This window comes from Paroedura picta, chromosome 7 (genome assembly GCF_049243985.1).
Source record: "Paroedura picta isolate Pp20150507F chromosome 7, Ppicta_v3.0, whole genome shotgun sequence".
NCBI lineage: Eukaryota > Metazoa > Chordata > Lepidosauria > Squamata > Gekkonidae > Paroedura > Paroedura picta.
In genome coordinates, this window is record NC_135375.1 from 82,122,520 (window position 1) to 82,410,877 (window position 288,358).

Here is a 288,358-nt window from a genome sequence, read left to right on the forward strand (position 1 = left end):
TTTGGGGTGGGCTCAGAGCCCGGGAGAGGGGGGGGTTCAGACCCTTGCGGGTCCTCGTGCTCCCAGTTGATCCCTTGATAAGGTTTCTCGGGGAGGGGAAAACGCTTCTTCTCATCTCGGGCGGGGTGGCGGTGAAAAATAGCCCTCTCTTCAACCTGGGTCGCTTTCTCTTCAAATGTGCGCTGAAGGAAACCAATTTCACTGGTCTTTTTATCCTTTTGTGGATTCCCCAATGTTGTGAATAACGAAAAATAAATAGCGTTACACAATGGTAACACTTCAGCTACATTAATGCTGAAAGTAAGAAATATATTATTTTAGGGTATCACCTTTTACTGTGTTATTGCAAGTACTGTATGGGTGTTTGTTTTTTTTACATCTGTATGCTTGTAAACTTTGTAGGTGCAACTTGGGGCATGATTAATGTTTGCCTTGACCAGGGACTGCTTTTGAGGATTCAGAGTCCTGTTTATTTATTTTATCTGGCCTACTGGTCCACATATGTGACTAACTAAGTAAATAGTTTAAAGGTTTTTAAAGATGTATATCTCCCTTAAGTGAGTCATAGATGTATGGAGTTTGCTGCCATACAATGCAAATATAATATAGTACTTCTTTCCTCCCTTTCCTTTCAGCAGTCCATGCAGTGTCCATTGTCTATGACTGTTAAGGTTCTGTTTATGTGAAGGAGCTAATATATGACAAAATTAATTGCATATATCCTGTACGCTGCACTTATATGTATGCCAGACCACTGATAAAGCCGGCAATGCCAAAAAGCCACATTAACAGGTCAGTGGTGTTGAGACATTAGTGTGTTTATAGGACTGGATTTTAACTGAGGTGATGCATAGAGCCTTTGGGTGTCTTTAATTTAAACTGCATTATTAATGAATACTAGAATTTTTATAACTACATTCTATTTTAGTAACTTGATGCTGCACCCCCACTAGGCCTATGCACATTTCTCTTTTTGTTAACCTTTCTTGGTTCCTGGACTCTTGTTTGGGTTACAACCTTTCCTACTGGCTACACTTTTGAAGAGCTGCCTTTTTTGTAACCCGCATTTCACTACCTGAGGCGGCTTGCAAACACCTTTCCCTTTCTCTGCCTGTGAGGTAGGTGGGACTGAGAAAGCTCTAAGAGAACTGTTCTGCTAGAACAGTCCGAAGAGAACTGTGCCTGGCCCAAAATCACCCACCTGGGTGCAGGAGGTGGAGGAGGAGGGAATCCAACCCAGCTCTCCGCTGGTACCCATTGAATCACGCTAGCACAAGCCCGGAAATTCTACAGGGACCGGCAGCAGGGTCTTGGAAACTCCCTCCCCTCCCTTCCAGACCTGGAGCAGCAAAAGGCAGAGGGAGCGCAAGGACGCCAGGTATCATTTTATTGGCATGGGGTGTTTTTGAACGCCAAGAGCCAGGCGGAGGCCCCTAGGGGTCGCCCTTCTCCTCTTGCGCTTGGGGCCCGGGTCCCGCGGCGCCTTCCCGGGCCGGGCTCTCCGCCTGGCGTCGAAGGAAGCGGACGACGTGGCGGTGGCCGGCCTCCTGGGCCAGGTGGAGGGGAAGCCGCTGGGCGGCGTCGGGCACATCCAGGCGGGCACCGCCTGCGCACAGCACCCGCAGCGTGTCGAGGAAGCCCTGGCGGGCGGCGTCGTGGCTGGGCAGCGCACCCGTGCTGGGGTCCGGCCGGTTGGGATCGGCTCCCTCCTGCAGCAAGAGCGCCGCCACTCTGGGGCTTCCCATCATCATCACCTGCAGGGGACGAGGAGGAGAGAGACCGTCAGCCAAACGCGCTCTGGAGGCGCTTCAGCCACTGCTTGACATTCTCCGGCTTTGCACAGGTAATCCCAGCCGTGAAAGCACATGGAAAACGCATTGTCCCGCGCCTCTGAAATCTTTACCCTGCACGCCCTTTAGCCGGGATGAAGAGAGCGGGCCTAAGCAGAATTTGTCCCGTTTCTGTCCCGTAGGTTGATTTCGCTGTGCAGATGGCAACGCAGTAGTGAAAATGGCAACCATACATTTTGGCGACTGGGCAGGAGTGAATTTGGAGCCGCTTCGGATCCTTCTGCAGCGCAACCCTAGGCAGACTCCGATGTCAACACACTATGGGGTGCTGGAATCGGTTCTGCCTAGGGTTGCAACTGTAAAAGGTTACAGTCCCCTGATTCAAAGTAAATCGCCGCTACAAATTCTCGCTACCCGTTCTGCCCCCCCCCCCCGAATTAGAATTCAAACCTCCCTAGTGGCCTATCATCGCTAGATTTAGAAGAAGAAAGCTTGAGGCTGAGAGAGCCCTGATATCACTGCTCGGTCAGAACAGTTTTATCGTGGCCAGCCCAAGGTCACCCAGCTGGCTGCAGGTAAGAAGTCCACACTCCTAACCACTACACCAAACTGGCTCTCATTTTACTAGTTATTTTTTGGGGCATAACCCCCCCCCCCATTAAAAAAAACTAAGCAAGCTTCAGCATTCCTGAAAATACTAGCATAATGTAACCTGCAGCTTTATGCCTACTTCCTCTTCTCTGGGGCTTCTCAGGCCATCTAAATACCGTGCAAAGAAAGGCTTCCTATACTTCGCTTGCCAGCTCTCGAAACAGGCAGTTAGTTCAACTGATAACTAGTCAGTTATTTTCTAGTATTTAGTAACAGTAATCTCTTACAAGGTTTTAAGAATCACAAATATGTAGACCAAAAACAAAATTGCAGGGTCATAAATTGGGGGTAGGGGTGTGTGTGGCGAGAAGATCCACAAGCAACTACACGATTAGGGTCAGTTTTTTAAAAGCCATATTCACATTCCTAAAAACACATTGGTCATATTTACTCGAAAGGACAGCACCGTCTGCACTGGGGATTATTCTCAGTTCATGTATGTCCCATTTGTGCAAAGAAGGTTTAAATCTGGTTTGCAAGATCTGAAACTAATTTCTGAGTGAACATGTTCCTGGATTTCAGACCACCAGTATGGGCATCAGCTTTTATTTCTTAACTGAAAGTTGTTTACAACTCTCTGGCCTCGCTTACAAAATTCTAAGAATTACAAAAATGCAGATGCAAGCCAAAATTGTGAGAGCCAAGTTGGGGGGGGGGGGAGGATCTGCAAACAACTGCAAGATTAGGGGCATCCAAAAATAATTAAGTTTCAGCATTACTAAGGATATCAGCATAATGTGACCCGCAATCTTTCACTTGAAAAGTCAGAAAACTTGCAGTTAGTGTAACTAATTTCTGATCAGAAATTCAGAAATCAAACCTGGGTATTAATTATCTGCTCAAATACTCATTATCTGCTCAAATTATCTGCATCAAGTTTCTGTTCCGAACGCTGCCTCTAACACTAACATCTCTAAGAATTAAAAAGATGAAAACCAAAACCAATATTGCAGGGACTTAAATTAAGGGGGAGGGGAAATCCACAAAAAACAAAACAAAACAAAACAAAACGCACGATTCTGAGCATTTAAAAAACGAAGCAAACTCCAACATTCCTAAAATCGCCAACAATGTGTCCTGCAACCTTAAGCTCCTCGAAAGGAAATCGCCGTCCTCAGCGGGGCTTGTTCAGGTCGCCCAACGAAGATCTTCCATTGCGCGGGCACGATCGGGGAAAGGGGCCATGAAAAGATTCGCAAACTGGAGTGTTCCAGGGCGGCCGGCAAACCGTATTTTTTAGGAACAAAAATACACCTATCTTGGAATAATAAAACCAGAGTCCAGTAGCACCTTTAAGACCAACAAAGATTTATTCCAGGCGTGAGCTTTCGAGTGCAAGCACTCTGACGAAGGTGCTACTGGACTCTGATTTGATTGTGCGACTTCAGACCAACATGGCGACCCATTTGAATCCCGCTGTCTTGGAAGGGAGCGCCCCTGAATTCTCCGGGGGTTGCCCGGCTGTAAATCCCGCCGCTAGAGTGGAACTGGCTTCCCACGAGGATTCAATGCCCGCGCGTTTCAGGGCCCGATCCGTGGTGTCACGAGTGAAAGCCGGGTTCGACATTTCAGAACCCTTTGGAGTCCTGCGGCTCGCGTTTGGGAGTGGAAAGGCGGAAGGGGCCAGTAAAGATCATCCCTCCATCGCTCATGGGGGGAGCAAGCGAACGAACGGCAACCAGGAAACCTGCTGTCCGGAGCCGACCTGCTTTTCTTCCAGAGCCAACGTGGTGGGTTTTGTTCCGGTCCAGGGGCCGCTCGCAGACCAACCAAGTGTCGCGCTGGGCCTAAGCGTTCCTGGGCTTCGTGAAACCTGACCGAAGCGTGCACGCACACGACGGCGGACACCCGGAGTGACACTTGGTGGCTCTTCCAGGCGCTTCCCTCTGCTGCTTCAGAACCGCGGCGACACCCTTCAGCGACCCCTCTCCAGAGGCAAGGAAGCCTGGAGCTGGTGGGTCTGGCGGCCGTGGGCGGCTGGCACCATCCCCCGGGGCCAGCGGCCCCTTCTCCCTTGAGCGCCTGGCCTCGCCCCCCACCCCACCGCTCCCCAATGAGAAAGAACCAAGTCCGCGCTTCGGCAACCTTCTGCGAAGATCCGGCCTGTTCCCGCGCCCAGCCCGGCCGCTTTACCTGAATGGGGGTCCTGCCGTAGGAATTCGCCCCGTTGGGGTCCGCTCCCTCCCGCAGCAGCCGCCGCACCCCCTCCTCATCCCCCGCCGCCGCGGCCCGGGCCAACGCGTCCGCCTGCATCGCCAAAGGAGCTGCCTGCAGGGCACCCAGGGGCGCCCCCCTCACCCCGTGGCCCCTCCCCGCTTCCGCGGCCAAGTCACGCCGCTCGCCCCGCCGGCCCCGGCCCCTCCGCCTCCGCTGCAGATCTGTGCTCCCATTGGCCGCGGGAGCCAACCGCAGGCCGGCCGGATGCCGCCGCCTCCTCCCGGCTGCTCAACAATCCGGCGGGAGGGGGGGGGGATCCAGCCTGGAAGGGTCCCGCCCGGTGCCGCCCCTCCGCAGCAGCGCACTTGGGCAAAGCCCAGGGCCCTCCGCCTGGCCCCTCCTCCCCGCCAGAAGCGTCGGGGGCCCTCCTTCGGGAAGGGGATGGCGTTCCGCCACAGGAACCCCCACGGCCCCCTCGTCATCGCCCCTCGTTGCAACCACAGCCCCGACGGGCGGGCGAGCCCTTCGCTTCCTCGCTCCAGGGCGAAAAGACCGGCAGAGCCCAGGCAAGCCTAGCCCCCCGCCCCTCCCCCCCGGGTCTCGGGTGCTAGTCGCTTGAGAAGGGCGACCTCCGAGGAATCCCAAGCTGGAGACGCGGGGAGGGAGAGGCGATGGGCAGGCCGCCTCGGAGGTCCGGGCTGCCAGACGAGCGTCGCACACACGCGCCAGACGGCAAACAAACACATGACTTTGAAATCCTTGGACTTGGGAGCGCAGAAGCTTCGCCCAGCCTCCCTGGGGCCTCGCCTGGCCCGGCTGAGGGGGCTCAGGAGGACTTCTCGAAAGAACCGACGCCCATCTGACATGGCATGTTCATGTAAAGGGCACAGGTTCCCTTCGGAGGGCTAATCTGCTGCCTCTCCAAGCCCAAGAAGAAATGACCCACAGAAGACAAAAAAACAAAACAAAACTCCGAAGGCAAGCAACTGTCCAGGAGGCTAGATGTGTCCCCGAGGGAGAGAGAACTTCCTTCCTTCCTTCCTCCCTTCCTTCCCCTGAGCGCCTTGGACTGACCACCAGTTTCCTCTTTCGGAGAATCTTGAGGGAGGCGCGGACTAGGGAGTGCCGTGGGGGACATCGGAGCTGGAAGGGGCCGCGCTCTGACTGCCGAAGGCTCTGCAGCCTCTGGGCTGGAGAAGAGCGTGGCAGGGCAGGAGCTGACCCCTTGCCAGCGTGCGCGGACTTTCTCTGCGCTGCAGCCTCTCTCGGGGTTCGCCAGCCCCTGCGCCTGACTAGGTGCTTGAAGGCGCAGCACTTGCTGAGAAAGGAAAGGCCGATGCCACTTTCGCATTCCCAGCCCCCTGCAGTCCATGAGAAGAAAACCATCTCCGGACACATCCCCCAGGATCTGCGCCTCCCCCTGGCCTGAGAAAGCCAGCCGAGGTCCTGGCAGATGCAGTCCACTCGGGTAGGGTTGCCAACAGGTCTGGAGATCATGTCCTGTTCCTTTCAGTGGAGCGAGGGGCTGCTGGAGCCTTTGGAGGCACGGCGGAACATAACGCGGCCTACCGAATAACGCCCCGTTACGCCTCCGTTAAAGGGTCAGCGCGTTTTCCCCTCCATTCCAGGCGGCACCTTTCAGCACGGGCAGTTCTAAGCGATGTGCCTTTGAGCTGTAGCCTTTGACGTGCGTTGCCTGCTTGGCTCTCCGGGGTGTGTGTTGGGGGGGGGGGGGGCGGCAGGGGAGCCGTGACTTTTCTCCACCAACAGTCTCCTGCGAATGACGTTCCCCAGCACCCTTCGCTTGCAGAGGGCTTCCCTCACCCCCTCGCCCAGCCGCTCTCCGGTTGACAGATGCGAGAAGACGGGACAATCCAGCCGAGAGAAAGACAACCCTCAACGGCCTGAGATAGCCGGAGGGTGCACATCCCGTGTGCCCCAGGAGATCGAGTTCGTAGCTACTGATCCAGCGCCATCTCCTCCACCCAGGGCCCTTCGAGCGCTCTGCCTCCAAGTGCAGCTCTGGCCCAGCAAGCAGTAGCGGAGGAGGGGGACTCCCATCGGCTTGGGGTTCCCAGGTCGGGTCCCCGAACATTTGCACGTGTGGGTCACCACACACAAACGGTTGGGCGCCCCGGTTCTAATCTCAATGATTGGGGGTGGGGGGGAGGTGGAGCCAGGACATGTCGCCGAGTGGGTCTGACAGCTGGACCCTCTGCAAATCCTTGTAGAAGTCCATCTCACTCAGCCTGCCGGGGATTTGCTGCCTTGCTGGGCTGCAGTACCTGAGGAAGAGGAGGGTCTGCCCGGGAAAGCTTGAACCCAGATTTCCACTTTGTTGGCCTCAACAAAAGGTGCCCCTGGACTCAGGCTTGGTTCTGTTGCTCCCAGTTCCAGTAGATTAATCAGTTGATCTGGCAGCAAAACTGTTTTTAAAGTAGTTCATGCCAGCACAAGTCTGCTTTCCTCCCTTTCTCTTTCGCATTAGAGAATCCCTCTCGCCGAGGGTACCTGCTGTCACACGTCTAAACATCACCTGAAGAGAAGAGAACATTTCCTCCAGAACCATCCCTCCCCGGGCTCAGATGGGTTAAAACATACACCATAAAGGTTCGTTTGTGAGGAATAGCACTACTTTTTTTTTAAGTACAGTATGTTTCTAGCAGACTTGAGCCCAATTCCCATGGGCAAGATACAACGCAAACCAAACCACACCTTTCGAAATCACCGGGCTTCAAGCTGCAAGGGGTGAAAATTGCGCTGTGCCCTGTTCTGAACCGGTGTGGGGCATCCAGCCTTTCGGAGGGCCTCTTCCCAGTCGCCTCGCCCTTGTTTGTTGGCACCCATTGTTGGCACTACATCAGTTTGTTGTAGTGGTTAGGAGTGCCGACTTCTAATCTGGCGAGCCGGGTTCGATTCTGCGCTCCCCCACATGCAGCCAGCTGGGTGACCTTGGCCTTGCCACAGCACTGATAAAACTGTTCTGACCGAGCAGTGATATCAGGGCTCTCTCAGCCTCACCTACCTCGAAGGGTATCCCTTGTGGGGAGAGGAAAGGGAAGGCGACTGTAAGCTGCTTTGAGCCTCCTTCAGGTAGAGAAAAGCGGCATATAAGAACCAGCTCTTCTTCTTCTTCTCTGTCCCTCGGTGGCTGTCACGGCAACGACTGACTAGCGTGTCTGATGGGGCCACTTCCAAAGCAATGGTGCCAGAGGATTGCTGGCAGCATGTTTCAAACGATGCTTTTGTTCACGGTGTTCCTTTCCAAATGCAATGTTCTTGAGACAGAGACAGGTCGCGCAGTTTTGTGCAGCCCCGGGTGCCCAAGAGGCATTCCTGGCGCCTCGTTTAAGGTGACCGATTAATGCGGATGTTTCGCTTCAGTTTTGTTTTTAGGCTTCTGGTTGGTTCTCGAACCCTAATCCTATTGCCTTGTTTATTAGAGAGCCAGTTTGGTGTAGTGGTTAGGAGTGCGGACTTGTAATCTGGCATGCCAGGTTCGATTCTGCGCTCCCCCACATGCAGCCAGCTGGGTGACCTTGGGCTCAACACAGCACTGATAAAACTATCCTGACTGAGCAATGATTACAGGGTTCTCTCAGCCTCACTCACCCCACAGGGTGTCTGTTGTGGGGAGAGGAATGGGAAGGCGACTGTAAGCCGCTTTGAGCCTCCTTCGGGTAGGAAAAAGTGGCATATAAGAACCAACTCTTCTTCTTCTTCTTATTGAAGCCCCCATCCCCATATTGAAGGCCCCATTTCATCGACAACTCAAATCAGAGTCCAGTGGCCCCTTTAAGTAAGGCCAACAAAGATTTATTCCAGGCGTGAGCTGTCGAGTGCAAGCACTCTTCCTCAAACTATGAACATCATGACAGTAGGAATATAAAACAAAAGTTAATTCTGTCAAATTAGTAAACTGTGTTACAACATCCAAATACAGCCGTATGATAATTCTTTGCTAAAACAGTCAATCAGTCCCCTCGAATTCAGTTGTAGTTCACAAAACAGAGGAGAAATAAAACTGTCTATGTTAGTGATTTACGGCTTTAACTTGACCATTTGTTGCTGGCCCCATTCCTTCCCAAGTGTGAAACTTTCCTGCAAGCCGTAAAAAAGAGGGGTATAAAACACACAACTCCTCTTTCTAATGACTCAGGCGGAGCCCGGCTCCGAATAGGCACCCCTTGGTACCAAGACAAGTGACTCATTACCTCTGCCCAGCACAGGGGGAAAGTCTCTTCCCAAATCATGCTGAAGAAATCGCATTTTCTCTTATATTATTACCCTCCCGCACCTCCGGGTGAAACTCCTGCGGCTTTCCTTTGGTTAAGTGCAGATCTTAAATTTTAAAGAGGCATAGCACCCCAAGGGGAGAGTCAGAGGTCTATGAATCTGCGTCCAAAATCTCGGAAACCCCCATTTTGCTTGCAGTGCTAGTTTTAAAAAATGTTCAGATTACACACACAAGCCCTTTTTCAGTTCGGATCCATGCCCAAAGGAAAAAAAAAATCAGCGAAGGTGGTCTCTAATCATGAATGCCCATCAGCTCAGCTCCACTTCAAGAAAGCAAACCAGCTCCCCCCCCCCCCCCAGGGTTGCTAGCAGCCTTCGGGGGAAATGCCCCGCCTTTAAAGACAAGCTTTCTGCAAGGCTTCTGATAAGATCTTGGACACTGGATTGGCTGGACATTTTAAAAAAAAACCCGTGGCTGTGGCAGCAGCTACCACGAGGAGGACCTTCCCCGCCTGCCTGAAAGCCAGCTGTGGCAGCGGATTTGTGGTTGGCTCTGCCCCCTGCGGCAGCCATTTTGTGGCTGCCTGTGTTGGGATGCCAGTCAGACTCAAAAAGTTTGGGAACTCCTGATCCAGCTCCCCAAACGGGCTTCTGCGATTTGGGTGGCGGGTCTGCTAGCTGGCAGTGCCATGGGAGTAACCTTTATCAAGCCATGTGTCCCTCATCACGGTAGCCAGTCCCCAAGAGTCTCCGCGGGAGAGCCCATTTCGCTTCACTTAGGTTTAGGTTTCCACAGCTATCCCGTCGGGGGAGGGCGGACTCACTGCAAGTAGAAAGGCTTGCAATGGAACCAATGCAAAAGGAACTCTACTCTGAATTCTTTTGGGCATGCAAAACCCGGCATGCCGAAAGCTTGCACGTTAATTAAACAAAAAGGATGTGCGGGGTGCCACCGCGTTCTTCTTCGTATTTCTGTCATGCAGGAAATTGTTTTGGAAGGGAAGCCTTCAGACAAAGGCCCAAGTCTGATGTCCAAAGTCAAGGTTTCACGTGAAGTGCTGAACAAGGCGTGCTCGGATGTTTCCACCAGGGCAGCTTTTGGTGGCCCGCAGACTGCCATTCTTGGCCTAAGGAAGGAGTTGTGGAAACCCTTACCAAATGTCAAACTGGCCGACACGTGCCTTGAGGCCAGAAAGTAGCCCCCTCAATTTGAAGAAGGAGATCTGGCGGGTTTTGTACCCTGCGTCTAGTTTCCAGGTGTCTTCCAATCGCCCACCTTCCCCTCCCCACAACAGACACCCTGTGAGATAGGAGGGGCTGAGAGAGCTCTGCGAGAGCTGTGACTGGCCACCCAGCTGGCTGCACGTGGAGGACAAATGGGGCGACCAAACCCGGTTCTCCAGCTTAGAGGCTGCCGCTCTTACCGCCGCGACAGCCAGCGGAAGAAATGGCTTGCCGGTTGCGGCGGGAGCGGGATCAGCACTCTGGCCAGGGCTTCGTGGGAGGGAGCTCTACGCGGGTCTTCACCCTCGTGCGCCGGTTCCCCCTCTCCCGCCGAGCCGGGCGGAGCCCCCAGAATTCAGCGAAGCCGCCTCTGCTGTTGGCAGGAGGGGCACAAGCGGTGAAGCTCCCGCAGGAATCGGGCCTCGACGGCCTCCAGGGAAACGACGGCGGCAACTCGCAGGCTGGGAGGCTGGCGGGCCCCAGGCAGATTTCTGGGCTCAGGCCAGCCAGATCTAGCGATGCTGACCCCGGAGGCAGGCCCACTGAACTCGAGGGGACTCGCTCCCAAGTACACGGCAGTGGGCTACATGTCTGCCTCTTGGCCGCCCTTTTCTGAATTTTCCCTCTTTCCAGTCTCTCTCCCCCCCCCCCCACCTTTGGTCCCTAAACACCCTGCCTCTGGCGCCTCCCTCCCCGCAGCAGCTTTTGGAGGGGGGGAGGAGACATGGGGGGGGAGACTCTCCAGCCACCCACCGGCAAACGCGGCCAAGCAGCCGGCTGGAAGCGCCGAGCCACCGACTCCGCACACCCAGCCCTGTGCTGGTCAACCCTGGCAAGCCCGATCTCCTCAGCTCTCGGCTAGCGTTTGGAGGGGAGACGTCGAAGGAACGCGAGGGTCAGGACAGGTCTCGCCTGGCGGCCAGGCAAGGCTATGCGACACACAATGCCAGGTTCAGGTGCGTGGCCGTGTGGGTCGGAAGCCACGGAACGAAGTTGGAGTCCAATGGCATCCTGAAGACCCACAAAGCCTTTGCGTGCATGCGCACTTCTTTCCCCACACAAGGAAATAGGCATCATCAGAGCGCAGACAGAAGGGGAGAGCAAATCAGTAAACAGCATCAACAGCGAATACTCAGCACAATGGAGATGTTTACAGCATCAATTGATTGTGACAAACATTATTACGCTGCTTATTCCTTGGATATTCATGATGCTGTTTACTAATTTACTGCTAATTTGGTCTTAAAGGTGCCACTGGACTCCAATTTTGTTCTACATACAATGCTATAGATAGACAGACAGACAGACAGGCAGGCAGGCAGGCAGGCCTGTGCAGCCACCTGGTGACCCCGGGCCAACAATCGTTCTTCAGCCAAAGCTGGAAGGAAGTTGGGGGCGTGTGCGCGGACGATATGCCTGCCTGTCCCAGCTTCTTGGAAGAAGATGGGGACCCAGAGATAGTTCAAAATATTCAACCAGCTTCTTCCTCAAGCGATGTAGGAACCCCATCGATTCCTAGAGAGCCCTGCTGAAGGTAGCCAAGGACTTCCAAGAGGACCAGAGAAGGTCTCCCCCCCCTCCTGTCGCCCTCCCGTCTCGAGGGGGAGCCCTTCTGCGTGGGACGGCCGGGGTCTTACCAAGTGCGTGCGCTGCCCGGGGATGGGGCGAGGAAGCGGCAGGCCCCCGGGTTACAAGAACCGTTTCCCTTTAGCTGCCAGGAAGGTTTGCAGCGCTTCACAGGCACCATGATCTAGTCCCTAAAGAGAGAGAGAAACACAACAACATCGTGGCTCTGAAGAATTCGGCCCGTGAACTGTTGAGAATTTGAACCCAATCTTTCTCGCTAGGCCTCTGGCCTTGCTACCAGCAGAATTTCCCGTGGGCTTGGGGTGGGGGGAGGGCAGAAGAGAGGGGCAGTTGGGATTGGATTGGGGAAACCAGAATAAAGAGACTCAACTGTCCCAGGCAGGCGGTAGCACAGAAGAAGAGTTAGTTTCGTATACCCTGATTTTGTTTACCAGAAGGAGTCATAGAATCATAGACTTGGAAGGGATCTCCAGAGTAATTTTGTTCAACCCCCTGCATAATGAAGGAAAGCATCTTACAATTGCCTTCCCTTCCTTTCCCTACAACAGGTAGGTGAGGTAGGTGAGGCTGAGAGAGCTCTGTGAGAATTGCTCTGCAAGAACAGCTTTAACAGGACTGTGACTAGGCCAAGGTCACCCAGCTGGCTGCATGTGGAGAAGGACTGGGAATCAATCCCAGGTCTCCAGATTAGAGGCCTCCATGCTGGCTCTCATCATCCCAATTGCCCCTAGACCTTCTCTGGGAGAAAAATGGTCCATAAGTAGAATTCCTGCCCCCAGGATCCACTGGGTGCAACTGACAAAGCTCTAGTGCCAAAAAGGGAATGCTGGAATCCCATGACTTTTGCCTTCTAGACGCCAGGAGACTCCTAATAGTTTTGGGGCCACAATCTCTCCCCTCCATAATTCCAGTGGAGACGACTGGGGGAGATCCAGCCTTCTCCTACAGTTGCACTGAAAGCAATGGGGCAGGCTAAGCCACCGGCCTGTGTGTTTCAGAGCAGCCAGGGAGGGCAAGAGCCCCGGCAGCCATATTTCCAGTCCAATCCCCAGGAAACATTTGTGTGTGAAGAGGAGTCTCCCCAACCCCTCCTTTCCCCCCAGGAGCAGAGTTGCCAAGAGGCAACTCTTGGGGTATTTTCCTAAAGGAAAATACCCCAAGAGCAGTTTAATGAGTGCCACTGGGCAGCTGCAGGTTTTAATGGCAAAAGAGCCACCTAAGAGGCCCTTCCTGGCCTTGGAGCCTCCTATCTGCAGGATGGCCTCTCCCCCATTGCCAGGGCAGCCTGGAGCCTCTGCACAGGGTCTTCTGCCCCCTGTGCCCCCCCCCCACAAACACACGCCTTCTGGGATGGATTGCCAGAGAAGGTCAGGAGGCTTCCCTTCCACCCATATTCCATGCACTGCACAGCAAAACTGACTTCTTCAGGAGGGCTTTTAAAACAAAGGCAACATGGCTTGATTGTCAGGGACTCAGTCCAGGAAGACGGCTCTATTAGTGGTGAAGAAACTGTGGGCTGTGCTAAAGCCTACCATGCACATGATCTGCCTCCAAAGGTACTAATTATTCTGTCATGCTACTGCCTTGAACGTGCCATAGAAATACTTTGGCTTCCTTTCAGCTTTGTTCCAGGTTGTGCCTTGGTCTGAATTTCTACCGCCTCTTCCTATCACATTGCTTGCGGGATGTGCTACCCTGTTGACCTACCTTATGTGGTCCGGCTTGGGTCTCAATGAGAAAGGAGGGCAATATTTATTTATTTTCTGCCACTCTTCTCCAAGGGCCCAGGGTAGTTTGCAACATTAAAACCATAAAACAGAATTAAAATGTTACATTAAAACCCAATATACATTTAACAGTCAAAAGCTCCTGCCTTCTCTCCAGTGCATGTGTGTGTGTCATACTGATGAATAAACATTCTGCTGTTACCTTTGTTATGTTATATTTGTTGATGATGCCACTTTGTCTATGACACAGCTATCAAAGTATATTGTACTGTATTATGCTATTCATGTTCTTTGCAAAGTGCCCTGAGCTGCAAGGGAGGGCGGTATATAAATCTTCTAAATAGATAAATAAATCTATTTTTATTTATTCATTTAATCATTTATATACCGCCCCTCACTGTGTGGCCTGGGAGAGGTATGTGGGGGGGGGGGGGGGAGGTTGCTGGTGGTATTCTGTCAGCCTCCACCTTAGGCCCAGCAGAACTGCTCTGTCTTGCAGGCCTTGAAGAACTGTTTTAATATTACTCCAGGATGAAAAAGGCCCTGTCTTCGGTTGAGTCCAATTTGACTTCTCTGAGGCTGAGGTTCTTGAGCAGATTTTGTATGCTGGATTTCAGCTTTCTCTTGGGGACGTAAGGGAGAAGGCATAACAACCACGACAACAACCGCAACCACACCCCATCCTGTTGGAGGAAAGAGGCCGTTTTCCCCAGGCTGTAACTCCTGGGCAAGACAACTCTTAAGGATTTTGGGTGGTTCACCCCACCCTTCACCCCCCAACCCCCGCCCTTCCAGTCAGGCAGCCGCCCGAATTCAAGGACTGCACTGCACGGTTCCCACCTAGGCCAGGGAGCCGAGGCCAACACTTCCCCTTGGCAGGTTTTCTCCCCTCTGCCCCCCTTCTTGGACCCCACCCCCCCGTGTGGCCCCCGGTCTCCCTGGCCGCCGAGGAGGACGGTTGGAGCGCCGGCTTGCGCAACTTCCCGTTTGGCTGGGCGGCTGTTTTCGCGAGGGGGTGGCTGGCCCCGGGCGGGCGCTCGGCCAGGCGAGGTGCTTGGCGGGGAAGGCCAGGCGGGCGCAGCGGCTCCCGGGTTCCTGTTTTCGAGCACGTGCGCCGAGCCTCTCCGCTCACAGGAGCTGCCACGTCACCCGCGCAAAAGCCCGCGCAGCCCCGGGACGGCGGAGGGCTCCGGCCGAGAAACAGACCCCGGGAGACCCTCTGGGCCCCCCAGTATCTCGCTGAAGCCACAACACAAAGATCCTTGCCTTGACCGCCCTCCCACGGCATGCCCGATGCCAATTTAAGTGTGTGGATTGGGGGGGGGAGGGGAGGGGGTCCAGTCCCTCCCGCCCCCAAGATCCTTTATTCGGCTGCAGGTATCCAGGGGCCCTTGCTCTCCCCCTTATTTTATTGACGAGGAAGAACCATTCTGAAGACCCCCCCCCCTCCCGGCCGACAGAGAGCGACCCCCATTCATTTCGACAGGGAGGATCGAGCACCCCCCACCCCAACCCCACCACACACGCACCCCCTCCTGCCTCTCCTTTGGGAAGCCTTTGGAAGTGGGCAGGCGGGCTATGCCTGCCGCGTGGCGCGCGATCCTCTGGATCGGGGCGGTTCGGCAGAATCATTGCCTGGTTCCGGTCCCATCCCAAACAGCGCCACGCATTGAAGCCCCAGGCAAAGGATTCGGGCCCAAAGCCCGTCTGCATGGAGTTAGGCCCGCCCCGGTGGTCCACCGACTGCAACTTCTTCTAGGACGCCGCACTCCTTCGCCTCGGCCTCACTTGGGCTCCCAGGGACACACGGCCGGTTTCCTCAACCTCGCCTACCGTCGATGCTTGTCTCTGCGAGGCCTCGCTAAGACTGGGGGAGAGTTCCGGCACGAAGCGAGATGCCAAAGGCAGGAGAAGAGCAGACCGAGCAGGCTGGCCTAACGCAAGGACGGCATTCTTCATATGATATTAATCCTTGCATCACATACGATCCAAACTCTAGATTCTCACACCGGCCTGCTTCCCGATATTGCAACCATTAGTCTGAGCTATTTCTAAAACTGTCAGTAGATGCCATGTTGTGTCTCAATCTCTGTTCTTTTCACAGAGGGATCCCTGAACAGCATAATAATAATAATAATAATAATAATAATAATAATAATAATAATAATAATAATACACCAGCTCAGTTTCAGAAGGTATCGTTGCTTGGGACAGGAAGACTTTTGTGAAGATACCTAGAACTTGGCTAGATCTCCAACTGCAGAACACCACCTACCAGTCAAATACCTGACCATGGCAATTAGCAACTACAACAACAATACTTATACAATTATTATTACTATCATTCCAGGAAAAGAATCCACTTTTGGTTTTAATTGGGAAACTGGTTTTCATATTAGTATATTCGTAAAGGAGGATTTTCCAGGAAACAAATGTTTATGTGTAATGCACAAGATGCATTTTTGTCTTTTTAAAAAAGGTGGAATTGAGATTCTTTTTGCCACGAGGTACTAAATGGGATAAATGGTTGTTAAAATGGTATTTCCCTATTGTGTAGGAAGTTAGCAAAAGATAGTCTGTGTGTGTGAGAATGTGTGTGTGTGTGTGTGAGTGAGAGAAATAATAAACTCCGAAAGGAAGGACCCTACACCCTACAGGAAAATGGTGGGGAAATAACCCATTTCACCAAATATTTGGCTGCCTGTAAATTTTTTGCTTTTGTTAATTTCAGTTTGTTAATTTCAGGCTTTTAAAATCTCAGTTTGCGTCAGGGACAGAAAGGAGAGGTTTCTGTGCAGAGATTAAATCACTTTCAGGCCTGATTTTATTTTTGGACGCAGGAGTCTGCCAGTGACAGAGTTAGAGGGTCACCCCAGAGAATGCCACCCGACATCAGGGTGGGTAGCCTGAGGCCATGCGACTGAAAAGCGCCGGGGCATATGCTCATCGAGGAGAAAGTGTTTTCTCCTCCTCTAGGAAACTGACTGTGCACAGAAATCGACCGAACTCTCCCTAAAATCGCAAACCAGGCACTAACGGTGTTTAAAAAAACAACACCAGGAAGCTGTCAAAATGGAGTAAAATTGACTGCATGGAGATATTATTGTTTGTCATTATCCTCACCAACCCACCCCTTCGCCCTTGCTATCCCTATCTCACGCGAATAACAGAAAGAAGAACTGGGGTGGAATAAGAGGAGAGCTTTGAAAACCACAGTCGATTTCTTTCAGGCTCTCTTTCCAGCATCCCGAAAACGAACCCCTTTACAGACCTGTGTTTCGTTCTGGCCAGCCAAGTTCCACCGTCGCGCAGCTTGGCCCTGTCCATTTTGTGCCCTCCGAGACAGAGGACACCGTTTCACACCCGCAGAAGCCCCCCGAGGCCGGACCCGCTCTGGAAGCGAAGCCTCGAGGACGCCACAGCAGAGGATCATGCCAAGACTAAAAAAAGCCTTTACTCCATGAAACCGACCGGGTGGCTCTTCTGTTTCGTTTTGCTGCCCTTGCCATGGATGAGCCAAGGCCTACCCCTCTCGCAGCAGGCAATGGACAAAGCAGGCCGGACCCCGGAGGCCGAGGCAGGCAGGCGTGCCAGGGCGGCAGGGCCAACCGCTTTGCCGGGCCAAGGGGTACCCAGGAGGCCAAGATGCAGCCCGGCCACGTCCCTTCGTGGCAGGGCTCAGGAGCCAGGGCTTTCTGGCAGAAGGGCTTCCCTCGAGGCGGGCAGCCCGGCGCCTTTCAGAAGAGGGTTTTGCGGCCGAGGAAGGCCCGAGTAAGGACCCGGTCAGGAGCCGTCTTTCCCTGCCCCCGGATCGCAACTGGGGAGGATTTCTTTATTTCACCCCCCCCCGCGCCAAGGGAAGGCCTATGGAGGAAAGCAAGGGGCGCCCTGGAAGGGGTCTGACGACGCCCGCGCTGGCCCTCGGGGGGCTGCGGGCCCTTACCTGCTGGGGGCGGCGGAGCCGGGCGGGGGCGGCTCGGGGGGGTCGCGGCGCTGCTTCTGCACCACCAGCAGCAGGGAGTGGCGGAGGGGCGCGCGCCCGCGGGGCTTCTTCAGCAGCTCCTCGATCAGCGCCAGCAGCACGGCCCGGAGGCGGCGCGGGGGTCTCCTGGCGGGGCCAAGGCCGCGGACGGTGCACCTGAGCCGGGCTCCCATCGCCAGGCCGGCCCACGAGTCTCCGGGGCCGCCGTATCCGGCGCACCAAGCAGGGCAGGGGGCGGGCCCAGCCCAGGAGCGCTCCGAGTCCCGCGGAGCCCCGCGCCGACAGGCCTCCGCCGCCCCCGGCCAGCCTGCGCCTCCTGCCATTGGGCCCCGCGCGCCGTCTCAGGAGTCCGCCCCCTCCCCCCTCCTCCCTCCTCTCCTCTCCCCGCCCCCTCCCCTCCCCCTCTCCCTCTCCCCCTCCGATCCCCTCCCCTCCGCTCTGTCAAACGCCAGTCCCGCGGGGTGGGCCCGGGCCCCGGGGAAGAGGCGCGGGCGGGAGGCGAGCTTCTCCGGTCGGGCGCCCAATGGCAACCGCGGGGCTGGCGAGCGAGGCGGCCAATCCGCCAGCGCTCCGCCTGGACGCGTCTTCTCGCGGCTGTCCTCGTCCGGGCGGCAAAGCGGCGCTGCGGGGGGAGGCGGGGGGAGGCGGGGGGGTTCCCCGGGGGAGAGGCGGGGTGGGGGTGGGGTGGGGTGGGGTGGGGTGGGTGGGGAGCTGCGCTTGCTGGCCGAGGCCGGGGGGGAGGGGAGGAGGGAGGGAGGCCGGCCGGGGGGGGGGCGGGCTCCGGGAAGCAGCCATGATCGCCGCCTGGTTTCCGCGTCACATGGCCGTTTGAACGAGCCCGCGCTGGGGCGAGCCGGAGCCGGCGCAGGCCGAACGACGCCCTCGGCGCACTGGCCCCGGTCGGCCGTCCTCGGGTCGGGCTGGCCTCCGGTTGCCCTCGGTGCGAGCGCTGCGGGGCCCTGCGGCCAGGGCCAGCTGGGCGCCCTGCGTCCCTCCCTCCCTCCGAGAAAGGAAACCGGGGTTGGGCTGGGGGAGTCCGGGAGGGGGATCGGGCTGCAGTCCGTGCTGGGGGTGGGGGGGGGGCGGAGGACGGACCGGCCTTTCCCGGAGCGAGGCCGCAGCGGCGCTGATCCGAGACGTGCCTCTTTTGTTTCAGGCTCCCGGAGCGAGCTCCTTCCTCCCAGCCTCGGCGGCCCGGCAGGCGGACGACCCGCCGTCCCCCCCCCCCCCCCCGGCTCCCCGCCCGAAGAATTGCCGCCGAGAGGCCACCCTGGCTCGCCTCGCCCACCACCGGCCATCGCCGCCCGCCGCCCCCGGGGAGGTAAGAAGCGGCTCGCAACAGGCGGAGGTGGGGGGCGGGGCGGGGCGGGGCGGGGCGGGGCGGGGCGGGGGACATTCGCTGCAGCCACCCGACGACGGCCGCCCCAAGCATTCCCACTGCCCGGCCTCTTCTTATCCAGAGAAAGAGAGGTGCGCAGGGGGGGGGGGAGGCATCTGACCCTTCCTGGGTCGGGGTCGGCGGCGCTCCGGAGCGCCATCCCCGAGCGGAGAGCGGCTGGGCGCGGTTGCCCGAGGAGCGCTGCGGCGGCCGAGGGGCTGCGGGGAGGCGTCTTCCGCGGTCCTCCCCGGCTTGGCGTGAAGGGCTCGGGCGTGTCCCGTGCGTGGCCGGCCCTCCAGTCAGGCAAACAGCGCCGGGGATTCCCGACGTGGGACTCCTCCTCCCAGTGGGCACCCCAGCCTCCTTTCCTTAGTTCGTACTTAAGCCCCAAGTGGGCGTCCAGGCCCCTCACCTTTCGGAGATGGCGGTGGCTTTAGGATTTGGAGAGCACTTTCTCAGGCAAAGAGAGCCAACCCGGTGAGTGTGCCCCAGCCCACCCCTCCTAGGGAAGCCCACCGGGTGGCCTTGCTGCCAGTCTCACCTTCACAGGGTTGTTGTGAGGATAAAAGGGGCAGGGAGAGGAGGCCGCTGTTCCCTTGGCCCACGAGGGAAGGAAACATATAAACAGTCCCTTACAGTCTTGTGCCATGTAAATGGCTGAGACGAGAGAGGGATGTGTGTCTCAGCCTGAGTGGAAGTTATAACTGGTAGGTTTCTGACCCCCCCCCCCGGATTATTTCGTTTCCAGAAATCTAACAACTCACTTTCTATTGAACTGCACGTTGGAAACACTCTTTGGGGGAGCAGAGTGGTTCTCCTCTCCTTGCGTGTCTTCTTCTCATTCACACCTTCATGGCATGTTCTTTGCCTGTTTGGTCCTGCCTCTCTTGATCTACGAAGTGCCAGGAACTTTCTGTGGGGTGTCGGAAGTGCTTTAGCAACAAGCCCTGCAATTGCTCTGCCCCCGGAAAGGACCAATCCTACAATAGAAATTCATGCTTTTGATTTTTTTTGCATATAAAGCTGCTAAGGAGGGAAGGCAGAGTCTGTCTCTCAGATAAAAATGAGAGAGGAGGTGGGGGTTTCACCTCTCACATGTGGAAGTGTCCACATTTTAAATATTTACCAGCAGTCAATCAAAGGGCTGCAGACACAGAATGGGTTCATAAGGAGGCCAGTAACGCCCTCCTGGACCCTTTTGAGTCAGGAGAATAGCCTTGGTGGTGGGAAGGTCTAAATGTTGCAAAGCAGCCAGAATTGCACAGGTGTGGATTGAGCCGGCTCACCACAAGCAAAGGATGCAAAGATCAGAAAAGCTGCAGCTGACCCATTTGCGACTACTGGCATGCAGATTTTGGCGTCATCTCGTGCACAATCCAGTTGTGAGAGAGGCAGGTGTGCATGGACGACACTCTGTCTTCCGTTGTCTCCTGTGATTCCTAGCAATGTGTTATCCGGGTTGATTAAAGTAGAGAAAGGAAGAAGGTGTCTGAGATCGAAGTGGCTCTTATCTTGCTGTACCTAACTCCACGGTTTTATTTTATTTCTTAAATACCCCATTTCCCCTCCAATGGGGCTATTTCCCCAAATAGCCTGCAACATTCTCTTCTCACAACAACCCTGAGACTGAGAATGTGTAACTGAGATTGGAACCTGGGTTTCTCAATACTAGCCCAACACTCAAACCACCGTATTACCCTAACCGGGCTTTCTCTGTCTCCCTCTGGGTCAGATGACCAAGGGCCTGGAGTCTTTCCCTTAGGGATTCTGTGCTTATGGGTTTCTTAGAACTTGGTCCACTGAAAGAGGCGGCAAAGACTAGCTATTGTTCTTTTAATGCTTAAGTATTCTGGGAGCAGATTTGGTGCTGCTGAAGATGGATTTGTTTTCCATTTCTTACAAGTGGAAAGAAACAGGTTAAGATTTATGCAGACATCCTGTCTTCTTATCTGGAATGATTTTTAAAAATGTGGGTGACACCAGGTTATTGGCAGTAGAAACAGGACTTACACAACCGGAAGGATCCCTTCACTGAAACACTCAGCCCAATCTCCCCTGCCCTGGTCAATGGTACTGATTAGGTTTAATTAGCTACCCTAAAATGTCACTGTGAGGGTAAAATGGGAAAACTCTGAACTCCCTCCTGATGAGCCCAGAATCATATGTTTGCTCATGTATCGTCTTTTTATTCTTCATTTGTGCCTCCTGGTCTGGTTGCCTTTCAACCATTCCAACAGTTGGAAACTGCCACAAGTATGTTGAAAAGCCAACACAACACACACAAAGGCGGGCTGAGTCTGGAAAAACTGGTTTCCTGCATAACACCATGCCATGGCCATTGGCCTTGAAAGACACCCTGAAAACCTCTGTGAGTTAAAATGCCAAGTCTAAGCCAAAGATCCTAAAGAACTGAGCAGTGACTCATAAAAGTTCATACCCTGCCACAAATTTTGTTAGTCTTTAAAGTGCTACTGGACTCTGTTGTTTTCTATGGCTACCTATCTTGATCTATCTCCATTGGAGGCACGTGCCTCTCTATTGTGGATAGGGGGTTTTGAGTGCAAAGGGTCCAGAGCTTTCATCCGAACAATAGCCTGCCACGGTATTTCTGTGGGACCCTAATCTACTGTGCTTTCTTGCAGCAAACAGGCAAGCCCAGAAAAAAAAAACGACCCATGCAGAGATGCAACGCAGAGACTCTTCTGAGGATGGGAATTGTTGCTGGATTTTCATATCAGGTACTAGTGAATTATTCAGTCAATCACAATCTATATGGAAAATCGTCTGTTCCTAATAGATTGGGAAGGAGGTGGAAGGGTCCTTTAGGATTTCAGCCTCCTCTGCTGTCAAGAACTTGGGGTTCAGTTAGTGGATTCTCGGCTCACCCTGTTTGGGAATTCCTGCACTAGATGCACTAAAACCTGGAACTGAGACCCCAACTCAACCCATGATGAATAGGGTGCCTGTTCTCTCCTTGGGGAGGGAGCAGGGAGGGACTCCCCTTGGATGTTGAGAAAATGGATCTGAACAGATCCTTTGCTTAGTTCACCGCTGAACTAAAATTGGACAGCCTGATGGAAGATGGAGAATTCAGTGCTGTTTATAGTCCATTCCATACCGACTCTTTGGGCTGGGTCACAAAAATAACCTTTCAAAGCACAGCTGAATCTCTCTTCATTAAATGTGTTGAAAAATATTTCTCTCCCTTGATGACGGAGGCCTGAAGGCAGGTCTTGCAACACTTTCAAAAGATGCTCTGATAACTCCAGTGGCAACAGCTTTGCTTGTATAATTGTTTCCAAGTTGTGTCTCTGCTCCTGTAGTGTTTCTTTGCTTTTCTCCCCTTATGGGATCCCACATGGGAATCACAGGGAGCCTCCCGCCAGGCACCATCCTCCTTGGTCACAGCAAAGTGGCCGCATCATGTGCCTTCCACCAATTCTTTGGGACTCTGAGAGTGGAAACTCCATAGAGCAGAGTGATGGTCATAATTTATTGGCATCAGAATGGGCCAATCAGACCTGGGGTCCATGGGGGTAGTCTGGTGGGTGGCCTAGGGCAGAAAGGAGAAGTTCCATAGATTCAGGTGGGCAGCTGCATTAGTCTGAAGCAGCAGAACAAAGTTTGGGGCCAATGGCACCTTTAAGACCAACTAAGTTTTATTCAAGCTATAAACATTCATGTGCATGCAGATACAGTGAAACAAAATACCATCAACTGCAGATATCGTGAAACAAAATACCATCAACTGCAGATATCGTGAAACAGAATACCTTTGACCATTACAGATGTGGGGGGTGTTAATTGCCAGAAAGCAATCAAAACTTAGTTGGTCTTAAAGGTGCCACTGAACTCAAACTTTATTAAGTTTCATAAAAAAATGGGGGGGGGGCTGATAAAAGAGATTCCCTGTGGGTGCTACATTTAAAGAAGTTATGAATTATAGGGAGATGAGGGACTCACCAATTTTTAATAAAACAGAGCTGTGGGGACCCCTGCGACCCTTTGCTTAACTAAAGGTGTCAAGTATTGCCTTCGAGCTGGAAAACTCTTGCTATGATTTAAAGCAAAGGGTTGTGTATTTTTTAAAACGGTTTTAAAAGAAATTCCTAGAGAGGCTTGTAGCTGTTGTACTGTCCTGGGTGATAAAGAATGAAGGTCCAAGGAATTTTGGAGCTCTCTGATCTCTCTCTCAGAAGCCAAGGTTGACAGCAAAATGCTTTAGTTATCGAGTACTTACAGCAAGGATCGAGTACTTTCAGCAAGGGGCTAGTTGGTGAAGTACTTTGTTTCTGTTAAAGAGTTATGATGCATTAGATTAGATTGCCTTGATGCAAGCCTAGACAAGATGAATTATGCTTTCCAATTATCTTAATATATTCTGTAAGGTTCCAGTACACTTTTTTAGCTGTATGGCAAGCTTTGTTTGCGTGGAACACCGAGATCTGTGGGGCCAGACTACATAATAGATGAACATGGATGGTCGTGCTGGATCTCCCTAAGGGCACGCTAGGCAGGCAGGTTGCCCACTGAGACCAATGGCTGTAGAACACATTGCATTCTTAATTACACTTGTTAGCTGTTCCTTGTTTTGAGATCTGCTACTTTTGGGAAAGTCCTTTGCTACTCTGCTGTTAACATGTTACATCAGTGACTAACAATAATAGATGTTAGCACCCCCTCCCCATCCATTTAGTTAGCTACTTGAAAAGAACAGGCTTGGATAAACAAATGACTCTTGATTTGTGCCAGGGTTCCTAATGTATGACAATATCAGGTAGTTATCTACTTAGGTGTTTGCCTATGCAACACACAATCGTATGCGAATACAGTACAGACAAAGGCTGAAATTCTACACGGACTGGGAGCAAGTCTTGAAAGTCCCCCAAGACCGTTTTCTATTTGCTGCTCTACGGGATGTGCCCTATGGCTGTTCCTCAGGGAAAACTCCAGGCATGTGGTCCTGCTGAGTTTCCTGGGACTTCTCTTTGAATGAATAGGCTTCTGCAGGATGCTGCTGATCTGCTGAATGGACTGTCATTCTGCCAGCCGCGTAACCTGCATCCGTACTCTTTTTATGTTTTGTCACCCTAGGGTGAATTCCGGGAAGATGATCCCCTCCTAACCCCAGTCTGGGTGCCACTCTCTTTTGTTATGGATCCTGGGATGACGTAGTCACTCAGGAGTGATTTCTCCACCAAGGATCTCATTATTGGAGCGCCTTGAGCGGCTGCAGAAAACAGCACTGGTACAGCAGGCTGCTCTAACACAAGCTAAAAGGAGCATGATATTTACCCTATAGGCACTAGCATTTATCCTATAAGTCATCCTTCCTGAGGCTCAAGACCAGGGGTAGTCAAACTGCGGCCCTCCAGATGTCCATGGACTACAATTCCCAGAAGCCCCTGCCAGCAAATGCTGGCAGGGGCTTCTGGGAATTGTAGTCCATGGACATCTGGAGGGCCGCAGTTTGACTACCCCTGCTCAAGACAGTGGAGGTAGGCTGCCAAGAGGTTCTGTGTGTCAAGGCCAGCTCCAGGATAGCTTCATCTCAAGGTGCAATGTTGGGTGCCTACTAACCAGATCCAAGGATTGCTACAGTTCTCCTGTTGTGGTGCTTGAGTCTTGCTATCAAGGATGTAGAGCATGGGTAGTCAACCTGTGGTCCTCCAGATGTTCATGGACTACAATTCCCATGAGCCCCTGCCAGCAAACGCTGGCAGGGGCTCATGGGAATTGTAGTCCATGGACATCTGGAGGACCACAGGATGACTACCCCTGATGTAGAGCACAAATGGACATTCTTGGTGCTGAGGCATGCATACCCTGATTTTCTCCCCAGCAGAACGCCAGAGCATCTTACTATGTGGTTTCCTTGTCCTCCATTTTAATCTCAGAACAGGGCTTTGAGGTAGGTAAGGCCGAGACTGTGTGACTGGCCTAAGATCGCCCTGAGAGCTGCTATGGCAGAGTGGGGGCTGCAGAGGTGCGTCTTCCAGCTCCTCCTCCGACCCTCTGTCTGCTACATGGCAGCTGAGGATTCTCACCCCTGTGCAATTGCAGCACACCATAAGGTGTGGCTTGCATAAGGCGGAGAAACCTTGGCCTCGCGTGACCCCTCGCTCATAGCACCAACAGGCTTGCAGGGCAGTTCTTGCTGCAGAAAACACGCTCCACATTGTGAAAAGGCCCCTGTGGCTTGAGATGAGTTGACCCGGTTTTCTTTGACCAGCCTTCAACACAATAGCTGCATAATGTGTCTGAGCTCCCCAATAAACACTTGGATTGCCTCTTCTGCATAAAATGTGTATCTAAATCCCCATCTATCTAAATGTGTGTATCTAAATCCTTTCAAAGGCAGGTAACAAAAAATCAGTGGAGAAAAGTAAAGGATGCACAAAATTTTCATTGGAAGAAGTGGGAGTTACCAGACTGTGCTTTTAATAGCACTGATTTCATTTGGATGTTGTTGTTAGGTGCAAAGTCATGTCTGACCCATTGCGACCCCATGGACAATGATACTCCAGGGCTCCCTGTCCTCTACCATTCCCTGGAGTCCATTTTAGTTTGCACTTACTGCTTCAGTGACTCCATCCCGCCACCTCATTCTCTGTCATCCCCTTCTTCTTTTGTCCTCAATCGCTCCCAGCATTAGGCTCTTCTCCAGGGAGTCCTTCCTTCTCATGAGGTAGCCAAAGTATTTGTGCTTCATCTTCAGGATTTGGCCTTTTAAAGAGCAGTCAGGGCTGATCTCCTCTAGGACTGACCAGTTTGTTCGTCTTGCAGTCCAAGGGACTCGCAAGAGTCTTCTCCAGTACCAGAGTTCAAAAGCCTCAATTCTTCGACGCTCAGCCTTGCTTATGGTCCAACTTTCACAGTCATTTGGATGTAGGTGCCCTTAATATCCCCCCCCCCCGCCTTAAACTGTAAGAAGTACATGGAATAGGGTCAGGCACAGGGTTGTTGAAAGGCAGTGTGCCTGCACACGAAAGCTCACATCTTGAATAAATCTTTGTTGGTCTCAAAGGCATTTCTGGACTCGATTTTTGTTAACAAGCATCCTGGCATTGATTCAGAAGCCCAATACAAATGCATCTGGAACTGCTCCGCTGTTGTACCACCACAGTCCCCCCTCCTCTCCTAGTAGGTGCCCCTCAACAGTGGGAGCAAATCTCGAAAGCACTTTAAGAGGCAAATTTGAATTTGGTCTTCACAGGTAATGTTGTCTGCCTAAACCCTGAACAAGATGCAAAGACATAAACAAAATACCCCCCCCCCCAACTTAGACACTGAAGTGTATATTTAATACCTTCCTAATTTCAGAATGCATTCTAACAGCATGAGATTTATTTCCAAATAATTACAGGCAAGGTGCTAGGGAGAAAAGGGAGAAGGATAGGTATGACATCTTTTATTCTTTCCAAAACAGCATGAGTTAGAAAGTATCAGTTTGAACAAGGAGATTTTACGGGGAAAATAGGTGAAATACTCTTTAATCCCACTACAGTGTGTTGCATAGGCCCTCGTACTTCATCCTTTCCTTATCTTGCTCAAGTATAAGCCAACAAGTATTTTTGTGCAAATGAAAAACCCAGGCAGCCTCAATAGTGCATTTAGCTGGGAGATCCACAGGCTAGCTCCTTCCCCTTTCTCCCCAGTTCTATAAAATAAAAAGGCTGTTTACATATTTGCTCTTAAGCATACCCCCAGACAAATAAATTACCCTTCCTCAAATAAAAAAAAGAAACAAAACAACAAAGAGCCAAGAACACAGCTCTTACAGTGCACCAGATGCAGAAGGGGAGATCCTCATGTTCGATTACTCTCCAAGTGAAATAGAATACCTATGCACAGACCCGCAGTGTGAAGGCCAGAGGGAAGGCTTCTTGCCTATCTAGTGCAATTTAAATATAGTTCTTTCCCTAGGGGGCGGCTCCCAGGTAACCGACCACATGGCTCTGGGCATTCTCCCTGGCCAGGTCAAGTGGGAGGCGGCCCCACCAGTCTGGCACATCCAGCCGAGCACCCCCTCGGCACAAGGCCTGCAGCGTATCAAGGAAGCCTTCCCGAGCCGCATCGTGCACGGGCAGAGAGCCAGTGCAGGGGTCCGGCCGGTTGGGGTCGGCTCCTCTCCGAAGCAGCAGCTCTGCCACGCTGGGGCTTCCCATCATCATCACCTGGAGGGGGAGAGAGAAAGAAGACCCACAGTTAGTGCTGCACACATGTCATCACCAGACCCAGCGGTCAGATGCTGCGATCCAAAAGGGACAGGGCTCTCTGGCGTGCTCCTCAGGACAGTTGAAGAATTCAAATTTAAGGATTATTTAGGGATTACGGTTTGTTTGTCCTACCGACAATTGGCCGTAACTGTAAATAAGGGTTTCCAGTTTTGCGTGTGCCTTTGTACACAAGACTCCCCCCCCCAAAAAACCCACCCCTCCCCCACCAACCACCACAACAACCCAAACTCCCACCCAATTGAAAACAAGCACAGTGACAGAAAATGCTGACCCACAATGCTTCCAGTCTGGATTTAGTGCGGTTCACTCTGCCACCCCAGGGCTGCCCAAAGGACATGGAGAGAAAGGAGAAGCTCAATATAGGGCAATGAATAGGTGACGCTTTTTCGGGCACAGAGGAAATGGCCAGCACATGGTGGGAAATAACATCTCCTGTAAGCCTCTCTTAAAGAGGGAGGGCAACTTTCCTCCAGATATTTGGCAACACCATAACCATGTGAGAACCACAGCAAAATTTGAGTCCATTAGCTCCTTTAAGGCCAACAAACACTTATTCAAGGCGTGAGCTTTCCTAGGCAGGCACTCTTCCTCAGACTATGGAATAGGGGCCATAAGAGTACAGATATATAGCAAAGGTAAGTTAGTGGCAAATTAGTAAGCTGTGTCATAACATCTAAGTTATGCAGTATGATAATTATTTGTTTAAAAAGTGACTCAGCCCTTTGGGTTCAGCTGTAGTTCACAAAAACATTGGAGAAATGAAACTGTCAAGATGAGTAATTAACGGCAGACACGTTCCCAGTTGTGAAAAGAAATAATTACAAGGGACTAGTTGCTTGCCCCGTCTGTCCCCGCCTAAGCGTGGAAGCATCCCCACCAGTGACAAGCTTTGTTGGTCTTAAGGCTGCCATTGGACTCAAATTTTGTCATGCCGCTTCAGGCCAACATGCTACCCGCTTGAATCTATCACATGAGAACCAGGCCTGGGTTTATTTAATTAATGCATTTCTCTTCCTCCCTCCTCCAAGGAACTCAGGGTGGTTCATCCCCCCTGCCGTTTGACTCAAATCCCTTTGGCGCTAAGTGACTTTCCAGGGACAGACCTATTTATTTGTTTAGCGGATGATGTGTGGGCGATGCTTTGCTATGTCCTACTCCATGTCATGAGTATTCCTTAGTATTCCTTGGAGGAATTACCACCCAAATCCTTGGAGAGCTCCACACCCCCCCCCCCACTTCAGATAACTTAGCCAGGGCCGGCCCTGCTTGGTTCCCCAGATCTGCCCGAATCAGCCTTGCCTGGGCTCCCCATCGGGGCAGAGCTGAGCAGTCTGGAGGGAGACAAGGAAAGGGGGAGGGAGCCCTGTTCTGTGCAGCATCCTGGCCTTGCAGCAGTTGGGAAGCCAGGCAGCCCTCCCTCTCCGCCTGCACTTTCAGCAGCGGCCCGGAAGACACGAGAGAGACCACGGGATGGGGCGGGGGTCGCTTCAGGGGGACACGCGCGACCCAAACCGTCAGGGGACGCCGCAGGGCACCACCGGCCAAGGACGCCGCCAGGGGACGGGCTGTGTGTGTGTGTGTGTGTGGGGGGGGGGGTCCGTCCCTCGCCCCTGGAGGCCGGAGTTGCGCCCTTCCGCGCGCTCCCTGGAAGGCAGGCCAGACCACTGCGGCAGGCCGAAGAGCCCAGCCTTCCTGCGGCGCCCCTGCCCGCCCCGGCCCAGGAGGCAGGCTGCAGAGCGCCCGCTGGTTGGCCCAGATGGCACATTTTTGTCCCGGGAACGTCCGAGCCGGGGAGAGCTCCAGCCGCGGCCGTCGCCCGTCCCACCCGATCCCCGCCCGGACCGCGGGAGGGAGGCGGGGCGGGGCGGGGCGGGGCGGAGCGGAACGCCAGGCATGAGGAGCCCCATAGCGGCGGTGCTCGCTGGGCCCTCCAGCCCTGCCCCCTGGCTGATCCCCAAGGCGCCGTGTGACGCCCTCCCGTCCTACGGCGGCAACCGAGAGGGCCCTGTCTGGCAACACTCCGGACACACATCCGTTTGCACCCAGTGCGACAGGCACGGTTAGGGCGCGCACACACACACACAAAACACGCTAGAGTCGATTTGGCACGGCCCTTTTAACAACAGTGTCTCGTATCTCAGAAGGGCGGCCTTGTTCGTTTTTAAGAAGCCACAGGGCGAACAATATTTGCTTCGGCGGACATTTTCCTGAATTCTGAAACGAAAGTTGTGGGTCTTTAAGAAGCTATTGGCCTCCTCTGCACTATGCTTCAATCATAATAGACTGTACAGTGTGTGTGTGTACATATGTGTATATGTACGCACCCACTTCTGTTTCAAGGCTTCTGAAGAAGCGTGGGGGCACGCCAAAGTTTATATCTATCTTGAATAACCCCCCGTGGTCTCACAGGGGCCCCTGGACCCAAGACCTTGTTCTGCGCCTTCAGACCCACACGGCTCTCCTCCCGAGCGTGCCCAGGAATGCTGGCCGGATACTAACGCCTCCTGCCTGTGTCCCACCGACGACCTACGCCGAGCATTGCTTGCAAGAGCCTCGGGGGCGCTCAGGGCCCGTCGGTGAGCAGCGTGGAAGGAGCTCTGACAAACGGATGGCGTGAAAGGGAGAGGAAAAGACGGGGCGCCCCGGCCGAAGTCCAGCCCTAACCTCCCCACCCCCCCCCCCACCCCCGGGGCGTGAACGCGACGGATTTCAGCTTCAAAAAACCCTCCGGAGTTTTGTCACGCCCTGAAGTGAGACTTTGTTTGGGAGCCCTTACGCGCAGGACGACTAGGAGGGACAGAAGAGGGCGCCTTGAACGGCGCAGCAGCCCCCTCGGCCTCTGGTCTTGGGAATGATTCCGGCCTCTTGGATGGGATTTGCTCCCCAGTGAGTGACGAAAGGCAAGGCGGCGGGCTTCGTTGCCGGATGGCTCCCCTCGATCACCGCGTTTCCCCCAACGAGACGCCGCCGAGCTTCGGCATCGGGCAGCTTTCGTCCTCCGACCTGTTGGGGGGAAACGGCTCGCCGCGCTTGGAGTCGCAGGCAGGAAAAACAATTAACGCGACCATTAATAATGCTGCGCACCCAAAGCGAGATATTCAGAATCTCTTGTCTGCACATTTTTGCCGCTTCGGGGCTACAGTCCCAGTTTACTCGATGGCTGAAATGCACTGCGAAGCCGTTTATTTCCCCCGACTTCCTGTTAAGACGATCACAGCCATCAACTGCGGTCATTCCGACTTCTATTTCAGCATGCCGAACCTTTTCGCTAGATAAGGCCCATCCAGTGGAAGGGAGTTCCACAGATCCCAGGAAAAGCAAATCTGCGGTTACCCCGCGGAGCAGTAGCTTTTGTGTTGTGGAGGCACAGTTAAGTATGAAGTATTTAGAAAGAGGTACTTGGTTTTCCCTGTCTTAGGGAGGGCAGACAGTCTGTCAGACTAGGAACTGTGGAATCCTGGTTCAAATCTCAGTATGTGCCGTGGAAGCTGCCTGGGCTCTCAATCTAACCTGGCCCACAGAAAAGAGCAAGAGTTCAGTAGCACTTTAAAGACTACCAAAATGGCGAGTGGAATCTGAAGAAGTGAACCGTAACTCACGAAATCTCATATCCTGCCACAAATAGTATCCATCTGTATGGGGCTGCTGGACCTGGGTCCTGCTTTTGCACACAAGGCACTTTCGATGTGATTTTGCACCTGGATTTTCCTGTGCAGGAAAATCTGTTTCTCAATGCACTGAAAATGTGTTGTCCAATGTATGTGGAATGAGTGTTGTTTCTTTCTGGTGCTAAGGACAGGCTAACAGGGCCATCTGCCTTGCTCTCTGCCCCAGGATTGTAGCCGGGATCATAACACTGGGGAGAGGAAAGGGAGATAGGCCGATTTTGGGGGAAAGGCAGGGTATAAATAAAGTTAAAAAAAAAAAACAGCACTTCTGCTACAGGGTAGGGGCGGGGATCTGTGGCTACTTGGTTATAAGCAACCGGTCCTGACTCCTGACTGATTCGGATTTACAGCCAAGGAACACCATGAAAGAAATATTTCAAAATATATTAAAAGGCTGTTCAGGAGCAAGAGGGTCAGATGTGGGGTGTGCTTCAAGTTCTAAACATGTTTACTAGCGAGTAAGTCCCATCGAACTCCCTGAGGTTTCCTTATGGATTCTTGAGAGTTCAAAAGACTCCTTCAAGCCGGTGGCTCAAGCAAAACAACCACCAAGCAAGGGCAGAAAGAGCTCCCTCTGTGGAAGAGTGTGGAAAATTTGCGGACTTCCTTGTAACTTTTCAGTTGCTCCTATTAGTACTTTTCAATGACTGCTGATTTCCCCCCTTAAAAATACCTGGTAGTCTGCTCATGGTGCTCAAGGCTTGTGCCATGGACACCTTGTTTAAGAAGCCTCAGCAAACAAACAACTCTTTTTAAATGGAGGGGGGGAGTCCAGTTCTCCCGAGGGGCCTAAGCCCCCTTATAAAGCTCCCCTCTCTTTTGGCTTTGATTTGGACCCTGATTTAGCCTCCTGTGGGTCATATCGACATCGGGCAGGCATTGCTAGCAGTCTGGCGATGGAAGCATGTTTTGAAGAAGAGTTTCTTATACCCCGCTTTTTCACTACTCAAAGGAATCTCTAAGGGGTTTACCATGGCCTTCCTTTCCTCTCCCCACAACAGACACTTTGTGAGGTACGTGGGGCTGAGAGAGTTCTGACAGAACGGTTCTCTGTGGGAACAGCACTATCAGGACTTTGACGAGCCCAAGGTCATTCAGCCGACTGCATGTGGAGGAGAGTTGACTGAAACCCGGCTCTCCAGATTGGAAGCCGCCGTTCTTAACCACCACCACACCAAGCTGGAGACTCCCGAAGAAGCCGGCCTCGACTGCCCGAACTCAGAAGGAAACAGACTCTGGAGTCCAATGTCCCCCTGGGCCTTCTCGTGTCGGAGGGGAAATCCACGTCTGTGCTTAGCGAGGGTGGACCCAGGGCGTGCGGCAGAGCGGGTCTGGCAGCTGGACCCCCTCTCTAAGGGCGCCCCTGGAGTCAGGCTTGGCTCTGGCACCCTGCGTGGGATCCCAGTGTAGCCGGAGTTCCTTACGGAAGGGAGGGGGCGGCCGGCGGCGCGCTTCGGGGCTCCCGAACGCCTACCCGCCCCCCCCCCTCGGTTTCCCGAGTCGGCTTGCAGACAAGGCACCGTCGTCCTTTTGGACAGGACTGATTTCAGAGGAGGCTCTTGCCGGATTCCACGGATGATTTCTTGTCGGGTCTCAGCGGCGATCCGGCTGCAAACGGAGGCGACGGGCGGGCGGAGAGATCCGTCGCAGTCGTTCATTCAACGCGTGGCCCCGACTGCCTGCGAGAGCTTTCGCCGGCCCACCCGGCTAGGACTCCTCCGGCTGCTGCAGCCCCAAAGCCCTCGCCTGAAGCGCGGAGGTCGGCGGCACGGGTCGGCCTGGCTAGTCGGAGGTGCCGTTCCAGATCTGCTTCGCCCCCCCCCCCCGTGGCCTCCAGCCCCGTTTCTGGTGGCCCCGCTGCGCTTCTCCTGCCCGCGCCCCGTCGCTCGCGAAAGGGGCTGCTCTCCCCCCCCCCATCCCCGCCCCGCGCAAGGTCCCGGCGCCTGCGGCCCATCTGGTTCCTTGGGGCTCGGCTTCCGCGAAAACCTGGCTCGGAGCGGGCGCCACCAGCCGGAGGCGGAGACCAGTCCGGCAAGCCCGGCCCGCCGCACAGGCTGCGACCGATGGCGAGGCGGAGGCGAACCCCGCGGAGATGCGGCTCTCGCCGTCCCCCTCCCTCCTCCTCCCTCGCCCTCCTCCTGCCCCACCTGGATCGGGGTCCTGCCGAAGGAGTTCCGGGCGTTGGGGTCGGCGCCCGCGTCCAGCAGCCTGCGCACCTCCTCGCGGTCCCCGAGGGCGGCAGCCGTGGCGAGCCGGTCTGGCTGCATGGGCGCTGCGGCGGCCGCATCCGGAGGAGAAGCGCGAAGCCGGCTCCGGACCCCTCTCGCCCTGGGCCCGCGCCCCGCCCGGCGGCCCTTCCCCTGCGAGTCGGCGGCCCGGCTGCGCGGCACCAGCCACCCTCCTGGGCGGCCCGCCTTGGCCTCCGCCTCCTCGGCTCGGGGCTCCGGGTCTTGCCCGGCTCCGAGGCGGGCCCTCCCCGCGCCAGCTGCCGGCCACGCCTCTCGCCAAGGGCACGGACGGGCCGCGCCAGCGCGCATGCGCCACGCTGGACGCCCGAGGGCGAGGGACTGGGGCCCCCGGGCGCCCCTCGCAGACCGCCGCTCCAGGGCCCGCGCGGGCTCCGGCAGGGGGCCGCCTCAGCACAGACGCCCCGCACGGACCCCCGGGGCACAGGGCCGGGCCAGCGCCCGCTCCTCCCGCCGCACCCGAGGCCGGCTCGCTGGGCAGCGGTTCTCTGCAGCCCCGGGGTCTTCTGGCCCTGGGCGACCCCGGACCCCCCCCTACACACACCCCCCCCCGCTGATGAGCTCTGGCCACCCTCCCCCCCCCCGGTCCCTTGGGCAGGAGCGGGCGCCAGGCCCGCGGAGCTGAGGCTGCCATTTCGGCCGCGCCGCTTATGTTTGTCCCTGCGTGAAGTCAGTCGACGACCTACGGACCACAGAAGGGCCGATGCTGAACTCCCCTTCCCGATTATGCGGGGGAACGAGAGGCACCGAGCGTCTGCAGGGGCACAGCCTACTATCCCCTCTCTTCCCGTCCGAATTCCAGGAGGCGTCCCTCTGGCAGCACAGGCACGGCTCTTGGGTCAACTTTCGGGCTGGTTCGGTCCTGCTCAGAGCTGGGGCTGGGGGGAGGGGGAGGTGTTTTGAATTGGGTGACATTATAGCTTCCATTTCCGCATGAATTTATTTTTAGAAACGGGGGAGGGAGGGAAATAAGCTGCTGCCCATGGGACAGTGGTGGTGCCCTTTTCTCCACCCACCCAGCTTTACTCACCATTGTGTTTCCCCCCCCCCATTGTTTCCCCTGTGTGAACCATAGCAGACATCTCCCCCTTAGTTTCTGTGACTCCAAGCATGGCAGGGCATTTAGTTAGGTGCAGCCTAACAAAGTCACTTTATTTGAGGAAGGTATTTACTAAGAGCTGGAGGCGGGGGGGGGGGGCTATGTACATAAAACTAATTGTTCTTGTTCATGGGTATGTTTTCATTGTTGCCAATGCATATGCACCTATGCATATTTGATGAAGTAGGTTCTAATAAAATGGCTTGTGTTCTATTCATTTCTTTGAAACCTTCCCCGGGGAAATGCAGCACCCCCAACTTAGTCTGAAAAACTGATTAAGGGTGTTGTCCCAGTGCTGTAGTACTGTTGAGAAAATAATCTTCCATATTGCCCAGATGAGAACTGGGGTGTTTCTCTGAGTGCACTCCACAGGGAGCAAGAGCTTTTGGATGAATGTACTTTTCTGTGTTACTTAACCAACAAAATCTGGCCCAACCTTACTTCTAAATGAAATTATTCCCAATATTTATTAATGAATTAGTTACATGAAATCTATTATTTTGCTGGTTCATTCTGATTTAATACTCCCAGAAAAGCAAGAATGACTTTGTGGATATGGGCCTGATGGGAACGGTGACCAACCAGAACTGTTAGCCTATTTGCACACCAGTAGGAATTCTCAATTTGTGTCTGCATAGGAACATTTGACAGATTCAAGGTTTTGGTTTTAACCCTGAAGGCCATCTGTGACCTGGGCCCCATGAGGGGCTTATATTTGTCCTCAACCAAGGCGAGGGTCTTTTCAGTCATGGCCCTAGTCTGGTGGAATGAGCTTCTGGAAAAGCTGCAGAACCCTTCAGGAGCTTTCACTGTTCCAAAGGGGCTGAAAAACAGAGCTCTTCTCCCAGGCATTTGGTTGGTACGAATGGATGACAGAATAACATCAAGCCAGCCCCTCGCACAAGAGCCCACAAGAGCCCTCCCCCTGGAATAAGGGTAGTATCTGCAAGTAAGCCCATCCCAGTGTTTTAACAGAATAAAATGCTTTTTATGGTTTTCTGTTTTAACTGTTTTAATCATTAATGTTTTGGCTGTGATGTTTGTAATGCTGTTGTCAACTGCCCTGAGCCAGCTTCTTGGAGGGGTGGTCATATAAATCCAAACATAAACGATAATTAAATGAGCCCACCCAATCCTGAATAAAGCGTGTGTGTTGCAAAAATGTACTTTGTGGGCAAGGATATGTCAAGTCTGTCCTAACTGGCATCACTGGGTTACTTTATCTGAAGCATCTCTTTCCAAAAGTGAGCTGGATTGGAAGACAGATGTTGAATTCAATTAACTGGATGAAGTAAGAGATGATGAGGCAAGGGAGAGGAGCAGGGCTTAACTCCCTCTGCCCATGGGCTCCACATTGCTTTGATAATCTTGGGAACCCCTCTTTGAAGATCCTGGGACAGGAGGAGAAAACTTTATAAGAGTCACTTTATGTTAAACCTGGCAGGGCCAACCCTTAGTTGATGGGTATAAGCCATTGGAACTTTCTTCTGACCAGGTGGAGGAAAAAAGATAAGGACAAGATAAGGTAAACTAATATGACTACCTCTTATTCCAGTAGCTGAGAATGCGAATCAAGATTTTTAAATGCTAAAGCAACTTGATCAGACATTTTTTTTGGGGGGGGGCACACCCTTGGTACAGAATCTCTAAGAAAACTTGAATGTTTGTTTAGAGGAGGAATGCTTGGGTGAAGGGCATTTCCCATAGCAAATCAGGCCTGTAGCTGGGGGGGGGGGGCTGACAGTTGTGATGCCCCCCAAACATGTCCTGCCCCAATTAGCTTGCCTCCTGCTGTAGGAGGAGCAGTGCATTGGCTGGCTTGAGAATGCCTCTTCCCTGCAGCCCCATTCAGTTCCGTGCAGTAAGCCTTGTAGGATGAGGTAGTGACAGGGCTCCCTGAGTGCCTGATCCACCTCCTGAGAGCTCTTGGTGTCCTGCAGAAGAAGGAGACCCTCTGCAGGCAGTGTCCCCTTGGGGAGGAAGGGGTGGGGGGGGTTGGAGGACTCCCAAAGGGCTGTGTGCTGGAGGGCAGTGGGGATGCATGAATCCTTGGGCCTTGCTAGCCTCAAGGTGCAGGGCAGGGGCACAGAGCCACATCCAGCAAGGTGGACTTTCTGTTTGGCAGCCGCAAGGTGGCTCCAGCCATCCTACCATCAGTGTTGAACTGGTCAACTGCACATGTCCCATGCACACCCACACTTTCCCTTGCCAGATCTTGGCTGCTGGGGAGGGAGTAAGGTGATCACTTTCCAGTCTGGGCCCTCCTTCCACCTGATGGGGATTCATGAGTCCTTTGAGCACACCTCAAAGTGTGTGTGTGTGTGATAGAGGGCTGATCTGGGAGATGGCTATGCCACTAGGTATCTCCATGAAAAGAACCATCCCCCAGCCCAAGAGCACCATGGCTTGTGGGCTATACTTGGCAGGGGGACCTGGGGACCAAGAGCACCATGGTTGTGTTCTGCTCGATGAAGCCCAGAGGGCTGACCCAGTCCATTTATTGAGGGGGGGGGGAGGTTTAACTCTACTATGCAAAACTGCACCCTTAATTAAAAAAAAATTACTCCCTCTACATTTCTATGGGCCCGTGGCATATTGCATGGTTTGCCTTTTCTATGGTGATATTTATGCAATGGCAAGAACCCTAAAAACAAGCTTCTTGGGAAAACATCTGAAAAGAATATTAACATAAAAACACAGAAGCTGAAAACTGATTAAAATAAACCCCTTGTAATTTACTTGCACTGATAATATTGAATAGACAATCCTTCTGGTTTGGCTTTCTAATGAATTACTGCTGATAGGTAACACCAATCCAGGCTGCCTTTTCTATTGACATTCAGACTTTGAGCTCTTGAGGCTGGGCAACTCATGAAGCACAGCGTGGAGGATCCACGTCTTTATGGCAGAGGACAAGGTCCTGGCTGGGCTCCATCTCCAGCACCTCCCCTTGAACGCCCGGAGAGCTGCTGGCAATCCGCACCAATGGCCCAACTCAGGATAAGGCAGCTTCAGTTGTTTTTAAACCCTGTCCTGCTGTTTGTATAAAAAAATGCTTCATAAAGACTTTGTACCTTTTCAAGGCAATAAAACAGACATGTGGGGGACTCTGCCACTTTCACTTTCCTGCATCATGTCATTTGCACCGGTCCTGTTTTCTTTGCTTCCAGCTCCTTGGCAAGCAGCCTGGTATCAATCAAGGGTAATAAAGAGAATCTTGGGTGATAAAGAGGCCGTAAATTATGTCAGTGTAATGAAACTGGAAAGGTGCTTTCCTCAAACAGCTGAGCACAGCTCCAGTGCCAAGGCACCAGCTCACTCTTTGAACTCCAGCATACTGAAGCATTTGCAAAAGTACGTTCAAAGGGTGTGTGTGTGTGTTGGGGGGGGGGTTTGGCATGTTCTGAGAACTAGAAGGCTCCACCAGCAGCAGGGCAAGCCTGGACTTGTGCTGAGATGGTTCCCTATATAAGACTCACAGCACAACATGCCTGGACTTGTTCGAGCCACTACACAGTGTGGGGAGGAATTCCCAGGAAGGACTTCTGTTGTGGCACACCAGCTGCTTGGGAAATGGAAGTTGTAGCAGCAGCAAAGGAAACACTGTTGCAAAAAGGAAAGTTGCTTAGGATATAGCTGTGGTCAAAGGAAACTGTGTTAAGCATTTTCCATCCAGGATAAAAATAATTTATTGTAGTGATTTAGAATTAAGATTTGTTTCCTGAACTTCGGTTAGCTGGAGCATACCGATTTAAAAACTATAACAGAGAGAACTGTTTTTTTGTACCCCTCTTTTTACTACCCGAAGGAACCTCTAAACAGCTTACAATTGCTTGCCTTTCCTCTCCCCACAGCAGACAGCCTGTGAGGTAGGAGAGGATGAGAAAGCTCCACGAGAACTGTGACTGGCCCAAGGCCACCCAGCTGGCTGCATGTGGAGAAGGAATAGGGTTCTCGTGGTTCTCCAGATTCTCCAGATGAGAGGCTGCCACTCTTGACCTCTAGGATGCACACTTTACTTGTCAGCCCCAAATAGCTTCTTGGACTATATCAAGGTATAGTCTTCTTAAAACTACTTCTAAAAGCTTCTTAAAACTACTCTCCTTGTGTTTCTGCAGTTCACTGCTCTGCATCGTTTCCTGACTGCAGGATAGTGATTCATGCAGAGATGTAACGGATCACTCCTCTAAGGGTGCCTAAAGTCCCCATGTACCTGCATGGAGAGTAACATGAATGGTTCAATCATACCTGACACAAGGATGAAGCAAAATCACCTGTCTTTTGTGGAGATTGGCTGGAGGTTACAACACCAAGCAATGGATCCTGTGGAGATGCCTTGGGAAAGCCTTTCTGCTGGTAGCTTGTAGAGTTCACAGCAACCTTTAGCTATTTAGCTGTAGCATATTTCTCACACCATGACAGTGGTTTTCTCATAAAGGACCCAAATGTCATTGTACACAATTTGGGTATTACTGGATGAGGGTTCGTATGTCTGGGGAGGGGGTTGAAACCTGTAGCACCAAGGACAGCTCCATTCCTGCTAGCCCTTTTTATTAGCAGCCGAATACCTCCAAAGCGGGATACCAAAACAACGTGTTGGCCAGGGCAGACTGACAGAGCCATTCGAGCGGGGAAAACAACACTCCAAGATTCTCTTATTCTGTTCCCAGCTCACCAATGAAAATCCCTGATTCCCAGAGGATCTTGGCACCCAGCATGGTTACTAATAGTGCATGGGCAATAAGGTAGATGAAGCCACATTATTGGGTATTCGTGTACTGGGTGTTTGGAAACAAAAGGAAAAGGGAAAATCAAATATATACACTGAAACACACCCAAGAGATCTCAGCATTTCAGAACCAAGATTTGTGAATGAGATGATAAGGAGAATAAAACCAGCTCTGGTTTGGTTATAAGTTTTCTAATTTTTTTAATCACTGTGGTTCGAGACCCTGCAGAGGAGATTATAGGGGAGCTAACTGTGGAAAGCAACAGTACTATGGCCACCTTTCTCTCATTAAGGATGTTCACCCTGTGGAATTTATGACACCGTTTCAGGATTTTCCTATGTAAAATGTCCCATCTTCTATTAAATTTAAGATTGTATCCGTTTCTATCTATCCGGGATGATTTCCAATGAATATCTTCCGTTTCCAGACTACATAACCTAGCTATAACGCCCTGCCTGTTTTTCCTTAAATAGATGTATTAGTAGGATAAGCTATCATGCTAGTGGATGTGATTCATCATGGAACATTTGCACTCGGTTGTGCTTGCCGCCGGATGACTTTATAAACCATGAAAAACGATCATGTCAAGGAGGATTCAAACAACTCGCTGACTAAGAAAAGTGACCACAGCCTAGGTTCTGGGTAACCATTGCTTATTCATCTGTATACCCCACAAAGAAGTGGTGAGGTCGCACCTCATGACTTCTGGGAATATTCTTAAATATATTCTGTGCAGCATCAACGCAGAGATATCCTGGGCTTTGGAGCGGGTTTTCTTCTCCAAAAGAGAATAGGGCAGTTCTACAATGGAATGGGTCATGGAGGTGCTTTTATGAAGGGAGTCAGCCCCTTAGCCTATACAATATAAGACAAAGCAATCCAATAGCATAAGATATCTAATAAGCAATGCAACAGGACTAGGATTTTAAAATAAGTAGCGCAAAAGAGTATCAGGAAAGCTTATGGTACTGTTTGGACCTGGTGTTTACTCTCCTGTCTTACCAGGGAAGAGCAGGTGGAAGACCTCATCCAATTGCTGCACAGATCCGGTTCAAGGTTTTGGTTTTATCCTTCAAAGCCATACGCAGGTTGGGACCCACATACCTGAGGGACCGCCTACCGCTCTATGCCCCCCGCAGGGCCTTATGCTGTGCAGGTGAGAACCTGTTGGCTTTTTCAGTCCTGGCCCCTACCTGGTGGAATGAGCTCCCGGGTGAGCTGCAGGCCCTGCGGGATTTGTCAACTTTCCACAGGGCCTGTAAAATGGAGCTCTTCCACCAGGTCTATGGTTGAGGCTGGGGTCAGTGAATCAGGGACATCGCTCCCTCCCTAGGAGTTGGAGTGTACGCTACTCCCCTATCATTTCCTCTTCACCTCTTTAATAATTGGGGCAGGGATGGGATTTTTAGCCGTCATGTTAGTAGACTGATGTTTTAATGGGAATTTTAATGGGGTTAGTTGTTGTGACCCGCCTCGAGCCTGTCGGGAGAGGAGGGAAATAAATCTAAAAAAAAAAAATAATCCTGAGTGGCAGGATGATAATCCACTTCATCCTAAAGCCTCCTTATAGGAGCGTGAACTTGAGGGGCAAGTTACCTGGCCCTGCCTTCATCCCAAGAGGCCACGCCCACCCAGGTGGTGAGGGCAGAGAAAATGGAGGCATGATTGCCTCCAATGAGGCCAGCTGGGTCTTGTTGCCCTGGAAGAGGGCTGGGGCTGAGAGGAAGTCTTCTGCCTAGGGAGTTTCCCAGGTGAGGTTGCTTGGGTGAGGGTGCTCTATGCCTAAACTGAGACAGGGCAGAGCTCTCAAAGGGGAACTCAGACAGTCAAGGAGGAGGTGGGTGGCTGTGAGACAACTATCAGGAGGACCAAAAAGAGGGCAAATGGGAATGATTGACTATCCTCTTTCAAACTAGTGCTGCCTGGGTATCTATTCCAGGAGAGTGGAGCTCTGAAGGGGGCCCTTGACTCATTGCCTCCTTATAGGTATGTATTGTCTGTTTATTGCATGTAGTCTCCTGCTCTTACTATGCTTTTTCTGACACTCTTTTGCACTACTTATTTTATAATCCTGGTTCTGTTGCATTGCTTATTAGATGTCTCATGCTATTGTGTAATAATGTGCCTTGAGGCTCAGTGAGAAAAGTCTATGCATAAATCGCTTTAGTACACTGCTATAAAACTGTGCAAGGTTCATGCCTGGGCTTTCTGGTAACAACGTTGCCTCTATCGTTTCACTTTTCATACAGAAGCCTGTTAGTTCAATAAATATTTTGCCTGCCGTTCCCTTCTCATACTCAGATCTGGTTTAGCAGGAGCTGGGTGGAACGGAAAGGAAAAGGAAACTGTAGACCTTGTTAGGAAGCTACATCCTGCAGTTGCCTGTAGCTCGTCCTGGCTTTTCTTGCCTCGCTCCAATGGTTGGTTGACGGGCTTAGGAGGAGATGAGAAGCAATTTAGTGGTATCCTCAGCCTCCTAGTAAACTTCGTAGAAATGCTGAGCCAGAAATAATTTGCATTACTATGTTCAGCCTTCCCTGCGCCCCTAGTGTTTGCAATCAGAACTGCATCGGAAAAAGAAACATTTTGTGAATGCAACATGACAGGGGCTTCACGGACCCTCCAGCTGACCCTCCCCTAATTTTGTCCCCCCTCAGTGGCCTTGTAATTGAAGCATTCTCTGGCATTCACAGAATCCCCAGTTCTGCCTCCATGATTAGGCTAGAGACACTGGAGTGAGGCAGAGCCCCAGCAGTCTCAAAGAAAGGTCAGCTACTCTAATATTGCCCTAGTCCTTTGTTAAACTTAGCATATGGATGAATACAGAGCCATTCAAAGATCACAATTATTTCCTCTTTTGTCCATCTGCAACACAAAGCTGCATTTTGTACCTCTTAAGCCTCAAGCTTTGTTTAGCCAAGAGAGCAAGGGAAATGCACTAGGAAGAATTAGGGCAAATTGACATGCAGCAAAATGTCATCTTTTATTTTGTATCCTCATACATGGGTCAAAACAAGTGGTGATGATCCATGTAAGGAGAAAAATGCTGTGGCACATTGAATATGTGGCAGAGAAGATAGCATTAACCACTGAAGTTCCCTTCCCCATCTTTACGGAGAGAACCAAAACCAGCTACATGCCTCCTAGGAACTTGCTAAACTGCTACAAAGACAAACAGGATGGATTGAACTTGAGACCTTGACAGCCTGAGTAGCTTAATGATGCTACCTGGCAGCCCAGGTTGGGGGTATTGCCCTCATCAAAAAATCCCAGGGGAAGGACTTGAGCCTCCCAGCTCCCATAGTTTATTGCCTCTGTATGTGAACTTCCAAGCAGAGCAGTATGAATATGCAATGGTGTCTGCTTGGTCATTCGAGGATGAATGTCAAGTAATTTCTGCTAGGGGACTGTCCCTAAAAGTCCATGAAAACCACAGATCATTCTTTGATCAACGATCATTCAGAAATGCAGTTTTTTTCCTGTGTGATGGACCAATACTACTGGCTATCCCATATCTCTTTTATGTATGTCTTGAATTTCAGTGATGGCTGATAACCTTAAATTGGGGAGGCAGGAAACTTCTACTTTGGGGCATGGGGTGAACAGGAAGTTATCTGGCCCCTAGCTGTCAACAGCCTTTCAAGGCCTGGGCAGATTTGGAGGCAAATCCAATGGAATTTCAGGGAGCTGACAGAACATGGAGTAAAGGAAGCTATCAGTGTTCAGTTTTTACCTCAGGGTAGACCATGGTCAGAAAAAGTACCACTCTCTGTGCTGAAGAGCCAAGGAGTTGTTGACCTGATTTTTAGATGGATGGATCTATGTCAATATTTTTTTCTGTTTCCCAAAATGATGGGCAATTTTGATCTATAAACATGAGAATGTTTGTATTGCTTTCTAGTTCTGCCACCAAAAAAAAAATTGGCTAGTGTTTTGTGGACATAGAGAAATCCAACACTAAGAGTGTGGGATGAGGTAAACTGTTTCTCTCATGAACTATGAGATACCAACCCAAATGGTTGCCAGTGTGTATAGTTCAATCATTAGGAAGTATTGCTGTCACTAATATTGTTCAACAAGCTAACCACCTTTTTTCCAAAGGGGAAAACAAAGAACATCTTTTTACATTCAATTTCATTGAATTACCTCATATATGCCAGCCTTGCTAATATGAGTCATAATTCCCATCAGAGTTTGGAGGGAGTTGTATGCAGGCCCCACCCTTAGCCATTAACAGAATCTAAGGCACACAGGCAGAAATGTTATCTCAGTCACAAATACTGACAAGTGATAGGAGGATAGTCTGTTACTAGATCTTCCTGAGCATAGCTGCCCAAGAAGAAGGTGAAGCGTGAATAAAAAGTGGCCATTGCCAGGGATTCAAACCTACCTGGAGAACTGCTCTACCTGGGAACTGACTCATCTTACCATTTTCAAAATACAGTGTTTTTAAATTGCAATGGCCATTTGTATATAAAGTTTGCTTCTTAGCATATAAAAATATCCAGTTTGCAAGAGAAAAGAAACCAAAAACATAAGGAAACTGGCAAAAATCTGCAAAATTCTACTGCTTCAAACCCTATTTACCCAATTTGCTCAGTTTTGTCCACCCATGGTTCCCTCTGATTTAAGGTGGGTGTTTTAAAAACATATTTAGCATGCCGAGGAGCTTCTGGGGGAAATCCCCATTTAGCGAAGATGACTGAGCATAACAGGAAGCTCAAAGAAGATAAAGAGCGCCTCAAAAGAAAATCCCCTCCCTGCAAGTCTTTGCAGTCCCCTGCTTGGATTTATATCAATAAGGACAAATGGCTATAGGTTCATTGTCCCACCCTACAGACTTATGGCAAATAGCATCATATTAATAACATCTGTTGCCTGTTAGCATTTTAACTACAGTTATCAACTGATTTTAACAGAAAGATGATCAGTTAACTATCATCAACTAAAATGCATTGATACTTCATCAAAACCTCACTACAGGCTCTCTTTTAAGATTAATAAACTAGAAGAAGAAGAGTTGGTTCTTATATGCCGCTTTCTCTGCCTGAAGGAGTCCCAAAGCGGCTTAGAGTCGTCTTCCCTTTCCTTGCGTTATCGTACAAGGCTTGGCTTCACTGGAACCCCCCCCCCTCCAGACAATGAATGGAAGATCCACTGCAGCTTTTTGGCTTCCTCTTGGGGCTATTTGGGGAGGAGGAGCATTTCCTGGTGTAATTTGGACGGCAATCAGACAGAGGAGGTGAGAAAATCATGCTCTGCTGGCAAAAATCCTTCCATTTACGGAAATGCTCGGTGGGATCTAAACTTCAGTGGTCCATTACTCATTCCCACACAGTCCCTCCCAAGAATGCTTTTAATTATCAGTCCCTCTGATTTGCCCTCCTTTATTAGCTGTTTTATTAGCTAAGGGCTCATTCATTAATATATGAAAAGTGACTACAGCTGAAGTCATTTTCACATGTGGTGGTCTAAACGGGTGGTTGCCACAACAGGAGTGGCAATGCATATGCTAATAACATTGCTCCACATGCGGCATGACTAGATCCTGACTGTAAATATAAACAGACAGGAAAGAAGCTCGGAGTCAATTTAAATCACATGTGTTCAAATGAGCTTGGAATGTCATAATGACTATTAGAGCAGCCCTCCAGAATTAATCTAGCCAAGGTTTATAGAAATCCAGTTAGACTGGAGGAATTCTTCAGAGGAATGAAATGGTCAAGGGGTGGGGGCCTCTCTGTTAAGTATCAACTTCTGAAGTAAGTGTAACTTCCCTTTATAGCCCAATCCTATGCACATTATGTTACAGTAAGTGCCACTGACCTCTAGTAAGGAAGGTTAGAATTTTACCCCCACCCCTAACACAGCTATAATTCTCAGAATCAAATACTATTGCATTCAGTAGAACTCCCTTCCACACATAGGGCTGTAACCTTGGTTTGGCTGAGGCTAAAGGCTGAAGATATGTGGTTGAATCTTTAAATGGCCATAAAGGGCAACTCAATCTCACATTGTGCCTTTTTGTAAGCTGTTGATATAATGGCAGATGTGTTTCATGCTTTTAAAGTGCAGCCGAGTGATTGAGAGGGTTGGTTCTACTTGTGTGTTGAAGCTGAGACCATTTCCAGGAAGCCTCACTTGACAGACAAGTATCCAGCCCCTGCGTTTCAGAAACAGTTTCTCAGTAAATATTATCAGATACTGAGAATTAATTATTCCCAGAATTACACTACTGTTGCTGTCTTCTTGGAAACTTCTCCTTTCTTCGATGATCGTTTCAGTGTTTAACCACCTGAGCCTGCAGTGGAGCAGTTGGATCTCAGCCCAGTAGGATCTGAGACCCACCAGATCTTCAAGAGAAGCTTTTGAGAGGCAAAGCTTGTGCTTGTCAAACACCGCAGAGTAGAAAAGGAGATCTGAGTCCTGTTACCCTAATCAGAAGGTGGGAGGAGGGTTGTGAAGGGTGCAGATGTACCATGGATATTTGTATTTGGAAGCCGCTTGATTGGAGCAGAGGGCAAATGCTTGTGGGCAGGATGTTAGCACCCGTTGTGAGACAGAATAGTGGCAGGAGAATTTTATTTATATCACTACAGATGCCTCTAAGCATCCCCCACACTCTAATCAAGCTGCTTACAATATACATTGTGCCTTTGCACCCTTTGCAGGTGGTTTTTACAACACCCCTCCCACCTTGTGACTAAGGCCTTTCCTGAACTAGTATTTGGAATAAACTTCCCGACTGGTCCAATTAGCGATGGGCGCGTTTATGTTGACAGGAAGGCATTTCCTCAAGTTGCTGGGTTTACTCTTGGGTGTCAGTTCTTGCCAGTCACCCCTCCCATCCTGTATAAGGTTGCAATACATTTAATGTCTTGGGTCCCTCCTCCCCCCATTCATAGTATGCAGTCGATTGCAGGCTGCCCTATCCTTCCCCCACTTCCATTCCTAAGGATGCAGCAAAAGCCTCAGTCCGGCTGCAGGCATCCCAATCCACTCTCTTCCACTTCCAGTGAGGCAGTGAAAGCCTCAAATCCCTGGGTAAAAAAGTATCAGGGAAAGCTTTTATAGATTGTGTTTTTCAGCCGCTTCAGTGACTTAGGTGGAAGTAGCCCAAAGAGACAGAGGCAAGGATGATCTCCAGTGACAGCTGGACCAAGGAGGGTCACTGTGGCTTGTGTTGCTCAGTCTCACAGCATCGTTTGACGTGGTAGACCATGAGCTTCTTGCTCACCACCTCGTTGATGTGGGGATATGGGGGATAGCCCTTTGGTGGGTGACCTTCTTCCTCCACAGCCAAGGGCATCTTCATGCATTCTCTGGCCTAGCTAGTGTGGAGCTTTGGTCTTGGGTGCTCTCAATATGCTGATGACACCCAGCTCTATCTCTGATGGACGACCAACCAGATGCCCTTCTGAGCTCCATGGCAAGGTATTTGGAAGTGGTGGTGGACTGGCTCAGAGCAAGTCACCTGAAGCTAAACCCTTCAAAGATGGAAGTCCTGTGGCTGGGTAGGAAAGGACCTGATCAGGAAGTGTGTTTACCAAAACTGGAAGGAGTGCCACTCTCAACTGCACAGACAGCCAGGAATTTCATTGTCATCTTTGATACCTTGTTATTAATGGAGGCTCAAGTTACGAAAGTAGCGCAACTGCCATTTCCCCATCTTCTCCAAGCTAAGCTGTTAGCACCCCATCTGGGCCCCAGAGCACCTAGCCACAGTGATAGTAGTGACAGTCATCTCCAGACTTGATTACTGTAGTTCACTCTACACGGGCCTTCTCTTGTTCCTGTGCTGGAAATTGCAACTGTTCCAGAATGTGGCCAAATGGGTTCTCACCTAAACACTCTAGAGGGCCCACGTTCAGCTGGTCTTCTGGCAGCTGCACTGGCTTTCAGTTGAATTCTGGATCTGGTTCCAGGTTCTGGTTTTAACCTTTAATGTCTTGCACAGGCCAGTCCCTGCGTTTATCTGAAGACCTCCTTTGAGAGCCCTTTGATTGACAAATGCTAACTAGTTAGTGGTTCTGCCCTAAAGAAATATGCTTGGCCTGAACCAGAGCCAGGGCCTTTTCAGCCTGGTTCCTACTTGGTGGAATGAGCTCCCTGGGGAGATCAGGGCCCTGCTGGAACTCCAGAGGTTCTGCGGGGCCTGTAAGCAGAGGCGTTCTGCCAAGTTTATGGTTGAGGTCAGCGGAATCTATAATAACATCTGATTAGTGCCTCCCTCATCTTGCCCTTCTCCATTCGCCCCCCCCCCATTATGGGGCTACTGGTTTAATTTTAACTATTTTAAACTAATTTAATTGTATTTAAATTTTTATATGATATCTACTGCGTTTCTATGTCATGGCTTTTATTGATTGTTATTGATTCCTGCAGTGTTCACAGCCCCAAGGTGTCCTATCATGAGGGAGCAGTATAGAAGTCACAAAATAAATAAATAAAATAAAGAGGTTATTAGTTCAATTCTAGTTTGGGCCAGTAATTTTTTTCCCATCACAGAATTAGCAAAACCACAGTTCCCTCTCCCCTTCATTCTGGTTAATTCTGTTCACATTTTTTGCTTTTGAAAAGCAAACATTTTAAAAATGGTTTTAAGGTCAGGGAAGATTATGTTTGCTTTTCAAAAGCAAAGAACGTGAACAAAAAGTGTACAGAACTTGGAAGGATGAAGGGCTGCGTGTGAGGTTTTGTCCAGTCTGTGATGGAAATAATGACTGGCCCAAGCTAAAATTGAACTAACAACCTCTGCGCTTCTAGGCGCCTTTCCTCCCACCTATATAGCAAGTGTAGTCAACCTGTGGTCCTTCAGATGTTAATGGACTACAATTCCCATGAGCCCCTGCCAGCGTTTGCTGGCAGGAGCTCATGGGAATTGTAGTCCATGAACATCTGGAAGACCACAGGTTTGACTACCCCTGCTATATAGGACTGTTTCCAACTTGAGAATCATATAGGTCCACTATAATTGGAAAGCATTTCTTGCAGAAAATTGAATGTGTAGAAGAACGGGACAAATCGGAAGGGAGTGCTTTCCCCAAGGCTTGTTATTCTTTTCGCTTTAGGAAGGCACCGCAAGAAGTGCTAACAGGAACCCAGATATTTCATGGATTTACAAATCCTCCTGGGCAGCCTTGAGATCTGAAGCCAGTATAATGAATATAAACTATTTTTTTAAAAAAGACTGTAAGAATTTTAAAAAGTTGCTGTGTCTACACATCAGACTGGGTTTGGAACAGGCGATCTGGAAGAGGACAGCTGTTGAGATTCTACTGGGTGGCTGCAAGAATTGTGATAAAGGGACATCCCCTTTGATACAGAGTGTTGGAAGTCATCCTGCTAGTGCATAGGGCTGGAACCTAGGGTCGAGCTGTATTCCTTCTTTTCCCCAGTGGCTTGGTATGCTGAATATTTAGGAATTGATGCAAGTGCTTCTTGGCAGTATAGGAAATATGAGAGTCTCATATTTTGTGTAAGAGCACTGCCTTGGCAGCAAATACTATTGACTTGCCAAAAATGTAAGGACCCACCAACGGAGCACCAGCGGTTAGCAGAAATATGGGACATATGGACAAGCTGAGTCATCTAGAGTTGCTTTCTTTGGGGAAAAGGAAGTCTGAAGCCTTTAAGATAATACGATTTCCTAAACATGATGATAATGAAACACACGTTGGCAGTCTGCTTAAGTTCCATCCATGTTGTCTGTTGTTTGCAATGAAAATGTGAACATGTTTGAAATAAATGCTGCCTTATACTGAGTTAGTGCACATGCCTAAGTTAGACCCTTGGTCCTTGATGGGCCCGATTTTCGGCCGAAAACAGTGTAAAAAATAAAGGGAAAATACATCAGCAAACGGGCTTGTCTGTTGTTTGTACTTAGTGAATAAACAGCTCTGGGGAGGGACTGAAGCCGGGGAAGCCTCTAAACAGGCTTGCTGGTGGGTTGAACTTCGCTCGCTCGGAGAAAAAAAAATGGCGATCGCTTCGCCGGAAGATCAGAGGAGAGAGCCAGGGGGAGGGACTTTGTAGAAACCACAACATTGGTAATGCACAGAACTTTCCCGCTAGTGTTGCAGATTGGTTGCAGGAGTGTAGCGCTTTCCGGAGGGTGAATCCACTTTTGGGGATTTCCCTGAAAGCGCTACAAGGAAGCACTTTTTGCGGATCGGTTTCAGGTGTGTGGCAGATTGTCAACGACGTTGTGCATAATGGCAAATCAGTAGCGTTTTCAATTGGCAACCATTGTGCGATTTTGAAGGTGTGCGAAAAGCCCCATAGTTTTACATAAGTTGTAATAATTTCACATATAAAGTTGATGAACACTTCAAACGACCATGTGATTTTAATTGCTAATTGATGACTCATATGTCTAGAAATATTGGAAATTTCATTAATGAAGATTTTTGTGGGAATCCTAACCCTAACCCTAACCCATGGCCCGTTTTATAAATTTACATCATACCACACAATATATGAGATAGCAACATCTGGACAGGATTAATGTGTAATATCTTCTGAATGTGTGCCTTTCTGAAAAAGTTTGCATTTCTGAGCACTGAGGACAGCCCTTGAGGCCAAAATGCATATGGCCGTATGTTGGTCATTTGACATGTTCATCAACTTTGTGAAATTATTATTCAAAGACTAGCTGGTTTTTATACCTCGCTTTTTAATATCTGAAGGAGTCTCAAAGCAGCTTATAACCACCTTCTCTTCCTCTCCCCTATGAGGCCGACGAGGCTGAGAGAGCTCTGAGAGAACTGTGACTGGCCCAAGGTCACCCAGCTGGCTTCATGTGGAGGAGTGGGGAATCAAAACCCAGGGCCATTTCGCACGGGGATCTTTGTTGCAAATTGTTTGCGGAATGAAAAATCGCCATTTAAAATAGTGGAATTCGTCGTTTTGCACACCTGGCTTTGTAGTGGAATCAGTTGCGTTTTTTAGCGTTTCCCACAGGCTTCCGGTCTCGGCAGAAATCGCTAGAAAGGAAGCGCTATTGCCAAGCTCGTCCCGCCCCTGGCCGTCAAGCAGCCAATGGGCAGCCGTTAGCATGCTCCCAAACAGCCGCTTTCCCTTTAAGGAAGGTTTTTTAAAAAAAAAAAACAGACCCATAGCAACGAATCTGTGTAGATTCGTTGCTACGGAGAGACCCATCCAGCTGCCTAATGTGAGCTTTCGTTTGATTGTATGATCGTTTGCACGCTGCCTCGAGTGATAAAAAAAAATCCCCCCCCCCTTCTCACGGGCTCGATTTTCGGCTGAATTTATGTGTAAAAAATAAAGGGACTTTATTTCAGCAAACGGGCTTTTAAGTGGTTTGTGCTTAGTGACTAAAGGTGAAGGACTGAAGCCAGGGAAGCCTCTAAACAGAAAGAGGCTCGCCGGTGCGTTTATCCCCACTCGCTCCGAGAAAAAAAAATGGCGATCGCTTCGCCGGAAGTTTGGAGGAGAGATCCAGGGGGAGGGACTTTGAAGAACCAGCTACAATGGTAACGCACAGGTCTTTAGCGCTAGTGTTGCAGATTGGTTGCAGGAGTGTATCGCTATCCGGAGGGTGAATCCACTTTTCTGGATTCCCCTGAAAGCGCCACAACGAAGCGCTTTTGGCGGGTCGGTTTCAGGATTGTTGCAGATTGTTGACGACGTCGTGCGTTATGGCAAATTAGTAGCGTTTTCAATCGGCAACCATTGTGCTATTTTTAAGCCGTGGGAAATGCCCCCCATTCTCCAAATTACAGGTCTCTGCTTTTAACTGCTACACCAGACTGGCTGTTATGTGATGCTTGTAGCCTGATTTTCAGGCCCTATATGTTTTTAACTTTAGTATTGTGTACAACATATAAGAAATATTTATTTTGATATATTTCATTTGATGCAGCTTGACCCTTGTTAGTTCATTTGCAAACTGCCATAAAGCACCATTACACACTTGACCTGCCATGAACTTCAGTTTGTGAACCTCAAACCAGGCAAAATTCATCTCGAGCTTTAGTTAGTGTGTTGGTTCATGCCCATCTCTAGATACCTCTTTGTTCAGCAAGCAGCACTACTGAATGCTTCCTAGTTCATAAAATGATCTTTCTCCCGGGGGAGCCATCTGATTCCAAAGCTGCAAAGCAGATTATTAGCTGGGATTCAAGGTCAATTTCTGGGAAACTGTGCACAGAGGCAAGGCAAGCAAACGGCATGCTGGTCAACTGTCAGCATCATCAAGAAAAGAAGACAAAGTTGACAGGAGGTTCTGGTGAACTTTGTTTATCCAGGGGAGAAGGAAACTGGTGGGAAAAAAACATTGCCATTTTTTTTAAAGTCTTGCCTTTTGATAGCCAAAGTTCATTATGAGGATCCATCGTTGCTTTAATTCTTGTCATGAGGGCTGTTTGTTGGCAAATGTTCCAGATATCTAGCTCAAAAGGCAGCTCCCCTCCCAACCCAGATTAGAGTCTTCTGTGTACTCAACATTTGATACATTAACACAAGGTTTTCTGAAAACATTGCAAAATGGTGTATGAAGGCCTGCTAGTTTAGGGTAGCCAGCTCTGGGTTGGGAAATACCTGGAGACTTCAGGGGTGGAATCAGGAATGGTGAGGATCTGGGGCAGGAAGGGAACCTCTATGTTGTATAATGCGATGGAGTCCATCCTCCAAAGTCGTCATGTTCTCCAGGGGAACTGATCTCTTTAGTCTGGAGGTGACCTGGAATTCTGGGGGATTTACCTGGTCCTATTGGGGAGTGGCATCCCTATCCTAGTTTATGGTACAAATCTGCTTGTGAAAAATGAATGCCTATAGGAAGGCACATGTAGAAAGGTGATCAAACCAGTGCATGGCAGGGGCTACCTAACGTCTTCTTGGAGAGGAATTCCATACCTATTTGAGTACAAACCACTTAAACATGTTTTTAAGGTTTCATCCTTCTATAAAGGGGAGACAGAATAACATTAAAGGTGTGCTTTCAATAAAATCAACATTGCAAAATCACTGTACACATTTTTAGAAACTTGTTTTTTCTATTTAAATACTTCGTAACTATAGTGATGAAATTGATACAGGCCAAATGATCTTTCTCTATCCTAGCTTTTAAAATATGGTCTGAAATTGCAGGCTATGACTTCTTGGTGCTACTTCTGTTACTCTGAGAAGCTGGTGTAGCTTATGGAACCAGCGGGACATTAATTCATCTCTCTGTTTTCCCTAAGTGGTCTAGGATCAGCCATACTCTGAGTTCTCCATCTACAACATGGAGATAATAAATACTGACTCTGTGTATTATGGATGGGCAATTGGTTCAGGATAGACAAAAGGAAAGCCTTCTTAATCCATGCAAGGAAATGTAGCGACGGCCACAAGTGCTGTTGGATTTAAAAGGGGATTAAACAAATTTATGCTATCTGTGACTAAAGAGAACCTCCATGTTCAGAGCATACTTCTCAATACCAAAGATAGGAGGCAGGTCAGAGAAGGCCTCGGCCTCTATGACCTGTAAGTTGGCCCTCTAGTAGTTGGCTGCTGTGTGAAACAGGATGCTGGGATAGATGGCTTCCTATTCTGATGTAGCAGGACTCTGATGTTCTTACCTCATTGTTATTTTAATGAGATAATCTGTGTGCTTTGTGCACTGTATAAAAACTAGGTGTGATTATTATTCCAGTTTCACCTAAAAGAAATACAAAGCCAAAGACTGCTCTGGGATGACCTTAAATGTTTACCTGCTCTGAGGTAATTTTTAAATAGGCATAAAACCAGGATAGGCACATTTTTCTCTGTTCATTGCTATCATCCCAGCACTCTTATGCACACATGCGCATGCACACATAATATTAGGCTGGTGCAGCTTATGGCATATTATTACTATGCAGCCCCAGGAATGATCTGGGGAGGGGGACTTTATTCCTGAAAACATAGAAAAGAAACACATTTTTATTTTTCTTGGGGAGATCTCTTGTTCCCCCCTTTACATTGTCTGCAGAGGGCCATCCAGTGGGACATTTCTTGAAAATGGCATGGTAGAAGTGTGACACCACTTCTGGCAAATACCCAAAAGTGACATCACAATGCCAGCATGATGAGATGATGCTGTAGGATTTGGGCAAAACTCTATGGTTTTACTCAACAGAGTTGGCAATCCTTAGGTCAGGCAACGAGACTGAGCCTTCGGTGACTAGGGATTCTGCAGCCCATGGGCCAAATCAGCCCTAGGAAGAACGGCTGCTCCAATGAATGCTTAGCGCTGAACGAGCTGCCATAGATGCCTAGTTAACTCCAGTTATGAACACCCACCCACCTATTTACCCCATTAAGCTCTCTGGTTGCATGTCACTCTACTTTGTATTTACTTTGTATTGACTGCAGAGCATAGTTTGGCTCCAGTGCATGGCTGATTGTCAAACAAGCCTGAGTTGGCAACAAAGATACTTACTGGAACACGAGAAGGGCTTCCTGAAAATCCATCACAACTTGGACACTGCTGGTACGCTACAGTGTACATGAGGGTTTCTTTCCCATGAAATGTGATCCATTCTGGGACTTTGACTGAGTAGTCATTTTGGCAAACAAAAGCGACCTGTTTTCTCAGCAGACTGCAAACATGTCCTGCATGTTCATTGCAGAGTATTTTTAGAAGTCATGCAAAAAGATCAGCAAACAATCACAGATTAAAAAAAAAACATGTGAATCAACTTGACGCGAGGTCCGCCTATAGTTTACATTGCTCTGTTTGTTCTGCGAAATCCATTGTATGAAACAAAGGTGAAGCCCCATCTAAGTTCAGGGAACCATCAAAACAATGTTGAAATGCAAACATCTGATTTTAGTCCTGTGTACTATAGCGATATTGTAACCAAATCTAATAGGCAGTGCACAGCAGACTGTTTGATTTTCAGAAGCATTTGCGCTTTTAAAATTATGATTCCTTTACAATGAAGACTGAGCACCTTTTATCCTAGGGAAAAGACACTCCCAGAAGCAAAGCTAACAGTACTTTAAAAATAACAGTAGAAAATAAAACTAACTCAGCCGTGCCAACAGGCATGGCCACAGCGATCCCAGCAACCCCATTGCTACCCACAAACCAGACCATCCTTAGCAGCTGTATTACCCGCCACCAGTCTCATGTCTTGGTTGCACTGATGACCTCTTACATCAACCACGCTAGGAAGACACCCTTCAGCCCCTGGATCTGCTGGCTACTGGGATGATGTCACCCTATTTCTCCCCACACCCATTGCAGAAAGAATGCACTTTTTCATTTCACTGCATCTTGTTTAGGACAAGTAATGTCCTTGTCTTCTGGGTGCTTGCAGTGTGGAAATGGAGTTGGGAGTACAGGAAAAGGTAAGCTGCGTTCATTATTGTTCATACAGTTAAGAGAAAGAGACTGCAGGCACGGTGGCAATTTTGACAGCTTCTTCTTTTTCCTTCTTACTCGGGTTCCTATTCTGTAGTACAGCTAATTGAGGGGTTCCTTGTGGCTGGAAGTTTGAGCTATCCACACTGCTCTACCCTGCCTGAAATCAAAGCAGCAGGAATAGGGAGGGCAGACCTCCTCTCTCAAGTCTCGGTTAGTGTAATAGGGTGGCCAGACTCCACTCTCCCTGAAGGGGGCAGGGAGAAAGAGACACCCTACCCACCCAGTAAGTCATGCAGGGATTGGCTGTTCACCCAGGTTGTGGTTCTGGGCTGTGTTGAGCACCTCCCCATGCAGCTCTTGGCTGAGCTGCATGGGTATTTACGGTTGCCATATTTCAGGCAGGGCCTGGAGAGCTTGCAAAATTACAACTACTCTCCAGATGCCATAGATCAGTGTCCCTGGGAAAAAGTGGCTACTTTGCAGGGTGGACTCTATGGTGTTATGCCCCACTGAGCTCCCTCTCTTCCCTAAACCCTGCTCTTCCCAGACTCTGCCTCCCAGATCTCCAGGAATTTTCCAGCCTGCCCTGGAGCTGGCCATTCTATCATGTCTTCTCCACACCTGCTCCCCTCCCCTCCCCCATTTACCAAGTCTCAGGCTGCACAGAGATTTGGCTGTGGCTGGAGTCCTGGTTGAGCAAACCCACAGCCACTGGGTCTCTGTGGAGGGGAGAGGCTTGAGGGCAACAGCAGGGGCAGCAGCCCTATGAGTCCCCTAGCAAGGCCCTCACTGCCCCTGAATATTGATAGGTCTCTTAGCATTAACCTTAGTTAAATAGTTTGTATGCCAGAGTTGTTAGCAAAAACCACTCTAGCCATATCCATAATATATGCTGTTTGTAGCACTGAGTGGAATGTAACCTTTCCTCTTAACAGCTGGTACTGAGTAGGTCCTTCTTGTTCTCCAGCAACTGAACGACAAAGTGGAGCGTCTCCAGGCATGCAGCCTTTCGCCTGGGTGCCACACTTCTCTAGCACTTGCAGAATTCTTCTGGCCTCTTGATGAAGGTTGCTGATCAGGCCTCTGTGTCCTCCAGGTGTCGAGTGAAGTACCTCTTGCCTTTCACAGGAGCAAACACAGGGTGTCCTGTAGCACTGACCTGCAAAATGAGGCATCTCTGGATCAATGGGTGAGGTGCCTTGGCCTTTCTTCTGCATCTAATTGCATTTCATGTTACAGGTTTACTCAGATGAATTTCACTTCTCTGAAGCATATTTTTAGAATGTGAAAATGGCCATGCTAGTAAATTATCTTAGAACGGAAGAAGGAACCAAGTTCACTTAGAAAGTGTGTATGCTGCCCCTCCAACTTTATTGAGGTGGCTTGCAAAGGAAGGGAGCCCCCCCCCCAAAAAAAAACCCCCACAGAAGCAACAAAAAGAATAAAATAAGCCAAGGCCTAAAACAACTATCATAAGCCTCTTGTGGCGCAGAGTGGTAAGACAGCCGTCTGAAAGCTTTGCCCATGAGGCTGGGAGTTCAATCCCAGCAGCCGGCTCAAGGTTGACTCAGCCTTCCATCCTTCCGAGGTCGGTAAAATGAGTAACCAGCTTGCTGGGGGGTAAACGGTAATGACTGGGGAAGGCCCTGGCAAACCACCCCGTATTGAGTCTGCCATGAAAACGCTGGAGGGCGTCACCCCAAGGGTCAGACATGACTCGGTGCTAGCACAGGAAAACAACTATCAACAGATTTCAGGCTAGAAGACACCACAAACAGTCAAACACCTGGGTAAAAAGAAATGCTTCATTATTATATTTTATTATATTATATTTTATTTTATTTATATACCACCCTTCCAGTGAAGCCAGGTCAGAGCGATGTAAAACATTTAAATATACAACAGTACAATTGAAACCATTCAGTTAAATTAAAATTAAATCAAAATCTTAAAATCTCATGTTAAAATCATATCAAAAAAGTGTCAAAAACAGTATCAGCATCAACAAGCAGGTGGAATATAGCATTGAGGTCTCCCTGAGCTAGACTTTAGTTTGGGGGAGGCTTTGCTGCGGGGGGGGGGGCAGTAGATGTTATTTGAGTTCACTGGCCCCAACCAAAAGCCTGGAAGAAGAGCTCTACCTTACAGGCCCTGTGAAAAGGTATAAGTTCCCTCAGGGCCCAGATCTGCTCTGGGAGCTCATCCCACCAGATGGGAGCCAGGACAGAAAATGTCCTGGCTCTGGTTGGGGCCAGAAGTATTTCTCTGGGGCCAGAGACCGCCAACTGATTGGAAGTTGAAGAGCGGAATGCTCTTTGTGGGGTATAGAGAGGCAGTCTCTCAGAGTTGCGTAGCCCATGAATCTTCTTATGGGTAAGTACCAATACCTTAAACTTGATTTGGAATTCAACCAGAGACCAGTGCAGCTGGCCAGAGCACAAACAAAATATGATATCTCCAAGATGTTTCTGTGAGGACTCTGGCCATTGCGTTCTGGACCAGTAGCAGTTTCTGCAGCAAGGATAGGGGCAGGCCTGATAAGGGCAGCCCTGCATAGAGTGAATTACGGAAGTCCAATCTAGAGGTGATAGTTGCATGGAAAACTGTGGCTAGATGTTCTATGGCCATGTAGGGTGCTAGTAGTTTGGCTTGGGTGTAAACTGCACGGAGCTTTTATTCCAACCCCAGATTGATTCAGTCCCTGCCCACTACACAGAATGTGATTTCTGTTTGGATTTGGGGTGATTTAAAATTTTCTTCTGCAGCAAGAAGGATTGATCTGGAGTGACCCTACCTTTATTGTGCGATATCTTCTTGTTGTTGTTAGGTGCGAAGTTGTGTCCGACCCATCACAACCCCATGGACAATGTTCCTCCAGGCCTTCCTGTCCTCTACCATTCCCCGGAGTCCATGTAAGTTTGCACCTACTGCTTCAGTGACTCCATCCAGCCACCTCATTCTCTGTCATCCCCTTCTTCTTTTGCCCTCGATCGCTCCCAGCATTAGGCTCTTCTCCAGGGAGTCCTTCCTTCTCATGAGGTGGCCAAAGTATTTGCGTTTCATCTTCAGGATCTGGCCTTCTAAGGAGCAGTCAGGGCTGATCTCCTCTAGGACTGACCGGTTTGTTTGCCTTGCAGTCCAAGGGACTCGCAAGAGTCTTTTCCAGCACCGGAGTTCAAAAGCCTGAATTCTTTGACGCTCGGACTTCCTTATGGTACAACTTTCGCAGCCATACATTGCAACTGGGAAGACCATAGCCTTGACTAAACGCACTTTTGTTGGCAGGGTGATGTCTCTGCTTTTTAGGATGCTTTCTAGATTTGCCATAGCTTTCCTCCCCAGGAGCAAGTGTCTTTTAATTTCTTTGCTGCAGTCCCCATCTGCAGTGATCTTGGAGCCCAAAAAAAAAATCTGTCACTATCTCCATTTCTTCCCCATCTATTTGCCAGGAATTGAGAGGGCCGGATGCCATGATCTTTGTTTTCTTGATGTTAAGTTTCAAGCCAACTTTTGCACTCTCCTCCTTCACCCGCATCAATAGGCTCTTTAGTTCCTCTTCACCTTCTGCTATTAGAGTGCTATTATATCTGCTATTATATCTGCATATCTGAGGTTGTTGATATTTCTCCCTGCAATCTTGATCCCAATTTGTGACTCCTCTAATCCCGCCTTTCTTATGATGTGCTCCGCATACAAGTTAAATAGGCAAGGCGACAGACAGTATACAGCCTTGCTAAACTCCTTTCTCAATTTTGAACCAATCAGTGATTCCATGTTCAGTTCTCACTGTTGCTTCTTGACCTGCATATAAGTTTCTCAAGAGACAAATAAGATGCTCTGGTATTCCCATCTCTTTAAGAACTTGCCACAATTTGTTGTGCTCCACACAATCAAAGGCTTTAGCATAGTCAATGAAGCGGAAGTAGATGTTCTTCTGGAACTCTCTAGCTTTCTCCATGATCCAGCGTATGTTGGCAATTTGATCTCTAGTTCCTCTGCCTCTTCGAAATCCTGCCTGTGCTTCTGGAAGTTCTTGGTCCACATATTGCCGGAGCCTAGCTTGTAAAATTTTGAGCATAACTTTGCTAGCATGAGAAATGAGTGCAATGGTGTGGTAGTTTGAACATTCTTTGGCATTGCCCTTCTTTGGGATTGGAATGTAAACTGACCTTTTCCAATCCCGTGGTCATTGTTGAGTTTGCGATATCTTAGAGTGCATTTAACCCTCAATATTTAAAGGCTGTTTTGAATCTGGGCTCTCCTCCGTAGTAGAGGACCCATGATTGGCCACAGGTGGTCATGTGACAAACTTGCCTTAAAGGAGAAGCCCCTAATTTCTCTCAACTTCTGTCGGTCCTGGATTTTTTCTCCCTTCTCTGCCTTTTTCAATCTTCTCCCACCCCCCCTCATCCCCTCTAATAAAAGAAAGGCTCCCTGCTTGGCTCCTCTCCTCCCACCCTTCAAGAAAAGAAACAAAGAGGCTTGGCTCCCCCCCCTTCTGAACTACCCTAACCACGTGCAAAACTCTTTCCTGTTTCAATGGGGGGAGGAGAGGAATATCAGAGTTCAAAGCAATCTGAATTTAACAGGATTGACAATGGAATAAATAAAGTAAGTGCAGACTCTGCCTTGGTGAAGGTGGAAGAATGCCAGCTGTGCTCCTTGTGCTTCCATAGATAGGTTGCTAGGGGGTGTCGGATCCTGCAGAGCATTCAGGATCTGTGCATAAGTGTAGGTAAAATATTTTTTGAAGGTAAAAACATTTCCTTATTAAGTTATCTCCATTCTACAGAAGTGTATGTAGGCTGTTGCGTGACAAAGGGAGAAGGAAGCAGGAAAAGGGAAAAGCCTCTAGGGGTTTTCAGGAAATCAAAAGAGAAAATAGTGGTGGAGGGAGAAAATGAGACGCCTCCCATCAGGCCTTGTGGATTCCCGCTTGTACATTTTATTTCAGAGGATGAGAAATTATGATGATTTAATAAGAGAGTAACAAAGCCGTGTTAAAAGCCCAGTTCCATTCATACCACTTTCTCTTTGCATATTAAGAGACAGTGAGATTGCTTGTAAGTCCCAGTGGTGCTGACACAATGCTGCACTGCAAACACCCAAAGTAACCAGAAATGGTTTTGTAACTGGGCAGTTTTTATTCTATATTGGATGTTGGCCATCATGCCAGCCCAAAAGTGGGTAGAGAAGGTTCTTTGTGTGTGTGTTCATCCTATGCGCTGTACCTTGAAGTAAGGGCACTGGGACTTACTCTCCTGAAAATCTGCAGAGGTTTGCTGTTTTCCTCCATTAAGGCTTCTAATTTTGTTTGTTTTGCTGTGGGCGTGTTTCAGGAATTTCTAACAATTAGCGACAAGGTTTCAGTGTTCAGCGAGATCAGAAAAAAGTTCCCCTGAGTCTACTGCAGATTACTGCATATACATAAAGAATCATTGTTTGGCCATCTCTCCTAGGAAAGAGCCACAGTGCTCACTCTGCGTTCTTGGTGGCTGGCATCAACCTCGGAAGGGTGCTGCCCTCTGCTGAGTCAGCCTTCTAAAAGCAATCGTATGAGGCCTGTGGCCCAATCACACCCAGCTGCAGGGGCCAATCCCTGTCTCTTTAGTCCTTTTCTCAGAGTTAAAAAAGGGACAAAAACAAGGACAGCTTCTTACTAAAATTTTGGTGGCTTTTCCCCCTCAGCGTGCAAGGAATTAGGTGAGAAAAGACCAGACTACTTTCATTTGCAGGTTACATTGAAGCAGAAGAGGCACAACAGCATGACTGTCAGCTCTCCCATTATAACTTCCCTAAATATTTTCATTTGGCAATTTCTTCTTACCCGAAAGAGGGTTTAATCAGTGATGCTCCCATCCACTCCTCACAGTTCAGCCATGCTTGTGCTCTGTGGGTTTCAAGAGGAGTGAGGGCACTGTCCCAATGAGGGGTAAAGCGGCTCTTGCTTCAGCTTGCTCGTAACAGGGGCACGAGTCCTGCATTGGCAGAAGGCTCACTGGCATTATAAGGGCCCTTCTTCGCTGTCAACAGTGATTGCACACTCACACATCTAACATGAGATGACACCAAATCTGGAGAAGTAGCCGACACCTCAGAAAATATAGAGTTCAACAATCTGAAGATGCTGGAAAAAAGCAGGCAAATGAGAACAAGATGCAATTCAGTAAGGAGAAATGCAGAGTTCTACATCTGGGTCACACAAATGAGAAGCAGGCATGCTGGATGGGAGATACACTTCTGGGTAGCAGAGTGTGCGAATGAGATCTTGGGGTACTCATGGACTGTAAGCTAAATATGAGCAGACAGTGTGATGCAGTGGTCAAGAAGGTAAATGCAGTCGGCCTGTATCAACAAGAGGCATCACATCAGAATTGCAAGATGTCATAGTCCTGCTGTATACAATATACCAGGAGTAGTCAAACTGGGGCCCTCCAGATGTCCATGGACTACAATTCCCATGAGCCACTGCCAGCATTTGCTGGCAGGGGCTCATGGGAATTGTAGTCCATGGACATCTGGAGGGCCCCAGTTTGACTACCCCTGCAATATACAATACAAAGAAAAAGCACTGTGAAACACCACATTCTTTCATATCTTTTACCAAAATGATCCATTGAAATCCTGCGGGAACATAGTGAAACAATATTTGATTAGAGTAGTAAAGATTGTAGTAAAGATTGTGATGACATGGCGGCCATGGGACATGGCAACTTGCTGGCGACATGGCAGCAACATAAACCTGCTCCGTCAAAATCTTTTCCAAGCTGCTATAGTCAAATAACTAATACTCATGTAAATTCAGAATCAAAAAGTGTGACATTCAAATGCAATGACCTATATAAGTCACCAAATAATAGATACTAATAATCATGAAATCCACAAGCTAAGTTTAAATGTTCACATTTCTGCAAAGAACATCGAACACCGTAAGACACATGGCCCAGTTGTCAGCATTCTAGTCAGTATTCTGGCCTGCATGTGCTAAAGAGAATTCCGACCACACTCTAAAGCCATCACTAGTTTAACTCATACGCTTCAGCCATGCGTCTCTCTTGACTGTCTGGAAATCAGTACTGCTGATGATCTTTAAAACTAACCTGTCAATTAATAGTTTCCTTGTTATTTACATATCATTTCTGCCTCAGTGGTGATGCCCGTGATCTATTTGCTCACTGCAAAACTTATGTCCTGCAGCAAACTCAAGAACATCTTGTAATGGGGATGGGGGTGGGGTGGCGGGAAGGCTTATGGTATAAAACAAACCTGGGTCCCTAAAATCATAAGAGGCTGCTTGAGTCCTCTCAGCTGCTAGGAAAGGCTTGTCACAGTGAGAAAGGCAGAACACAAAAAAGTAAAGAATTCAATTGTGGAGAAAGCCCAGCAGCCTAGTTTTAGAAGCTTTATCTCGTAGGATAGCCTGGCTGAGCCCTGCCTGCGTGCCCTTAATGCCTCTTTATTTGCAGTCCTTAAAGTTCATTGCAGTGATTGTCCTCCATCTCTGGTTGGGCAGGCTGTGCTCTGAGTTGTATTTCAAAACACCATCTTCTATTCTAACCGACCCCATACACTCACAGACAGCACCAGGGTATTATCCTCTCCCTCTGTCCATCAGTGGAACTGGAGCTTTGAAACAAATGCCCCTCTGTCTATGGTATCAGTGCTCCACCAGGAAGGTGTCTATAAAAAATGAACTCAAACATTTATGTTTCTCAGAAACCACAATAAGAAAACAAAGATTTACTATTATGAAGACCAATAAAGATCAATTTACAATCAGATATTTAAAATGTCTAAAGGGCTTGAAAAATAACAAGAATATCTGGCTTTACAGTAGACAGAATCCTACCTGCTTTTCTCCTTTATTGTACTTATTTTTCTCCCCCACTGTAGAGAGCTAGCTTGGTGTAGTGGGGACTTCTAATCTAGCAAGCCAGATTTGATTCCGTGCTCTGTCACATGCAACCGGCTGGGTGACCTTGGACTCACCACAACATTGATAAAGCTGTTCTGACCGAACAGTAATATCAGAGATCTCTCAGCCTCACCTTCCTCACAGGGTGTCTGTTGTTGAGAGAGGAAAGGAAAGGCAAATGTAAGCCACTTTGAGACTCCTTCGGGTAGAGAAAAGTGGCATTTCTTCTTCCTCTTCTTCCTCTTCCTCCTCCTCCCTGTCTCCATATAGCTTAGGGGTTCCCAGTATGGGTGGTACACCCTCCCAGGGGTGCTTGAAGTATCTGGAGGGGACAGTGAGGAATTTAGGGGCAGTTGGGGGGCAGCAGTCTGACTCTTCCTGCTGTGACTGCAATTTCCTAGCAAGAAATGTTCCAAGGTGGTTTGCCATGGTCTGCCTCTGGGTAGTAGCGATCCTGGACTTCCTTGGTGGTCTCCCATCCCAGTGAGAGGGTGGAAAAGCTTTCTCCTGCTTGCTCTTGGCCATGGGAGTCTCCACAGCATTTCTCCTTCCCTCCCTCCCTCTCCCATGGCAGACCCAAAGTAGCTTTTACAAATGACTCTTCCAAACATATATTTCTCCCCAGGCTAAAATATGACCACTGCACAACAAAAAGAAGTGTAGGTAATATAGTATATTTTGAATTTGCAGTAAACTGAACACCAGGAAAGATGGGGGGGGGGCACTAAGGATGTAGTCTGGGAGCCAAGGAGGTAGGAGCCTGAAAATGTTTGGGAACCATTGGTATAGCTTATAAGACCTGTGAGTTTCAGCTTCCTGGGCATAGCCCTTTTGACAGTAAAATGGGCATCCTTTCCCTCCTAGGTGAGCAGAAAAGCTGATCCATCCCAATATTTTCCTTACTGGGGCTCATAACAGCTGGAGAGGGGGAAGGTTTCTGCTGGGGAAGTACGTTGGGAAAGGGGTTAAACTTCCCTGTCCTGCTAGAAAAGCATCCTTGGTCCCAATCAGCTGCCTCCCTCAGTACTTTTTACTGTGAAACTGCATGTTGGGAGGCCTGAAGACTTCTGTATGGCAAAAGGTTTTCTTGTTGCTGATGTATCTTGCCACTATCTTCAAAAGATAATTGTGGTGGAAAGAGTAGTGATAAGCGTTGTAAAAAGCCAGGTATCATGTGGCTGTTTGTACACACATGTGTATCAATGGTCCTCTTGGTGACTGTACTTATTCTCTCAGTGCCTGGATTTTTTTCATTGAGTAGGAATAAAGTAGAATTCTCAGTAGAATTCATTTGAACTGACACTAGGTAATGTCCTCTGCTTGCTCTTTATCGTTGTGAAGGTGCGCACAGAGGAATTTGGTGTTCTGGTGAACAAACCATGTTGTGCATAATGAAGACCCATCCATTCTGACCCCATAGGATGGGGCCAGGACCTTTCCCCCAAGGCCAGAAGAGGTGAGAGAAGCAAGCTGGGTTCTGTTGGGGTTATCATAGGGATCCACAGGGAGGACAACATATTGGAGTCCTGGCCCAGATCAAGGCAGCAAGTCCAGACAAGAGGAGAGCAGACAGGTGAATAACGACCAGCATGCAGGCTCCCAGCCACCCCAACCACACTCACCCATGCCACCGAGAACCAGGAATGATGAGGACAATCAGGAAGGGAAAAGGGGCCAGTTCTGGCCAAGCAACAGCACGAGAGCAGAGCTAAGCAGTCTGGCCATGCCTATCCTGTGGGAAGAGCTTTCAAGATAGAAGACCACTGGACCAAGGAGGGGGTTGGGCTAGGAAACCTTACTACTGCCCTGGGGAGGGCCAAATAAAGGAAATGGTGGATTATAAAAGGAGGTGCCAAGCCAGGGAGGCGGTGGACAATGTGGTAGTGAGGGCTAGTTACACATTCATGGCAGTGTGGCGAAGTTATCTGACTAGACCCATTCTGAGGCTTCTGAGGACAAAATGGCAGGGGGCACCAGCCCAAGGGTGGCAGGCATGAATGAAAAATCCCTCACAAGAATGATGTGGCATCATGAAGCTCGTGGTTTGGGTTTAAATCTTTAGGTTTCTGACTGAATCATTGTCAAAATAATTTTTCCTCTGTTTGAAATGCTGATCCCTTGGGTATCGTCAAGAAAAGAATGGCAGTCAGGCACTTCATGAGCATACAAACCCTTTTGGCTTCTCACCCAGTAAAAAAAAAAGGTTTCCAGAATCATAACAGGCAATGAATGAGCTGTCACTCATAAAGATAAGCACTGAAACTAAGATAATTGTGCATGTTATATCATCAGATAACAATTTGCCCTCTAGTCATTTTCCTGGTTTGATTAAGGTGGTTATTAAGCCATAAGCCTGGCTTGACTGTGGCTGTTAGTTTACTAAGTGACAATGTTATCAGCTGAGCAGGAGACCAACAGCAACAAAAAAAACCCTCAGACTTTTTGTGTGTGCAACACATAGCAGAGAGAGAGAGAGAGAGAGAGAGAGAGAGAGAGAGAGAGAGAGAGAGAGAGAGAGAGAGAGAGTTTTGTGAACAAGTGAACTTTGCATTGCCACCTGTACATTGCTCAGTTTTTATCTTTTTAAGAACTCTCATAACTCTTTTCCAGGGTATCGTCTTCTAACTCCTTTTAAGTTAGTAGTGCTCTACCTTTTTAAAGCAGGACCCATTTTTACATTTTCTATACTTTGTTGTGAACCTCTTCTAAACTTAGTGTCATTGACAGGACCTGTGTGCAATGCAATGCCATACAGCTCCCCCCCCCTCACCTTTCCTGGCCAACTCAAAATGTAGATCAATGTAGATCATTGGTAGGGGTGGAATGTGCTGTCAAGTCTCAGGCAATGTATGGTGGCCCCATAGGGTTCCCCAGGCTAGAGGGGTCCAGAGGTGGTTTGCCATTGCCTGCCTCTATGTAATGACCCTTATATTCCTTGGAGGTCTCCCATCCAAGTGCTAGCCAGGGCTGGCCTTGCTTAGTTTCTGAGATCTGCATATTTTGTTTGTTTCATGCTTAGCATTTACAAATGTATGGGTGTGGGACCTGTAAGCAGCATCTTATGTTCCTCTCCCCCAATATTTCCTTTCCCCTTTCCTGAAAGGCTATATCTTCACCCTTCCTGCTTCTTTCTCTCCTTCTCACCCACCAGTCAACCCACCCAACTCATGTGTCCCAATCGTTGGCTATTTATATTACCTCTTTATTTCATTTATACCTACTTTTATCTCCAATATGGATTCAGAACAACTTGCATCATTCTCTTCCCCCTAATCCATTTTATTATCACAACAACCTTGTGAGGTAGGTTAGGCTGAGAGTTCTCCAGATCCTAATCTGAAACTCCACCCATTATCCCTCAATGGTTTTGAAGGCATACTTAAGGTGACCACCTCAACAGCCACTGCTAGTCTTAATTGTGCTTGTCTATCTGCTCATAATATAGCATAAAAGAGAAAGAAGGCTTCCCTGGGGGGTGGGATGCTTGCAAAGGCAGCCAGGTACAGCTGGGATTCAGATAGTATCTGATTGTTCTCCTTCCCTGGTTTAATTTCCTGGACAGCTCCCTTGTCTAATATTGCACACTATGCATTATTACCATAAATGGATTTTGTATATTCCTGGTCTCCAAATTCTTCCTGTTTAAGTTAAATAATGAAATTCAGTAGTACACAGGATTGGTTTGAGCTGGCAGTACGAGACTCTTCTTACAACTGCCACAGACTGAAGCATAGTTTTGACGAGACTCTGGGCATGTTAAGAGCCCACGCAGAGTTCGACGCAGCTAACATGCTATTTAAATCAGGTGAGTGAGTAGTGCCAGTGAGGGTGAACCCTAGGACAGGGGTAGTCAACCTGTGGTCCTCCAGATGTTCATGGACTACAATACCCACGATCCCCTGCCAGCCAACGCTGGCAGGGGCTCCTGGGAATTGTAGTCCCTGAGCATCTGGAGGACCACAGGTTGACTACCCCTGCCCTAGGGCATAAGCCCCCTTTTGATGCTGCACATGTAGGGCCGAGGACTGTCAGTTGTTACCTGTTGTTACATGACTGTGACTTGAGGGAACTCGGACCAGATCTTTTTTCCATGGAAAATCATCTGTTTGAAGAGGGCTGTTATGGAAAAAATAAAAACCTGGAGTCTACAAGGAGCATGTTGTCTGCTCTATGTAAATTCAGAATGTAAAAATAGTCCACAGGCAAAAAAAAAAGAAAAGAAAAAAGAAAAAGAATGAAAAAAAAGATTCCTTTGACTGGGGCAAATATTTGCTATGAACGCGTGTCCCGTTTTCCTGCCTTCTGCTCTCCAGTTAGGTGGCCAGCACACAGTGTTCTTGTCAGAAACAAAAGGCATCCTTGTCTAGCCTATTGCATATTTTCTCATTCAGAGAACAGGGACATGAAGGAGTTTCAGTGTCACTTGGATTAAGGTAATTATTTGACGAATGTGTTTATTCTGTTGGCTGTTTTGCATTACCATGGCAAGCCTTTGCCAGGTTTTGTTCATCCACGAATTCATGAGCCTTAGAATTCATGGAGGCCACTGTAAGAACAGATACAATTGCCTGATAGTGGTGATGGAAGGACAAAATGTTACTTGAACTAAAATAGCTTCTCTGCAGCAACTAGCTCTTCCGTGCCCTGCTCTTAGTCTCTAAAGCTGCTTGCCATGTGAATGCTCCCAATTTGCACAGATCACTTTCACGCTGCCGCCACCTGCCACTGGTTGCTTGCTTCCAACCATTCTTCCTGCTGACAACCCCACTTATGCTTCCCTCCCTGCCAATAGCAGGCAATTCCACTTCTCCTGGCTGGGCTTTGTGAAAGGGAATATTTCATGACACTCTGGTCCCATGGTAGCATTTCAGTTTCAGGCTCCACGTTCTACGTTATTTGGTACGGTTTTTAAAATGTAAGTTGATTTTCACAATACTGTTTGCTAATATTCTCATTGTTGACATTTATCTATCTGTCTGTCTGTCTGCTTGATATTTGTATACCACCCTCCCCAAAGGCTCAGGGCGGTTCATATAAAACAGAACAGAAACAATACAGATAACTTAGATTAACAATAATGAATGATGTGAAACAACAAGCAACATGGAACCGTAGAAAAATTAAACATTGAAGTAACTCAATCTGATAGCCCAGTGGGTTGGGCGGAACTGCAGTGGGTGCTGTAGGAGGGAGCTCAGGAGGAGGGCCCTTGGGAAGTGATGGTACAGGTTGACCTCAACCAAATGCCTGGTGGAGGAGCTCCCTTTTGCAGGCCCTGCAGAACTGTTCAAGTTCCATCAGGGCCCTGATCTCCTCTGGGAGCTCGTTCTACCAGGTGGGGGCCAAGATGGAGAAAGCTCTGGCCCTGGTTGAGGCCAAGTGATCTTCCCTTGGGCCAGGGATCACCAAGAAGTTGGAATTGCTAGACCGTAAGGCTCTTTGGGGGGTGTAAGCAGTGAGGTGATCCCTCAGGTACACTGGGCCCAGACCGCTTATTTAGATAGGAGAATGTAGGGGAACATTCCATGACAATATGGTGCCATTTCAGTTTCAGGTTACAATCTTTCTGTTACTTGGAGTAATCCAGGCTTTCTCAACCAGGGTTTTGTAAAATGCTGGGGTTTCTTGAGAGTCCTGGAAGGGTTTCCTGAATGGGTGGGAGTTTACACACACACACACAAATTGTTAACATTTACTGGTGATATATGACCATATATGGTGATATGACCACACCTCCCAAAATGGCCAATGATGGGCCTGGAGGGGCTGGGAAGGGGAGGGGGTCCAGGTGGTCCTGTACACAGCTATGCTTCCCAACAATATTGTGCACAATTGTGCCACTTCTAGGGTTTCTGAAAGCCTGAAGAATGTTTCAGGATTTCCCAACAGTAAAAAAGCTGAGAACTTGTGCCACTTCTAGGGTGTAATTTTTTTAAAATTGACCCCTCAGAACCTAATCTTTCAAAATGGACCTCCATAATCAGGTGTTAATGAGCAGTTTTTCATTAACATCATCCTTGTTAAATCTTCTCAGCTAGAAGAGTCTTGCATCATTTTGCGGCTAGAAACAGTGTGAATCAAACGACCAATGTTCAAGTAGCATGGCCAGAATGGGGAAAAAATCATTTAAATAATGTGATTTTATGCAGCATTATGTGGTCATCGTCTTCTTTAAAACATGAAAAAATATCCACAGAGAATTGTCCCCTTTTATGGTAAAAACACAGCTAGTGCATCTGGCACAGATGTTCAGAAATGTTCAGTTTTCGGCTTAATTAGCATAAGACGCTATTTGGAAGATCAAATTATGTCTCCTTTAATCTCTAGGAAAATAAATGGGCCAGAACGTCATGTACTTTTGCTTCCTGAACATTCCACCGAAAGAGGCATGGAGGGAAAACGGTGGAGCCAGATGACCCGCTGCTCTTTTTGTTGCCATCGGCCAAGCTGCTGCTCCTTCTGGGGTGGGTAAATGACATTGAGGCAGCACATGCAAGAAGGGATGACTTTGGGGAGCAAAACTGTCTCGACTGTGAAAACTGTATGGGGATTAGCAATTAAATGATTTGTCAAAGAGACACTATTTAGCTGCAAGGGTTACTTTATTAAGGAAAAGGAAGGCATAGGGAGAGAAAGTAACATTAGTCTTCCTTACATGGTCTGTCCATGAACAGGTTTGACTTCTGCTGGGGAAAACTGAAAGGTACCCATTTTCTCTCAACTAGAGGCTTGGGCAGGACTTTGCCAGCAAGAAAATGACAGGAGAGGTAGGAGTGGTTTAAGGACCCTTTGGCTGAAGGCGAGAGAATTAACATCTAGCCCATCCCAAAGATGTTTTTGCCCATTACTGAGCTGCTTGCTTAGATCATGGGTGGCTCTAAGCATGGACAACTGGCAGGGGCTCATGGGAATTGTAGTCCATTAACATCTGGAGAGGCACAGTTTGGCTACCCCTGTTTTAGATAGTGTCTGTAATAGCTGGGGAAGAAATCCCACCTATTTCCTGGCTGATTGCTAACAGTAGCCAGGATTGGTCCAAAAACCACACAAGGGCTTCTCTCAGTCAGCAATGAGTTGTATAAATGAACCTTTAACATCAATTTAATTGTGCTTTGGGTGATCTCAGTTGGATGTTTGTCATTCTTGTTGTGTATTGTTTGACAGGCTCCCTTCTGTCTTTAGAGAATACATTTTAATTCTGTGTTTCAAGGATTGTTTTGTATGCCACTTTGAGTTCGGTTTCAGGATTAAAGTGAAATTTAAACTATTTAACTTAAATTAGCTTGAAATGAACTGATTCCATTACCTGATTTGGAAGCAGATTTGAGGTATGAAGGATCTATTGCAAGGGAAGGCTTATTGGGAATAAGAAATACTGTGAGGAATGTGGCACCATATCAACCCTGTTTACAGAGGTTAAGATCGCTAAACTCCATCGGAATGGGACACACCTTTTCAGCAGCAGCTGTTTGTCTTATCAGACATTCTCAGCCACATGTCCTATGGTTTACTTTGCTATTTTTGTCAAAGAGGAAGAGAGTAAAATAATTCTTTAAATGGAAACTCAGATCAGATTTGAGTGCTTCGGGATGGTGTCTGCTGCTGCTGTTGAACCTTTCATAGATGATGCTTTAGAATCATGTAGGGAGACATTGATTCACGCAGAAATTAAATCAAGATGTAGACGGAAGTGACATCATACCCAACACTGTGGTTTTTCCAGGGTATTGTTTATTATGTGGATTTTACTGTCATGTTCACTTCTTAGCATCACTGTGTTCTTTTAAAAACTATCCCTTATTTGCTAGCATTAGTAGCAGTTCTTTGTTGATAAAAATAACAGGAATACACACTAACCTGGATGCCAATGTTAAGATTCACCCTCCATGTAAAGCCTTCAAAAGAAAACATTCATGACTTTGGAACTGATGTCATAACTATGCAGCTGGCTTCCACCTTGACTTCTCCCCATAAAATCCCCAGGTGATGCGGTAGAGATCCTGAGCTATGGCCTGACTGCTGTGGTTGAATGGCTGAAAGCAAATAAATTGAAATGAAGCCCAGACAAGATGGAGGTGGTGCTAGCTGGGAAGGCAGATGTCTTAAAGGACCTTGTGTTTCCCCCTTTTGATGGGGCTCAGCAAATACTTACTGACTCAGTTAAGAGCCTTGGGGTTATACTGGATATAGATATAGATATAACTGCTGGAGAAGCAAGTTAATGTGGCTGCAAAAATGCTTTCTCCCTACTTAGTCTAGCCTGCAAGATGGCCCCTTATCATGACTTGGCCAACCTGATGATCTGGATCCATGTCATGGTAACACTGATGCTAGACTGCTGCAATGCACTCTACATGCATCTCCCCTTGAAGTCAATTAAGAGACTCCAGTTAGTTCAAAACACTGAAACTAGATTATTATCCGGAGTGAGGCAGAACATACACACCATTCTGATTCTGCGCTCTCTCCATTGGATGCCCATAAATTATCCAGCTCGATTCAAGGTATAGACTATCACACACAAAGCCTTTCATGGCCTTGGTTTTTTATATCTGCAGGACTGCCTTTCACTCTATGTTCTGCCTTTCCAACTTCATTGATCCCAGCAAGGCCTTCTGCAGATACCATCCTGCAAATGGGCAAAACCGCCCAGACATGCATTCTCTGTGGGAAGCCTCGCCTTATGGAATGGCCTCCCTGATGAGATTAGGAAGATTCTCAGTCTCCTGGCTTCCCACAAGCTCTGCAAAACAGAATTATTCAAGAGAGTTTCTTGCCCAGGTTAACTAGAGCTGTACCATAATGAAATGGTCAGAAAATTGCATTGGTAAAAGGACAATGACTGTGACCTACATCACTGTATTGCAGAAACAGATCAACTTAAGTGCAAAGAGACAAGTCACTCAGCCTTAAACTTGTATTGAAATGGAACATGATGGCTTGTGGCTAACATTCAATGACTGCAGAGAAGAGAGGAGAGAAGAAACCATCTACTCTGAAAAATTAATCTCCTGCGGATGGTGGTGGCAATTTGTCAGATGATCTCACTGGTGATAGAATAGGTTCTGGAAATGAGTGTTCAGTAACCATCAGTGTCTGTCTCCATCGCTAGGAGACATAAACCCTGTCCACGTACTACAGTGAATATTTGTACCATCTGTCTATATGTACATAACACCTGTTTGTAAGAAATGTGTTCACTTTACAGATGTGGAGTTTGAACCAACTATTCAGCTGTACATGCACTGAAGGTGGCATGAGACTTAACGCATGTATAAAGAACAATCAAGTGAGCACTTTGCATGAATTGTATATGTATTCAGTGTGAGTTCTGAACAGGCCTGAAGAATATAAGGAAAAAATAGACCATGGTGTGGATGTTTAAAAATTGATAGGATAGATCAGTACTTACATTTCAATACGAGAGCCCTCTGAACCAAAATGGGGGGATTGGAGTTCTGAAGACTAGCATGGCCATCCCTGGATACATGTTCTACAGGAAGGATAGGGAGAACTTTGGTGTTGATATTTGACTTAGAAGAGGTAAAGAATTACAAGTCCTAGGAGGACCAAAGGCCTCCATGGAATCAGTGTGGGTGGAAATACCAGGCCCAAGAAGTAACTTAGTGCTTGGAGTGCTCTTGACTAGTGTGCTGAGGGTGATCTAAGAGTAGAGGAAGAAGTTAGAGATGCTTCCCCAGCACCTGACCTGCAGTGTCCTTTTCCTTTGTTGCTACTGGTTGTATTTACTTGTGGTCTTGCTGCTGCTTCCAGATTCAGATTTAGTTTATTAGTCGGCCATTGGCCATTTCCAGCAAATTGACTGTACAGTTCAAAAGTCAGTTAAAATTAAGACATCCAAACTGATAAAATCACAGGGAGTTGCTGCTGCTTCCATGTGTGACAAAACAAATGTCTGCCACTGTCTAGGGCAGGGGTAGTCAAACTGCAGCCCTCCAGATGTCCATGGACTACAATTCCCAGGAGCCCCTGCCAGCATTCGCTGGCAGGGGCTCCTGGGAATTGTAGTCCATGGACATCTGGAGGGCCGCAGTTTGACTACTCCTGGTCTAGGTGGAAAGTGGACTTGTGGAATGCTGCCCTTAACTGTACACTTAGACATCATGACACATCTGGACTTGTCCATTGATTTTCATGTCAAAACCAGAGTTCAGGACTGTTCTGCCTATTATTCCCCTCTTTTCCTGGCATATCACTGATGTTTTGCAGTTCCTACCACTGAGGCATCGCAGCCTCACCAGTGTTGGGTTTAAACTGGTGTGGTGTTTCCAAAGCAATATGGCTGTGTGTTTCTGTGTTATATCAGTGTGTCTTTGAGTTTTATTCAAATGGCATTAGGAATGTACCCTTGCTCTCTATGTGTAGGGGACGGCAAAAGCTTAAGTACCATTGAAATGACTGGGACGTACAAGTAATTCAACTTGGGTAGATCATGGCCTGATTACTTTTTAATAAGCTGACTTTATAAAGTTTCAAGAGCTAAATTCTGTGATGTATTTATTATTCACTTTGTCCCTCTGGGCAAAAACATTCAACTGTTTTATTGCTTAAAAATTTAAATACATTCCACTTGCATCATGCTGTGCTTCATTTACTTTCTGATAAGATTCTAAACATCCTTTTCATACCTCAGCTGTGCCAGTGAAAACATTGTTGTTAGGAAAAATGTGATAAATGTATGATTCAAGCAAACCTTCCTCTGTCTTCAACTACTATTCATAACATTCCCCCCCCCCATACTTGAAAATCTGTTATCTGGTGAAACAAGCAGGAGGAAATGAAACCAGTGGTATATGTTTGCTCTGCACAATATCTTTTGAAATGATTTCTGTTCTGAAAAAGTTGTAAGAATACCCTGTATGCCAGCCATCCTAGATTTAATCTTGGCCATAACTGGCAAGAGTAACGGCATCTTAAATCTTAAAGACTGTGCTTCTCCTCTGCTCTGTGCAGCTTAGGCAAGCTGAATCCAGTTGAAGTGCAAAACAGGATGCAGTGAAGTGGGCAAGGGGACAAGATGTTTCAGGACATAGCTAAAAACTTTGTTTTCCTGAGAAAAATTTAAAACTGTCCATGAATACATCCAGGTGATAGATGATGTCACCCTAATTAGACCACACCATCATGGATGGCCCTTTCTCGAATGCCAAGTGTGTATACTGTGCGGATGGGTCAAACAGAATTGTGGAAGGTCCAGAAGAATGGAACATGTAGTGGTGACTTCTAGTACAATGATAGAATCTCATGTCCTACCCCCTAGCTCTCACTCCAGCTTTTGAATTGGCTAAATGAAAGACTCTGAATTTATTCAAAGACTCCAAATCTGCATTTAGAATTGTCCACACACATGGACTCTGATGGAAGGAATAAGGCTTCATCACTGCTACCAGAGAGAAGATTGCCAATGGCCCCTAAGTCATCAGGCTGCTTGAAGCACTTATGGAACCCAAGCAAGTTGCTGTAATCTATTTCAGAGCACATAAAAAAGGTACACATAAGAAATAAAAAGAAAATATAAGAGCTGATCTAACATCCAGGGAAGCAGCAATTCAGACCTCCCTATTGCAGATAAAGCTTCTCTCAATATTTGAATGGCCTAAACCATACACTGAGGAAGAGATTGAAGCTGCAAAGTATACTGGGCTACACAGAATCAAGAGGGATGGTGGATTAATCCAGATGGAAGAGTTGTGGTTCCTTGCTTTTGTCTTTGGAAGATCATTCATGACTTCCACCAGAACACCCATGCAGGTGGCAAAAGTGGCTGATGTGGTAGCAAGAGTTATGATTGTCTCAGCTAGCAAGAGTCTATCTGGAAACTGAAAGGGAGGTGGCCAATGTGCACTTTGACATGCAAAACAAAGCAGGAAAGCTTCACCAGGAACAAGAAACTAGATAGCCCTACCTTTCCAGTATGTAAATATTTTAGCTAAATGGATGGTCAGAAGCCTTTACCTTCAGAACAGCTACAGCTGGGAATGTATCTGGACTTCTATAAACCATAAATTCTGAGAGGTTCTCACTTTGTTGCTCAGGTGGTCCAGAAGATTTCTAGTGCACTGGACACTGATTGGAAGCTACATACCCAAACCCAGAGGAAATTGAGAGAATGACTAGAACCTTGAAAAGGGCCCTGATCAAGTTATGTACTGAGATGCAATCATTATGGGTGCAAGCCTTACTACTTGCACTTACGTGTATTTGGGATCTCCCCAGGGAAAAGTTAGACTTGTCCTCATTTGAGTTGATTTATTGTAGACCCTTTCCTCTGGCATAACAAATGGGGTGAATCACTCTTTAAGTAGGAGACACAATGTTGAAATAACATGTTATTGCCTTGCAGTTTGGTTTGTCTTCTTTTCCCAAGTATGCAGTGGTAAGACAGCCCATCCCACCTGGTGTTTCTGTGCATCAGTAGCAACCTGGAGATTGGGTCTAAATAAAGACTTGGAAGCATGAAACCCTGAAGCCTGATTGTAATGGCCTGGTGCAAGTTCTGCTGATGAGTGAATAGTCAAGGTAGAAGGCAAGGATACCTGATTGCATCACACACGTGTGAAGGGAGCTTCTGTTCCTATTGGAGGCCCAGTCAATGGACCAGGATGAGAAGAAGCTGATGTTGGGATAGCCAAGATACTAGTAGCTGGGGGAGGCCAGAGGAGGAGCCCAGAAGAGAAATGGTAAGCAGAACATCTGGTTCAACTAAGAATGCTTTTCAAGAACCAATGAGTGAATGGACTCAATACTATTCTCTTTTTGATAGTGACATTTAAGATGCTGGCTCATATATTACAATCAACCCTGGGGTAGACATTCTTGGTGTACTGTCAGGAACTAAGAGGTGCGACAGCAGGGAAGTGTGCAATGCCCAAGTAGTTCCTAACTGAGGAAATAGGGAAAGAATATATAAAACATATAGACATCTGGAGTTATGATTTATATCTTATTCTAAATGGAGTTTAGGAGGGAGAGGGAAACTAATTTATTCCCAAACATCAATCTTCCATCCAGGATGGAAGTCAGATGCATCAGGGTATCTCTATCCCTTGTTACCAACTACAGATATCTCAGTAGGCTAGTAAAATATTAGAAGGAATCTTAGCTATTAAAGTCTTCAGATCCTCTGTGCTGCCCAGGGATCAGTGGACCTCCTTTTCCCTACCTTGTTTTCATTCTGCCATTGGTGGGGATCTTACTAATGAGGCCCTCAGAGAGCTATTCAGAGGTCTTGGAATTAGAGAAATTATACACGAACACCTTTTATGAATAGGGAAGTACTACCCTTAATTCCCTTGTGCTCTGACTATGGAAAAAGGAGGTGTATGAATGTAGATCCTTTATCTATCAATCAAGGGAAGTAGGTTGATAGACAATAGTAATGCCATCTTAACTGTTATAAGATTGTGCTTCAGCATTACAGTGTGTACTGATTCAGGCAAGCTAAATTCAGCCAGTGTGGTGTAGTGGTTAAACAATCTGTAGAGCATGGTTTGATTCCCTACTCCACCATGTGCAGACATCTGGGTGACCTTGGGCTAGTCATAGTTCTCTTAGGGTCATTCTCACAGAGTAGTTCTCTTAGAGCTCTCTCAGACTCACAGGGGACTGTCTTGGGGAGAGGAAGGGAAAGGTGTTTGTAAACTGCTTTGGGACTCCTTTAGGCAGTGAAAAGCGGGATATAAAAACAACTCTTCTGTGCAAAACAGGATGTGGTGAAGTAGATAAGGAGACAAGAGGTTCCAGAACATGGCTGATTAAGCAAAAGTGGTCCTTAGAAATAGAGAAGCTGTTTTGCAGAGCTCAAGACTTATATGCCTGGCCAATGGACTTATATAGATAGAAAAGAAGTATAACCTCTGTAATTTGTGAGCATCTGCGCATGGCTAAAAGTTGTTTATTTCATGGTATAAAAAGCCAGTGCTGGTGGGGCTTGGGCGGATTCCCAGGGCTTCTGCTGCCAGGGTCCCCTTTATTGCAATGAAGTCTTGTCTACTTCTGGAATTTCACTGGCTGTGTTCATCACTGGGTGTTGGCATACCTATTTTGGCTTACAGTCATAGTTGCATTAATCTCTGATAGACTCAGGAATAACTTTGCAGTGAATTTACTAATTAACAGGCATGGTTTCCTTGGACAGAGTCTAGATCAAAAGTAATTTCCTCCCCGATACATTGTGGCAATCTAAAAGAAGAATTTTAGATCCCATCACCAGTAGGGGTTTTTCTGGAAGAAGTCACCAGTGCTTTCTTGAGGCAGATTTAAAATATCTTCCTCATTTAGAAGGATTCGAAGTTGAAATAAGCCTATAAACCCCTGTTTATTTGTCTGTTTTACTTAATTTCTACAGGTTAATTATACAATTTAGATTGCTTTAAAGAAAGAAGGCTGCCATGAAGAAGCTCACTGGTTGTCCTGGATCTTTTCTTCTGCTTTTTGAATCATACCAGTCACCAATCACATAACCAAGTGTTAAATGATCTGTCAGCATAACACCAGCATAATATCCTCTTACCCTTAAATTGAGAAACAGCTCTTTCTTCTGGTATAGAGGAGTTCAGATTATCAGGTATGTGTTACAACTCCTAAGCTTTTAAAGCAATGACTTAAGCTCATAGACAGCAAGCCCAACCCAGGTGACTCTTCTTGCCCAGAGCTCCTGTCTGTTTCCTTTTGCCAAGGGAACTTCAGAGTTCACTAAAACATTCCAGGAAAGCAGATACATTGCTTTCAGCATAATTTTTTTTTGGGGGGGGTGTTTTTCTGACATATTGGGGGGGGGCAGTCCCCTGGTCTTTAGAGAAATACTCTCCTCAATCTGCACCTGGTCCCAATTCCTTGTTTTGTTTTTTTTTAATTGCAAGGGGGACTTTTTGCTTAGATACAAAACACAGTGTGTGAGTCTAGACTAGTCACCAGTTTTGTCTCAAAGAGTTCTAATATGGGATACTTTCAGTTAGTTGCCTTATACTCCTTTGTGGGAAGATTGACTACTAATGTGATCAAGTAGATATTTCATTTCAGTCAAAAAATGTCTAGCCCATTGCAGCACACGTTTTCTAAATGGGGCAAAAGTGAACCCATCTGTGTTTTCTGAAAGACTGTTATTGAAACAAAACAAGGGCATGTTTCTCAGTCATCTTGCCAAATGGTATCATAAAAGAACACAATCATCACTTTCTGGCTCATATTGAAAATATAGCTATACAACTATTTGTAACTGGGTCAGCACACCAAAGGATGGCTGCTCTTTGCCTCTTGCTTTGGCAAGTGAACCCGTGTTGTTTAAATGACAAAAATGCAGTCCAACTTGTATCTACTTTAATCTACCCACACACATTCCTCAACTGCAGTAGGTAAGATGGCTGGCCACTCCCAATAATCAGGGGGATAAACTAAAAACAATAATTTGCACCAGCCCTTATTCATCCACATATTTATTTAGAATCCTGTAGATTTAAAGCGTTATGTGTAAGTAGAGTGTAGTTTGATGGCAAGCAGGACTGGGTGTGTTCTGTTTCAGGAGACCACAGAGAAATTGGAAGAAATGTTCTAGCCTTGCAATTGTAAAGGAAGTATACAAACATGGATGCTGAAATATTAGTATAAGATTACGTATTCTAAACATTGCATAGTATAAATTTTATATTAATCAAATGGGAACCCACAAGGCCTTGCAGGAGGCATCTCATTACCCCCTTCCTGCTATTTCCTCTTCCCTTTCCTGAACCCTACCCTACCCTTTTCCTGATCTCCTTCAGGGTGTGCCAGCCTTGAGAGAGACCTGGGTGTAAACTGCACGGAGCTTTTATTCCAACCCCAGATCGATTCAGTCCCTGCCCTCTACACAGAATGCGATTTCCGTTTGGATTTTGGGCGATTTAAATTTTCCTTCTGCAGCAAGAAGGATTGATCCGGAGTGACCCTACCTTTATTGTGCCATATCTGAGACTGCTTTTAATCCTGAATATATTCAGAAAATCGCATTGTTTTGAATCTGGGCTCTCCTCTGTGGTAGGGGACCCGTGATTGGCTACAGGCGGTCATGTGACAAGCCTGCCTCAAAGGAGAAGCCCCTAATTTCTCGCAACTTCTGTTGGCCTTGGATTTTTTTGTGTGCCTTCTTCATTCCCTCCCCTTCAAGAAAAGAAAGAATTTTTTTCCTCCCTCCTCTGACTTCTTGGATCCTCTCCCCCCCTTCAAGAAAACAAAGAAAGAGTCTCCATTTGCTCCCCCCCTCTTCTGAGCCTCCCTAACCACGTGCATAAGACTTTCCTGTTTCAATGGGGAGGGGGGGGGGGAAGAGGAAGACCCGAGTTCAAAGCGATCTGAATTCAACAGGATTGACAATTGAATAAAAAAAGTAGGTGCAGACTCTGCCTTGGAGAGCTCCTGGAATCACAACAAATCTCCCAACTACACAGATCAGTTCCTGCCTAGCTCCTGGTTGGGAAATTCCTGGAGATTTGAGGTGGAGCCTTGAGAAGGTGAGGTTTGGGGTGGGAAATGACCCCATCATGATATAATTTCTCCAAGGCAACTGATCACCTGTAGAGCAATTGCAATACCAGGTGATCTCCAGCCCCCCCTGGAGGAAATGGCCGCTTTGGAGGCCGAAGTCAATGGCATAACCCCTCTGAGGTCTCTCCCCTTCTCAAACCCACTACCTCCAGGCTTCTCCCCCCAAATCTCTAGGAATTTCCTCACCTGGAGTTGGCAAGCCAACCTCCTTCCTACCCAACCGATCTTTATCTGCCATCATGTTTTAACCCTTCCCTCTCACCTCTCCCTGGTTTTACTTTGGTGAATCAGTACAATTTAGCTCACTAGCTAACTTTGCTCAGCCATACTAAGCAAAACCCTTTGGCACAAGATACTAGGCATTGTGTGTAAAGTCCCCTTGTAAGTTCTATACATGCACATTAAGCTATGGTCCTCCAAGGGCCAGTTTGAAATATTTTACCACCCAGGTAAGGTGATACATGCTTGCCTTGGCCCCAGGAGTCGACCTATCACCATCAACATTGTTCATGGGTAGGAGAAAGTCAAGCCCCTGGAGTGCATTCCTCATTGTGTTTTCCCAGACACTTGGGGACAGCCAGTGCTGGGCCTTCCCTTTTAAATGGCCTGTCTTAATGCTTTCTCTAGAGACCCCTTCTTATCAAAGGAGATTTTCAAGTTTTTTTTTTTAAAGAAGTGATATGCTACAAAGGTACCAGCATTATCACAGAAGTGCAGGCAGCACACCACACAGGTTGTTTTTGATCAGGAAAAATGGAGTTAGTGGGAAGGCTTCACAAAACCCTCATCTGAATTGAGACCCTGCCATGCCATTCCTGGTTGTTGAGAGAGTCAGTCCCTCACTGAAACTAGAAAAACATTCTCAAAGAGCTTGAAGATGTCTACTTGGCCTTGGACTGTTCTGGGATTGTGTTCATTGGGCCCAAAGAACAAATACAGACTTCTCTTATAGTGTAGCAGAATTAGGTAAGACGAGCTACCGTATTTGCCGGCGTATAAGACGACTGGGCGTATAAGATGACCCCCCAACATTTCCACTCAAAATATAGAGTTTGTGACATTACATTACAGTACTATGGGCCACTATGGGCAGCTATGTCTATCCCAACTGAAGTGCATCCGGCGTACAGGACGACCCCCCCACTTGGAGGCATATTTTTCAGAGGGAAAAAATAGTCTTATACACCAGCAAATACTGTAGTTTTTTATACCCTGGCTTTCACTGTCCAAATTAGTTCCAAAGTGGCTTACAAACACCTTTCCCCTCCTCTCCCCACAACAGGCACCCTATGAGGTAGGTAGGGCTGAGAAAGTTCTGAAAGAACTGTCACTGCCCCAAGGCTGGTTCTCCAGATTAGAGCTGCTGCTCTTAAGCACTACACCACTCTGGCTTTCAACAAAAGGACTGTTGTGTTAACATGCATGACGCAGCTTCTGTCCTCTGCTCTTATGACCCCCACCTTCCCATAAGGCTCTATCCTAATGCAGCAGTTTATAGCATGCCACAGAAAGGGTTATATACATAAAGTTTGAAGGTTATCACTAAGTTCCAGACTTCCATGTAAACAGATGATTTCATAGACATCTGTTGCTAAACCAATAGTTCAGCTGGCAAAGTATTCTCCCCTTCAACCTGGCTTTCTGAAAAGCAGGTGTCATGTGTCAATAGACAACTGACTTTTGAATGCAGACAGGCATTTAAATGTACTGCCACAAGGCAGCTTTCTGCTCTTACAGTGAGCAGCACTTCCATATTTGTGCAATGTGTAAGCAATCCGGCCACTGTTATGTTGAACGAATGTTTCCCAGTACAAGCAAGGACTCTGAAGGCAGCTAGCAATTTCCTGCTTGGGAGCTCTTGTCTTCTTCCTAAACGGTTGTTACTACCTTCTTAGTTTGTCTTCATGGCCAGGAAACAATAAGGAACACTTATGTACACCTAGGTCTAGATCTTGTAACCCTGTATTTCTAATCCAAAAGAAACAGTCATAAATGGTTGGGGTACTGCAAATTTTGCGGAGCAGCAGTACAGCAAGGATGGTGGGGAGGAAATAGATTTGAGTTGTCTGCAGGCATGAAAACACCTGCACTGTCAGGAAGGAATAAAATGTAGCAACCTGTGAGTTAGCACAGAGTGATGAACAACCGGTTGAAAGATTGGTTCTCTGTTCATGACTGGCAAACAGGAGGGGAGCTGAAATGGTATGGGAGGATTCCTAATAACTTTGCTGGGTCAGTTGAAATGCTACTTGGCTAAATGTTTGAAATATGTCTGATCAATGAAGACCAAATACTTAACGTTCTGGTAATCATCTTTAAGGCCATACGTGGTCTGAGCCCAGTGTGCTTGAGGGACCGCCTACACTCCTCAAAGAGCTCTACTGGCTGGTGGTCCCTGGCCTCAAGGAAGCTCCCTTGACCTCAACCAGGGCCAGAGCCTTCTCCCGCCTGGTGGAACAAGCTCCCAGAGGAGATCAGGGCCCTAACAAAACTAGAACAATTCCACAGGGCCTGCAAAAGGGAGCTCTTCCACCAGGCCTTTGGTCAAGGTTCACCGAAAATAACATCTTCTACTGAGCCTGAGCCTCCCTCTCATAAATGTCAAATGTTCTGAAATGACCAATTACGGGTTCATCAGTATACTGCGGATATGAATCTACTGTTCTCACAGTTTATTATTGTTCTATTGTTATTTATGGTTACCAACTTTTTCTGTAGTGTTCCCGTTCCTCTATGTTTCATGTGAACCACCCTGAGTCTCAGGGGAGGGTGGCAACCTGCCTTCTTGTTTAGCTATCCCAGCTCTCTCCTTGTCTTCTCCAATATCTTCATTTGAAGCTTTGTCTGTGGTGGCTGGCAGTGGTATCATTAAGACAATGCTCCATTGTACAGGGTTGTTCTAGAATCCTGTCTGCAGTGACTCTCTTTTTGTTCTATGGCTCATAAGGAAAATGAATCATGAGCTGAGGCTACATAGCTGACTTCCCTGTTGGGCTTCGCTTGGAGTCCTGAGATCCTATACTTTTAAGGTCTCAGATTAGAAAAGGGGTATTCATCTGCCTGTCATTTCATTTTGGCCTCCCCAGTTGTTTAATTACAATATTTATATCTAGCCTTCATGCCCAGTCATGGCCACCAAGATGGCTGCTGTGTGTATCTTTGATCCTTTTATTCAGTGCTGTATGCTAAAATTGTTCGTTTTGCTACTTGATGTTTTTAGATGAACATCTTCAGTATATTGGGGCTGTTGCTTAACTTTTCTACTGACCTTGACACTGAATTTTCTCCAAAACTGTATTTTTATTTCATTTATTCAAATGATGCAAATGTTCTGGAATAGCGCCCCAAATAAGAACCTGGAAGATGTATTATCTTTGGTTTTATACAAGGTAAAAAAGTAACTAAGAAAGCATTATTTGGTATGATTTCTCTTTACCAGAGTAGGCAAATTGAAATGGAACAGGGAGTGGCTGATGAAGAAAATGGCGAAATGGAAAGAGGGTTAGAGTATGAAGGAGCTGTGCCAAAGGGGAAGGGGGGGGTACACTGATACACCTCTGGCCAGGTCCTGTGCAAAGTCTGGCAATGAGACCTCAGAGTGCCAGGCTTCCCTGGCCCTATCCCCTGTGGTGGTTATTCCTCACAGTGGTTGGGAGACGTTTAGTTTTTAAGACTCCTTGCCCTGTCACAACACTGTCTTGAGGTCTTGGGACAGTTCCCATCTCTCTACCTGCCCTACATGGTAGGGCAGTATTATCAATAGTATTATCAATATGAAGTATTATCAATATGAATTTAATTCTCTCTTATCGTACTTTCACAAACAATCCGAAAACAGGAGAGTAGTAATTTTTACCTGACTTTCTTCAAGGTTATGCCATGATAAGTTATGCTTTTGCCTGAATACCTCCTCCCTTGGATAAAAGGACAGCTTTGCATTACAATTCATTGCTGCCAAGAGCAGAACCAGGAAAAATATCTGCGGGTGGGTGGGCACGTGTCTGAATTTATACAGGCATTAGAAATAGTGTTTTTCACATTATAAATGTTCATTATAAATGAAAATTCCTGTTGGAAGGTACTGGTTGCTCATCACCTGTTAGACCTGCACGGAGAAACCATTTTGCTGTTTCCTATCTCCTTTTATATGTTACTTCCTTTTGCAATGTATAGAAAAAGCAAGAGTGCAGTAGCACCTTGAAGACTAACAAAAATTTGGGACAGGGTACGAACTTTCATAAGTCAGTGATCACTTCTTCAGACTTGCAATTTATAGTAAACATTTTGTCCTGCTATGCCTTTTATTCCTCCCCACCCACCTACCCATACGGGTGTTCTGAACTTCTTTCTTCCTTTTTTGAAAATGAAGCCTTCCGGATATCTGGTAGAAGTCATAGCCCCTGAATAATGAATAAAGCGGATGCATCCACCCACATACAGCGTCTTGTGGTCAGAAGGACTCTCTTGGCACTGAATACTTGCTTCCTGAAATCCCCCCTTCATCTGTCTCAGCCTCCAGGGCTTTAGCAGCTAGGTAGGATGGTGGGGCAATATATTTATCTTATTATAAATATTGTTAATCAGCCATGCTTCTTGGGCAATTAAAAAGTAAACGTCACCTTTAAACTATGGATGTACTTTTTAGTCTGCTGCTTTTCGAACTTGCTACTTTTCAAAGAACGCTTTTTACCTTGGCTTATCTGCAAGTGAACCTCTAAGCCAGTGGTTTCCAAATTGTGAGTCATGTCCCCAGAGTGCATGTGTCACACATCACTTGCAGGTGGGTCCGAAGACTACAAAGGAGAAGAAGGAGGAGGAACAAGAGGAGCACAGATGAAAGAAGCTCAATGCCAGATTTGGTTTTACCTCTGCAGAAAGAGTAAAGATATAGACAATTCCTCTGTAATGCTATATATATTTAAATTTACTGCAAGTGAAAAAAAATATGAACATGTTCAGCATTAACTAACTCTGGATTTATACATTTTATGCAGGGACAGGGAAAGTATCCTGGAGTTACTTTACAACTGACTCCTGAAAAATATGCTCAGTATAGAAGATCCCACTACAGAAGATTTGAGTTTCACTGCCTTCAACCCTTGCCCTGAAATTCTTGTGGCTCACATCTGGGCAGAGGGTGGGGTGTTCATCCCCCATAGTCTTTCCTTTCCTCCAGGGCCTTGAACCAGTCCTTGAGATTTTGGCCTCAGGCAAATCCAAGTGTCTATGGAACCTACCAGCCATGGCTTAAGAAGGGTGAAGAGAAAATATTTTCCTCAGACAGAGGAATTGGGTTATTTCAGACAGAGGATTAGCTTGACCTGGGGATCCCCTGATTTTAGAGCTCCAGGCAACAGAGATCAGTTCCCCAGGAGAAAATGGCTGCTTTGGAGGGTAGACTCCATAGTATTATATTCTACTGAAGTCCCTCCCTGTCCCAAATCCTGTCCACTCCTGACTCCAAAGTCTCTACTCCCTGTCCCAAATCCTGTCCACTCCTGACTCCAAAGTCTCTACCCCCAACCCAGATCTGGGAACCTTATAACCACTTCATACAAAATTTCTTCTCTTTCTGGACTTTTGGATTCACTGTGAAAGTTCAGTGTTTGAAGAGAAGTTATATATAACTTCTCTTCAAACAGTGAACTTTCACACTCGGACTCACCCTCCGAGTGTCACTTCAGGGCTTCACAGCTCCTGATTGGCCCCTCCAAGTTTTTATCATGGACTCGGCCCACCCCTTTCTCCTCCCACCTTTCCTTTACTCTTTTATTTATACCGCTCCGCAGGCCACAACAAGGAAGGATAGCACCTGCTCATTTTTCTGTGGAAAGTTCAAAAGATTTTATTGTCAGGCCTTATAAGACTAGGAAAACAAAATGAATGCAGACAAGTTTTTTTTTTTAAAAAGCTGGCTGGAGCTGTCCTGCTAGGCTGCTGTTTCAGAAATCAATAGAGAGAAGTGCAGCTACACAGAGAGTCACTTACTCAGGATCTGTAGAATCACACCCTTTTGTTGAACTTGCTTGAAGCTTGGGCATTTAGATTTAAGGGAAGACTGTGTTCTGTGCAAACCTGGTGCTTTTATCTTCATAAATAGGTGTCCCAGGCCCCCATTAACATCCCCATGGAAAAGAATAGTCCTGAACACCAGGACCTGAAAAACCACATAGATCTGAATCCTGAACCATTTATGTCCTACCCCAAAATAATCAGTGACAATAAAAAGCCACCCGTAATATGCTCTATTTTGACAAATCACAAATGATTAGAATGAATACATGAACACAACCTCTGCATGCTACATCCTAAACACCTTTATGTACTTCACGGCAGTATTGCCAGTAGAGAAATCTTCCCCTGCATTTAATAATTAACACAAAAGATACTATAACTACAGCACAAACATGGGTATCAGTAGGCCAAGATAACCCATGACTTGTACTGTGGTTACAAATTAAGACTTCTGTAGTGTCAACCTAAGCAAGCCTTCAGTGAGTTTAGAAGGATGTTGGTTGGTTTGGGGTTACACTGTTCTGTGTGTTTTGTGCTGCTAACTTGGTGACTAGTCAATTTTGCTTATTGGACGCCTCCATACAGCAGCCCTCCCCACTGCGGAAGTGACAAGTCATTCCCTCCCCAGGAGTATGAAATGCTATGTAGAAAATAGTAGAACTCCATTTTATGCATGAATTTTCTCCTCACATGTACTTGCCTTTTCTGCCAATTCAGGACTGATGAGTTCCAAGTCTATTTTTCCTGCCTAACATCACAGTTCAATATACTTTTCATACAGCATGGTGTAATGCTTAGAGGAGAGGCAGTTTCTAACCTAGTAAACTGGGTTTAGTTTCCCACTCCTCCACATGCAGCCAGCTGGGCTACCTTCGGCTCGTGAAAGGCCTGATGGTGCTGCTCTCACGGATCAGTTCTGTCTGAACTGCCTCAGTCTCACCTACAACACAGGGTGCCTGTTGTGGGAAGAGGAAGGAAAGGCAATTGTAAACTGCTTTGAGACTCCTTCTTTTAGAGAAAAGCAGGGTATAAAAACCAACTCATCTTTTTGATTTTGGAGCTTTCAGCATTCTGCAGGGCCTGCAAAATGGAGCTCTTCTGCTGGGTTTATGGTTGAAGTAGATCAATGCCTCCCCCCCTGGGTATTTGTAGTACATCGTCGACCTCCTTCCTCAACCCCCCTGTAGTAAGGGATGGGTGAGGATTTTTTCCCGCCATGTTGGAATTTTTTTGTCTTCGAATGGGTTTTTAAATGGGGGTTTTATAAGACTTTGTAACCCACCACAAGCCGATTTGTAAGTGGTGGGGAATAATAATAATAATAACAACAACAACAACAACAACAATAATAATAATAACAATAATAGATGTCATTTGTGGCACCTGGTTGTTTCCCATGGTGTTAAAATCAGTCCTGTTTCTTCAACAGGAAATCTAAATGTTTTTCTCAGGTTCAGCTTTTAATTAAATAATAATGGGTGGTCAGATCCTTTGTTGAAAATAAAGAACAGGCCGTGCCACAGGGCAGGACTCCAGTAAGCAGTCAGTTGAAGAAAAATAAATATCACTATTAAATATGGTGAAAAAAATACCATGTGTGACAAACCGGATACAATCTTGCAGTTCAGAGGAAGAGTAAATATCTCTGGCTGGAAGGATGATGGGAGGTGATTTTCTCATTTCTCAAACCTTACCGAAGAAGTATTTATGCCTCTTTGGTTTTCGAGTTTGTCAGGAAGTTTTCAGGCAACAACAGCATGCCCTTCCGTTCGTAGTCCTTTAAAAGCTCTTTCCGAGGTGAGTCATCGGAACTCTGTGGTTTGTGTATCCTGAATGAAGAAAAGACCCTGTGTGATTGTTGGACACTGGAAGCAGCTTAGAGTTACAGAGTCCACTGTTTAAAAAAAACAAAATAAGGAAATTGATTATAGCTTGGTTATAAGGTAGGGAATTTCTTCAGATCGTCCCCCCTCTCTCATTCAAGTAACTTTTGTTACCTTTCAGAATTTATACTCTGCTTCCTAATTTTCATTTGTTCCCCAATGCCACTATGCTAAGAACAGTGAGACTATTCAAATCACGCTATTGATTTAGTACACCATGATCTTGTCTTTCACAAGTACTGGAGGTCTTTCATTGTACACGATGGGTGCAAGTATGCTGAACTAGATAGGGTGAAGGGAAAGATGTCTGTTTAATAAACGTGTTATTTACCAGGGGATGTTATTTACCTCCATGCATGGAAAGTTACACACATTAAGTCTCTGTTAAAGTGACAATTCCCCCTCCCCCAAGAGTCAGCATGGTGTAGTGGTTAAGAGTGGCAGTCTCTAATCTGGAGAACTGGGCTTGATTCTCCACTCCTCACATGCAACCAGCTGGGTGACCTTGGACTAGTCACAGTTCTTTCAGAGCTCTCTCAGCCCCACCTACCCCACAGGGTGTTTGTAGTGAGGAGAGGAAGGGAAAGTGACTGGGAGTCCTTTGGGTAGTGAAAGGCAGAGTATAAAAAACAACTCTTCTTCTATTGTTAATTGTACCACAGACACCTGCTATGGAGTAATAACATGTTTTCATGTTGCTGCAATTCTTGTTCAACTTTGATAGGAGGATATCAAGAGAGAAGGTCTTCCTGCTTTGTCCACAATAACTCACTTTCTTTCAAGCCTAATGGTTTAGGATCGTCTGTTCCTTGTGTGTGATAACTGCTCTTGGACCCTAGGGCTGCTTCACCACCTCTTTTAACCTCTTTTGCACTTCCCTTTTACTGTTACTATCTCACTGGCCTTTTATTGAGTTCACTTTTCTTTTATTAGTCCTCATAGCAGGAAGTGTTTTGTTTATTTGAATTAATTAAATATCCTTGTGAATTTCTCAGGAATCTTACTAATGTTGTAACAATAGAATATGAACCAAATGATAAATTGCAATAGTGTTATCTGCTATATTTGAGCTTACAACCATGGTAGAAAATAACTGTTGGGAATCCAATTGTATCTTTCAGGTTGCTAAAGAACCCTTTGAATGGCTATGTAGGAGGAAGGGAGTAGGAAAAGAGCACTAAATTTTTGCCATCCTTATTTATGAGTTTACTCAGAATGCCTATAAAATAATGACTTGGGGAAAGAAAAGTAACATTCTTAAGAATACTTTGTTTAAATGATAAAATGGAAATCTTGTTTGGAGGCCAGTAACTGAATAAGACAACAGGGAGTGGATGATATAGATTTTGTCATGTTTTATTTTTTATAATTTTAAAATTCTTTAAAAGTGATTATGTTGAATGTTGCACTTAATCCCTGTTATTTGCTTAATGTTTATTTGCTTAACATTAGAAAAAAGGCATCTTGGTCTGCCATATGGAGTCAGTCTTCAAAGTGCACCTAGCAATAGCAAGTCACCACGGTTGTGACCCAAATGGCCTATAGGTGTATATGCCTTGACTATAGGAGCATCCCCATTTGACATCTCTGAAGCCTAATGGTTCTTGTGCTTGGGGCAATTATTATTGGGACCATTCTGCCAGGTATATGCCAGGGTCCAAGATCTGGTAAAACACCTTCTGCAGGGGTGCAGATTTTTAGAAAGAAACAGATGTGGGTTCAAAGTTAAGAAATACTAAAGAAAATAATAATAGCAAAGGAAATTAGCAAATTGTATACAGCATTTAAATTACACACACTTGTGCACACATTGAAGAAATATACTGCTACTCAATCCCTAAGCAAATATTACTATTCTAAAGAGAAATGTAGGAGGGGAGAGAAATAATAAAACTATGTTTGCAATTAAAGTCCGGTAAGGTTAATTGGAAGGGGATAACAGAGTAGTGAAAAGTGGAGTCTAAAATCCCCAGTTCTCCTTCTAATTCTAAACGGGAAGATTATTAGTGTATGTAGAGGTCCCTTTGTTAGGTAACCGCAGCAGACGCTGACTCATTTTTCCACTGTCTGGTTATACATTTCTTCATACAGGAGCTGAAAAGATATGAATTTGGTTGTCAAAAACACCTGTGTGTACAGATCTGATTTTGTTGTCGGTAAAGAGTGCCAGACAACTGGGGTGGGGCTAAGTTCATGAATCATGAATGCCTAGTACTTAATAATTGTTTATTTATTACAGCTCTGTCCTAGAAAGCCCAAATTGGACTTCCCCCTCCCCACACAATTCCTTGCCTGAATAGCTCCCCTGAAGCTGCTCTTATGGGGAAAAAAATACAGGAATCCATTTGAGAAAAATACCTCGGACTGTGGAAAGCTGCTGCCAGTTAAGAGTAGACAATAACTGACCTCGATAGACCTGTAGTCTGCCTCAGGATCCAACAGATGTGTTTATGTGCCTTGGCTAGAAGCAGTCTTTGTTACCTCATAGGTATGGAACTCTCAGAAGAATGAAACAATTGATTTCCCCCAACTTTCTCTCTGCTGCAAAATATCAGGGACAACATAAATGAAACACTTTCAGCTTCTAAAATTTCATAGTACATAAAAATAAGGTAAATCACAAGGTGGGGCAATGTCAGCAAATGTACATTATATTGCTGTTCACTGTATTTATCAAGAGTGACACCTAGCGGGGAAATCACATACAGAGCATAGCAGTGTGTTTTGGATAATGCCATTTTGGGGTCTCCCTTCCCACTTCTTTTACAATAGTGTTTTCCTATCAGTCAGTGTGGGACTGGCCACAACATATTTTCCACTGGAAAATTTTATAGTAAAACAAGCCATACTGAGACTATGTAGGATCAGAGCACATACTTATTGCTTAAGAAGAAGAGCTGGTTTTTAGTACCCCAATCTTACTACCCAATGGAATCTCAAAGCAGCTTAAAATTACCTGCCCCTCCCCTCTACACAACAGGACAGGTGGGGCGGAGAGTACTCTGAGAGAACTATGACTAGCCCAAGGTCACCCATCTAGCTGCATGTGGAAGAGGAGTGGGGGATCCAACCTGGTTCTCCAGATTAGAGGCTGCCACTCTTAGCCACTATATCAAGCTTCACCATAGGTCTAGAACCAGCATGTTTCCCATGATCACAAAAACACAGGATCAGAATGCATTCGATGATCATCACATTCAAGCCTGGAATTAAAAACAGGATCCTTATAGAATCGCATAAGCCAAACCACAGCAGCAAGTCTGAATGAATTAGACCACAGCTAAAGAGTTCACAGATCACCTAATTTTTTATTAGGGCCTGCCAACAAAAGACAGCCTATTGAACAGGGTTTTTTTTTTTAAATGTTTTTGATATATATATAATTTTTAACATGAGGTTTAGTAAATTGTAAACATTTTCTCTTACTTTGTGATCATGTTCAGAAATCTTCTCAGTTATTCCCTCCATTCCAGTCCCATTTCAGGCCTGGTGAATGACCTGCACTGAGAGATGGACTAGAAGAGTGTGACCCTGTTAACTATCCCAGGTTACTCTGTGGCTTTTGATACCATCAATAATGGTATTCTTCTGGAATGCCTTTGAGCATTGGGCCTGGTGGGCACCCATTTATGATGGCTTCAGTACTATTTAGTAGGTAGGATTCAGTGTGTGGTGCTGGGGGCTCCTACAGATTCCTGGAAGGTTCCATCTTGTCCCCTTTTCTTGTCCTTGTTTCAACATCTACTTGAGGCTGCTGGGTGAGATCTTTGGAGATTTGGGCTGAGCTGCCACCAATATACAGATTGATATGTCTATCTCACACTTCTGGAAGATCTTAGGGACACCGTGGAAACAATCCTAACAAATGGGGGCTCTAGTGGTGGAGGTAAGGTCTGGCCAGAAAACTGGGAAGTCCCCTGTTTTGGAGGGATAGCACTCTGCCTACAGAAGCAAGATTGTAACTTGGGAGTTCTGCTGGATCCAGTCTTCCAGTTGGATAAATAGGTGGCAGTGGCTTGGTTGGTGAGCCAACTGCAGTCATCCTTGGCCATGAAATATCTTTCTGTCATGGTAAATGCCCTAATGACATCTAGATGAAATTACTGCAAAGCATTGTACATAGGGCTGCATTTGAAGACTGTCCAGAAGCAAAGTTGGCGGAGCTGAAACCACTTGAATCTTTATCTAAGGATTTCCCAGGAGGTAAAAGGAGCCTAGGAGCTGAGGTGGCTAATAACCATGGACATGCTAATAGCCAAGGAATGATAAAGGCCCCAGAAACCAGGTGGTAATCTAGTCCTGAGGCAAAATCCATAGTGGAAAATGAGACCATTTCTGCATGAGTAATTTGTCCCTGGACAACCTCTAGTCATTGGCAGGTTTGAGTGCTGCTTCCTCATGACATTGGCAGCAACCCAAGGATGTCCAGGGGCTGCTGGCAGTTTTGGCTAGATTTGGCTTCCAATGATGCAAATCGACCAAACTGGATTTACCACTTCTTATCATGCTTTGCATTGGGGAGCAACCGGGGACAATCCTGTGTGGAGGGAGAAATGCACAACAGTCTCGCTAGCATTGTTCTACTCTTGCACCCCCTCCCCTATCAAATTCTGCTCATGGGTAGCATGGGTAACATTTGTGTGTTAAAAATGTCATGGTTCACATTGTTGTGGGACCACAAAGCTACATTCCCCAAGTTAAAATAAAATGTTCTGTTCATTGTCCTCATCTGTTTTGGGATTGGGCAACCAGGAAACAAACCTCTTTTGTGTTTTCTGGCATTTGGGTATTAACGGGGAAAGAGGGGGCATGTGATGAAGAAGCCCTCTCCCGATCAGCTAGGCATCCATGCTCCTCATATTTAAGCCTTACTGTTTACACAAAAGACTCATTGAATTCCAGTTACCATGGCCAGCTTCTCAAAAATCTACCCAAACGTAAATAGAGACCAAAACACCAAGAATCCCAAAAAGCGGGTGGGGAATCTTTATTGTTGTGGCATTTCCCCATAGCAATGCTGAAGGGTTTATTTTTAAAAATGCTCTTGTATTGTGGCATCACCACACAGCAACATGGAAGTGCCGTTTTTTACAAAGAATTTATTTCAGGGCTCAGGAGGGAGAACGTTTGAGTCCCTGAAACAGCCTCTGTGCTGGGATTTGTGGCTTGTGGTGATTGACAAGCCGAGCAAGGGGAGAAGCTTGCCTTGTTTTCTCTTACAGCCTCATCAGGAGGCAAAAAGCCATGATGAGGTGGAGAGAAAAACGCAAGAGGAGTCTCCCGTCAGAAATCTTGCAAACACATGGCTTCCAGCCATGCATTTGTCAGCAGGAGGCAGCATGAATTTAACGCCTCCATGCAGAAACAGTATGTGAGAGCTCCCCCCCCCCAACTGCTTTCTGTATGTACAAATAAAAGCCTCAGTAGGGATTAAGCTTGAACTTGTATAGAATAAAAACAAATACCTTTTTTTCCTTGGATATCACTGTATAATAATTTTAACTTATGATTAAATGCCACAATAAATTCTACAGATTGTCTGAACCCAAGAGGAGATCAGTAGTTAATTTTACTAGGGGGTGCAAGCACCTAAGGTCTGACACTGAATAACAAGAGTACTTAATAACAGGAGTCTAGAGATAAGTATAATTCTGGAAAAACACCAGACTCCCAGTGGCATCTTTTATTAGTCAGTGGCTTTGTTTTCCTGAAATTTTAAACACACACTTGGCGTTTGGGGAAAGTCCCTAGATTACTAGTTCATAGGGACTTCCCAGTCTCCTGAGAAGCAAGAGGTTACTGTTGGCAGCTTTTCAGTATCTGTGGCTCATAATCATTTTGTTAATCTATTTAGGAATGATGTATTGTATGGATGATGTCCACAATCAACTTTTTAATTTGAGTAAGAGTGAATGATTCAGGCTAATTTCCGGTGTTTATCAAGTCTGCACATTAGCTGTGGTGCTTGGAAATGTTTTAGAAGTCTATTTTTATCACTGCTGGAGGAAGCAGTTCCTTAATATCCTATTTCCCACTGGTAAAGCCTACAGGTACCATAGTGGAATATGCCACATACGAAGCATATAATCAAATAAAAGGCCTAATAATTTAAGAGAAGATTGAACACCAAATACAGATTTTAGAAATGGAAATAATTTGTCAAGTGCTTTGTTCCAAGTTGGAAAATGCTGTTATGTTTGAAAAATGGAGCTGCAAGGGATCAGACTAGAGCAGTACTTTGCCCTTGTGGAAGGTGCTTGGTCCTGTGGCAAGAGACAGGGCGCTGAGTGCTGAGTGCCGCTAGCTGGAGTTGGGTGGGTGTCATGTGCCGTCAAGGTGCAGCATCAGTATATGGCAAGCCCAACAAAGGGCTTTCAAGGGAAATGAGAATCAGGGTTGGTTTTCCCTTGCCATCCTCTGCAGAGTCTTCCTTGGTGGCCTCCCTTCCAAGCACTGACCTGCTGAACTTCCAAGCTCTGAAGAGATCCAGCTATACTATGCTGATCGCTCTTCCTCGTAGAAGTTACTGCTACTAAAAATAACACTTTCAGGGAAAGAAATTTAAGAGAAGCTTAGGAAATTTAACGCTAAAATTAATACTTAAGAAATTTAAACAAAGCTTCACTAAGGAATAAAAAAGGTGCTTGGTCAAGGCCTGTTGAAACAACTTGAAGATGATAAATAATAAGGCCAAGGTGGATGGTACAAGTAAAAAAAAAATTTTTTTTACTCAGTTATATGTTTCACCAACAGGCTTATTCAAGGGTATCTGTAATCTATAATATGCAGATACCTTACTGAATTCTCATAAAGACCAATGTTATTTTGTTACATTATGTAAATATAGAAATTATTATTATTATTTTTATTTTTAGATTTATTTCCCGCCTCTCCCGACAGGCTCGAGGCGGGTCACAACAACTAACCCCATTAAAATTTCCATTAAAACATCAATCTACTAACATGACGGCTAAAAATCCCATCCCTCCCCCAATTATCAAAGAGGTGAAGAGGAAAGAATAGGGGAGTAGCGTACACTCCAACTCCTGGGGGGGGGGAGCGATGTCCCTGATTCGCTGACCCCAGCCTCAACCATAGACCTGGTGGAAGAGCTCTGTTTTACAGGCTCTGCGGAAAGCTGACAAATCCCGCAGGGGATTTGTAAATCAGTAAATAAAATTACACTATATATAGTAAAACATCAAGCACGTACAAAACTACTAGAGCTTATTTTATTTTTATGATTGTATGAAGGAAAACAAGGGAAAGAGAAAAAATCCCCTGTCCATGAGAGATAACATAAGCTGTCTAGCACCTGACAGATTTTAGCTCAATTTTAAAAGATTATTTTTTGGGGTTTTTTTTTGGCAAGCTGGACGTATAATACTGGCTGGGAGCAACAGGAAAGCAAGTGGCTGGTCAAGCAATGAGGGTAGAGACAGGCAGAATGAGAAAGAGAAAGATTTTTAACATCACATCCTAAGGGAATTTAGTTAACCAAAAATGAAAAAGCAAAGAGAGGCATACTAGAAAGACAGCCTGACAGTTCTGTGGGGAGGAGAAGATAAAGATCCACAGGAAAACTGAGGCTAGCAGACACTCCTTCCAAGCTAGATACAGGAAGATCAGCCCACTTGCTGCTGATGAGTAGGAGGGTACCTAAAAGTTGCGAATGTTACAGAAAGTCTCCCTATCCGCAAACAAACATCATGCAAAATCAAGCAGAAAAGCCAGTAGGATTTAACTCAGGTTACTTAAACATCTCCGTGTTTGAGACACACAGCTACGGAGTCTGAGGTCTTGCTATGATGACAGGCCTCTGAAAAGGTATGGATGTGGGAGTAGCTGAAGTACTAGAAGTATAATTAGTATAATCTCCAGCTATGGAGAAGCCTGGGTAAAGCAAAAGCAATGAAACCAGCAGTTGTCCAGAAAAACCGGGCCTTCAGTGATTGCCTTTGAACTGAATTCTGGCCTCACAAACTAATTGTAGACTCTTTGCCCACAATAATAGAAAATCTAATTTGAACATGGACGACTAGTACCAGAGCTTACAATGAACTTTGCTGCCACATACACCCAGACAACATTAACTATACTATCTCAGGCACATTCATTTGTTCATCTTCTAATGCTGGATATGCCATGAAATGTCAACAATGCCATTCAGACCTCTACACAGGGCAAACAGGTCAAACCCTACGCCAAAGGATAAATGAACACAAATCTGACATCAAGAATCACAAAACTAAGAAACCTGTAGAGAACACTTCAACCTTCCAGACCCCTCACTGGGAACCTCAAAGATTTGTTGTTGTTGTTGTTGTTGTTGTTGTTGTTGTTGGTGGTGGTGGTGGTGGTGGTGGTGGTGGTGGTGGTATTAAATGTATTTACCACTGCTCCTGGCAAGCCCGTGGGTTACACAGTAAAATCCCCCAGGAAAAACTCAAATATCCCCATTAAAGCTGTACATAACCCGGCGGCAAAATATCTCCCACCCCCACATATAGATTGTCTCTTGGTGCACCAAAGGAGTTACCATGCCAGCGATCCGCCAGAGGGGATAGTCTGGCCTGGTGTACTCTCTTCTAGAGGCCCTTTAGGATCTTCCATGCCCTGGCCTCATTCATAAACCTGGCAGAAGAGTTCCATCTTGCAATCCCTGTGAAACGTTAAAACTCCTGCAGGGCCCTCAGCTCTTCCGGGAGCTCATTCCACCAGGTTGGGGCCAGGACTGAAAAGACCCTCGTCGAGGCTGGGCAAACTTCCTTGGGGCCAGCGATCACCAGCAAATTACTACCTGCCAAACTACCTGCAGGGGGTACGGGGCAACAGGCGGTCCCTCAGGTATGAGGGTCCCAGACTGCGAAGGGCCTTAATGGTCAAAACCCAGACTTTGAACTTGATCTGGGCTACAACTGGCAATCAATGCAGCTGCCTCAGTACTGGCTGTATATGGCCCCTCCAAGGTGTTCCTGTGAGGACTCTAGCAGCCTACGTGGGTAGGCCCACATACAGTGAGTTATAGAAGTAGCTGTTTTATTCCAAAGGGATTTCAGAAACAGACAAGAATGAGAGACTGCTGAGTTACAAGTTATTATAACACTCAGGACAATGGAATCTCCAGGGTTTAACAGATATATCAGTTTCTTCTCTCACTACACTTGCATCTGTTTGGAATATATCCAATATAAATCAATATATTTCCATAACACAGGGGGCCTCATTCAATGATAAGTTCTCTTGTACACACTCCATTGAAATGAATGGACTTTGTGTTGAAATATAGCACCAAAGGGCAGTGATGCTCAAATAACAATCTCCCTTTGTTGAGGGCTGTCCTGGTCAGGTCAGTGCTATAGAATCTAGCAGAGCAATCCTACTTTAAATCAGAATGCTAGAGATGAAACAGTGCCCCCCCTGCTTTTGGGGAATGTCCTTGTAACACCATGCTCTCCATCTGGGTTGCATCACAAGGTAACCTCCTTTGATCCAGCTCAGTGGAGGAAGGGCAGGGTGGAACATCATTAATTAGTGGACAGAAAAAACCCTATGTTAATGGTGCTCACCACATTATACTTTTGTGATATTATTGGCAGTGAGTCACTGACAGTAGCAAGTGAAGCTACCCCTGTTTTCTGTGGTCTGCATCATGTTGACAATGTGACCTTGTGGATTGGCTGGCAAAATTATTACTGCATTGCTGCTGTTCAAACAATGTGAATTTTTGAAAAGAAGCACTAGGTGGTGCTAATAAGCCTTTCACAAATGTTCCAAATGGTTTGAAGCAGGAGATTATTCATGATTTATTTTACAAATTTTACTCAATTTGAAGCTTGCATCTGTCTTTCCGCTAATTATTTAATTATGATTTTCTTCAGTGAAGAATGCAAAAAGTTATATGTATGTTAAAGCTGTTATAATTTTGCTTTCCTGACACCGCACGGCTTTCAGTGTTTTTCATTCTGCAAATCAGGCACCTAATTTGCCCTTGTCTTCTGTAGAAGTAATAAGCATAATCTACTCCTGGCTCTCAAAGCAATTTCCAAAGACAGGATTATGTTCTAGAAGATTTTTGAAAGTATATGTGGATTACAACTGTTGGTTGAGATTATGACAATGGAATAAAAAAGGCAGTAGAACAGATAACAGAATAATAGAATGCGGTTTCTATCGGGGTAGGAGCTTTCTTTTAACTATGATCTCTGAGTTTTGCCCCTCTAAAAGGAGTTGTTCTATATTACACATCATCTGTGCACACTCTGAGCTAGAAGCTGTGTCTCTTGATTCCAGAAGAGACTGTGGGGATGTATGGAGATACCACCCCAAGATGGCTGCACTGAGAGGGGCGGTTATAGAAATTGAATTAATAAATAAACAAGCCAAAATATTTCCTCATTTTAATTCTCGCCTTGTAGGAAAAAAAGACAGATACTCGCTATGAAGAGTTGTTTTTTATACCTTGCTTTTCTCTACCAGAAGGAGTTGCAAAGCAGCTTACAATCACCTTCCTTTCCTCTCCCTACAACAGGCACTCTGTGAGGCAGGTGGGACTGAGAGAGCCCTGATGTTACTGCTCTGTGAGAAAATCACTATCAGAACTGTGACAAGCCCAAGGTCACCCAGCTGTCTGCATGTGGAGGAGCGGCGAATCAAACCCGATTTGTCAGATTAGAAGCCCTCTTAAATTCTGTGTTGTTATTTATGGAATTGGAAATTTGAAAGAATTGTTGGGTGAGTTTGGAGGCTGATTACTGTGGATAGGTTTGTGTTATAGGCTTGGCCTGAAGTTGCATGGTTGAGGCCAGGCACACCTCCCTTGGGCCAGAGTCTACCAACAGGCAAAGGGCTCTGTGGGGGCATAAGGCAATAGACATGTGGGGCCCAGACTGCAGGTGGCCTTGAAGGCCAATACCAGAAGCTTAACCTGATCTGGGATGCAACCAGCAACCAGTTGCCAGCTGGATGTGGGCCCTCCTTGGGCTCCAGACCCTTTTGAATTATTCCCACTTGAAAAGCAGGCCAATAATTATACGTGTCATCATTTTGTCTATATCCAATTACTTCCTGGGGGAGGGGAAGCTGTTTTTCCTGGGCTCGACACAGGCCCTGTAAGAACAGCCGTGGCAGACAACAGCCTGCACCCCTCTCATGACTTTCCTAACCACCACGGTGCCAGTGGATGAGACAGGAGCCACATTCCATCCGACCTTGTGAGGAAATTACCTCAGACACCATTATAGCTTGTTCTGTTCAGCAGCACACTTTGGAGTGGGAAGAGAGAGAGAATTCCCTTAGGCTTGCAGTAGGTGGCAGATTGGCACCAAAGGAAAGAGACAGTTCAGTCCAACACTTAATTGCAAGCCGTTGTTGGACTGTTAACTGAAAAGTGATATGGAACTGGTGTCAGTGGACCAAAGATGATCTGTCGCTCAGGGATCTAATCTAGTATCGAACAGATATGCCCCATATAACTACTCAGCACAGGAATAAAGCTTCCAGCCTGTTGGGCAGTTAGTACTTTGTCCCTTCTTTGCAACTTCTGTCTCTGCGCAGTAAGAATTTACAAACTTTATGGCAGATGAGCATGTGTGAGTAAACTGTGACAGATGTTCTATGTGCACCCTGGCTTTGAAATAAACATTCTTCCAGAGCATTTGCAGAGCTAATTTTAGGAAGTTATTTTCTCCCCCAGGTATAAAACAATATGAGGAATCTTACAGGCCTAAGATTAAGGAACGTATTTGTTTCAAGGGAAACACACAGGTCAGTTCAGGCAATTTTCTGATAACTTGGTATTTGTTGGAATTTGTAGAAGCTTCCTTGATGGCTTATTTAGGTTGTTCCCACTAATCCAGTGAGACAAACCTGCACATGTAAGTTTATACATGTTGCCATACAGAAGTGGAAGGGTGATATAAAAAGGTCTTCAAGGCATACAGGCTATGTCCCTGCAAATTGGGGAGATAGAAACCATGGAACATGTTATTCTCTGTTGCCCTTTATACCAAGAGCCTTCTTTCAAATTTATTCTTCCTTTCCTTAGTAGGTACCCTGGGAGATCCAAGCCGGCGTATGCAAAATTGCTGCTTATAGATGGAAATCCACAGGTATCAGCACTAACTGGAAAGTTTTGGGCAGCAGTTTTTAGAATTCGCCGGTTACTGGTGACTTGAGATTATTTATACACTGTAGTATTTTAATGGTCTTTTATTTATTGTGTCTTATTAAGATGCATTCCCTTCTGGACATGTATCTCCCACTGAATTTTATCTTATGCATGGGACTAATTTATATTATATTATGATAGATTGGAATTTGGTAGGATTTGTGCTGGTCTATGACTGTGATAATAAAGATTGAGTGTTTAATACAGTGTATGCCCATGCATCTCCACAGGAAGTGCTATATAAATGATTCAAATAAATAAATCTGGTTTTGCAGTGTGCTTCCAAGCCCTACCGAGCTGGTGTTTGATAATAGCAAGCAAGCTTATTAAAGGCCTCCAGTGGTCAAATGTGCCTCATTGTGCAATCTCAAAAACAACACCAAAAGTCTTGATCTAAAATTCTGTGCTATCCACAAACAGTGTAACAAGGACCATGGGGCAAAATGGGGCCTTATCCCTAGCATTTCATAGACACAGATTGTGGAAGTGAACAAGTTTAAGAATAAGTTACCTATAGATTAAAGATGAATTGGAAATTTGTAGATGTTTAAGATGCTGCAAAATGCCATCAAGTCACAGCTGGCTGTAGGGTTTTCAAGGCTAGAGATATTTGGAGGTGGTTTGCCATTGCTTGCCTCTGTGCTACGACCCTAATATTCCATGGAGGTCTCCCATCCAAATAGTACGCAGGGCACAAGTTTCTTAGCTCCCAAGATCTGATGAGATCAGGCTAGCCTGGGCGAGACAGAGATATGTTTAAGAGTATTGTGGTTTAATCCTTAAAAAAGAGTTACAGCCTTCTAAACCCATTAACTTCAATAGAAGTCAAAGAATTTAAGTCTCTTTAGGATTGCACCATAAATCCCAAAGCATAGAAATACTTTTTTGAATAAGAGGAATGTACTGTTCTCAGTCTCGATGAAAGTTGGATGGGGGAGGGCATTTTCCAATTAGTGAAAACATTTCCATCCATGACCTCATCTCATGGCCCCAGTCATTCAGAACATAAGTGCATCTCTGTTCTCTCCCCAGTCCCAATACTGTTGCAGCAATTCTACCTTTTCTGAATCACCAGGATGGGATGAGAAGCAGCTACAGATTTTTTTAAATGTGGTGGTAGACAAAGAAGCCTAAAACTGAGAAGCCTAAGGAAAAACATCTACATAGAAAACCAAAATTTTAGGTTTGTGAAGCTGTAATCTGCAAGCATATTTTTGACCAAGTGAGGCTATCAGATCCTTTCTGGCAAATAACAACCAGGGATTGAAGGGTCATGTGAAAACACTGCCATGCTTGGGTATGTTTCTGAGCCTCCTCTTCAGCATCCTGAGTACGTTTACAATTAAAATAATATCACATCATCATACAAACCATTAGAATCAAGCCACTGGACGTAACAGCATAAAAGCTATCAACATAACAGAAGCATACCATCAAAAAGCTAGTACATTAAATGCCCAGACTTAAAAGCCTGAGTCAAAGTAAGCAGGTGCCATGTGAGCCCCAAGGGGGGGGGTCTTCTGGTAAGATGCCACCACAGAAAATGCCCTGTCTCTAGTCTTCAGCCACCTCCTCAGGAAATGTGGGCCCAGGGAGCAGGGCTAGAGAGCGTGGTAGAGATTCTTCAACTGACTGTTCAAATTTAATCTTAAGGTAAAAGGTAAAGGTATCCCCTGTGCAAGCACTGGGTCATGTCTGACCCTTGGGGTGGCGCTCTCTAGCGTTTTCATGGCAGACTCAATACGGGGTGGTTTGCCATTCCCTTCCCCAGTCATTACTGTTTTACCCCCCAGCAAGCTGGGTACTCATTTTACCGACCTTGGAAGGATGGAAGGCTGAGGGGCTTTTTGCACGGCTTCAAAATCGCACAATGGTTGCCAATTGGAAACGCTATTGATTTGCCATAACGCACGACGTCGTAGACAATCTGCCACACACCTGAAACCAATCTGCAAAAAGCGCTTCCTTGTAGCGCTTTCAGGGGAATCCCAAAAAGTGGATTCACCCTCCGGAAAGCGCTACACTCTTGCAACCAATCTGCAACACTAGCGAAAAAGACCTGTGCGTTAACATTGTTGCGGTTTCTTCAAAGTCCCTCCTCCTGAGCCTGTCCTCCAAACTTCCGGCGAAGCGATCGCCATTTTTTTTTCTCCGAGCGAGCGGGGATAAACGCACCAGCGAGCCTCTTTCTGTTTAGAGGCTTCCCTGGCTTCAGTCCTTCACCTTTAGTCACTAAACACAAACCACATAAAAGCCCGTTTGCTGAAATAAAGTCCCTTTATTTTTTACACATTAATTCAGCCAAAAATCGGGCCCGTGAGAGGGGGGGGATTTTTTTTTATCACTCGAGGCAGCGTGGCAACGATCATACGATCAAACGACAGCTCACATTAGGCAGCTGGATGGGTCTTTCCGTTGCAACGAATCTACACAGATTCGTTACAATGGGTCTGTTTTTTTTAAAAAAAAACCTTTCTTAAAGGGAAAGGGGCTGTTTGGGAGCATGCTAACGGCTGCCCATTGGCTGCTTGACGGCCAGGGGCGGGACGAGCTTGGCAATAGCGCTTCCTTTTCTGCCGAGACCGGAAGCTGTGGGAAACGATACAAAACGCAACTGGATTCCACTACAAAGGCAGGTATGCATAACGACGAATTCCACTATTTTAAATGGCGATTTTTCATTCAGTGACCAATTTGCAACAAAGATCCCGGTGCATAAAGCCCCTGAGTCAACCTTGAGCCGGCTGCTGGGATCGAACTCCCAGCATCATGGGCAGACAGCTTCAGATAGCATTATCTGCTGCCTTACCACCCTGCGCCACAAGAGGCTCTCTTATAATTTAATTTTTTAAGCTTCTAAATCCCAACCTATATATATTTATGTAAATCTTCTGGTTTTTAAAGTGCTATAGGATTTCTCAACAAGTAATGCTTATTAAATATAAATCCTGAGTGCTGGAAAATTTCATTTCAGCAGTGCTCTTCACTGTTGTACCTTGGCCACTCTACCCAGTGCCTTGTGCTCTCCCGTCAATAGGGAAACTGTGTCTCTCCTGATTCTCCTGAAACGTTCAACAGTTTTTGATACTGTTGGCCTAGTTGGTCAGGAGTAGTTAGTGTGAGTACCTATGTATGACGGTGCCATTCCTTCATCTCAGGCAGGTTTTTGTGCTCATTAATCCATGGCCTTTGGCCTACATGGTACCACAGGACTCCATCTTGTCTCCCTTAGCATTCACATTTATACCAAACATTAGTGGAGGTCATCTGGAGGTTTGGGGCGATGAGTCATCAGTAAACTCAGTAGGTGGATTCTTTCCTCCTAATTACAGGAAAGCAGAGAACCAATATCTTATATTTGTGAAATTAGGAGAAGATGCCTCAGAATGATATTGGATCCAACTCCAAGATTAAACTCTTTTTGGATGAGAGGCATCTCGCACCACATCTTGGTGTCTCTGTTTATGGCAAGAAAGGAGGGGGATTATTAATTGTGCTGTATTTTTAAAAGGCAACTGAGCATGGAGAGCTGAGGCACAGTGGCACAGTGCTGCTTGCATGCAAAAGGTCTCTGGTTCTGTCCTCAGCCTTTCCTTCGACCTGAGACCGAGACTGGTTGTGATTCACAATAGGCAATATTGACCTTGAGAGACCAGTGTTCTAATCCTGTGTACAGGTTCCTTCATCTGTTCATCTGAGGTGAGTCAGGGCTGTGGTGGTCTGTGGGTAGTCCTACCCACCTCACCATTTCTTAGGTGGTAATTGGCTCCCCTGAGTAGCTTTGAGCTCCAGAAAGAAAGAAAAAGAAAGAAAGAAAGAAATGACAAGCAAGACAGTCTGTTGGTGCTTTTCTTCTATGAGGCCTACTAGTTGCTTGAGTAAACCCTTTGTATTGTGGCTCCAATCCAAACTGGGTCAACCTCAGCTGCTTTTAAAGAAAGTTAAAGATGTCAGGGGATTCAATCACATATCAGTCATCTCATCTAGTTGAATACTAAGGTTTGAGATGTAAAAGACAGCCAGTGAAAGTTCTAGTTCTGGTCCAGAGATTACATTTTCACATTGTCAGTCAAGGCCATGGAGTGTCATATCTATAAAAAAAACAAAAAAACAAAAGCGGAGTGGGGGGAATTGAATAGAGTTCAGCCTTTAGAAATCTGCTAGATTTCAGAGCCAGCGTTCCAGGACATTTCAATCCTGGCTATTCTTGTTTTAACAGGAGTGAAATAACTTTTAAAGAATGGAAGTCTTTAAGTCTTTGTACCCTTTCCCACACCAGCATGGAATATTGGTTACTAGGAATTGGGAGATTTGTTTGAATCTGCATTCTGCCATGGAAGCTTGCTGGGTGACCTTGGGTCAGTGACACTCTCTCAGCCTTACCTTCCTTAAAGGCTAGTTGTGAGGATAAAGTGTAGAAAGCAGTAGAAAGGGGCAGGTAAAGGCACCCTCCTTTTCACTTTAGGAATCAGAGAATAGATGCCAAAAGGCCATGGGAAGGAGTAGCATGGATCAGAATCTGAACAGCACAAAGAAATCATTGGTTTGTTAACAGCAGTTAAAACATACTGCAAGACACTGTTTTGCAAGAAAGTTCATCTTGATTTCCCCCCTTTATTGCTATTAAGTAGCAGCTGAGTTGTGGTGACCCCATAGGATTTTCGAAACAAGATGTGATTTGACATTGCCTGTGTCTGTGTTGTTTCCCACTCAAATACTGACCAGAGCTGACCCTTGCTTAGCTTCCAAGATCTGACAGAATCAGCCTGGGCTCAGCAGCCAGGTCACAGCAAGCACCTTGATTAACTGAGATTGTTTCAGATTCCAGCCACAGGAAATGGTCACAAGTTTGTGTCAACAAGGAGAAATGCTGCAGAGACATAAAAGGATTTTCTTAAGCCAAGATATAGCCAAGATAAGAATCCAGTCCTGATGACAGCCAGCTCTTCCTCCTGATGGATGACCACCCTGATTCTCCCCCAGAAGCATTAGCCAGCTGCCTAGAAGAAGTGATGAGGTGGCTCAAGCAGAGATGTCTGAAGCTCAACCCTTCAAAGACGGAGGTCCTGTGGCTGGGCAGGAAGGATCCAAGTGAGGAAGCATGCTTACCCAACCTGGATGTAGTACAACTATTAGACCCATGATGCATGGGCCAGAACACTCACACTGGCTGCAGCAGGGCATTGGGGAAAATCCCCAATTATACATGTCCCCACCGCCAGCGCGGGCAGGGACTGGCCCAGGGCCACGGAAGGCCCGCATTATTGGAATGCGGGAAATTCCATGGTCCTCGGGATACTGTGGGTGCTGGCAGAAGCTGGGGCGGGCTGGTGCTATGCATAATTGCCAACACGGCCTTTCGGCCCACCCGGCTCACACCCCTGCCAGCTCTGTGGCCTACACCCCTGCCCCTGCTGTAGTGTGTGGTGGGAGCCCAGCCCCTCCCCACTCCCCCCCCCCGTCCGCTGCCACTTACACTGCCCGGCAGCATCCCGGGCTTTATGGCCCCGTCTCACAGCGTGTGTGCGCACACTACACCGGGGCATCCCCATACACTGAGGAAGCCCCACCCCCCGTGCGTACACGGGGAACGGCGGGGCATCCTGCCCCATCGCAACAGCACGGCAGCAGCGCTGAGTAGATGTTGCCATGCATAATGGGTCTTAGTGGCTCACTCTGCCAGGAACCTGGGCGTGGTTCTCAATGCCCCCCTCTCAATGGAGGCTCAGGTCCTGAAAATAGTGCGGCTGGTATTCTATCCCCTTCACCAAGCCAAACTACTAGCACCCTACTTGGCCCTGGAACACCTAGCTACAGTGATTCACGTGACTGGACTTCTCCATCTCGCTCTACGCAGGCCTGCCTTTAACCTTGATTCAGAAACTACAGCTGGTCCAGAATGCAATGGCCAGCAACACCATGGAGGACCCAGATTCAGCCCATTCTTCAACAACTGCACTGGCTTCCAGTTGAATTCTGGATCAGATTGGTAATCACCTTTAAGGCCATATGTGGTCTGAGTCCAGTGTACTTGAGGGACTGTTTTTCTGCTTACACCCCTCAAAGTGCTTTAAGCTTTGCTACCTTCAACTGCTTGGTGATATCTGGATCCCAAGGAAGCTCGCTTGACCTCAACCAGGGTCAGAGCTTTTTCCATCCTGGCCCCCACCTGGTGGAACAAGCTCCCAGAGGAGATTAGGGCCCTGATGGAACTTGAACAGTTCCGCAGGGCTTGCAAAAGGGAGCTCTTCCACTAGGCTTTCGGTGGAGGTCGACCTGAACCAATCACCTTTCATTGGCCCCCAAGTCTTCCTCCAATGAAAACCACCGCTGATTCATCCAACCCACAGGACCGTAAGTTTGCTGTACTTGAATTACTGTTCTCAACATTGTTCTACTGTTCTATTATAGTGTTCTATAGTTATTACTGTACTGTTACCATTTATAACTACTAAGTTATCTGTACTGTTCCCTGTCCCACTAAATTTTATGTAAACTTCCCTGAGCCTCAGGGGAGGGTGGCATATGAATGAATGAATGAATGAATGAATGAATGAATGAATGAATGACTAATGCATCACCTGAGCCCCTAAATTCCGGTAAGTAAGTATTCATCCATGGTGTTAATCATGTCATGCTCAGCTTTTGTCACAAACTCATGCAAAACAAGAAAATAATTTATGTGAAGCAGAAAACCAGCAGATAAAAGTTAATTTGTTGTCTCTTCTCTGCCATGGCCTTCATTCCACAAGTTTTCTAGCAGACCTCTGCAAATCCCACCCCTTTCCACAGCACACACTGCTTTGTCTCTACTTACAGAAGCTGGGGAAGAGAAGCCACCTCCCAAACAAGTGAGGCCCTCCTAATTTCAAAAGCATTCTCAAAGCATGGCACAGTGTCGAGCAGCAACACTGATAGGGGCAACTCTCCCACTCCTTTATCATTTCCAAAAGGCTATGAGGAGGCCCTGGCCTGCATGTCCCAGAGCCTCTGTGGAATCAGCTGGCTGTTCTCACTTCTGAGTGAAGAGAGAGCCCCCATCCCCTTCTCAGCATGCCAAATGAGCCGGAAGAGAACTCTCCTCTGTCCTTTCAAGGGGGAATGTTCTGATCCAGGGTCCCGTTCTGATCCAGGCTGGGGGAACTGAGGCAGCCAGCATAGTAGATTTGTTCCTGCTGTGGCAAGGACATTTTGCACTGACTGAAAATGTATTTCCTAAATGATCTTTGCTGCCATTTCTTTAATGAACGGGAAGACTCCTTCCTAAACTTGTCTCTCTCTCTCTCTCTCTCTGTATGTATATATGTGTGTGTGTACATATATAATTTCAAGCCAAAGGGGTCTGACTGGCTAATTAATCAGACTATCTTCTATTCATTATTTCACCTAGCGGGGTGCTTCTTTGGACCATCGAGCCTGTAAACTCATTAATGCACATTAATCAGCGGAACGTAATTGCTTGCTGTTGCCTGCGGACTGGGTGTGCATTGGATAATGGAGTGAGGTATGCAATTAGCCCAGAGACTGGCTCTCCACTCCCAGCTTAGCCAACGGGAAAATGAGCATTAAAATAACAGAGATAATGGTTGTCTTGGGTCCTGCTGATAGTGTCATTGGCAATGGTAAGTGAATGCCATTCTGTTGCACCCTTTTTAATTTTCTTAAATATACTGCTGGATAAGTAGCTATTTGAAGTGTCAGAATTTAGAATGTTAGTGAGAAATTTGCTTGAGTCCTTGATACAATGTGAGATTCTTCTGCCCCCCCCTCACCCCCATATTCTGTACCTAGAAGCAGTAAAGAAGGCATCACATCAAAATCACAAGATGTCATAGTCCCACTGTATACCACATTGGTCAGACCCCACCTGGAGTACTGTGTGCAGTTTTGAAGGCCTCACTTCAAAAAGGATGTGGACAAAATTGAGAGGGTGCAGAGGAGAACAATCCGGGGCCTGTGAACCAAGGCCTTTGAGGAAAGACTGAGGGACTTGGGAATGTTAAGCCTGGAGAAGAGGAGGTTGAGAGGGAATATGATTGTTGTCTTTAAGGTTGTCAATTAGAAGAGGGCAGGGAGCAGTTCCTGTAGGCAGCAGAGGATAGGACCCACAGTAATGGGTTTAAACTACAGGCAGAACGGTGTTGGCTAGATATCAGGGAAAAAATGTCAGAGTCAGAGTAATTCAGCAATGAAATGGTCTGGTGAGCTCCCCCTCACTGGCAGTCTTTGAGCACCAGCTGGACAGCTACTTCTCATGGATGCTTTAGGCTGATCCTGCATTGAGCAGCAGATTGGATGGCCTGTATAGCTCCCTCCAGCTCTATGATTCTATGAATAATGTGTGATGATGAATAAAATCCCTGTAGAGATATACAGTACATTATATTAATTTGTTATTTACTTCATTTATACAGTTCAGCAAGCTTCCATGGTAGGGCATGGGCCCGAACCTGGGTCTCAATGATACTAGCCCTATAGTCTATGTCACACTGGCTCTTATTGAAGACTTTGAGACTTCTGTTTGCTCTCAAATTAGAGATTGCCTCAGTTTAGTCATTTAGCTGCCATAGAGAATTCAGACTTGATTTAATCTAGAACCCACTTATTTGTCTTTTTCAACCAAATACCCTGGCATAGTTTTCCTAAGGATAATCTGTCTGTTTCAACATTTAGTCTTACCATTAAATAACTGTATTTAATGGTAATCTGGATGGTTCCTTTGTGGGTAGCAAAAGCGACAAAACTAGGCCACCTTCAGAGAGAATAGTCTTTTCTACTTACACAGGAGATTCCTAAAAATGCCTTTGTAAATTATCCAAAAGAAAATTCCCATAAATGGCTTGAAGAAGCCTAAGTATATTGAATGTTGAGAGCACTTGAATGTTATTTAGAAGAGTTAGATTTTATACTCTGCTTTTTATTGCCTGAAGGAGTCTCAAAGCAACTTACAATCACCTTCCCTTCCTCTCCCACTACAGACACTCTGTGAGGTGGGTGAGGCTGAGAGAGTCCTGATATTACTGCTCTGTGAGAATAGTACAATCAGCACTGTGACTAGCCCAAGGTCACCCAGCATGTGGAGCCACTATACCATGCAGGGGTGAGAAGTCACCTGCTCATATAAATGCAGATTAATTGAGTCTTGAATGGAGGGATTATAGGATATTAGATGGGATTGCTAAATTTTCCTCCCCTGCAAGAACTCATGGGTTTCCATCTTTTGTATACAAGGAATATCATATAATATAATCAATATTGACCGTTTCAGGGAAGAAACAATCAAACAAAGCCTCTACTATATGTAAATATTTGATCAATGGGAAAGGAAAGAGCTGTATTCTTCTGGGTCATAGCTGTGAAATATGAATGTTGTTGTTAGTTGCGAAGTTGTGTCCGACCCATTGCGACCCCATGGACAATGATCCACCAGGCCTTCCTGTCCTCTACCATATGCATAGAATGATTCATTTTACTTATTGGGATACAGGTAAATGATGGTAGGTACCAAAGGTATGGCTTTGAGTGGCTGGTGGAAGAAGAGGGAGATGGAATGAGAAGCACCAAAAGATGAGGAAAACATAAAAGCTTAACCTTTGATAATGAGATAATTGTTACTAGAGTCCCTTTCAGCCAATGCTTCCTGCTAATTTTCAGTCTTCTTAGTTAAGACACTTGCCCTTACAACAGGAATTCCTAATTGTGCATACAAAGCATTTTTTCCTGTGCACGCCAGTCTTCCATAAAAATAAAAAATTAAGTTTATTATTAGTTATGATATATTTGTCAAAATGTGTTTGTGTTCTGATCGTTAGACAATTGAATTTTGCTGAACCCATCTGAATTCTAGACTCCAAAGAAAAACAAAAGGGAATTATGGGGCTTCAATTTTAACAGCGTATGTGGTTGTGTTCCTGGCTATATGCTTAATTTGGCAAGTGATGTTTTTGTTTTAGATGAGTTTTGAAATATTTGTGACAGTATTTACTGAAGAATAAATCCTGAAAATTTAAAATTCTTTATGGCATTTGCATCATTTTGGTGGCAGGGGGGTTTAGAAAAATTAATATACACAACAAGCTTATTTCATTAGCAATGCATGAACTAGAAATATTTCAGCTCTGGAGACATCAGCACACTCGAACACAGATCAGATAGACTAGCAATCCAGAGTGCTTGAACTCTGAACATTAAAAACAATTTAGTTAATAAACTTCTCTGGTGGTGTCAAGAAACTCAGGATACAAATGTGAGGAGCCTACTACTTCCTGTGGCAGAGACCCCTTGGATAGAGGCATCTCCCTTTTATTTTGGAATTAGTTATTTAAATAGGCATTCCCTTTTTGAACTAGAGTGCCAGGGGATATAAAACTTAGGGAGTCTCATAAAGGCTCCATAACATTGGAAATTCCAGGAAAGAAGAGGAAGGGAATGCTGGAATTGAAAACTAAGGATAGCATCCAATATCCTGACTCACCCCAAAGGTGTCTGCCCAGTTCCAATGAATGCCTAATACAATCATATCCCCTACGTAAACGAGAACTATTTCCAGCTATAGACAGTTGGCCAATCTTTAGGCATCACTAATCCAATCCAGCCACTGTTAAAAGCAACCTAACATCTGATCCACCCAGAATGGGCCATTGAGGAGACATTTAAATCCATCATTCTTGCCTGGTTCTTCAACAATATGCTAAAACCATCTGATTGTTCTACTTTGAGATGTCAGGTACCTCCCTACTAATATTCCTGCCAGTTGTTAACAGCAATGCCCTTTAAACTACTCAGTCTAATTTATATCTTCATATTTTGGACCAATCATGATTCCTGGAAAGTGGGCTCCCATGTCTAGCTATGGGACTTCTCCCCATAAGAAGAGCATCCCAAGTCAGTGGAAAGTGTGCCAGGTTCTCTTACTACCTCAACACTCCTGCAACTGCTTTGTAGCCCCCCTCTTTTCTGCTCTGTTCCTTGGACCTCAGATGTGTCTGAGCCTAGACCTCTCCAGACCCTAAAGCCTGGATTTAAGATTGTATGTTCCTCCCCTAAGGCTTCCCAACTTCCTCCCTTCTACCTTTTGTGTGTGTCCAATTGTTGGTGTGTATGTGTGATTCTTAGGTGCTTAGTGTAGATTCTTTACGATTTTACTTTTTACTTTTGATTGTGTTAAAAATGACTCTCTTGCTCTTGTCATAATTTTATTTGTGGTATCTCTACTGAGATTCACTCCAGTGTAAGCAGACTTACAAGGTCCTCCATTATTCTTTTCTGGAACCCTTTTAAAGCTGATATCTCCTTCTTTGGGTCAAGTTTGAATAACACAAAACAAATATGCCTTCGTTATTACTGAAAATAAGAAACATGAACAAACACAATATTCTGAAACATAAGGGGTATAATTTAGCCAGTGTAGTATAGGTTAGATTATTGGATTAGGATCTGAGAGACCAAGGTTCAAATCCTTCCATTTATTTATATTTTATTATATTTATATTTATTATTTATTATATTGCTACAAAACCTTTTTGGGTGACCTTGGGCCAATCGCACACACTCAGCCTACAGTATTTCATAGGATGAGGATATAACAGGGAAGGGAGAGAAGGAAATAAGCTGTTTTCGGTCCCATTTGGGGAGAAAGGTTGTGTATGAATGAAATAATACATAAATGAAAATGTTTCAATTCAGAGCAGGATATGCAATGAAATGTTATCCAATGTTATCCAATGAATATGATATCCAATGGAAATGTTAATTTGGTTTGCAGACCCCAAAACAAGCAGAGGTTTCCCACTGGTATCAGTGCCATGTAAGTGTGGAAGAACAGTATGTCTGCTGATTAGGAAGAATACTGTTCATAAAACAAGAAAGATACCCTTCTGAATATAAGAGCTCTGCACTCCACCTACAAGGCAATGGTTCCATTGCCCATGAAGGAGCTCCAATGTTCATGTGGAACTCTGTTCATGCAGAAGTTGTCTTATTCTTTTCTAGGAATCAAGAAATGCTCCATGAAGACTGCATGGGTTAATGGGAGGCCTTGTACATGTTGAGTTCTTTGTGCGCCTGAAAGCCTGCAGTGGTTTGGACTGTGTAACCACTTAGCCTTGGAGAAAGGACTTTATGTTACTTCAGAACACAAATTTATTATTCGTAGTTCAAGTTGCCATCCAGTAACCTCCCCTAAGAGGAAAAACATGTAATTACCTCAAATTTCAGTGATGACAGAGATATATAATCTGAGCAGTCTACTATGAAAAAAAGAAAAGAAAAGAAAAAGAGCCATGTTGTCACGGGGTTGCTCCAAAACAAAATTTACACTGTGCTTTAAGTCAATAGTTGTTTGTGTCAAAGTAAGCTTTCACTGCCGCAGCAGACGTTCTTCTTGCACAGCCATGACAGAAGATAACAAATAGATGGAGTCCATCAGTGAATGCAGGACAGTGTTCTCTCCTGAGAAAACATGATAATTGGGGAAAAAATTAGGAAAGGGTGACTGAAAGAGTGACGGGAGAGCACACAATGTAGGTGCTGTTGAAGTACATATTCATCACACTGGGACATATTTGTGATATTAGCTAACATGCAAAATGTTGTTTTAAGGAAATGGTGGATCTGTAAAGTGCAAGTTACAAGTTAGGAGGAGAGATGGTTGTCTTTACAAGTTTCTTGCTAATTGGGATTGCCAGCTAATGCAGGCCTGCGCCACTCACTGATGTACCAAACAACTTGAGCTAAATGAATGTTTGGAAATCAACTGTTTACCTTCGAGAAACATGAAGTCGCATTCAATTAGCATCCCAGAATCAGATGTACCAAGTTTTATGAAGGCAGGCTCATTTTTCTCTCCACAAACAGAATTATGGAACAGAAAAAATATGGAAGCAATTGCTTTCTGTTTTACAAACCAAAAATGACGTTTCAAAGTAACTCCGCAAAAAAGAGTCAGTCTGTGTTTGACAAAATGCAACGGTGCTGCCTAAACCGCTGAGCAAAAGGGGGTTTGTAACTCATTTTTATGCCAGGAAAACAAAATTAATATTTCAGCCTTGAAATTAACTACCTCATCTTCAGAGAGAGAAATTTAAAATCTAAAAAATTGATTCATTACCTGTTAGCTTAAGAGGTTGGTTTGTTTCTTCTGGCTCAGAAGGGATATATTGGTGGTGGTGTTTGGAGTCGTTAGATGTATCTCCTGTTGAAAACTGAAGTAGCATTATAGGCTGAATTGCCACTACACCTGAGTAACAGTATTTGGTTTGAATATCCATCAAATTAGTCTAAACTGCCATTTAATACGGAACATTGACAGTGTGAAATAGCACAGGAACACCGCAATTATGTCAAATTGTAGTCTTATATTCTGTTTTCTCCAGACAATGCTGTTTTCTCCAGTTGAAAATCTTCAGAATTTGGATACTTGTGCCGAGTGCTACTGGACTCTGATTTTATTGTGCTACTTCAGACCAACACGGCTACCCATCTGAATTTTCAAAATCTGTTAGCCCTTGGTCAGCTGTCTCTTGCTCAGCTTTTGTTTTCAATGCATAAGAGAGCTATGCCCTGAACTGGATGGGCCAGGCTAGCCCGATCTTGTCTGACCTCAGAAGCTAAGCAGGGTTGGCCCCATTTAGTATTTGGACGGGGGCCAGATCTAGTCATTAGGCCTTCTGTGTCTGTCCCTACTGTACACATCCACCGATTGGTTGCCTCAGTCTATTAATCAAGAGAGGTAGCAGGTAGGGAGAAGAAGAAGAAGAGTTGGTTCTTATATGCCGCTTTTCTCTACCTGAAGGAGGCTCAAAGCGGCTTACAGTCGCCTTCCCATTCCTCTCCCCACAACAGACACCCTGTGGGGTGGGTGAGGCTGAGAGAGCGCTGATATCATTGCTTGGTCAGAACAGTTTTATCAGTGCTGTGGCCAGCCCAAGGTCACCCAGCTGGCTGCATGTGGGGGAGCACAGAATCGAGCCTGGCTTGCCAGATTAGAAGTCCGCACTCCTAACCACTACACCAAACTGGCTCTCAAACTGGGATACACAGTAGGCAAAGTCACTCCAGGGAACAATTTCAGGTGGGTTGCTGGGTTGGTCTGAAGCAGCAGAACGAAGTTTGAGCCCAGTGGCACCTTTATGACCAACACAGTTTTGTTCAAGGTGTAAGCTATCCCTATTTTATTTTATTTCTTATTTGGGATGGGATAAGAGAATTGAACAGTAGATTGTAATGTAATGAATAATAGAATGTGATGTAATTTAGAATGGGAGACTGGAATGTGATGCTCTGTTCTGAGTTTGGGGAACATAACTCTGCATGACCAGTCACTTGTGGGGATGCCTACATGTTTGGGGGAAGATGGACGGAGCATAGTGACAGGGTCTCTTTAAATTATTCTCAGGCATTCCACAATTGGGGATCCATCTGTCCATTACTCTTCAATCTAGACCTATTTATTTCCTTCATGATGTTTTCCCAACTAGACTTGAACCCAAACAAATGATAACCTCATAAACTTAACTTGTTATCCACGTAAGGCATTTGAATCTGATAAACACCTACATTATGCTGTGTACTAATTTATGGTTTACCCTCTGCCTGTATATGTGGACCTGTAATTCCTATTTCATTCTGTCTAGGCTTGGTATGGCGGTTAAGAGTGGTGGCCTCTAATAGGATTTGATTCTTCACTCCTCTACATGCACTCAGTTGGGTGATCTTGGGCTTGTCACAGTTCTGTCAGAGTTCTTCCAGCAGAGCAGTTCTGTCAGAGCTCTCATAGTCCCACTTACCACACAGGGTGTCTGTAGTGGGGAGAGGAAGGGAAGGCAATTGTAAGATGCTCTGTGACTCCTTTGGGTAATAAAAAGCAGGGTATGAAACCCAAGTCATCTTCTTCTGAGGAAGTGTGCTGTGTACATGGCTTATGCCTTGAATAAAGTTGTGTTGGTCTTAAGGGTACCACTGGTCTCAGACTTTATTCTTCAGGAAAACTGTGAAGTTAAAGTTAAAAAGCACTAGTTCATGTGTGGCGGATCATCTCAAACATGCATTCCCACTATCGCCATTGTATATTGAGGATACAGCCTACTATCAGAGTGTCTTTTTTTAAATCAATGAACTACAGATCTCGCTTTGCACGTAATTATCATTCTTAAACACTCTTAAATGAGAATAATAGGTGAAGCATCACCACCATCTGTCCATCGTTAAGTGAGTGAAGATCTAATTGCTAAGGGGAAAGTATCCCCCCTTCCCTATAGAAAAGGAAGTGCCTTTGGGGCTCTGTGGAGACTAATCTTAGCCTGCTGATCAAGGAGGTTTGGGAGTTTCAAAGAAAGAGTTGCCGTATACTGATTATCTTAAGTGGCTAGAAAAAGAAAAAACCCAGAATGGATTTGGAAGAAAATGTTGTAACACCTGTAACAACTATCTATTCTATTAGCCTATCCCATCTGCCAATGAGTTAACACTGAAGAGGTCTAGAAGATTATGGTGATAGGAGGCATGGTGAAAACTGTTTATTCCATGTATTATAATGCTTTATCATGGCAATATTCTTGTTACTTTCATTTATGAACTCCTGAAAGAATAGGTTTGTAAGCAATGTAGCAGTATTTCAAAGCTATTTTAATGGATGACCTATCATAATACTATTATGATGTTATTACAAAACGATACCTTTTCAGGGTTTCTTATTTTTTTGAGGGGGAGGGGTCAAATTATTAAGATAGTAAATAAAATTGGTTCCTCTCAAAAGCTTAGTAAAAGAGGGGATGTTTCAGTAGCTTCCTAAAACTCAGAAATGAGTAGTTAATGGGATCTAATCACGAAAGGTGATAGATGCAAAATTAATATTGTACTCAGAAATATTAAATGAAAAGCTCATTTGCTGCTTGATACATATTCTCAGTGAGTACATTGATTGGGTGGAAGGGGGAATGGGATTGTAGCGGTAAGGTGTGCCCTTGAATTATGTGCATTCAGTGGGAGCCAGTTTGGTGTAGCAGTTAAGAGGCGCAGTTTCTAATCTGGTGAGCCGGGTTTGATTCTCCATTCCTCCACATGCATCCAGCTGGGTGACCTTGGGCTAGTCACAGTCCTGTTAGAGCTGTTCTCACCAAGCAGTCCTGTTAGAGCTCTCTCAGCCCCATCTATCTCACAGGGTGTATGTTGTAGGGAGAGGAAGGGAAGGTGATTGTAAGCTGCCTTGAGACTCCTGGGAGTGAAAAGCAGGGTATAACACCAACTTCTTTTCATTATTTCATTCATACCCTGCCTTTCTCCTCAGCAATTGCCATGGTTCTCCTCTCCTTCCTTTTATTCTCATGACAATCCTGTGAGGGAGGTTAGGCTGAGAGTGTGTGACTAGCCCAAAGTAGTCTATGGAGCTTCTACAGCAGGGTGGAAATTTGAAACTGGATCTTCTAGAAGCTAATATGGCACTTTAACCACTACGCCATGCTGCTTCTCCATGGCATCTACGTGTACACACATGATTATGTGAATAGCTCTCTCTGCACAGCTGGAAATCTTGCCCCCTCTGACTTCCCAACCATGCAAGAAAGACCTCTGCACAATTGTGCATGAGTGCATGTGTGCTCTAATAGCTTTCCATGAACACCTATAGGTTGGGGATGGAGCTTGCTGCTGCAAGCCTATGCTTCCCACACTTGGGACATCTAATAAGAGCTAATGGCATGAACAGTAAAAGGAGAGACTGAGCCAAACTCTTTGTTAAGTTCTTGACAAGTAAATGGTAAGCAGGATAGGGCTGACACTCTTGAGAAAAACAATTTTTTGGCTTCATTTTTCTGTAAAGTTGCCATGTTTTAAGCACAGCAGTGGTCCTTAAAGTGGTTGAGCTAGTGAGCACTCTTTGGGAGGTTTGAGAACATGTAATGGGTGCCATCACAAAATGGCTACCATGGGAGATGGCAATGATCACAAAATGACAGTCATCATAGAAAGCAAACCTAAGTAGGTCTACTCAGAATCATACTTGGATCTATTCAGTTGGGCTTGCGTCCAGGAAAATATTCTTATAAGTGCATGGCTAATTCCTTGAGTACCTCTTGTTCCACTGAAGTGAACAATGCTTTGCTTTGGAGAAAAGCAGAAATCACATTGGTGGGTACCATGATGCCCTTGAATTAAAGATCATGTAAAGAAAAGAAAATCACATTGCCCACTGCTAGAGCTTGCATTAGTAACATACATTTCTTCTATATATTAAATAGAACTTGATCCTGCAGAATCACACAATTTGAAACAGCTATATTTGCATATGGAATTGTCAGAAATATTCTGCTCCTTTTGGAAGTAACATTTTTTTTGATGCACTGTGTTTTCTGACTGAATATGAGAAGGCTAAAAAAAAAGTGCAAATCTTGCCAAACACATGTCATTCTTAAAAAAACAGGAGTCTACACAAAGACGTGCAATCACACATCAAAAGTTTAAATCTGATCTGAATTACAAAATGTGGAATTCTAAATTTTGAATGTTACCTGTCAGATTCATTTTAGCACTACCTCTGAGTACCTCTACAAATATTAAAACATTAATCTACATGTTGAATCTTTCATCTGACATGTCATGGAAACAGCAATAAATATTTAATTTTTTAAAAAAACCATGCTGTTTCTGAGCTTAGTAGATGCTGAGACTTGTTATGCTTTTCCATATATCTTGTCTTTCCATGTCTTGCCACCTGTGCAACAAAAGAAGATTTGTTTAAAAGTGTGTTTCCCCCCCTTTTCCTAACCCTGAAAGTCTTTTATTCCCAGCATGAGATTATTGAAACAACTTAACAAGCAGCTTTCCCCTCTCTATTTCTCCTTCTTTTTTTTTACCCATGGCCTTTAAAGTCCATTCAAGCCTTGGGGAAACATTTAGTACTTAAAGCACAAGGTTTTCAGGTTCAGTCAGCTAGAAAATCTAACACTGAATGTGTGCACAGATGATATTGCAGCACAAGTGGGACTGCTGAACAGCACAAAGCCAAGGGAAGAATATGAGTAATCGGGGAGCATGGGCTGTGTTTGAATTCAGTTTCCCAACACCAGACACAAAGTTTTCTCCCAAGATTCCTAGGTTTCAAAGTCATCACAATGCTTACATTGTAGGAGTGTTACTTGGACAATAAGGGAAATGGCAGTCCTTAATTATGCTTTTGGCTTCTGGGTTGTTTAAGGGTGTAATATTAATCCTGAAATTGTACAACGAATGTGTTTGGCTGACCATAATTGCACGCTTTCAAGAAAGCATTTGCCATCAGTGCTAATTCAAGGCCAGATGCTTCCTAAGACGGGCTAATTTCTCTCCATTCACTCAGGAGACAAAGGAATTTAGCTTCTCACAGGGATGCTCAACACCTTTCAGGATTGGGCTCCTTGCCGTAATTTGGAACAGCGGTGCTGTTCGGAGATGATGGCCTCTGATGATTGGCTGTTTTAGGCAATTAAACTACTTATGCTAAACAGCAAACTCCTTTTCTTAATAATTGAGTCACAGGTTTGAATGGGATGAAAAGAATGTGAGAGGCAGCTTTCAGTGCCGGAGCAGGTTTTACCATAGCCAGACATTACTGAAAGAACTGCTCTGATCATCTTGATTAGGCTAGAATACATAAGCGGAACATGGGGACAAAGTAGACAAGAGTCCCGCAATGGCTTAGTTAAGCAAGCTGGGTGAAAGGGTTAAATAATGGCTAGTATTCAGTTTTAGCTGAGGAGAAAATTCTTCATGATCACAATATCCTGGTCAGTTCTTGTGACACAGGTTCAAGAGGAAAATTAACATTTTATCTTTGTACTTTATCAACAAACATTTTCTTTTAGCACCACTCCATCCTTTCCCTGGAACCTGCTTCAGAACCAAAGTACTTCCTTTCAGAAATCACAAAACTGTTTTGTGTGATTTTATTTTCTACTCAGGTTGTAAGTCTGAATCATGAGGCATCTGACAGAAATTTATCATCTATGTTGTCTCCTCCATCTATATGGACTGAGGTTTCCCAGGCAGTACAAATTTTGTCTCACATTGCAGCTCTCAGAACTGTTCTTAAGCTCCTTTTTGAAATGGTACTTGTGGAGCTGAAGCTCTTAGCAACAAGTGTTACCTCACTGGTATTTTTTTGGGTATTCCAGTGTTCTATTTCAGCTCTGGTTTGGATGTTCAGAACTTCCTAAGGATTCTCAAAAGATATTTAACCTTGAAAAAATGTTTCTCATAGTATTTACAGAGTTGTTTACAACATGGAGCTCATTAACAGGTTTCTAGGCAGCAGCCACAATTACAGAACTACACTCAAGGGAGGAAGTAGAGAAGATCCTGCTAGCTGGTGAGCAATAGATAAGGAAGATCCAGCTGAGTTTATTTCTCCTCTGTCCACAGGGACTTATGCCTAGGGATGGCAAATGGTGCTTCTGTTTGGGAAGGAAATGGAGAAAACTCTTCTAGTTAGCAGCAGCTGTGGAAGATCTGATTGAGTTTATTTTCCCTCTACTCATAAGTACTTAAGACTACAGGTGGACAGTAGCAAAAGGGATTGGGTGCAAAGAAAAGTTTATTGGCCTTCAGCTCTCAGCTAAGGATTGTCTTTATTCATTGTTTGAGATATTATACCTGTGACTCTTACTAAAGGAGATATTATGAGTTTTGTATATATGTGATACCCAGAGGTGCTTGTGGAAAGACATTTCCCAACTTTACTTTCCAACTATTGTATATTTTTGAAGGCCCTTGGGGGTGTTCAGTGGATCTAGGGACATAGTTGTGGGTGCAAAATGAGGAGACCTGCAGTGGAAAGAATGAATCAATGAAAATCTCCCTTCCTGCATCAGCAACCAGAAATGCCTTCCAACTGACGAAAATGCAATTTGGATCTAAGCCATTAGCTCGAGAGTTATACTGAGAGCAAACTTTGCATGCAGAAGGCCATGGCCCCTGCCATTAAAAACGGGATGTCAAAGACCTCTGTTTGAGACCCTGGAGAATGATGGTCACTCCCAGTAGAGAGTATGGACTTTGAGGGCCCAGTGGTCTGATTCTGTATAAGGCAGCTTCATATAGTCAGCATATTTATGCTGACAGAAACTTACCTAGCATGTTATTAAATCATCAGATTTATGCTGGAAAATGTGTGTTCTAGACATAGGCATGCTTCTGTTTCTGATGAACTTTGCAGAAAAAATTGCTCACGTGATCCTTTACAAATGTGATCATTTGTGCTTCATGCCTGGAATCTAAACAGCTGCTGGTTTATCTTATAGACAAGGCTCAGTTGTCTCTCAACTGGCTCTGTCAAGTGTGAGAAGAAGCCATCTTTCAGACCCCCACTAGACATCTTGACAGCTGCAGTTTTGTGGTGCTGCTTACACCTGGCTTGAGTTTGCATGTCTGCTCCAAAGGGAACAGGGATTGCTGTGTTATTACTGGTGGAAAAGCAAATAATCCATGTACCTATGGTCTTTCTTGTTCAATTTAGAATAGCAAGAAGCAGAGTTTGGGGCATATCCTGTGGATTAATAACAACTGGCAGGGGGCTAATCCCCAGGAAATGTTCTATGCTGAGGGCATTGTTACTTAAGGGGTAGGATTTTAGTTTTTAAAACAGACTTAAAATACAAGGAAGGCAGCTTCGTCTTTTGTGACCTGTGCAGTCTGATCCTACACATCTGTACTCAGGAGTAAACTCTGCTGAAATCAGGGGGATTTCCCTCCACTGTATAGTACCAGAAAGAACTTTATATACCCAACTGTGGCCAGGGCTTCCTAGACTCACAACAGTAATGCATTCCAGAAGGTAGATGCATGAGCTAACTGCAGTCAACTACAGTCTTCTGGCACCTTAGGGAGTAAAACATTTATCGTGGCATAAGCTTTTTGAGAGCCAGGACCCATTTCACCAGATGCATGAAGTGTTACATTCAATTGACAGATTGTAGAAGGGTACAAACAGAAGCGATGAGAAAGAAATTCCAAAAAGGCATAAGAGATGTAGCTAAGTTTTATTGCACAACTTTGTTCCCAAAGTTATTATCTCTTGGGATGGCTCTGGCCACACGTTTCACTGAACCTCACCAATTCTCATCTTCATCTTCTTTTGTACATGCAGGTCCTGCAGATCTCAGCATAGCCATTTTTGTGTGGTCAGAGTAGATGCCTTTTCCCATTGCACCAGTGTGACCAACCCAGCCCCGAAGACTTCTTTCAAAGTGTGCTACGGCCATTGGACATAGATGGAAATTGAAACAGTCATAAATAAAATAGCATGTTTTTAGAAGACAAATAAAATGTGCAACTTTGACACAATTGTGCTTTTTTGACAAGAATCTTGAATGAGAATGATTAGAGAGGGAAAGGGCTAAAATGACTTAATTTTGAGATGCATTACAATAGAAGAGCTAAGAGTTTAGGGAAATGCATGCTGTAATAGACAAAGGGATGCTGCCTCTTGGAGCTGAAGCGAAATGGACCTTTGAGGTGACCATTTTTTTTACTTCAGTGAGTTCTTAAATCACCATTCCCAGTATAAGAGGCTTCTGCAGTTGGCTCTGCATTATTGCCTCAGCTCCTATCAATATCATTCTTTATTATATCAAGACAACATACTGGTTGACTAGCTTGAAGGCTTCTGCCTAAAATAAAATGCCAGAGTGACAACTCTATGAAAACCATGTATTTTATCAGTACAAATTTATAACAACTGTGGATTCTCAAATGGCTGCTGGGATTTTGTTGGGCCATTGTAATGACAGATCTATTTTTCTGTTTGCCTAAATATTCTGCAGGTGATTAATGTCCCATTTTTCAAAACAATATTTCCAAGGTGGATACGAAGCATCTCCTAGTTGGCCAAGAAATAATTGCCCGTATTCTGTTGCTAATTGCTGCTTCCATCTGGAAATCCAGCCTTCCATAAACAATTTTTCCTCAGACTTTGTCTGATTAATCAGCACTGCCCCTCCCCCAGTGAATATTCTCTCTCTTCCATGACTATAGTCACAGTGATGACCAACTGCTTGGAATAAGGTACTGGGAAGGCAAAATGGAGAATGGGGAGTTTGTTCAAAAATACTGTGGGAGGAAGACCTTTGTTTCCTTCAAAATGAAAAGGGACCTTGCGTGGTAAGGTCCACATGGGAACTCATTACAGTGTGCAAACTGTCAGGCTCTCTGCTTATTATACACAGGTTAAAGCCACCCCATCGTGGCATTTGGAATTCTCGATTCGCCCTTGTGTGAAAACTGGTTCCATATGCCAGGGCAGAAAAGACGGGAAAAAGTTTGGTGCTCTGGAACAGGATGTGCCTGAAGGCTATAATGAGTGGGGTTTGCTAATGAAAAGCATAACTGCTAGTTTACATGATCATACCACAAGAAATGGAGATGGCCCCCTACAGATTCTGTCAGTGTTGCTTAGGACCATCCCATGCAGCCATCCTTTCACTGTATTCAAGAGCTACTTATGGGAGCCTTTTTGTCAGTGCAAATATAGCTTCATCACAGGCCCTGTAAGCTGATATATGGGTGTTCCAACTCTCCAAGTAAGTCTATAATGGGCACATTTTCACCAATGTAACATTCCACTTGGACCAGATTTGGGGGACAGACTGGGAGTGTCTAGAATGACAACTGAGTCCTACTCCTTCCCCAGCAAATCCCTGGTGCTGCCTTTTGTGTCTCACACTGGTGAAGCCGCACTGGCATTGGGTTTATACTGTTAGAGTGTATTACGCTGTCATCTTTCCATATACAGTGGTAACACTAAATTACACCAGTATGAAGCTTAATTGCCATTCAAAGCAAATTATAGATTGACTTTCGGTTTGTACTGTAAAGGCCTCAAAAATAACAATGATCCAATGAAATAAATAGTTTTCAGTAAACTGAAGTGTTATTCAGTGCCAGTGTGGTGCAGGGGTCAAAGCATAGGACTAGGATAAGGTAAGGTGACTAGATTGTCCCACTTTTGGAGGGACATCTGGTGGCACCTGGCAAATTGTACTTATGTTGAAATTAAATATATATATATTACAACACTATTTTTGCACTCTATGAAAATTTTTGTTGCTCCTTATAGACAAAATTTTAATCAAGACCCCCCCCCGGTCAATGGTGTCCTACTTTACCAGTTTTAAAATCTGGTCACCTTAGAACCCAAGTTCAGATCCCCATTCTGCCATGGAAGCTCACTGGGTGATCTTGGGCCATTCATTCTCCTTCAGTCTAATCTGCCTCACAGGATATTTGTTGTGAGGATAAAATTATGCTGTAAGATGCTTTGAGACCCCACTGACTGTTTACGCACTGGGAACTTCACTGTCCCAGCTCCTGTGCAGGAGCACAAATCGGGGGTTGGATGAGGTGCACCGGGCCAAATGCTCCCCTGTGTGGGTGCAGGAAGAATTGGGGCAACCTGTGATGACTAAAACGCCAGCCTGCAGCCCAGCATGAAACCTCCAGTGCATAAATGGCCATTGAGGAGCAAAGTGGGAAATATAAATACTTTAAATTTTTTAAAAAGCATCAGCTTTTACAAGATTTCCAGAACTACTTATGTATGCTTAGTATGGTATTAGAGAGGCAACTTTCCATATATACATTCAATTCAAATATACATATGTACATTCCACATATATACATATTAGTCCAAATTTGAACATTCCATTTTTTTTAGTTTGATTTTTAGAACTGCTAATGATCACAGCTCTAGATCAAACATGAACATGAACTACTGGTACTTTGTGCTACAAACACATATAAAGTCTCTTAAATGCAAAACATTCAGAACCGGCAATAAACAAGACGTGCTTAGCAGCTCTATGTGATTTATTTTGCCCGAAACTGAAAAGTGAGGAGTTGGATGTGGCAGTCCTGAAGTTAATATATTTTTCCAGTGAAGGGAATAATCCAAACAATAAGTACAGGTAGTTTAAACTAGTTTGTTTGGTTAGGAGCATACCAAATATTTCATCCAGCTGGTGTCATCCAACTCTGTGTTATTTTGAGCAGTTCATTTTTAAAAATTCTCACATAATTTGGTTAAGAATCACAGGTTGTGTCTTTTTATTTTTAATTGACCTGGATGACATGGCAGTGCTTGTTTTCTCCTGTGTTAGTGAGACTTTTATTCAGCCGTCAACTATAGTGGAGGGCCGACCATCTGGAAAAATAAACTACTCCACAGCCATGTAATTTGTCTTTTGTCTGGCTTCTGGCAGTGGATTGTGTGTGTGTGTGTGGATTAGCACTGGGCATATAGAGAAAGGCAGGTTTCCCTTGAAGCTGCCTGCTTTCTTTAAACAACATTTCATAATGTTGCAAATTGATCAGAAGGCTGTTAAAAAATGTTGTCGTCATGTCTGAGTAAAAAATCTCATGTTAATGTTGAAATGAAGCATGTTTGATTTTAAAAATAGATCTTTATTGAAAGAAGGAACAGCTACTCAAAACCATCCATGATGTGACGTCTTAGTCCAAGTAACTGAGGATAATTGAGTGAAGATGGCTTTTACCATTGGCCTGGATCCCACAGGACCCCTCCACAGGCAGAATGGATTTCTGTCAGTTAAGCAGGATTTCCTTACCTCCCCGCCCCCCCTGCTGTGACTCCTATGCTCCCCAAATGCTATTCCCGGGCACACAGGGGACCTCCATGATGGGTAGCTCAGAGGCCTGCTATGGAAGGGGCAGGGCCAGTTAGAATCCCCCCTCCCTCCATTGAAATTTTAGCTCACCTGAATGACATAATTTCTATTCTATGTAAATGCAAAAATGAACCCATTATAGGGAATCAACACCTTTTATTTTCTGTACAGCCAGCAATCCTGAGTGTGCCGTTTGTTAGGGTCAGATAGTTCAAAGGAGAAACATTGGAGAATATATGTTGGCTTGACTAATACCTATTCCATTGAAATAGATACACTATTGTTCTCTACTCATTAATAATTAAAGTATTTGTCAAAAATCCAATAAAGCTTCACTCCTAAGGACATAAGACCTATTGAAAAAAAAAAATGGAACTTAATTTTGAGTACAGCTGCCTAGCATTGCTTTCCAAATCCCCTGTTTAGGAAATTCCAGTACCCTCCAGTAGTGGGCATGGCCTAGCATGGGCATTGCCCATAGAAGCAAAACTGTGGATTTAAACAACTTGGGGCTGGTATGGAATACATACATGACTGAGAGTTTTACACTAAACTGAGACACATAAAAATGCTTCTGGATCACAAAGACTGGCATTTTACAGACTGGTATATCAGGGATTTCCCGGCAGTGTGCAGAAAAGTTTCCTTCTTTTTGGTAAAATTCTTTCATGTACAAGTGTCATTCTTCTTACTTTGCTGTTGTTGATGGACACCCCATTTTCTGTATAAGTTAGGCAAAGCTGCCAAGACACACATTCAGATGTTTGTGTCTTTATAACATTTTCTAAAGAACAAAATCAAACAAATGCACCTTTCTGGTCACCTGAGGCAAAACCAAGCAAAATGTGCTGCCAAAAAACAACTGTCTTTCTTTGTTCAGAAGGATTTCTTTTTAGTCTTCTGTTTTTAGTCTTGTATTCTGATCATGAATACAAAATGTGATACTTTCTTGGCAATGAATAACCTATAAGAAAAAGGTAACTCTAGCATTTTAATTGGGGGTAATGTGGTTGCTGGAGTAGTGTTACATTTTGTCACCGAGGGCTATATAAGATTACAATCAGACAGAATTTTCAACAGATTACCTATTAGAGGAGAAGCATAGTGCTTAATCAGATTTCTTAACAACTCTTCAGGGTGGAACTTTAAAATGGACTTTTTGAAAAGGTATTAGTTAAACAATGAGCTATTTCATTTCTCAAACAGATGGACACCCCTGTCATCTTTTGGTTTAGAGAGGTTACACATAAGTGTGGCGGCACAGTTTTCTGGGGCATTTGGCTGTGCTGGCCCCACTGTAATGACATGGTACACTGTCAGAAGGGGCAAAATGGGGGATTTTGTTGGATCCGGGGTTTCTGTGTGGCCACTTTCCTTGTACAGTTGGTTTCATGAGAATCAGAATAGGATCTGGGATTCCAAGGTTCAGATTCTCACTGTGGGTATATCAGGCATTCCTAGCCTAACCTAACTCAAAGAGTTGTTGTGAGAATATGGGAGAGCAGGATGATCAAAGTAACTTTTGGAAAAGTTATTGGTCTACAGACTAACTGAACCAACAGAATTATCTCTAACACGTAGCCCTTCTCATGTGAAATTGGCCTTGTATCTTGTAATCTCCAACTGACAAATTACTGTTCTGTTGTTTCTCACATTGGTTGACATGGTAAACCATTTGGTGATCAGATCCTGCTAAACTAGGGTTGTTAATCCTCCCCTGTGGAGACAGGGTTCCCCCATGACAGGCCCCTCCACCCAGCCAGCTGGTCGGTGAGAGGGGGGGGTAACAATATACCAAAAAAGAGGGGAATCCATCCTGATATGCATCAACATTTTTACATTACTGCTCACATGGCCTGGAAGTGTCATCATTACATCCAGGAAATCGGGGTTATGCTCTGGTATTTGGGCAAAAACTCTATGGAAGAAGTCACATTTACCATAGAATTTCCCCCAAATACCAGAGCATTGTCCCAGTGTCCTGGACATGATGAGTCATGTGGGGAGTGATGTAAACAGGTGCTATACATCAGATGAAATCCCTGCTGCTCCTTGTAAGCCTCTCCCACCAGCCTTGTGCTAAATCCATCAGTTAAGCCACCACTGGATCAGGGCAAGACCTGCCAGGACAAGCTAGTCATTATCAGGATGCAGACCATTCATTCATTCATTCATTCATTCATTCATTCATTCATTCATTCATTCATTCATTCATTCATTCATTCATTCATTCATTCATAGATTTCTATACTGCCACTCTCAGTTGACTTGCGGCAGTTTACAACAAAATTTGGGGGTGACCTTTGATGCCTCCCTATCTATGGAGGCTCAGGTCACTAAAGTAGCCAGGACAGCTACTAGCGCCCAACCTGTCCTCAGATCACTTGGCCACAGTGATCCATGCAATGTTTGCTTCCAGACTACTGTAACTCGCTCTACGTGGGCCTGCCCTTGACTTTGATCTGGTAGTTACAGCTGGTACAAAACGCGGCTGCTAGGGTCTTCACTAGGACACCTTGGAGGGCCCATATACAGCCGGTGCTTCACCATCTGCACTGGTTACCAGTCTGTTTCCGGGTCAAGGTCAAGGTTTTGGGCTCTTCTTTTCATGATCTGCCAGTCATCTATCCTCATTAATTTTCCTCTCCTCCCCCCTATTTTTCCTTCTCAACTCTTCATCTATCCTGTTTGGCAACCTAGAATATATTTAATAGTAGTATAGCAGCAAATCTGTTAATATTATTAACAGATCAGGAGGAGGCAACATTTTCATAATCTATCAAAGCAGTAAAAGCATGGTTCCCCTCCTCCACTCTTCACATGCATATTAAAGGAATGTTAATCTCCCTTAGTGGTAAAAAAATGAGGACCAGAAGTTAGAATGTTTATTTATAACTTGCCTTTCTTCCCAAAGTGGCTGACATTGTTCTTGCCTCCTCCATTTTACCCTCGCAAGTCTCCTAGGAGTGTGTGATGGGCCCAAGGTCTCCCACTAAACTTCCATGGCTTGTGTGAAAAATGGTTGTTATTCAACCCTTGTAGATTTTTGCAAGCATTGCTCGACAAAAACTTAGTAAATATCTTTCCTTGTATTGATTTTCCTTGGAGATGCTCTTTAATCATTTTCCAATTTCTACTACAATTCAACTCATTTTTAGTTGTTACAAATTTGGTGAACTTGCCTCACAGACTGAATGAGTAGCCATTTTGTGTGGACTGAATCCATTTCCCAGCTTTGATACACACAAACGTGTATCCACACATATGCACTTTACATTTCTTTTGTGTGTACTGAGCAGGAAAAGACTTATATCTTTTCATGGAAACTGCTGACCTGGAGAGAGAAACCTACATTCTTGCCCTTTCACATGTGGTCTAAATAATACCACTGTGCCTTCAAAAGGAAAACTAGGACTTGGACACTAGATAATCAAAGGGCAGAAGGAGGAATTTGGCAGAGAAGAAACATTTCTGAAAAGCCATTGAGGAATGAGGGAATCTCCCAATTGCCTATGTGAAATACCTCCAAGGAGGCAAGCTAATTGGTTGTCATTGAGTTGATATCATGGAAGGGGGGTATCTTTTCAGGCATTTATCAGCAACACCTTTATTCCTGCCCTTCTTTCATTCTTATCTTTCTTCCTCACACTCACCTGTGTCAAATGAAGTCAGTGTCAAGACTCAGGAAGCAATGATTTTGTTCCGAAGATGTTGTGTGCATTATACAAAGCCGCTGGGTTTTCTCATCAGCAGGCCGTCTTGCCATGTCATTAGTCTTTGTTTCAGAATTAGTGGCATTCTCACCGGCTGACCCATGCTACGCATAGGTCACGCCAGAGCGTGTATGTCATTGTTTCCCCTGGGCTTTCTAGGCAGGTGTGAAAGCTTCATAGTTTCTGACAGAATTTCAGCCACAGCAGGCTGCTGGGAGAGACAGCTGTCCCAAAGTGTGGTGATGGGAGAAGGTGTTTATGGGAGAGTATTGGGGGGAAAGTTTAATTAAAATTAAAAATGAAGTAGAAGCCCCACAGGCAAAATATGTTTTGGTAAGCAACAATTATGGGCGTTACTTCAAGGGAATGTGTTGTGCTTGTCTATTTTGTTATTTTTTAGAGTTTTGAAGATTTCGCTTGGAGTGCTGAACTTGACTCCTGGGGCAGATGTTGCTTCCCATCGCTGAACATTTGCTAAAAGTATTCATTAATTTTTGTTTTGTGGAAAGCAAACTTGAAGAAGGTCCATAACAGGATTGTCAGCAACATGGTTCATAAAAAGTAAAAAAATTCAAATATTTGGAGGTGATGTCTACTTACAATGGTAACTCAGCAGGTTATCTCTGAGGCCTGCTCTGCAGAAAGAAGTGTTACAGCCATCTTGGGCTTCTTCAGGAGGGAGGGTGCATGTCCTGTTCCTGCTGCCCTAAAGGGTCATTCTGCAAAAGTGCTAGCCCAGATGAGGTATAGAACACAAATTATTCAACCTGGCATACTCAAACCACTGGAGCTAGTTCAACCAAATTTTTAAGATCATTATTTAACACCCCTAGAGGCACACCTAATTTGATCTTGAGACAGGAGGCTGGATTATGTATGGTAGAAACTAAAGTATGGCTACATATGCTTTATTTTTTGATAAGAATTCATCTAAATCTTTCTGGCGTAGTCCCCTTTATGTTGGCTGCTGTTCCTTATCCTCAGTGGTCCCTCAGAGCCATAGATAAATTAAGATCAATAGGGCTAGGCCCAGAACAGCTCTTAGAAGGAGGGATAAATAAAGTGAAAGACCTGGTACACCAAAGATTAACCAATATTGAACTACAGAAGGAATATGCTGTTCTACCTCCTTTTTACAAAAACCTGAGATCTGGGCCAGGTATGGCTACAGCAACATACCTTGCTACCATCACAAATTCAAATCATAGATGGGCATTTTCAAGGGCTACATTAGATGCCCTCCCTTATGCAGTGCTTTGTGGCAGATTCCTTCGAACTCCTATGTATTTGAGACATTGTTTCTGCTCTGAGAAGGTAAAGGTAAAGGTATCCCCTGTGCAAGCACCGGGTCATGTCTGACCCTTGGGGTGATGCCCTCCAGCATTTTTATGGCAGACTCAATATGGGGTGGTTTGCCAGTGCCTTCCCCAGACAAGGTAGTGGAAACAATTTCCTATATTTTATTACACTGAGCTTTATACGAGGAGGAGTGAAAACAGTTAATTATGCCTTTCCTTGTGTGCTTTAATCCCCTTGAAAGTTTCTTGACTTATGCAGAGGATTTACTTTTTAAATATCTACTGGAGGATAAGCGCAACATGGTTTTGCATGCAGTATCAAAGTTTTGCTACATTGTGATTCGTAAATGGAAATCGCTTTTAAATAACGTGAACAGCTAATGTGCATTAGCTAATGATGTGTCTTTTATGATCTAGTTCTATACTTATGTCACATTGGGTCTTTTACTTTTGTTTTTTACAATTATGATACAGTTTATACATATGTTGTTGTTGTGCATGGTATCTACTTAGAGAGGTATTATTCCAGAATTTTAATTCACTATTTTTCTTTCTTTTTCATGTTATACTGGAATTTGACTGGTCAGTAGCCATATCAATAAATTTTAAAAAACGTGGTTCATAGGCTTGTTAATTCATTCATGTGAATGAATTCATTCATTAAACTATTTACACCCCACTTTTTGCCCCAAATACCTCCCCCCTCTATTTTATCATCACAACAAATACCCTTTGAGGTAAATTAAGCTGAGAAAGAATAAGGAATCCAAATTTAGCCAGCGAGCTTTCATGACAGTGTACATTCAAACCTGAATCTCCCAGGTCCTAATCCAACACTATAACACACTAGCTGTCTTGCTAACCCCTTTTTGATAGGCAAAGATATAGGATTTTAAATCATAGAATCATAGAATTGGAAGGGACCTCCTGGGTCAAGTAGTCCAACCCCCTGCCGAATGCAGGAAACTCACAACTACTTGCCCATCCACAGTGACAGTGTTCCAAAGGTCATAAGAGAGTGTGCAAAATGGAAACCAAGTTGTGAACCTACCTGGCTTCATTCAATTTCAGTTTTCCTGCTTGGATAATGGTGTTCCATATAAACCTGGATGGGGTGAGAAAAATACTGTAATATTCAGAGTAGATCAGAATGGGTAGCCATGTTAGTTTGCCTGTAACAGCAGAAAAGAGCAAGAATCCAGGAGCACCTTAACGACTAACAAAGTTTCTACCAGGATATGAGCTTTTGTCAGTCACTGTTCACTTCTGCCACAAATTTAGCTAGTTCTTAAGATTCAGAGAGCTGTGGTGGAGTGTTTGTCTTAGATCAAGGAACATCTTTAAGACCAACAAAGATTTATTCACGCCCTGAATAAATCTTTGTTGGTCTTAAAGGTGCTACTGGATTCTGATTTTATTGTGCTACTTCAGACCAACATGGCTACCCATTTGAATTAGATCAAGGTTCAGATCCTTCTCAGCCTTGAAGCTGGTGAGATGACTTTGGGGCAATTGCTCCTTCCTCTGCTGTTGTTTGGCATACTCACAGGGGCAAAATGGCAATTTAACGTACAGGAAAAGTTTCCATGGGAGCACTGACCCAGAAGGAACACTAGCGGTAGCACTGCCAGCTCTACGTTGGGAAATTCCTGGAAATTTGTGGGTGATGCATGGAGAGGGCAGAGGCCAATACAGGCTATAATGCCATAGAGTTCGTTCTCCAAAGAAGTTGATTTCTCCAGGGGAAGTTATCTCTGTACTCTACAGGTCAAGTGCTAGCAAACCTGACCTCCAGACAAGAGCAAGCAGAGCCAAATCCCAGTAGTATGACCACGACTGCATGGGACGCTCAGCTCCAGCCAGTGATGCCATCAATGGGATTCAGCTCATCTGTTGCCTCTTCTTACATCACTGCCAGTAAAGGAGGAAGAAACATGACAGCTACATCCATCACTGAATGTGCTGGTCTGAGCTGTGTGGCTTGGTTTGTGCCTAGGCTATTTTGAGTTCCCAGCCTGCTCCTGCATATCTGTAACACCATATTACCTTACTTACTTTGACTGCCACTTGACACAACTTGACACAATGATAGGGCTTCCAAATCTCCAATTGGGGCATGGAGTTCATCCAGACTTATAGCTGATCTCCAGATCAGTTCTCCTAGAGCAAATGACAACTGTGGAGGGAGGACTCTATGGCAGCACATCTCTGATGAGCTCCTTTCCCTTCCCAAACTATTTTCAGTGACCCCACTCTCTAGGAGTTTCCCAAGCTGGAGTTTATGGAGCACTACCATGACATTCTGCTCTGTTGTTCTGTGTTACTGAACATCAGCAGAAGTAGAAAAGTGATGGTGGGTTAGCAACCATTATGTACCTTTCTGGATTCATGCATATGAGGTGGTAAATTGAAGATATTCTTGTGCCCACTGGGACCCTGGCTCAAACTTTTTACAGTGCAGTCCATTCACATATCGCCTTCCAGATGAATCCACATATTCAAGCAATGGAGCCTCACAACAGCATCAGTTTAAGGATTCACAAGGCCTTAGTAGAGAACTATAGTTCCCAAAATATTCCTGGGGGATGGGAGAGAGAGAAAGTAAGCTTACCAATCTTTATTTTCAGTCTTAATTTGGGGCCCCCACTTCTAAGCCAAGATGGCTGGGATCCTAGATTTTCATCCCGAAATATATTCAATCTCCAATGTTTGATCTGCATACTGCAATAGACTGAGATTGTAGTTGCAAGGGCTGTTCAAGAACAGATATATCAAACACAAGGCCCAGGGACTTTATTATGTCCTTTAGCAGTTCCCAATAAAGCTCACAGCAACTGTACCAAACAACACAATTTACTGAACCATCCTGTGGAACCATAATTCATTAGTATGTCTCAGGAGATGCTTCCCAGTTATGAATTGTGCATCCCTGTGCAGCCTGCCATCAAAACAGCAAAAAAGATCCATTAGCCACTGCATTAAATTCTCATTTTGCTGGAAGAATAATTTACTTGTGGAATTGAGGGCTTTAAAAAGAGTTAGCATTGCATCAGTACTGTCTACTCAGACTGGCAGCAGCTCTCCAGGGCCCTAGACAGAGGTCATTCACATCACCTACTGCCTGGCCCTTTTTATTTGGAGATGCTGGGGACTAAACCTGAGACCTTTTGCATGCAAAACAGAGACTGTTCCACTGAGCCACAGCCCTTCCCCATGATAACTAAATGGAATACTGAACAGCAGTATTGGACGGGGGCAAATGGAAAGGTAGGCTTTGGGGTCTGCTTGTAGATCTTCTATTGGCATCTGGCTGTCCACTGTGTAAAACAGGATGCTGGATTAGATAGACCCTGGGCCTGATCCAGCATGGCTGCTCTCATGTTCTTCCCAACTCCATCCCACTCACCTCTTCCAACAGTGAAGGTGCAGGGAGTGTGCAGACAGTCATGTGACAAAATGACTTTTCTCTTACAGTATGGTTCGCTGTTCCCAGGACCGTTGTTCTTTCTCAGCATCTAAACTTCTAGGTAGGATTGGAAAGCCTACACATTAGAGACAGCAAAACCTGGCAAAATGCAACAGCATACATGAAAAGACGTTAATAGAACATGTTTCATAGATTGCCTTCTAACATCCTTTACTCAGAAATAAATTCCATAGATATCAATAGAACTTGAGTCAAGGATGTACCAATCTAGTACGTATTTTTCTAAAAGTTAATTTCATTAGTTATATCTACAGTGTATACTACAATTAGACTAGTTTAGCGGTCCTTGCCTCTCCCTTAGGAACAAAGGGAATTTTAGCTATGTGAGGGGGATTTACATTGCCAACCTAAGCAGAGTTCTATCCTTCTAAGTCCACTGTAGTCAATGGGTGGCGTGGACTGGCCATTAGGAAAAGCCCTGGAAGGGCAATGACCTGGGACACTTTTCCCCATTGGAATCATCTCTGCTTCAGATAAGGGCAGACCCAACTTAAGCATGACAGCCCTATGTAAACTGAGCAGAGGTCACTATTGCTGTGAGCCAGTGGCCCCTGTCTTATGTGAAGTGGTTGGAACCCAGCAGCTCTAGAACTATGTGAGACGGGCAAGAACCATTGCAAGTGTGTGATCAGGAAGCCCTCAGCCCATGTGAGGAGGGCAGTGTGCTCTCCTTCCTTCCTTCTTTCCTTCTTTCCTTCCTTCCTTCCCCCCCCCCACTGGGAGGGGTAGGACCCTTTTTTGCATTCCACTGGTACCCTTGTCTGTGGGTATGAGAAGATGTATCTCTACTGAGGTATTGCTCAACTTCCTCAAGAAAATTCTCAGCAACCTCATCTAACTGCAGGATTCTTAGAAGGAAATCATAGAATTTAAGTGATATAGCACTTGTATTAAGTATACTACTCAGTTGAATGGAGTCTGCTTCCAGGAATGTGTGTACAAAACTGCAAACTAAACCTTTCATTTATATATAATTTGTCATATTAAAAGCTAAAATATAGAAGAGTAGAAGTAGGTTCTTATATGCCACTTTTCTCCACCAAAAGGAGTCTCAAAGTGGCTTACATTTGCTGAGAGCCCTGATATTATTGCTTGGTCAGAACAGCTTTATTAGTGCTGTGGTGAGCCCAAGGTCACCCAGCTAGCTGCATGTGAAGGAGGAGTGAGGAATCAATCCTGGCTTGTGAGATCAGAAGCCACCACACCGAGCTATGATATAGTTCTTTGTTAATCTGAAATCTTTTAGTAAGGCTAGATATTTTAATCTACATTTTGCTTTTGTCCCAACTGACTTAAGGCTATGTGTTTGTGGGGAGCAATATATGGATGACATAATCCATTATCTATTACACCGACCTCTTTATGTAGATACTAGATCTACATTTCTGGGAAGTTTTCTTGTGGAGTAGATAAAATGTGCTTGCTTTTATCAACTATTGATTCTCATGTCACTCATAAGGTATCTCTTTTTGCAGTGGCTGCAAAGAAAATTAGGGAAAGATTTGTGACTAATTATTTTATTGATAACTTAATGTGAATTTTAAAGTCTTATGAGTGTTCTGGAATATTATTGTGTATTTGTTTTGTAATGTCTTGCAATGACCTGAGGTTGTAAGCTCAGTGGCTGAAGATGTTATGAGCATAGTGAGAAAAATCCATGGTGGTCTTCTGAGAATATAAGAAAAAACTGTCAAGTCTCCTTTCTGGCCTTTCAGGCTTTCTTATCAGACATCTGAATATTTCCGTGAAAAGTTACAAAGAAGCTGAGAATAGATGGAACTCTCTGTCAATGAAAATAACACAGACGTTTATGCAATTTATACTTTATGCTGCCTGTTGGTCTTTCTTACGTTCAAGAAGTCCATGGAAGGGGAGAAATGGAATCTTGCCAGGTCTGAAATGTGAGGCAGAAACAGTGACAATGGTATGTGATAATGTGACTGTAAGATATGGCAATGTAATGGAATTTTGAGTTTGACTCCCTAGCCTTGGGATAGTTACCAGCAATTCCCTGGGAGAAATGTTTCACAGTTGTATGGAGACGGATGGAGCAAGCAGCATATGGGGAGGTGAGAGCCTTTGATCACTGATAACAGGTAGTTTGGTCTCTCCTTGTGTTTTGTAAACTACACTGAATTCAGAGGATTGATTGGCTGTTTTGACAAAGAATTATCATTGGCTGTATTTGGTTGTGACACAGTCTACTGATGTAACAGAATTGATTTTTGCAATATATTCCCCGTCATGTAAGGAGATCATAGTCTGATGAAGAGTGCTTGCCCTCGAAAGCTCATGCCCTGAATAAATCTTTGTTGGTCTTAAAGGTCCTATTGGACTCTGATTTTATAATGGTATGAACAGTAATTATGGCGTTGGATACAGAAAAAGAGGAATGCTTTTTGATCTCCTTCAGACAAATACACTGTTATTAGATTAGAGGACGGCAGAAGAAACCTTCAGCACTCTACGTGAGTAATACATTTTAGACACTAGTAAAATAAGCAACCAATGAAGCTGTAGGTTAGGAATCAGTTGCCCAATAAACCAACCCAGTGTTCTGCACTGAAACAGAAGTTACAAGTAAGAACCTGTGTGTGTGTGTGTGGGGGGGATTTCATCCTCCCCATATTTCCTCTTTCATTTCCCTGACAGCCCCCATAGCATCCTCCCTTTTCCTGCTTCCTTCTACCATTCCCATGCACCAGCCAGCCTACTTTTATCTGCCCCTGTGTTCAGCTTTTGCTACTGGCATATTCTCCCCAGGAAATGTCTGACCCAGTTGCGACGTTGCATGATGGGGAACCTGCAAAGACTCACAGCGGTCCCCTTGCTTCCCCCCTCTGTAGTGGTTAAGCATGCTGGCCTGTAATCTGAAGAACCAGGTTTTATTCCTCACTCCTGATGGGTGATCATGGACCAGTCACAGTTCTAGAACCTGACAAGGTCAAGATAAGGGAAATGAATTAAAGCCTCTGTAGGACAGAACAGAATTTTAAAATTTAGTACTTGCCTGGTCAAGCTCCAGACTCTGGATTTAAGTATCCACAGATTTGGCTGTGTTGAGAACTCGATATATTGATATCCAACATCCCTGACAGCTATATATCCTATTGCTTTAAAAACATTTCCAACAATGTACTTTGCTTCATACTTTCCACAGTCCCTTCTTCAGATCTCACCTTGTCCTGGTTTCTGACAAATTATCAATCTTCCTTGTTTTTTTACCTGTACATTTAATACCAGCTAAAATAAGTCATTTGCTGGTCTCGCTGAGGTTTAAATCAGCTTGTGGTCATGTTTCATTTTAACGCTGACTGACAATTTCACATTCTATTCCTTTAAAGGGATTATTCAATTTTCACAAACATGGCATTTGAAACTGAACCTTCCTCACAGTTTTCTCTCCTCATAAGATCATATTGATGATTGGCTTGCAATTTAAAAAGAGAGCAGGGTTTTGAGTAGTTTTGTGGTAGCAATCAGCATGGAAAAGAGATGGATTTTTAGGGACTGTATTTTACTTGGCCTTATTTCTTTTACAACCCAACCATTGGCTTTGAAGCTGTTGGTAAAACCTGCCTTCTTTTATCATATAAGATTTCTCTGCCAGATATCTGGCAACACCTTGTGAAAACAAAAAGAAGGAATTTGAAATAGGACCCAAATCCAAAAGATCTGTGCTGCAAGAAACCAGTGAGCAAATAATTTTACATATCACTATTCTCCTTATTTGTTCAATTGCACAGGTTCCGCCATCAATAAACCTTTAATGGGACGAATTATATAAAAAACAGGGTAACAATGGATCAGAATAAAACAGCATGTTGAGGAAAAAACCTGAAATTAGATAACCTTATCCATGGTTCCTCTATATATTTGTGAAATGCCCCTGTGGGAGGTCCGTGTCTGGGATGTCTGAGCTTCAGCTGGCCCCCTACACTTGCTGCCCTCCCTAGAAGCCTCCCTCACAGGGTGCCTATTTTAGGGAGAGGAAGGGAAGGCGATTTTAAACTGCTTAGAGACACCTGGGCCATTCTCAGTTCTCTCAGAGCTCTCAGCCCCACCTCTCTCATAGGGTGACTGTTATGGGGAGAGGAAGGGAAAAGGTGTTTGTAAACCACTTTGAGACTCCTTTTGGTAGTAAAGAGCAGAGTACAAAAATCCAGCTCTTCTTCTTCTAAGGGGCAACAGTGAAAGAAGCATGTGGACACATAACATTATATCAGCACTAAAAAGTGGAGACAGAAGGAGCAGGGTGGACACCTGTGTACTGTGACTACTCCATGTGGATTAGGGCAGGGTGGCATTTCAGTGTCTGTGGCCAAATTCACACAAGAAAGGAAATGACGCAGAACTGGGAGGAATTGGCTGCCATGTAATCTCCTCCTAAGAAGAGTCTCCAGTCTGATTTTCCCTTCACATATCTTAAGACACGACTCTTGAAAGCTCATCTGTAACTACTATGCCACCCCAATTCCTCCCCCACACTCATCTAACATTCCAAACCACAGGTTCTTGACACCCATCTCTCCACACCCATGCCCTCATTTGTCACCATGCCACCACAACCCCCCCCCCCTCCAACACACATATTCAACCTCATTCCCTTGCAGACTGGACAACCCCTCCCCTTACTCTTCACAATCATAGAATCATAGAATCATAAAATCATAGAATCATGGAATCATAGAGTTGGAAGGGCCATACGGGCCATCTAGTCCAACCCCCTGCTCAACGCAGGATTAGCCCTAAGCATCCTAAAGCATCCAAGAAAAATGTGTATCCAGCCTTTGCTTGAAGACTGCCAGTGAGGGGGAGCTCACCACCTCCTTAGGCAGCCTATTCCACTGCTGAACTACTCTGACTGTGAAATTTCCCCCCCTGATATCTAGCCTATATTGTTGTACTTGTAGTTTAAACCCATTACTGCATGTCCTCTCCTCTGCAGCCAACAGAAACAGCATCCTGCCCTCCCCAAGTGACAACCTTTCAAATACTTAAAGAGGGCCAAGCTCTCTCTATTTTAATCACTCTCTTCCTTTCAACCTCCTTCTCTCTTTGCTATATTCTCCCTCCCCCCTGCTAGTGCCTGTTTTATCAGCTACAATGGGCTTTAATTACGACGACAACAACAATAATAATGTACATTAAAAAGAGATAAGAATTATCCAATTTGGTGTTAGCATAAGGGCTTTACATAGAAAACCATCCACAGCTTCTGAAATCAATGAGTCTCTGACTTCTAAAAGAAAGTGCACCTGAACTTCATCAGTATGGACCGATCTTGTCCTCAACCATGGCATAAGGTAATGTTCACGTGCAACTGAATGGATAGGGCAGTGAAGCAGTATGTGCACTGTTGTTTCGGGCTGGATGGTCTGACATGAGCAAGAGCACTCAGCATGGGGGACATTTTGGCACTTCCCTCTCAGCCAGGCTGACAGAAGGGAGTTTAGGTGTGCTAACATAAAGCAGCACATAAGATGTGGGCTAGTCAATGAGGAGAAGTAGAGTTCTTAAATTAGACTATAGTTAATGAAGGTATCAGACACATTTCCTGTCTAAGGAGCCCTGGCCAACTGCTGAAGACAAAGAGAAGATGAGGTATTTTTTTTCAGCAACAGATGTGAAATAAGCTCACGTTGCTTAACGCAGTCCTATGTGAACTATTAAATTGTGGTCTTTTACATTTTAAACATAATCACTCTTTTATCACTGCTGAGAGCCAGTGTATTGTTAAGGGCAGGGGACTCTAATCTGGAGAACTGGGTTCGATTCTTCCACATGCGGCCAGCTGGGTGACCTTGACTAGTCACAACTGTATGTGATTCACTGATCGATCACTCTTCAATTCAGCTATCACAATCATCCCCATGGTATAAAACAATTAAAAAAGACCACTCATATTTAGTAAACATAGCAACACGTAAGCTTAGAATGGCCCTAACATCTTTGCGGTTTGAAATGATGCCATCAGCCATGCTCTCTGGGTGTTATCTCCAATTACCCACAGCCCAACGCCTGTGTATATGTGGAAATCCGTGGAGGACCTGCCCCACTATGTTTTGGTTTGTCCCTTGTACTCCGAACCCAGGGACAAATTCCTTGCCAAGTTTTTACCAAACTCATACCCTATTTCTGACTTTGACAAAGTCATCTATCTGTTATCAGATGTCGACCCCATATCTCATATAGGGGGGCACTTTTTGCCCTGGCCGCCAGGAAGATCCGAGCCAAAGCATTTTTACAGGCATCTCCACCTTGATACATCATTTCCCCCCTCTTGTTGTAACTCAGTAGCCCATATTTACAATTTTATGTATGCAATATTGGAGAAATATTGTTTTATTTGTTTTTGTACCACATTGTTTTAATTGTACTTTGTAATGGCCTTTGGCTATATACAATAAATGTTATGATATCGTATCGACTAGTCACAATTCTCTCAGGGCTCTCCTTGCAGGACAGTTCTCTTAGCTCCACCTACCTCACAGGGTGTCTGTTATGGGAAGAGGAAAGGAAAGGTGTTTGCAAGCCCCTTCAGGACTCATTCGAAAAGCAGGGGGTAACTACTAACCCCCCCCCCCCAATAAGCTTTCCTTCTTCTAAAAATTGAAAGGGGCCTTAAATTCTGCAAGGTCGAAGAGCAGCTGAGAATAAATTTAAACAAATAGTAAATAAAATACTGGCAGGTCTTAATTTATCCTCTGAGTGGTACTGAGGGTACTGCAACTACTGATCTACAGGGAAGCGATCCGCTTAAAACCCAGAGATTTCACCGTCTCTTTTTCCCCAGCGAGGCACCGCCGGGTGGTTCTGTGCTCGACAGCAAAGCTACGCAAGAGGGGGACTCGCGCTCGATTTCTGGTAGAACCCCTGATGGAATTTTGGCAAAGACCGCTGCGCCGCATGCGGCCCATGCGAAGTATTTACATTCTTAAGCAACAGAGCGTGGCATGCTCAGGATCACTCAGCGGAGATTAGTTATGTTTGCATTCCTTTTGACATCCAAAATATACTCTCCTCGTTTGGGTGTGTGCATGTGCGTGTCTTTTTTTTTGATGTTTTTAAAAGTCAGACGGTACAGAAATGAGCGCAGCCGTCGTTGTAACTGTGCGCTCCCTCCCAGAACAGGGTCGACGCGGAGCGGACTTCGTTGAGGTGTTTGGGAACTTTCCGAACAAGTTCGCGATGCGCCGCTGTCCCGTCCCCTTTTCTCGGCGGGCGTCAAGGGGCGAGGCCATCTCGCGGCCACGCCCCCTCCCGGGAGACTGGGAGAGGGCCGGAGGGTCGCCTCAGCCGCAGAAGCGTCCCGAGGGCCGGCCAGAGCCATGGAGCCGGGGGGTCCGCCGCTCGAGCCGCAGCCGTCGCCCCTGGCGCCCCCTCTGCCCCCGGCGGTGCCCATGCCGCCCTCCTTCTTCCGCCCGCCCAGCCTCCTCTTGCGCGCTGCGGCCGCTGCAGCGGCGGCGGCGGCGGCGGCCGGCACGAGCGGCGCCCCCGGCTGCTACTCGCCGGTGGGGCTGGAGCGCGGCGCTGGCTATTCGCGGACGCCCAAATGCGCGCGCTGCCGCAACCACGGCGTGGTGTCGGCGCTCAAGGGCCACAAGCGCTTCTGCCGCTGGCGGGACTGTGCGTGCGCCAAGTGCGCCCTCATCGCCGAGCGCCAGCGCGTCATGGCCGCCCAGGTGGCCCTGCGCAGGCAGCAGGCGCAGGAGGAGAGCGAGGCCCGCGGGGGCCCCAGCGGAGAGGCCGTGCCGAGGCCGGCCGGCGCGGAAGGAGAGGCCGCCCTCAAGAGCTGCTGTCCGGAGGTCCCGCGCGGGAGAAGAGGTGGGCTGGCCCGGGGGCCGCGATGGGGGAGGCTTCCAGTTGCTGGGGTGGCGGTGGTGCAGAGGGGAGGAAGCCCTGGTACGAAAAGACGGTGCCTCTGAACATGTGCAGAGGGTGAATGGAAAATATCCAGCGGTCACGCATGCACTTCATATGCGTGTGCTTCTAGACTAAGGTGACCAGATTTTAACAGTAAAACTGGACACCATTGACGGGGGGGGGGGGGTCCTTGATTAAAACTTTGGTCTATATGGAGCAACAAAAAGTTGCATAGGACGCATAGAATGCAAAAATAGTATTGTAATATATATTTTTAAATTTCAACATAAGTATAAATTGCCAGGTACCCTTAGATGTCCCTCCAGAAGTGGGACAATCTGGTCACCTTATTCTAGACAGTAAGGAAGCAACGAAGCCCAGTCAAGGCATTTTTATTGATAAACCAAATTAAGTAGAATTGTAAGAGTCCGCTTTACCCTTGCCCTGTTGATCTAATATTGCCTGAGAAGGATTTTTCATGGGCAGCCCCAGATCTTTGTCTGATTATTTGGGAGTCAGTCCCAGTAAACCCGACAGGTCTTACTGCTGATATGTAGAATTGTGCTGAACAGACAGTTCCACTGGTTATTTCTTGCATCCAGTTGGAAGCCTCCCATGCCCATACCTTTAGTAGCAGGGCAAAATCTGGCTGTTCCTAAGACTGTAGGCAGAAGCCTCCAAGTGTTGTGATGAATTAGTTCATTTCAGTAGGCTTGTGTTGAAGTAACTCTCCCTATTGGCCTGAAGTTCTGAGCTACTCCAAGGAGCCTGAAAGGCTGGGTACTAATTTAGTGATAGCATGGTTGGTTCTTAGTTCGTCTGCCTCAAATCTACAAAAGCAATTTGGGGTGGCACTTATTCCTAAGTAAACACATTTAGTGTTGCAGACCTGCTCCATTGAAAACACCGTTTCTGAATGATTCGAATCAAGCAAACAGAACCCACAGTGCCTCTGAAACAGAGTGCTCTAGGGGTAGTCAACCTGTGGTCCTCCAGATGTCCATGGACTACAATTCCCATGAGCCCCTGCCAGCAAATGGTAATAAAGCCCCTGCAAATGCTGGCAGGGGCTCATGGGAATAGTGGTCCATGGACATCTAGAGGACCACAGGTTGACTACCCCTGCATGAGTGTAATATAAGCTCATCTGCACACACCAATCATGAGTGGTTTTGCGTTATGTTTAAACACTGCTGGCGTAATTGTATCCATCTGTTGGAAATTGCTGGTCAAAGGAATCCTCAGCAGCAGAGTTGATGTCAATGTTATGGATCTCCTATTTGTCGCCTCACAATTTGAGTGGGGAGCATTGTTGACGTATCAATGATTCAATTAAACAAACCCATCCTTCTGCAGGAGCCGTTGTCATCTCATCATTGACCCTCCCATGCACTTGAAGTGGAAAAATGGTTACAGCTTCTTACTTGGTTAGGTCCATCACAGTTTGAGAGAAATTCCTTTCTTAATGCCCTGATCTCAGTAGAGAAAACATATGAAGCACAGCCTCTCCTTATCCCTGACCTCAGAAAAAGTGAAATCTCTCATTTGGAAGTGCTCGTAAAATAGGAGGGTACATGAGGATGACTGACTCATTCATTTCCCCCTATCTATTTGCATCTCCCCTTTCTCCAAAGAGCGTAACAGTGTTTCCCCTTTCTTACATTATGCTCTCAGCAATCCCTTGAGGTGAGTTCTAGTGAGAGAGAGAGACTGCTCAAAAGGCCCCTAATGAGCTCCATGACAGAGTGGGGATTTGAACTCATGTTTCCTGGGTGCTCATTAGGGTTACCAAAAAATACCCGCATTGGTAATAAAGGCTTAGTGGGATGTGGTTTACTAGGTGACATTATTCACCCTCAAGCCCTGAAAAACTGTGTCCACACAGTTAAGCTATTAAAGGGGCAGGACTTTTCCTCTCCTTGCAGGTTGTTGGCAGCCTTATTCTTAATGCATCCCTTGGCCACACTTATTCGACACTGTCCTGCTCCTTGTCTGTCCTGATCATCTCCACTAACTGGGAAGGAAAACTGCTGTAGTACTTACAATTCAAGACTGTCTTCAGTATTTGGATTATGAAGCCTGGTGTTGGGACAGCTGTGTTCTAGTTAGATGAGCTCAGAAGAAGACAGTCTTGGGGTTAATTTATTTTAATTAATAAAAATTAATTAACTCACACCCATTCAGGAAACCCTTCCAGGGCCACCAAGAAATCCTGGGTTAGCGTGTTGGATTGGAGAGATCCAAGGTTCACATCCCCTCTCTGCCATGGAAGCTCACCAGGACTAGTCACACATTCTCAGTCTAACCTACCTCACAGCATGAGTAGTATGAGGTTGAACTGGAATAAACCACTTTGGGGGAAAACAGAGTAAACAAATAAAACACACATGTGATGTGACTAGAACTCCTGCTTAGGATATTGCATGTTTGAAGCAATTTCTACCATAGAGTCTTGCCCAAAAGCCAGAATGTTACCCTCTGATGTATCTGATTTGCTGACTTCACTTTGGGGGGGACATCGGCATGTCATGTCACTCAGGGAAGCTCCTCCCATCCCTCACTGACAGCATGGTCCTGGCAACCCTAGGGAAAGGCAGGCTAGGCAATCACAGTGTGGCTTCTGGTCCTGCAGCTGATCATGCAGTGCCCCTGGTGGTGATGCTGGGAATGGTAGAGGCGTCCAGAGGGCTACTACTTGCCATGGCTGATGCAGACGTCACCAGACCTGCCATGAACCTCTATAGGTGCCCCAGTCCCCTAGGCTGCCTAATGAGTGTTCTGGCTCTGGTTATAAGTAGTACTCATTTAAGTGAAAAGTCCTGTCCCCTTGGCTGATAAAATCTTGCAGGGAGCTCAGAAGTCAGAGACAGCAGCTTTTAATTCTGTGTATTTTTAATATTGCTAATTGGACTACTCCATTTGTGTCTTTGCAACTCAGAGTTGTGGTATTAGCCACTTTGCAAATAAGAGATAAGGTGGGATATATGTGTTTTAGTTCCTGCGATCCCAACAGCTGCTTTTTTTCCCAGGGAAGAGAGCCACGAAATGCACCAAGAGGTCAAAAAAAAAAAAAAGAAAGAAAGAAAAAAAAAAGATGAATTTTCCACAGACAGAGAACCGTTTTCTCTACCTGCCAGGAAGGGCAAGATGGATAGCCATTGTAAAACAAGATCTGGGTATTGAGATGTGTGGGGCTTGTGCCCTTGGATGACTGGGAGATGAGGGTTTACCTTTTCATGTAAGGCAGGTTCCTTAAAAGAGTCTTCCCACCAGCCATGGCAGGAGGTAATATAAAGACTGGAAACACCTGTAATTCTTTGTCCAAATGCTGGGAGCAAAGTTTATCTTCAGGGAGCAGGTAGGGGCTTAGATGTGCATTTGTCCCACAGATATCCAGGCAGGGATGTCGGAGGTATTTCTTATGTATTGTTAAGTGTACCTTAGTATTATAGTTTCCTGTTTATCATTCAACCTGCAGCCCATAGACATGACAGCTGTATTCCCTGTCTTGTGGTCTTGTTTAATTGGTAACAGTAAAGTATTTTCCTGTTTAAGAGAGCAGACTGTGATTCAAAGTCCTCCTTAGATAATTTTCTGATGCTTAAAACATGTACACACAGAAGAAGTGTTGGAGTAATTGGGAAACTCTGCCTTTTACACATACTCAGAGGCCACCTTCACTACTGTCCCCCAAGTCACTGGTAGTGTGGGAGGTTGGATTTCTAACTTGGGGTGGCCTGTGGTAGAGGAACACCCTTTACATGCACACAAATACACAACACATGTAAACTCAGGGCAGGTTTGCAATAAACGCTTCCTTAGTAGAAGAGAAGCTCCTTCGACATTCCTGAAAAAAATCAGGAGCTTAATGGAGAGGATAACATCTACTGGGCCTCCCCCTCAAAGCCATCTCTTGGCTGAAATATAGTTCTAAGTGAGCTGAGCAATATAATAGACATATAGTCAATTTTAGTTTAATTTTAGTTTAAATCTTATTTTATTGTATGTTTTAATTAATTTTATTATGCTTATATATGTTGTACACTGCCCTGAGCTGGTCCACTGGGAGCTTATGGACAATGCATGCACCTGTCACCCTTTGCAGACAGGCCTGGCTCTTGGTCACTTGAGCAGACAATCTGCAAGATAAATGCTTTCGTTCATTCGTTCGTTCATTCGATTTCTATCCTGCCACTTTCCGAAGACTCATGGCGGTTTACGTAGACTTGCTGTTAGACTTCTCCACTGCCTTTTGCATCAGTACATAATTCAGTTCCGCTGACTGTTTAGGGCATGAAGTGGGGATTACAGGGGCAGCCTTTAAATGGCTTTCTCTTTTTTTTCTTTCCAAGCTGAATGCTGTCAAAAGTTGGTTGGGGCTTAGAGCCAGCAGCGTAGGGTTTGACCCCTGTGATACTCATGGGGCTTGCTGGTATCAACCATGCCATTTAATATCTGTGTGAAACCGCTGCTGAAAAAGATTATGCAGCACTTTAGAACAAGGTGTCAGCAATCATAGCATCTAGCTATACACCTCTTTAAGCCTCCAGATGCTGCCCTCTTTGTTCCAAGGCAGAGTCTACCTGCTGTGAGTCAAGAGGTTAAGGGGGAAGGAGCTGAATACAGGCAAGACAGAGGTGATGCTGGTTGGATGGGCCGTCAGTCTGAAATCCATGGCATTGCCCACATTGTCTGGGGTATCTGTGTAGTGATCTGAGACAATTAAGTGCCTGAGTTTTATGTTGGACTCAGTGCACTTATTATTATTATTTTTAAAAGACACATTTGATATGGAGGTTGGCCCAGTATTTAGACCAGTCTATTCTGGTCCCGTTGATCCATGCAACATCAACCTTACTAGACCACTGCAGCATGGGAGGATGCCCTTGAAAATGGCTCTGAAACTTCAAGCTGGTGTAAAAAACTATCATCTTCTTGCTTTGACCATGTTAACACATACTCGGTACTGCTTCAAGGTGCTGCTAGTTATAAATGCCTTTCATTGCCTGGGTCTCATGCCCTTGAAGGACTGGGTGGACCTGCGAAGGCAGCTTCATTCTTTGAAACAAAATTGCCTTTGTTGTTCCTCTTGAAGGGTGGTGAGATCTGCCCCTGCCCCTGCCCCTGCTTTTCCCGTGGTGGTGCTTGTAGAGTGCCGTTCCTACATTTGTGAGGAAGGCTTCCAACCTTGCTGAATTCTAGACAGTTTTATGTTAAGTTTTTTTTAGAAGGGCATTTAGTTAATGTTTGCATGTGGGTTTCACATTTTTCTTGGATTAGGTTTAATTTGTTGGTTTTTGCTGTTTTTAAAACACTGCATGTTTTAAAGTTGATGTTGTGAGTCACCTTGAGGCTGCTAAATAATCAAATAATTTTCTTTTCCAGAGGAGAAGTTTCAGAAGTATGACTTCTTTTGTAGCAAGCCAGGCAGTTCTCTAGCTTACTCACATTCGCCTTCCCTGGTGTCCTTGCCTGAAGTGACGAGGGCTGGTGGGAACCAAAGAGAGAAGCCCTCTGGTATGCAGATCTCAGGTAAAGAGAAAACCGATCATCCTTCTGGTCCTGAGGAGCTGCTAGAAGGTGCTGATAGTTCAGCATCTCGGTCTTCTTCAGACATGGAATCCGGAAATGAAAGTGAATGTCCCAAGGACTTTGTCATCTCCAGCATCCACTTTCCTCCTCCTTCTACTCCTGGTGTGGCTTCAAAACTCAGAAACCCACTTGATATTCTTACCAAGGTCTTCCCAAGCCATAAACCAAGCAGATTAGAAAAGATTCTGCAGTTCTGCAAAGGGGATGTAGTTCAAGCTATAGAACATGTGCTGAACATGGATGAGCACAGACAAGGACTCCAGGACATTGCAATCCCATCCTTGCCAGAACGCAGTGTCTTCCAGAGGTCTTCTGATTTCAGCCTTCTGGGAGTAGATGTCAGAGCACTTGGAAATAAATCAGCGTTTTCTCCTCTTCAAACTAGCCCAGCTGGCTTTGCAAGTGAGGTGAATCTTTATGGGTTAAATCCTAGACTGGGGATCAGACCTCTGAGGATGGCTTATACCCCTCCAGGATTTATGTCACCCTACTTAAGATCTGGGTTGTTTCCAGCTTTGCCGTTTCATTCAGCCATGGACTATCCTTTTTCAGGAGTGATCAAAGATGCCTCTTATTTCTCCAGTAAAGACTCAGTTGCCAGAACCGAGATATATTCAAGACTAAATGAAGAACACAAATAGTATCCTGACAAAATTGTCATTTTTGTAGTACTTGTGATATATTCAAGTGAGTTGATGTTAATGTCAAATCCCAGATCTCACAGGTACCTTTTAGTAATGAAAAACTGATCAAAAGTTTCTAATCTTTTAGAAAAGGTTGTAATGAGATTCTTTATTTTGACACAGGACAATTTGAAATCTGAGAAAAGTAATTTAACGTTTTAAAAATTGCTTTCAGAATATCAGCAGTGAAGAGCTCATTAAAACTAGCACTGATGTTTTTTTTTTTTTTTTTTTGAAGATGAGCTTCCGTATAGAATACTCAATTTTTATGTGTTCAGGGGGGAAAATGAAGTGGCAGCAAAGAAGGTGTGAAAAATCTAAGTGGAAACGTTTGCTTGGAAAAATACAATAAATCATAATTTTTGAATTTCCCTTTTGAATTCCTGGGGTTTTTGATTTGCTTGTTATAGTTCCTTTGAGGTATTGCTGTTCTAAATGGGAACTCGAGTTGCATTCAGATACCACAAACAAATGAGTTTGTTCTGGACATGTACAAACCTTAGTTAGCCTACTTGGTCTCCCTCACTGCCCCTTTCTCTTGTGCAGTGCCCTGAAACTGAACACAAAAGCAGTCACTTGGAATGGGTAGAGACGTCCAAGTGCAGGTGCCTGAACAAATTGTGACTTGCTTCTTTCCTAGCATCTGGGATCCTTGACCACAATTCAAGCATGTGGCTGTGCGGTCCTAAGCAGCATCGCATGCTTCCTAAGCCCACTGAGTTCACTGGATTTAGAAGGATGTAAATCTGTTTAGGAGTGGCGACTGTTGATCGCTAGGAAAGAAGCACCCTATTCATTAAGGCATCCGCATCTGGAAATCTTGAATGTTGGAGATAGCTGGAATCATTGGGACATAATGGAGAAAGGGAGGATAGGCAGCACATTGTCACCGCCAGATCTTGGCCTGTTTGTGAACAAATCCTTAATAAACATGAGGGGCCTGAGTGCATGCTTTCTGAGGCAGCTGGATGTCAGTCTAACTTGGGTCTTGGGTTGGTGTTGAGAATAAATGATGGAATATGTTGTCTGCAGTTCTTCTGGTCCGGGTAGTAACTTGAATGGCTGCGACAGCATTCTCCTTATGCCTGGATGGAACTATATGTCATTAACCTGAGCAACTTGGAAGAAAAAGTAGAATCATAGAATCATAGAATCATAGAGTTGAAAGGGGTCATACAGGCCATCTAGTCCAACCCCCTGCTCAACGCAGGATCAGCCCAAAGCATCCTAAAGCATCCAAGAAAAGTGTGTATCCAACCTTTGCTTGAAGACTGCCAGTGAGGAGGAGCTCACCACCTCCTTAGGCGGCCTATTCCACTGCTGAACTACTCTGACTGTGAAAATTTTTTCCCTGATATCTAGCCTATATTGTTGTACTTGTAGTTTAAACCCATTACTGCGTGTCCTTTCCTCTGCAGCCAACGGAAACAGCATCCTGCCCTCCTCCAAGTGACAACCTTTCAAATACTTAAAGAGGGCTATCATGTCCCCTCTCAACCTCCTTTTCTCCAGGCTGAACATTCCCAAGTCCCTCAACCTATCTTCATAGGGCTTGGTCCCTTGGCCCCAGATCAATAAGTAACAGTACTAGCTCTTAAAGGATCGCCAAGGTGCTTACTGCCATCTGTCACCTCTCATCTTCAGGTTATGGGGTATACATGGGTCAGGTTGGCACACTTGCCATCCTTCTTGTTACTTTTTAAATTCTACAGAGTCATGGCCATCTCAGGCCTCAGGTCTCTCAATCTAACCTATCCTCACAAGAGGGTGGTTGAGAGGATTAAGTGGTAGAGTTTCAGAGGAGATCTGAGAAATTACAGGTCAGTCAGTCTAATGTCAATACTCAGTAAGTTGGTGGAATCCATGATTAAAGATAGAATTAATAGGCACATTGATGAACTAAAGTTATTGACGAAGAATCATGGATTATGTAGGGGAGATCTTGTTTCACTAACCATTTGGAGTTCTTTGAGAGGTTTAGCCAGGCTTTCTCAGCCTTTTGACTGGTGGTACACCTGAAATTTTTTCAGGCTTCATGGCATACTGGAAGTGATGTCAGCTGGTCATGCCAGTGGAAGTGACATGCATTTCTAGGATTGCCAAGAGGGACCAGGAGATCTCAAAGAACTACAAAATAATCTGCAGTCAAGATCCTGCATAGTAGATAAAGTAAGCCACCTAGATAGGAGATTCTTACTCACATACAAACACACAAGTCCTAGTGAACTCCAAATTCTTTAAAAAAAAACATGTTAAAAAAAAGTTTTGGAAGCCAGGCTTCTCTCCCTGCCACCCAAAGCTTGGAGCTCACCAGGGACCTTCTGCCCTTCTCCTGGAACACATCTGCTAGCACAAGGTCTGGTTGGAGTTGGTGCATCCCCCAGTGTCAGGCTTGTGCGGCGCTGTGCATGTCCTCAACCTGGCTGACGAGAAGGCTGTCTCGGTTCACTACATGCTCAACCACAGGGCCAGCAGCAACAAGGTACCCACCACCTCCCAGCCACCACGCTGATTGCCCTTCCCATTCTCACTTTGCCTTCCTGCTGCCTGTGGTTGCCACACCACCCTGCTTGAGTTCGCCCTGTGCTACCACATGGCCAGTACCAAGTACTAGGACAACAATGATGGTCACAAGTACAAACTGTGCACCAGGCAAAGGCTGGCAGATGTCTCTTGCCCCAAGACCAGTTGTGGTTGTGCCTTGATCCGTTTCATTTGACGGTGAGGCCTGCCACCCTAAAAGGCCCACCCCCAACCCCTAGGAAGGGCTCACCTTATTCGACTCCGGCTGCCAACAATGACACAGCTTGACAAAGAGTGAGGAGCCTTGGCAAAGGATTGAATGGCCAAGGCACATCCCCTTCACACCCCTTCTAGGCCCATCATTAGCTACTCTGGGAATGGGTGGGTCAACCTGCCCATAGAAGGGAGGTTAAAAAAAATAAAAAATAAAATCCCAACATGCACTTTGGGATAAACAAGGGTGATCCAGTGGATGTTGTTTACCTAGATTAGATTTCCAGAAATTTTTTTGATAAAGTTCCATCATCAAGGTCTCCTACATAAACTCAGCAGTCATGGGATAAGAGAACAAGTCCTCTTGCAGATTAAACGGGCTTATTAACAGGAAGCACTGTTTGCACAGTGGAAGGTGGTAAGCAGTGGGGTACTACAGGGCTTGTTCATTAATGCTTTGGAGTTGGGAGTAAGTTTGCAGAAGACAGTTGTTCAGAATGGTGAGAACCAGGGAGGACTGTGAGGTGCTCCGGAGGAATCTGCAGAGGCTGGGCAAATGAGTGTCAGCATGGGAAAGTGCTGACCAATGCACATTGGAGCCAAAAATCCTTACGAGAAATATACGTGGTAACATCAAGAGAGAGATCTTGGAGCTGTGGTAGATAATTCACTGAAAATGTGAGCTCATTGTACAACTGCAATAAAAAAGGCAAATACTGTGCTGGGGATTATTTGGAAGGGGGCTGAAAATAAATCTGTGGTGTGGCCTCATTTGGAACACTGGATACGGTTCTGGTCACCACTCTGCACTTTTGGTGCTTGGGGGGAAATAGTGAGAGGGCTTCTGGAGTTCTGGCTCGGCTGGTGGACCTCCTGATGGCACCTGGTTTTGGCCACTGTGCAACAAGGAGTGTTGGTTCTACATGGCTTCTCTTGCGTTCTTAAGAGTGGGGAATGATGTGAAAAGACTCTTTGGGTCCCTAGTCAGGGAGAAAATCGTATGTATGTATGTATATGCATAAGATCCTTTGTCATTTATGGGCTGAGAGGAGAAAGCATGCATTACAACTCTCTTGAAGTCCCTACTTCAATAACAGCTTTGTGATCCTGTAATAGATAATGTAACATGATTTGCTTTTTTGGTCCAAAGTTTGAGAATAATTTTTGGGATGTTGCCTTCTTGATAGTTAATATGAGATAAATCCTATAACTTGCTGATTTTTCATTCTTTTGCTATTGATATAGACACTGGACACCTGAAGCAATCTTAATTTTTTGGTGCGCAGGCAGGAGTTTCACACCTGTGAAAATTCTTGGGTGATTGTAGTGATGGAGAACCAAGCTGTTGATCACACTGCAGATTATTTGCTTCTTGGTTTACATGTGCAGCAGGGGAGTGCATCTTTGCTGCAAACTGTTGAAAATCGGTCCTCAACGTGGTGTGTGTCATGGAAACTAAGTGTGGCCAAAATTGTGCTGCATGAGACAGATACGTCACATAATGCTTGATGTGCAAGAGGACTTGGTGTTAAAGGCATCATAATCTCTTTGATATTCTGGTGTAGTTAAAAGGTGTGGTTATCTTCTTGGAAAAGTAAATTGCTAATAAACTTTGTGTCTTGATAGGTTTTAAAAAAATAAAGCAAGGTTTACAGGGTTTCTGTGTATACATTATTATATTTGTAACTGCAACGTCTTGAAGACCACTGGAAACAAAAGCGATAGATCACCATCTTGTGGCCACATATGCACATTACAGTTTCACCTAGGAAAAATAGGGATTTTGTGGGAGGGAGACTGAAAATGAAACCTCTAAGAGCTGGAAGGAAACTTCATTGAAACTGAATCCAAGGACACGGTTTAGTTCACAATGTTAAACAGAATGGTCTGTGCATTTTCAGGCAATATTTAAAATCAGACCAAGAGCAAAGGATTTTAAATTTTCATGGAGTAGTAACTACTCAGTAGTTCAACAGTGGAATCACATGCTTAAGGAGGTGGTCAGCTCCCCCTTGCCTACAGTCTTCAAACAGCAGCTGGACAGATACTTATCCTGGATGCTTTAGGCTGATCCTGCATGGAGCAGGAGGTTGGACTAGATCAGGGGTAGTCAAACTGCAGCCCTCCAGATGTCCATGGACTACAATTCCCAGGAGCCCCTGCCAGCATTCGCTGGCAGGGGCTCCTGGGAATTGTAGTCCATGGACATCTGGAGGGCCGCAGTCTGACTATCCCTGGACTAGATGGCCTGTGTGGCCCCTTCCAACTCTGGTGTTTATAATTCTAAAGCAGTTTACTTGGTACAGATTCCTTTGAATAAGGGAAGCAAAACTGACTTTCTCAAGATAAATGCAAGTAGGTAGCATGTTGGTTTGACACAGCAGAGCAAAGTTTGAGTCCAGTGCTACAAATATATATTGTTTCGAAGATCAAGACCAGCACTTTGAATCATGTCTGGGAACCAATTAGGAGGCAGTATAGATAGTGACATGGTCTCTATGACCCAATCCAATTAACATCCTGGCTGTGATGTTCTGTATCAACTGAAGTTTCCAAACACTTTGCAAGGGCAGCCTCACATGGAGCACATGGCGGTAATCTATATTAGATGTAACAAGGATATGTATCACAGTGGCCAGGTTTCTTTTCTGCCTGGGAAAGGCTGCAGATGGCTAACCAGTTGAAGCTGGTAAATGTCCCCCATGGAGTGCTATGCTCTACAAAGTCAAACAAACTAGAAGTCCCTGGCCCCAAGGAAGTACATCTGGCCTCAACCAAGGTCAGGACTATTTCTGCCCTGGCCCCTACTTGGTGGAATGAGCTGCCGGAGGAGATCAGGGCCCTGTCAGAGCGGTCCCAGTTCTGCTGGGTCTGTTAAGACGTAGCTCTTCTACCAAGCATTTGGTTGGGGCCAATGATCCTGATAACATCAAATGGCCATCCCCAGTGGAGAATGTCCTTTGACAGATGTATTGACAATTGCTGTTGGCACGGAGATGTCGAGATTTTGAACATTTGATTATGTATGTTTTAAGGCATTTAAATGTTTTGATGTAAATTGTTTGTTGTACACTGCCCTGAGCCATATGGGATGGAGTATGTTGTTGTTGTTGTTGTTGTTGTTGTTGTTGTTGTTATTATTATTATTATTATTATTATTAGCCACAGCTGCCCCCTACTTATCCAACAGCAGACCTGGGTGCCAGAACACCCCCAGACTGTGGATCTGTTCCTTCAAGGGGAGTGCAACCCCCTCTACAAAGTGTGGCACCTAAAAACCCGGGTTAGACCCTCTAACCACCAATAGCAATTCCTCTTGTCAGACTTAAACTTCAGCTAAGCCCACATCCACACCAAACCTCCAGGCACTGATTCAGGGTTTTCTACAGCCTTCCTGGGATCAGCCAGAAGGATGAAGCAAGGCTGAGTGTCAGTCTTATATGGGTGGCAACTCAACCCAAATCTCAATTTCATAAAGATGTTAATGAGCAGTGTCTTTGTTATCTTTAGGTTTCAACCTATCATTGTTCTTTTTTTACATTGTGCCTGCAGCCCAGCAGAAATGGTCTCCGTTGCTTGATTAAATCCTGGTAATGCAATGGTGAGTAATTCAGGGAAGACAGTGGCTCATGAAATTATCATGCATCCCAGTATCCAAGTGAGCAGCCTGAAAACTACAATGAGGCGCAGATAATCCCACAGCGCTCCAAGGAAAACCAGGCCCAGTTTCTATGGCAAGACAAAGCTCCCACTCTTCAAAAGAGCAATTCCAGGCATCGCACTGTCTCTCTCCCCCGAGAAGGAGAGGTTGGCAGTATGAGCTGACTGGCAGCTTGTCTTGGCTTCAACTGGGGCCTTACCCCTCCCAGGAGAGGTGATTTTTACCTTTAAAAAACAAACAAACCAAAAAAAACCCTCCTGTGTGGCCAGATAGCCCAAAAGGAAGAATGAATGAAGCAGGCTGGAGTATTTCCCTACATCGAGTTGATGCAAGTTGTCCTGAAAAGTGAAGGCAGGAGAAAAGGAACTGTAGATAACACTGCACTCTACTAAGATAGCATAACAAAAATTGAGATGCTAACAGGTAAGGCAGTGCATTGTTTCAGTTCCAGTCCTCTGTGAAACTCTTGGGCTTCATCGTGCTTACAAGAGAGATTTGACTCACCAGTTTTTTGGTCTTAAATGTTGACCATGGGGAAGATCAGGTGCCATCCAGTCAAAATGCTGATCCAGTGCTGATTTTGTCACCAGAGGCCAGATTCACTAATGCTTCTGTCCAGGAACCTGAGTACCTCTTTACTCCCCAGACTTTTTTTTTACAAACATCACAGTAAGCTGGCCCTGGCTTTCTGAACTCTCACAAGAGTTTAGGCAACATTTCTGTTTCCCTGGAAACCCAGCCAATTACCATGGTTGCTTAGGTAACCACAATGATGGCCGAGCTCTCATGAGAGGAATTTGGAGTGCCCTTGGAGCATGTGTAGTTAGCGTGGTCTTTTTGGGGGGAGAGGGAGAGAATGAGCAAAAGAGGGACCAGCGAATCTTACTCCAGTGAAGCAGTGTGGATGGGGGTAGCTATATGGGCAAGGCGAGAGGATGGCTGCCCACGGTCTGCCTAAGATAACCTCCTCATTGACCTCATGGTATGGCTGGCCCTGTCCTTTGGAGTCCCAAGAGAAGATGGACATCAAGCTACTTTATAAGGAGTCAGGTCCCTGGTCTGTCAAGGTCGGTATTGTCTTCTCTGACAGCAGTCCTCCAAGGTCACAGGTAGAGGTCATTCACATCACTTGCTACCTGATCCTTTTAACTGGATATACTGGGGATTGAACCTGGTACCTTCCGCATGTTCAGCAGTCACTCTGCCATTAAGGCATAGTTCATTTGTAATGTAACTTAACTCTATTACAATTAAATGGGACTTGCAAGTACTTAACTTTGGTTGGATTCCCCCCCCCCAACATACTTTAATATTTTCTGATAAGGACCAAGGCAAGCCTGTAGCAAATGTAATTATAAATCTATGGATTGATCAGGCTGCTGAAGGGCATTTTCCTCCATTAAACTTTCTTCAATCATTTCCCCTCTGGTCATAAACGAAAGGGAAGACTGAAGCGTTCTTGCAGCTGTCTCTGTAGAAACGAAAAAATAATTTCCAGTGGGCCATTCACTTGGCTCTAAATTATTGCTTGAATGTTGATTATTTTAATTGCTCATTAGGAGGCATATCTGCTAAACAAACTAAATGATTGTCTTTGGCACTGGTATCCTGGGTCTCCCAATTAAAAGTAATCAGAGCAAAGGACCCCCACAGAGGCAGAATAAAATGAAAAAGAGTTCAGATGTAACATCTGCAAACAAAATTAGGTAATGAAACCTTGTTGGCTGTTCTTGCTGAAGATGGACAGCAGTATCTCATAAGTGAATGGTGTGTGCACCTTGGGTCAAGAAAGGTCATCATAATTGCAATAAACATGCTCTTTTTGCTATGTGTATGTGAGGAAGCATTGGACTATGTCTGATACACAGTGGGAAAGGTGATATTGACACAAGAAGATGAAGACCTCCAAATGAAGACCTCGATGAAGGCTTGCAAACGGGGTAAAATGTGCATCCATTATCATAAGAGGAAGACTCCCATAAGATGTGATGTGTACAGCAGAATCCAACAACAGTAGCCAGAGAATACCTCTTAGTGGGACCAGCCCAAATATCTCCAAACTGTGTGCAAGTTTTCTGCAGCAGGCTGAATGTAAAAAGTGGGGTGGGGAGAAAAGTGGATGTTTAGGAGCAGGATCTCTTGATTGCCTCCTGCAGGATGCTAATCAAGTGTGAATAGAAAGTGATCCTGTTACCTAATGGTGGGGCCAAGGACCCCTTAAGCAGTCTTTCCCTGGTCATTTCTTTCTGGCTTTCTTTCTGTCCTCTCTTTATTACCTAAATCTTGATATTTCCACAAATGAGGTTTCAGGCAGCTGCACTGGTGCAAGGCACAGTCCGAACACAAAAGGCATTTAATACCTTTTATGAAGACCAACCAAAGGGCAGAGTACAATCACCTCTAGCACCCTTGATCAGGCTGGATATGGGATATGCATGGTTTTCAGCTTGAACAATATAAAGTTGTTTACAACTTCACATATAAAATGGTGTTCACCGACATATTTATGGAATTTAAATGTATTTATTTAATGTATATCCTGTTCTTTCTCCCCTTCATGGGACACAGTATTTAAAATACACTAATATAAACAACACAGAGATACAAACATAATTTTAAAATACATAAACTGGTTAAAAATCAATTCCCATTAAAGCCTACCCTTTATCAAGCAAGGTAGGATGTGTGGATGGTGGAGACACAGTAGAAGTATACCTGGTGGGTCACAGTCACCCAATGGACACCTGAAAAATAGCAGCCTTGCATGCCCTGCAGAACCATGGGAGGTCCTGCAAAGCACCACTTCAGAATAGGGCCCACAACTGAGAAGGCCCTTTCCCTTGTTGACACAGCATGGACGAAGAGCCTTCAAAAATTCGGAGAAGACAGGGAGGATCAAGTTAGGTAAGAGGGTCCCAGGCCATATAAGGGTTTGAATGCCTCGTTTGCGTGTGGGGGGGACTTCCCCCAAAATGTTTCTGTCCACCACCCCCACTGGAGCTTCACTTAAGGCCCACTGAGTACTTCTTAGATAGAACGTCAGGTTGACAACAATGAGAATAGCTTAGGTATGTTTAGCGAAAGTAAAACTGTGGAGGTTTTCATTTTCCAGAAAAAATACTGGATAAAAGAATAGTTCTTCATTAGACACTGGGAATAGGCTCAGCAGCAGTGATCTTTAATGATGAGCAGATAAATCAGTCAATGCAGAGCCGAATACCTGTAAGGCAGAAAGTAGGTGCCTAGATGCAGTCATTCTCCTCCGTGTCCTAGGTGATGATTAGACCAGACAACGAAGATCATCAGCAGTCTCCCGCTGCTGGCTAAAAAGAATTTGGTCTTATGCAGCATCCTGTTAACTACAGTGAGATGAAAGAAAGGATAATAGCCAGGGGTCAAAGACTGGTTATCTCAGGGGGGGGGCTTTTGTGGGATTGGGAAGAGTTTCTTGAGATCTATGTGTCAAAGGGTAATCTGCTGATGTAAAATTGCATTTGGCTTAAAGCCACCGCTTGAATAGATAGACTGTGCTCTCCTGCCGTCCACCTTCATGTCAATAGGACTTGACCAGGAGAACTTCCGGGTGGATTGTGCTCTCTGAAGAACTTCTGCAGTAAGACAAACTTTCTAGAGCACTCGTAAAATCTGATTCTGGGTGTGTGGGTATATATATATATATTTTGGATGGAAGGGTGCACTTGTATTAATAGAATGCTATAGCCAGAGAGCCTTCCTGCCTTAGCATATGATATCTGACTGGATAACCTCCAATTCAGTGATTTGTCATGGAGATCCAGCATAGGTAGCTAACCCGACTTCGTTTCTTAAGGCAGACAATCCTTAAATCAATAAATCCAATTGCCACAGTGGGTGAATTATTGGCTTCTGCTCCGAGAGTCACAACGGTGATACGGATACCTGGCGCTGAGAAGTGGCTGGAGAGCATCAAGTCATTTCACAGGTATTAGCTGGCTTTTGACTCCACTTTTTTTTGATCGCTACCAAACAGGATTAAATTAGTGACAGCAAACTAAATGTAAAAACCCCTTGGCCCATTACAAATCTTTTTACGTCTGCCACCCGTTTGCTTTCCCGGCCACTTGAATGCAATTTAATTTGCAAAAAAAAATCTCTGCCCCTCACCTTTCCAACCAAACTAACATTGCAGTAGCACTTCTGTGCATTCCTTGAGAATCTTTCATGGAGAAAATAGCCACTTGCCCAGGCAGTTATCCTGGGTAATATATTGATTTTTTAAAAAAACTGTTGTCTGTCTTGTTAAGCTTCGGGAGAATGGATTTTCAAAAGGAACAGTGGCTATAAATAAATAAATGTCTAAAGCTATAATTGCATTTGCATAATCTGTTATCATTTTTATACTTTTGTTATTTTCTGTTACAATAGAGCAGGGGTGGGCAAACTGTGGCCCTCCAGATGTCCATGGACTACAATTCCCATGAGCCCCTGCCGGTGAATGCTGGCAGGGGCTCATGGGAATTGCAGTCCATGGACATCTGGAGGGCCACAGTTTTCCCACCTCTGCAATAGAGCATAGTCAAAAGCAAAACCTGAGGACTATTTAAAGCCATACTTAGAATCTGCAGCAAATATGGAGTCATTTGGACTTTCTCAGCTAGATTTGTTCCTTAAGGTTGGATTTCTGTTGCAAGGATATTGTATTATTCCAGAACTGGCTACATTATCATTTGTAAGTAGGAAAATAAATCTCTCTCTTAAGGAGAGCATGCATCATGACAGCCCTATGGGATATCATCCCACAGAGAACAGGGTCTTTTTAGCCTCCTCTCCAGCCTTGCTGTGGAAATTGGGTTTATATTGCTAATGATGCATGCGATGTTTATATCCTGGATGTTGTTTGGTAGTTTGATTGTTTTAATGTTTGACTTGAAGTTCTAAACCAATTTGAGAGCCTCTTGGCTAAAAAGACGTACGCAAAATTTTATTTGGGGCATTTGACAAAGCAGGGTCCTGCTCAAGCGTTAATAAGCCTTTTGCTTTTAAGATGGCTCTAGGTTTTCTAGCATCTTGCAACATGTATCATTGCTCAAAATCATTAATTAAAATAAATGATTGTGCAGGTATCGTATGTTGCTTCCTTTGACTGGTAACAAGCAATACAATATGCCCCCCCCCCTTGTGCCTGTACTACTTTGAGTTGCTAATGATAAATGACAAGAAAATAATCACGGTGTGGTTAAGGATGAATGCCTCCTACAACACTTCAACAAGACTATTCTTATTTTCCCCACAATAATTCCCTGCTGTTTCACAACCCACCTGTTTGTTAATTAAAATAAGTATAAATGCTTCTCAATCACTTCAGTTCTCAAGGTGGCTTACGATCAGGGGTGGGCAATTACCCTTCTGCTTGGAATTGCCATTCCTTTGCAAATAGGGTCTCTTCAGATGGTATTCAACCTTGGGTTGGGAACTTCCTAGAGATTTGTGGGTGGAGCATAGGAAGGGCCGGAAGTGGAGAGGGGAGGGAGCCCAGCTGGGATGTGGAGCCACAGAGACCATGTGGAGCCACGGTCTGAAGCTACCAGGGAGGCCAGCCTCCAATTGGGATCTGGGGATCCCTCGAAATTACAGCTCATCTCCAGACAACAGAGGTCACTTTCCCTTGAGAAAATGGCAGCTTAGAAGATGGACTGTATGGCATTAGACCCCACTGAAGTCCCTCCACAAACTCCACCCTTCTGCAGGCCCCCAAAGTATCCAGGTTTCTCCAATCCAGAGATGGAAGTCCTTAGAAGCTGCCCTTTTCTCCAAGGGGACTATTCTCTGTAGTCTGGAGATCAACTTAATTCTGGGAGAATTTCAGGCTCCACATTGAGGTTGGCATCCCTCCCTTTGACTCAGCAAAGGTCATCAGGTAGGAGACAGGAAGGGTTTAGTAGCTACCAGACTTCCCTCTCCTTTCCTGGATATGAAGCTCTAGAACTTGTTCCACATTGCCAGCACCAGCTCTAGCTTAATAGGGCATTGGTGAGCTAACACATCCTTTTCCTTGTCTCTTTTCATAGAATCACGGAGTTGGAAAGGACCTCCAGGGTCATCTAGTTCAGCCCCCTGCAAAACACAGGTCATTCACAACTACCTGTCCGCCCATAGTGACCCCCATTTCCATGCCCATATAATGCCCCCCCATCCCAAGAAGCCAGTGAGTTCTAACCAGAACAAAGTAAAACGGTACCATTACCTCACACAATCAGGACACTATTCTTCTTTTGATACAGCCCCAAATTTCATTTGCCATTTTAGCCACTGAGTCACACTGCTGACTCATGTTCAATGTATGGTCTGCTAAGACCCCTAGATCCTTTTCACACATACTGCTGCCAAGACAGGCCTCTCTCATTCTACAATGATGCATTTGATTTTTTTTCTACCTAAATGCAGAACTTTATATTTTTCACTATTGAAATTCATGTTATTTATTTTATCCCTTTTTTCTAGCCTGTCAGGATCATCCTGTATCCTGATTCTGTCTTCTGCTGTGTCTGCTGTGTTAAGAAGTGTGATGTGTTAGTTGGAATGTATGAGTGGGACTAACAGAAAAACAAGTGGGGAGGGGCCTGGCTTAGTGGCAGAGTTGAATCTCCAACATCTCTATTTAGATGGTTTCAGGTGAAAGACACAGAAATTAGAGCCCTGTCCAAGAACTTGGTGACACACTGATGACTGGTGCAGCCAAGATTGGGCCTTTCAGAAGGGTCCACTATGATGTGATATATATTGTCAGTCTGGCAAGAAGCACAGCTGCCAAGATCAACAGTGGCTGTTTTTGGGGAACGGAGGAGGCGGTACAGAAAAATAACAGCATGTTCTCGCTGGCCAAGATGTTTGGATGGGACACATGACTCTTGCGACTCTTGTGTGAGCAAGTCAGGCTGAGGAGCATGATCCAGCTATAAAACTGCTGCCGGAATGGGCAGTCAGCCTCTTGCCTCTCACCTTGCGGCTATTTGCTTCCCTCCCTCCCCTTGTTTTCTGTTAATTTTGGATTTCTTTATTTCTGTTCTGTATACTTTGTCAAAGCTGTCAGTTATGTTTGTTGGTGGATCCTTTGGGGTAGCGATCCCCAACCCGTGGGCCATGGACCACATGTGGTCCTTCGACTAATTGGAGGTGGGCCCCGAAGGATGCCTTCTCCCCCCCCCCTCCGGCCCTTTGCTTCATCCCCCCCAGCCATTTACAACATACTTCATTGTTGTGGCATGTCTGTATCTTATTTTGAAGGGATGTTTAAACATTACCATAGCAATCAGAGAGCGTTAGGGCAGTGGTTGAAAGTAGAGGAGTAAACTACCCCCCCACCGGGCCTCAGTAAAAGGTGTTGAGTGGTCCCCGGTGAGTGGTCCCTGTCGTTGAGTGGTCCCCGGTGATAAAAAGGTCGGGGACCACTGCTTTGGGGCAGAGTCCTTGCCTGTGTGCTCGACTCTGCCAGGTTTTGGGGCCTCCCTAAGAGGCTAGGCCTGTGCCAGGCTGTGGTGTCCTCCCAGGGGCGGGGGTCGGCTGTCTGACATGGTGGGCAGCCAGGAGTTGATACAATGGGGAGTTGCTCCATGGGGCTTTTCTTAGACTTTGCCCTCCCAGGTTCCAGCAGGCCTGATGATTATGGGGAGCTTGACCTGGTTGATGCTTGGACCCCACGGGTGGGCCTGCTAGTGGTTCCCCTCCTCCACCTGTCCTGCGGATGGGCAGAGTTGGGGAGAACAGGTGGTCTTGCTCCGCCCAAGGTTATCCTATGCTCATTTACATTACAATAAAGCTGTGGTCAATATTTTGCCAAATAATATACACTTGTGTCTGTGTTCTCTGTACTCCCGATCACTCTCCCCGTGTCTTGTTTCCAGCAACTTATGTGTAAATGGCCTTCTGCTTCAGAGTGATGCTGCTTCAGCTGGGAACCATGGCAAAGGTTACACTCTTCTAGTGAGTTGTTTTCAGTATTAGAAACAGTGGTTTGAGAAATTCCAAATTAGGCTATGAACACCTCCCCCCCCCTTGTCTCGTGATCAGTCACTGACAGGTACATTGTCATGGTTACGGTGAGCTGTCATTTTTGACATTCTCTTCCTCCACTGTTACTGTTGATATATTTGGCTTTCAACACTTCTGCAACTTTCTCTTTTGGCATTTTGAAGAAGAAAAAGATGTCTTCCAAAATCTAAGGTTGGTCTTAGTATCTTGGGCGTAAGCCCTGCTCTCCTGATGCCTTCATAAAAGCTACGCTGTTAATAATGGTGGCACTTTTTGAGTAGGCTTGCTATAGGTCCTCTCAGCTGTCCTTACAACCAGCTTCTAAATCATGTTATTATGTGAGCCTCACATCACAGGTAGAATTTTGGAGTTGAGACCACATTGTGCATTCATGACAGGTAGCATTATAATTAATGTCATAAAACTCAATGAACCATCACATTATATATATATATATTCAATTTATATATATTCATATATATATATGGAACAGTAGGGTCAGTTGGGGAGGGAAGAAGCGACAGCAACTAAGCATAGGGTTGCCAGCTCCAGGTTGGGAAATACCTGGAGTTTTGGGGAGTGGAGCCGAAGGAAGATAGGCTTTGGGAGAGTATATTGCCATAGAGCATACCTTCCAAAGTGGCCATGTTCTCTGGGTAAACTGATCTCTGTCACCCTGGAGATCACTTGTAATCTCAGGAGAGCTCCAGTTACCACCTGGAGGTCGGCAGGCCTCCTTGATCAGCATGAGCAGGGAATGACACTGACAATGTGCAGGGTGCAGGCTCAGATAAAGGCAGAGGAAGAGGTCTAGAGCTAGGCTTAGATTGGCCAGACGCATTGGCTGCTTGTTGGACAGAAACCTGTGCTCCAATTTAGGATGACAGTTTAATTCTAATAAATCCCTATTGAACACAGACCCCTCATGTCTTTGTTTTGGGTGCTGCTATGAGACTCCTGTGATTATACCCTGTTTCTGGAATTCTTTCCCAAACGGAGATGTACATGACAATCTTCTGATTGGCTTTAAGCACTGAGTAAAGTCTGCAAAAGCCTGAGTGAACAGAACAGTATGAGTATTTTTCTTAGTCTTTCATTTCGTTCCCTCCTCTGCAGTGGTCTTGCTGTTTTCCTGCTCTTGGCCTAGGGATGCCTGCCTCCAGGTGGGACCTGGGGATTTCCTGGAATTGTAGTTTATCTCCAGATTACAAAAATAATCTGTGAGATTATAGATGCTTTGGAGGGTGGAATCTATGGCACTGTACCCTACTGAGATCCCTGTTCCTCCACAGCCTCTATCCCCAAATGTACAGGAGTTCACCAACCTAGATCTGACAACTGTACCTCCTCCATCCCCAACCAGTGGCCGGGGGGGGGGGACCTGGCAACCCTCTCTTGGCCTGATTTTATGCTGTTTTCCAGCTCAATGTTGATTGTTTACATTTTAATTAGAGATCTAAATGCTTCACTTTTTTTGAACATCTAAATTTCCAGAATCTCACTTTTTTTTGTTTTTAAGAAATAAAAACAGAAATGAATCAAATACTAAAAAGCTGTCACATGCCTGTCAAACACTTCAAACGTTGACTGCTGCTGCGTAGTCTTCAAATGTCAAATAACAGATATCATTTTAGAGCCAGTTCTTCTTGCATCCAGAAAATGTTTGGTGAGTATTCATTATGAAGATTAGCAGAGCAAATTTCTGAGGAGAGCTTTTGGAAGAAAATTATTGCTGGTTCCTGGCTCAGGAACCATTTGAGCCTAGCTTACTCCCGTAATCACTACTCTAATGCTACACTTCCGCTAACCGTGTAAGTAAGCCAAACATTCTGTAGGTGCCATTATTGCTCTCTTTTTGATAGCATTCTGCGCAGCTGCAAACTGCAATCTTCAACAAATATCATGGTCATTCTGTCTTCTTAGAGAACCTTAGGGATTACTGTTCTAATAGACAATTGTCAGCACCTCTCCAAACTCCAATTCCTAGGATGGTTTGTGGGAAGACATGGCGATTAAACCGACATGAAGCCAGTCTAAATTTGTGGTACTGTGCTGATCCTGTTTCCAGAGGATATTTTCAGATGGGCAGCCATATTAATCTAGAGAACAAAAATTGGGTCCAGTAGTTCTTTAAAGACCAACAGAATTTTCCTGGGAACAGTCAATCAGATAAAAATAGAAGAAGAAAAATAGAAGAAGAGTTGGCATATAAGAACCAACTCCTCGTCCTCGTCCTCGTCCTCGTCCTCGTCCTCGTCCTCGTCCTCGTCCTCTTATTCTTATTCTTATTCTTATTCTTATTCTTCCTTTTCTTCTTCTTCTTCTTCTTCAGATAAAAATAAGAATGAGGCTCTATCAACTATGGCAGCTGGTGGAAGGAGCAGTGTCATGCATGTTGCTATGTGACAAAGGGTAACTCTAGAAGGAATCACTGGAAACTCTATGGTTTTACTTCCAAGTTGTATGCAAAAGTGCATAGCAAAGTTGGTGGCATCACTTAAAAGAATTTCCGCTATTGCCGCTGAGCAGTAGTGGGTATTGGAACTTACCAATGGGATGCCTCCAGCTATTGAAAGCCCATAGCTATATAGCAAGCCTACCATCAGATCTTATATCCCAGTTAAGTGGGAGGAGCAGTACAAAAAAAGAAGGTCCAGATGGAGTGAACTGGCTCAGATGTTTTCCATAAGAGCTCACTGTCTGTCTTGGTGCTGTTTTGCTGATATTATGCCAATAGGAGAGCATTCTAAATCTATTAATTGAGATTTGGAGCATTAATGATCTAAAACAGTTATTGGCTAAGATTCAGTCATTCATGACTCTCATTTAATTTAGGTACCATAAAGATGAAGGATTTCTCTTACACTCCTCTTTCAAAATGCCAGTAGTCATGTGTCTGCCTTAGAGGAATATACCAAGCAATTAAGTACAACCAACTTTTCCTCCTTAATTAATAGATTAAAATATTAAGTAATCGGGCTAGACAGGATGTATGATTGATTCAGATCTTTACTTTGCAAGTACAAGGTCTTCATCAGCTAATTGCAAGTCTTGCCAGCAGCATCTACAATCAGGTTCTCATTTCTCTTGGCAGGCGCTTGTCCAGAATATATATCTAATTCAATAATAGTGGACCTTCTCTGGAAACTTGTAATATGTGGGATAGCCAAGGACTGATTGTACCTGGCCAGTGTCCAGCCCTGCAGTCTAAAGGGAGAGATCAGATTATTAAAAACCCAGGCCTAAAAGTATAAAATCCAAGTTCACAAAAGGTCCTGGTCAAAGGACATTTCTTGGAGTCATGTCACACAATGCTTTTAAAGATGTGCATCAGATATGCCTTAATTGCACAAAGGGCTTTCTTTTACATGCATAATATTTCAGGACAGGACTAGGATAAAAACACAGGCTTCCGACCAGGGTCAGGAATGGCTTCATCTCTTCTTGCCATGTCCTTGTTTGCTTTTATCCACTAGTTTGCTACTTGTATGGGGATTGTGCACAGAGGAGCATTCAAAAATGGCATATCCTGCCTACTGTCTGAAGTGGTGCACTCCCTCCTGTGCCTCCTGCGTACTCTCATTCTTCTTCATGCATGAACCACACGAGTCCTTCAAAGCTGCCCCCAAGAATCTTCCAACGTTCATCATCTTCAGGTTATGGATACTGTCGTGCTTGTGGTTCTGCCAAAGACCGAGTTTGAGGTCCGAGGCAGGGTTGAAGCAGGCAATGTAACTGACCAATGTGTGGCTAGATCCCACCTGCAGGATCCAGTCAGTTTAAACCGAAACTGACCAATAACATGCATTGGTGGGAAGATACTACTGTATATAAGTTGGAGTTGTTCAGGAGTTTCTTGGTTCAATTCAGCCCTTCTTGTAGCATGCTGGGGCCTTAATGAAGAGCTCAAATCACTTCCAGTGTCCTTGCTCACCTCTGAACCCACGGATTTAACAGATACTGTTTTAAAGACTTGGAGTACTAAATCAGGGATACCCAACCAGGGCTCCACGAGAGCTCCCCAGGGGGTCCCTGGCTTCCCCCCTGTATAATGCCTTAATGGGTGCAGCCACAAGCTATTCCTGGCATTGCTGCGAAAGCAGAAAATCGGCCACTTACATTGACATTGGGTTGGCATTCTCACATGGTTACTGTGCCTGGGAATGGGGGTGGAGCCTGCCTCAAATGACCTCCTTTCTCTCCCCCCCATCCTCCTCAGGCACAGCAGGGAGGTATGGCCAGCTGATATCACTTCTGGCCCACTTCCAGGGCTCCTCAAAGCCTGAACAATATTTCAGGGGCTCCCCCAGAAGGTTGAAAAAGGCTGGCCTAATGCTTGTTCATTGCCCTGTGGCCATGGGCATTACTGTAAATCAGCCCCCACAATCGCTCTGTCTAATGCTCATAAGAACTGCCTTAAAAAACAAAAGCCTCCCTGGGATCTCACTGTGTTTGAGAGGGAAAGCAGGTGAAGTATAAGTGAACTGAGCCCACAAACAGTCTGATGTTGGGATTTAGGGCTTAGTATGAAAGCACTCGTAGACGGGTAAAGGAAGAGAATTTGGTTCCTCATCTAATTAGGGATATTACTATAGATTCTTCTTTGTATAATAATATAGCTGGAAATGGAATCAAGGCCCTTCGCTGGGGCTTCAGTGTCAGGAATGTGATGCTCCATTGTTAATCTCTTTCTCTCGCCGAGTATCCAGATATTACTACTTCACACATCTTACATGTCTCATCTTCTCTGCTTCTGTCTTTCTTGGGATCAGGAGGGGAAATGCAATTGCCTCAGACTTTCCTCCCTATGTCTGCAGAAGGATCACTTTCAGGCATTACAGTCCTGGTGGTCTTATCTTGAACAGAAGGACCTGTGATCCTCTTGGTACATTCAGTGGCCATTTCGTGTGAAAAGGGCAACACATGGCTTGTGCCTATCAAAGCTGCAGAAAAGCTGGGTAGTGTATGCACCATATCCAGAAAATATGGACAGTATCCATTCCATATTCATTGGAATGGACCAAGAGGCTCAGGTAAAGGGTGCTCTTCCAGTATGTTTGTAGAAGTGCCAGCAAAGTAACATGTAAAGAGGGTTCATGTCAAACCTTTCTGCTAGAAGTGGAAAATGCAAACAATACAATTTGCCCCAGCAGGAATACTGTTCTGTCTATTGATTCTTTTCTGTCTACCTGCCTTTCCAAGGGATGGGAAGATGGAAATGTAGCTTGGCTTTGCCGCCTGCCCTCCAGCATTGGCCTTTCAGGGCAAGCCGCTGATATCTTTGCCTTTCTTCTGTGGAAAATTGGGAAAACAGATTCCTGTCAGTCTTGGGCATGTTGCATGATTAGCTGGTGTCTTTTTCAGCAATGTGGGCAGACATAGGGGTGCCATAGCCTCTATTTCTAATCTCATGGATTATTGCTTCATAGTGGCTAGATAGATGGTTTCTGGTTGGGTGATATTCCTGTGACACATGTCTCCTGTGGTGCATCTTCCCCTCCTGTCACCCACTGTCTGGTAAACTGAAACTAGACAGCAAGGTACCAGAATAAGTGTCAGGCTTTCAATCTTTTATAAAAGTTGAAAATAATTGTGTTTGGATTAGGAGCATTTGCAATAATGACCATAATTTGGATTGGATCTCAATTAGTTATACCACAACTTCACATCCTAGAAACAGCTGAACATTACAGGTGCTTATATTTATTTGCATCTAATAAATACAACATTGCCATTACAAAAACAGATTGGATGGATTAAAAACATCAATCAAGGAGCTCTGTATTTGGAAAATCTGTGATGTTCATGCAGCAATATAAACAATTTAAATGGAAATGCAAATAAAACATTAATTACCCATCCAGTATTAAAATGATGGTCTGCAATATAGCTTCAAGCTCTTTTTAAAAATGATCTCATTCCCATTTATGGAAAAGCTATCTTGCTCATTGTTTTTGATGGAGAGGCTGACTTGATCTTGCAGCTACTGGTTCAGGTGTCTGGCTTTTAATCCATGCGTTTTAGAATAAAGCTGGGGTGAAAATGGATTGGGGGAAACAACCACATTTGAATGCCTACAGAAAACACATTAATTCATAGCTTTAAAGTTGAGGCAGCAGTCTCAACAAACTCATTCTGAGAATGCAGCAAGGAACTTCTTTCATGCTTCCACAGCTGCGAGGTTGGTTAGGGCAAAGAACTGGAAAGCAATGGAGATTCCATCCACCTCTCAGTGGTTAGATAAAGTAGCTGAACTATCAAAAATAGCTAGACTTCCCCATGATTAATAGAAGATTTGTAGAATAATACGAAGAATAATGGTGTTATTATACGGACTATCTTAAGAAAGGGAGTTAGATATACTAGATACATCATATAGTACAGCAGAGAAAGCATGAGGAAGACTTTCTATTCTTTTGTATAGGATAATGAAATGTTCTGTTCAATATTTTGTATTTCTATTCTAGTTGCTAATTTGCTTTTTTGTTAACATGACTATATATCTTAAATAAAACGAAAAAGTCTTTAAAAACCCCCCAACAATCTGAGATTCCAGAACTGTGATCTCCATGAAAACACTTTATGATATGTGCATAATAAAGTTCTGAAAATGGGTTTGGGGTTCCGGTCCCTGGTTTCCATGTTCCCATCCTACTAACTGTATAACAACCACATTGCAGCTCTCTGGGGGCCAGTTTGATTATAATGGTTGAGAATGGCAGACTCTAATTTGGAGGACAAAGTTTGACCCCCCACATCTCCTCTACATGTAAGCCTCCAGGGTGACGTTGGGCTAGTCACAGTTCTTTCAGAGCCCTTTCAGTCCTACTTACCTCACATGATGATTGTTGTGGGGAGAGGAAGGGAAGGCAATTGGAAGCTGCTTTGAGATTCCTGTGGGCAGAGAATAGTAGGATATTCTTTCTGCTTCTATCAATGGGAGGAGAAAGTTACAGCATATGTTTAATTTACATGTGAATCGGTGTGTTTAAAAAGAGTTATGTTTGGCTGGATTGTGGTCTTGGTATTTCAGGGACAGGGACCCTCTGATTACACAAGACAAATCATAGCTGTGAACAGTGGATGGTGTAGAGTGCTTCGAGCAAAACATGGCTGATCTTATCTGGGAGCAGGAGAGAACTTTCCCCAAGCCAAAGTTGGCTAGTGATTTTGGGAATTTTGCATTCCCCTTTGCCTGCACAGCCATCTCTTTGCACAAGTCCTTTGAGGTTGTTACTCTGGTGTGTGGTAGACATACTATCTGCTAGCAGCCTGCCAGGGTTGGTATTTTATAAACTGATTAGTCAGGAATAGGGGAACTTATATTCCCTCAATGGTCCCCACTTCCTCCTCTTTGGGTCCCGGTCTGGTTTCCTCATATGCTGGCTTTGCTTGTCTCTCAAACTGACTCTACTTCCCCCGGGTTCTGTTTCCACTTTCCTCTTCATGTTGGCTCTCCTTTCCCCTCACTGGATCTTCTTTCCTACCACAGTCTCTGACTTTTTTCTTCTCCCCCCCCCCACAGCTCCAGCTCTGCTTTACTCCATTCTCAGGTCCTCTGGATACCATTTGAGTTGCTACAATGACACAGTATGCCCTCCAAACTCTAAGGGTCTTCTTGGGTTGGCTGAATGATCACAAATGCCATTGATCGGCATATGTTGCCAGTTGTTCAATCTATTGGGGGCCAGCCCTTCTTTGTCTGCTTGCTTATTTTTAGATTTATATACTGCTGATTTCAGGGTTACTAGCTCGGCGCGGTTCACAACAGGTTAAAATTACAGTCAGAATAAAAATGATTAAAACAAAAAAATGATACTACCCTACCCGCCTTGGGTGTGATCTTTGTTTTTGCCTTTCCATCTCCCACTCAGAGGCTGGGTTACTTTAAGATGGTTTAGTCTAGGATGGGTGACTTTAGGGGAGGGGCCCAAGTCATGATGTTATTTTCCATCAATCAGTGGCCCCAACCAAAAGCCTGGTGGAAGTGCTCTATTTTGCAGGCCTTTCAAAACTGTGGATCCGTCTGTTAGATGCAAGGCTGGCCAGTTGGTCCCTTTCCAGGCCTCTGACACTTTGAGGTTAACTGGTGAAGCTAAAACATTTGAACAAATCTCAAATGTTTATTAGATGAATTTGTGGATGAGGATCTATTAGCTGGTATGACTAAATTGAGCCTCTATGGACAGTTGCACAAAATATCTGAATGTCTATGCTGAAAGAAATGATTGGGTTCTTAGAAGCCTCTGGCCAGATAATTTGTTCTAAACTCTGCTTGGATACTCACTAGTAAATATTCAATTTTGCTTTCAAATTAGATTCAGTTTGGTACCTGTCTTTTTCCTCTGGGTTCAAACTTTTAGGGCTATGCTGGTCAGAAAACGGGGTGAACCTAGATGCCAGATGTCATGTGCAGTGAGATATATACTTGGGACATATACTTGACCTTGTGAAAAACAATCCCTGTTGCTATCAGGGTGAAATATCTTTTCTGCTCATAAAGAATCCATGGTTGCAATTGCTTGATCCTGATCATCAAAACTTAGTGTGACAAAATTTAACCAGAACAGCGATTCCTTTTCCTTCAGACATCTTAGGCAACTGTGGAAAAAGACATGAAAATAATCCCACAAGGATATATGCAGATGCCATTTATCTCAAGGGATCCATCCAGGGTAAGTTGATGGACCTTCATCATATCCTATTCATTTGACAAGCATGTTTGACTTCAGTGTTGCAGTTCTAAAAGTGCACCTCTGTGACAAATTTCTGTGAGATTCTTTGGGTCAGGATGGCATTGCTGTGTTGATACAGAATTTACATATGGCCCAGTTTTTTTTTTCTTGCCATTACTCTTTGGTTTTAAGTTGTCATTATATTGAACTATTGGCCATAAGGAATAAGAGAGATTGAAAAGATATTTGGATGGACAGCAGAGCTCTCTATGGGCATAAGAACTTCTCACATCAGCAGAATCCTCCATCCACAGTGGAATGTAGAGGTAGGATCTAACCCCACTATCTTTTTTGTCTTGTTTCAATGAACACATTTTTAAAAAGTTATTCCATAATTCTTAAATCTTGTTTTAATCTGCTTAAATGAGTGGCAAAAGTTGCTGCTGTTCTAAAAAGAAAATGGGATCACAATGTGAAGAGACCAGAAACAAACATGCACTGTGAAAAATATTGCTACGTTTTTATATAATTGCATAAGATTAGGAAGTTCTTACAGACAAAATTATCAAGGATGTCACAGTGATACAATCACATAAATGTAGGAAGACCTTGATCTGGTAATATTGCAGAACAGCTTCCATTTTGAACTGTGCAGAATAGCTTCTGTAGACAACCATCTAGATTTAAGCCTGTTTCATTGCAGCTTTTCAGAGTTTCTTATATCTTCCTCATGTAAATAGCTCTAAGCCTGTAAGAGGAGCAAACCAGTATTAGCTTTTTTCTAATCTGGTATGCAGCCCTCTGTTTGGATATTAGCTGGTAAAAGCTCACCGGCTAATACCAATAGGACAGGATCTTCCTATATTTTATCTTATAATATCACGGTGACCTCTGTGATACTTTTGTCTGTAAGAACCACATGTAATCTTATGCAATCATATACAAACCTAGAAATATTTTCCCACTGGATGCTTATTTCTGGTCTAAAAGGAAAATGAGCAGGATTTTCAGGTCCTGGTTCAAATTGGGTGGGTGGGAGAAGAGCCAGAGGATGCATTCAAGACTGCATGAGAGCCCTCCTAAAGTCTTGTCTTCACTCCCCCCCATGCCACCCCCCCAGCCATTATGTAAATACACATAGGAGGGCATCATTCTTTATCAGAGGCTCAATTCAATAAATTAATTTGAGTTCAAACCCCATTAATTCAAGCACATGCTTAGTCAGCATGGGATACTGATCAGAGTCTTAAACTAGGTTGTGGAAGACCCAGGCTGGAATCCCGACTATGCCATGGAAGTTTGCTGAGCGCCTTGGGCTAGTCACTCCTCTCTGTTTAACCTGTTTAGCCAGTTTGGTGTAGTGGTTAGGAATGCGGACTTCTAATCTGGCATGCCAGGTTCGATTCTGCGCTCCCCCACATGCAGCCAGCTGGGTGACCTTGGGCTCCCCACGGCACTGATAAAACTGTTCTGACCGAGCAGTGATATCAGGGCTCTCTCAGACTCACCCACCCCACAGGGTGTCTGTTGTGGGGAGAGGAATGGGAAGGCGACTGTAAGCCGCTTTGAGCCTCCGGTTAGGGAAAAGCGGCATATAAGAACCAACTCTTCTTCTTCTTCTTCTCTCTGACAGGCAGATGCAAAGATAAAATGGAGAAGTGGAGAATGATACTGTAAGTTCTTTGAGTCTCCATTTGGCAGAAAAGCAGGATATCAATGGTCTCTTCTTCCAGAACCTTTTTGACCTTTGGGAGGAGCATAGCTGTGATTCGTAGATCTCTTTTTGGGTATATATAATTCCTAATATCATCTGCTGTTACTATGATCAATAGCTGGGTTATAAAGATAATTGCTGCAAGTCAGTATCATGCATTATAATGGTATGGTGGCTTAGCAAAAATCCTATCAAATGATACTTTTAGATATACAAAAGTATACATTTTTTTCCAGACTAGCCACCCAAACTGAATGCTGTTTCTCTCTCTGCAGGCCCATGACTTGAAAGGCTCTCTAAAACTCATTCTTTCTCCTGAGGTAGTCTGTGTTTTACTACATTCAGCTCCCCACTGGTTGCCTATGTGGCTATGTCCTTGTTTTGATTTTTATACAGCATTTTGCACAGAGAAGCAAAACTTCCCCAGGATAAGTGCTGCAAGCTGAAGCCTGTGCTATAGCATGATTTTTCCACAGAGAGGCATTCCTGGATCTTTGTTTCATTGTGTCAGCCATCTGTGTACAAAAAAAGGAGTGAAGATAAAAATCGGTTAGAAATTAATTTCTCCTTTGAAAAGATGGCATTCGGTGGCCTCTGTTGAATTATATATGAATTTTGAGCTCAGCAATACTTCATGGGAATTACTTTGTAAAACAGAATAATTTTTGCACTCTCTATCTTAAAGTTAAAATCAACTGCTGCTGCTGCTTGTAATTTTTTTAAAAAGCTTATTGTTAAAACCAGATTTTCAAGACAGCCAGAAAGCTTCATGTATGTGGGGGAGGGGCTAGTGTGTATCCAACTAAGATTGAGGGTGTTCAGCACAAATGTCCACTTGGCCTTGGAAATTATTGTGGGTGACCATGGGCCAAAGCTAATGTTACTGTGGTCTCCCATGGGTAGGGTAGGCTCTCTCTGACTAAGCTACCTCATAGGGGTGTTGTGAGGATGGAAAACAGGGATGGAAAAACCGTGCGTGTTACCTTGAGCACCTTGAATTTGGCACAGGCTAAAAAAAATGTTCTGAATTAACAGCTGGGAGAAAACTACTATTTGTTTAGGAAAAGTCACTACATTTTAATGTTTTTCCATCACTAGGACTACTATGTTTAAAATACTATGTTTAAAATACATGCAGTACCCAATATCTTGGTCAGTTTATTTAGGCTAGGAAAAAGTTCAGTGGCATTTATCCCGGTTTGAGCTTGTGTGAGTCAAGGCTCACTTCTTCAGAAACAATAGCAAGAAAGAAAAGAATTTCCCTTACAATTCGACAGAAAAATTACAAGAGGAGGGAAGAGTTAAGGAAAGAGCAGACTGGTATCTTGGATCAGGTATGATTTTTTAATGTCCTGGAACAAAGAGATAGGGTCGTTATAGTGGATGATGAGCGGTCAGTTATTGGTACCAGTCCTCTCTTCTCCCTTTCTGCAATTTCTATGTAAGAAATAATGGAAAGGAATTTCTTTCTTTCCATTACATCTAAGGAAATGGGCTCTGACTGACAAGGGCTCATGTTGGTCTTTAAGGTACCACCGGAATTCTGCTTTGTTTTGCTACAGTAGACCAACACAGCTAGCCCACTGAAATTATCTAAGAAAAACAATCAATTGTTTCCAGACTTTTTGGAAACCTGTTTGGCATGTCCTGCAGCTTACTTCCTAGCTTTTCAGCAGCATCCAAATTCCACGCCTATCATCCACTTGCTGGATGTCCTCAGCCACTCCAGAGTGAATGCTCTGTACTTGAGCTGCTCAACCAGCTCTGACCTCCTGCAGTGGCTGGTCAAGCAAGGTCCTTGCCTCCGGCTCAAGGTTGACTCTCAGCCTTCCATCCTTCCGAGGTCAGTAAAATGAGTACCCAGCTTGCCGCTGGGGGGTAAACGGTAATGACTGGGGAAGGCACTGGCAAACCACCCCGTATTGAGTCTGCCATGAAAACGCTAGAGGGCATCACCCCAAGGGTCAGACATGACTCAGTGCTTGCACAGGGGATATCTTTACCTTTTTAATGGGAAAACAGAAATAGTGCAAGCAAGCATGTCAGCTCCCTTAAGAGGAACTATACCCTAATGCTCTCTATCTTTCCCTTCCTCCCATTTCATACTCTCTGTATCTTGTTAGAGCTTGGAAGATAACCAAGGTTGACCATGGCTAGTTGGATGAGAGACCACCCAGGAGTCCTAAAGCTGTTATGCAGAGTAAGGCAATGGTAAACCACCTCTGTTCATCTCCTGCCTTATAAATCCCATGGTCCTGAGATTGCCATGAGCCAGCTGTGACATGATGGCACACTATTCTTGTTGTTATAATAAAAATTCAAGCTGAACACTGTTTAGCCCTATTTTTGTCAGTCCTTGTACCACTAGGTGGTGGAATATCACCTTTCCAAACTCTTATGTTCCAAAAGTTGGAGAAAGCTTCCCAGATATCAGGGGACCATGATGTATCATTAGCTGTTGCTGAGGAAGCAAGCAGCCAGCCCAACATAGTCATTATTTCACTTAGTAGTATCTGCATAGCTAGTATCAGCTCCTTGGAAACCATTTTGTTGCTGCTGCTTTAAAAAAAACATCTTAGGACCATCATTAGTTGTTGCCCATGGTTACCCATATCTTGATGTAGATATGTTTATAGCTTGTTTCTGAAAAGAAAATTCTGTGGGTTTCCTGAAATAATTTGTCACCAGGGTCCAGGAGCTGCCATGATAGTATGAATGTTATTTTTGTCCAGGCACTCTTTAGATCTCTTATTTTGATGGTTGATGAATGTGTTTTTAGGTAGCTTACAACTTCTGCTTCTGTACATTAGTTACTTGACATATTGGGATGGGTCCTGCCCCTCCCCTACCATTCCTTGAAGCAAAATGTATTAATTTTTTTGATGCACATTAAAATATTTATAAGCCACATGTCTTTTTGGCTTAAGTTTGGAGTCTTCCTACAGTCTAAGGAGACTTACACTAAATTTAGAGGCTCTTCCCTGGATGATGTCTTGCTTGGTCCAACAAGTGTGTATTCCGTCCTCAACAATGCAACCGATACTGAAATTGGAATTAGAATCCTCTCCAGTAAAACACATATCACCAACTATTAAGAGTTACTTTCAACTAGGACCCCTTCATACAATCACCCTTATATGTTGTCGGTATTTCCCAAGATCCTTTCCCATATAGAATGGTAGGTGTGTGAATATAATAGTTACATCTGAAAAGCTACCAACCACGTGTTAGAGCCATGTCATCAGCCCTGCCAAGGGGTTGTGATATTCATAAACACAACCATATCCATATGGGATTGTCCTATGGGGAAGTGGCTTGTGCCTCTGAGTGGGGGAGACTTATGGCCTCACTGAAAATCACAGGGATCATATTAGCCAAGGCTCACTACTTACAATGCAAACTGATTGCGACTAACTTTTGCAGGACAGGGCTAGGGGGATCTCAGTGTGACTGAATGACAATTTACTATTAACTGTATAGCCTTCTGTCAAATTTTAATGGCTTATTTCATTGTTGAAATTAGGAAGACTGTAGTCCATTGCTGATCACACTAGTCTGAGAGGGGACAGAGCAGAGGGGATAGAGGAAATTTAGGAGAACTTAGAGTAGGGGTTGTAAGAATAACTGAAGAGTAAAACATTGTGTTAAGAATCTTGCCTTGTGTTGTCTCTTTGCCTGCATCAAACTACAAAACAAGCTACAAAGCAATCACCACCATCTGCTCCCCTTCCTTTGCTGTATGGCCATTCTCTTATCTCCATTACTAATCCCTTTCTTGCTCCCCTGTCTTGTTGCCTGTTCACTGAAATTTCCCTTATGTACAGTATAACTACCCTGACCTAGATAGCTCGTGGTGCGAAGTTGTGCCGACCCATCGCGACCCCATGGACAATGATACTCCAAACTTTCCTGTCCTCTACCATTCCCCGGAGTCCATTTAAGTTTGCACCGACTGCTTCAGTGACTCCATCCAGCCACCTCATTCTCTGTTGTCCCCTTCTTCTTTTGCCTTCAATCGCTCCCAGCATTAGGCTCTTCTCCAAGGTGTCCTTCCTTCTCATGAGGTGGCCAAAGTATTTGAGTTTCATCTTCAGGATCTGGCCTTCTAAGGAGCAGTCAGGGATGATCTCCTCTAGGACTGACTGGTTTGTTCGCCTTGCAGTCCAAGGGACTCGCAAGAGTCTTCTCCAGCACCAGAGTTCAAAAGCCTCAATTCTTTGACGCTCGGCCTTCCTTATGGTCTAACTTTCACTGCCATACATTGCAACTGGGAAGACTAGACGCACTTGACTAGATGCACTTTCATTGGCAGGGTGATGTCTCTGCTTTTTAGGATGCTGACTAGATTTGCCATAGCTTTCCTCCCCAGGTGCAAGCATCTTTTAATTTTTTTGCTGCAGTCCCCATCTGCAGTGATCTTGGAGCCCAGGAAAATAAAATCTGTCACTACCTCCATTTCTTCCCCATCTATATGCCAGGAATTGAGAGGGCAGGATGCCATGAACTTCGTTTTCATAGAATCATAGAGTTGGAAGGGGCCATACAGGCCATCTAGTCCAACCCCCTGCTCTATGCAGGAGCACACCTAAGCATCCTAAAGCATCCAAGAAAAGTGGGTATCCAACCTTTGTTTGAAGACTGCCAGTGATGGGGAGCTCACCACCTCCTTAGGCAGCTTATTCCACTGCTGAACTACTCTGACTGTGAAATTTCCCCCCCTGATATCTAGCCTATATTGTTGTAGTTTAAACCCATTACTGCGTGTCCTCTCCTCTGCAGCCAACGGAAACAGCATCCTGCCCTCCTCCAAGTGACACCCTTTCAAATACTTAAAGAGGGCTATCATGTCCCCTCTCAACCTCCTTTTCTCCAGGCTGAACATTCCCAAGTCCCTCAACCTATCTTCATAGGGCTTGGTCCCTATGCTTCAGTGACTCCATCCAGTCTTAATGTTGAGTTTCAAGCCAGCTTTTGCACTCTCCTCCTTCACCCGCATCAACAGGCTCTTTAGTTCCTCTTCACTTTCTGCCACTAGATAGCTCAGGCTAGCCCAATTTCCTTAAACCTTGGAAGCTAAGCAGGGTCACCCCAGCTAGTATTTGGATGAGAGACTTCCAAGAAATACCAAGGTCACTGTGCAAAGGCAGGCAATGGGAAACCACCTTTGAACATTTTTTGCCTTGAAAACCCAACTGGGTAACCACAAGTCAGCTGTGACTTGATGGCAAAAAATAAAGAGTAGATCCATACTTTGTGCATTATTATCTAGCATTGGTTATAACATCATTGTGTGTTCCATGCAATCAGTATCGGCCCTGCTGCCAAGGGTTTCAGAAGAACTTGTTTCTGGACAAAGAACAAGGAGGAGGATGAAGTACATTGATTCTTTTTTTAAAAAAACATAAAGGAGTCCCTACAATCAGTCACTCTTGGACGTTCTAAACATTTTAGTAGAGTTTAATTAAATGAGACATCCATAATTAAGTTATATCTCTGTATGCATAAATTATGCCTGATAAAAGCTTGAGTGGCAGCATGTTCTGATTGAAAATGAGCTAAGGCAAAGGTGGATTGAGCTGGAAGGATCAATAGTGAGGTTGCTATTTTTATCTTAATTGATTTTTTTTAAAACTGAGTAAGTTAAAAGGCAGGCAGTTGAGACAGATGTTGGATTACATTATTTTTAGAGAAACACATACTCAAAGAAATTGAAGGGAAGAGAGCAGCCTTATAAAAGACACTCTGTGGGGGCAGGGACTGTGGTTATGCTCTCTTTGAAAGGCTGGGATCCTATCTTTGGCAGCCCCCTTAGATGTGGCGGGTTAGCACTGGAAAAGTCAGTTTTTGTTCTCTTTGTACATTACAAGAGAACTTGAGTTAAAAGGAAGATATATTGTTATAAATGGAAGTAATGATGCAGTTACCAGTGGTATTCAGGGGCTTCTTCTTCTTCCTCTTCCTAGTTTGGCCAAACTTGACTTGGGTGATGGAAGAAAATGTTCCTTGCCATCTCATAAGATCATCTGCATACAACTCCTTGGCTTGGTTCAGACACAACAGAAGCATGGTTTATTTTAACTGGTTGGTTAGTTCGTGAAATCCAAGGCTGAAGTGGTCAGTGAAACCCTGGTTTTCCATGACAGGTGCTGAATTCATTGTCTGTGTTCTTTATTCTGCTTTCCTTGCAAGACCTGGATGGTGTCCCTTCCTGCACTGTAAGGGGGGCACTATGGAATAGGTCTGCATCTATAGGTCAGATGAAGCCACGGACAAGGCTACCTATGATTGATATACTGACTTCAAACCTTAGTCTGAGATCCTAGTATCATGTACCCTAATAAAGCATAGTTGAAGGAATGGATCATTTTCAGATGGTCTCACTAGCCATCATTAATTTCATTAAACCATGGTTTCATGAGGTGTCTGAACTGAGCCACTAAAATAAAACCAACAACCTCCCTTTTCCACTATGAATGAATGAAGCCGTCTTATACTTAGTGCATCATCCCATATAAATCAGTACTGTTCTGACTGGCAGTAGTTCTCTGGGATCCCAGGTAACAGAGTATCTCCCAGTGGTTCCTATCTGAGATTAACTAACTGGAGATGTCCAGGACTGAATCCACTACCTTCTGCATGCAAAACAAGTGCCTTACCTTCTTAGATTGATTCCAATATAGGACAGACTTATGCTCAGAGGCAGTTCTATACCAAAAGAACTGCTCTACCTCATCATCCATCTAAACATCCTTGAAGAGAATATGGGATCTCAAGTGGATAATTCTCAGCATTTCTCAAAGGCGATAATGGAATACATGGGAGGGGGCAGATGGCTTTTCAAGAGTCAGGAGATATGTTGCACAGAAAGCAACATAGTATGCTAGACAGTATTAACCGCAGTTTATGTAATGAAGTTAGCAATCATGGATCTTTGGAAGGTACAAAATGTAGGCAGGATTTCATGAAGGAGATCACTGAATACAGAAGAAAGCTTTTAGGAAACTGATCTTTACATTTTATTCTTGTATGCTTAGCCCCATCGTGTGCCAACAAGGCCTTTATTATTTTATGTCATATTCACTGGGATAGGGTCAGATCACATTTTTGAGAAGTTCCAAGATTTACAAGGGCTGCTTGGGAGGGTGGTATACAAAACAAGGCATAGTATAGTGGTTAAGAACAATGACTTCTCATCTGATTAGCTGGGTTAGATTCCCCACTCCTCCACATGCTGCCAGCTGGGTGACCTTGGGCTTGATAGTGCTGTTCTCACAGAGCAGTCCTGTCAGAGCACTCTCAGCCTCACCTGCCTCACAAGGGATCTGTTGTGGGGAGAAAAAGGGAAGACGATTTTAAGCTGCTTTGATACTCCTTTGGACAGTGAAAAGCGGGAGTATAAAAACCCAACTCTTCTTCTGCTAAATAAATAAATAAATAAAATAAAGGTCAGTGGACTGCTGGTAAGGCCTTCATATCTGGGAGATATGGGTTAGTTCCAGTCACAAATAACAATTGCAGTTTCATGCTTGGGCCTCAGCCTTTGGTGAAGGGGCACTCGCTGCCTAGGACAGTTTCTTCATGTTTGGTGGCAAGAGCCCGGATTCCAAATAGGCTGGCAAAATAATCCAATAATACCACAGACTATTATCTAACTCTGGATTCTTGGCCACTGTGCTGTGTGATCGGAAGGGGAAGTGGAGGCCTAATGAGTTTATTATTAAAGTTCTGTGTGCTGCCAGATTGAACCTACCAGCCAACTGGAAAATAGCAAATCCTTTTAAGCTTAAAGGAATCTGGCAGACAGAGGTGATGGCGAACCTGACTAATCATATAAGGAGCAGAGATAGATTCCAACCCAATGAAATATTTATGGGGAAAGGGGATAGGAAAAAGGGTTAGGAAAAATATGCTGCCCCGTAAACTCAACTTCCTGAATGTAAAATGATTCTATTTAAATTATTTAATTTATAAATAAATCTTTACATTTTGGTTTTCTGTATTTATATTGCAACACTCAGGACAGTTACAAATCAAGTGAAGTCAATATACTTGAGAAGGGTGTAACTCTGTTTAGGATATCACTGGTAGAAATCCAAAGCAAAATCAATTTGATTATAAAATAAGAGTCAATATTTTTTGCTGGAATGAATGGATGCAGTGAAATCTTCATAGTGAAACATTTATTCAATTGAATCATAGAGTTGGAAGGAATCTCTAGGCTCATCTAGTCCAACTTCCTGCACAATACAGGAACTCACACCTACCTGCCTACCCACAGTGACCCCAATTTCATGACCAAGTGATCCCCCCCACCAAAATTTCCAGAATTCAGCCCGGCTTGGAGGGAGTTCACCTACCATCCCAGTGGGAATCAGCAATTCCCTGGGTATGCAAGGAAGGGACACAAGAGACAAACACTGATACATCCCTTCCTGCCCACCCACTCACAATCTGCCAAAGTTCACAGAATCAGCATCTCTCTCAGATGACTATCTAGCCTTTAAACAATAATGGATCCATCCAATTTCTGCTCTCCTTGTGTCCCCTTATGTCAAGGGCAGATTTATGGAGCACATGTATTAAGGCTGCAGGTAGAATGTGTGTTCACATTCAAACAGTATAAAGGTAAAGGTATCCCCTGTGCAAGCACTGGATCATGTCTGACCCTTGGGGTGACGCCCTCTAGCGTTTTCATGGCAGACTCAATATGGGGTGGTTTGCCATTCCCTTCCCCAGTCATTACCGTTTACCCCCCAGCAAGCTGGGTACATTTTACCGACCTCGGAAGGATGGAAGGCTGAGTCAACTTTGAGCCGGCTGCTGGGATTGAACTCCTAGCCTCATGGGCAGAGCTTTCAGACTGCATGTCTGCTGTCTTACCACTCTGCGCCACAAGAGGCTCTTTCAAACAGTATGCCATTGCTAAATTTCCTGTATGTCAGGGAGTACAGGTGCATCCCAAAATCCCTGAACTGAAATGATACATTAAAATCACTGATTGAGATGATTATCTTGATCTCCAGAATGGGAAACATAGACATAAGTTTCTTATGCATTACAACAACAACAAAAAGTCCTGAGAAATCTGTGTTGTGTTTTGTGTTCAGGTGTTTACCAAAAAGGGAAGAAAATCACCACCCATCATGAGATAGGTAGGCTGGGGAAAGGGAATAGAAAGTAAAATTTAACTGTGCACAAAGTAATTTAATAATGCAATCAGAAGTGCTAAAATATAATTTAGAAACAGGAGTCCAGTAGTTCAGTATATAAGCACCTACTTTCAAGATAAAGACAAATGCCTATTTACATAAATATAGTTTTAACCGTAGATATTGTCTCCATATGCAAGAACTAATACAAAATCTGGTCTTCCTTAGTGGTATAAGTCAAACTGAGCAATCCATTAATTTAACAGTAACATCAAGAAAATGACTATACACAGAATGAACATAAAACAAAAGGGAAAATGAGAGATAATTATCTATATTTCTGATGAAAAACATTTTTTTAAAAATATATGGAACTAGGATGGCTACCTTACCACACAAAGATGGTCACCCATGGACTAAATGTTATCAGATTTTCCTGTGATAAAACAAGGACAATTTTCCTAGATGCAAAATATTTCCTTTATTCATGGATCTAAAATACACATAAGACAAGTAACTCAACAATTTAATATTTAAAAGTCTGCTTATTGCTTTAGAATTTTTAAAAAACCCCTGAAGAGTACAATATTTTCTTTCTTAGATCCAATCAGAAATGCTCAAGAGGCCATTGAAGTGCTTTGATACAACTGGAAAAGAATCAGCATCAGAGTAATCCACCCCCCTGATTATATGGAAAATGTAGGGGTAGGGAAACCGTGATACAGCAAGAAACAAATGGCACAGAGATAATCAGCAACACCCAAGAGAGAAAAGTTGAGGTATCTCAATACCCAAAAGCATCCCAGGACATTAGACACATAGCCAAAAAATTTCTTAATTCAAACCTCTTGGTGCCAGAGTTTCTGACATGAAAATCCAGAAGGCCTCTTTTCTTCAAAGGCTCAGGTCACATTGTGCTTCACAAGAGGTGCTGCTGAGCGTTGTTGCCTGGTGCAACTTCTCTGTTCATATATTCTAATTTTAACCAGCCATGTTGTCATTCACCAAATTGCACAGGCACTGTATACAATAAAGGACGCTTCTAGAGTTACAACTAACAAAAGATCTAATCTAGTAACTTCTGGCATTTGAGGAATTTTGGAATACATAGGTTTTAAGGCAGAGGCCACAAATAAAACAACTGCCACATGAAAATAGCCTTTTGGACTGTGCCTAGCCCCTGTCAGGGTAGCACCTGAAATAAATTCTTTAAGTGTACTCCTTACCAACATATATTTAAGATTTTTAGTTCTCTCGAAAGTAAACAGAGGTTTGAACCTACTTTTGGGGATGTAAGTCAAAAATACTTTCAAAGTGCCAGTAAAAGTGACATCATAAATTAACACAATAATCCTTCTGTCAGTGTGGTTATTGCAAATCTTAGGGGTCAGTAAGGATTCCCTGAACTTGTTCTTAGCTTTATAGAAGGCTAGTTGGAGAATTTTAGAAGAATATCCTTGGTCCTTTAATTGTTCTCTAAGGATGTTGGCTTATCTATAAATATATAATGTTTGCAGTTTTTTTTCTGATCCTCAACATAATTAGCAAATCTGTTCATGGATAGATTAGAAAACACCTTCATTCGTCAGTGGACTAGTAATATCTATAGGGACAGCATTGTCTTATATATTTTCATCATTTGGTGAGGTTTGGAGGAGCTCCTTATCCAGTTTAGGCAGTATATCAATGCTATATATTGCAGTATTGAAACTGAAATGGTGTATGACAGGTCTAGGATTGACTTTTTAGATGTTTTGATTTGAAAGGAAGGTCTTGAATTACATACTGATGTTTTCAGAAAACCCACAGATGCTAACTCTTTTATAGCAGATGAGAGTTTCCATCCTTGTCACCTGAAGATAATTTTACATTTTAATCAGATGTTGAGAATCAGAGCTGCTGCTTTGAGTCAGAGAACATTTTTGGAGACATGACTCATGAGACTCCACCCACCAGGAACTCCTTAAACACTTATAGTAATAGAGGTACAGCTACAGCGGATGCTCATCATGAAGACATGTGCCTCATAGCAATTCATTCATCATGTGCAGTCATACATATCACATTCTCTTTTGGGTGAAAATTTAAAACTATTTTCAAATATTAGAGAGATGAGGAGAGAAGTTCTGCAAAAAAAAAATCCTCCTTACTTTGTAAAAGGAAGCAACAGACCACAATAAGGAAGGGTGGCAAAAACGGTATTTAAAAATGTCACTCAGTATGTAAAAAAAAACAGATGCAGGGCTAACACCATTTTCCTCACTTAGGAAAAGGTGTAGAGAAGTGCATGAAGGGGCATCTGCTTCAGTGATCTGTAAAACTGAATCCCTCAGAGGATACCCATATCAGTCAGAAACCTAGACTGTGGACCAACCTACTTATTATGAATTTTGGTGCATGGAATCCAGGTTTTCCACATTCAAATAACTTTTGTTGCAGTCACACAGTAGCTATGGAGAAAGGCATTTTTAAAGTACACGTGGGCTGGATTTGGCTTGGGACGAAAGTGATGGGGGAAGGGCTCCTGCCTTCCCCTGCACTATTTTCGTAAGCTGACATGGTCCCTGGGGACATTAATTTGCCCCAGTTGCTTGCGCAGTATAACCCAGAGCTGACTCACCAACAGTGGTATGGTGTAGTTTGCCCTTCTGATCTCCCTGCTGTATTCACTTCCTCTGTGCAAGGACTAGTATATCCCTCCCACCCTCCCGGGTGGAAAAAAAAAAACTATTCCTACAGTTTGGAATGATACAGTCCAAGAAAATCTATACCACTTCGCTCTGTTGAATGGATAAACTGGCTCTTATTAGTTTGCTGCAATTGTTCCTCCTTTGCAATTTTCCTCAGAAGTACGAACACTCTGCTTTTAAACCTGTTTCTAATTAGCTGAGGGACAAAACAGTTGAGTCTGCAACTCCTCTTTGTCAGCTACATTTGGAGCTGAGTTGAAAACCGTCTATCACTATTTCAATGAGCTTTCGAGTCCAGTCTCAGGAGACTGCTTTGTTACTACAGTGATATATTCCTAGTATTATCTAGCAAGTGTATGGGCAAAAGCCCCATTTAAAGGACAGAGAGTGTGTGTATGAGAGAGAGAGAGACAGAGACAGAGAGAGTCTCCTACCTCAAATATGTGCTTAGGAATGTTTCTCTTGTAAAAAAATTGCATACTTCTGTTTCTGAATTAAGTAGAAAATGTAAGGGAGGATGGTGTACAATTTCAATAAATATTAGTAATAATAATTCACTCACCAACCTTTGGGTAGAAGATAAGACTGGCCAACAGGAACATTCTGAGCAACTACTGCCTGGCACCCTAAGGAGCTTGGGAGGGGGGCAGAGCAAGGGGCAGGAATTAAGTGACATCACAGGAAGTCACAGCAAACCCGAGAGTCAATCAATACTCTGGAAACTCATAGAGTGGGAGGGCAAGCTGGAGGAAGAATGTCTGCCAGAACAAGACAAATAGCAAGAAGAGAAACAAACTAATTGAAACTTAATAATTTAATTTTTAATAAAATAATTTAATATTTAATAATTCCGTGCCATAGGGATGTCAGGGTCCGCCGGGTCTTTGCCACGCTTCGGGTCCGCCACGTTGTTCGGTGAGGGAGACCCGGGACTAGAAGGCTTTATCTGTAGGAAACAGCGTCTCAGAATGGAGTCGGTATTCTCTCTCCCGCTCCTGGGTTCAGGGTAGTTCTTTCACTACACCTCCAACCCCATCTCCTCATTGACGCTTCCTTAAGTAGCCTCTCTAGCCCCTGTCTCCACCCTCCGGGCTTCTCAGGCGGACCTCGCCCTTCCGGGACTCCGCGTCTCTCCGCCACCGCCCCGCCCTGGGTTTCTCCCTTGCTCTCCCCGCTTGTACTGATTGCCCCTGTGCTACCGTTTCCCCCACCCCTGGCGAACTGACTCCCCACATCCCTTTATGTAAGTTTCGTATCCAAAGAGGGTCTGTCGGGATCTCTTCCTCTGTATCTTCCTTTCTTAGGTTTCCGCTCCTGTCAGCACGCTCCTTCTCCGGACCCCCCGCGCTGCCCAAACTAGTCGTTCTCGACATCACCCCCCCCTCGGGTAGGGCGTCGTGGTCCTCGAAGACCCTGGAAAGATAATCAGCGTTGGTGTTACGAGCTCCAGCTTGGTGACGAATCGCAAAGTCAAAGGGCAACAATGATAAATACCATCGCAATAGTCGAGGATTCTGATCCTTCGCCCGATATAACCACAATAACGGGGCATGGTCCATAACAAGTTGGAAGGTGTTACCTGAGAGATAGTATTGGAGAGCTCCCACCGCCCATTTGATAGCTAAAGCTTCCCTTTCGATCGCGGAGTATTTCTGTTCCGCGGGGGATAATTTCCTGCTCAGAAATAAGATAGGTACTTCACCATCCAGGGTCTCTTGGGTGAGAACGGCTCCGAGGCCTGAACCCGACGCATCCGTCTGCACTATAAACGGCTTCTGGAAGTCGGGGTTATGCAAAGGTGTGGCATCAGCTAACTGTTTACGTAAGTCTTCAAATGCCTGTAGTCTGGTTGATGTCCATTCAATCAGGTTAGGTTGACCTTTACGTAAACAATCGGTTAAGGCACTGGCTCGGGTTGAAAAATGGGGAATAAACTTGCCATAATAACCTATCATGCCTAAAAATCTCTTAAGATGCTTTTTTGTGCCAGGGCGTGGCAGTTGTTGAATCTGTGTGATTTTGTCCGGTACGGGTCTCAGGATTCCCTTCCCTACAATGTAGCCTAAGTACTGCAACTCCTGAAACCCAATATGACTTTTCTTCGGATTTACTCGAAGACCAGCTTGCTGTAAAGCCTCTAGGACTCTCTCTAAATGTTCCAAATGTGTGGTCCAATCTGGGCTGCATATCAAAATGTCATCGATATAGGCGCACGCAAAAGTTCCACAATTGGCCAAAGCCCGATCCACCAGCCGCTGAAAGGTAGCTGCTGCTCCATGGAGCCCGAAAGGCATCATCCGGAACTGAAAGAGTCCTTGCGGAGTGGCGAATGCCGTTTTCTCCTTATCTTCCGGGGCCACAGGGACCTGCCAGTATCCTTTCGTCAGATCCAAAGCGGACAAATATCTGGCCTCCCCTAGTTGTTCAATTAGGATCTCAGCCCTGGGCATCGGATAGGCGTCAAATTGTGCAACTTGGTTTACCTCTCTGAAGTCCACGCAGAATCTTGTACTGCCATCAGGTTTGGGGACGAGCACAATAGGGCTCCTCCAGGGGCTCTGAGAAGGCTCAATCACCCCCATCCGGAGCATGTCTTCAACCTCAGATTGTACTATCGGCCACCGCTTCCCGGGTATAGGTCTCCAGGGGGCCCGTACGGTTACCCCCTCAGGTATCCGAATTCTGTGTGTAGCTAGGTGCGTTCGTCCTGGCACGTTACTAAACACATCTTTCCATTTCTGGACTACTATCTGAGCTTCCTGAACCTGCCGGGGATCCAGCGTGATATCTATTACGGGTAGTGAATTTGGAGCGAAGTTAGTCCAGGGCCCGGCACCATCTGATAATTCTCCCGGATTCTCTGCGAGATGGACTTGATCCGGTTGTCTCTCATACCAGTGTTTCAAACTATTAACATGTCACGGTCTTCTATTACGGGGGTGTGGGCCACACTGTACCTCACATGTCACAGGACCCAATATCTTCGTGATCGTATACGGTCCTCTCCAATAGTCTCCCGCGGACGTCCCCAAGCTGTCTCTGTGTACTAACACTTCCTCCCCCACTGTAAAAGTTCGCGGCTTCGCCCCCCTGTCATATTTCTGCTTTTGAGCCATCTGGGCTTTGAGCAGATTGTCTTTGGCTCGTTGCCGTACCTCGTGTAGTCGCTGCCTCAACTGACTGACATAGTCCTTGGGCTCTCGGCCCGGGGACCTCTCTGTGGGAGCCCATTGATCTTCTACCACCTCCAAAATACCTCGGGGGTTGCGGCCGTACAGCAACTCAAATGGTGAGAAGCCCATAGAAGCTTGTGGGGTTTCTCGGATGGCAAACAAAAGCGGATCTAAATACAGATCCCACGTTCCGGCCTTTTGATAGGCGAGCCGCCGTAACATGCCTTTTATCGTCCCATTCATCCGCTCCACCAGCCCGTCGGTTTGAGGATGATGAACTGACGTGAAGATCTGTTGTATCCCAAGGGTCTGGCACACTCTCCGCATAAGTTGGGCTGTGAACGGGGAACCCCGATCTGTCAGGATTTCACGCGGTAATCCTACTTGAGAAAACAAGCGCATTAAAGTGCGAGCCACCCCGGCACTGCGCATAGTCTTCAAAGGCACCGCTTCAGGGTACCGGGTGGCATAGTCTACTATCACTAACAGGTACCGATTACCTCTTGGCGTCCGCGGCAGAGGTCCCACGAAATCCATTGCGATCCGTTCAAATGGAACCTGGATGACTGGCAACGGATGCAGAGGAGCCTTTGGGGGCCCCCGATTTGAAGTTCGTTGGCAGATGTCACATGATCTACAATAATCCCGGACATCACTCGACACTGCTGTCCAGAAAAATCGCTGTAGAACTCTGAGCAGTGTACCCCGAGAGCCTTGATGCCCTGCCCAGTTATGTTCGTGGGCACTCTCCAATACCTCTCTCCGGTATGCTAAGGGAACCAACAACTGTCTTCTCTCCACCCCCCGATCTTTCTGTAACCGATACCATACCCCTTGTTCCACTATCACCCTTGGATACCTTTCCGCTCGTCTACTATCTCTTACCTGGCCGTCTTGTACAGCCATTGCCTGTCTGAGGTCTTCTAAAGCTGGATCGTGATTCTGAGCTTCCACAAAATCCGGATCTCTGGCCCAGATTTGTTGCACGTCCGTCTCCGAATTATCTGACCCGTGCATGCCTCCCTCACCTTCTTCACTGTCCTCTTCCTGAGGGTGGAGGGCAGGTTGAAGCCTCCTTGATCCCTGCCCGGAAGGTCCCTCTCCAGGATCCTCTCCCTCCTGGGCAATGCAGGTCTCCTTGGGACTATGTGCGAGACTTCTCACCAGCAGCCGCTGGAAATCCGGAGCATCCCTCCCGAACAGCAGGTCATAAGGTAATTTAGATACCTGGGCCAATTCTATAGTTTGCTCCTTTCCCAAGTAGTGCAAGGTCATCCACCGAATGGGGCATTTCTCCAGGTGCCCATGGAAACAGGCCACTCTTGTCCATCTATGTATGGGAATCCCTTCTGGTACTAGGTCCTTGCGAATCATAGAAACTGAGCTGCCACTATCCAGTAAGGCTTGGCGCAGCACCCCCTCCAAGGCTACCGGCACTATCAGGGCTGCGGGTTTCACCAGACTCTTTGTTGTCGCTGCCTGCAAGGTTTCACCCCATCCTAGATCACATTCCATGAGGGGGCATTCCTTACGGAAATGCCCCCACTGCCCGCATGTATAACAAGGACCTCTAGAGGGACCCGGGGTTAAGGGAAGAGGAGGCATGGACATTTCTCGTCCCCTCCCACTCTCCGGTCCTGGCTTCCGGGCTCGCCCTTCCATACTGGCACAGCGTCCGTCACTCGAGCCCACACTTCCTCGGCCCGGGGCCCCGGTCTTCACTCTACCCCGAGTGGCAAACTCAACTCCTCTGTTGGGAACCCCGTCCCGCAAGTGCCCTCCTGGTCTATTCCCTTCTCGCGGGGTACTCCTTTGATCGGCCGCCACAATATTCTCCAAATACTCCGTGGCCTCCTTTAGAGTAAGAGGCTTCCAGCAAGCTACCCAATGTCTTATTCGGGAAGGAAGTATGGTTAGTAATTGTTCCATTACTACAGCCTCCACAATTCTCCTACCCTCTTCCGTGGTGGGCAACAGCCACCGAGACGCTAGGTCCCGAAGCCTTGTTACTAGCGTTCTGGGTCGTTCAGTGACTTGATAGGTCACAGCCCTGAACTTCTGTCGTTGAGTCTCAGGTGTGATTTGATATCTATCCAATATAGCCGATTTCAAGGCTTCATAGGAGGCAGCATCTTCGTGGCTTAACGCTTCCATTGCGGCCTGAGCCTCTCCAATCAGATAAGGACCCAACACAAAGGGCCATTGTTCTTTCGGCCACTTCGCTGCCTCCGCAGTCCTCTCAAAAGCTTCTAAAAAAGCTTCAATGTCATCCTCTCCCGACATTTTAGTTAAAGAAAAGGTTGGAGGTTTGGGCAATGGGGCCATACCAGCTGCACCTGGGGCGATACTGCCTGCTGGCGGAGCTAAGGTAGTTATAGCTTGATGGAATCTCTGCATTAAAGCCTCCTGTGCTTCTTGGTTTTGTCTAGTCATTCGTTCCATTACCTGAGTCTGGTGCTCGGTCATCCAACGCCCGAAAGCCTCAAAGTCCATTCCAGGGCGAGTACCTTGCGTGCCCTGTTCCATGGCCGCGTCTGTACTTTCTGCCCCCCCCAGGAGTTTCTACTGCCTTCGTAAGGTGCCCCCTTCCTGCAGCCTCCCGTGCCGGGGCTTGAAACGTCGCCGGTCGTAATAGGGAGCCAGGAGTTGCAAACGAATGCCTGGGGGGAATGCGGGCAATTACTGGAACAAGCCGAGGCAAACCCCCAGGAATCCCCGTACGGGCCACCAATTTGTCAGGGTCCGCCGGGTCTTTGCCACGCTTCGGGTCCGCCACGTTCGGTGAGGGAGACCCGGGACTAGAAGGCTTTATCTGTAGGAAACAGCGTCTCAGAATGGAGTCGGTATTCTCTCTCCCGCTCCTGGGTTCAGGGTAGTTCTTTCACTACACCTCCAACCCCATCTTCTCATTGACGCTTCCTTAAGTAGCCTCTCTAGCCCCTGTCTCCACCCTCCGGGCTTCTCAGGCGGACCTCGCCCTTCCGGGACTCCGCGTCTCTCCGCCACCGCCCCGCCCTGCATGGGAGTTGGGGAGTGAAGTTCCCAGTGCGTAAACGGTCAAACTGATGAAAGCTGCCCTGATGCATTTTTCTCCAGCATTGCTCCATTATGGAAGCCCTGAACATTCACCAAGGGATAGTCAGCAAAGAACACAGCGAATGGACTTTGTGTGAGTGTGTGTGAGTGTGTATGTGCATCTGAATGTGACTTATCAGAACAACAGAATGCAAAGACAGGATAACAGAACTTTCAAGGGCACAACTGGATATGGTCGTTTGGACAACCATTACCAACACATTAACATGAGATTTTTGTTGGCATAGATTCTGCTGTAAATCGTGGCAGTAAAATTTAAGCACCCAGCAATTCACTGCTGAGTTTGGTAAGTGGCTATACTGATTCCCAGCTGTGCATTGTGTAGATTCTGCAAATGAGAAGTTCATTAAATCCACATAAAATAGGCATAAATGCATAGCCCTCCTCAACTACATGCACTCTGCTTCCATTTCTAACCTGTTCTGTCCCAAAGGCCTGGTGGCACACTGCCAATTCAGTACCCCAATTTATCCAACAGGATTAATATCAATATATTTTGAGATAGGCTAAAACAATGTGAAATTATTTTTGAATATGATCACTGTGCCTACTTTTGGGTTTAGGGTTGCCAGCTCTGGGTTGGGAAATACCTGAAGACTTTGGGGATAGATCTGGGAGTGGGCTAGATTTGGGGTGGGGAGGGACCTCAGTGGAGTACAAGGCTATGGAGCCCACCCCCCACAAAGACCATCTAGTCCAGCTCCTTGCTCAATGCAAGATCAGCTTAAAGCATCCATTATAAGTATCTGTCCAGCTGCTGCTTGGTTCAATACCATCAAGTGACTGTTGTGAATTGTGTCTTTCACACTGATATTTGTACTGCAAAGGGAGAAATGCTAGTCTGTGGGTCCCTCCCCCTTCATGGAGCAAATAGCATCCTGAGAGAGGGTGGGTGAGACTGGGGAAATGGATAGGTAGAAAAGGTTAAACCTCCTCTCCTAATGCTACTTTTCTGCTCAAATTATGCAGCCATGGGATGAGGTCCCTTCTTTAGTTCAGAGGTCAACGTTGCCTGAACAAATGTGGAGATCAGTCATGTAACATGTAGGTCAGCTTCAATCTTGGAGTCCAGAAATCTCTCCCCCCTTCTATTAACAACTGGCTACTTTTTCAAGAACATTCTCCAGTGGTCCATGAGCTTCACGCAACTTGGGTGCCATGTTGACAGGCCCATCCCCAAACTGTGAATGAGCATTTTGACAGATCAACCTTTAATTTTTCGGTTCTTCAATCCCCAAACAGTTTAAATGGAGGAGATAATTTTTCTAGTGATGATGCAAATACTCAGAGTAAAGTTCAAGTTGTTTGTGTTCAAAATGTACTGACCCAAAGCAAAAGCTGTCTGGATTTGAAATGTTTGTTTATTAAAGTTCACCAAAACAGATGTTCAGTGTGTTTGAGTTCATTATTCAGTTGTTCAGTATTAATGTATGTCATTTCTTTCCCACCACTTAATTATGCACTATAATATTTGGAAAACCTTTCTGGAATACTGTTAAACTTGGTCCGGTGGCATCATATGATGAAGAGGCTAGAGATTTTTTTTTTGACAGGTAAGACAGTGAAATTGCCAATGAGGCAGCAGAGTAAAAAAAATAATAGAAGACCTGGGCCTTTTAAATGCAAAAATCATTGTAAGCTTATTTTCATTTTTTCATCAATAGAATGATTAATCAGATCTACATAAACATGCAGAGCCTCTTGTAGCGCAGAGTGGAAAGACAGCAGACATGCAGTCTGAAAGCTCTGCCCATGAGGCTAGGAGTTCAATCCCAGCAGCCGGCTCAAGGTTGACTCAGCCTTCCATCCTTCCGAGGTCGGTAAAATGAGTACCCAGCTTGCTGGGGGGTAAACTGTAATGACTGGGGAAGGCACTGGCAAACCACCCGTATTGAGTCTGCCATGAAAACGCTGGAGGGCATCACCCCAAGGGTCAGGCATGACTCGGTGCTTGCACAGGGGGTACCTTTACCTTTACATAAACATGCATGTGAATAAGGACATAAGAAATGCCCTACTGGATGACACCAGTATCCTGTCTCACATAGTGGCCAACCAACTGCCCTGCAGGTCCAACTGGCAAGGCTTTCCGTTGATGTCCCTTAGAAATTTCCTGCTTCTGAGTATGGAGGTTAGCTTTGTTCATCATGACTAGTAGCCTCTGATGGACCTATCCTTCATGAATTTAATAAATGAATGAGGCTCCCCTTTAAAGCCTTCAATGCCCATCCCCAGGCAGCAAATCCCACAATTTAAACACTCATTGAGTACATTTGAATATGTTGCCTCTTAGCTTCATCTGCTGCCCCCAGATTCTTGTATTTTGGGAGATTAAGGAAAAATTCTCTGTAGCCAATCTCTTCTTGCCATATATAATTTTATAAACCTATATTATGCCCCCCCCCCTATTTTCCCTAAACTGAAAAGGCCTGGATGCATTCCTCATAGTAAGAATAACTAAAACACTCCTGAAATCCTCTTTATTTTTTGAGCATGCATCTATGGTCACAGCAGCCACTATCCAAGAACACAGAGCATAGCTAGATATGGCAGCAGCCAATCCCATCCTGGATCTTAGCACTTCATCATCTCACAGCAAGGTGTGTTACACAGGTGAGTGAGAGTAAGGAGATGAACCAGTGTGATTTGCAAAGTTCTGCAGGTTTATATTAGATGAACAAATAATTAAAAAAAATATGCACAATATAATATGTTTATTCATTTATTCATTCATTTAATGTATATACTGCCCCTCACTATGACGTCTCAGGCTGGTTGGAAACGTGTTGTTCTAGGTGAGAGGAGGCTATGCTATCATGTCTATGCCAAACCTTTCATCTTTGATGAAGCTGCGCCATGCTGCCAATGTGGCAGTGCACTTAGGATATATGCATAGGGTTACCAACCTCAAGGTAGTAGCAGGGATGTCCAGGAATTATAACTGATTTCCAGAATACAGAGAACAGTTCCTCTCTAGAAACAAAGACAATTTCAGAGGGCGAAATCTGTGGCAGGACGTAGCCTTTCCACTGCCTTCTAAGCACCACAACCAAATTTACAGCAATTTCCCCAAGGCTGGGCTGGCAGACATTTTCCTTGACTGGTCATAGCCACCCAAGTGCCCTGTAGCTCAAGATAGACATTTTCACAGAACCCACCCACCACTTGTTAAGAACTGTGGAGTGAAAATTAATGATTGGCACTTTTAAGGGCAGCAAATTTCGAACAATTGTCCCAAATTTACTATCTCTTCCATTTCCTTTGAGACTACTGACCAAAGCCTCTTGATAAAGGCTATTATTATCAAAGACTATTATTATCAAAGACAAGGGGATTTCCGCACCTGTCAAATGTAGTGGAATACTTACCCTTCATTGTCATTATATTCTGCCCCCTCCATATGACATCGCCAACATCCAGCATCTGGGCAATAACCGTCCAGCTACATCCTCCATTCTAAAGCACTAACTGGGGAATCTCATAAAGTGGATTTCCCAACCTATTTAGCACTAGCAGAGGGAAGGTATGGAAGGTATGGAGGCTCAAATGCCCTTGTTCCCAGGGATGGGAATGTCTTTGTAAAAATGGCTAACATCCTGGAGCAATGAATAGGTGGACAAATGTGCAAGTGATATCAGAAATATTTTTCCCAAAATTGTAACACAAAGCATGCCTCTCTAAAGTCCCCCCCCCCAAAAAAAATCAGGAACAAGATTAATTTTTAAAAATATCAGGACTCATGATTCCATAAGGGGCGGCATTCAAAAATTAGATGCATAGGCATTTAAATGGAGAAGTTTGACTTTAAAAATGTTTAGCGGGCATCGTGGGACCAGAAATGCCCACATTGTTCACTAAATGCCAGCCTGTGCTGTTCTTTTAAAATCACTTTAAAACTATGCTTTAATAACAAGCAGTTTTACAATAAACATTTAACAATCTTTCATAATTTAAATTGAGACTGATGAGGTCCATCTCTAATGTAGATATTGGCTTTCTACATGACTTCATCCAAATGTATAGGGCTTTGAAGGTTAAGACCAGAAGCTTGAACTGTGTCTGGATAAATAGCGGTAGCCAGTATAGATGGGCTACGGCTTGATTCAAGTGATACACTCCCTAATTTCTAGCTTCAGCATTCTGTACCAATGAAAGTTTCCAAGCACTTCTCAAGAGCAGCCCCACACAGAGTGCATTGTAGTAATCTAATCTAGATATAACTAGAACATGAACCACAATGGCTTTCCCACTAAGCAAGGGTTGTGGCTGGCTAGGCAGGCAAAGCTGGGGAAAGGCCCTCTTGGCTATAGTTGATACCAATTTATCTAGCAGTAGATCTGAAGAAGAGCTGGTTTTTACACCTCGCTTTTCGCTGCCCAAAGGAGTCTCAAAGCAGTTTACAGTATCCTTCCCTTCCTCTGCCCACAACAGACACCCTGTGAGGTAGGTGAGGCTGAGAGAGACTAGCTATGCGAGAACAACTTCTAACAGGACTGTGATTAGCCCAGCTGGTTGCATGTGGAGGAGCAAGAAATCAAACCTGGCTTGTCAGATTAGAAGCTGCTGCTCTTAACCACTACATCAAGAGCACCCCCAGATTACAGACTTTTTCCTTCTGTTGGAATATGCAGGATCTGTAGTGTGCATGATTCAAAAAGATATGACAATATCTTACAGGGGGCCTCAGAGGAGACATATAGTTAGCATGTTTAGATCAGGAACTTTCTGGTATTTTTCAAATAATCTCCTACTGTGTCTTGACTGGCTCAACTGGAGAATTCCTGCTCCTTTGAGCACACTTCCTCCATGTTTGCTTTCTGATGAAGATGAGAACAGTTATTCAGTTAGAACTCTTTCTCTCCTCTCTCTTTACAAACTTGATTCACTTCTTAATAAAACTATTTGATTATTTAAGCAGCTGATGCTTGTGTCTTCTCTGCCTATTTAAACTCTGCCAGCACCTTCAAGGGGAGTGCAGAATGGGTGACACCTGGAAGGTCCTGGGTCAGGCCTTCCACCCACTAGTAGCATTTCCATCTTGTCAAGCTTAAAAAGGTTTAATATGCTGAAAGTGGCAGTTGAAGTTTTTCTTGGTTTGGGGCTAAATAATATCATGTAATAATTGTGTGAAACCCAACCCGCCAGCTCAGGAAGAAAGACCTGCTTGGGAGTAATGAGTGAACAAGGCAGGGAAAACGTGACTGAAAAGCAGAAGCAAGGGGATATAATAAGGGAAGGATTAGTTTGATGTCAGTATAGGAGATTTGGATAGTGGAAGCAAATAAGGCCAGTGGAGACTTCCTTAGAAGAGTGATCCCTTGAAGGACATTGGCATTCCTGGCTCGGGAAAGAGGAGTTATAAGCTGCTCCAGATGGGACATCGGAGGGGAGAGCTTCCTCGGAGCCTAGCCTACTTCTGACACAGTGGTGTGGAAGCCAGAGGATACAACTAAAAGTATGTGGAAGAGCCCTTTCATCCAGAAAGTGAGCTGGAAAGTGGACTTGAGACAATCAGTCAAGAGCACTACCATTGTTAAAGGAGGTAAGCTTCTGTGCTTTGCTTTGCCTGCTGTTCCGTGAAAAGAGAGGCCACTGTTTTTCCTGCATCGGATTTGTGATTGTTGTGGATGGATTTTGATGGGATTTCTCAGGGACAACGTTTTGTAACCCAAGAGCTTTGTATGGGCAAGTGTCTACTGGGTTTGTCCTATTTTTGGTGGGGCATACTTCTAGGATCAAAAGTCATATCATGACATGGATGCCAAAGAGTCTACCTACTGAAGATCACAGCTGTTGAATGGAGGTGAATATGGACATCAGGAATGCTTCCACCCCCAAATAATCCTAACTGTTGCTCTCAGTGCTATGCCAGTTATCAGCAGATGCTGGAATACTTAGTGAAGCTTTGTTTATTGCAACACAACTGTGCATTTTGGCAATGAGATTTAATTACAATTGAAATCCATTGCATATTTTAAAGATGCTTTGGGTACCAATTGGCTGAAAATCAAGATAAAAAGAATCATACACTATGAGAGTTCAGTGTTATATTAACAAGTCCTTTACATCAGTCCTTTAAAATAGTTCATATCCTTATGTACTAGTCTGAGAAAATGGTGGTTTGCTTAAAGGGTATCTTCTGAATCCACAACATAGGTGAAATGTTAAAGCCTATAGCTTGTATGTTTACACTTTACACTCATAGTGAGTACTGAGATATAGTTTCAGAGATATTAAAAAGTGTAAATACATTTCATCAACTCACATGGTTTGGGAAGTTCATACAGATCTATTATTTGTGGTTCAATATGTGGTCCTTTACCTTGGTTGCAGCAGAACATATAGATAAAAGGACACTTATTCCTGAGGAGGGAGGTGGCTACTAGCCAATGTGGTGAAAAAATTCATTGCCAGAAGTTATGAATGCTCAGCTACCCTTGGCTTAAGTCTGCTAAAGTCTTCATGAAACATCAGCTATTTTTTGACCCCACCATTGCTAACTCAAAAGCTACATAATATACTAATTGCCCCAGAGTGGCCATTAGTTACTACTAGTGAGATATTAAGGTTAATTAAAAGATAGAACTTTGAAAAGCTCTTGGTCCAGACTTATGTCCAACCAAGCTTTCTAAAGCCAATCCAATGTGGTGGACTAGGATTCTTGCTCTCATTTTCTCTAGAATAAATAGCTAAGGAATTATGCATGATTCTTGTTAAAATGTACAAGAAAGAAAGCTTTTTCAGAGCCACAAAATTACCAGCCTATAAGATCATCATTTGTAGTTGGGGAAACTCTATGATTAATTGTTGTATAGCAAGGAATCAGGTCTATTCATTTAACATTCTGGGAACTGAACAAGTTGGCTTTCTCCAGAAAGAAGACCATAATTTGGTTTTACAATTGTTGGTTGAAAAATACATTATGGTAAAATGGGGAACTCTTTTTGTAGCTTTTATAGCTCTAAAACTAGCTTTTGATTCAATTGCAAGAAAATAACTTTGGAAAAACTTTTAATAGACAGAGGGTTACCATGACTAATCCAATGATTATATTCTAATTCCAAGTTTGAATTGGAATTTTAGGACATCTAACTCAAGAAATCCACTCAGATAAGGGAATTAGGCAAGGTTGTTTATTGATCTCTCTTTTGTTTGATCTGCATTTAAATAATCTAGCTAGGTTTTTAGCTCCCATTTGTCATAAGCCCATACTCTAGTGCAGGGGTAGTCAACCTGTGGTCCTCCAGATGTCCATGAACTACAATTCCCATGGGCCCCTGCCAGAATATGCTGGCAGGGGCTCATGGGAATTGTAGTCAATGAACATCTGGAGGACCACAGGTTGACTACCCCTGCTCTAGTGGATCAAAAAACACCATTACTGCTATATATGGATTACACCTTGCTTCTTTCTTGGTCCCCATCAGGCCTTCATAAATTACTTCAGGCCTTCTCTGAATATTGCCTAAATGAGGGATTATCTATGAACACCCAGAAATCTAAAAGCATGATCTTTTCTAAATAAAGAAATATTCCTGAATATAAGTGGCAAGTTACCAGAAAGAAAATTGACCAAGTTACCCAGTTTCATTATCTGAGTATTACCTTTCAAGCTAATTTAGGATGGAAATTACACCCGAGAAATATTAAATATACAGGGAAAATATCCAGCAATGCTCTAATTCATTTTTTGTAAATTCCCAGTGTGGGAATTTTATACCTCGAGCAATCAAAGCATTTAATGTTAAGGTAATTCTTCAAATATTATATGATACTGAGGTTTTGACTGGTCAATTGCTTCATCTACCACATCAATCTTTAACATAATTGCTCTGTAGCATATCAAACATGCCAAACTGTATCTCTGGAGTAGCCCTCAGAGTAGAATTAAATCAGAAATCTCTGGAAGCTTTAACATGGTAAAAATAATTTTTGTTATATTGTAAGATGCTCATGTCTAATGTGGGGCTCCTAAATCTTATTACAAAAGATCTGCTACTGAATGCTTTGGAAAAGGCCATGGAAAACAAGCTTCAGTTGTGCTTTAATCCAAAAAAGCATACAAGATGAAAGAAATCAAGTTAGCAGTGATATCCCTGAATTTTAGAAGTATACAAAAAAGAGCACAATAAGTGTGCTCAGTAGCCACTCACGGCCTAATCCCATTTAATTTTATTCTACAATATATTCTTTACATTATGGTGCCCTATTATAGAACAGTGTTTCCACTGGCTAGTTTACCGAGAGCAATTATGCAGATATTTATTATGAAGATAGAAGATGTGAAGATGGGGATGGTCATATTGAGACTTTGGAATACATTTTCCTATTCTGTTGCTGGGAGGACTTGAGGAAGAAATATTTAGGAACTTCATTTTATCTCCCTTCAGAGTCTAATTCAGATATTATTTTAAAAAGTGTCCTGCCTATACTCTTAATGCACATTCAGTGAATCTGATACTGACAGGCACTATTTTTCTTTTGTTTATTCTTGAATTGTCTAGACAAAAGTGCTCATTAGCTCTTCTGAACCCAGTACTTTGTGATATCTAAGGAATGATGCAACAAATAATAATAAAATACAATGATCAGTAAAAGAAAGACATGACAAGCCATAATCTTGAAAGGTGTTTATATAAAATGCTTTGATAGTATGTCATCAATATGTTGATGACACCCAGCTCTTCCTCCTGATGGATAGCCATCCTGATTCACCCCCAGACTCATTAGCCAGATGACTGGAAGCAGTGACAGGTTGACTCAAGCAGAGCTATCTGAAACTATATCCTTCAAAGACAGAGGTCCTGTGGTTTGGTGGGAAAAGACCCCGCAAGGAAACACAACTGGCCTACCTGAATGGGGTGCAGCTACCAGTAGCATACTCATCCAGGAACCTGGGCATGATCTTCAGCATCTCCATATCCATGGTTACAGGTCACAAGAGTAGCATGGCTAGCATTCTTCCACCTGCAACAGGTTAAGATACTAACACCGTACCTGGCTGCAGAACACCTAGCTACAGTGATCCAAGGGACAGCCACCTCTAGGCTGCAACTCACTCTATGCAGGCCTGCCCTTATACCTGATCTGGAAAATACAACTGGTGCAGAGCACAGTAGCCAGGGTAATTATGGGAACACCTTGTAGGGCCCATATCTGGCCTGCACTCCAACAGCTGTGCTGGCTACCAGTTGAATACTGGATCAGGTTTAAGGTTCTGGTAATCACCTGGTCTGGGCCCTGAGTACTTGAGGCACTGCCTCTCGCCCTATACCCCCCAAAGAGCACCGCACTCTACAAACCCCAACAAGCTGGTGATCCCTGGCCCAGGGAGGCTTCTCTGGCCTTGTCCAGAGCCAGGGCTTTTTCAGTTCTGGTCCCCACTTGGTGAAATGAGCTCCCAGAAGAAATCAGAACACTGTAGAAATGAAAACAACCCCACAAGTTCTGTAAAATGGAGCTCTTCCACCAAGCCTTTGGTTGAGGCCAATGAAACAGCTACCAACTAGAGCCCAGAGACCCCTCTCGCCACAAACTATGAACACTCCTTAAAAAACTGAAGCTACAGCTATGCAGTTTAAAATTACTCAGTTGTAAAGTTTAAAGGTTCTACAGTTTAAAATGTTATAAGTTGTACTGTTTGAAATGTTATAAGGTTCATGACACTTTCCTTGTGCTGTATTACAAATCTTTCACTGTAAACTGCCCTAAGCCAGAGGGGAGAGCCGTGTATAAATGTAATAAATAAAATATTGTTCTTGATGCTCACAACAATAGCTGTTGAAAGATGAGTAAAATGGAGATGCCTGGAAACCTGTCTCCAACAGGCAACACTATAAAAGCCAGATTCTAAGTGCTAAAGTACAAGCCACAAGTAAGTGAAGGCTTAAAAATCCTCATGAGGCAGAAGGCTGGAGCAATAGACTTCTCCAAGTGCTCTGACTGGCCAACAACAACTGAGAGGAAATTAATATAGTAGCTGTGTGCTGGAGGGATTTCATTCTATTCTGACTGGCATATTGGCAGAGCCTGTTTGTGCTTAGCTGATCATCTGTTCTGATAACAAATTTTAGATAAAGGAAAAATTCTTACTAAAGGCTGAAAACCAATCTAGACACTGTCTAGATAAATGGAACAGATATTTTGCCAAGGGGAATATGGGCAGTTAGCTGATCCTCTCAATTCAGGCCAAAAGGAGAGGGGAGAATTTGACTAACCCTGCCCAGAGTAAAAGGGAAAATTAGGTGTGAAGAATTCCTTAGGCATGTATAAAAGAAAACTTTCTTCAGTCTCCTCAGAAGTCAAAGGGAAACATGTGTTTGGGGTAGTCATAGGTACACATGTGTTTGAGGTAAACTGTCTACAACCCCTGATTGCTAAGAAAATTGAAGAACTAAGAAAGCCTTAAAGAAACCTCTCAAAGCCTATAATGAGGAACTTTAAAACTGGAGAATGACTGATACATGTTTAAAAGTTCAATCACCTCATTCCAACTACCCTTTTCCTCTTTATAAAATAAAATATTTTGTTGGTTGGTTGTTATCCAAACTGCTGTGCCATTTTGACAAAGGTTTAAAGAAAAATGGCTACTTTCAACTTCACAAAAAGTTCCAGGGCTGAGTAAAGACAAGAAGTCTGTCAATAACAGGGTGAGACAGTCAGCTTTATTTTATAACAAAGAAACCATGCTACAAGGGCAGCTCAATCTCTGAGGGAACAACATTTTATTTGGGAGAGAACATTTTCCCCAGATTGGGGAAGTGTATGTGGGTCCATCACAATGTCAGAATCTTAAAATATCTCCTGTACTTCCAACAAACTTCACCAATCTGAATAATTACTACAGAACTAAGTGGTTGCAGGTTAATTGCTAATTAATTCTCAATTAAGGTAATTATGGCAGTCTTGTCCTTTAACCTGTGAAGCCCTGATGTGGAATCCCCATATGAATGACATCTGCTATTCTGTGACTTACCTTCTTGTTTAGAATAGGTTTATTTGCACATCTTTTGGAGCTACTTAATTCTTTTGTATTTAGATAGTGTGAGATTATGATTTGCCTCTTATTTTTTTTAATTATACTTCCACTTTCTGCCTCCATAACCCAATAAATTGTAGTAGATTAGCATCAGGCTTCATATTACTTGATTAACAGAAAGTGGGGGAAATCAATGCTTTTAAACTTGGAGCTAAGCAATATGTTAGTGTTCCATCATAACTTGAATCCCTGATGTGTGATTTCATTTGTAAACACTACCATGGAGAGCTATGCTTGCTGAAGTCATGGTGCTTGTACAGAGAAGGACATTCTACTCTTCTTCCAATGACTTCTTCATGTCTGTTATCAGATACCAAATGCTGAAAACTGCACATTAAATACCACAAAATACTGAGCACCACTGAATGACGGTTGGCAGGTGACTGATTTCTATTATGAAATCTGACAATAACGTTCAATTTTAATTTAATTTGTAAACTAATTGTTTTATGTATTTTAATCCATGTTGTAAACTTTCCAGAGCTCTCATGGGAATAGGGTGGTATAAAAATCCAATCATAAATAGTGATTCTGAAAATTAAACCATTGTTGAATATCTGTCTGCATGTGCAAAGCCTAGGAGAATATTCACAGAAGTACCATTACTTCTTTAGAATGAAGTGATTTTGTAAAAAGGCTGTAGCTTTAAAAGAATCTTAAGCAATTAACAATTGAATCTTGAATTTAAAAACAATAACAAAACATACCAGGAATTCTTAAATTTAATTATATAACATCTAAGTTAGGAGCAAAAGATGCATAAGTCTCACATATTTTATCCATATTTTATCCATGTAGTATATAGATGATGATTTCCAGCAATTCTTTGTTGACTTTGGTGGAGATATTTATTAAAATTTAATGCAATAAACTTTACCAAGTGCTGCCTACTAAAAAATCCCAACATTTCTATAAAAAGCAAGGTGCTCCTCTATCACAGAAACAATGCCTACATCAGGTAACTGGTGAACATAAACCAGTCTCCAATTTAGTAGATCAAACATATGAGGAGAGTGGCCATTAGCTGCCTTTTGAGACTGGCCACAAACATTTACTCAGTAGCCTTTATTCATGTTAGGTTCAGTGGCCAATGTCTGCAGTTTCCCAATGGTTTTTCATCTTGCAAGAATAATTAGTAGTACTCCTGTATGTCTGTTGGAGACTTGAAGGCAGATTTCCTTTCATTATTACACACGATGGCCAAGCCCCTTCTGTATTTCAGAAAGCAGCCACTCCAGCTGGCCACCAGCTGGCAATATACAGCCTATCCCTGAGGTACTGGACACGAACTAAATTTTGACAAACACATGTATTGAGAAAAGATGGGGAATAAAGCTTAAGGTAACAATAAAGTGTAGCAATGATCTGAACTTTCATTAGCTTTCAATAACATTGATTATAGTATTCTTCTGGGCCTTCTATCCAAACTGGGATTGGGGAGCACCATTCTTCAGTGGCTCCAGTCCTATCTGAAGGGTAGGTTTCAGAAGATGGTTCTCAGGGACTGCTGTTTTGCCTCTTGACCTTTGACTATGGCATCCCACAAGACTCCATCTTGAACCCTATGCTGAAAAAAATCTGGTACATGCCATGATTATATCTAGAATAGATAGATGCCATGTGTTCCATGTGATACTGTTCTTGAATAGTGTTTGGAATCATCAGTTGTTTCCATGATGTTGACTCGACTGGGTTGTAAGGGCCATATTACTGGAGTCTTGGCCCATTTACACTGGCTCTCAATATGTTTCCAGATATAATTCAAGCTGCTGGTCTTGCCCTTCAAAGTCCTACACTAGCCTTTCTCAACCATTTTTCCACTGAGAAACCCCTGAAACCTTCTTAAGGCTCTGAACCCCTCCCCCCAGAAGTGATGTCAGTCAGCCACACCTTCCTTCCACACCCCCAAAAGACACATGTCACCAGAAGTGACATTACTCAGACACTCCCGCTGGATGTGACATCATCAGGCCACTCCCATAGGAAGTAATAGCACAGAATTATTTCCAGATAATTAGTGAATGGAACCATACCTGTACTCTGGGCTGGCTACCAGTTTGCTCTTCTTCACCAAAGGGAGCCTTCAGTGGAAGCTTGCAAAAACAGGATTTGAGCATACTTCTCTAATTAGACACGTAGGAATTAGACAAGTAGTGGCTAGTCTCATCCGTTCCATGTTCTGTTTACCTGGAGTACTAATTCCTGACCTGTCCACAAAACCTCAGCAATACAAAACTTATGCGACATTCCCAAGATAACATGGTATGTTCTGTTTTCCTAAAATCTAGAATTTCTTACAGACAACATAAAGTCAAGAGCACCACTGGGGAGTCTGCAAAAGCATATATTTTGTAATTCTCTTTAGGATGGGACTGTTAGTAGAATATCTTCTAATGGTGCCTTAGTTTGTTGTTTTAGGTTTGTTATTTGCATACAGGTGTTACAGTTTTTAGCTAATATTTCCAGAAACGCACTTAGACACGAGTCCTGTGACATGTGTATATTCAGCAGTGGAGAATTTGCTTAGCGAGAGGTGATAACATAGTGAAATGGATCATTTGCCAATGTTTATGAGGTCATTATACCCTTAAGAACTCCAGGCAGACACAGTTAAAGTAAAAATAGTAACAATCTTTATTAGAAGGAAAATAATAAGAAGCAAAAATATATCTAGCACACTAGCAGTCATACGGATAGGGGAAAAGGAGTTTCAATAAAATTACCAGCCTTGATGAGCAGTGAGGCATAGAAACAGGTCAACACAGCCAGCGAATAGGGTGTTCTGCATAGATCTGAATCAGAAGGCACTTTGGCTTGGCAAAGCCAGAGTTTTTATAGGTTTTGGGGAAAAGAGGGGTGAGTACATGATGGAATTTTCTGTGGGTAGGAAGCTTGGCCAGATCCAGGGATGGGCATTAATGGGTCTATACAAAGGACTAATGGGTCTAAAGAAAAGGAACTATCCTGGCAATGGATCTAGCTATGGAGGTGGGAGAAGCAATTTTCCCAGGCAAATTGGCCTGGGTGCCACTGGTTGTTGGGGACAGTATGCTATACCGTAAGGCAGGGTCCTGCCATATGTAGCACTAACTTCTCACAGGACATGCTTTGAAATTAACTCCATCGTAACCCATTTTAAGCATATCTAACAGTAACCTTCATCAGCTTCCTCTATTACAGAAGATGACCTGAAACTATTATAATAGTATAATAGTATAATAATAATAACAGAAGGCAGACAGCTAATCCAGTTCAAGGTTATTTCCATTTGTTAATGATTTTCTAATCAGGGTTGCCAAGCAGAGGGCTGGGGGTACAAACTTTCAAGTCACCTTGAGGGCATAGTTAGAATCGTACTGCATTCAATGAATGCATTTCAGTTAATTTTACTTCTAGTGCAGTTCTGCAATGCAGACACTAGGGCCCTTAACCAACAGACAGATGCAATTGTTAATGCATGCTGCTTGCCACTTCTTTTTAGCAATGATTTTTTAAAAAGAAAACTCTCTACAGCAACAAATTTTAAACTACAATGCTGAGGAAAACATTTCCTATTTGTGCTGGATACGCTCCTTCCTCAAGAACTGGTCCCAGAGGGTTGCTGTGGGGGAAGAGTTCTTGCGGCCCTATAGCCTCCCTTGCGGGGTCCCTCAGAGTGCGGTCCTCTCCCCCACATTGTTTAACATCTTTATGCGCACTCTGGCCCAGCTGGTACAGAGCTTTGGGCTGGGTTGCCATCAGTACGCTGATGACACCCAGCTCTATCTCCTAATGGATGGCCACCTGGACTCTACCTCCGGAACCATTTGCCAGATGTTTGGAAGCAGTGTCTGAATGGTTCGAGCAGAGTCACCTGAAACTTAACTCCTCCAAGACGGAGGCCCTGTGGCTGGGTGGAAGGGGGCGGGAACAGGCAGCGCATCTACCCACCCTAGCAGGGGTGCAACTTACCATCGTGCCCCAAGCTAGGAATTTGGGTGTGACCATTGATGCCTCCCTGACTATGGAGGCTCAGCTCAAGAGAGCAGCGGGCCAGGCATTTTTCTATCTTCTCCAGGCCCAGCTACTAGCACCCTACCTGTCCCCTGACCACTTGGCCACAGTGATCCATGCGACAGTCACCTCCAGAATAGATTTCTGTAACTCACTCTACACAGGCCTACCCTTGTCCCTGACCCGGAAACTACAGCTGGTGCAAAATGCAGCTGCCAGGGTCCTCACTGGAACATCTTGGAGGGCCCACATCCAGCCGGTGCTGAGGCAGCTGCATTGGCTGCCAATTGCTGCCCAGATCCAGTTCAAGGTTTGGGTTTTAACTTTCAAGGCCATACGCGGGTTGGGACCCACATACCTCAGGGACCGCCTACCGCTCTATGCCCCCGCAGGGCCTTACGCTTTGTGGGTGAGAACCTGTTGGTTGTCCCCGGCCCAAAGGAAGTGCACCTAGCTTTGACCAGGGCCAGGGCATTTTCAGTCCTGGCCCTACCTGGTGGAATGAGCTCCTGGGTGATCTGCGGGCCCTGCGGGATTTGTCAGCTTTCCGCAGGGCCTGTAAAACGGAGCTCTTCCACCAGGTCTATGGTTGAGGCTGGGGTCAGCGAATCAGGGACATCGCTCCCCCCCAGGAGTTCGAGTGTATGCTACTCCACTATCCTTTTCTCTTCACCTCTTTGATAATTGGGGAAGGGATGGGATTTTTAGCCGTCATGTTAGTAGATTGAGGTTTTAATGGGAATTTTAATGGGGTTAGTTGTTGTGACCCGCCTTGAGCCTGTCGGGAGAGGAGGGAAATAAATCTATAATAATAATAATAATAATAATAATAATAATAATAATAATAATATTTTAAGGTGTTCGTAAGCCCACCAATCAGCCTGGTGTGCTTTCTTTTCTCTCTTGTTATGGATCAGGATTGGGGGGGATGGAAATTTTGTCCAGAGTCAGATGGAGGATCTTGCCAGCCCTGCTTCTAATCACAGCTTCGGACTCTTGCCATCCCAAAATCCAGCCTGATTTCACAAGACAGAGGTATTAAAAAAACCATATTAGTCAACAAAGTAATGAGAGATAACAGTTCTCTTGAAGAATTTCTTTTAAAAACTCTCATCTATTAAAAACTTTCATCTAAAAACTCTCTAACCTCGAATTTGTTTTCATTTCCCTTAAAATAATACTGTGCTGACAGAGGAGGCAATTTCTATAAGGTCATTGTAAGTGGAATACACTGTGGAAAGCTGAATATTTTACTAAGAAGATATTGTGTTTTGAGCCATTGACTATTTTGGGAAGAAAGGGCAAGAGGGAAACATGTTGGATATTGTGCAGCAGTTACAACCTTGATAAGTGACAATTGGTCCAGGTGCAGTTTTCAGAAAGCTAGCAAACTAAGATCTGGCTGTGCAGGGGAATAAAGTAACATGTATGAAATGAGAGAGAGAGAGAGAGAAGCCCCATGCATTTTTATATACTTCCAAAGTAACAAGATTGCTATTTAAGTTAGAAGATTTGCTCCAGTTTTGGAAGCTCTATGCTGCATTTATGAGTATAAATGCTTACATGTGAAGTAACTGTGCTGAGATACTAAGAAAAAGACAGCTTTCTGGCTAACACAATTTAACACTATTTATTATTTATATGGCTATATTCTACTTTTCTACCCATAGTAGCTTATATTATTATTCTCTTATCCTCCATTTTATCCTTACAACAGAAAGCCAGGGACATGAAGGTACTGGGCCACCAAAAGTTTAATAAGGGAGTTCTAGATCAAATTAAGCCTTAACTCTTCCTGGAAGCTAAAGTGACCAAAATGAGACTATCACATTTGGGCCACATTATGAGAAGACAAAAGCAAATCTGGCCACAGTCATCCATGCGATGGTCACCTCCAGGCTAGGTTACTGTAACTCTCTCTATGCAGGTCTATCCTTAGCCTTGACCCAGAAACTACAGCTGGTACAAAATGTGGCTAGTCAGGTCCTTTCTAGCACACCACGTAAGGTCCACATATGACCTACCCTCCGACAGCTGCATCAGTTGTTCACTGAATTCTGGATCACGGCTAAGGTGCTGGTCATATGTGGTCCGGGCCCTGCATATCTGAGGGACCACCTCTTCCAATATGCCCCTACAAAAACTTTAAGATCTTCTTATACCAACATGTTGGTGGTCCTCAGCTTGAAGAAGGTATGTGCATGTTGTGAACTGCTCTAAACCTGCTTGCAGGGAGGGGTGGTATATCAAAACCAATAAACAAACAAAGTCAATGGAAAAATTTGCTGATGCCTTTAACAGATTTGGAAGGAGAACGTTTTTCTTCTTCTCAAATCTGCCATGGCCATATATGTACTGATGTTTGCACATACAGATTTAGTTTGTGTATTAGAACCGGTTCCATGTTTCTCAGCATCTGGCTACAGTCTCTTGCATTTACTGCTAACTTCATAAGTTAGCTTGGAACACTGACCAGCTAGCACATGTTTCTGCCTATCCTCTATTTCCATTTTAGTTCTTGGAAGTAAGACCCAAAATTAGGAGTTGGGGAGGAAGGGGCTTGGATAAAGCTGGCATCTTCTAAGATTTATGAACTCCTAAATTTAGAAATGCCACTTTGTTGTGCCAGCAGGTACCATATGCTTCTGTGCATGAGTCACTAAGGGGGAGGGGGGAGAAATGGCATTCACCTCCTTTTGTGAGAGCTCATATGAGTAACATGAAATGGGTTCAATTAATCATTTTAACCACTGAATTTGCTCTGGATAAACAAAGTATGTATCAGATAATAATGCTCCAGAAAGGAGTGGGAATCTTAGAGGGGGGGGGGAGAGTCTTCCCTGTGCAGCTCCGTGCCTCTCATTATCCTATCCCAAAGAGTTTTCTGAAAGGAAAAACTGTTCCAACAAAATATTAAACAGTATTCATTTGTCATTTCCCTGCAGGGACCAGGCAGCAACCCACCGAGGTGGGAAATATATGGTCATTATACAGCTCGTATTGAATTGTTTGTTTATCTCTCTCCCTTTCTTCTCCTTTATAGCTGCTCTTCCTTTGTGAGTGGTAATTTCAAGTGCTTCGCCAGGGAGACGGCAGCATCACCACCGGTTGTGAACTGAAGCTAATAAATGGCAGAGAGTTCATCTGATAAATGCTCGCTTTTGAGAACAAAAGCACACACCCACAAGCCAGGGCCTTTTAGCACTATCTTGGCAGGTTCCATTTTGTAGGCCTGTTATCAAATCCTGTCATCGGTTTTGAATTTCTCAAAAGCCTGAGTAGCTTAGGGTTTTTTTAAAGGTTGTCATTTGTATTTAGAAATATTTGGGAAGCTATTTGAGTAGACAAAGAAAGGGACCTTGGTATTCTGAGTTAAACCCAATGTAAGACGATGTGAATTGCGGATCAAGCGCTTACCTGTGTCTACAACTGACATGCTAATGCAGCCCCAACAGCATTTCATACAAGATGGGAGCCACAAGACTTGCTTAAATGACTTGTGGCATTTTTGGAAGAAGGCTAAGCGAAATTCAAAGTTACTTTTTGTCATATTGTCTTCTTCAGAGTGAAGGAGGTAGAAGGAAGCTTACATGGGTGTTACACTTTTGTCTGGATCAGTCCGTTTCCTTAGGCTTGTTGTCTACTACACATGATACAGAATGTTCAACTCTTATGTTGTCGTACATTATATGACTGACACATGGCAGGTCATGAGTGTCTGACCAGACTCACAGTCAGACATATATTGGGACAACTCATCTTTAAAAAGTGCTCATTCATACATTGCGGCAAGAGAGAGCTGTAGGGGGAGGAATGAACTTTTGGTTTCCTTCCCTCTGCACAGCACCCTGTGAGCAGTGGTGGATGCCCAGTTCCTGGGTAATATAACTTTTAGTAGATCGTACAGTGGATGAGTGATAGGGTTGTGAGTGTCCTGCATAGTTCAGCAGCTTGGACTAGATGATCCAGGAGATCCCGTCCAACTCTATTATTCTATTATTCTAAGAGACACATTCTGTCCTCTTGAGGACATCAGTGCTAGGACCAGCTGTTGTGGAAGAGTGTGCAATGAGTCATAAAAACTTGAAAGAGAATAAACATTTGGGATGAAAGTGCAGAGGCAACACTAAATGGGTTGGCAGGTCATGACTTCGGTTTGATCTTTTTGCTAGTGCAGCTTAATTTGCATCTTTGACCTTTCAATGAAAATGAGTTCACCCAAAGCAATGTTGCTTAGAATAAGGCACTGCCTTGGGTTAGTGCCTGGATGCCGTGCTCAAGTGAGGGTTAAGCTGACACAGAATCTGGATAAGATAGTAGTGATGGTAGTCAGAGGATCAGAAGCTCCCAAGAAGATTGCTCTGTACACTGTCAAGGGAGTGGTATTATATTATTTAGTTTTATTTGTAATAACATTTCTATACCACCCCTCCTGGTATTACTGGCTTGGGGCTGTTGACATCAGTTAAAAACAAAGTAATAACTAAATGCCTAAAACAATTAAGAAGCAGTTAAAATCAAATCAAACTTGCATCAGCCAGAAATCTTGGCTTCTGCTCTAAATATGACAACCTTAGAGAAGCGTTTAGAAGCTTTGTTAGCTCCTGCTTTTTTGTATGAAGGTTAAGTAAACACAATTGCAGATGCATCTCTGTACAAAAGACCCTTTTAGACTCTGTTGACCTGGCCATGTTGACCCATACTAGCAGAACTAAACTATTCCAATGTACTGTATGTGAGGCTGCCCTTCAACACTATCCTAAAGATACAACTGGTACAGAATACAACTGACTAGAGGAGTAGGACCATGCCAGTTTTAAGACACCTCCACTGATTACGTACATGCTTCCAGGTCCAACCCATGACTTAGAACCCACATAGCTGAAGGACCGTGTCTTCTCAAATGAAACAATGTGTCACCTCAGATCCCCACAGAGCTCTCTCCAGACAGTCCCCTTCCCCTGTCACTTTCAGATACAGCTTTGGCTCTCTGGAATGATGTTCCTGAGGAGTTCAGGAGAGTGCCTAGCCTCATTGGCTTCAGGAAGCTGTGCAAGGCTGGCACATCTAAAAGGTCTTGTGAAACTGGTTGATTCCCTTCATGAGCTGTAAGTAGCTTCATTTGGTTGCTGTTACCTCTGCTTTAATTGTGTTATAGTTCAGGTACATCCTGGCTTTTGTAAAGTGTCCTGACAGCATGTTGATGGCAAGAAAGTTGGCAAAAAGGCATTCTAATTCTAAGAAATAAATCTAGACTGATGGCGAGTGCTGAGACGTCCACTAGGCTTTGAATGACATTGTGGGTGACACATGAGGAGAGATTAAGTAGCATCACCTCCACAGAAAGAGGCAATCACCTTTGCTGCTAGGAAAGTGGAAATGCTGTCAAGTTAGGAAACATTTTGAGTGTCTCTGTTCTCATTTGTACAATATTTGTTGCTTTAGATGTTCTTTAATATTCACCAGCTAAGATACACTGGTGTATATTATTGTGCTTAATGGTTGGATAAGTCAGATCAGGGTGATTACCCCTCAGGGGCTGTTAGTAAACCTTGTTTTAACAAGCTTCAATGTATATGACTGTCAAAAGTTAATTGCCCTGTTAGGCTCACTTCGCACAACTCCAGATTACTAAGGGCGAGTGGTAGGAAACAGTCAGAAAAGGAACAATACACATAAAAGGAGGCATAGCAAGATGCTACCAGCTGGCAAGAGGATGGGAATCAAATCACTGAAGAACGGTTCTGCACAAGAACGTAAGAGAACAATGTCATATAAATAGAAATGGGACTCCAGCTGCTGTTGATGGTAGAATATCTGCATTTGTATAGATTTACACAAATGAAGTATTGGGCAAGGGTATGTTACCAATAACAGCTCATTAGCAGTCAGTTCCTAACATAGCATCAGGCTTTCTGCATATAGCTTTTCTTTTTTGGAAGGGCTGGTTGGCAAATGAATGTTTTGTCTTGGAAAATAAAAAAATTAAAATTTCCTTTGAACTCACATTTTAGATTTAAGAAGGACCATAAGCTCATTTAAACTAGCATTATGTTTCTGGCTGTAGCCAGTGAGCTTTAGGGAAAAGCATGCAAGCAAGACATGATGACTACCTCCTTTCCCCTAGTTTTCTACCAGTTCTGGTATTTTGTGGTGGTGGTGATGCTAGCCATTCTGTAGCTTGTGTGGCTAATTGCTAGAATTGCCAGGTCTGGGTTGGGAATTATCTGGAGTTTTCAAGGGTGGAGCCTGAGGACGCAGGCCCATAGCCATGGGGTGGGGGCTGGTAGGGGCTGTGGCCCTCTTCAAATTTGCCCTGCCCTCTCAGTGCCTGCCCGCTAGCCTCTTGGTTGTGGTGGCAGTGAGCAAGAAGTGGCTGTAGGAGTTGGTGGCAGATGCGGCAGGGCCCTGCAAGTAGAGTGTGGTTTGGTGCTGATGTTCATGAGTGTGTGGGTGTTAGGTAGGTGCTGCTGAACACAGACAGTGCAGTGGGTGGTGGGCACCCACCATGACCTCCACCAACAAGCTCTACTGCTGTGCCACCAAGTCCCATGAGGGGTCTTGCCGCTGCCAGGCACCTGTTTCATGGGAGGAGGAGGAGGAGGAGGAGGAGGAGGCAGCTGCCACTATAAGGACATCAGAGGAGATCTCCAACCACTACATGAGGTCAGCAGCTCTACTAATCATAGTTGAATTACATAAATCTTAATTGGTAAAGAATTGGTTTAATGTGTTCAAGACAGTGAGCCCTAGCAGATGTTTTGGCAGCTGCTTTTTGAACTGGGTATAGTTTCCAAATCATCTTTGAAGACAGCAGCTCTGTAGAGTGTGATACAATATTCTATCTGGATGATACAAAGGCAGGTGTAGCAGAGACCAGGTATGCTTTCTCCAAGAATGACTGCATGACATCCCAAATGGTTCATTGTCTTATTCCTCCAACAGAGATAAGAATACACCCTAGCATCTTCTGGCCTTAAGTGAGGAAAAAAGGTTTCACGATCAAAGAATGAACTCTTAAGGCACTCTCAGTGGGGAATAGCATGACTTCCTGAATATTCTGGGAGCTTATCAATATGACTTATTTGATTCTTCAAAGCCCCTCACCCCTTTTGGTCATCAATAAAAACTCAGGTTTGCAGGGAAATAATGCTCTTCCCAGATGATTTAGTCATAGCCCCAGAAAGGGCCATTTGCCAATCTCCTGGCTACTATCAGTAGATCCAAGTCAATATTGTCACCTATTCTGGGTACTTTTCTTATGTTTATTCAAGTACCCTTTCTACCATGTGCTGATTACACTACCCTATAATGGCCCTAAATCTAAATAGGGCCCAACATCTAAAGATGCACCTATCGAAATGCAATCCAAAGTTTACCTTGTCCACAACATCCTCATCTGGAGAGGGACTTCATCCCATGTCATTTCCAATTTTCTACTCTTCTGGGAGTGTAGGATTAGAAAAAAAGAGTAGGAAGGTAGAAAAAAAGAGTAGGTCTTTATACCCCACTTTTCCTTAAGGAGTCTCAAAGTGGTTTCCAAGCCTTCCTTTCCTTTTTTCTCAACAAGCACCACATGAGGTAGGTGGAAAGACACCTCTGACTGTCTCTGTCCATTTCATCTGCCCCCTTCCTCACCTGCTGTATCAAAGTGTTCAATAGGGGAAGGTGAGGGATATAGAAGGTAACACTTCCAGGAAATGAACAGTCTTGACTGCTATGTCTCCTATTGTATTGGGAGACATGCAGTGTATTTCTGAATTTGATAGAAGGGTGCAAGGCTGCTTAGGATGGCATAGTTAGTCATCTATATTTAGTATCTAGTACCATGGCCCCCAAAAGGTTGAGAATAGCTGAACTAAGGCACCATTTCAAAAGCTTATACCCAGAATTTATTGGTCTTAAAAATGAACTCAATTTTTGTTCTGCTGCTTGAGACCAACATGGCTACCCATCTGAATATATATAATAAGAATAATAATAACCTTTTCTCTCCCTAAGATTTGTTGATCCGAATGTTCTAAGTTAGATATCTTTTAACTTTGAAAGTGAATGGCTTCCTATCATTTAAAGATGGGTAATGCAGATCAGATTAACATGAAGGCATAACAATATTTGGGCAGAAGGCGTGTCTATGATTGCAAGTTTATACATGACTAATGTACACAAAAATAATATTTAGCTTTCATCTCCAGAGGAGGTGGAGCGGAAACCATGCAATTTTCTCTGTTACTGCTTTGCAGCTTCCTTGACTATAGGACAGCTCTAGTGGAAAATGGACCTACACGACTGCAGAGGGGGGTTTTATACTTGGGAGAGAAGAACTTGTTAATCTTACATGACCTGCCATATTCAAGCTGCTGTGCAATTTCAAAACTGCTTTTTATCAAAATCTTTAAATATCTCATCCTCTGTTTTGACTTTCCTGAAATAGTCATAGGTACATTTAGAAGGGACTTGTTTTTATAATGCCACAGGGACAATCCTTCCTGTTCCTGCTTGTGTGCTCATGTGGACAAACCAGGAAATCACAGAAACAAGCCACAGCAGCCCCCATAACCACAATGCTATCTTCTACAAACCTTTTCTTGCTCCTATTTCCCCATATGTCTTATGGGTGGAATAGAATAATTAACTATTTGCATGAGGGAATAATTATTAAGCTAGGCATTGATTGTCCTCTATGGGGGATTTGGTAATATTTTCTGCATTCTCCTTCTCCCTGTATTCCCAGTAATTTTGCCTCTTCTCTCAAGTCCTTGGGCTGGGTCACCATCAAAATATATAATAACATGTCAGGGTGGGTCAGCCATAGACCAACTAATAAGTAAAAAAAATAGATATAAGGACTGCTCAACAAACAAGAAGAAACAAAGGGAAAAAACATGAGCATGAGGGAGGGTAAGGGATGAGATTGTCATAGGCTGTTAATCAATTAGCCCCCTAAAGTAGTTTCTGCATTGAAACTGCTTGAGCTGGACCCAGCTGGTGGCAGTGATGTGAGAGGCCTGTGCCTGTGATAGGCTTAGGCCTGACCAGTGGCAGCATAGGGTAAATCAATGCATGAGTCTGTATCATTGATCACTGTGCTTTGGTGTGAACTGAATGGCCTCTGTTGGAACCAGTCCGCTCAGCAAGTTCCAAGGCTGTTTGAGTGGCCTGATCTATTCCTAGTCATTAGGGGAAGAAGAAGACAGGAAGGATCACTTCCTATGAACATTCCATTTGCTGGAGTCTGGATGATGCTATATAGCATGTTTCTGTGCCACAAATTTATCCCAGTAGTGGATATGGCCCTTTGATTGACAATAGTAGTCTTTGCCATTAAGGTTGTTGTGTGTGTATGTGTGTGCTTTTAAAGAAGTCACGCTAATTTGTTGGGATCAACACACTTCTGGTAAGCACAATTGCTGGCTTTCTGGGATTTGCAGGAATAATGTCTCAAAACAGCTATAATAACAAGTGAATCAACTCTTTCAACTCCTGATTCCGAGAAACAAATGTACAATTTTATGCACTGCATTTTAGACAGTTTGTTAGCCACTTTTTATTGCAGCTTTCTTCCCCATTTGGTGGCACCTCTGCAATTTCCTCTCCTAGAATAGCAATTCATTGGTCGTTTGTCACGGCAAAACCCTGATTATAAGCAACAAAGTATTGCTTGAAAGCGAATAGGCTCTATTGTCTTCTTTGATATAATGAGGGCAGGGAATAGGGTAAGCCTTACCTGTTCTGAACATTCATTGAAAGGTCCGCTTCTCAGAAAATAACTTATATTTTTCAGGCTGCAAGCCTAAGCAGTGTTCCACCCTTCTGAGTACACTGAAGTCAATGCACTTAGAAGGGTGTTTGTCTGCTGAAGATGACACTGTGCAAAGCAGAAGTCCACTCACACAGGGTGCGTACCATCCTCTGAGCGCGCTCTCTCTCTTTCTCTTTCTCTTTCTCTTTCTCTTTCTCTTTCTCTTTCTCTTTCTTTCTCTCTCTCTCTCTCTCTCTCTCTCTCTCTCTCTCTCTCTCTCTCTCTCTCTCTCTCTCTCTCAGTGCAAGGCTATTAGTTGATCAGGATGTCACAAGCTACCTTTCTTGTCTCTTTTAAAATATAGAGAACCATGACCATTTCACACCTCCAGTCCTCTCACTTCCAGAGACATCCACAGAGAGGGTAGCCCAGCTCCCTTTAATAATAAGACCGCACTTATACAGTGTTATTGGGGTTGGGTCTCAAACATAGTTTCAATCACTCCCTGCCAAAATTCATTCATATGCTAGAATACAAACTCGAGACCTTCCAAATGCGATGTCTGTGGCAGATTCTGGGTGTCTCTCTATGTGATCATAATTGAAATGAGACAATTTGGACAAAGTGTGACAACCATCCGCAAATTAAAGAACAAATCCAAAAGTGCAGACTGCAATGGTTTGGCCATGTTTGCAGAATGAGCACCAGCGGACTGCCTCATAACTCCTCTGGTGAGAACAACCAACTGAATGGAAGATCCAGCGACTGGCGCCAAAGAAAACATGGCTCAAACAGATCGAAGAAGACCTCAGAAACCAGCGATTGACTGTCCACATGGCCAAAACTACTGGAAACATATTATAAACAGGGCAAAAAATCCAGCAGCACCTAAAGCAGCATATTGGCTGAGAAGATCACCTGCTCCGCCAATTGCCAGCTAAAGGATAAAAAGGAAAAGAAGAAAAGATACATAGACCCAAATATTAAATTATGTGTGTGTACTTCTTTCCATTAGATGTGAAGCTCATAGGGGTAATCAAAACAAGAAGACTTTTATTTATGATATAAACAAAACATTGAGGAAAGCAAGGTATAAGAAACAACATTTCACTTCAGTTGCACTTTTGTATGGAAATCCTGTTCATGCACTTGAGATCCTTGGGTTACAAATTGACTATTTTCGGCCTGCTCTAAAGCAGCTCTTCTGCACAGCTCTTTTCTGTCAGACATCTACCCTTTCTCCCCTCACTCCTAAGCTGCAACTCCATGGCTACTAACTCCTGTCATTTACAACAACTGGTTTTCCAACCTCCACTTTTGACATTCCATCAGCTTTCATTGGTTGCTCTCAGAGAGGGGTAGAACCTAGCATGTCTGTCACACCTCTCTTTAGCCTTGCCAGTCTTTTGCTCATTTGCTGTGTTTTCAGATATCAGAGAGGTGTAAAAATACAGGCACAATAAAATTTGAAATTACAGGGTGATGTAGGGCCAGTCACACTCTCTCAGCCTAATCTAGCTCTCAGGATTGTTGTGAAGATAAAATGGAAAATGAGGTAAGCTAGTTTAGGTCCCTATGGGGGAGACAGTTGGTATATAAATGAGGTAATTGAATGAAAAACTTGTTGAGATATATCTCTTGCCAGAAATTAAATGATTAATACAGGGCTTCTGAGAGCCACCTTGGGCCCCTCCATATGAACCTGACCCAAATCAAATCCCATAACAAAACAAATCATTTGTCTTGCTGTTATAGTAATAAAAGAATCATGTCCGTCCATTTGAGGCAGGCATAATTCATAAAATAAAGCTAGGAGACTAAAAATTGTCTACCAGCTTCAGGTGGTTGTGCGAGTTCCAGGACCAAAAATGAAAGACCTGCAGATATCCAGGCCCTGGTTATCTCCATATAATTTTCCTGTGTTATTTGCAATGAAAGATAAAGATTTGCGTCAGGCATAACTAATAAAAAAATAATCCTACAGATTTGAAATCTGGCCACCACCCTCAGAATGGGGAGCTGCAGTGCCAAAAATGGAGGAGAATCAGAAATCCCAGACCAGGTTGTCTTTACATCAGGCAGTATGTAATAAAAGAGCTTTTAAGCAACCTGTCATGTGGCTCTCTGATTCCCAGTTCACCATGGAAGGTTGCTGGGTGACTGACTTGTAATGTCAATTTGTGGGTTCTATGGGGCAGAACTTGGAATGGATTTTGCAGTAATTCAAAGAGAATAAATGATTTTGAGATTTCACTTAATATATCATGTAACTAAAAACAGATCTTAGTAACACAACAGAATGGTGCTCTTTTAAAGCCCAAACAATTAACTTTCCCCTCCTTTAGAGTTTGCCACCTTCAAAGTTGGTGGCCCAAGAAGGCTGAGTCCTTTGTGCACTGGCTTCCAAAAGAAGGATCCCAAATGGACTCCCCAGCCCTGAAAAAATAATTCTAAAATTAAAGTTTAGAACAAATGTCTCTCCACCTACCTGTTTCCATAATACATCACAGTTACCTAAATCAAGGATTAAGGTTTGAGCTTTCCACACATACTTCTGCATCTAATGGTTCTACCCCTTCCTGGCTCATTCCATTCCTAGCTAGAAGTTACACACTCTCAGCCAGACTTATCTCACAGGGTTGTTGTGAGCTTTCGGCCACCATTTGGTGGGTATGACATATATATAATATACATTATATATATATATATTTTTTTTTTCAGAGTGCAGCCATTCCTGTCTGCAGTAGAATAGCTAAAATTCTAATCTGGTAGCACCCTAGAGAGCAATGAGATTTTCAGGGTTTTTGCAAGAGAGTTTTGACTCTTGAAAGTTTATACTTTGAACACAGAATCATAGAGTTGGAAGGGGCCATACAGGCCAACTAGTCCAACCTCCTGCTCAATGCAGGATTAGCCCTAAGCATCCTAAAGCATCCAAGAAAAGTGTGTATCCAACCTTTGCTTGAAGACTGCCAGTGAGGGGGAGCTCACCACCTCCTTAGGCAGCCTGCTGAACTACTCTGACTGTGAAAATTTTTTTCCTGATATCTAGCCTATATCGTGGTACTTGTAGTTTAAACCCATTACATCTTGTTGGTCTCTAAGGTGCTACTGGACTAGAATCTGGCTCTTCCAATTTTTAATGAAATTAGCAAGATTATGTCATTTGTCATACAAAGGGCTATTAGATCTTCCACCAGTACAATAGTAATGATAACAACCTAGTCCCTAAACTAGGAGTCCTAACTTCTGTTCCACATGTGTAACCCCTGAAGTAGTTAATATTCTATTTCCATGCATGTAAAGAGTAGAGGACGTAAGGTGGCCAGGTCCCCCTAGGCCATGGGTGGGGGAGGGGGGAAGGGTTGCTCGATCCAGGTTGAGGAACTTCTGGAGATTTGGAGATGGTGCTTGTGGGAGGACAGGGACCTCGGGGTACAATGTCATAGAGTCCATCCTCCAAAGCAGTGGTCCCCAATGTTTTTATCACCGGGGACCGGTCAATGCTTGACAATTTTACTGAGGTCCAGGGGGGGGGGGTAGTCTACTGCCACCTGAGCCCCTGCTCCACTTGATTTCCCACCAGCGCCCCTGACTTTCTGTCACCCGCTGAGGGGCACTACCAGCAGCAGCTGTGCAATGCCACACCAAGGGGGAGCCCTAGCCATGGCGGCCGCCAGAGAGCACCAAAGGTGAGCCGGCGACAGAGTGGCAGGGCAGCCCTCGAGGCAGCATCCGGGGAGGAGGACAAGGAGGAGCTGCAGCCCGGTACTGACTGATCCACGGACTGGTCCCGGTCCCCGGACTCGGGGTTGGGGACCACTGCTCCAAAGCATCCATTTTCTCCAGGGGAACTGATCTCTGCAGTCTGGAGATGAGCTGCCATTCCAGGGGATTCCCAGGTCCCACCTGGAGGCTGGCACTGGGGTGGGGGGTGATCATCTTTTTGCTGCTTTGTAAGATCATGGAGCAATCTTAACTCCCCCTTGTTTTTATTCATAATATTAACAATGGTTTGCTACGATATTAAGTACATTCTGTTGCCAAGCAGGATAAAGATGAGAAGGAGTTGAAATCAAGACCTGAAAATAAATGGAGGCGGGACAGAAAATAAATGGCGGAGGAGAGAAATTAATGAGAAAAGAGGGGGGAAAAAGATAAATTAAGGGAAAGGTTACTCTATCTTATAGCAACACACTGGCTGCCATGCTGGCGCATTTTGCTCTAATGCTGGCTTGGTTAATGGGCTTTGCACCATCCTGTTAGCAAAGGTTTGCTTCAGTTTTGCAGAGAGGTCTACCTGACAGACAGATGGTCTTTTACTGTGCCCACAGCAGCTTCACTGTACCACTCGTGGCTGCAATCAGAACTGCATTAAAATTAAAATAACAGGGAAAGTGTTTAGATGAATGCCATAGTATGTTGACTGCAGGGGCCTTCTAGCTGACCTGGGCCTGCCTGAATTTTGTCCCTCTGGTCTCCCCACAGTGGCCCTGGTTAGATATGAGAAAGCAATCTAAATGCCTACAGTTTCTTAAGTGCATGTACCAGAGCCACACATAACAGTGTGACAGAGTACAAGATACTTCTCTGCCCCTAGGTAGTTTACATCATCTATAATTCCACTTGAGTGTGGTAGAGTAAGGAATAAATAGGGAAAGAGGGACTATTATTGCTGTTCAGTATTGAAATATTTATAGACTGTGCTGTTTCATAAAACAATGTTCAAATATACTTGTTTACATTTTGAGCCCTCCTCCCATTCAGAAACTGTCAATAAACAGGGAGATTATAATTCAGCTGCCAACTATAATAGTACCTGTATGACAAAACAAATTTGAGGGAGGAGCGTATGTAGATCAACAGTCTTCTCTTCATTGGTTGAATGGCTGGGAGCTCCTTCAGAGATATGCGGGAGTCTCATATTGTTTTTTGAACTTCAGGGCTTCACAATTCTTTTCTCAATGGATATGCCTATGATTCCAGTGAGAGTTCTCTTTCATCTCCCCACAAGGGAAATGCCTGAGATCCTTCTCTGAGCACTGTCATCTTGAATATGAAAAACTCCGTTCCCCCACATAATCCTATTTTACATACATGTTTAGTACGAAAGGTTTTTTGATGAGACAAAATATTTCAAATGGCATCCAGTTGGGAATGCAATACAAATAAATATTGATTAGTGAAATACTGCCTGAAAGAATTCAGAGAAGTAATTTACTTTGCAAATCACTTAACTGATAATTAGCAGTCCTAGGCAACTACAATCAAAGGGGGTTGTCAAATATTTACCTACATAACCCAATTAAAATAATGCTTTTATGGAAAGATATCCTATTTATCTGAAAGGAATTCTAGGGCTTTTTTCCCCCAACAGAAAGGGAGAGTAATCTTAAATTCTCATACTAGTTAAAGTTGTATACAGTAAAATAACTTTTTTATAGGGATTTCCAGGGATCATCCTACATTCATTCTTTTGGCTTAATATGGGTCCATTAAAGAAACGATCTTCAATCAGTAATTTTTCCGTATGTGAATGATTTAGTAAGTTTTCTAGAACTGAACTCAGTGAGTCTATAAAGAGATCAACCAAGATCTTTGGTTTATAATCTTTCCTCTCTATATCAGGTAGCTATAAAGTTGATCAATGGACATTATCCATACTTCTGTGAGGAATCGAGAGTTCTTCACAAACGTAGAGTCTGTCTTCTCTGTAGAATGTAGGTGTGAGAAGAGCTTGCTGCCAGATTAAATAGAAATAATAATGAACAAAATGAGCTGCAGTGATGAAATCTGAGAAATGAAAATAGTGGTGCTTTTTTAAAAAAAAGAAACCAGTGGATTTTATCTGCCAAAGAAGAAGTGGAAATAAGAATAAAAGTGGGGAAGATATTTCTGGGGGAGTTTTGCAGAAATATATGAGAGAGGAAATAATGATCATCCAAATTAAGTAAGGCCTTTGTGGGTAGATGACAGGAATGTGAACTCCAAAATTTATGCCACTAATTACTTCACCAAAATGCAAACTAACTTGTTACTTGCAACTGTAACTCAGTTTATCTTCAGGAAAGTGAGGTTGTTCTTTGGAAAGATGTTCTTTTTTTCATGTTTACTCCAGGCAATAAACTTGCTGATCGGTACGTGAGCTCTGGCTCATTGAGGCCTTCCAATCTGGATGTTCTTGTGGCAGAGCTGTGTTTTTAAATGTAGATCAGTGCAGGAGAAATTCATTTTGAACAGCAAAAGTGCTTCATGAGTGAGATGCATAGTACCCTTCACCTGCTCGCCACACCTTTCTACAGTCCATTTCCTCAAGTATTTCTTTCCCAGCACTTCCAATAAAGAGTAAAGCACATAAGTTGGAGAGATGGAAGCTGACAAGGGAAGGGCCAACCAATACCCTTTCTTGCGGTGCCCTTTCTGCTATTAACACTAACTACAGGATTCCAACATTACAGGAGAGCTCTGTGATTAGGATTGTCTACAGTTTTTAAAAGTTAAAAGCAACCATCACTTGGGTGGGATGGCTCAATTTGGAATGAGATTTCAGGGTTCAGTTTAAGACTGCGACTTTTCATGAGGAAAAAAAGACTATTTTTGCTTCAAGAGAATATAGGTTCTACATTACAATCAGAAGAACTTCAGTTAGTTGGGGGGGGGGGCAGACCATGCTGTTGCATGAATCTACAAATTGGTCAGTTTTACTAGGGATGTGTTCATTGGAAAACTAAGGAGGTTCTTTGATCTTTTGTGTTGCCCACGGCACTCAGTTGCGAGGTCTCTGAGAGTATGCGTTCTTGCATACCTGTTGGTCAGCCCAAGGAACATTAAAGCCCCATAGCTGCGCATGTGTGATTCCACACCCTCCCTTCTCTGCTACTCAAAGTATACACAAAGCTCTCCATCTTGCTTTTGTTCAAGTATAAGTTGAATTCTACTTCAGTTGTCATGTTATTAATAACAACTGGCACCCTGATGCTGAGTGGATCCATACACACTGCCCTGTAAAAATGCCTACTTGAGAGTAAGTACCCATAAGGTGATTTAAACTGGATGTCATCAACAAAGGCGAGAGTAGCAGGGATCCCTAGCATGAGGGAGAAGAGGGGACTACAATTTACACAATGGACTGATCCCCATTCCTTCCTTCCCTTTCCTTGTGTCTGGGACTGCTATGAGGCTCCTCAGAAGTCACCTTTTCACTAGGGTCCATCATGCATTTTCACTAGACAGAGTCAAGCTGTCAAAAAAAGATAAAAGTATTTGGAAGTTGGAAAATGGAAAAGATGGAGACTGTAAACATTAAAAGGGTGTGGGGGAGGTGCAGGAATGTATGGAATAAGAGGTATGACTACAATGTAGATGGTGTTCAGTGAAGAAGGGGTGGAAAAGGACAGAGGGAAATAATCTGATAGAATCCTTATGCTTTTGATTTAACTTTGGCTTTTGTCAAATAAGCCAGAGATAGTGGCCAGAAAGTGGACTGAGGGCTGAAGTAAGGAAAAGTGGTGCAGAAGTCAAAATTAATGCAAAATGATGTCTGTAGTGAACTAGACTGGTCAGCAGAATAGCGTTTTAAAAAGATGGAAGTGCACTGTGAAAGTGAGGGAAACTGCCAATGCAAAAATGCCCACTGTTTCTGCTTTTTATTCTTGGTTCATCTAACCTGACTTTGAGTTTTCCACACTGTTGGAGCTGCCTTGTTTAACAAACCCATACTTATTTTGCCTATGCTGATCTAGAACAAAGATTTGATTGGAGAAAGTCTCAAGAGAAAAAAAGGTGGTAGGAGAAAGATTGATTGCTCCTTCCTCTTCCATTTCCTTATCCAATGCAAATTCATCTCACATTTTAGTAAACAATAAAAATGGAGTTTAGATATTTCATGAATTGGATAAATGTTTATCCCATCGTTAATTAAAGAGGATGGTGAGGGAATAGAACCTTATGACATTCCACAAAATAAATTCCAACCAGCTGATTCTGCACCTCCAATGGAGACTAGTTGTATCTGGTCAGACAGAGTGAAACCACTGAAAGGCTACAATTGTAACACAAACTTCATATTCAAGCTGGTAGATCAGAATGAAGTGGTCTACTGTGTCAAAACTTGCGGAGAGGTGTACAATATCAATAAGGAAGATGGCCTCCTGTCCAACTTTCTTTTCAGTCAGAAATCATGTTGGTCTGAGTAAAACAGCTAGATAAGGTCCAGAGGCACCTTAAGGATCAACAAGGTTTTCAGGGTATAAACTTTGAGAGTCAGAGCTCCTTTCGCTTAAAGGAGCATAAACTGGAGACTGGTCCATAATTGGCCTGCTTATCCCTAGCCAATGAAGGTGTTTTAAGCAGAGGTCTGATAACTGCCTAGGGAGAACTCCCTTAATCAGGGATGGCTCCAATAACTTTTCCTAGAAAGATTTTAAAAGCCATGATAGTCATTGATCCAGAGTACAAGATGTGGCCCAAGTCTTCTGCTGGTATTGCTCTAGTCACCTTCCAGTCCACTTCATAATGGCCGCTCCCCTGGTGATCCATGGCCCATTCTGCACACAGAGGTTAATATGCTTCCAGTGCACTTAAGAAATAGATTTTCATATTCTGCACAGGAAAATCCAGCTGCAAAAGACTCTTTCAGCCAAAAGGGGAGCAAGATATGATAAATAGTTCTATCTGATAGCAATTTTGAAGGAATGTTCCTGGGGTTGAGGGTAGAGTCCCTAAAACTCTCATCGCAATGGAAGAAAAGTTGTATCAGGAAATGTGTTTCCTCTTCAAACCATGGACAATCAATGTGAAAATAAAAAGGCATCCCAATAGTAAACAAAACAGAATGCAACTTAGGTTGTTCAGGGCTTTGTTTTTGTTTTTTGCACCCTCCTCCTGGTTATTTTAAATGAAAAAGGATGACTTATAGTCTATAGATATATATTTATGCTAGGCTTAAGCAGTCATTACCAAGGTTCACATTGCTGACCTTGGGGAACTTAACTGAAATGCTGACTTGCTACCTGCACAATGGGAAGAAAAGACAAGACAAATAGCAGTCCCTTAATATCTAACTGGTAGTTACTTAGCTACAGAAAAAGCAACAAACTATTAGGGAGCATGCTGGTTTTTCCTTTTACAGTTTCAATAAAATCCACCCAAGACTGTTGTTTTATAACAGGGAAAAAAAACCCTTAGTGGAAACCTTCTCCCAGAGCTGATATTTCCTTAAAAAACTGTAGCACGTATTTGTACATTGCCTCCCACTGACAGAACATCTATTATGGGGAAACTTTGCATATTGTTGAGGGTAAAGAAAGGCAGGTTAGAAGAGAAACATCAATTTAGAAGCAAATTAAGTCATAAAGCCAGCTCATTTTGGTGCTCAGAGTCTGGATCCTAAACAAAGATTGCTTCCTAAATAAGGGGGAAACTACAGGTTACCTGTTACATGAGTTTGCCATAAATACTGGAGCATCAAGTTTCCAGTGGCAACTCCATTTAGAAACACCACAGGAACTGTGGCACAAAGCAAAGGCAGAACTCAGGCTTCTGAGAAGCTTACAGGCAGAATTGCTATCAGGAAGCTGCGGCTGTTGTATGGGTGCAAGTCCTTATGGTGAACACACATGTAATGAGGTAATATGTAGTTTGGCCCTAGGAAATCTAAAAATACTTGATTGGTGGAGCCCACTATACATTTTAGAGACCTGGGTTTGATGTCAGTCTCCAGATGGCACCTGGGAATCTCTGGAATAGGTCATCTCCAAGCAACAGAGATCAGTTCCCATGGAGAAAATGGCCACTTAGCAGGTGGACTGCATCACATTATACCCAGGTGATGTCCCTCCCCTCCCCTAACCCTGCCCTCTGCAGGCTCCACCCAAGTCTCCAGATTTTTCCCAACCCAGAGCTGGCAATCCTAGCTTGTACCCTGCCTGGTCAGCAGATCCATAGCTTTGAATTCCTGAAGAGACCTTGTGCTGGAGAACATGCTATCTGGTTGTGGATTTCAGTTATGTCTACTGGCAAGCCCTCCCTAGCCGTAACATGTTACATACAGGGCTGAAAGCCCATTTCAAGATATGGTTGTCTCTCTTAAATTGTCCCTGTTTCCATTTATCTTCCTCCTTTGAGTAATAAAAGCAAGAGTCCTGATTTTTGTGACCTGTTCACAATCACACCCTTTCCAATATTAATTTTGAATCGATGGCAACAAAAGTGAGGCGAATTGACACTGATCACATAGACAGCATTGAAAATGAACAACTGGGTGAAAGTGTCCACATTGCCCTGTCCCACCAGTATCTTATGGTGATAAAGGGTAGGGGGGACCTAAGCAAGGCTTCTCAAAAGTCATGTTATTCAGTGGGGCTTTGTCTCGGGAATATGCTTTTAGGACTGCAGCCATAGTTGCATGTTGAAAAGTTAAATGGGGTTAGTGGCTAAGTTTTCACTCACACTGCTTTGTAGAAGTCTAACAGGGGAAAATGTATATTCCTGCCCACAATTCCATACACACCTTTGTAATGATATAGCTTCTGTTGGCTTGCAAGCTGGGTTTTTTTAAGAGTAAAAGATTTAAGACAAGGTCTAAGAAAGGAGAGAGAAATTGTTTTTTTGGGAAGCCATTCCAGACTGTCATGGGTTGCAATGAAGAAGAACTTGCAAAGAAGGAGTTGGCAATTTCTCCCAGCTGTGCTATAAATGGACACATTTTCTCGCCAAAGTATTTAGTAAGTGGCCAGCTGCTTGTGTTTCAGATGAGAGCCTCCTGAGAAAGCATCAAACTAACACTACGTGAGAAAGATTGTCCATTTACTGGAATGGAGAGCACCATGACATTGACTGATAAATACTTTCCTCACCTTGGGATTTGCCAGATGAGATGCTGACTAGAGATCGTTATGGCCTGATCAATCACTCCAGATTTGCACATTTGCAAAGAATGACTTTTTCAAGGGATGCATATCTTAATAACTGACCACCAGCCACCCTGAACCATTTTAATAGAATTTATTTCAATGGGCGGTGAGAATAGAATACGTTATAATCTGCCTGTTATTCTGGTGCCTTGTTGTCATGTTTCAGTTTTCTGGGTGATAGGGAGGCTAGAGAAAGAGTAGGTATTTGATTGCCAATGATATTTTACACCCAGATTTGTCAGATTTCTTATTAAGTTCTACTTTAATCCAACCATAATCCAACTCCCGCCCTCCCTCCCTGGACGCTAGCCATGTTCCTCTCAGATGTGCCAGTGACAGAGAGAGACACACAGAGCCCTGTCAGACCGAACATAAGCCCTTATTCCCTCCTATCACTCCTGCTGTGAGGGAGGCAGAGAGAGACACAGAGAGAGCTGCCCTAAGCTGCTGACCAGCCCTGCTTTCCTCCTAAGAATGAGCCCTCATTACCTGCTATGGCTCCTGTTGCCACGGAGAGAGAGAGACAGAGAGAGCCACCCCTGCTGCGACGGAGGGAGAGAGAGACAGACAGAAAGCTGTCCCAGCCCTGCTTCCATCCTACAAACCAGCCCTAATTACCAGCTATGCTTCCTGCTGCGAGGCACACTGAGAGAGACACAGAGAGAAATCTGCAGCTCCCAGTGTCCCCTGGGTCCTAGCGCCCATTGCTTTCCCAGTTGCAATGGGCTTTCTTGCTAGTTTACTATAAAAAGAGACTGACATATTACTTTCTAATGTGTTTAGATGAGTAAATAAAACTAGCTTTCTTTTACTGAGGCTGTCAGTCAGAATGAATGGAATGAGGAATTTCTGTTGGAACAAACGGGAAAGATATGAAAGAACGAAAGAAAAGAAAACTGTGACAAATCATGTATGCTCAAGTTCTAGAATTATTCTTTAGAAATTTAAGTTATTAAATCAAAATTAGATGGAAGTGGCAGAACAAAATTCCAGAACAGTGAAGGGGTGGGATTGGAGAAATCCCATTCTAATTTGCATTTATTTAGAAATTTGTAGTCTATCTTTCTACCATTCAAGATAGTTTTACAATCATCCTTATCCATTGTTGTTCCTCTATATATTTATGAAACAGCCTAGGGGGTGGGACGTGTCCGGCTGTCCAAGTTGGAATAGGGCCAATCAGGGTGCAGCCAGCTTTGCCCTGATTGGCCCTGCCCCTGCAGCTCCCGCCCTCCATCCCTGGACTCTAGCCTCTTTGCTCTCAGACGCCTCAGTGCCTGGAGCCAGCAGCAGGTAAGGGGAGAGGCCCTGGGCAAAGGATCATGGTGGAGGGCCTCCTAACGAGGGCCTCTTGGCTTGCTAGGCTGGGCCTGCTGATGAGGGCCTCCCAGCCTGCTGACTGCTCCTTAAGGACTGCTAAGGAGCTGACTGCTAAGGGGCTCTGTCCCAGCCCTTGTAATGAGCTGCCCAGCCCCCACCCACCCCACTTGATCTGGCTGCAAGCTGTTGCCCAAGGCCACCTTAAGCTGCCTGGCCAGGGGAGGGGACCCTTTCAAGGTCCATTCTTAGGAACAGCCTTTGAAGCTACTCTAATCAATAAAAGTCAGCAAAATACAAAACAAAATTCTTGGTTCCTCATTTCTTATTTTGGTTAGGGAAAGGTTGGCATAGTTGCCCTGCCATCCATAACAATGTTCTGGTAGTTTTCCTTGTTATATCAGTAAGCAAAAGAAGCTATGAAATATGGTTACTTTCAGAAATTTAGAAATTGAGCCAGTTTGGTGTAGTGGTTAAGAGCAGCAGTCTCTAATCGGGAAAATTGGGTTCCATTTCCCACTCCTTCATGTGCAGTCAGCTGGGTGACCTTGGTCCACAGTTCTCTCAGAGCTCTCTCAGCCTCATCTAACTCACAGAGTGTCTGATGTGGGGAGAGGAAGGGGAGGCAGTTTTAAACCATTTTGAGACTATACTTTGTGGGGAACAAAAAACTAGCTCTTCTGCTTTACCAAATTTCAGTCTGTACATAGTAGGAATGCCCAGTGGATCTTCTGTAGAGAAATGTTAGATCACCTGTCAGAGTAGACCAAGTCTCCTTCCTTTATGATATTAACACATTTATTAACACATTTGTGTTTGTCTTTAGAACCTCAGACTTAAGGGTTTGGGTTGAGTGGAGTCATTCCTTCTTCCCTCTGTCCTGGGATGAGTAGAAAAGTAAGAGAATTTGTGTCTGTCCATTTGCCCCATGGCTTAAAAAAAAACAAACAAAAAAACTAGCAAATCTTTAAATTAAAGTATATTTGAGAAATGCTGGGATTCCCAGTATGTGAAGGGAATGACAGGCAAAAATGTTTTTGAGGCTAAAGGATGTTTCAGAGATACGATGCTGAAAGAGTAATGATAGAGGCAAAATGTAGCCAGTAATCTAAGTGTGCACCATGCACAGATTTATGCCAGAGAGCTAAACTCTGTGCTCCTGTGCATATTTATTACTCATTGTAAGACCCTGTGTATGCCACATCCAAAAAAAGAGAGAAGACTTCACTGATAATTGAAATGCTATGTAGTCATCCATCATGTTAAATTGAGTCCTTTCAGTTATACAAGTAGCCTTTCTCATACGGATTCTTTGTTGATTTCTTGCTTTGAATTTTGATGCTGTTCAGCTCTCTTATAAAGGATTGTTGACCCTGGCTTAGCATTTCTATACTACTTTCAGTGTTCAGAGTGCAACAGCCCTGCAAGGTTCGCATTGTTATCCCCATATTGCAGGTGGCCTGGGGAGGACATGTGAACTGCAAGATGCCACCTAATGCTTTCATAGCAGAAGCAAGATGTGAACCAAAGATCTCATCACAGCTCATTTCATTATACATTATTATTATGTTTATATCTACCCAACTGAAATAAGTGCATATTCTTCTCCTGCAGCCTTGTCCCGTCAGTTATCCCCCTGTTCTCAAATCTTGGGTTTTAAGTTCCTCTAGGCAGGGAATCTGCGCCAACACATATGGAGCTGCCTTATACTGAGTCAAACTACTGGTCCATCTGAATGGCAGTAGTTCTTCAGGGTCTCAGGCAGAGGGCTTTCATATTCACCTGCTATATTTTAGCTGGAGATCCCAGGGTATGAGGCTGGGACTCTCTGCATACCCAGCAGAAGATGGGCCATTGAGCCCCCTTTTCATCACCATGCACACTGAGAGTGTGATAAGCCAATGAGGACCTGATGGACCCCCAGAGCAAATGGCTTTTCCACTGCCCTCCAACATACTTCAGGCTTTAGTGTGGAAGCGACACTAATTGTGAGGAAATGCTGATCTACTGAGTTTGACTGGCTGCAAAGAGCTGGACAGATTTTACGTTAAGGTCTCACATACATAAGGGAAGCAGGAACTTGTCAAGGCAACTGAGCAGCTTTAAACTTCATTATCTCATCAATGTGATGGCAAAAGTCATATTGTTGACTTCAATATAGCACTTTTTTTCCATCAAGGGAGTTTCCTGAGCCTTGCTTTTGTTGTTGTTAGGTGCAAAGTCATGTCCGACCCATCGCGACCCCATGGACAATGATCCTCCAGGCCTTCCTGTCCTCTACCATTCCCCGGAGTCCATTTAAGTTTGCACCAACTGTTTCAGTGACTCCATCCAGCCACCTTGCTATCTCTATAAATTTCTAGTGTGGATACTGCAGCCAGCCATTACACAAGATTAACCTGTATTAAACTCAGCCCTGTGATTCCCTGCAGTTGACCTTGACTGTCATTCAGCCCAGTTCTGGCAAATCATTGGTGGTGCAGGAGGTAAATGATAAATAGATCCTGTCATAATAAGTTTGCCTAGAAAAAGCTAATTAGACTTTTGTCACGCTAATTAGGATTCCACTTCTCTTTTTTCTTGTGGGCCCATCATTCCTGATGGCATTTTTATTCTTTCTAAATATTTGTCTCTGCTAAAGTAACAGTGCATTAGCTGCCTTATAGAAGAGCCGAGCTAGATGTGGATGTATCTGCTTGATGCAGAAATCTACAGTTTTTTTCTTAATAGAGAAAAAGTGGCATACTGGGAAGAGAATGATGGTTTCCTTCCAACCATTGCTTACCTCATCGTAGTCTCTCACCACAAGAGCTTGAATAGCCAATTCACTTCTTGTATGAGAGCCTGGTGGAGACAAATATTACTTGCAATGATAGACACAAGCCTAGTTTGAGGAAGCATTGCTACCTGGTTTTAAAACTTGTGCCCCCTGCCTTTTATAAATTTACAAGGCTGCTAAGAACTTCTATGAGTTCCCAGGCGAAGCGTTCTGTCTGGACCCCTGCTTTCTGCCACCCAGACCGAACCCGAAAAGGAACCTCACGTCTTGCCTTTCCTCCAGGGTAACTGGTGTCTGAATTTGTCTGTCTCCTTCTTAGTGGTCCTCTTTGTACAAAACTTGGATCTAAAATCCCAAAGATTTAACCAAACATTTGCTGTCCCGTATCTACATTGCCCATAATCTTCTTTCCCTCATTAATGAGTCGATCTCGTTCAAAAGCATCAAGGACTCCGATAAATTTATAATAGTTAAAAGCTAGTGACTTGACAACTAGGAACCGTTGTCGGTGCATGTGGCTTGATCGACTACGTTTTGATTTGTTAGATGTGCAGCATTGGTCTTGTGAGAGTTGTTCGGGAAGTAAATAACATCTGCTGTACGACAGGCTGGCAGAACCTATTTGTAGTATAATTAAACAGCAATCATTTTGTTGGAGAGTAAACAAGAAGATAAACAGTCCATGAATTAACAACTGCAGCATCAGGGTGGTTTTTCTTTTTTCATTTTTAAAATTATTTTTCTCCTTTCTCCCTGCAATGTACAGCGAGTGCGAAAATATATTGGCCATGTCTTCCTACAAAGGATTCTTCCTCAGTGCTGAATCAGAAGAAATATGGTTAGGTGCCATAGTCATTAATGGCACTGTTTTGTCCCTGGAGGCATCCCTTTTGCCTCTGAGAACTTCCTATTTTCATTTCACGTTGTTTTTCCCCCTTCCGTAAGATTCATGCCTTTTGTCAAATTCAGGCCTATTCAACCATCCTTAATGCTTTCATAGCCTTGAGACCAAATTATTTGCAATGTGCTGCTCATGGGACCACCTGTGATGGTTGTTCAGAAACTTTCTCTACCTTGGAACACCGTTTGCCAGTGGGGATTGTAGCTGAGAGTATGGAACAGTGATGTACTGAGACTAGGACGATCAACCTCAAGGTGAGGCCTGGTGTTCTCCCCTAGATACTAGTAATCTTTGGACTCAAGAGATCAGTTGTCCTGAAGGGAACGGCAGCTTTGGGAGTGGATTTTATCTTCTCACATGCCCACCTAGCTACTAGCCTACTTTCCCTAAACTCCACCCCTCAGGTACTGCCCCCAAACATCCAGGAATTTCTCAAACTGGGGTTGATATTGGCAATCTTATTCGTGCTCTCTAGAAGTGTCCTCTGGAACTGCTTATATATCTATAGGGCAGCCTTTTTCAACTTTTTGTCTATGTAGGAGCCCCTGAATTAAATTTTCAAGTTTTGAGGACACCTGGAAGTGATGTCAGCTGGCCACACCTCCATGACACCTCCCCTGGAAGTGACACGTCACCAGAAGTGGCATCACCACCCACACCCATTCACCCTCCTTTTACTCCCCCCATACCTTCACTAGTACTACGGAAGCTCTACCTCATGTTGGCTTGAAAGAATGGCAGGAGCTGAGAAGATAGCGTAGAGCCTCCCCTACCACAACACAACCAACTCTCCTCACTTTGATATTTCTCTCTATGGTCTACCCAAGCCCTCTGGCGGGTAGCTTGTGGCCAAGTCAATTAAAGTAAGAGGGAAAAGGCTGCAGACACCCGTGGAGTTCCCAGAGACACCCAGGGGTCCATGGACTCCTGGTTGGGAATCCCTACCGTAGGGTATTCAGGTCAGGGAAAGGAATCTGATAAGATGTCGATAGAATTTACTGACCTTTTTGTTCACATGATCGTATTGTCATGAACCCTTAGTTCCAGACCTGTAGTTCTCTCCCCATTTTGAGGTTTGCTTGATTACTTTATGCTCCCAGATCTCCTGCTGTGTTCCTGGGCCTGCTTGAGAGTGCCCCTCCCATCCCCTGCTTGCATTTCAAAGCCTCATCTCGCATTCACTTCCTTATCTTTTCTCACAAGGCTGTTCTCACTGTGAGCTCAGTCTAAATACCAGATCGCCAGTTGGGTTGTTTTGGCACCTTGTAGATCAGAGCAAACTGTATTGCTCTTTCTGTGTGAATCAATGTTCCCGCCAAATGCTGCCCTGATTTGCTTTGCAACCCTCTTCCTCAGTGTCTGTGTCAAAATTCCTGTCTAAGAGCTTGTGGGAAGTGCTGATCTGTGTCTTGATTCTCCAAATAAAGACTTCATCCTGAAGCCTGGGAGTGATGTCTGTTGTGCAAATCTGTGGGGTTTCAACCTCTTGGTTCATGACACATATATGCTGTGAACATATATGAAACGAATACAGTTGTTATGGCTTTCCCTAAATATGCTGGGAATTTTAAATGGTACCTATAATAGTGTTTGTGTTCTCTTCATGGAATTAACAGCCCCACCCCCAATCTCCTTTGAAGTTCTGCACTTGAAATGTTAGCATAATTGTATACTGTCATTCAAAAAAGGTATGCATCTATCCTGTCATGGTTGCCTAAGATTGAGAGATCCCTCTCTTAACAATATCACCCATATGTTTTAGGACAGTGGCCCCCAACCTTTTTATCACCAGGGACCGGTCAACGCTTGACAATTTTACTGAGGCCCGGTGGGGGGGTAGTCTTTTGCTGAGGGACGTCGCTGCCGCCTGAGCCCCTGTGCTGCTTGCTTTCCTGCCAGCACACCTGAATTCCCACCACCCGCTGGGCAGTGCTGCTAGCAGCAGCTGTGCAGTGCCATGCCAAGGGGGAGCCTCAGCCATGGCGGCCGCCGGAGAACACCAAAGGTGAGCCGGCAGCAGAGTGGCAGGGCAGCCCCCGAGGCAGCAGCTGGGGAGGAGTACAAGGAGGAGCCGCAGCCTTGTACCGACTGCTCCCTGGACCAGGGGTTGGGGACCACAAGAAGACTTTAGTGATTTCTCCACATCGCTTGGGTCTTCCTCTCTCTTCTGGTAATTCCTCCCATCCCCCACTGGTTGCCATGAGGGACTGTCAGCCACATCCCACACAAAAATTATTTTCTATAAGCCTGCACACATTATGGAGTGCCAGCCTTGAAGTACACTGATAGGGGTTCAATAACACTGCAGTCCTATGCAGAGTTACATCTTTCTATGCCCTTTGAGTTTAATGGGTGTAGAACAGTGAACCTCACTGTTTAAGATTGGGCTGTTAGCAAGGAGTTTGTCTGGCCACAATACTGGGTTGGTGAGGCTTGATGGGTCGGACTAGGTCATCTAAATCAGCAGCGTTTCACAAATTCTCTAGTCCATAAAACTTTACTTCATCAAATATGACATTTCTAAACAACTGGGCTTGTTGACAGCAAACCCTTTGATTTCTCTGAAATGTATTTTGAAAAAATGGTGGATCTTAAAGGATGTTATTTCCATGACAATGAAATCAGAACATTTCAGAATCTAGAAATACTGAAGACTTTTAAGGCATCTCCAATCTCTTTGATTGCCACTTTTTAATTAACCCCTTCAGTTCTATACATTTGTTTCCCCATCAGTTCCCTCTGTTCAATATAGTATAGTATAGTATAGAATGAATCTGCCCATTATAACAGTTCCAATCAAGGGGATTATGTCAGACCGTTCCTTGCTTAAAAGTTTTCCATATCAAGTGGGAAACTTTTCTTATAATAAGATTTTTCCTTTATATATGCCAAATTGTGTACTTAAGTGATATCCTTTGTTCAATTAACGAATTCTCCAGTGTGTATTATTTGTTAACTGTTCATTTCTGTTTTGAAGGTTGATAACATATTTTAATATTGAAAACAGCACACCCCACTTTGTATATTGATTTTATAATATATTAGCTGCTCATCACGTTCTTTCCCATATGTCATTTTCCATCATAGCGATAATTAATTTTCAGTATAACAATAAATGTTGTGTAGTAATTCAAGCAAGGCTGTTAAAGAATAAAAACAATATGTTTGGGAATACTTGGATTTTAACACCAGCTGTTTTCCCAGTCCCTGACATATTTAGATTGTTCCACCTGTAGTATGTAGTTTCTCATGGTTCTGTTTGGATGAAATTGCTTCCTTGGAAAAATCCATTTTTGTTTCCCATTCAGTAGAATCCCTAGGTCTGTCTCTCTCACACACACTGCCTCCAGTAGCTGTTGATATTAATGCTAGTCTACTGAAATTTATTTCATTCATATCCTGGGAAGTGACTAAAATCTTAGAAAACCGGTACAAAATTATGAATGAAACTTCTGTTTGCATATACCCGCCTTTCTCACCTCCACCCCCACCCCAATGCCAGAAATGACTAGAGCAGGCCTATGCCTCTCCATTTTCCCCAAACCATAAACAGCCTAGTAGCCTATGCTGCTCTGTCACCCCCCCCCCCTTCAGTTAAGTTAAACTACCTCTCTGGACTGGAGTCACTACCACGTGCAATGAGCCTTGGCCACCAAGGATTTGTATGGCCGGGCCCCTTCCCTTCCCACCTCCTCCAGGCCCATCACTGGCCATTTTGGGAGGGTGGAGTTTGATATGACCATAGATGGTCATATCACTGATATTTCTTTAAAACAAAAAAAAACATATAAAAATTAATTAACTCCCATCCAATCGGCAAAACCTTTCCTGTGCCATCCTGAAACCCAAAACCCTGGTTGAGTAAGCCTGGCAAATACACTGAACTTTAAGCTATGCATGCCTAATTTCCTACCATTAGTGTTTAGGATAATTAAGCTTATTGTTGTTAAGTTTATAGCAGTCAAATATCATTGGATATTAGATAGTTTCTTATGACCATCAATTATAACTGAAATGATGAACAATACACAAGACCTACTATTTTTCTCAAAACTGCCACGTCCTATCAAATCCGCCATTGCACCTCTGAAGGGAGATTGGGGGTGTCAGGATGGGAATGCTATGGAGCTGCTTTCAATCAATAGAGAGAAATTAGACTCAAATACCAATGAAGCATCAAAATGTTTTGTTCTCACACCATCCGGTGATGTCATAGTGAGTAGCAGTATATAAATTGAATTAATAAATAAATCTGTCTCCACCAATTTTCCTGTAGTGGGAGTAGACTTGCAGTATGAGAGTAAAGACCATGAAATGTTGTCTTGTACTGTGGCCTGATGGTTTCGCTATGTTTCATGTACCTTTCCTCTGTTGAAATTATATTATAATTATTCAGGAAACATGGATTCCAGACATTTTGGAATTAGACGGTTATCAGTCTTACAAATTAGATGCAGTCCTGGGGAGAGGTCTAGGGAGATTAAAGAGAATTTCAGGTATCCTCATCTCAACCTCATTAATGGTTGAGAGTTGACTGGAACCATCTTTAATGCAGTTGTCTATGACCCTATTAATAACATTGGATAAGGGTAGTTTGATTATCATTAATGTATACCTACACCCTGAGACTGAGAAATCTGAAACTGAGGCAAATTGGCTAGTGCTTGATTAATAGTTAAGGTTTTAACTGGCAATATAATAAGGAAGAGAACAGAATCCTTTTAATTGTGCCTCCATGCAGATTAAATATATATGAAAGCTTAGTTTGGTATGCAATAGCTTAATATATTTAATATATTCTCAGCCAATTTGGAAGGCTTCAAGAACATTCCATATATAATTTCACTCAAAGTGGTCATATGCCTTTTTGATGCCTACAAGTGCAGTCCTAAGTACACTTCCTTGTGAGTTCCCTTGCATAGACCCTGAGTAGACCTTTTTACAATAGCTTTCTAAGCAAGCCACAGTTTTTTGAGAAATGTTCACATTATATATAATTATATTAGTCAGTCAGTAACCTTTTATTGGCATAAAATAATTATATTAAATAATCTCTAGTGAGTTCCTCAATTTAATAGAACCTAGTATGGTGGGCGTTACTATATTTAGTTACAATTCTGCAGTCTCTTGACTAAAATCTAGAAATTATGACACAGAACTGAAAATAAAGAGTACTACACTCTGCCACTGCCAACTGGCTAGTGATCCCTGCCCCCAAAGAAGCACATCAAACCTCAACAAAGGCCAGCCTTCTTTGGCCTGGCCTCCAACTGGTGGAACGAGCTCCAAATGTTATTTTATATTGGCTAAATGTTATGTTATTTTATGACTGTTCCTATATCTATGATGTTCTATGTAACACCCCCAAGACATTCCATGTAAACCGCCCTGAGCCGTACATGAGGGTGGTATAAAAATCTAATAAACAAACAAAAAAAATTATGTTTCTAGCCTGAAAGATTTGCATTCCACTTCATATAATTTTGGCTTTCTTTCACATACATAACTCAAACATCTTACTGTATTGCTTAATTTCATTCAGTATATTTGTTAATGGTAGACTTTCTTACAGTATTCACCAATTGAAGCCACCAGTGACCCTGACAGTATTCAATATAACTGGCTATAATATTCAGTACTCACAAGCAGGAAGATTTTGAATGAATAATCAAGAGTCCATAGAGTGTAGACAAAGCCCAAGGTACCAGAAGTCTGATTTACAAAGAACATGACATCCAAAAGGTCAGACATAGCAACAGAATGGTCAAACCATGCAAATAAGAGAAAGGCTTAAGCAATAAGAGAATATTTATGGACAATATTCCATATGGGGCCCACTCAAAGGCCCAATCAAAATGTTATATTAATTTAGATGGAAACCAATGAGGCCCTTTGTAAGCAGATGTCAGGTCACTCTAAGTGTCCAATCTGGAACTATTGTTCAGGTGTTACTAATCTGACATCTCTTGACCTGCAATAACAAGGTCAAACTCTCACGCCTAGCAAGGCTGGAGTTAATTAGAAGAAGCACATCCATTCTTGGGACAACCAGTGTTGAGCTCATCTGCAGGTGCATTCCAAGGCCATGGGCACCACAGTAATTGCAAGAAATGGTTTTAAAGGGACACAGCTTAGAAGAGCAAACCAGAGCAAAGCCTGAACCAAACTTTTAGCAAAAGGGAAAAATGAACATGCTGCTTTCCCACTACAGTTTTATCCACATGTACACAATCTTCTCTATTTCTTCTGCTGTCTCTTCTATAATTCAATCCATCATAGTACATCCATCCACAATTAAGTAATCTCCAGTCACCTGATTTTATTTTCTCTGTACATCTGAGATAGTAATATGATCGTCATATGTGTACTTGAACGAGACAAGAACTCCTCCTGAACTCTACTTACTGGCATAGTAGTGACTCTATCTCCTTTTCCAGCATCTAAGATGTGCCTGTAACACCCTAAGAAATGTAGTCCACAGTTGTTTGACAGTAGATGTCTCTATTTGTGCTCACCTTTTGGATGGCTGGGTAGAGGTCTGGCTGGCCATATGACACGCATTGCTACAGGAATCTTTGCTGGACCATATGGAAACAGGACTGGAAGGACACAGGAAGAGGAGAGAAGGCAGCACTTTCAAGCTACCAAGGGGGTTCAGATAATGAAGAATTTATTTGGCACCTTTTTGGAAGTTTGGCCTTTTCATAGCAGATGTTGAATTAAGCTTTGGGAGGTAGTAACCATTACTAGTTGCTAATGGTGTAGACTTTGGCTTAATTTTCAGCCACTACCAAAGGCATCTCTGCCACTCCAGCTGGAAAGACAAACACTCCACCAGATTATTTTGTTGCTGTTGTGTTTGAAAGTATGCTATTATCGGAACAATCCTCTTTGCTCATTTCTAATACGATGGTTTTTGAAGCTCAATAGCTTGTTTTTAAAGTGACAAAAATGGGATTGCCAGGGTAGATCTTTGTTGTATGTGGTGGATCAGCCCAGCTTCCTTGTTTGCAGTTCCTGCCTTTGTGAGTGACTAAATTAAGTGGAAGACTTATTATAAGGAATGTTTTCCTGACTTAGAACGTCCTACTCCTATAGTGAAAGTGTAAGATACGGTTCTATTTGTAAACAACTGAAGCGTAATATCTGCAATACATCATGGAAAGGTATAATCACTGTCAAAATGACAAGGCAACATCAGAGGAGCTGACGGCAGTAATTGACAGAAATGGTGATCAGGCTCCAATGCTGGTTTCTGATTGCATATTCATGATCCTCTCCCTATAATACTCTACAGTTACTGTGTGAGTTATTCTAAGTGGCTGTTTTAACATCACTAGACTGACACTTTGTACTCTGAGATTTGCAAGTCTAATCTCAAATGCAGTTCACTCTCGAGATGTCTGACTTTTGAAATGTGGGCTTGGCGGCGAGACACATCAAAGACTTTCACTCACGATCGTGAGGCAGCCTGTCACCGTAGGTGTGGAATCGCCTGTTCCAGGGTTGGATGCTGGTTAAAAATAGTGAGCACATTCTGTTTCACTCCCAAGGAGTCCCCTGTCCCACCCAACACTTCTTCAGTCATCACAGATGTTCATGTCTTTCAGCCACAAACTAAGCATGGGCAGAATAATATAAAGTCCATAAAGCCAGAATTTCTTTAGATTATTTGCACCATGCTTTCCCCCTCAATGACCGCTTACGCACTGGGAACTTCACTGCCCCAGCTCCGGTGCAGGAGCACAAATCGGGGGTAGATGAGGCGCACTGGGCCAAAAACTCCCCCGTGTGGGTGCAGGAAGAGGTGGGGTAACCTGCCACAACTAAAACTCCAGCCTGCAGCCCAGCATGAAACCTCCAGTGCATAAACGGACAATGTGAAGCTAAGGTACTCACATCAATATTCCCTCCTCAATTTTATTCTTACAGCAACAACCATGTGAGGTAGCCTAGGTTGAAAGTGACTGGGCCAAAGCAATCCAACTGGCTTCTAGGGCCACCAAAGCCTAGTCCTGCACTCTAACCACTATGTCACACTGGCTCTCACTATGGGATTTGAGCATGGGGGTCTTCTATGGCTCTTCCACAAAGAAGCCTAGCTCAACTCACTGAGATTATATCCAGCCTTGGGCATGTAGAAACTCAAGAACTTACATACAAGGAATATAGCTGGCCCTCAGACTGCAAGCTCTAAGCTTCTGGTGCACTAAGCTGAGAATGACAGTGCAATTATTTCACCACACCAAGGCCTCTTTGTGTTTTTGGATCAGTTGCAGAAACTTGCCCAGCATTTTATTTTGAAAATGCCTTTAGATACCAGCACTCAGTGGTTTAATCCAGATGCTGGGAAAAAGGGAATTCAACAGTATCCATTCTATATAATCACAATTTAGCATTTCAGATTACTTGAATGTTCTGTCACAGCAGCCCAGTGATGAGAGAACCTGACTCGTCAGCTCCCGAAATTTCTCAGAAATGTGTGATGATCCCCAAAAATGGTAAGGAATAGTCTCATTATAGGCTCATGAGGTGTCAAAACATTCACATGACACTCTGGGATTTTCCACACATCAGTAAAAATAGCGTGATGCCCGCGGAATGGCAATGGGCGACATTATATCATGCCCCGCCCTCTTCACCTTTTTGCTGACTCTCCTTTGACTGCCTTCTTTATGCACGTCTTACTCTCCTCACCTGCTGCTGGAAGAGGCAGAAGATAGCAATGCACCTTATACGCATTCCGTACACAGGTGTCCACCTATTCATTGCTCCAAGAAGTTCCCTTTTTAAAAAGTAATTCTCATCCCCAAGAACAAGGGAGAGGGAGGCAAGAGCGAGGGTGGGATGCTGCAGACGACTTTAGCATGCTTGAGCCTCCATACCTTCCTTCTGCTAGTTGCCTGCTGGCTGCTCTCCAGTTGCTAGTGATTTTTAGGGTGGTTAATCCACTTTTTGGGATTCCCAGAGAAGCGCTTTAAAATGGAGGATGTAGCGAGCAGTCAGCGAGCCAGACGCTGGTTGGGTGACATCATGTGAAGGGGCTGGAATTTTCAGTTTTCATTTGACTGGCTACATTTAAAGGGTGAGGAAATCCACACTGTTTTAGCTTCATTTCCCCCATGAAATTATTTATAACCTTTGGAAAGAATGGGCTTCACGTGTTTATGGGTGTAGGCCAGGCTTTCTCAACCAGGGTTTTGTGGAACCCTTTGGTTTCTTGGCAGCCCTGGAAGGGATTCCCAAATGTATATATATTTAAATGTATTTATTGGGGGATAAAGCCCCTCCCTTCCAAAATGGCCAGTGATGGGCCTGGTGGGGCTAGGAACAGGAGGGGCCTGAGTGGCCATGTACGCAGCTATGCTTCCCAATCATATTCTGCAAAGCCTGAAGAATGTTTCAGTGGGTTCTCAATGGTAAAATAGTTTAGAAAGGCTGGTTTTGACAAGGCTATGGGTTCCCCATGGGCAGCCAGGTACTTGCCGACACCTTTCCTGGCACCTGCTAAGTATTTTTAGAAAGTGGGCAGGGCCAAGTGTAGTTTCTGATGACACAGCTTCTGATTGATAATTAGAGATTTGATTGGCTATGCAGATTTAAAAAAAAACCCAACAGCATTGCTTTGTCAGCAGCTGCCACCACAGCACAAGGATCTCCAGTGTATGACTGAAGGTAAACCATGGCAGTCGTTTTGTGGCTGGGTTTGCCTCCTGCAGCAGCCATTTTGTGGCAGTCAGAATTCCAAAAGTGCTCACTGAGGATCCCTGATGCTGCCACTACAGCCAGAAAGAAATGGAACACAGATATGATGCAGTTTCCCATACAGGTTTGCTTGGATGATATGAGGTCACTTTTGCCTCAGGTTCTATAAATATTTTACAAGTTCAGAATAAACTACTCAATTAAAATCTGTGCTACATGACCCTTAATGATGCTTCATGTGTTGGAGGAGAGGGATTCATCGGTATGTTTTGCATTCCCTCCTTTTACTGGGCTTGTGAAACAAGGAAGGAAGGAAGGAAGGAAGGAAGGAAGGAAGGAAGGAAGGAAGGAAGGAAGGAAGGAAGGAAGGAAGGAAGGAAGGAACGAAGGAACGAAGGAACGAAGGAACGAAGGAACGAAGGAGAGGGAGTTGATATCTAATGAGTGACCACTCCAGGAAATTATAAGCCCTGATAATAGGGATCTTCCCAGAGGGCTTGAAAAAAGTGGTGATCCATGATTACTGGACCCATACAACCCAGCCAGCTACCAATCTGTGTTATGTTTCTGGAGATGGTAATTGAGTGAGTGGCTATGAACTAGTTGCTAGCATACCTGGATGACATGTTGGTCTTTGACCCATTCCAGTCAGGCTTCCACCTGGGCTATCGGTTGAAGGCTGCATTAGTCACCTTTATGGATGATCTCCAGAGTCATCTGGACCGAGGCAGTGCTGCTTGTACTGTTAGAATGTACAACAGCATTTGATGTAGTAGGTTACAAGCTTCTTGCTTGCCACTGCATAGACACATGAATATGTCGGATAACCCATCAGTGGGTTACCTTCTTTTTCCAGGGTCGAGGGAAGAGGGTCACAATTGGGGACAACCAATCACACTGCTGCCAACTCAAATGTGGAGTTCCGCAGAGGGCAGTTCTCTTCCCAACATTATCTAACATCCAGTCTGATCCAGAGCTATGGGCTTAGGTGTCACCAATATTCGGATGACACCCAGATGTATCTCCTGATGGATGGTTGACCAGATGCCCCTCTGGACATGTTGGCTGGGTTCTTTGAGGTGGTGGTAGAATGACTCAAGGGTAGTTGCATAAAGATAAACTTTTGAAGACTGAGGTCCTGTGGCTAGAAAGGAAAGGGTCAGATCAGGAAGTGTGTTTGCTCTGCCTGGACAGAGTGCAACTGTCAACTGCACAGACTGTCAGGAACTTGGGCATGATTTTTTATTCCTCATGGAGGCTCAACTCACTAGAGTAGCAAGACAAGCAATTTCCCATCTTCACTAGATCAAGCTATTAGTGCCCTATCTGGCCCCTGAACACCTGGCCACAGTGATCCATGCAATGGTCACCTCAAGATTAGATTACTGTAACTTGCTCTACGTGGGCCTACCCTTGATCCTAAGCTGGAAATAACAACTGGTCCAGAATGCTGCCATGTGGGGCCTCACTAGAACACTGTGGAGGGCCCATATAAGACCGGTATTGTAGCAGCTGCATTGGCTTCCAGTGGAGCTTCAGGCTCATTTCAAGATATTGGTTTTAACTTTTAAGGCCATATGTGGTTTGGTCCTGGTGTATCTAAGGGATACCTTAGATACCATATCTGAATATGTCCCCCTGAGTGCACTGCCTGCAGTGTCCACACACCGTCTGATAGTCCCCAGCCCTAAAGAAGTCTGACTGGTCTCAACCAGGGCCAGGGCCTTTTTGGCCTTGGCCCCTGCCTCGTGGAATTAGTTCCCAGATAACATCAGTGCCCTAACGGAACTATCACAGTTCTGTAGAGCCTGTAAGATGGAGCTCTTCTACCAGGCTTATGGTTGATGTCTGTTTGACAAATGAGTCAGCAACCAAAGGGCCTCTAATACTGCATCACTGGATAGCTAGCACCATCCTCCCTTAACAGAAGAACATCAATGTTCCAATGGTGAGGCTAGTTTAAAACCATCACTGTTTTTAAAATTTTACCATACTTTATAGTTGTATTTTTACTTTTTTTGTGAACCACCCCGAGACAGCAGGTCTGATAGGGGCAAGCTATAAATGTGCTAAATAAATGAATAACTGAAACTTATGGTAAACTCAGTTCTACTTTTACCTGTTTGTACAGCTTCTGCTAAAGCACTGTCTGTTTGTCCTGCACAAATGTCTGCAGAATACTTCATTTACATTTTTTATATTTTCAATCCATTATTCTCTAACAAAGAGTCCAATGCAGCTAACAATCCATTTTAAAAAGTTTTTTTTAAAAAATCAGCCAAGAAGAAAATTGTCAGAGACTCGGGAATAGGGAAGATGTGGGCAGGTAAAGACCACCAGGATCACTCGCCTCCTTGCAGCCCACTTGATGCAGGCCCATGCAGGGTCTCAGCAGCCATTGCTGAAGATGCAGTACCCAGCCAGTCCATGCAGCCTTAGGAAATGCCAGCTGCAGGTTCATTTCAACAGCTCCCCCAGAACCCTGGGACCACAAAGTGGCAACAAGGCAAGTCCCAGTTGAGTTGTCTTCTTAATCCAAAAGTCCTTCTGAGCTGTTCCACTGTCCAGGTTTCTCTAGAAGCCAAGTGAAAATGCTGTCCTGACACATTCTGGACAGGAGTCACTGCTGAAAAGGCTCAAGACCTGTTTGGCAGAGTTCAGGAATGGGGTTGAAGAGGATTTTATTTTGATATTGTTACCCAAATTGCTCGGGAATCTTGAATATAGCAAGAGGCAGGGGTAACACAGGATCTTTTACTACCAATGTTTACGGGGTCCTTTCCCTGGAAGAAACCCTTCTTAAATGAAGAAGACAATTAAGCTTACATTCAGGGGATTTATTTTGGGAAAATATCAAGGTATATTCAAAACACACACATAAGCAAAACCATACATACACTAAGTTCTACAGGAGGACAAGTTCTACAGGGGAGACAAGATACTGCACCTTTCTTGGATCCAAGCAGCCAAGACACAGGGTTCATGACATCAGGGGGTGGACAGGATGCTGGGTGTGGACAACAACACACACAGACAGGGTGTGTGCAAGGCTTGATATAATGCTTGAAATTCCCGGGCCAACCCCAGGGACTGCCCACTGGGAGGTCCGTGATTGTTGATTGGTCTCTGATATTATGAGTACCTGATAGGTGGGTTTGAACTGTGAGGTCACTAGAGTGGGAGATGTGGAGTAATCAAGTAGAACAATACCTTGGCTAGGTGTAATGTGTCGCTAATGGCCCTGTCTTTGTTTTATCAGGAAGGACTGGGGGAAGACCATTTGGGGATAAGAGATGCTGCTAGGCAGAAATTGCATTGGACGAGAGACAAAAGAAGTTGCAATTAGTACCTTGAAGGGATATTCCTTTCCTGTAGATAGTCTAATGGTCTTTGGCTGGGGGGGGGGTGATTTAGATAATGCGCACATTTAGCTCAGTCAGTTGGGCAAGGAGGAAATGTAAGAAATCTAGTCAAGCCCAAACAAGATGGAAACCTGGCCTGGCTTCCTAGGTTTGTTGAGAGGCCCTGCTGACTCCATAGTCAGTCTCTGCCAGGCTGGTTTCTGCTCAGAGAAACCTGCTCAACCTGCTCAGAGTCCAGTCATGGGCTTCTGTATGTGAAGGTGTCTCTGTGTGAGGCACCCTTCCATTATGGGCTACCTTTAGGGTGACAATATTGCGTACAATATTTCTTACTGAGCATAACCCAGGCAGTAAGTAAATATGGTCATTTCATGTCTTTTCAGCAGCATCTCCCCCCTCTTTTTTGACTCATTCATTTGTATTTATAGGTTCCCATTCCCATTCTCATTTCATATTACGAATTTTTATCAGGGCTAGAGAAATGATGCTTGGGTCCTGCTTTTAGCAAGCTTACAGGGAGGAACATAAGGTTAAGGTAGCAGAGATGTTAATAAAGGCCTAATGTGATTTGAGGGTATGCTTGTCAGCCTTGTGCCAGCAAATGCCAGGAGATTTGGTGGTGGCGATGGGGGAAGGTGGACTTTCAGAGAACGTGACATTCTGTGATGTTCTAGGAATTCTTTAATGTCTCTGGCAAAGCCATTAAAATTGGTAAAATTCATAGAGAGTCAAGAAGGACACGATGCCACTTCCAAGGGGATATTTGGAGAATGTGATGTCAGTTCCAGGTGTCACCGTGATGATTTCTTACTTGTCTTCCAAGTAAGGAAACGTCTGTTCTGTTAGCTTTTTCAGACATAGGTTTGGAAATTTCTATAGATTTGTGAAAGAAGCCTGAGTTTGAGAAGGTGAGGAACCTAAGCAGATTATAATGTTATAGAAGCAGCCATTCTCTGCAAGGAACTGATCTCGCTCTTCTGGAAATCAGCTGTAATTCCTCAAGATCTTTAGGCCCCACCTGGAGTTTGGCAACCCTGGCTGTATCTATGTGTTCTGCTTTCAAACTAAAGGGGAGTCTAAAGGGGAGTCTTAGTAGTCAATAACTACTAATTCCACTTACTAGTGAAATGTTTCCATGTAAGGAACATCTACCCTTGATAAATTATTACTGTCCATGTATTCTGCTCACAAACTATCTTGCACCTTCCAAACATCCTGGCTTTCCCACATCTTCAGACCCTAGGTGATCAATAAGAGTTCAAAGCAGTCCAAAGTTTGCTTAATTTATTGAACAGTGCAGTATTTGTTAAAAAAACATTGAGTGTTCCTGTATTATTGCAGATCTTAAATATGATGGCATTCTGGGTCATTTTGCAGGGAGCAACAAACAGCTGGCTGCTAGATCAACAACCCATAGACTGCATGCCAGAGACAGCTGAGTTCTTGCTTGATTTCATAGCCTCCAGAAGGTTATGGGGAGGTGGAAATAGAGATGTGTCTTAATTTCCCCCCTCATTCTTTTTATAAGGTCAGCTGAATCTCTTCAGAGGTGGGAAGCACAATGTCCTTCAGACATCAGCCTTCTCAATCAGCATTTCCTCTGTCTTGTTTATTCACTGTTATCTAGTTGACCACAGTCATCCAACAGTCACCACGATATCTGGATAAAGAGATCTAGACCTGGGTTTTGTCAGCATATTGAGGACACCAAGAAAATTGGAGTGATTTCTTCTAAAAGTTTATCCTAAGTCCCTTCTGTAGGGTAGCTATGTTAGTCTGTTGCTGCAGAACCAAGATGGAGCCTTGTGACTCCTTCAAGACCTACAATGCAATCTAGAACACTTTCCTGGAAGTAAGCCCAGTGAATTGATTTGAGTAGGATTCTGAGTAGACCTGCTGAGGATGGCAATGGAATTCTATTAGTCCTTAAGGTACAATAAAAGGTGGATGGAAGGTGAGACTTTGTTGGGGGGGAGTGGAAACTGTGGTTGAAAGTGCAGGAGGTTTAGCTTGTGACACTCCTCTGTAAATGTAAATACTTCCACCTCATCTGAGACACACAAAACACAGATCTTGTTCCACATCTTAATACAGCAGTGTCTCTGGCAGGTACTCTATTGTGTTGTAACACAACAAGGCATGGAAGCCATTTTAGAGGTTCCATTGGAGAGACCTGGGTTCAAGTTCTACTCCCACTGCTTACATCAAGCAACCCTCGCCTGAGTTGTTTTTCTCCATAGACTGGAAACAGTGCATCACAGAGAAAGTTGCGAGGAGAAATGCAGCAAAACCTGGGAATGAATTTATAACTTAAATATACTTAACAAATGTTCACAGCAGGAAGCAAGACTGCACAGTGTGCTGTTAAGTTTTCCTCTATTATTTATTTGTCTTACCATTAAATTGTAGTCACAAAAACAAAGCCCTCGCAAGCAAGCCAAGCCGTTAGACTAGGATTTCCGTGGCAGGGAATGTGTTGTGTTCTGATTGGGCAGGATACTAACAAAAGAGGTGGGGGTTGAGCTTCAAGAATGGGAAATTACCATGCAGGACTGCACAGAAGTTATGCTATTTGCTCCTTGTCTTCGCCAATGGCCTTGGACTACAGGTGGGTATAGTTGTCAATGATCAATAGGAAAGTATAGACAGCCTGTACATGTTTGTCTACAGTGAATCACATCAGATAATTAGCTGGTTAATTCCCTAAAATTTTACATACAAAGGTGGTAATAGGCTGCTACACACACACACAAGGCAAAGCTTGTTGCAACCTGAAAGGCAATGGGCACTAGCCTGTAGGCCTATCTGAGTTAAATTAAACTCAGATTGTGCTTAGTTGTATAAAAACATAATAGGAATGCCAGTCCCCGAGTAAGACCTGGGGATCTCCTGGAACTATAACTCATCTCCAGACTGCAGAAATCAGGCTCCCAGGAGAAAATGACTGACCAACCCTGACCTCCTAAAGCAGGGCTGCCAGGGCCAGTTGTTCACCCATGGCGCCGTCTGATGGTAGGGTGAGCATGGCTGCCAAGGATGACCCTTCTTCCTCTGTCTTGACTTCCCGTTAGTGTTTCACCATGACACAGGCTATGGAGCTGGGCTGGTAGTCCTCCTGCTCTATTAAGTGTTCAAAGGCCAATGCTGGACCATTAGAATTTATTCATGTCCTTTAATGTTTACTAACATTCTAATGATGCAGTGTTGTGTTTTAGTTTCCCCCCTCATCAATGTAACATTTGTACCGGACTGTCTCTGTGTGTATAAGTGTCCAGAGGCAGCAGGAAGGAGGAGACAGAGGGCAGGGGATGGCCATGATTGGCCCTGAGTGGGGGACTGTCCTCCCCCATTAAAGACCAATCAGGGCAAATTTTACCCAGTGCATCATCACAGATGCAAAGCAGGCAATATTAATGGGGAGATGTGTATGTGACATACATGTATGTATGTATATACATCCCACTTTCCTCCCCAATGGAGATCCAGAGCAGTTTACACTATTCTCCCTTTTGGTAAGTTAGGTTAGACTGGGAGAATGTGTGACTGCCCCAAGGTCATCCAGAGTCCATCTAGGGCAGAGTGGAGATTTGCACCTGTGACCACTACACACTACTAACTCTTTAGGGGACAAAAAAACACCCTCCCCAAACCAAATTTCGCAGACTCCTTGCTCTGGGTTCTTCTGTGGTTCTACCTCCCCTCCAATTTGGCTAAGGATGCCTCTAGCAATTAGACTATAGCCATGTTAATCTCTTTTTTCATTCTTTTGCAGAATGCTAAATAGTTGATATGGAATGGGGATACAGAGCACAGGCCAGATCTGCAGCAAATGCTTCTTCTATCTAAGCAATACATTAGGGGAGGGCTGGAAAAGAATAGTAGCTGCCTACCAGTCCCTGGCAAGTGTCCAATATGTCTCCTTTTGAATGAAAAAAGGCAGGGGGGCAATTTTCCTGGGGGCCCATCATGACTCTCTGAAGTTCTGGGTGTGACCTATGGTGAGCTGCTCACCCCCGGCTCCCACCCTAAAGTATCAGAATAACCACCTCATTGTATGGGTTACAGGATACTATGAACCCTGCAAGCCCTATGTCAATGTTAAGCATTATTTCTATTCCAGGTTGCTCTCAGAATCCAACCAATCTAATTGCCATTAACTTCACTTCGCACCTCTCGCATTCAGTGTATATACTCACCATCTTCATGGTTAATTTTATGCATTGGATAAAATGCAGTTCTGTATATGCAAGCTTACACCACACAGCTAGTTAGGGTTATTTTTTAAAATAACTGGGAAAAGATTCTTTAATATGTTGTCATACTTACTGGTTCTGATTATCTTTATGCTAGTAGAGCTGGTCAATGGGCAGTCGTTACCACATGGTGGCAGAAGTGAGTCACATAGTCTGAGGGGAAGCATAAGGGAATGACAACAGTTGTTAGAAGCATAACATTCATAGTAAAGGACAGAGGGAGAGAGAGAGACCAGTTAAGGAACAAGCAGGATAAGATGCCCATTTATTGGGGTTGCCAACAACCTGGAGAAAAATAGAGGCTTAATATGTGGAAATGGGCAAGCGGCGATTTCATGGCAAATAACCCAGTAAACCCCTCCAAAGGGCAGAATACCCCCCCCCCTCCAACTCTTCACTGAATTTACAACTGCTGTGTCATACTAGAGCATCATAGAAAGGCTGTTTTTGAAATACGTTGCTCAGGCAGCTCCAAAGAGAAATTCAGATACTTCTGTGAAATTTAGGTACAATTATGAGGCACTAAGGCATTTTAAAGAACCACTGCATTTTCCAATTCTCTGGGAAATTCAGAATGTAAAAGTAGGAAGATATCTATGAATAACGTGTATTAATTCCAGAGGGGTAGCTTTGAAGATTTGTAGCTTCAAAATTACACAAGTGATGTTGTAAAAAGAGTACTAACATGGAGTGGTTAAGAACGTGATCCCGAGGACTCATTCTTGGGCATAAGCCCCCCTGAATAAAGTTGCTGAGGACAGCTCCTTAAATCAGCTCTGACTCCCCAAAATACATTTTGTTAGTCTTCAAGGTGCTTCTGGGCTCCTGTCTAATTGTAAAGTGCATGGACAGCTATCAAAAACAGAGTGCCCAGTGGCAAATGCCTCTATAGGAATGATGAAGAAAGAAAACTTAAAGTACTTAAAAGGCTGTAATCAGGACGAACCCTTTGAGAGGCAAATGTCAGCTTCTAAAGTGCTGCCTCAACTCCGGAATGCTGCCGCCTCCTCCACCTCCTCGGATCTCTACCCAAAGTAACAGAACTGTCTTCTTCAGCCATAATTTGTATTTTACCTATTACCATAGGCTAGAGTTGCCAACACCTGGGGGGGGGGGGGGACCTCCTTCCTCTTTAACACAGAAGAAGAGCTGGGTTTTTGTTTTTTTGGTAACCAGGTTTTTACTGCCCAAAGTAGCCTACACACACCTTTCCCTTCCTCTCTCCATCCTGCAAGGTAGGTGGGGCTGAGAGATCTCTTAGAGATGGGCCCAAGGTCACCCAGCTGGCTGCACAGGGAAGAGAAGTGCAACCTGGTTCTCCAGATTACAGGTCACTGTTCTTAACCACTCCTCCACACTGGCCTCCCTTGTAGAAATGGGCCGCTGAATATTTTCTAGGCATGGAGTTAAATGATATCATATGGCAAATAACATCCCATAAGCTTCTCTTAAGAGGGCAGGACATTTTGTTTCCCCCAGTCCTATAATAGGCTCTTAAAACACCTCAAAATGACCTCTTTGCCCTGCTAAAAACCGCCTTGATCAAGGGCATCTTCCCAAGCTTCAAGCAAAGAATTCTTTTTCCTTGGCCAGCTATGAATACCTTGGGTATGGTGATATGCATACAGTGTCATCATTATGTACCCTGTCATGAGTTTTTGCCTGACTAATGGCAGCAGAGGGCTCCAGTAGAAGGAGATATAAACACTGTTATCAGAGGTATGCTGGAAAGAGTGGATTTGTCTGAAGACAAGAGTGAGAGAGCGAACATCTCAGCTGGTGTAAATCAATAGGGTAGGGATAGCTGCAATCACAGTAATCGTATATCCAGAAAAGACTGTGAGATCATAACTTGAAAGGCATAGAAGCCAGTCAGGCCTGTGCTCCAGATTCTCTTCTTATCAGCAGGCTTCAAATGTCCAACCCTACCTGGACAATTTGCTGTTGGATATTGTAACTCTGCATGCAAGAGGATATGGGAGGGAAAGAGTTAAGAAAATTCGGTGCAGTTGGCCCCACCCTCTCGTCAATTAGATGTTGAGTCTCTTGTTTTCTGTTTCTCTTCTTTTCTCTCTTATCTGGGCTTGGTGCTATAGTAAGTTCACCTTTTGGAGTTTCTCTGTTCACAAGTTAAATACACTGACATGAATGAGTTGTGTATGATGTGCTTCTGTTTTTGTAAGTAAAATTTCTTTCTCTTGTTACCATTGGAGTCAGTTCATCTTTGTGATTTGTTTGAACATGGAGGAATAGGGGTACTATGTAATGCTCCTATGCTACCAAGTCTTTTTAAAAAAATATTTAACCCAATATTTACAAGACAACCCAAAGCAGGTTGACTCAGAAGGATACTTAGGACCACTCAACTAGGACTTACTCCCAAGAAAGCTTCCTTGGGATTGCACTGCTAATCCAGTGGAGTTTATTCCTAAACAGGTGATTGTAGAAAAACAGCTTTTTCTGCTATTTAGCCACAGTTATTAAACAAAGCCAGACCTTCAGGAAGGATTGAGACTGTTGTCCCTTTTGGGGATGGAGGACAGAGAGAACTCACTGTTGTGACATTAGTCCTTTCCAGATATTATGGGGATAGCATGAACGCATAACCTGGATTTAGTGCTGTCAATCATCCTGGAGAAATATGTCCTGTCCCTTTAACTTGTGGAAGTAGGACATTGAAGTTTTTCAAGGTATTGACATAAATAATATCACATTAAAGGGACAGGGCACTTTTCTCCCGGTCAACTGGCAACTCTAGGGGATGAGAATAACGGGGTCAGGCGTCACTCTGATTTATGTTTTGCCAGGCTACCAATTCCAATGAGACTGATGCCAGGTGAATTATGACACAGAACACCCAATGGCCATCAGAAATGAAGTCTTCACAGCGGCTGGGAAGACTTCACAGCACGTGAAAGGATTTTTTCTGGAACATCAGCGCCTGTGGGGGGCAGCTACTGTCCTAGAGTGGGTGGAAATGACAAGAATGCTAGGAAAAGTTGAGGGCAGCAGGGAAAAGAGGAAGACCCAATAGGAGATGGATTGACTCCATCGGAGCAGCTGTGGCCCTCAGCTGTGACTAGGAACAGTAGGGCGTTTGGGAGGGCATGAGTTCATGTTTTATTTTGGTGTGGTAAATAACCTGTTTCTTCAAAGCCTGAATGATGCCCATTTGCAGACATGTTGTGGAACAATTCCTCTGGGGGAAGGAATGCTGATGCTCCTCCCCTCCTTGGCTCTCAGCATTTGGGGGCCTCGCTGCATACAGCATATGAGACATCAAAGGGCTGGTTGCTTAATATTAGCGGGAGGATGCCAACTTGATTTAAAAATAATGTGTCTGCATCAAATGGAAAATAAATATTTGTTTTTTTGAAATTGACAAGAGGGGAAGACTTGCCACATCCAATTACCACGAGGAGGGGAAAAACGGAGGGGAAAGGAGGGGAAACACGTATTCTCTTTAAATTGGAGATAAATCTTTGGTTCTGAAGCCAAGGGAGGCATGGCACCTTGCCCAGTATTTAGGAGCACTGTGGCTCAGCTAGCATGGCTTTCCACTTCTGAAGGTGGTGCCTATAATATCCCTACCCTTGGCCATAGCCAGGGTTCCTCCGTTTGCACATCACTGACAATAGGGGGAATTCAGGACTGAAGGATCTCTTTTTCTGTACTTAGCTGCACTAATAGTTTAATTAGAGCTGGGTGACTAATTCATAATGAATAATTTATCTGACAAATTTAGCCTTGTTTCCTGCTTACCACAAGCGGTCCAGATTTCCTTGAAGTTATTCATTATGCAAAATTATGTAATCCACGGTTTTAAAAGTAAAAAATTAAACATATTGAAAGGCCTCAGAAAGCTCTCTGCCAGTTTCTGCTGTGGAAGCCATATTGGTTCACAGTGACTGGCTGGAAAGGGGCCAACATTTCTATATTGTTTTTTCAGGTGCTTCAGCTAGCAGGCGTCTGCTTTCAATTCATGGATGTCAGAAAGGACAGAGACACCTCTTGGTATTCGCGGAGGCGTGCCAGTGAGAAAGCAGCCTGTCACAAACAGTTGTTTTGGCCATTAAAATGCAAGCATATGGGCACATATACAGCTTTTTGGAATTCACTGATTATCAGTATATCTGGTTCTCAGTGTGGAAAAATGAGATGCTCCCTCCATGTAATTGAGGATTCTGACAGTGCCCATCCCCCTATCGACCAATTTTGGGGTAATTAAGGGTAATTTTTTTGGAGGATCATTGTCCATGGGGTCGCGATGGGTCGGACACGACTTCGCACATAACAACAACAAGGGTAATTTTATCTGTCTGTCTGTCTATTACATTTGTATACTGCCCTCCCCAAAGGGGAGTAAAAATTATTTTGTTAAATGGCTTCTGAAACTTCCTGGACACTCAGAATGACACCCCTTTCCACTGTGGGGGTTCCCTCTACCCCATGTCTGTCTGATCCTGCCACAAGTGTACTCTGTTAGGGCCCCGCAAATCCTTAAATTAGCTTTGGTGCTACGGGCCCCGCAAAATCTTGAACCGTTCCTGAGAAGGAGGCAAAGGTGCACAGGCACAAAGCATCGCCACCACCCCTGTAAATGTTGACCTGGCCATTTCTCCACTTCGGGTAGGCCATCCTGTGCCAGTTGAGCCCTCCCAGCTACCCTTTCATTCCTCCAGGATGGAAGGAGAATGGTGAGAGGTGGCAATGACTTTGTATGATACACTGATATCTTACCCACGTATCAACCAGTACTCTAGAACAGGGGTAGTCAACCTGGGGTCCTCCAGATGTTCACGGGCTACAATTCCCATGAGCCCCTGCCAGAAAATGCTGGCAGGGGCTCATGGGAATTATAGTCCATGGACATCTGGAGGACCACAGGTTGACTAACCCTGCTCTAGAATATCCCCCAAACTTTATGGGAACACCACAGAGTTTGGAGTGGGGGAAGTCCAGAATGACAGCTGACACACTAAGATATTTGCCTAGATGAGACATCAAGGCATTGTACAATGCCACATCTTCCCCTTGCCCTACCTCAGAAGCCCCTGGGGGTGCCAGGGAACAGGCTGGCAACCCTAAGAAGACTGTTCTAAACAAACTGAGAATCTGGAGGGTCTGACATATTATCTGGCAACGTCTAAACTGCACAGCTTTCCCAAAATTGCTGAGGGCAAGACATGGGTCTCCTGTCTGCTTGTCTGGTCACTGACCATCGAACAAAACAAACTGTGTTTTCTAGTTGGCTGTCAACCCCACAGGCCTGCTCAGGGTATTTTGTCACCTCAAGCAAAGTACAGTCTTGCTGCTCCCCTCAGTGCCATTCCTTCCAGAGCTCAACATGGGTCCATGAAGAATAACTTCTGTTTCCTGGGATATACTTTTCTTTTTCTTTCTTCAACATTGAATACTTATCAATTCAATGCAAGGGACCATAACTCAGTGGCAGAATGAGTTTTAATAGAAGACATAGTTGTTTTCCTTTCTTATAAACATAAGAGGAATTTTGTGGCACCTCAAAGACTAACAGATCTACCGCAGCACAAATAACGACTGAATGAGAATTTAACAGGAGATGCAATTGTATTGTTTGTTGTGAATGGGTGCTGTGCTTAGGTAGAAAATCTTTTACGGAATTTTGCATAGCAAAATTACAAGGTGCGCTTCTTCCATTTCTGTTCACATTTTTTTCTCTCCTGTATTTATTTGGGCCATTAGATCTGCCAGCTGAGAGTTCACTTTATCCCTCTGATGAAATAGGCTGCAGCCCTGAAAACTTGCATTATACAGCAGCCTTTCTCAACTTCTTTACCACTGGGAAACTCCTGAAATATTATTCAGGCTTCAAGAAACCCCAGAAGTGGCACAATCATGCAGAATACAGTTGGGAAGCACAGCTGTGTACACACCCAACGGGGGTCTCTCCCCTTCCCACCCCTTCCAGGTGTATCATTGGCCATTTTGGGAGGTGGTGGGAAGAGCAACATGGCTATATATGGTCATATCACCAGATAAATTTTAACAAATTTAAAAAAATATGTTAAAAAAAATCAAATCTCACCCATTCAGGAAACCCCGGGGATTCATGAAACCATCATTGAGAAAACCTGCTATAGTACATCTGTTAGTCTTTAAGGTAACACAAGGTTCTGTTTTGCTACAACAGTCTATCATTGGTTACCCTTCTGGAATGTTTCCTTTGTGCAAAGGCATCACCTGAACTTAGTCCAGGAGTTTGTTTTCAATTCCACTGCTGAGAACTGGAAGAAGTATCTTTGAACATGCAGCAGCTTTTAATAACTAGAGCAGGGGTAGTCAAACTGCGGCCCTCCAGATGTCCATGGACTACAATTCCCAGGATCCCCTGCCAGCAAATGCTGGCAGGGGCTCCTGGGAATTGTAGTCCATGGACATCTGGAGGGCCGCAGTTTGACTACCCCTGAACTAGAGTATCCTAGATTTAATAACTTCAGAGCAAGTGGGCATGTAAAACTCTGTTCCTACATGGAATCCTAGATTTTTGTGTTAAGGGGTCTTTTATCTCAGCTTGAAATGGACACAATCTTGGGCAACACCCCAAGGAAGGACTAGGAATGGGAGACATGAACAGTTATAATCCTTACTGAACATGTAAAACGAACAGAAGGGAAGTAGGGATTGTAGGTAGACTAAAAGAGCATTATTTGAGGGATTGCCAAAATGTAAATTATTATTGCTGTTCTTGTTATTGCTATTAATTGTCACCATCAGATATCTGACTGGTAGATGGTATTCTACAGTTTGAGGTCTAGCCATTTATTGGGAATTGTTGAGGTATTTTCACAGGATTCTTGCTGTTCCAAGCAACACTGTCTTCAGAAGCTGAGCTGGTGTTATTAGCTCAGTGACCAGAATATCCAGGCATTTCTTGAGACTGCTCCAAGGGCTCCCATGACAACTGGCATGATGGTCACCTTCTTCTCTCAGAGGCATTCTAACTTTATTCGTAGTACTTGGTATTTTGTGATCTTCTCCAGTTCTTTCTTTTCTATTCTGCTGTCTCCTGGGATTGCAGTATCAATGATCCAAACCGTATTTCTCATTTTTTCTAGCATTGTGATATTGGGGGTGTTATGCTCCAGGAGTTTCTGTTTGTAAACAGAAGTCTCAAAGAATCTTTGTTTCATCATTCTCCATGATCTTGCCTGGCTTGTGCCCTCATGATTTTCTGGCTGATGGTAAGCTATACTTCTTACAAAGATTCCAGTGCAACATAGCTGCAGTTCTATTGTGACATTCTTTATAATCAGTGTGAGCAATTTTACTGCAAGCACTGACATTGTGATTGACTGTTTTATCCTTTGTCTTGCAAAGTTAACATTTGCTGTCATCACTCGCCTTCTGAATCTTCACTTTCATGCTTTTAGTTCTGAGTGCCTGCTCTTGTGTAGCTACAGTGGGTTCTTCCATTTCCTTCTTCATTTTGGAGTCACTTCCAGGTATTTGTTGTTGTCACATTTTGTGCTGCCTTTTGGGGTCCCCAAGGCAGATCACATCAAAACAGTAATATGTTTGAACAATTCAAAACACAAACAAACAATGCCAGAACCAGTAAGGAGTATCCATAGGGGGAACCAGCAAGGAGCACCCACAGGAGTTGGAGTGTACGCTACTTCCCCATCCTTTCCTCTTCACCACTTTGATAATTAGGGGAGGGATGGGATTTTTAGCCATCATGTTAGTAGATTGATGTTTTAATGGGAATTTTAATGAGATTAGTTGTTGTGACCCACCTCGAGCCCATCGGGAGAGGCGGGAAATAAATATAATAATAATAATAATAATAATAATAATAATAATAATAATAATAATAATAATAATAATAATAATAATAATAATAATAATAATATACCAGCTGAAACAAAAAAGTCTTCAACCACTTGCAGAAGACAACAATAGAGACAGACAGCTGAATCCTTCAGAGGAACCCGATTCCATACATGTTGGATAAATGTGCTTTTACAACTGGATTTTTCTGAGTGGAACAGGAAAATCCACATCTAAAGTGTATTGAAAGTGCATTATCCAACATGTGTGGAATGGTAGAGAGTTCTAAGTTTTGGTGCCACAATTAAGAAAGCCCTTTGTCAGGTTGCCACCTATCTAGCCACAGAGGGTGGGGGCAGCTGAAGCAGACCCTCTTAAGGCAGGCACAAGAAGGTCACCTACAGCACCATAGCACCTTCAGTGGAGTAAAGAATTGGTCTCGCACCCATCTGCCTATGTTGAATACTGCACTTTCAATGGGGTTGCGCAGCAGGATTTTCCTACGCAAAACAGTAAAATCTACTTTTAAAATGCACTGAAAGTACATTACCCAACATGTACAGAATAAATCAGAGGATACTGCTAAACTTGCCATTGCCTAGTGACTTCCTTTCCCATCGATTTATGAAACTATGAATGTGATTATAGTCAATGTAAGGGAGTGAGTCTGCCCCGCAATACTTCAGAGCACAGGTCCCAAGAGCGCTGATGGAATCAAAGTGAAGATGATCATGAGAGGAGAGCTTGCAAGCTGCCCACTGAAGAGAAAGTGATGGGAAGAGCTCCAGACACATAGGCTGTACAGGACTGAGCCAAAGGGCACAGCGGTCTCTACCAGTCTTATCGCAACATTTAATGCTATCTATGAGATTGGAGGCAGGCCTTAATTGAAATTGGCTAGCTGATGAGGAAATGTTTAATTTAATGCATTAATGAGCGGGGAAATATGAACACTTAGTAAAATAATTTCTTATTTGATTGTGATCGACTACATATGTAGTTGAGGAAGCTACATATTACTATGGCTTTTCTTCCCATTATCATAGCTAATAGCACCTGAGGGGGGAAAAAAAAACAAATTTCTGTCAGGGAAATAGTGTAAGAGTCCCCTGCCAGGGATCAGATCCAGTTCAGACCCTTGCCTGTGAATGCACCGAAGGCCTGAAATATTGAGAATCCAGTCATGGAAGTTACCGTAATGTGAAGTTTGGCCCTTGAAATTGAAAGCCCTACTTTAATGTTTTATCTTTTGATGAATTATTGTATCAAGCTGATACTTCAGCTTGTAAAAATCAATATAGGAATGGTAATGGAAACACTTGATCGAGAGATTCTCCGTTTCATTTCATTGATGGAAGCTGTTCTGATTGTGTTTCATTTATCCAGGTTTTATGATACAACAATATGAATCTTGGAAAGAAAACCGCTTTTTTTTTTGTCCTTGGGTCAATTTTTATTACAAAGCACAGATGCTTGATGAAGGGGGGGGGGGGGGGAAGGAACATAGCAATGCATTCTGATCTGCATTATGTGTGTAGGAACACTGCTCTGCTGCCTTAGTTTCTGTGGCACAGTCTCCAAAAGCATTCTCTCCCTCGGGACCCAGCTCTTGAGGTCGGGCCTAGAGAACCTAGAGAATTACCGCTGGTGGAATATTCGGTAAGTGCTAAGGAGGCAGAGCTGCTCTGATGGCTTTTAGGACATGGAGCAAAATGAACCTGGCTCAGGGGCAGCTGCTGAAGGCCAGGCCACTGATCCCCTTCCTGACTGCCTGTTCACTTGCTCTTGGCTCACCTTCCCCCATTGAGGTAAAGGCGGGCAGGTGGAAGCTCCACTTGCTGACACTGAAGGACACTGTGCAGACCATTTCCCCTCGTGCCAGAGAGTGGGCAAGGGTGGGTGGCAGGAGGACTCATGAGTGAGTCAATGGGCAGGGGTGTGTAGGTGATGGGGAGGAGCACAGGCAGGTGGCCAAGAACGAGGGGTGAGGAGTGGCAGTGATGGTGGTGGGTAGCAGTGACAATGGGAGGCAGTGACTGTCTCAACCCGCAACAGGCCTGTAATGTCTGCTCATGAGCCTGTGCTTATTCTCTTGGTAAGCTGGACTTGCCTGCAGCATGACATTGTGGCAGGACCTAGTTTCTTGGTCCTTAATTGTGATTTGCCAGTGTGTATTAGAGCAGTCAGTCTTGTGTCAAGGGGAAGATGCCTGAGGCAGAAGAATGTGTATAGAAGCATGTGTGCTCTCCATGCTCCCCAGTTCTTCCTATGCTTCAGTAAAGTTCTGTTCGTGTTGGAGGTGAAGTGTTCTGATGTCATGCTTGGACCCACATTCATAATAAGGCCCTGCTGCGTCACACCTTCATGCCTCAAGAGATATCCTCGGACATCCATGAAAAAGAGCTGAGAAGATAACTATCCCATGCAACATGATTGTCCTACAGTTTCCCAGGAGGGCTGGTGTAGCTGCTGTACTCAGCTGTTCCACAGCACCAAAGGATGCTGACAAGGTGCCTGTCCAAGGATGAGTCACTTGCACTGAGCCCTCTGTTTGTTTGTTTTTTGCCACTGAGAGGGAGAGGTAAGGGACACCTCCACAAAACAACTTACTTCAAAATTGGGTTTCCCTGGAACTGTGGTAGCTTAGAAACTAGAGGCAGAGTGGAGGAAAAGAGGTTCTCTTCGCATCTGAGAGCTGCTGGGGGGCAGCTGCTGTGGGCACAGACACGTCTATAGCTGCAACTAAGTAACTGAGGTGATGGGATAGGGCTTGCCTCATATTCATTATTTTTATTCATTTATTTATTATTCTATTTATTGATTTATCTATTTTATTTAAATTTATATAGTGCCCTCCCTTGTGGCTCAGGGCGGTTTACAGAGAACATTAATTGTGCAACAGGGTATAATATAAGCTGTGTCATCAATAATATGGCATTGTCAACAATAATTATAATATAACATAGGCAACAATAGAACATTTGTTTACAGGAACATTAAGACCACAGCCCTGTGGAGTGAGCATATCTGAATGGGAGGGGGTTAAGAAATGTATACATCACCTCTCCAGAGCCCTGCTCAAGGCAGCTCAGTAAGCAAAATACATAAAAATAAACCAAAGCGGAAAGCTGCCCAGACTATATCTATAAAACATTCCACAGGTTTGGAGAGGACCATAAAAACTGTGAAAAAAGCCTAGATGAAAAGATATTTTGGGCCTGGCACCTAAAAGATAGTAAGAAAAGTACCAAGTGAGCTTCAAAGGAACAGGCATTCCAAAGGTGAGTGCCACCATTGAAAAAGCCCTGTCTCTAGTTGCTTGATGCACAGAAAGCAGGTCTTGAGAAGAGGATCATAACAGGTGGGCCAGATGCTAAAGGATGGGGCAGTCTTTGCAAAACTGAGGGCATAATTTTTGACTTCATGTTGAATATGACCATAGTGAACTGCTAAGATCTGCATTGCAAGCACGAGAGAATATATTGTCTCAGTGGTATTTAATAAGCTTAAGATCATGCTGTAAGGGATGTTCTTCATATTAGCATTGATCAGATAGACCACCCTCATCTACACTGGTGTATGTTTTGTTATGTACTAATAGCTGTGCAATGAGATTGTTTTTGAGCAACAAGCATATATATGAAGGCTGTTTCCACTCCAGATGCCCAAATCAGGCAACCCCCCCTAACAAACTGAAACCCTTCTCACGAGACAAAATACAGTCTTCATACCCAAGGGCCAATCTATGTATCAGAAACTGTAAAGTGAGAAGTAGCTGTAAGTGGACAGGCAAAATGGCTTTATATAGGGTTAACTGTGATATGACTACACAAGGCAGGGATATGCAACCTATAGATTTAGAGCAATGATGGGGAGAATGTACCATATCTGGGTGTTGCTCCAGTTTGCTGCCCTTAGTTTCTATGTTCTTTACCATAGAGATTAGAGAAAATTCAATTTCTTTCTCCTGCTCCTTAATTCCTTGAGATAGGAAAATGGAGGGGGGAATAAGTAATTCCCTCCCCTGGAAAGCCTATTGGCATTTGCTTCCCATTCTTTCATACGTGGATCCTGAAAACAGTAGAAATGGTAGGCATCAGAAAAACTGTAGTAACCTTTATCAAAACCGCCATGAGTAAATGGAACACCACTATAATAGTGAGGGATTTTTCAAGGAGGCTCACTATCGCCACTTCTCTTTGTCATTGCCCTAATGCCACTCACCATCATTCTTAACAGCACAGGCCTAGGATACCAACTTTCAGAGACAGGTCCAAAGATTTCACACTTATTGCATATGGATGACTTGAAAATGTATGGAAATCATCATCAGCTATTGATTCTTTACTAAATAAAGTTCAAATATTCAGCAAAGATATAGCCAGGCAATTTGACCATGATAAATCTGCAGTATTAGCATTAAATAGAGGAAAGATTGTTGAAAAAGAAGAAATCGAGAAGCCAAGAAACAACAACACCAAAACAATAAGCTTTAAAGAAAAGTACAAATATTTTGAATTTTTGGGAAAAGACAACATCAAACATACCCTTGTTAAGAAAAATGCATCCAAGGAGAATTACCAAAGCATTAAAATATTACAAACAAAATTAAATGGAGGCAACATGGTAAAGGCAATTAACACATGGGCAGTTCCAATTATAAGATACACAGCTGGCATTATAAATTGGAAAAAGCAGAATTAGAAGTAATAGATCACAAAAGTACGAGATAATGATGATACATCACTCAATACACCCAAGAAGTACAAAAAATTAGGTGGAAGAGGTCTCCTGAAAGTTAAGCAAGCAGTTGAAAAAGAAAAATGAGCACTGAGTGACTACACCAAGAAAAACAAAGAGAAATTTCTAGTTGAAGTGTACAAGGCAGGCTTATTTAAAGTTACAAAGAAGATTTCAAAACGACTGCAATCAAACCTCACTTTGACAACTGGAAGGACAAGCACTTGCATCAGCAATATTTGAAAGACACAGAGAAAATACCATAAAGTGGCTGTAAAATGGGTACTTGAAGAAAGAAATGGAAGGACTCATTCTAGCTGCACAAGAGCAGGTACTTGAAGTAAAAAGTATTAAAGCCAAAATTCAAAAGACTGGTGATGACAGCAAATGCTGACTTTGGAAGACAAAGGATAAAACAGTTGACCACATAGTCAATGCTTGCAGTAAAATTGCTCAAGCTGATTATAAAGAATGTCACGATGGAGCTATGTTGCCCTGGAATTTTTGCAAAAAATGTGGTTTACCATCAGCCAGCAATTCATAAGAACACACACCAGAAAAGATCATGGAGAATGATGAAACAACAATTTTTAGGGACTTCTGATTACAAATAAATAAACATATGGAGCATAGCACCACTGATGCTGCAATACCAGGAGGCAGCAGAATACAAAAGAAAGAACAAGAGAAGATCATAAATTCCATTACTCACAAATAGACAGAGTGCCACTAGAAGAAGAAAGTTACCATCATGCCAGTTGTCACTGGAACCCTTGGAGCAGTGCCTAGAAGTGTCAAGAAACACCTGGACATTCTGGGCCTTGATCACATAATATCAGCTCAGCTCCAAATGACATTGTTTTGCTGGAGCAGCAAGAATCCTGTGATGATAGATCTGCAACTCCTGAGAACTTGGCTAGATCTCAAATTGCAGACCATCATCTACCAGTCAAATATCTGACTATGACAATTAATAATGATAATGACAATAAATGCCCACATATACAATTTCTACCTGTTACCCCGTCCCTCTGCAGATCTCCAGTAGGCTGCTCCTAGGATCCACTCTTTCTTTCTCTGGTTAAATGGGGTGGCCTGGTACATGAGGATCAGGTGTTGGGAGAGCCCTGAAAAAAAGGGCTGATACTCAGCTCCTTTGGTTGATGGTATTTGTAACTTTGACACCTGAATCTATCTTCATGAACTGTAGAGTGAGTACTACTGCCCTGCAGCCAAATGTCATTCAGTACAAAACTAAATATGGCTCTTCAAAAACAAAATGATACCAATAGGTTAAGGTGTACTGGAGGGGATAGAATAGCCATTATGGGAAGATAATAGCAGGCAAGATTTTTACAGGACTAAAATGCTCCTTACCCTGATAGCCCAGGCTAGCACAATCTCATCAGAAGCTAAGCAGGGTCAGCCCTGTCTAGTATTCGGAAACAATACCAAGCAATGCCAGTATTGCTGTTCCAAGCAATAACAGGGCTGTGACACTGAGCCAGGGAATAGCAAACCACCTCTGTATATCTCTTGCCATGTAAACCCTATGGGGTTGCCATATGTCAGCTGTAACTTGACAGCAAAAGAAGGACTTCTTAGGGATGCTTTGCAGAAAGAGAATTGATAGAGGTGAATACTTGCCAGTTACCTGAATGTGGGCCGTGCATGGATTTATGTCAGAACACTGAGCCAGTCATGCAGAACTTACAACAGCAGGTATCTTGGCTGTTTATTACTGATGAAGATGAAGAAAGTTGGTTCTTATATGCCGCTTTTCTCTGCCAGGAGTCTCAAAGCAGCTTACAATCACCTTCCATTTCCTCTCCCCACAACAGACACCCTGTGAGGTGGGTGAGGCTGAGAGAGCCCTGATATTACTGCTCAGTAAAAACAGCTTCATCAGTGCTGCGGTGAGCCCAAGGTCACCCAGCTGGCTGCATGTGAGGGAACGGGGAATCAAACCTGGCTTGCCAAATTAGAAGTCCATACTCCTAACCACTACACTACATATGAGTTATCAGTAACAAAGGTAGCCGTGATGGTCTTTCGTTATTCATATGGGTTTCCTTTAATTCTGGTACTTTGCTGGTCTCTCGTATGGCTCTTCAGTTCAGAATGAGAATCACATAGCACTGGAAGAGACCACAAAGGGCCATCCAGTCTGGTCCCCTGCTTCCTTACAGGTGTTCTTATCCAATCTCTTCCTGAAAACCTCCAATGAAGGAGACTCCATCCCTCTCCAAGGCAGCATATTCCATCTATGAACAACCCTCACCATCAAAAAGTGTTTTCTAGTATTTAAATGAAACCACCTTTCCCATCATTTGAACCCATTGTTCCTAGTCCTTGCCTCTAAAGCTGCAGTAAACAAGTTGCCCCCCTCTTCAACATGTCTACCTTTTACAGAGTTAAACACAGCTATCGTATCACCCCTTGCTCTCTTCTCCAAGCTACACATACCCAACTCTCTCAACGTTTCCTCGTAACCATCCTAGTCACCCTTCTCTGAACACATTCCAACTTGTCAATATCCTCCTTGGGCTGTAGCACCCAAAACTGGACGCAATATTCCAAATAAGGTCGAGTAAGAGACTGTAGACTCCTCCTGATATGGAAGCTTCAGAAGGAGATTCTCAGGGTGTCTGGACAATGGAGAGCCAAATCTAAATATGACATGAAAATGTTCCCTACAAAGGGCTTCCTTTCTGTGCATGATATATAATAATGTACTGCCTGTTCTTCTATTATAATTGAACAGTTTCCAAATTTTTGGCTGACACATATAAGCCTGTCATGATTCAGGCTACAAGTAGCTCCATACCACTCAAACAGATTGCACACCCCAGGGCGCTTACGATGAAAACATTCCTGCTGCTTTGTTATTCGCTTTTTTAATGTCATGGTTGAAATTCAGTTCATTTGTAAGCATTGGGTTGCTTTCATGACGTGTTGATAGGCCCCTGTGAGGGCTAGGAACTGTCGGAAAAGGTGCTAGGTTTCGGCCCTCCTGCTCCTGTGGATTGGTGCTTGAAGGATTCGGCATTATGCATTGTTTTGCTTTTGATTTAGTGTTGTTGTTTCCTTTTTGTAGTAATTTATATGTCATGGATGGCACCCTAGGAGGACGCTGATGAAAAAGTGACTTTGCTTCCCACTTCAAAGGATTAGTGGTGGTACATTCGGACAGCTTGAAATGCAGTTGATGTACAAACAAACATTCTTTCCACATCTCCCCTTCAAAAGACTCTTTTTCTTTTCCTATTTTCCTCCTCCCTCCACACACAAACACACACACACACACATGCAAGAACCACCAAAATCTACGTATGTGGGGGGATGTAGACGTTTTATGGCATTTCAAAAGGTGAAGGGTTATGGACAACTATTTTCTTAATCCATGTGATTTTCAACACTGTACATTGCCCATTCCAGCCCCCCCCCCCACCACCTCCAAACAAGATTTACATTTCCTGGCCATAAATGAGTAGAGGAGTAGGTAACGAAATTCCCACCTCACAGAATGTAGCCATGGTTACCTCCCAAATAGTATGTGTAATTGGTTGACCCAACCACATTGGAGGTTCAAAAAAGTGTGGGTTGACTATTTGGTACTCTGAAGAAATTGCCTGCAAATGACTGACTGGGGCTGCATCGTAGCATCTCATTGGCATTCAGTCCCATGGCTGTCGAATGAAGGAGAGAGAGAAAAATTACACTACAGACAGCAAGGCAGAAATGGTAAAAGGTGAGCACTGAGAATTAGCTTTGCCGCAGTCTATTTTTTTAAACCCAACATATTTAGAGATAGTTAAAGTATCCGGAAGTTCTGCAGGGCTGTGAGGAAGCCCACGGGGCTGCTTCTTATGTCATATGTGTACACGTCTCTTTATGCCAAAGCAGAATGTGCCTCTGTATGAAGAACTTATTGCATTAAAAAAGACAATTTATTTTCTGTGGCCTGCTTGGAGATTATAAATGCATCCCCCCCCTGGGGGGGGGGGGGGCTTGAGACTTATTTATGGAAAGTGAGCAGTGAGTGCTTTGTGTATATGTGTGAAACAATTCAAGCAAGCCTTTAAAAATAAGTGGAAGAATCTCTGGACTGTATTACTCAGGACTGCACGTCTGGGTTTTTGTGCTTGGTGGCCTGTTGCCCAAAAGAAAGCCGCTTTTTCATCACCCATTCAAACCATTTCCAGTTATAACAATTTTGGTGCTCTAACTGTATGTAAGGGCAGACAGTTCCACTTGTGAAAGAAAAACAGCATGCCAGCAAAAATGTAAGCAGAAACTTGAGCTTGAGACCTTACATTGCACCCATGTTTGTCAGCAGGTGGTGGGTGATCTGGTTAGAGTTGGTATGACAAGGTTATGTAATTAGGACACTGGGACCTTGGTTGCTGATCAAGGATGCTGATTCTGTATTAGAAAATTTAAGTTGGGCTCAGCAGTGGGCACTCTCAAGGGAAAGAGAATTCTCCTGATTTTTAAGTTCTCAAAAGTCTCACATTTTGACCGGCATTTCTCAACTCATTCTTTTGTGTTGCTGCAATTGTACCATTTTGAGCCTACCACTTAGGAGTTTTTGAAAACATATGTGGCGTAGTGCATAAATGGAGACAAAGCTGCCCCTCACAACAGATTCCCACAGAGTGAAAAACTCTGTATCTCCACATGCTTCACATTCAGCTTACTCACAACTTCTTTGGCCTGTGACTCTCTCCATCTTTTCACACAGAGACATATTGACCCATCTTCTCCCACTGGGAGGGATCACCTATTTCAAGTTGTTTCATTCAAGAGAGCAAGCTGTCAAGTGGTTTCCTAACAATTAGCTCCTGTTTGAAGACATTTCTCCAGCCATTATAGAAATTATCAAATTAGGTGGCACTTTAGGCAGATCAAAAGCAATGGACCCATTCATTGTAATTAGTAGCAAATTCATATTGTCATTAAATTCCTTCTCAAATCTTTACACTAACAACTGTACCAGACCCATGGTGGAGTTGGGGCTCTCAGACTCTCAGATCCTGCCCCCCACTGCTGATCTGTTGGCCAGCAGGGGAGACTTATCAGAAGAAGAGGGAGACCCAGGTTTCATCTCTGGCAATTTGATAATGTCACTTCCAGGGTGCACTGGAAATGACTATCGGATCGGCGACATCTGGGGTCAGGGCAAAAGCTCCATGATAGAAGCCATTATTAACCATAAAGCTTTGTCCATCCTGCTCCCAGTAAGTCCCCCGTCCCCTGCAAGCTATCAGGTGGTACCTTTCAGGTCTACTAAGCCATCAGGCAGATAGGCCACAATCTTCTTCTCACTGTGCCCCGCTATCAAAGGCAGCCTGCAATTATTTTGTTGTTGTTGTTGTTGTTTTTTTAAAGAGAGATGAGCTACACAGTGAAACCAGGAAGGAAAGTGGTATGGTACAGTTTGATCTAGTCGGACCTTGGAAACTAAACAGGGCCAGTTCTTGGATAGGAGGCTACTAAGGCCTCTACTTCTCGCCTTGAATATCTCTTTCTGGCTTTGCCATAAATCAGTTATACTTGATACGGTGAAAATTTTCATTTAGCAATATATATATTTCTCGCCATAAATGCTTGACCTGACGGTTTCTCAAGTGAGGTTCCCAATGTGACATTCACCTAGCTTATTCATCATCTAGGATTGTGTAAGGTGAGTATTATGAGGTGCTTTTGGGCTGATCTTGGATAAACAGTAGATGCATACAGTATATACATAAATGAAGGGTGCAACCACCATATTTGAGAGGAATGCCTAGTTACTCAGGATTTCACCTGGTTTTACTTTACCTCAATTCGCCATCCATTCAAGCCCTTTTGGGTTATTAAAGTTTTGGTGCTCCAACTGTGAGCAGGGGCAGATGCCACCATTTGTGATACTCCTGAAGTGTAGAGTCACCATTTTATGTGACTAGGATAATGCATTCGTTTTCCAGCTTCACTGCACATGAACCTGTTCCCTCAAAACTGTGGACTGCTGATTGTGCATCCCCAAACTGGTAAATATGGGTATTATCCTATCCACACACATGGCGACCAGGTTATCAAGAGGCTGGCAAGTAGCCCAATCTCTCTTTTTGAATGTTTGGACAGCCAGAATAGTAACAAGTGAGCAAGGTTTCATTGATCCTGTTTTGCTTTGTTCTAAAGAGCTAGCTAACCTCTCCTGTTTTTGTGCAAGAATTCATAGGATATAATGAAATCATGTAGCTTTATCGTGGTACCTGTGATCTCACACTACACAGTGTGTTCCCCTTGGCTCTGAACACATTTGTCTTTGTAAGCATATCTTCACCAAATTATCATAATTAAAAATAAAAGGAGAGGAAAGAGGTTTGACTATTAGAATCCAGGAGCACTGAGGGAAAGAGAAGGCTATTAGTATGTACTGTGTGCATGTAAGGATGATATTGTAATTAAGAGTTAATGTAACATTTCAGCTATGCAGAAAGGCATCTGAAAGCAAAATATTCTGGAAGATCTTATTTTCAAATGTAAATTTTGTCACATGTATTTGCATTCTTGGCAAAAATGTCCTTCTACATTAAAGGTCTAAGTTTCAAGAGGCCAGTTCTTTCAAGACAGAGGGGTTTTTTATTTTAAAAATGATTTTTGAGGTCATTGTTTATTAATATAGATAAACCGTGTTCTATTGCTTAGTCAAGAACTGTGTGATTTGGGTTCCTTTCCCCCAGTCCCCCAAGTTGTTAGGCTCCTTAAAAGGAACTTATTCCAGCATGTATTTGTTAATAAGGAAAAGTCACTGTATTCAACTAATGCTTAGCATATATAACATTTCAGCCTTCAAAACCCAAGTTTATGGAAAGGGCAGGAAGTCAGCTTGTCACTTCTGATTCTGCTGCACAAAACCCTTTAACTGCAAAAGAGCTTGCCCCCTCTCAGCTTTACAAATCCCTAGGGAATTAGCCTTCCAAGGATGCATACCTTAGATTCTGATCCCATTTGTTCCTTCAGCCTAGCTGAAATCTTCATGATGGCTTCAGGAACCACAGGGGTGAGAAGGATTTCATATACCATTTATCCTGATGCCATCTTGAGGCATGCCTTTGTCCCAGAGTTCCTGAAAGCCACTATGGGCCCAACCCAAACATGTCTGTCTTCATGAACCAGGCTGATTAGGAGCCTGAAATATTGTCTGCTTGGTTGTCCCACAAGGCATTGTGGGAATCAGGAACCGTTACTACAGTTCTTTTCATTCACCCTGAAATTGCGGAAATTAATTATTGGGACTAATGTGTATCTTCTCTATGTTCCACTGAGCCAGAACATCACTGCTGCCCATGTGTTCAACCCAGTTCTTTCCCTTCCTCTTGAAAGCCAGAGTGGTGTGTAGTGGTTAAGAGTGGTGGCCTTTGACCTAGAGAACTGGATGTGATTCTCCATTCATCGACATGTAGCCAGCTGGGTGACCTTAGGTCAGTCACAGTTCTCTCAGAGCTTTTTCAGTCCAACTACCTCACAGGTTGTCTGTTGTGGGAAGGGGAAGGGAGAGTGTTTGTAAGCTTCTTTGAAACTCCTTCGGGTAGTGAAAAGCAGGGTTCTCCAAACTAACTCTTTTTCTCTTTGCAAGAGTTGCTAGTTAAGAGGAGGTATTGGGCGGGCGGGGGGGGGGGGGGACCATCAGAAATGGCATGATGTGTTTCCTGCAGAAAACCCAGAAATGTTGTCACACTTCTGGAGGAACTGCTGGAAAATCAATACTAAAGTTGTAGCACTTCCAGTGATTCCTAGAATAGACTGATGTCATATGCAAGTTTTCCTGGATAGTGACATCACACTGTCACCAACAGTGCTTTTTTAAACATTATTTTTATCATATCAGCTTCTGGCAGAAAAAAGGAAAATCCCCTAGCAGAAGCATGGAAACTCTATTCTTTACCCTATCATTTTTGGGGAGGACAGGTGTGCTACCTTACATGCTATACTTTTATATGCTGATCTTGAAAACTAGGGTTGCCAACTTCCAGGTGGTGGTTGGAGATCTCCCTCTGTTACAAATGATCTCCCAGTGACAGAAACCAGTTCAACTTGAGAAAGGGGCTTTTTTGGAAGGTGGACTCTGGCATTATACCCCACTGATGAAGTCCTTTCCTTTCTCACACCCTGACCTCTTCAGGTGCCACATCCCCAAAATCCCCAGGCATTTCCCAACCCAGAACTCACAGCCTCAACTTAGTGTGATCAATTTAGTTCAATGCCCCCAACCAACCATGCTGCAGCACTTTTGGGAAAAGCCGGGGAGCCACTGGGGAGCTCTTGTGGATTCCCTGCTGGGAATCACTGGATTAGGCTTTTAAAAATATTGAGCAGCAAGTGGCAGAGCCACTCCATTCCTGGGTTCCTGCTGGTTTCAGGTTTCAGCAAGCAGATTAATTGACTTGAAGGCAGGAGAAGAGTCAGCATCCAAAAGAAAACACCAAAGTGACAGGCAGTCTGGTGGGTCAAGAGTTCATTCAGGCAGTCCAGTGGCATTGGCAGAGGTCACAGGTAGCTGCAAAGTTACATCTGCAAAGGAGGCTTCTTAGCTCCAAGTTCATGTAAGTTGCCAGGAGCCTCTGAGTCCTCATCTTGTGACAACTCATCGCCTTTTGCAGACAGCAACCACCTTGCTAATCTGGCATGGTGCCTTTTAGACTGAAGTTCTCTTTGGGCAGGTAGCCTGCACTGGTTAATCAGCTCCCGTGACCCAGGTGGGACGACAGGCTGGAGCTGAAGCCGGAGACAAGATTGTCACTTGGAAGAGGACAGGAAGTGGTTCCCTGTTGGCAGCAGAGGATAGGACCCACAGTAATGTGTTTAAACAACAAGTAGAACAGTACCAGCTTGATATCAGGAAAAAGTTTTTACAGCCAGAGTAGTTCAGAAGCAGAAACTGAATGTAGGACTTTCTGCTACTGAAGCAGATGTTCTACCATTGTTCCATAACCCATCCAGTATTTGTTGGCCTAAAAACATATACAGAGGATAAAATTGAGAGGGTTCAGAGGACAGCGATAGTTTTTGGTCCCCAGGGCCTGGATCAGCCTCAGAGGAAAGGCTGAGGGACTTAGGAGTGTTCAGACAGGAGAAGAAGAGAGGGAACATGATTGCTGTCTTTAAGTATTTGAAAGGTTGTCACATAGAGGAGGGCAGGGAGTGGCAGCAGAGGATGGGACCCACAATAATGGCTTTAAACAATGGTTAGGATGCTACTAGCTAGATATCGGAGGAGGGGAAAAGAAATTTCACAGTCAGAGTAATTCAGCAGTGGAATTGGCTGCCTAAGGAGGTGGTGAGTTCCCTTCACTGGCAGTCTTTAAGCAGCGGCTGTACAGATGCTTATCCTGGATGATCCTGCTTTGAGTAGGGGGGTTGGACTAGATGACCTGTATGGTCCCTTCCAACCCTATGATTTTATGATTCTAAAGCCAAGAATGAGTTACATTCTTAATCATGTTATTTTATACCTTCTGAAAAGCAAGACCCCAGTGTTTCTGTTCATTTTACACTCTACAGGAGACAAGTAATAAAATGAAAACATATATTTAAGCGTTTTGTCACAGCTTCTGGTTCTAGTCGGTTTCTGTCAAACTCCTTCAGCTTGTTCTCCAGCCCAGCTTTATTCCACCTTCAGGGGCATCAAACAGCATCAACATCGGCACAGAGATCTTTGCACAGATAGCATACATAGAGAACTAGCATGCCAGGGAAAAGAGGACTGGTGAATTACAGACACTTGAGGACAATATCTTAGAAATGAAGAAGTGTAACTTATACCCCTTTATTAACCCATTCTGGGCAAAAACACCTCTGGAACACCCTGGAACAGGCATTAAACAAAAAACAGTGGGATACATTACAGACACTCAATGATAATAGTTTAGAAACGAAGAAGTAAAACTCCCATACTTATATTAACCCTTTCCAGGCCAAAACCCTATTGTCAGGCTGTAGCTTTGGGTGGGTTTTAGGAGCAGAAGAGTTTTACCTGCTGTCAGCTGCTATTTGAGTTAGGGCATATTTGAGCCTGAGCTGGGTAAAATTTGGAGGACATTGTACTGGGTCATTAGGAAACAGGGGACTTGTTGGGTGCCATTCTGAATTATCAAAAGCTGCTTGAATCCCAAATCAGAGCAGCCCCCACCCAGTTGCAATGGGGACAATATTACTGTACTGTGCCCCCATCTCTATCCTAGCAAACACAGAATTGCTGAACATCTTGTGAAACTTCACTTAATCTTTGAAGTATGAAATGTTTAATGCTTGAAATGTGTTATGATGATTAGAGTGTCCCCAAAACAAAGAGACAACTAGCTAAAAAATTGAATGGAAAATGGTTCTGTTGTAATACAGAATTATCCACCAAGATTTCTGGCAGAAAGTATAAATGTTTTCAACTTTCAGGATTTCTAGCCATATTAGTAAAGGAAAGTTTCTGTTCTTCACTTTGGGAGGTTTCAAATTATTGTCTGCATACAGGCTCTTTAATATAGATATTTAATATGAGAATAATGGGAGAACACGACAGAAGTATAAAAACGTGTTTTGATCTGGGTGTTCTCAGACTGACAACACAGCTCTGTTACTGGTGGTTCTGTTTGTGCTGTTTTGGTATATTTTGTTCTACATAGCTTTTATACTGTAATTTGTTACCTGTTTCAAATTCAGAGTTGCAAGTTATATATATATATATATTCTCTGGGAGAATAGGAATATTAAAAACAGCAAACAGTTCTTTGACCTTTCCCATTGCTGGGCTGTAGCTAACAGGTGTTGTTGTGGTGTGTTTTTTTTACTGCAGCATAAACAGAAGTTTTGGCATGACCTTATCTCCTCTTGAAGCCTGCTCTACATCTGAGTACCCTTGACTAATAATGCTTTATCGTCTCAGAAGAGATGCTTTGGAACAGGTAGACTCTGCCTCTCAAAGTTAAATACAAAACCCAGAAATCACTAGGGAAGGATACCCAATATGTAGTTTAGTTTTCTTCCTGCAAAATCTGTGGCCAGAACATTTCCTTTCTGAAGAAGGGGAATACTGCTTTCAAATTGTATAGTGTCTTTTTAAAAGAAGAAATGGGATGAGTTGCAAAGTATTGAATAAGGCATTGATAAGGATTGATACAATATAGTTACAACTCACTGTCCTAATTCTTAGGCCCATTCTGCACCAGGATCAATATGGCAAGTTGATTACGGAAAGAAAAAATGCAATTTTAAATAGTGGAATTCGGTGTAACGCATACCTGCCTTTGTAGTGCAATCCAGTTGTGTTTCTATCGTTTCCCACAGGGTTCCAGGCTTGGCAAAAATTGCAAGAAAGGAAGCAATATTTGCTGTGCTTTGTCCCACCCCTGGCCATCAATCAATGGGTGGTTGTTACCATGCTCCAGAAAAGCCCCTTTGCCTTTAAGAACATGTTTTTTTTTTAAAAAAAAAAAGAAAAACACACATTGCATTGAATATGCCTTGATTCCTTGCTTCCTCCTAATGTAGAGACCCATCTAGCTGGCAGCTGGCCTGTGAGCTGCCATTTCATCATTGCCACACTCCCCCGAGTGAAAAAAAATCCCCCCCCCCGTGCACGGGTGCGATTTTTGGCTGAAAATAAAGGGAACTTGCAAACGGGGCTGTGTTGTGCTTGGTGACTTAAAGCAGCTCTGTGGAGGGACTGCAGCCGGAGAAGCCTCACTGGGTGAATGAAGGCTTGCCGGTTCGTTGCTCTCCACTCGCTCCGTGAAAAAAAAATGGCGATCGCTTCGCTGGAAGATCAGAGGAGAGAGCCAGGGGGAGGGGCTTTGCTGAAACCGCAATGATGGTAACACACAGAACATTTTCGCTAGTGTTGCATATTGGTTGCAAGAGTGTAGCGCTTTCCAGAGGGCGAATCCACTTTTTGGGATTTCCCTGAAAGTGCTACAACAAAGCGCTTCTAGCGGGACTATTTCAGGAGTGTGGCAGATTGTATATGACGTTGTGCATAACTGCATTTTAGTAGCGATTACAATTTGCCACACTCCTGCTACATTAAACTTGTGCACAATGGTCCTTACAAACCATAAGGTAATGATACCCCTAAATTTTTCATGTATTCAGTAGCAACTTTATCCAAATAGAGAGTGCTTGCAAATGTACATGGGAATTATGTGTGTACTAGGGGCCAAGCTCATTGCATTCACAGCTCTCATGTGGCAGGGATCTCAAAGACTAAGGCTGTATTCCCCCAGCACCCCTCTCCCTCAAAAAAAGAACAAGCTGTTCTATGTCAGCCTAACACGTACTGCATGCTTGGACCTCTTTGTGTAGTCAGCCTTTGCCTTCACCCCTGTGCAACTAGTGTTGGGAAATAAGAGAAAGTGACCAAGAAACAGCAGAGAAAGCGGGAGCCAAGGAACCTGGCAAAAGGGCAACAAAAATGTATACAGGGAACATCTGATATGGCAAAAGAAGAACAAAGCGAGGCCAGAGAAGTCCTGGTGCCATCAGCCCAACAAAGGAGGGCAGAGAGACCAGGGCAGAGTCCTACTTTCCCTTATCAGCAGAGCTCTCTTGCTTGGAAAGTTCTTGCATGCAACAAAAGTTTGGCCAACTTGGGGATAAGCATGAATGAGGCTAGTCTAAATGACTTCAATTTCATTTAAAGGCTGGCTTGCCTGGAACTGTCCATCTGTTCATTGCTGGCTATGAAGCCCAGGGGACCAGAGCCCTATCCTAGAGTCCAAACAGATCTTGGATACTAGGAACTACAGGCACAATTTTGTACCTGGCATTGTGAGGAGTTCCCATGGTGTTTAATATCTGTGTGAAATCCCAGGGGCAACTACATGGCGCTGAAGCTCTGACTGTACCTTTGAAGGTAATTTGACTCTGAGATCTGAAGAAGTCTGTTCTAGACTTCATTCATTCAAACATTTATAGGCCACCTTTCTGAAGTTAAAGATTCAAGACAGCTGGAAAGGAAAAGGAAGGAACTAGAGATATTTGGTTGTGGCTGGTTTTAATTGGCTGCTGTTAAATCATTAAATATATTCCTCCTGCTTCAGATAAAGATCGTATGCTAAAATCTGAAATTGTACACAGCATCCAGACCCTACTTTGGAAGGTTACTGGCCTTACTTTCTTGGCAAGAGGAGTTGTGGCTTCTCTTCCTTAAAAGCAAAAAATCTAGCTCATTAACCCCTGATTTTTATCCTGTATCCATTTTTACACTTGTGATTTTTTTCACACCGAGCTTCTCACTTCATGCAAAGAGCAGGAAGGAAAGAAAAATGTCACGGCAATTTGAGCAACAGTGATCAAAAGTAGCTATCTTAAATCAACAGGAGTTCAGCGCTAGTCTTTTGTAATAACAAGAAATAAGCAAAGGACATCATGCTCAAAAGCACTGTTTTGTTCAAGGCTTGAATTCTGAGGTCTATGAATTGATGTATAAAAATATTCTTTTGATCTTAGTTCAGTGATTTTCCCTGTATCTAAAAAGAGCCAGTAGAACAGGCAATAAATTAAATTGGAATATAAAACCTTGCAAGTATTAGGATTTTTTTTTTGGGGGGGGAATAGATTCTAAAAATGTAGATAGTTTTCCTAAAGCAACTGTACATGTTCAGTTGTTGGTAAATTGTTGGTGTAGTTCTGTCTTGGTTCTCCATCAGTTTCCTTCTGTGTATTCTGTTAAGTTGCTCATGTATTTTGACCTGTTCCCTCATTTTATGTGGATTGTAACCATTTTATGACCTCGTGCTCATAAAAAGTTGGTTGTCCTTGGAGACCAACATCAATGCTACATCTAACAGTTCTAGCACAAAACAGCAGACCACACCAGGATTTTCTACCATGTCCTGAAACGTCTTCCTTTTCTTATTTTTTAAAATTATTTTTTAAAGTAACAGCCTAAATAAGAGTTCATGGAGAACTCAAACGCTTGCACATTTTTCATGTCATTTGGTTAACCTTTATAAAAGGTATTATATATATTGTGTTCTGGATTTGGAGATTTTTCTTTTGGGCCAGCATGGCTGACAACTCATTTCCCACAATAACTGCTTATCAGGCTGCACTGGTTCTGAGTCCAGAGCTATCTCATTCCCCAGGATTGCTTTTTGTTGGGCAAGTAGAAGAAGGGTTGGTTTTTATACCCTGCTTTTCACTACCCTAAAGAGTCTCAAAGTGGCTTACCATTACCTTCACTTCCTCTCTCCACAACAGACACCCTGTGAGGTAGGTGGATCTGAGAGAGTTCTGACAGGACTGCTCTGTGAGAACAGCACTATCAGGGCTGTGACTAGCCCAATGTCTCCCAGCTGGCTGCTGTATTGTAGAGGAGCAGGGAATCAAACCCAGCTCACCAGATTAGAAGCTGCTGTTCTTAACTGCTACACCAAGCTGGCCCCAAGATCGAGCCTCTGAATAGAGCAGGTTTCCTTTCAGCCGATTTCCTACCTACTAGGAAATAAACCTATTAAGAAATGGCAACTTTAAGGCCAACAAAGATTTATTCAAGGTGTGAGCTTTCATGTGCATGCACACCTCCTCAGACAAACAAAACATATTTTTTGTACTTAAGTGACTTATGAGAGTCTGGACAGCTATAACACCTGGAGACTTAATGGTCAGCTCTTCCATCATGGGAGCGGGGCTTGGTAGTAAAGCCATTCCTTGGATACAGAAGGTCTTAGGTTGAAAGTGTGGCATTTTTGGTTAGACAGTCTATACCTTTTTATGCCTGTGGTCCTGGAGATCTGTTGCTACACACTGGAGACTATATGGACCAATAGGCTGTTTTTATACAAGGCAACTTTACATATTCAACATTTTTTTATTTAATGCAGCTGTATGAGGCTGATTGGAGAAGTAATGCTGAGGTAGGAAAGTTTAACCCTTCACTCCCCACTGCTTACCTAGTGTGAAACAATACTTTGTGTAGTGGTTAAGTTTTGGACTAGTACCTGAAGACCAGGGTTCAAATCCCCACTCATTGGAAACTCAGTGGGTGACCTTGGGTTAGACTAGGGTTGGCATTTCTAGGTTGGGAGACTTTAGGAGTGGAGCTGGGAGTAGTTGGGATTTGGGACAGGGAGGGACTTCAATGGAGTACAGTGCTATGGAGGCCATCCTCCAAAGCAGCCATTTTCTCCAGGAGAACTAATCCCTGACCATTTCTGCACAAGGAATTTACCCCCACCCAGCCTCTCATTGTTTGTGGGTTTTAATGCTGCTTCCTCATGACGTCAACAGTAAATCTCCAGTGGGTGGTGTCAGTAGTTGTCCTCTTTGCTACGCAATGAGGGAAAATAGTAGAATCCACTTCCGCTTTCTTGTTGTGGCACAGAATGAGGCACAAACAAGGGTAAGCCTGTCTGAAAAAAGAAATATGTGTCAGTCTCCTCAGCATTTTGCCCACCCACCATCCACTCTCCCCTCTCTATTTCCAGATCGAAATATATATATTTTAAAATGGTGTGGTCGACATTTCAACATTAGGATGCTTAGGGCTAGTCCTGCGTTGAGCAGGGGGTTGGACTAGATGGCCTGTATGGCCCCTTCCAACTCTATGATTCTATGATTCTATGATTCTATGAACAGGATTGCAAAGCAATGTGCCCTTAGTTCAAATAAAATGTACTATCATGTTCTCTTCAGTGTGCGCAGTAATATTGGGATTGGGCAGCAACCCAATCTAAAACTCATTCCTGTTTGTGTTTAATGGTGGTGGGGTATGAACAGGGAAAAGCGGGGGGACGTGTGATGAAGCTGCCTTCTCCCTATTAGCTTGGCATCCGTGCTCTGTTTTTAAATCTTTATTGTAAACATACATTCATATGGGTCCAATTACTGTGGCCAGCCTATCAGAAATCTACCTGAACATAAAGAGAGACCATGCAAAGAATTCCAAAGAGATCTAAGGAAATGTTTTATTGTTGTGGCGTGATCCTGTAGCAATGCAGAAGTGTAATTTTTAAAATAAAAACTATTTTACTGTTGTGGTGTGTTCTGGTACCAATGTAGAAATGTATATATTTTTTTAAAAATTCATTTTGGGACTTGGAGAGGACAGATGTCTGAGTCACCAAAACAACCACTGTGAAAGGATTGGTGATTTGTGTTTGACGATCCGAGGAACAGGGGGAAACCTGTAGGTTTTCCATGCTTCTGGCTTCTTTGCCACTTCATCGGGAGGCAAAAAGCCATGACAAGACAGTGGGATAATCTAGGAGGGGTCTCCTGTCAGAAAGCATGGAAACTTGTGGTTTACTACCGTTTACTACCGTCCGTCTGCAGGCAGGAGGTGGTGTGCATTGTCCGCCTATGTGCGGAAATGGTCCCTGTCACCTGAAGATGAGCTGTAAAACTGGGCTATCCCCTGGTCCCAACTGGGGACTGACATCCTTAAGCCAGTCACATTCTTTCAGCCTAGCCTACCTCACAGAGGTTTTGTGAGGCTAAAATAGAGGAAAGGAGAATGATATAGGATGCTTTGGGCCTAGAGAGCTAGCTTGATGTAATGGTTAAGAGCTGCAGCCTCTAATCTGGAGAGCCAAGTTTGATTCTCTGTTCCTCCACATGCAGCGAACTAGGTGACCTTGTGCTAGTTGCACTCCTGTTAGAGTTGTTCTCCCATGGACTGTTGTATATTTATATTTATATTTATATTTATATTTATATTTATATTTATATTTATATTTATATTTATATTTATATTTATATTTATATTTATATTTATATTTATATTTATATTTATATTTATATTTATATTTATATTTATATTTATATTTATATTTATATTTATATTTATATTTATATTCTGCCCTCCCCCGAAGGCTCAGGGCCGTTTACAGGGAACAGGAAACAGATAAGAAGGAAACATGTGACAACAGCAATAACATTACAACAACAATAACCCCAACATGATAACAGCAGTAATAATATGATAGAACTGCAAAGGAGCCTCAGCTCAACTCTTACTGGGACCCAGTGGGTTAGGCAGATTAGTGGCGGTTGTAATAGGAGGGGGGGTTGAGGGCAAATTGGAAACGATGGTCCAGGTCAACCTCAACCAAATGCTGGTGGAGGAGCTCCCATTTGCAGACCCTGCAGAACTGTTTGGGTTCCATCAGGGCCCTGATCTCCTCTGGGAGCTCGTTCCACCAGATGGGGGCCAGAATGGAGAAAGCTCTGGCCCTGGTTGAGGTCAAGCAGGCTTCCTTGGGGCCAGGGACCACCAGGAGGTTGGAGGTACAGGAGTGCAAGGCTCTTTGAGGGGTGTAGGTGGAGAGGCGATCCCTTAGGGCCTAGACCGCGTATGGCCTTAAAGGTGATAACCAAAACCTTAAGCCTAATCTGGAATTCAACCGGGAGCCAGCGCAGTTGCTGAAGGATGGGCTGGATGTGGGACCTCCAAGGTGTTGCTGTGAGGGCCCTGGCAGCCGTGTTCTGGACCAATTGCAGTTTCTGGATCAAGGATAAGGGCAGGCCAGTGTAGAGTGAGTTACAGAAGTCCAACCTAGAGGTGACTGTTATGTGGATCACTGTGGCGAGGTGTATCACTCCCAGGTTTCTGGCGGAGTGGGCACTGTTAACTACACTTAATCCTGATTGGGTAGGCGCGCTTCCTCGCTTGGACCTTTCCAGGACCTTCCATCTTTGAAGGGTTGAGCCTCAGATGACTCTGCTTGAGCCACCCCATCACCGCTTCCAGGCAGTTGGTTATTGTTTCTGGGGGAGAGTCAGGGCGGCCATCCATCAGGAGGAAGAGCTGGGTGTAATCAGCATATTGGTGACAACCCAGCCCAAACCTCCGCAAGTTGGGCAAGAGGGCGCATAAAGATGTTAAATAGAGTTGGAGAGAGAATTGACCTTTGAGGGACTCCACAAGCCAGTTGGTGATGGCTTGATGAGCTCTCTCCTAATGCATTTCCGCCATGTGGTTTTGTATTTTTTTCTGTAAGTTTTTAGGGGTTCTTAATGGGGGTTTTAATTGGGGATTGTATTTTATTGTATTGTGTTTGTCATGTAACCCGCCACGAGCCAGTGTACCGAGTATGGCGAGTAACAAATCATAATCACAATCACAATAATAATCGAACAGTCATGTCAGGGTGTCCATTACAGGGAGAGGAAGGAAAATCAATTGTTTTGAGATTCCTTTGGATAGTAAAAAGCGGGGTATAAAAATCAACTCTTCTCCATTAGTGAAAAAGGTAGGGTATAAATAAACAAACTTATGAAATAAAAATAAATACTACCAAGGCCGCTATTTTCTTTACTTTCTAAAGTATCTTTGTGGCACCTATATTTACTGTCTTCCCCGTACAGCTGGGTGGTGGTGACGACAGTGGGGAAACGACAGAATACTTCTATGGGCTCCACCATACCTCTTGCACTTTTTGTGAACTTTTGTCTCTTTCCTGGCTGGAAGCACTCATTTGTCTCTCTGTGTATAATCTGCTGTGTGTATCATCTGCTGTGGATCTTGGCAGTTCAGGAATGAGGTTAGTTGTGGTAGGACTCGGGCTGCACTCCAAGTCAAACACATTTTAAGTCCTACTAGCACAAGGATAGACCAAAAATGAGGTGATAAGTCTGCTCTGTATGGCAGTCAACAGAGAGATATGGGACATACTGACTTCTCAGAAGGCATTTATTGTACCAGGATCGGAGAGGGAATGCATCATCACTTTGCCATGTCAGGCTTCCTAATCGATGTCCTATAAGAATTTGCCTCTGGTCAATGAGCAGCAAGTGATTACCCCTTATTCTTTTAATGGAATTCCTCTTTCAGTCAAAGTAATTGTATTCTCAGGCTATACATTTAACAGTATCCTTCAGTGGCCCAGGCCAGCCCGATCTTGTCAGATCTTGGAAGCTAAGTAGGGTCAGCTCCCTCAGATGGGAGATCACCAGGAAGCCCAAGATCACTCCACAGAGGTAGGCAATCACAAACTACCTCTGGATATCTCTTTGTCTTGAAAATCCTATGAGGTCACCATATATTGGATGACGCTTAGCAACACTTTCCCTCCACCCATCAATATATAAACCAGATCCCCATAGGATTGCCTTTGTGCACTGCACGCCTAATGGAGGTCTGCCTGTGCCAGACACACTCACTCAGTATAACTTATCTCACAGGACTATTGTGTACATAAAATGGGGAAGATCATTGTGCCATGATCTTTTTGGATGAAGGGTAAGATAAATAGGCTAGCCAATTTGTCCTTCTTCTAATGATTATGCAAAAGTGGCAGTCCAAGATTTACTATTCCGTGACTATCGAGCCAGTCAATGGTCTTTGACAGATTTGCTAAATGACCACAGCCTGGCCTATATTAGTGTCTTTCACAGAAGAAAGTTTCAATACTTTGAAGATTAACTCAGTTACTTGGATCCTGCCAGATTTTCCACTCAGTCTCAACCCCTTTCCCCAACTCCCTGCAGCCCCTGTCCCATTTGGCATATGTCCATGCTGGGCCTATGACCCCCAGTAAAGCCTTTTTTGCTGATCTAAAAGAGTTACTATTCTTTCCCTTTTGGTCTGTAGAAAATCTGGTGGGATCCAACCCAATATCTGGCAAAAATCACAGCTACCGGTATCAGTTGTTTTTAGAAGATCACCTGCCAGCTACTCATGTAGGAAAGCATATGTTTTTATTGCAGCAACATTTTTCATTGGTAGGTGTCTCCTTGAAAGAACTTAGGTGAATAGCTCAAGGGTGTAATGGGGATTTCATAGGCCTACTGGCTGCTTCCTGTGTGGGCTGATATTTGCATTTGATTCTAATTAACTCTTGTAGGCAAATAATGGTACTGTGGGAAATGGGGCATAATATTCCCATTTGCAGATCTGAACATCTATAGAAACCTGAAGTTAAACTTTAAGTTTTCTACCATGATGTGGTAGTTCATTTCTGTTATGTTGCTGTGATTTAAAAGAACATTAGTGATCTTGGGGTCAGGTGTTTCCTGAAGCTGATGGCTGTGTAGGTTAACAGCCTACTGTATTATCTCAGACCTTCAGCCAGCCAGTCATTAGCTGCCAGGAAATGCCTGACTCAGAGGTCATTATTGCCTAAATATTGCCTCTAAAAGCTTTTTATTACTTGCAATAGATTTTGCTTTTGTGCTGTATTAGCAAGCCTAAGTATTAATACAATTAGCAATAACAACAAATCAGGGAAATGATAGGAGTTCTGTAAGCTGGTGACAAGTCTCAGGAAGACTACTTCTGCATGCAGAAAATCCCCAGGACAGATGTGTGGATTGAAAACATTTCCTAGTCTGATACTCCCCCGGGGGTAGCTGTGTGAGTTGGTTGCAGCAAAACTCAGTTGATGTGTTTTGGCACCCTGAAGCCTAATCAAGTTTTATTCCAGTTTATAAACAATAACCCATTTCTTCAGATGAAGCCCATAAAAGCTTATGCTGGAACACAGTTTTGCTACATTTTTAGGCCAATTTCAGGTGGGAAAATTCCTGGGGTTTTGTGGATAGAGCCTGAGGAGGTGGCATTTTTTTTGGGGGGGGGGGGGAGAGACCTCAGTAGAGTATAATGCCATAGATGCTACCATCTGTTTTCTCCAGATCTGATTTCTGGAGATCAGTTTTAATTTTGTAAGATATAAGTATTTTGAAGAGCTTTTGAAGGTGATGTAGAACGGGGAGGGGGTCCATTCTGGCTTTCATTTGTTTTATTTATTCATTTTGCAAGACTTATGCCCCACCTTTGTACCTCATCAGAACCACAAAGGATCAAATTAAAAGCTTACATAATAAAGACCTGTATTGAAATATTAAAACTAACACACACCAAAAAAACCCCCATAGAAACAGCAGTTAAAATATCAGGCTGAAAAGAGAGATCACTGGAGGAGCACTAGACAAAATGAACAAATCTTTACCTGCAGGTAGAAGATGGCAACAGAAAGAGGCCCCGGGGGGGGGGGGGGGATTCCAGCATTATGGTGCCACAATGAAGGCTTTCTCCCAGGTTGCAAGCCACCTAATCTCAGAAGTTTTATTGATATTAAAAAACAAGCTCTTAACCAAGGCATATCAGTGATTATTAATAACTAGCAGTAAAGCCCATTACTGCTGGAATGCAATGGGTACTAGGTAGGGGTTCCCTTTAAATGCTTCCCCATACCTTTTGCAGGCAGTTTTGCTTGCAAAGGTGGGGGGAAGGGATTCAAAGGGATTGAATGGTGTGCCTGTCATCCTCAGCTGGTAGACAGTTGCCGGGATCCTTTAAATCCCTCCCTCCACTTTCACAAGATGACTTGCCTGTGAAGGTGGGGGGGGGGATTTAAAATGATCAGGTAGCCGCTTACCAGCTGAGAATGACAGCTGCATCACCTGATTCCTTTAAAGCTGAGGAGGAGTTTAAATGGAATGGGTGGTACAATTGTTATTCTCAGCTGGTAGGCAGCTACCTGGACCCTTTAAATCCTTACCTCCCGTCTTTATGGGCAGTTTTGTTTGTGAAGGTGAGGTGAGGTGAGGTGTGCTTTGGCCAGCATGCCAAACATTCCAAAGTCTCCTTACATGGGCACAATTCTGCTTGGAGGAACATCATTAGAAGTACCTTGTTATAAATTACTAGGCTTCAAAGCCCATCTGTAAGGATGGGCTTTGAAGGGGCCGGGTTAAGTTTCCATGTGAAGTGGGTACCATTGATTACTACCACTTTGGGATGTTGCGTTTTAAACTGGGAACTAGCTGAGAATCTAAGGCTGGGGGGTTTGTTGAACATTGAAAATATTTAGTCGGAAGAGGTGGGCAGGGGAAAACCATCAAGAATAGCAGAAAAGTGAATTTTGTAATTCTTGAAAATGGCAGTGGCCCATTGAGCATTTCTGCTTTTCATCTTTGGGCAGCATTTTTTTTTAAAGGCTGGGTTTTAGGAAGCAAGGGAAATTTCATGAAAGAGGGAGAAAAAAACCATGCTGCTTTGATTATCTAAAACACAGTAAATGGGTTAATTTGTATTTTGAAAGCTCTGTGCAATACACTTGGTAGCAGCTAGCGTTTGAGTTCCAGCCATCTTTGCATATCAGTGTTTGAAGCCCTGAGAGCTTTTACCATTTGTTCCGATTAGGTCTGTCTTCTGTAGATAAGTCTCTCAGGTAATTTGAAGCACAAGCTCAAAATGAAGTCCGTTTGATGGTCTGAAGCTAGGAAATGTCTCTCACCCAATTAATTAAATGCTGTTCTTTTTTTAAAAAAAAAATCCAGCTTGTGTTTCGTTTTATGTGGCATTCTCTCAGATGTGTGAACCCCAACGCACTTACTGCAGGATCTCCCCCCTTTGCATCTCTGCTTGTAAAGAATTGGTTCTTATGTAAGTAAGAAGCTCTACTTTTCCCCCCATCATGAGCTACATAATGGCCTGCTTCTCTTTCCCCATGTTTTTTTATAGATAGGCACACACTCCCGCTGGATCATTTTAGCTCAATATTACACTTGCTGGATGACTTAATGCTAAACCGAATTCTACTTCTTAGGATTACTGTAATGTATTACATTTCCCAGCATGCCTTTGAGTATTTAAAACTAGAAATAAATGTAAAAGACGAGGCAGAAGAGAGCCTTAGATTTTTTTCTGTGTAGCATCACCACAGTCCATATTTCTTTACTATTACCACACATTTCAAGTTGGCTGCTCTGAAGATTTCTTTCATGTTTAACTTTTAGCATTTTAGCCTCCATTGTGGTTTTTCCTCCTGGCACTAAATGCAAAAGACTTCCTATTACATGTCGCTACTTGATTAATACCTATGTCTAAGACAATTGGTTTATGTAAATGGTTACAGCAACCAAGCCACATGCCTTAATACATGCTGCGTTTTCCTCCTTAAAGAAAGCATTGAATGGAGCATGGTGGATTTGCAGAGTCTCCGATCAGTTTCCTCTAAAAAGTTACAATTGCATCATGATTCGATTATCCTATAACATGTATTTGAAAAGAACAACTTCCCTTGTGTTGAAATATGCAAGATCTGTAGTGTACACGATTCAGAATCATAGGAGAAATGTCCTGTAGGGGGCATCAGAGGAGATGGGTATTTGGCATAGTTAGAATAGGAACTTTCTGGCATTTTTCAATTAATCTTCTCCAGTGTCCTGATTGGCTCAATTGGAGTCTTCATGTTCCTTTGCATATGTTTCCCTCCAGTTTGCCTACTGAACAGACAGAGCAACAGAACAGTTAGATTCTCTCTTCTCTCTCTTTCTTTACATAGCTGTTTCTCTTTCTAATAAAACTATTTTATTTTTTTAAGGAGCCTGGTGCTGTGCCTTTTGCATATTTAAACTCTGTCTACACCTTACAGCCAATGTGTTGGTATGCCAGTAAAAGAATCTTGCAAAACTAAAATAGAATAGATACCTGCAGAGCCTTCAACATGTCTAGCCATCTGCCTATGCAACAGTTGCGGGTTGGAACAAGCTTGGCGCCCACCTAAGGCCAACTTATTATTTAAGCACAGTAAACATTTAAGTTTTGGGACCTCAAAAATGTTTTAATTTCTTTTCATTTTTTTCTTCTGGTGTTAAATCTTAGGGCCTACAAAAATCTATTCAATTTTGCCCAAAACAGGGGGGAAATGTTGAAGCATTTCAAGTTATAGCAAAAATAATTTCATGTACTGATATTATTACGTTGCCCACAAAGGCAAACGTGCCTAAGGCCCACAAAAGTCATAATGTGTGTGGCCCTGACCCCATTTTGCCTCTAATGCAAGAAATCCTTGGTTTCAAGGAAGTTTACAGTTGAATTGCCGTAAGCCGGAACAGCTGATAGCATCCCTTGCTCCTGTAGATAGAAATGCTTCCTTTTAAATGGCAGTTTTTACATATTTCAGAATGTTTTGCTCTAGTTCATGGAAGTTTGAGAGGAGTTGGTACAAAGGGACCCTTTTACAGATGACTCAGGAGTCCCTAATGAAATTGTTACGCTCCTATTTAAAGGATTTTTGCCTTTGGATCTTTAAAATGTCTTTGTTTAAGTTTGACATCAGGATGGGCTTTCTTGGCTAATAATTATATATTGGCATCCTTTAATTAGAAGAACTATTCACAGTTAATGATTCAGTCCAAGAAGCAGTCAACATGGGAGCCTCGTGCTACATTTCAGTGACCCTTCCACTCCATGCCTTGCAGAACCCTTTTTGTAGCCAAACAAAGAGAACTTTGCCAGTAAATCTCTTACTGCTGAAATGTTTCATGGCAAACTGAGTTCAATGCAGCTTGCAGCAGCAATGTGATGCTCTTGGTGGGTTGTTAAAAGAAATGGTTGGCACACCTTCCAGTTGCTCTGGCCTTCTGTCAAGATAATTAATCCTGAAAGACTAATCGCAAACTCTGTATCTTTCAAGGCCAGGGGGAGACCAGAGAGTAGAACTTTGTCCTGTGTAGGCTGGTGCAGTGAGAGAACAATTTGCAAACTCATGGTATGACTAATTACCATCTTGGATGTCTGAATGATTTAATTGGAGACTTGTAATATCTCCTTTAGGGCAGTAAAAGTACGTCTTCTCAGGCCTATCATTCTATTATTTCTCAGGCCTTCTATTATTTTGCAATTTAATACTTGAAAGCACTTTTTCTCTCCCTCAGTGTCTGTTGATGTGTGCAGGCTGATGCATTGGGAACCAACTGGAATTTGTTTATCCGAAAGGGTTCATTGGGCAATGGACTCCATAGCCAATCTTCTTTGGACAAGCAATTTGTATGGCCTGTCCAATCAATGATAGCTGCTGAATCCTTTGTGTACTGAACTTCTTTAGACAAGATTCACTAGATTGCCAATGCATGGTAACTAAAACTATAAGAAAAGACATACTGGTTTATAGACAAGCTGTAAAGGTAAAGGTATCCCCTGTGCAAGCACCGAGTCATGTCTGACCCTTGGGGTGATGCCAGACAAGCTGTAAGAATACTAAAAATAGCTATGGTGCATCTGACAATGGCTGGTCTAGTCCAGTATCCTGCTTCCAGCAGTGGCTGGTCAAATGCCACAGGGAAGTGGACAAGGACGGCCCCAACTTACCTGAGGCCACACCACAAGAGGGAGCATTTGGCCCAGTGCACCTCATCCACCCCCAATTTGTGCTCCTGCATGGGAGCTGTAACAGTGAAGTTCCCAGTGCGGAAACGGTCTGAGAAAGATTTGCTAACAGATGGCAAAAAGTATTAAATAGCTGTCTTCTTTCAGGTCTTTAGCTGTTACAAGCTGATTTAAATGTTACATTCAGCAGTGCCATGGAGTCTCTTGACATGATCAAAGCAATGCATGTGGTAAGGACGTGCATGTTCTCACAGAATATCATTACTTTTTTTGGAACACCTAGAATATCATTACTTTTTTTGGAACACCCAGTAACAGAGATCAACAAGATTTCGGGGGCTACGAGTTTCAGAGAGTCACAGCTCCTTTCATCAGATGAATTATTTGCAGTGCTACTGGAGTGAATCTAGCTGCTCTACTGCAGACCAATAGGACTGCCCTCAGAAACTACTTTTTTGGAGTTGGTGACACATGGAAGCATTTATGGTGGCCTTATGGGAGCAGCCGTGATGACTGAACAAGCCCTGCCAGCTTTATGCATTATCTTTTCGATAGGCCCAGATACAATGTTTTATGCGTATCCTTAAAAATGTAAGGAATGCAATTGACAAGCATATTTCACACACCTTAGGGAGCCCGGATTGGCCGCAGCTCTGTGCATAAAGTGGTAAACAGTTTTGACACTGTGATGTGTAATGAGACCTTGGATGGGATTTCCTGCCCCCCCCCCCCGCACACACACTTGTCTTGAAATTATGGTTCATCTGTGTCCCCAAGTGAAAATAATATATTTTTAAAATGTTTCATGGATGAATGGCATAGTGTGTCCCCCCTGACTCGGTGATGATAATGCCAAGTGTCTAATGGTACTCATATCACTGATAAATCAGGACCAGTTTCGTTTATAGTGGTATATAAATGGTAACTCTAGTTATGATACCTCTGCTTAATTTCATTATTTTGATATACTGTTGCTGTCAGGTGCCATTATTAATACTTTACAGTACAGCGTAAACCCATTTGGTGTGTCACTTCTTCAAAGGAAAGTCTTTATGGTGTGCAATGGGCATCAGATTAGTTCTCTGGAAGTTTTAAAACTTTTTGGGAACAGATTGTTCTAGTTCAGGGAATTAAAGAGTTTTATCTTCTGCCCCTTCACCACTCAGGATGCGATTAGAATTCTAAGGACAGGCACTAAAAGAAAACTCTAAGGACAGCATTAATGGCCCATCAGACAATGAAGGATAGGTACCAGTGTGGGGTTCCTTTCCATGTCCTGTGTGACAGCATACCTGGGACTGTGCCACAGCCAGAGCGGGTAAGTGAGAAGGTGGCACAGCAAAACCTGGATGCCTGATGAGCATACCTGTGTGAGATCTGATATATTTCTGCCTGTACCCTTAATAAACTCACACGTACCCTGAAAAGAAAATGTGGTGCATGAAGTTGCTCTAATTAGTTGATTACCGTAAGGGCTTTATTTTAGCTTCTCTTAGCATAAATCAAAGTGATTACCCGGTAAGAATGAAAAAGAAAGTTAAAAAGAAGGGCAATGTAAAATGCAAAGGGGAACAAGCCATTTAGATTTTTTTTTTTAAAAAATATGAAGCTGAAGGCTTGTTGTAATTCTATTTATTTATTTATTTATTTATTTATTTAATCATTTTGTTAGACTACTGCTCCTGGACCAGCCATCTCATGTTGGTTAACAACAAGAATACTTTAAATTTTAGACTGTCTAAAACATTTTTTAAAAGTGTCGTGTTTCCTCCAAAGTGAACAGCAATAGTTGTCACTACTCATAAAGTGCAGGGCAGTTAGAGGATCTATCCTGGGTGTATGAGCTGTAGATCACCAGGTCCCCTGGCTTGAATCCCACCAGAAATCTCCATTAACTGTACAAGTTTTGGTCACTGGGGTGAGACTTCCTTGCTTCCCGTGTTATGCTCCCCCCCCCTCGATATTCCTGGTGGGAAACCCTTGGGAACAGCAGGCAAAAATCATCACATTCTTCCAGCCATTGACATTTTTCATAGATCAATCCACTGTTTCATGTACATTACTTCAGACACAGCTGACTCTTTGATGGGCAACATCGTGGAAAGAAATAAACAACAACAGCTACCCATATCTGAGAATCCTCGATATTGACTCCAACTTGGTAGAATGACCTGACTGGAGAGGTCAGGAAGCCTTCCATATTTTTATCATTCCACTGAATAGATAATAAGTTTGTTAATGTAGAGAAAATTTAGCTCAATTTTGTCAGCTGTCAGACAGTGTCAGCCCTGGTTAGAACTTGGGTGGAAGACCACCAAGGGCGTTTAGGGCTGCTACACAAAAGTAGCCAGTGGTGAATCACCTGTGCATACCCTGTACTTTGAACACAATGCAGGGTCATGATAAGTTATCTGCAGCTTGACAGCAAAAACAAGAGAGAGATGTAACTGTTTTATAGTACTGTTCTCCAGCCTAGCTCTTTCGCGTTGTTTGTATGTCTCATACTGTTTTAGAACATTGTTCTTTACATTTACAATCCATTATACTTCTTGCATTGTTTTTCATTGAGTGATCCACCTTGAATCTCAGCAGGAAAGGCAACTTTTAATAAGAATGCCATGCAACAGAGTCCTTTCCTATGGAGGTGGCTCACATAACTGTCTGAGGATACTCAAGCCACGAGAGATGGAAAGAGCAAACCTATCTACAGTTAAGATAGCTTATTGAACCCCGTGGAATCAGACTTGGAATGGCTGGGCAAAGGTTTGCAGTGTTACTGACCTGTACCAATGTGTGAACAAGCCTAACTAGCATACTTGTCACAAGTCTCTCCTCGTATGTTTGGGACACAGAAATCGAGAAGGCATTGTCTAGTCTGTTAAAGGGGTTTATAAGCCTGGAAGATCTTGTCTCAAAGGAGGGCATCTTTCAGATCCTGGCTGACCCTGCAGTTCCTTTTGTATACATTTCCTTTGCCCATGTGTTGCTTTCTTCCAGATTTCTGCCCACATTATTGATCACACTATGTCTCTTCACCATTTCTTGCTGCCATCCCCCAAAACACACACACACCTCCCTAATCCCAGCAGAAGCTCTCTCACCATCCTTCCCCCTCCTTTTGCCCTGATGCATGATCTTCCTGCTTTGAACTCTTCTTGTGTTTGTTGTTGTCCGGGATTCTGCCAGGCTGAGCCCAAACAACACATTTTCTTTCTCGGCTGTGATTTAATCTCAATAATATTGTTTGCAGCAACAGAGAATGCACACTTTATCTCCTGCTTGCGGAGCTGATCTGGAAAGTGCCAAAAAATATATTTTCATCTCTTCTTTCTTTTGGAGTAAAAGTTTCACAAGGGCAAATTGACTTTCAGGGGAGCACGACACAATGAGTTTCTATCTTCATTTATTTGAGCCCTGCCACTCCATGTCTCTTCATTACACTCGGGTCAGCAACTTTATCCCCGATTTTAGAACTGAAATTCCCCTGTAATCAGAAGCAATGTTGGCCAAATTTTCTTCCCTGGCATAAATCCATTGCAGTCTAAGGACTTGCACTAGGGATGAATCTGTCTGTGGGAGTTTTGGCAGAGTATCAATCAGTTACTAAAGTCGGCTCCCGTTCTCTTCATTTTCATCACCCTTGGCTGCTCTCGCTGAGACTTGCATTTGAGTGGTAGTCAGATTTATTGGTGTTCCTTTGAGGGGGTTTAGAATAAACTTAACATCCGTTGGTTTAGAACGCACTGGGGGATTGATGCCGCCGAGTGCTAGGTCCCCAGTAAAATTTAGTCAAGCAGCTCTGGCTATTAAGCTCGGGAGTTGCTTTAAAGTTAATAGAAATTTGTGTGCTGAACTTTAAGTACAAGAGTACTTCAAAAAGTCAATCAGCATCTTGTTTTGGGATTTCCCGTAGTCTGTATTTGAAAGCT

General features: G+C 44.3%; 4 protein-coding genes and 2 long non-coding RNA genes across 8 annotated transcripts; 2 read left to right on the forward strand and 4 right to left on the reverse strand.

Annotated features, from left to right (window-relative positions):
• Positions 1–1,370: 1,370 nt before the first annotated feature.
• LOC143841932 (uncharacterized) lies at positions 1,371–5,949 on the reverse strand. The gene is made up of 3 exons (XM_077346482.1): positions 5,673–5,949; positions 4,575–4,882; positions 1,371–1,754 (listed from the first exon to the last, which is right to left on the reverse strand). Exons 1-3 carry the CDS (start codon positions 5,947–5,949, stop codon positions 1,434–1,436), a joined length of 906 nt encoding a protein of 301 aa, XP_077202597.1. The 3' UTR covers positions 1,371–1,433.
• A 2,504-nt stretch (positions 5,950–8,453) lies between these two features.
• LOC143841198 (uncharacterized) lies at positions 8,454–17,448 on the reverse strand. Its single transcript, XR_013232623.1, has 3 exons — positions 17,316–17,448; positions 11,696–11,815; positions 8,454–9,961 (listed from the first exon to the last, which is right to left on the reverse strand). It is a non-coding gene; the product is annotated as an uncharacterized LOC143841198 (long non-coding RNA).
• Positions 17,449–18,136: 688 nt separating this feature from the next.
• On the forward strand, positions 18,137–119,843 carry LOC143841200 (uncharacterized). Its single transcript, XM_077345201.1, has 7 exons — positions 18,137–18,294; positions 18,511–18,675; positions 21,375–21,470; positions 53,989–54,054; positions 56,898–56,982; positions 68,313–68,449; positions 119,707–119,843. The coding sequence occupies exons 3-7, from the start codon at positions 21,416–21,418 to the stop codon at positions 119,748–119,750; spliced, it is 387 nt and encodes a 128-aa protein (XP_077201316.1). The 5' UTR covers positions 18,137–18,294; positions 18,511–18,675; positions 21,375–21,415; the 3' UTR covers positions 119,751–119,843.
• On the reverse strand, positions 26,058–33,192 carry LOC143841199 (cyclin-dependent kinase 4 inhibitor B-like). The gene is made up of 2 exons (XM_077345199.1): positions 32,788–33,192; positions 26,058–26,909 (listed from the first exon to the last, which is right to left on the reverse strand). The coding sequence occupies exons 1-2, from the start codon at positions 33,175–33,177 to the stop codon at positions 26,655–26,657; spliced, it is 645 nt and encodes a 214-aa protein (XP_077201314.1). The 5' UTR covers positions 33,178–33,192; the 3' UTR covers positions 26,058–26,654.
• Positions 69,717–88,872, reverse strand: LOC143841201 (uncharacterized). 3 transcript variants are annotated; one of them, XR_013232625.1, is made up of 5 exons: positions 88,781–88,872; positions 86,234–86,368; positions 83,215–83,317; positions 71,398–71,478; positions 69,717–70,018 (listed from the first exon to the last, which is right to left on the reverse strand). It is a non-coding gene; the product is annotated as an uncharacterized LOC143841201 (long non-coding RNA). The 3 variants fall into 3 exon arrangements; XR_013232626.1 differs by lacking the exon at positions 83,215–83,317; XR_013232624.1 differs by lacking the exons at positions 69,717–70,018; positions 71,398–71,478; positions 83,215–83,317 and having other exon boundaries at positions 85,887–86,368.
• A 19,166-nt stretch (positions 119,844–139,009) lies between the features above and the next one.
• DMRTA1 (DMRT like family A1) lies at positions 139,010–146,253 on the forward strand. Its single transcript, XM_077345202.1, has 2 exons — positions 139,010–139,566; positions 144,991–146,253. Exons 1-2 carry the CDS (start codon positions 139,071–139,073, stop codon positions 145,836–145,838), a joined length of 1,344 nt encoding a protein of 447 aa, XP_077201317.1. The 5' UTR covers positions 139,010–139,070; the 3' UTR covers positions 145,839–146,253.
• The last annotated feature ends 142,105 nt before the right edge of the window (positions 146,254–288,358 follow it).

What these genes read in the sequence shown, in the direction of transcription:
- LOC143841932 (XM_077346482.1), bottom strand. Translation starts at nt 5,949, where the DNA reads ATGCGAAAGTGGCATCGGCCTTTCCTTTCTCAGCAAGTGCTGCGCCTT. An exon ending in TCCGAAAGAGGAAACTGGTG is followed by an intron (nt 4,883 to 5,672) that starts GTCAGTCCAAGG and finishes ATTGTTGAGCAG; the next exon opens with CCGGGAGGAGGCGGCGGCAT. An exon ending in ACGGCAGGACCCCCATTCAG is followed by an intron (nt 1,755 to 4,574) that starts GTAAAGCGGCCG and finishes CGTCCCCTGCAG; the next exon opens with GTGATGATGATGGGAAGCCC.
- LOC143841200 (XM_077345201.1), top strand. Translation starts at nt 21,416, where the DNA reads ATGCAACGCAGAGACTCTTCTGAGGATGGGAATTGTTGCTGGATTTTC. An exon ending in TTGCTGGATTTTCATATCAG is followed by an intron (nt 21,471 to 53,988) that starts GTACTAGTGAAT and finishes CATCTTGTTTAG; the next exon opens with GACAAGTAATGTCCTTGTCT. An exon ending in TACCATTCCCCGGAGTCCAT is followed by an intron (nt 56,983 to 68,312) that starts GTAAGTTTGCAC and finishes TTTAATCTCTAG; the next exon opens with GAAAATAAATGGGCCAGAAC.
- LOC143841199 (XM_077345199.1), bottom strand. Translation starts at nt 33,177, where the DNA reads ATGCGCGCTGGCGCGGCCCGTCCGTGCCCTTGGCGAGAGGCGTGGCCG. An exon ending in TCGGCAGGACCCCGATCCAG is followed by an intron (nt 26,910 to 32,787) that starts GTGGGGCAGGAG and finishes CTCCCCCTCCAG; the next exon opens with GTGATGATGATGGGAAGCCC.
- DMRTA1 (XM_077345202.1), top strand. Translation starts at nt 139,071, where the DNA reads ATGGAGCCGGGGGGTCCGCCGCTCGAGCCGCAGCCGTCGCCCCTGGCG. An exon ending in GGTCCCGCGCGGGAGAAGAG is followed by an intron (nt 139,567 to 144,990) that starts GTGGGCTGGCCC and finishes TTTCTTTTCCAG; the next exon opens with AGGAGAAGTTTCAGAAGTAT.